The sequence below is a fragment of the Coloeus monedula genome (genome assembly GCF_965178545.1).
Source record: "Coloeus monedula genome assembly, chromosome: 1".
Lineage (NCBI taxonomy): Eukaryota > Metazoa > Chordata > Aves > Passeriformes > Corvidae > Coloeus > Coloeus monedula.
In genome coordinates, this window is record NC_138781.1 from 117,973,309 (window position 1) to 118,261,666 (window position 288,358).

General features: G+C 35.8%; 1 protein-coding gene across 1 annotated transcript; it reads left to right on the forward strand.

The window, feature by feature from the left end:
• Positions 1-18,250: 18,250 nt before the first annotated feature.
• Positions 18,251-192,209, forward strand: SNTG1 (syntrophin gamma 1; the record flags this gene model as incomplete). The annotated part of the gene is made up of 17 exons (XM_082284419.1): positions 18,251-18,307; positions 46,622-46,756; positions 57,358-57,414; positions 63,516-63,573; positions 65,973-66,016; positions 66,124-66,165; positions 88,898-89,000; positions 90,416-90,498; positions 95,205-95,335; positions 100,752-100,881; positions 126,197-126,235; positions 146,454-146,570; positions 150,782-150,853; positions 165,229-165,381; positions 170,454-170,546; positions 183,016-183,126; positions 192,051-192,209. 17 exons carry the CDS (start codon positions 18,251-18,253, stop codon positions 192,207-192,209), a joined length of 1,584 nt encoding a protein of 527 aa, XP_082140545.1.
• Positions 192,210-288,358: the final 96,149 nt, after the last annotated feature.

Sequence of the window (288,358 nt, forward strand, 5' to 3'; positions counted from 1 at the left end):
TCATTATGGAAGGCCTAATACTGCTGAGAGGTTCTCATGCATAGATTTAATTGATCCCTCTTCTTTATTTTAAGGAATAAGTTAAGAAGAAAAAAAACCCTGAAATCACAAATTTGTCAAGTATTTAAAAGGATTTTATCACACTGATAAAAGAATGAGTATATGAGTAAGCATAATATTCCAGAAGAAATAGTTGCATGTTTTGTTTTATATACTGCTGTATAAGTTTATGTTGCTATTTAATTGCTTGGATGGGGAGATAATAAGTTCTTGTGCATACACAATGTTTCTGTTGTAATTGTTTGTAATTTACATTAGAATAAACTGGTAAACAGGCAGTTGGGAAGCCCAGAAAATATTTACACTTTAGAAGTTTTAAACCAAGCAGAATATTTGCAGTAAATTAACAGCCTTAGTAACAAGAGTAGTCAATGCCTTCAAAATGATTCTAGCATTATTGTCTTCTTGAATCCAGTGTGATCATGTGGCTTTTGTTTTCTGACTAGTTCATCCTTTGTAAACTGAATTATGTTTTAAGAAAATTAATTTATGAAAGCTAAGTAACAGATATCATCCCTTACTAAGAATAATTCACATATATTAACTGTATTATCTAAACTGCTCAAAGAGTTTAGTTCTGTCCTCTAATACCAAATGTATCTTAGAGAACAGAGACTGTCCAGGACTGCCTGGATCAAAGGTCATCTTGTATAGATTTCAGCTTTGTAACGAATGAAATATATTACATGTGAAAGAAAAATCCTAAGGATGAGATGATGAATAGGATTTCTGTAAGCAACAGTGGAGTAGGACCGTGTGGAGAATTTTAAGCTAATTTTCCCTATCTTGTGCCCTAAAATATTTTTTATTTTTCAAAATGGATTCTGAAAGGACTAGGAACTGTTTTGTGATATCTAAATTAAAGCTAATTGTGACTAATGATTGTGAAAAAAATTCATATAATCTAGTATTCTCTGGGACCTGAAAGAGACAAATGCTTTTTATTTCCTTATTTTAGCAAGACTGGTAGTTATAAAAAAATGATCCTTTAGACCAAATAGAGCTTTCCTGAGACAAAATAGTCATGTTGTATTAAGACCATACTCATGTGGAGTTTTTTAGCTTGTATATTTTCTTAATATACATATCTTTGTGCTCATCTGGCTTTGTTATGAGAATGTGACTGTATTAAAAAGTTTTTTAGACTGAGTTCAAGATAGGGCTGTGCCCAGCTTGTTAAACATTTGTTGGCTGTTCTTTTGGGGTGACTCTGTAGCTTGGTATAGGCCATGCTTTGGACAGGTGAGCGGGGGTGGTGTGTATGTACGTGTGCATGTGTAGCTGTAGATAAAAACACAGCTATTTTTGTGTGTGTGTGTGAATTTAAAACTTAGGGCAGACATACAGCTTGATCCATTGTTTTGGCAATTATCATCACAAGTGCAAGGCTGCTGAAAGATGGAAGTAAGATATCTCTTTAGACAAATATTCTACTTAAATGCTAGTGGTGCTATGTGGAAAGTGAGAGTCAATTTTTATGCAGTGACATGCCTGTAAAATAAAAGTATAAATGGAGTATCTCTTTCACCATCTATAGGTATAAATTTAAAATTCAAATCATATCTGTAGGAAAATGAAACTTACTTACATTGAGTCTTGACACTGAAAAGTTCCTAAAAGAAGGATTAGAAATGTCAGTATTTACTTGTAATGTTCATTATTACCCATTTGGGTTAATATATTCTGATTAATTTAAACATCTAATTTTCCTGTTACATTGTGTGCTTTCCATGGATGCTGATTATTTTCTTTTTTTTGTACAGGAGAAAAACAGTATACTAAAGGGTCATCTGACTTTGCTTATGCTTGTTAGTTGAAGACTTTAATGAAAATCTGCTAATAAAACACCTGAAGATGAACCTGGAACAGTGCTAATACTTTTCTTCTTATTGGCTATATGTGTATATTGGCATTCTAGGTATTCATATGGACTGTGCATGAGTGAAGTGTAGGACTGATATTTTTTTGCAGCACATGTCTATCAGCAAAGTGACAGCAGAGCTTTCTGTGATTGCTAATAAAACAGAGAGTATTTCCTAATAAAACAGATAAGTTTATCTGCATTGCAAAGATTTTTGGAATTCCATAACATGGGACTAGGGATTTTTTCTGCTATAAGGGAGGAAAAAGTTATACTGGTGATTTTTTTTTTTTTTTTAAATTTAGTAAAGCATTTTACTTGTTATGTAATTCTGGATTGCACCTGGGCTTAATAATCTGATATTTGAATTAACTTCTTATCAGCAGGGCATAATGACTGCACTGGCAAGGTTTATTTGAGGATGTTTCCCGACTTCCCATTCGGAGTGGTTTGACATACTCAGTTGAATTAGCAGGTAGAAATAAAGAAATAACAGGCCACTGTGAAAACCATTTCATTTTTGATGAATCTAATTTATTCAAAATAGTCACTGGACCAACACTGAAGAGTAGACATAGCTTCCACCTTGTAGCTGCCTACATGATGTGGGCACCCTGTAGAGGCGAGCACTTTAGGAAATGGAGAGGACCAGCCAGGCAGAAGTGGTTAGACCTACCCTATTTGCAGACTAATTGTGTTCTTTGTGGGGCGCTTTGGATTCTTTCCAGATGATTAAACCCACAGCTGGGTGTTTTAGGAATTTGTGTCTGTATTTGCTGGACAAATAAGAATTTTCTTGGGTTTTTTTTTATCACAAAACTTGTGTTTGCATCACTGCTGTTACGGATATTCTCCATCTGCAACACCACTGGTGCTATGGTCTAACTATATGGACTCCATCATTCTGAAATTTTGTAGCAGACAGGCAACCATCTGCCACATTCAGTATCTAAAGGCTTAGGTCTTGGCTTTGTTTGTCATAGGTTTGGGTATATCCTAGTATGAGCTTCTACTGTATTTTTTTGTTTGTTTTTTTTTGTTTTTACTCTCTCAATATACCATAAAAATGCAGCAGTTACCAATCCCACTTAAAAATCTAAGTACAAGGTTCTGAACACAGGGAACCAGGTTCATCTCACTATCAGTTCTGTTGGTATCTGAGACTCCTTTTCACATTGCCTTCTGATGTGTACTCCATTGACAGGTACTTTTCCCCTCCAGTCCCTGCATAGTGATGCCTCCCTAGAGTACCATCCAGCCAAATGCTCTTTGCATGGAAATACAGGTTCAGAGAAGGGGGAAAGAGGGAAGGAAAGGAGCATCTACCTTTACTGAGGAACTGAAAGCTGGTCAGGATGCATGTCTGAGGATCACCCATCACCTCAAACATCACTCACTGGCTGTGAAATCTCAAGCAGGAGAACTTGTTGCCAGCCTATGGCCTTATAAACAAGGGGAAGAAGAGGCTGACTGATCAGAACCCAGATTTGGTACAATATTAAGTTGATGATCATCACTGATACTAAGGAGGTTGGTATGTACATAATGTATCTTTTGTGTCAGGCATTTTAAAATGGATGTCTGCAAGCAGTTGGCCCATAGTAATATTCCTTGATGAGGAAGTTTTAGTGGTTGAAGACAAAAGTCTTTCTTGGTCTGGTAAACTTAAGCAAATATTTATCTTCCCTGAATAAAAGCAAGCAAAATTTTACACCAGATAATTGACACTAAAGAATTATTCTGCTTAAATTTAAGTTCTTACTGTTTTCAATTTTGATTCCCCTGTTGCCAGACTGCTGTGACAATAATTTCCTAGAAAGTATTTCTAAATACTTTAGTCTATCCTTGTAGTTTGAGGCAGGAATACTTTTAAGTATTTATTACTTAGGACATATATATTTGGTATATATCAAAGGAATGTAATTTCTAAGGTGTGTGTTTACTTGAGTCAAGTTAATTTTCTAACCTTAGGTCCCCTCTATACCTTCTCTCATACTGCAGGCTAATAGAATCCTGTCTCCAATTTATGATGTTTTCATGTTTCATTCTAGACTTCTAAACACCTGAGCCTGTGTTCATTACAAATCAGACATTTCTGTAGCTTTAGGCTGTTCTTAATTGTTTTCATGTTAACAGAGATCTCAGTTAGAAGTAAGAATATTTTCTGTAACTATTATCTGTAACTATATATAACTATATAACTATTATAACTTTCTTCACCATGCTAGTGACCTTCTTCTGTACTGCTTCCTACCTATATTAGCCTTTTTCACTATGAAATATGAAGATCGTGTGTGGTGTTTCAAGGCACCTTGAATAATCCTCTTTAAAGTATGAGTGTTATTATCTCTGAGACAGAATATAGTAGGATTTCATCAGAAGAGTGTTTTTACTGCAGTTACACTTTCCAGGTTTTTTACTACCTGTATTTACTACTTTTGCAATATACAATAATTTATTACATTTTAAAGATTATTATCTGTTGGGGTCTCCTCCCCTGCCATGGAGCCCTGGGAGAGGGTCCCTGGGGGGGAGACACGGGGTTTCCCTGCCCCTGGTCAGCCTCGTTCCCCCTTGGTTGTTTTGTGTTCCCCGGTGTGGCAAAGGACCCTCGGGTCCCGTGATAGCCTCAGTTCCTCAGCAGAGCCCCGGCCATGTGGCTGGAGAAATAAACATCTCTGAAACATCTATCACGAATCTGTCCATATGTACTTCTTTTCCATGGGACTCCTGGTTTGATATATGCATGTTACAGTAATCCCCGCTGTAACAATTATCCCTACAGTATTTGCATGGGATGCATATCTGTACATTATACCCATGAATTTCTTGGAAATTCATATCTGGTGATGTTTACCATTAAGTAATTTCATTATTTACTTGATATTCCTGTTATTTATTTGAAAAGGGATTACTTAATTTCTATTGAATTGCTACTGACTTCTACGGGGAGAGAATAATTTTCAAAGCAAGGAAAACATTCACTCATCTTAGACATACTTGTGCACTCATAGATTCCCCACACACCTCTTCAGAGATGTACAGATTCCCCACAATGTCTCACATCTATTGTGTTCAATGGTTCTAAATGCTATGTTACCTCAAGTCTTCAGAGAGGCACATACTGAAATTATTTGTGCATCATTAGTGTGTTTTTCTTTCCTGTCCTCTGTTTTTCCAAATGCAAGTAAGCAGATGTAGTTTGATCTATCTTGTTTTGTCTATTCATCTATTTTATTTACCATATTTTATTTACCCAGGGTGTTCCTCCATTAATAAACAGCTGTGTTCCTGATGGTGGAAGAAACATCTCTAGAAGATATTTTTAGAAGGTCTGAGGGAACTCAGAACTGTCTTTTTTGTTGACCATAGAGGGAGTTGAGCCTACCATGATTATGTACCTGATAGAAAGTTAGAAATACTGAAGCCAAGCATTTTTTGCCAAGAATTTACATTGAAACTACACTCACAAATTCATTTGTACATTTCTGTTTTCCTTCAGAACCACATGCTGCATGATAATGGCTTTTTCAGGCAGGTTTTCTAAATCTGTTGGGCTGTAGTTTAGCACCTCTTTTTTCCTAAAGTTATTTTATTTCTTTAAATGGCCTCATATGTCCAAGTAGGTTATGATGTTTGATTTTACAGCTCTTCATATCTGATCCCAGTTACAAACTTTTTCACTGAAAAGTTACTCAAGGGGTGTTTTTTGTGGTTTTTTTTTTGTCTTTTTCTAAGTATGTTACTTTTGCTTAGACTTTTTTGTACTGCATTTTTTTATTATGTCTCCTGATATTCCTCTCCAGTTTATATTTAATACATACAAATATATTCCAATTTTAAATTAATTTTTCATAATCTGCATTATGTTAATTATTTACTGATTATTTGGATCCTCCATAATAGTTTCCTGTTATCTTTTTTCTTGATTATCTGGCTATTATAATTCTCCATTATTTGTGTTTCTTTCACATTCTCTATCAAAATTACTTTTTCTCTTTTTCAATATAGTAATAAAGCATTTTTCATTGATCTTTTTCATTTTTCTAAATTCCCTGTGCCCCACTGTATTCAGATCTCATTTAATTGCTCTTGTTACCATGCAACTGTCATGATTCTTTAAAACTGCCTTTATATTCATATACTGATGGGTTTTATTTTAAAAATTATTATTCTTCTCATGAGTGTCCATTGTCCTTCAACTCATTGCATCAGAAAATATTTTCCTAGCCTCGATGGGGGTTTTTCTCTCTTATCAACTTTTTTACTGACACCTAATGTGTCTTTCTTTTGTGATTTTTAAAAGTCCAGTGTCATTTTAAGCTTTTCCTACAAGCTGTCTTTACCATAGGCAAAACTAAGACTATTAAGGCTTAGCTGCAATCCATTGTATCTGTTCAAAAACTTTATTCTGTCCATATAAACCAAGTTCAAGGGCACCTCGCAAGCTTAGCCTGAAATCTCCAAAATTTGGAATAAACATCATAATTTTTTTCTGCCATAGAATATGTTACAGTTTGGAAATGACAATAGATTTCTATAATAAAGTGTGCTTTTTTGTGAGTAAAAGAAAAAGAGCTTTGCACAATACAAATAAAAACCTGTCTGTGTAGGTAGTATTACCTGAATTATGGCATCTGCACAGGTTGCTATCTTCTGAGAAATTCTGTCTGGCTGTGTCCTGCAAGCAGCTCTACTTGCTGGATCCAAAAATGTCGTGGATATAACTCAGGGGCTGTTTGCTCATCCTGGTCAAAATAGGGATATGTGAACGTAGAACTTGAGCAAACAGGCACTGAAAGAACTGCCCAGAAAGAAGGTTGGGTATCTTCTACCTGCTTCTGCTGGCAGAGTTTGGAGTTACCTGAAGATGTATGTTGGCTCTCTCATTATAAAGTTAGATCTAAGTGTTTTCATTTAAAACACAATATAAGTTTGTATTGAAAAGGAAGCTGAATCCAATTCTAAACCCAGTAACCTATCTTTTTATTTTCCTTAATCAGAAAGCATATGTGTACTATTACATTTTCCATTTCTGTTCCTTTCTTCTTTGCCTCTGTTTCGTGAGCTCTTTTACACAGAGTTTGGATAGAAATGCAGAGACGCAGAGTTGTTCTTCGGACTCAGATGTTTATTATATCTTACCTATAGTACAGCTGCACGGAATGTGCCTCTAAGTTAACAAAGTGAAAATGGCCCCTGAGTGCTACCTTTCAAGGTCTTTTAAAGCCCAAAATTACCCAATTATGGAATGTTAACTAATTTATTTTTACTTATAATCCAATAATTAATCATTCATGTTCTGCACTGCAGGTTTTTTGAACCAATACCAGATCACCCAGGCTTGTGAAGAAGGAAGAAGAAAGAAGAACAACTAACCTACACCCAAAATCCTCTATTTTGTTACATGAATATTACTATATACCAGAAACCTAAATTTTCTACATCTCTACATATTCCACCCAGTGATACAACAAACTTCTCTTCAATTACACAGCAATAACCTCAGTGTTATCACATAATTTGGGAGGCCTTTCCCAAGGCCTCAGGTCAAATGCAGTGTACTTTGGGTACCATTGCCTGTCAGCGCTGAAAGACTGAAGTTCTCTGAACTCAGGGTTCCAACAGTGTACTACATGGACAAGAGCATGTCCATATGATATTTTTCAAGAAGAGCCAGTCTAACACTGTAAAGTGACTGTCATGAACCATCTTAAGTCTGGGAGTTCTGCAGCTGTGCTCATGGTGTTGTGCTGCAAAGCACAGCTACGAGCCCTCCTGTCTGTAGCTGGGCCATGTTTGACTGCCTTAGATGATAGATTCTCTGCTGTCCTGTACTGGCAAATTGCTGACACAACCCCACAAACAGTCATAGTCTAAGATACAATTTCCTTTCCAGGGGCACTTGGGGACATGGATTATTAGTGGACTTAGTAGTCCTGGGTTAATGATGACCTTAGAAGTCTTTTCCAACGCAAATGATTTTATGGTTCTATGACTTTAATTTATGCTCATCGAGAACTAATGGTGTTTGTCTTAACATGTTTCTGTAAAAATGCTTTTCATCTCACTGTTCCTGAGATTAAACGTCAGGAAAGAACCTGATAGAGTGTATCAATACAAAGAACCATTTGTACCACCGTTGAAAACTGTGGTCAATACATCTACACTGAAACTGATGTGACTGTAAATGTTAGAGCTGCCTCACCAATGTCTAAACAATACTGAGAGCTTTGAAGAGAGAGAAATCAGAGGGAAAAGCACCCGTTGGACCAGGTGAATAATTTGAGGTTATTTGTTCCACTATGGGACAATGTTTATCCACAATTGACTTAGATGTACTTGGTTCTTTAGAGATTAACGGAGCTTCACTGTCAGCACCTCAGTTCCTCTTTTAACACTACTTCTCTCTCCATCTCAACTTCAGAAAAAAGTAGATGGGCTGTTCATTTTATGCAGATTATACTACAAAAAAACAATAAACAGCTTCTTTTTTGTATGCCCTAGAAATGCTGCCGTCCCAGTCTTCTCCCTTTTTGTATACTTTTGAATGCCTACCTACAAAATGCTTAAGCAAATCTGTATAGGCCCCTTCCCTTTAACTACTGAAAGGAAAGATGAAAAGGTTTGGCTTCTAAGTCAGAATTGACTTCTGTACATGTAATAATTAATACTAATACTACTACTAATAGTAATTATTGTTACTGTTATTAAATTATTATGCTACATATCTAAAATATATGTACTATTCAGCCTGACAGAGAGAAAGTGTGTTCCTCCTTATTTTCTTATACATGATGTCTTCTTTTTATCTTTTTAAATGTATGGAAATTCCTAGTTATAAAGGATGAGTCAAAGCTTCCCATTGCATGGAGGCAACGTGAAGAAAAAGCAGACAACCCTGAAAATGTGCGGAAAATCATCTAGTCTACTTTAGTTGGACTGACAGTTCCAGAATTAAGCCCTATTAACTGTATGCAAAGTGAAGACTGGTAGGATTTAGGTATATTGGGTTATGTCCCCAAGGTTTTTATGGTCAGACAGGTAGTGGGATTTAGACCTGTCAGTATTAAGTGCTCTGTCATTTTTCTTGAGAGTCAATGGCAGAATTGCTTTGCATCAACCAAGAGTCATTTGAGTGGGGGAACTATAATGAATTAAGCAGATTAATATTAAAATGCTTGCAATTCAATGTGCTTTCAGACTAATGTTTTCCCTGAGGATATTTTCAGCTCTAAGGGCAATAAAATCATAAGCTTAAATATGAAAGCTTGAAAATTACACAGAAGATAAGAAGATTCCTTGTAGAGGAATCTGAGTTTTCTACTAACGAATCACACCAGTTTGCCTCTAGGTTGCTATCTAGATCTAGAAACTCAGAATTTACCTTTTCTTTTACCTGCAGCATTTTGTTCTTTACCTCATTGCCTCATGTCCTGGTAGTGTGCTTGCCATTTGGTCTGCCTTGCCTGCAAAAATCCTGTTCATCCTTCAGCTTCTGAACATGGGATCTCAGATCCAGGCCGCTGCTCAAAAGGGTGATCCTGTAACAGTTCAAGATTCCTTATTTCTTTATTTCCTTTTCTTGTTCCTGCTTTTGATTGTCTAAGTTGTACTTAAGAAAGAGAGATAGTATGGAGAGTTGATTGAGTTCAAACAAGGACATCTGAGTAGTAGAGTAATAAAATAAATTGGTAGTCATCACCGTGGGAGACACTTAGCAGATACTGCTTCCAAGGTCTTAGAGTGCTACTCAACAACAAAATAATGACTCATTAATAGTAAGCAAAATATAGCTTTAAATATCACTGATTATTTTTGTAGTGTAAGGGTATTCATATATGGCAATACCCAAATCTTGTTGCAGAAGGTCTGATAATACTGGATATTGGTATAGAGTATATGTAGGGCATGTACATCCTTGTTTGTTTCAAAGATGTAAGGGAGACTGTTGGTCAGAGTCCTAGTTACAGTACAAGTCCAATGGATCCTGCATATCTAAATCACTTTGCTGTATTTTGTAAGCTCTCAGTCAGGAATATACACCTTTATTTCTTCCTCTGTCAAGAAAATTTCTGTGCAGTTTCTTTTCTTTTGGGGAGACCTCACTGCAGTCTTCAACATCCTAATGAAGAGAAGTGGAGGGGCAAGTACCAATCTCTTTACTTTTGAAAACAGCCTGAAGCTGCATGGGGAAGGGTTTAGGTTGGATATCAGGAAAAGGTTGGGTGCTGAAATAGGCTCCCCAGAGAAGTGGTCACAGCACCAAGCCTCTCTGAGTTTAAATGTGTTTGGAAACTACTCTCAGGCACACAATGTGATTCATGGGGCTCTCCTGTGAAGGGCCAGGACTTGATGATCCTCATGGATCCTTTCCAACTCAGCTTATTACATGATTCTATTTGTGCATGAGTTATTGCATGTGCTGGATAGAGACATACTAGTGGTTTTTATACACACTATGTTGAAAATAGTTCTAACTTTTCAATTTCCTTGAGTTTGTGAAACATGCCCATTTCACGGTATGTTCCTACTTCATATTTCTTTCTTGTTTTACATCTGTCTCTGCGCACCAGTACAGGCTCAGATCAGACAGCTTACTTCCGACTCTATTGATTTAGCTCCAATTAGGACTAAAGAAACTACCCAAAACTTTTTACTCCTATGGAGTGGAGAGAAACAGCTTTCTGCTTCAGCAAATGCTTATACATATTTATTGAATAGCTTCTTTGTGGATGTTATGATGAGCTTGCTTATCAGAGAAAATGACTTGAAGTAGTTTCAGATCTCAGTTATCTGTGATTCCAATTAGAAATTTAATAAATGCTGAAGCTTTTTAAATCTTTTACTTATTCATAATGTAGCATGACAATAAACAGCTGGTGACAGTGGAAAAATTCAATAGGAATCTACTGTCTAGATGAATTTCTTTTTTTTTTTTTCCCATTAGATTGCAGAGCCTGCATCTGTGACCATGACATGTCTAACTTCAGAGAACTCATTATTACTTCCATTGTGCTCTAGCAGTTTTCATCCTTCACAGTCAGAGGTGGGAAACTGCTTTTGAAGAATTTCCATGCTCAAGAGAGGGTAAACATTCTTTTGTAGTTTCATGCTGCAGTAGGCTAGCCAGATCTTCTTAAACAGAATAAAAGTACAACAGCATTAGAGAGACACACCAGTGTTTAATTCTACCTTCCTACAGAAAGATAAACCAACCGTTTTCATACTTTAAAGACTAAATATATTCTGGCTTAAATTTTTAGGAGATTTCTCTGCCTTCTGGCAACATCTGAGGAGCTTCTCTGAGTTTTGCAGATCTGTTGCCAGCTGTGTAGCACTAGTTGAAGGACTGCTGGGTGTCAGGAAATTGCAGTGACTCCTGCAGCGCACGTTCCCTAGGCTTGCACTGCCAGTTACAGTGTTCAAGGCAGCATGATGGACACTTCAAGGAGGCACACACTTGTAGAACAACCAGATATCACAAGTGTATGCACAAGTGCTGCTGACATTGAGGCTTCCAGATCATCCAGTTGCTGGATGTATTAAATACATCACAGATACACTGAATTTACCATACAAGAAAAAAATGCAGATAATGCTGAATTTATGTAATCCAGCTGTTACTCAGGTATTTGCATATGATTCTGTGTGAGGAAACATGGTAATTTTTGACATTTGAATCAACTAAAACTTCTTACATAGCTATATACCATCTCCAGTAATTGTTTCCTCAATAAAGTAATTTTTTTCTGTCTTCTGGTCTTTTTTGCTGTAGGAAACAAACAGGAAATGGTTACTTTTATTCTTTTTAATTATTTTCCCCAATAGGTGGGAACTTACCGCAAACTAGATCATTATCAGGATTATAAGTACTTTTAGCTTTTCAGCTGTGTGTTTACTGTATTGCTTTCTTATGTGAGTAGGAGAATAAGTGGAAATTATTTTGATCTGAAGTGTGCAAAAAGCCATGAAATTTTGGCCCTGGTTACAAAAAACTTACATTTTTGTCAATGACAGAAGAAGTGTACTTTGCACATGGCCTATGAGGACAGGGACTAATTTATAAATAAATGTACAGATAGAGCCACATTTCATGCTGCATTGTTCTTTAAACTTCTGCACCATGGGTTCTGTCTTTTCAGTCTTTTTAAATGTCAGCCGTAAATTTTTCTTTCTTATCTTGAGGGTTGTTTCATTATAATATCAGATCCCAGAGACTTCTAGACTTCTGCATCTTTGAAGCACTTCATCCATCATATGGGCCAAAGATATTATAATGCTTGGCTTGATGCATATAAAACCCCCTCTTACCATGCTTTTGATGCCTCAATGGATTTCTACACTCCAGTTCTCTCAATTAAAACATTGTCTTCAGAGTACAAGATTTAATGTGCTTTTAATCATTTGGTCAATGATTATAGACTTTTCCTTACTGGAATTTTGCCATTCATTTAGAACAAAAAGGTTTCTTTTTTAATGGAGCAAATGTGTTATTTATCATTATCTTTTTCTATAGATGCAATTTCCTAAGAAAAGATCGTGAGTGGAAATAATCCAGGCGTGCTGGTTTTGAAGGTTAAATGTTTTCAGGGGAGATCATAATTAGAGATACCAGTTTCATAATTTTATGGGTTTATTTTCCCTTTGAGCACTTCTGTCTGTTCCAGGCTATGGGAACTTTCTGTCTAAATCAGTAAATTAGAGCAATTTATGATGGCAAATATGAACTGAGATTCCTGTATATCTTACCAAAAAATATGTGTCATCATCATCACTAATGAAACACTAGTGATAAAACGAATAATTTGTACATTTGGAATGTCACACGAAGCAGGCTTTTTTCAGACATAATACATGTTTTCCCTCCAGTGCTTTTTTTTTACCAGTGCATGATTGCCAGCTCCTCAGCAAAACTTCTGCAGCTCCAATAATGGAATTTTTTCTGAATCACAGTAAGAATTATCTCTGCTGGAGTTCAGCCCTGATAAATTCTGTCAGCACAATGTCTATGCCCTGTGAAAGTCCTTTTTCAAGGGTGAATTTTAGTCTTTTGGATAACATTTACATCTTGTAGCTAGCAAACTACTTGTACTTGAGTACCCTTGTGCATCCGAATCATGGCACTGGTGGAAGCTTGCCAATTTTATGAAGAGTAAGATTTTTGTTAAATGTACATTTTATAATACCACTTAAGCCAAAGATAATAGGCAGAGGCTTAATAAAGTAGTTTATCATTGTGAAAATAATTCTAAAAAAATTCCTACAAAGTGAGCAGTACCTTAGAAATGTATTTAAGACTTCAAGACTTGTTTTTTGTAGCTGTCTCCCCTTATTTATATGAATGAAACAACAGAAATGTAACCATCACCGTTTAGAAATTACACATAACAATCATTCATTTGCTGCTCTGCACTTTCCTGTTCTTTGTCACAATGGATACAAAATGGACATAAAGGGAACCAAAAATCAATGAAATCATCTTATCCCTGCCAAGAAGAAATACACAGCACATACTGAAGGTCTGATGTTCAATACAAGGAATTTTATGTTTTATTTAAAGAGATGGTCAGTGACAACTTTAAATATTGTCCATAACACCAATAGTAATAAATAACCTGAACAAATGAGTCCAAATGACCTTAATAGAAATTAAAGCTTAAATTTCTCCTTTTCACACATCTGTGTGTTTGCTTATAGTAAGTGAAACTGTTTTGAAGCTGGTATCTGGGCTGCACCCTGTTTCAGTAGCTTTAATGGCCAAAGTATTAATACTTTTAAATTGCTTTTCAAAATGTTCTGTACCTTCCTAGTTCAATTTTTCTTTTGCATTTATTGTATAAATGCAACATTTTGGAGCACAACTAATTTGTTTCTCTAGTGCAGTTCTGGTTTAAGTGTTAAATCTGCATGCCCAAACTGTACAGAGTGCATTAATATTTGACGTGTAATTAATGTATCCATAGTCACATTTTTGTGAATATAATGCTGGATTTGATTTTTGTTGCTGCAGATAAAAAGCATATAAGGTGAAATTTAATTTACATGAAAATTAGCTTTAAAAAATTGTAATTTAGAAAAACATGTCAGAATGAACTTTGAGAGATCATCCTGTACAATCCTTCCCTAGAGCATGAGATCAGCTGTATTTGAACCAACCCTAGAACATTTTTACTTAATGGGTTCTTAGAAAAGAAAATCAGAACTTCCTTAGTAGATTTCTGTGAACTGCTGGATGGTTTCTACTCCTGGAAAATTCTTCCTCATGTGTAACTTAAGTCATCCTCACTATGAATTAATTCCATATGTTTGTGTATGTATATGTATTATATGTGTATATTTAAAAGTATATGTCTGCATGTGCTGCCTTGTCTCTCTTCTGGGCTAGATGGACTTAAATTTTCAGTCTATAGGTCATATTTTTTGGGGGTTAGATCATTCTTATTGTGTAGGTATATGTATTGTGTATGTATATGTATTATATGTGTATATTTTAAAGTATATGTCTGCATGTGCTGCCTTGTCTCTCTTCTGGGCTAGATGGACTTAAATTTTCAGTCTATAGGTCGTATTTCTTGGGGGTTAGATCATTCTTATTGCCGTCCCCTGAACTGTCTCCATCTGCTTCATGTTTGTTTCCTTGATGTATTGTACCCAAAACTATGAACAGTAGACCACAGGAGGCTTTTGTAGTGCTTGAGCAGATTGGATGGAACAAATGCTCCTTTATTGTAGTTATCTCAAGCCATCCTCCACTGGCAATGTAAGCTAGATAAACCTAATTTCAGCTACTCCAAGAGCCTTGTTTCTAAAATTACAATGAAAACTTTACTAGTAGCTTGTGTTGGGGAACAGTCACACTCCAGTCTCTGAAGTAAAGATAATCTGTACATAGTAATTAATTATTGTCAATGATATTTCAGATATTGTAGAACTCTGAAGGTCACAGCATCAACATCCCTGCCCCACCCCAAGCCTCCAACCCACAACAGTGCAGGGACAGCTGTGTTTGTACGATACACCGTGTGTGTGTACATGTCTGTGTGTTCACAAAACCACTGTACTAATCTGGCCAAGCTTGTTCTTCATACGTTCTCACAAATTAGTGAGTGAAAAATACAGCGAGATTCTTTTGAAGGTAAGACACAAAGTAATGCAGCTCCTGACCTTTCCTACTCTCTTAGGATCAGTGCACCATTGTGTTCAATACTGTCCATTTATTGAGATACTGATACATAGAACAATAAGGCATATTTATTCTCCATTCTGTGACAGGATGGCTTAATCATGGATATGATTGTGTGAGTGGGGGTGCACCCTCAGTAACTTCTAACACATAAAATGTGTTACCTTTACCTTATCATTTTTATTTCTTTGGTGTGCTTTCTCATGTGGATAAATATACTCTGCTGTAAGGGAAAACTTCTTTTTGGTATATTCCTTTAATATTTATCAAAGTAAAAATATATCATTGAGAAATATACAAACTTGATGAGATTTTCAGTAAAGTCAAATTTAAGTCCAGCATTAGAGTTTTGAGTCTGTGTTGCTCTGATATTTTTGAATTTAGAAACCCAGACCACTATGCTAAGCTGCAAAGACTCCCTCTATCTGATGTTTCAAGCATATTGAAAAATCTAGATTGGTTTTAATATATTAATATATATAAATGTATTCCAAAATAGGCGCATATAATCATGGTCATATAGATAATGTTTTCAGTGAGTCTCTAAAACCTTTAAAAGCTAACTCCTGGAAAAAAATTGTGAGTTATAGTCTCTCTCTGCAGAAAATCTTCCATGTCTGTCTTTTAGGCACTCATTTAGCAGTTTCTTACATGTTGCCAAAATGCTGTTCCTGTTTGATACTGCACTGATTTTGGTGGGAAACCATTCAGACACAGCAGCCTATCAAATATTGATCAGTGCTGAGGGCGTTCTACCTCCCCATGGCAAGGACTACCTTGATAATACATTAGACACAATATACAGATATTACTGAAGTCGATCCTGTTGCACTGTATTTTCTGCATTTATCTAAACCTGCCTTTTAAAATTTGCTTGCATATTCTCATGCTTTTTCTGTGTAGTTTTTTTTATTACAGTGGATAACCTGGTGTATATGTTCTGTTCTAAAGCTCAGAATTATCATCCTCTGCTTACTAGTGAGGGTGTTAATACGTATTGTGTGCAGCAGCAGACAGCTGTGTTCAAGAACTGAAACACCTGTAGGTGTAGATAAAACAAACTAAAAAACCTTTTAATTTCATTTTCAGTTCAGAGCTTTAAAAGTTCCAGGGAATTGTATGAAAGTAAAAATTAATCCTAGATTAATGCTAGTATTTCGTAAGTCATATCAAAACCTGCTGGTTTTGTATAGTGTGAATCAGGTTTGAAGCAGTTTGCAAAAACACAAGGCTGACAGGAAATTAAATTCTGAATAAGAAATAAATATCAAGACTATTATGTTGGGGTTTTTATTCATTGAGGAAAATCCCAATGAATTCTGCTGATATTAGAATGCAGTGAATGGGATTGAATATCTCTCACTTGACTATTTTTATATCTGCTAAAATGTTATTATAATAAAATAAAGTTCATAAACTTTTCATGTTTACAACATTTCAGAGCTTTTATCCCAGTTAAAAGCTATCTCCTTCAAAAATAGTTGCAAAACTGTAACATGAAGATGCATCAGGTATTGCGTACATACTAAGAATTTTAGAAAATACTCTAGATTCAATCATGAACTTTTCCTTAGCCTGAAGAAAGTGGTGCCCACTGGGGAGATCAGAAGGAAGTTAATAACCATCTTACTTGTAAGTGGTAGCTATGGTTGATTGTGCCTTGACTAATAATTTACTGAAAAGAAAAAAAGAACCAAAAACAACAACAAAAAACCCCACCCACATGTGAAGTGCAATCTGTTCCTTACTGAAAAATAAAATAAGAGAAAAAGACTTGAAGAGCTTTCAAAAAGGTTACTTCGCAGAAAAAAATGGAGGAACTTCCTTGTACACTTGAAAAGAATGTGGTTTCAGCTAAGAAGAACCTTTTTGTAAACAAGAGATTGTTTAGGGGGTAGGACCAGAACATATACAATTTATATATCAAACCATTAGGCAGCTGGTGTCATCAAAGTGCCTCTACTGACTTACAGAAGGTCTTCGAAAGCATGGTGGACAGGAGAGGCCCTCATACAATCAGATAAAGCAGATTATGGTCCAAATGTGAAAATAAAAGGTACTGCTTTGGTGCCTTTGGACAGTGATGATCATAAGATGAATGTAATTTGGGATAATAATCATATGACTGATGGAATTTGAGACAATTACTTCTTTTTTTTGAGGCTTTTAGCATTTTCCCTGTCAAGCCCCACAGCTTTTATTTTTGTCTGCTATGGTAGAGGCCTTCTGATTACTTCTATACCATTTCTCCCCTAATAGTTTTGTTACTATTAATGAAAGTAAAGAGAGTGACAATAATGGAAATATTACAAAAGTTTGAGTGTCAGTTCTAAAGCATTGTTTGCTGACTCAAAACTTGCTTGAACTAACATAACTATTTGGTCTCCAAAACTGAAATGGAAAGGCAGGTAGAAATAATTTCTTCTTTTCATTAACATATAAATATAGTTCATACATGTCTGATAGATTTCCCTTGTTTTGGTCCTGAAATGAGCGTTGTAGTATAGATGATAAAACACAGTTTGTAAGGGTCACTTGAACATTTTTTTAATTCACATTTATTTAAAAAAAAATGAGGATAATCTCCTTTTAATGAGTTCAGTTTATTAAATTTGGGACTGAAGTAGACTCTTAAGAATTTCAAAGCCAAATAGAAATCATTCAGTCTCCAAAGAGAAGCATATGTGAGCCTATAATTTAAAAATAAACCCTTATAAAGATCATTTTAAGGAAGTTGAATCCTCATTAGTGGCCATACAAATGCAAAATACTGTTTTTTTTCTTCACATGAGGTAATTTATTTTCTGCCATTTCTTCATTTCATAATCTTAACTTTTTTATATTTAAAAATATTGATAATTTTTAAGCATTTTGTTTTAATTTTATAACATTTCATCATTACTTGAATCCTAATTAATTACATTTTGTTTTGAAAATCACAACTTGTTCTTTCTGCTTAAACATTTTAGTGAGCAGGGTTTTTTTGATGGGTTGTAACAGGTACCCAATCAATTACTGTGAAAAGAAGTCTCATGACTGTCAGTTATGTAAAGTGAAGGACATTAGTTGTGTTTACTGTGATATGCTTTCTATGAAGGTAGATTTTGGTGCTAGTGGAGTGTTGGTCACACAGTGAAGGACAAATGCGGAAGATTGTTGTCACAACAGTGGTCCCTGTAACATGTTCTTTCAATGCTGCTGTAAGTGAAGCTGTGGGCTTTAATATCACGACTGTACCATGGTATAAAACACTGATCTGTCTTTACAGAACCAGAACTTCAGGGGTGATTCCTTAGTGCTGTCACAGGTTCCAGTGTGTGAAATTATAGTTAGGCTCAACACCTTCTTGTTAATCAAGAATAATCTTATGAGAAAAGTCCTTGGTGTCCTTGAAGATACAATGGCAAGAATTTCCGCTCAAGTCATCCGAGACAAAATCTCATCTGCAAAACTCTGAACAAATAAGGCATAGTTAGTGATAGTAGAAGATACTTGGAATTGGGTAGATTTGTGCAGAATTCATGAAAAGACAAAAGTGAGAAGAAATAAAATACAGGACAAGTTAGTTAACAGTTTCACTTGTAAATTATGTAGGTTTTCTCTTACATATTTGATACTTAGTTATAGATTTTGTCTTCATTGTTTAGCTTCATCTGATTTCATAAAATGGACAGAAAATTATGAAATGTAGTCATTACCAAAATAATATTATTTCAAAGCATTCAACAGCCTATAATACTTAAGATGTATTTAATCCTTTCCATATTCAGAGTAAATCTTATTGCTTATAGAGATCTGAATATATAAAAATAAATATCTGCCCACTCCTTTGAAAATCAGTGTTAAACATTGCAATATAGAACTTTAAGACAGGCCATACCCAGTGAAATTGGTCAGCATATTGCAGTTGCCTCATGTAAGTTTTCATTTGTGAAACCGTTTTTCTTCGTGTTGCTGATGCAAAATTTTTGTAACAGTGGTCATAGAAGTCAACTTTTCCATAGAAACAACTTGTCATCTAGTCACTTGTGCAACAGTCGTTAGAACAGTCATTGCATCTCAATAAGAAAGTCTCACCCCAAACAGTGGCACAAAACTGAGTTTAAAAAGCGATTATCTATCCCTCTAGGGTGACTCTGAGTCGGTGGCACGTGAGGAAAAGTGCAGTGTGCTTGTGTAAATTAATCTGAGAGAACATTTGGATGGGAAATGGAATTATTATGCAGCATTTATATTATGCTGTTGCTGAAGGCACTGAGTCTTCCTCCATAATTGTAGCCATAATTTCTGCTGCAGCAATATTTTAAATTTTATGGCATATGTGATACCCATAATGCAAAGGGTAGCTATTAAATTATGGGTTTGGAGCAAACTGTATGGCATAGCAAAAATAAATTAAATAAAGTCTGTAATTACTAAGTACAATTTAAATACTATTTGGTTTTTTTTTTTTATTGAGTAAAGAAGGAGTAGCGAACTGTTTAGTTTCTTACAGGGAGCATACAGAAATTAATTCCATAAGAAAACTGTACAAACATATGTTGTTTTGTGTTGTGGTTGGGTCCAGCTACTCGAAATTAACTGGATCCATCTGTTGAGTCTTTCAGCTCACGCATGCTCCTTGTGCACCAGCTTAGGTAGGGTTAATATGTCCTCCACTGCCAAGAGGAAAGGGGTAGCCTTGGTGGCACATGAGTGGTGCCTTGGTGTGGCCCCCTCTATCCCTCTTTAAACACCTTCTTCCACCCCCATGACTTTGATCATCCTCTGTATGAATCTGAGAGTGTAGAAAGGTGGTGATTGTTGGGGTTGCAGAGCTTTGTTTTAAGCTCTGGATCAGCCATTTTCCTGCATTGTCCATGTTCTGAGGAGTTAGAGGACAGTGAGAGCCAAAGGAGGGCCAGCACACCTGTGTCTTGTGACAATGATCTGACCCCAAGGTTTTTATTAAAACCCAGCTGAATTAATGGCTTTTCATGACTGAAAAGGTGGGCTAAACCTGAACGAAATCCTGCTGTGTTTAATTTTCTTTACTGATTCTCTTTTATCTACAGCAGATGAAAGCAAGTAGATTATTGCTAATCTTAAATGAGCTATTTATCTTACAGTGGCAGAGCAGGTGGCCTTTTGGTTAGATGACTGTGAGTTAACATTAGGACACTGAAAGCAGCAGCAAATTATCTACATTATCTGTTCCTGATACGCATCAAAATGCATTGTTCATTCTAATGTTGTTCAGTGCAACTGAAGATATGTCCTGAGATACTTCTGTGCCAGCCGTTTGTGCCTTTTGGAATTGGGATTTTGAAGCTAAATATTACATGCAGATAGGTGTTTCTATTTAATGATTTGGAATTTATTTTGTGAAGGAAGAGTGAACAGAAAAAGGAAGATATTCTTTACTGCATATTAACTTGCATTAGAGCTCATCACTGACTGAACTCCACAGTAGCCACTGCAATAACATTCTAAATAATAGAATGATTTCTGTGTTAAACTGTGTATATTGACTTTTTTCTCTAATTTTTTCCATAATCGGCTGTATTATCAAGAGAATTCTGAAGAAAAGCCCATGATGTCTCTTAATGACTTTTTGAAAAGGCTTTTAATATACAAGAGCTGTATGTATTTTGTTCAATTTTTGTACTATACCTACCTTTGCAGTTTCAGAGACTATGAATGGTCTTGCAGCACTTAATTTCTGTCTGGACTGGCAGGGTAAGATACAGTAGGTAGGTACCTGCTGAATGTGACTGACATCAATTTTTCTTTTCACCCGAGAATCGAGAAGAGAGAGATAGACCTTGTACTACTTATTGCTGTAGAGCAGAAGTGTGGCTCTGTCACACACTGACATGTTTAACATTTAAACAGTTCAGATCTTCTCTCAGGAATTCTAATTCTGCTTCAGCAGGCTAGTCCTGACGTGGTTTCATGAAATGTGAAAGGAGAGGCAGTAAAGAGAAAAGGAAAGGGTATTAGTCAATGCTTTAACTTAATGGCCCTCTGAATTCTAATCTCAAAATAGGACACATTTCTGAGATCCTTTGTTCTATATTTTAGAACAGTGTCTCTGATTGGAGCTACCTGGGCGATTGCAGAGCACAGAGTATAGTGGGGTTGAAGCATCACTATATTTCTGACTTTAAAAGCATGAGAGCAATTTCTCAAACCTGTTGCGTTGTTTAAATCACAGTCAGCTTTCTGCATGATCTGTCAGAGTAAGAGGTCACCTGCTAAGAATTACCTGCATTGTTTTCAAAATAAGGTTGTAGAAAATGAAGAATTTTGAGAATTGCCTAAATTCAAATGCGCTAATATATGGCAAGTGTGCATTTATTTAAGAAATTACGTCATGTTAAAAAAAAAAAAAAATCCATGAACAATAGGTTTCATCCTGGACAGAGCTCATCCATCAAATAAGATGAATATTGAGAAACACATTATTTTCCACAATATAAAGCTGACTACAGTGTATCACTTAAACTTTTGTGGGTTTTCCTCCCTTTCTGTAGCAGAACTTTTCAGCATTTTACAGGGAAGTTTTCAAAATTCTACCCACTTGTATTTGGTCCAAGTTAGCTTGCATCACTCTGTAAGTACATAAATTAGTCAATTTTTTTCTTTCTTTAGGATTTCGGAAAGAGACTCTGCGGTATTATTCCAGTGTCATTTTGTTTTCTAGTTTTGACCTACCTTTTATTGGAAAATGATTATTTTATCTCAAATATTAAGAGGAAAAAGAAAAAAAATGTTCGGGCAGGTCTCTGGTATACTAGATTAAATGACCTACAATTTTCTAAAAGATGATAAATGTGATACCTCATCTTTAGAATTTAGAAAGGAGAAAGCTATGGGACTTGAAGCTGGAGTCTTACAGCAAATTCTTTCAGTCCAAGTTTTTGAATATTTTTAATATTTTGAATACCCTAAGACATTTCTAATAGTGTAATATAAGAATGGAAGCAGTTGAGCCTTACTAAGTATGCCACATCCAACTTTCTTACATAACTTTCAGATATAAATAGAAGGAAATTGAGTTTGGGAGGAACTCCAGCATAAATTAAAACCAAGGGCTAATATAATTTGTAAAATATAAGGAGTGAGACATAAAAATTTAAAAATACTAATATGGATAATAATGGGGATGTGGAGATGGTAAGATGTCACAAGCAAAAGATTAGAAATGAAAATGATAAATTAGTGCAGATATTTTATGTATTTATTATTAATTATCAACTTCTTGGTATTCTTAGCTCTCTGCAATTTAGTGCAATTCATGACTGCTTTCCCCAAGGAACTTAAAAGTCAAACTTGGTATGGAAAATGCAGTTCATTTTCACCTAACATACAGATTAGTTGCAGCTTCATCATGGTCCGCATATATTGGGTGATAAAATAATTCAAATAGTATGTTCAATTTTTGTTCTTGTTGTGTAGTTTGTTTTTTTAAATGGCCTCTGCTGAAAATGGAAGCTAAGCAAAGATCATAAAGGAGGTGCCACATGGTAAACTTCACTGAAGTCCAAAGGAATTACAGCATGTGGTCTTTTACAAAAGACTGAAAATTCCTGCAGTCTCTGCCAATAATCTCACCCCATCAATAGAGGCTAGTAAAGTATCTCTGACCTGGAATTCACCTTTTTATTTTTTTCTGTCATCCATAAGGGTAAAAGAAGACTACAAAACAGCAACACAAGAAAGGAAAGTATAAGAAGCAGTCTCTAGATAACCAATTTTTAAAAAGTTAAATTTTAGATTTCAAATTTTTTTTTTTTTTAATGTATCAGTGTGGTTCAGGACCAACTGAGTTATACTATGCAGACTTGTGAATAAGAAAATCTCCTCCCTGAGACTTCTCAGTAATGGTTATAATAATGTATGTCAGGGTTTTTATTTGACGTTGTTCATGTGGACTATTTCAGATTACTTAAATTTAAAGGGTTTCTTGTTGTTCTGAAACAGATGCCATCTGATATCTTTATATAACTCATTGGTAACATTTCTTTTTTAATTACATATTCAAAAATGCAACTGAACTATTACCATTAATTCAAGAAGCCTTATTGAATCTGTTACTTCTGGAAGTTAGTTTTTACACATAGGGAGATGAAAATTCAACTTCAGTCTTAGTGGATGTGAAGCCTCAGTTCAGCAAGATTTTGAAATTTGTTCCTAACTTTAAAAATGAGAATTTATAAGTGGTAGCTTCATAAAGCTGTTAGGAAGGCAGGGAGGAAGGGAGGAAGGAAGGAAGGGACCTTTGCTAAATTCTTGTCTTAAAAGCGGGAGGAGCTGTATTACATTAAAAAAGCTCTCAGAATAGGAGTTTTTTCTTTCCTCCTCTGTTTTTCTTCAGCCACAACCTGCCTGACTGATTGTTGTGTAGAAGTGGCTTTGGGTGAACACATCTGGGGAACACGACAGCTGCTTCCCCAAGAAATGGGAAAAGGTGTTCTGAAGCCATATCAGAACAGGCTTCTGGATGGAGTGGTGGGAGATACACACAGGGAGTGAAGGTGATCTAATAACCTGGACAGCATAATGTGTTTTTTGCAGTGGCTACTGCAAGGTTGGTATCTTGAAGTCTTACAGGCTACTAGTCCAGGGGCAGAGGAATTCCTAAGGCAACTGAGTGTTGTCAAATATACAGAAAGAGACTGAAAAAACCCCCCAATACTGAACTCTGTCTAGAAATTTTAGCCTGTTATTTAGACTTTATAATGATGAGATAGTTCCTTGGCCAAACATAGCACCCTACTGTATACACTGATGCTAATTTTTTTATTATTATTATTAGAGTAATATTTTTACATTATTATTCATGCCCATATAGAAAGGTCCCACAAGACCAGAGCACAGACATTGTCTTCATCCCATTTGAACAGAAGGAGTATTGTCTAGCTAAACATAATCTGAAACCTAAGAGAGAACATAAGCTCCACTGTTCTGTTGAGGAAGGTCTGCAAATATAAGTTTTATCTTCTTGCCCTGCTCTTATGAAGGAGAACCAAAAGGTTCATTGGAATGGCAAATCTTAAACCATTTTTGAAGGGTTCATTGCTGTGCTAGGGTCCTCTTTAAAAATCTTATCCAGAACACTACTCTCAAGCCTCAAGCAGGACTAGTCTGCTAGGTTAAGAAGGACTCCCAATTATGTTTATAATAAATAATTTGTTGAAGAAAAGTTGCTAGATGTTGTTTCTTTATTAATAGATGGGTTCAGTAGTCGGATGTAATAATTTTCAAAGAGTATTCTAAAGCCTTTGATAAACCCTTCTTCAAATAAGATGTTCATATGTGTGTTCATATGACCTCACTTCACCCTAACCAGTCGGGTGCATCAAGAATAGAGGGAGAATACAGAAGGGGAGATGCCCAGCTAAATAATTTGGAAAGTTAGAAGAATATGCTTTAGATCCCAGGTCATATAAAGTGGGATTACACTTAAGGTTTGTGTTTTTAAAGGAAATCCAGATAGGCAGTTATTTATAGGCTATTCACAGGGTTTTACTAGAGAATATTGAACAGAACTGAAGTTTGCTCAAAACTACAGTGGCACTTCCCTTCCTCTTTTAATTTTTTTAAGCTGAACTTGAAATGATAGTCTATAAAGGAAAGTCTTGGGTATTTGGCTGTTTCAGACTTCATGAAGACAATTATCCCAATCCCTGCAAGGACTGGCATGATCAGTTTCACGACCCCATCACATTATGAGGGGTTTGTTTTTGAAAGTAGAGGAAACACTGCTTTTCAGTAAGTTTAGGTACACCAAGATCAAGAAGGTAGCATGCATTGTTTTCTCCAACATTATGCTGCAGTTATCACAGCAGATTGTTTATCAGTTGGTTTTCCCCAAGACAGTCTCTTTTAAAAGTCAGAGGAGCAAGTAGAAGACTGTGAGACTGCATGGTACGGATGATTTTTTTTCTTTTGAACTATTATAAACTAATCATGAAAGTTTTTTCTCCCAGGTTTTTAACAGATGTTCTTTCTTCAGTTTCTTCTACCACATTGTAAGAATCCAAAATAACTGTAAACCTTGATGGATATTTACTACTTTTCAGTCCTTATCATCTTTCCCAAATCATGCTGATGTTCGAGTGGTAGGTTACAAATTCTCACAGCAGTACTTCCAGACTCTCATGGTATTTTATAGGTTGACTTTTAATGATTGTTAAAATTGCTGCTTGAAAACTGCTGCTACTTTTACAGAAGACATGCAGTATTCAGAAAAAGAATCAAAAAAAGAGGAACTTGACTAGTTTAAACAGCAGGAAGCTTAAATATTTCTCATGGAGAGAACCATTTTTTTAAGCAGAATTTAATGGCTGTTAAACCATGAAGAACTGAAGAACCTGGAAGTTGTGCTGTTGCTAAGAGAGGTAATATCAGCAACACACACATAAAAAAAAAAATCTTAATTTTCAAAAGAGAAACATTTCCCAAAGAGTGCAAAACTCTCTAATATCTTCTTTAGCATTTTAGTTTTCACCTACTTTTAAATCAGGCTCAGTCAGCTATGCTTTATGAAGAATAATTTTACATTATTATCAAGTATCACAGGCAAGCATTAGAAAATACTTTTGAAGTTAGAGCCATCAGAAAAGATGCCCTCTCAATGTCAGTACATTATTCTTCACAATTTTTTTTCGTGATAAAGTTTCAAGCTCAGATAAAGGTGTATGATACCAAGATTTCTTAGGCTAATTTTTACTCGGGCATGTTTATTAAGTGGCAAAAGAACATATATTTTGGATTCTCTGAGTAGCAGCATCCTTGAAATTAAGCTTACAGAACTTCTGCTAAGCCATCATTTCCCATTGTCATGTATATGTCTCAGATTTAACTTGTCTGCTGTATACTCTCAGTATGCCCTTGTAATTTACCCTGATGGCATTGCTGTCACTTACCCTGAAAGCAAGAGGCCAGTCTTTTCCCTGGGCTATGTGGTCGTCAACAGATTCTAAAAATAGTATTTTGTTCCACTGCATGATCCTAATTTAGCTGAGCTTCGTGCCTTAATCATTCCTTTGTGAAAGGTTTGCCAAATCTCAGATCCTCAAACATGCCGTACAGCCCCACATATTCATTTCCTCCATATTCATTTCCTCCATCAGTGTCTTGTGCTAACATTGACTTAATTTGCTTTAATTCAGTGTGTCACTGGTCTTCTGTACAGAGCTTGTTCTCATTGCATATCTCTCTTTCGCTTTAATATTTCTAGAATGATAAAGAATGCTTTTAAGCAATTGTGATTTAGATGGTACCCAAAACTGCATTGAAGTAATTTGTTTTCAGTAGGCATGTCACAAGTGATGAACTTTGATAGTTCTGGTAATCTTGTGTAAAGATTTCTGGAATAATGCCCAGTTACCATAGCCATGTGACTAAAAATGCAGGGGAATTATTTCTTAATGCATCTCTGACCCTCTTTCCTTAATATTATTGCTTATAATCAGCTTATCCCTAAGATTTACATATATTTCTCTTTTTCTAATTTCCATTTTTTGTTATCCAAGTCTGCTGGGAGGAAGGAGAGAGGGGGAGAAGAAAACGATGTGTAAAGAAGTTAGGTTCTTCCATATAACCCAAGTACTTTCCTTCAGTTTACCAGTCATAATTAACACATGGAATACTATTGATAAAAAAAGTAACAAAATTTATCTTATCACATAAAAATGTGTAATGGTGAAATGAAATGAGTTTTAAATATGTTTCCGTTTTCCCCTTCTTCACATTTTTTCTTTCCTTGCTCTTATTAACTACCTCTTCCCTTTTCTATCATGTTTTTCCTGTTTGATGCTTTTTCCTCTTTCATCAGTCTTGTTGGACTGGCTCTGTGTTGCTGTTACTTTTATTAACCAAGTCTCGCTCTCTCTTTGTCTCAAATTTTTCTCCTACTCCCATTACCTTGGGGGAAAATGTATGCTGAAAAAGAACCCTATACCTTCCTCTAGTTCCCCACAGGATAAGGGGATGGAGTCTTTAAACTGTAACTTTTCCATTCCCTGAAATAGATTTTAAAGTGAATAAAGAAATTGTGACCTGAAGTCTGTCCTCTCCTCTACTCTCTTGCCTGAAAGACCTGGAAAGTAAAAAAGAAGAGCAAAACTCCTGCTTTGCTTCAGTGACTGTGTCTGAAGTGGAGAAGTCCTTTGGTACTCTTTAGTTCACCAATATAGATATTCATCTACTATACTGGTGAATTTTGGCGATATAATTGGAATTTTTGAAATTTGAGTCCCATTTGGTTCAAGACTTCAGTTTAAAATCTTTCAGATAAGTTAAACATTGGAAAATACTTGAATTAAACAAAGGTATGCAAATTTAAATCATCTTTGTGTATGCAGTATGACTCTGTTTCAGCTACACATTCACAATCTAAATTCTGTACTGGAACTGACTTTTAAAAAAAGTTCATGTAAAAAGTAACCCATAATGAGGTATCTTCTGGTACTCTCAGGGACAGACACTTCAGAACACTCACTTGAGCTAGTGTACTGGCTGTAATGTTCTGCCACTTTTTGTGAATTTCCAAAACAGTAAGTTCCTAGATCATGTTTATCATTATCAATGAAGCTGACTTCTGACATTAAGGTAATTGCATAAAACAGTCTACATCCATGTTTTTTTAACTGCTTTTTGCTATGGAGGAGAGTGGCTGGGAGAAAACTGGCTATTAAAAATGACCCTTTTACTAATTCCTGAGTCACGTAGCCTGCTGTTTTGGAGCGTATTACTTGTCATGGACTAAATCCATATGAGAGTCCATACAAGCATCTTAGCAACAGAGACAATGAATTTGCTGACATTCCTTAATTTTTTTATTCTGTACAGAAAAACTGGCATAACACTACCATGCCTGTGGAATTTGGGTCTGATTTTGGGTGCATTTCCTTGGAATCAAGTTTTATATGGTGTCTACAAACCTTCAAAGCAATGTCCTGAAGGTTGTCTTCTTTTTCCTCATCCCTCAACTTGGCCAAGGTGCAAAAGCTTCCTCAGTTTGATGTACCCTGACCCCTTTCTGCTGACTTACCAAGTTTTAGATCCCTTCCACATTCTTTTCACTTTACTCCTGATAACACCTTTTCATCATGACTTCAGCATCTTCCAGTCTGCTTGACTGTACGTTCAGGTTCTCATTATCTTTCTTCATCTACATTTAGTGGCATGTGAAAGACAATCATAGAAGGAATTAGTGATATTAGTCCCACCTCACAATTACCTTGCATCATGAATGTGTCCAAGATTTTGCAAAGAAAAATCCTTATGATTTTCAATGTTTGCCATCTTGGCTTTCAGTGAGCTCAAGAATGCAGTAAGTAAAACCTAATCTGAACAGTAGTTAATCATACAGAAAATGTGATAACCAAAATGAGTAATTGCCATCCAATTAAATAGGGCTGCTACTTTCAGCTCTCGACCCATGCCTGTCCTGCACAGGTTTCATTGTGTGGCAACTCAGTGTTCCTGGATCAGCAGTTTACCACTAGCCAGTGTTTGTCTGAATCAACCTCTGTTTCTAAAAGTGGAGCACATTGTAGTTGGTGGGTCTTTTTCTGACTTGCTGTGATGGCCCTATAGCAGGATTAACGTGCTGCAGGATAGGGATGTGTGGACAGCTGGGATGACCATTTCACAGTCCCATTCCAATCCACTTCCACAGAAGAGGATTTTCAGTGAGGGGTGCTGCTTTCACAGGGATATTTTCTAATTAGCTGTAAAGTATTTTTCACTGGCTACTTAACTTTGTTTGTTTAAATTTTACAGTGCTTTAAGTGCTGTGTTTTCCTATGTGGCATATTTTGCATATCTCAAGTTCCCTTTTTATACATTTTGACAATGTACTACTGCAGGAACAGTTTGATGGTAAATAAACTTGACTTGATGATATTACAACAGCATTGCTACAAATTCCTGCTTTCTGGATTCCAGAGTAGTTAAAGAGGCTTTTGCTGCAATCACATAAAACTCAAGTGGAAGATCTAATTATGTTGATTAATTTTGAGCCAAGTTGTTGGTATTTGTTTTCTATAAGTACTGAATTCTTCTATATAGAAGCATCTGCTCTGAAAAAAAAAAAAAAGGGAAATGTGGTGAAGACTATGCAAACAATGATTATGTATCTCTCTTGGCTAGAATTTCCTAGTTCATATACTGTATAATTCCTCCTTCCTTTACTGGCAACTCTTTGAAATAGGCTGCTGTTTGGGGATTTGTTTGTTTGTTTGTTTGTTTGGATTTTTTACCTTAACCTGAGGAAGTGTTTTGTTTACTGGTAGCCTTTATAAGTGACTTTGCAGATAAGGCAAGACTGTAGCAGCAACTGCAATAAACCTTGGTCTGTCTCTCGGCTGTAGCTATGACATCCCAGAGATGACAAAACAAATGCATAGTTTTTAATAGTGACCACTGGAATTGAATGCACACTTGTTGTGACAGGAATTCTCAAACAGGAATACTGCTGTGGATTACAGGACCTGGTACTAGAAATCAAGTTGCAGTTCAGACTTAATTCTAAATCTGTCAAATGGTCAGTTAATCACATTGATTTAAATATTTATATGAATTGATTTTTTTGTTATTGACTTGATTATTTATGGAAAATCTGTAAGTTCATATTTTATAGAAGAAAGGAAGGATGAAATTGCAGTGAAGAAAATCAGTGGCATTCAAGGATCAATGACCTGACACAGTAAACATCAACAGTTTGTCTAAGCAGCAGTGTTACACAGGGATGCCTTAGTCCCCTTCAAATAAGAAATCTGTGGTCTTGCTCTTACAATGTCCAATTTTTTTTTTCTCTCATGTTTTACGTAGGTGATTCTGATACCAGAGTGTAGTCATTTGAGTTCAATGTCTCTGCAGAGAATGTTGTTTACCAAAAAAGAAGTACCAGATTTCTTCTGTTTTTCCAGCTTGCACTGACTCAGTTTTCTCCCATAGATTCTCAAACTGCCTCTCTGCCCATCTTCTTTGGTAGCTTCCAGTCATATTACCTAAACCTTTTAATCTCTGATATAGCCCAATTCAATTTCAGCAAAGAAACTGACTGCAGTTGCAAAACTGGTGATGGTGCCAATTTCTAAGTAGAAAGCAAGCTCCAAATAACAATATGAAAATATTCACTGAAAGAAATTATGCCAGTTATTTTAGTGGGCTGCTGTGATTTCTGTTACCATCTCAGTGGAAAGGGCTGGTAAGGTCTAGTGCCATTACAAATGTGTTACATCATGATACATAAGTTGGTAATATAATAGAGACAGGTTTTTGATATTGTGAATATAAAATAGGAATATTCTTTTTAGTGATAGGAATAATTTCATAAAACCTAATGATAAAACAGACTGAAAATGTTTTGACCTTAGTCAAATAATTTCAACCCCATCAAAATAAGAAAAGGTCATAATGAAGTATTGGTTTGGTAATGAAATTTCAAATGAAATTTGGATTTTTTTTTCCTGGGGCAATTAAAAATGTCTTATTTGTATTGTTTTCATTGAATTTAATGAAACATCTGAATTTCTCTGAAAATAGACTTGTCATTTCTTTCAGTTATTGTTACCTTTTTATTTCAAGCTCTATCAAGACATACTGGAGTTTGTGATTCAAACTGTATCAAATGAGCAGAAATGATGTTGTATCTATAGGAAAATCCTAGTTTGCATTTTCCATGGTATATGGGAAAAATTTTTGTCAATTGAAAAAATTGAAATATGTGCTTCTTCATACTCTTGTAAACTGGGCATGAAACAGATTCATATTACTTGGATTCAATGAACATCATCTGTACTAAATCTGATATCATGTCCTTTCTTCATTTAATTTGGTTTCAATTTTCATTATTCATTGCACATGTTTATTTTGATTTTTCTTAAGCAGGGTATACAGATTTTTAAAATTTCACTGTGAATTATTATCTTTTCATCAAGAACTTCTGCAGTTAACTCTGGACCTGACATATGTTTATATATGCATGTATAAATACATTTATCAGGTGTTTATAAAGGATATAAAAATCCCAAATACATATTTCCTGAGTGTTTACAACCATTAATTTATTTTCTAACCTCCTTTAGGACACTGGTACAATGTTTTTGGCTTGTTTCTTTTAACTTAAGTGAAATCAAAAGACGCAGTGTAATGTGGAAAGTCTCACTGAATTATTAGTATTAGGCATAATGCCACAGGCATGAAATTTACATTTGAGTGTGAAACAATTGCCTTGGCAGAGGAATGCCAGTATGTCTTCTACACAAAAATTTTGAGTTGGGAGATAATGGAGAGGAAATCTAGACTACAGTGCCAAATAGTCAGAGAAGAATTTCTGTTTATCTCTGACAAAAGGCACTGTTATTTTGGCAAAACTCAGAAATTATCCAAATCATGTCACAGTTCATGCAGCCTCCAGAGCAGAGAAGAATAAGGAGACATTTAGTGCAAGCTTGGGCTCTGACATGTGCACTACCCTCTTTGAAATCAAGTACATAATTATATTTAGACACATCTACTGAGTCACCAAAGGGTAACATTGGAAAAGTGAGAGACCAGACAAAAGATTTATTTTTTTCCTAACAGCATTCCAGACTTTGACCCAGAGCCAAACTTTCATGCTCCAGTTTGCCATAGTACATTTCACTTAAAGACGTGCAGCAGCAGCCCATTGCCATTTAATATCACAGTTTTCAGATTATTCTCCTCTAATACTGCTTTTTCCTTCTGAAAGTTTTTTTTTTTTTTTTTTTTTTTTTTTTATTTCTGTTTGCAATAGTTTCCTTTCGCCAAGCCAGAACAGACTGGGTGAGTCGTTAGGTCATTTTGTGGGTGTTTATTCTGGGGGACACTAGATAATTGTTAATGCAAACAGCACTGAATAAACAAACAGAAGCCCAAGATGTATTCATTCAGTTAATATTGCCTTGTGGATCACTGACTACTGAAAAATTGTTGTTTATAGAGTGAATCATTAAGTTGGCTTGCATATTAAATATGCTTGCCACTAAAATAATAAATTATGACTGGCAGATAAATACCATACTTGTTTTAACCAAGACAAAATGAACAAAACATTAAAACCATGTTAGCTACTAATTGCCAACTTCAATTCTTTTGAAGCATGAGCTTTGCTAAGAGGTGGTCATTTTGTTAAAAGCTTTGTCAGGTAATTATTTTCGTCCCTGCCAAAGAACTGCACAGGTTTGCTTATTCCAAAGTTCATCTCAGTCCTCGCACTACCAGATAGATTGAGGTACTACAGATCCCCCTTCATGTATTGAACTTTGTGAGGGGATATGAGGAAGTGCTTGAATCTAGAGAGCGTCTGTTGCCAACTCGCCGAGAAATTTTTCAGCAAATGAGTCCAATATGTAAATTATTAAAAATCATTATGTTAACTGAACATAAGTAACTCAGTGTTCAAACAAAATATAATTCAAGCGTGCTGGAAAGCAATAACTGAATGAGGGTTTATTAATCTGTAGTTACTCAACTTCTCCTTTGATTTACTGTGGTGTCTGCATGCCTCTGACCACTCTTCCAGTACCAAACACTTTGTGGCAAGCTCGATGGAATGAAAATGCCTTTATGGAATTTAGATTTGAAGTAATGTTTCTCTTTTTCCACAAATATTTTTGTTTCCTGTAAAGCTATGCTATATGTAAGGATAATTTCTATATCTACTTTCCCTATTTATAGACAAGGTTTGGGGTTTAGTTTTAATTATTGCTAAAAAAAAAAAGGCAGGGTTACAAAGGTATGTATGTTTAATTTCCTAGCATACACAATAAGGACAGATATGATTTTCTTTATTCATTTTCACAATGTAGAGCCAATATGTTGGCAAAAACGGAGGCAGAAGAACTTGGAAAGGCAAACATTAGTTGTGAACTATTATCATAAGTAGTTGCTGATCTGGGATTTGTGCCTTTGAAATATGGTTTTAGTCTCTTTCCCCATTAGCAGTTCAGACATTTCTCAGACAATAAGAATTTCTTGTGATTTGTCTCCATCAAATAAGACATATACAAGCTGCAGTGATATCATATGCTATGAAACTGCATTTGATAATGCATAATTTCTCCATAAACTTGGTATTTGTGCATACAGTATTGTATTCTTACTTTGCACCAGTAACCTTGAGAATGAAGTGTTTGCTCCTTTTACTTCAATAGTATTTCATTTGGCTTGTGGCATTTCCTACACTTAACAAGGTGTCTCTTGCTGTTGTGTGCACAAGAAATTTTCTTTTTGTTTGCTATCTTATTTCATTAAGTATACTGAAGTATTCAGTCATGGAAGTACTTTGTGAAATTACATTTATTATACTACTGGAGTATGACCTGATTTACTGTAAGAAGATCAGAGCACAGCTCAAGTGCTCAGTGCATTATCCTAAATGAAGCTTTGTCTCTGAGGGCTGCCATAGGCTTCATCTTTGCTGTTACATTTTAGCCACTGATTTCCCTTTAGAGCACAAATGGCATAATAATACTGCTTGGTAAATGTTTCTTCAGCATTGAATAACTGCTTTTCCTGCCAAGGGGGTGTCAAAGTCTCTTCCCAACCTGTCTGTCACACACTGTTCCTTTTACATCCATCAGCAGAGGTGAGCTAAATAGGTCTGATAACTCAGTTTTGGAGGAGATGCAGATTGCAAGTCAAGTTGAAAGGACAGCAAGTAACTTTGCAAAGCTTGCTTGTTTACATATCTTTGATTGCAGAGGTTCCCGGCCCCTTTAGAGAAAGCGACACTGTTTTCCTTTCTCTTTGAGTGATACATGCTGTTCATGCCTCCCTCTGTGCCTGCAAACCAGGCTCTGTCCTGAAGCTGTTTCCTCTGCACCTCCTCAATTCAAAGCCACAGGCAGCTCCTTTCTCACATTCTGAAGCACAGTTTGTCCCAGAGCAACCTAATGGTGGGGAGGGGCAAAAAAAAAAAATCAAGTATTCAGGATGAAGGAAGCTCCTAGGAGAGCTGGAAAGTTGCTCAGGTGCAAGTGGCTGTGATTTGGAGATGGGGTTGCAGAGATTAGCCAGAAGCTTATCACAGATATCTGTAAGCAGTGGGTTTCATAGTTTGTCATTTTACAAATGTTTTATTTTTGAAATTACTTAGGTTTATATTTGCTGCTTTTTTCCATGTATTACAGGAGGAGACAATTAGTAATCATTGGGGCTTTTACCAGCATAAGATACAACATTTGTGCATGATGCATGATATGTATTCCTGTAATTTAATTATCTGGAGTGTTTATTTGGGGTATAAATGCTGGAAACAATGACATTTCTGAGATGATTTATGAGGTACTGCACTTTGTAATCAAACCTTCTGTGAGCTGTTTGTAAAGTATCAAGTGTTATGAAATTGCTGATAGTCAGAAAAAGAACATTGATAATGGGCTTACATTCTCTGTGCAGCTGCAGATGAGAATCGGTAGGAAATACAGGGGAGCAGAAGCAGTGGCAGCTATATTGCAGAGATTAGTAACTGAGATGTTGCCTGCCTGAGAAATACATAAACTCTCTGCTATGAATTTGATTTTGTGTTGAGAATTATGTCGCTCCAGCTTTACATTTTAGACAATATTTTACAGTTAAAAGTTCTTTTTTTTTCTATGTGATAATGCAAGTATTTAATAATAAGTAAATAAATGCATTATACATAAAAACCAACAAGAAGACAAAAGGAGTAATACTGAGGTGTGGAAATTACCAGGGTTGGACAAGGTTTAGATCAAGAGTAGCTAAAAGAGAATGAAAGTGGAATTGTCATTGACTGTAGAACAAAAATTGCCCAAACCCAAACTTTGCAGAACTTTTATTAATAAGGCAGAACATAACACAAGTGAATAAACTTTTGACTGCGGTAGGAATTAGTTACTTGCCATAATCAGGGCAGAAGAAAGGAGAGCACTGTGCATTACTTCAGTTTATGTTTCAAAGATACATCTCTTGTAGTTCCAGAAGGCTAAGAAGTCCTCAGAATATTTGGCTAGGTGAGCAAAGTCTCTTTTCCACTTCAGCTTACTCAGCTGAAAAAAGTGTTCATAAAGATTATGAGGAAGCATACTTTGTAACACAGTGACTGACCCACCAGAGAGAAAATCTTTGAAACAGTAATAGTGACCTTGATTTTATGAGCATTTTGAGAGCAGAATTACAGATACAGTTCTTTATTGGATCTTACTGTTCTTGTAAAGCTGATAAGGAAGGAATGATGATGGGCCCTTTTTAAATTTCTGAATTGTAACCTAGCCAACCTAGGCTATCTCTGCTAGAAATTAGTCTAGAGCACAGGCTGTGAACCGGGCAGAGCTCAATAAATAGAGGACTTTAATCTCATACGTGTGCTGTTTAATAAAACTGCATTCAGGGCAGCAAAATAAATCAAGAGACTTAATGAAGAGATAATATTATTATTAAGAAGTTTAATTGTAAGTATTAGGACTTAATTTTTGTACTATGTGAGGAATTTTAAATTTTATTTTAAACTTAGGCTAATGGTGCAAATGTTGTGTTGGAACTTTGAGTACTATACCTATACAAATAATTGCAAGCACATAATTAATACAAAAAACGAACAAAATACTTGATGGACAGAATTTTGTTACAGGATTGGTTTTTTTCCAGCCGTTGAATGAAACTGCTGTTTTGCCCAGGACTGTTTTGTGTTTCCTGAAAATGTTACTGACTCATGCATGAGTGTTTTTATTGCAGACCCAGCAGCAGGACACTGTTATTAGCCTCTGCTAACATCCTGTTCCAGTGGCTTTATCACATAAATAAATGAATGCATAAGTGTGCATTGAGATGAATACACTTTAGGTAAAGGCCAGGCAAAGTAATAATTGCAGGATTTGGTGTGACATTTTGCCAGCACTCGCACATATTCCTGACTTTTCTAACATTTGTTTTTCAAATCATAAATATTTCTGCAAAGTAAGCACACTGTTAAATGGCAGCAGCTTCTGCAGAGAGATTAGGTGCATTAATAAAATGTGAGACAAAAAGTACTGGCACGTGATGGTTTTTAATTAGGGGAGAAAAGAAAAAAAATGTTCTTTTCAAAGAGAGGGAGTGTTCTGAAGAGCAACACTTAATTGTCTCTCTTTTTATTACTTTTGAGTATACTCTTACTTTTGAAACAAAAATTGAAAACACACAAAAAAAGAAATTTACATTTGCAATAAGAAAAGTATGTGTGACTGTCCTGTGAAAGGGAGGAGGTGGTGGGAACCTAAGCATTCTTTTGATTCTATTCAGTGAAACCTGGTTGTGTACTTTAGAAGAACCAGGAACAACTTCTAACATCTTCCTAATCCTGTTGCAACTTTGATCATTTCTCCTTTTAAGCAATGGCTATAACTGGACCTAGCAAAGAAAAGTGCAATTGCTCATCTCAGACAGATAACTTTTATGTTTTGCTATATCTTTTTCATTCTAATGAAATCTTTCTCTCCATTTTAGACAAATATCACTTGCTGTGTCATAGCACATGGATTTCAGGACTGCCTGTGAAGAGGTAGGATCAGATTTTTTTTTCAAACAATAGTAGAATGAAAATCAATGAACTTTTTATATATAATCCTTTTTATATGCCAGATACTTTTTTTTTTACCCTTTTTTTTTCCTTCCCCTGAAATTTTAGGAATGATATAATCAAATGTAAGTTATTCAGCTGATCACTTCATGGTGGCAGATGGACTTTGTAGTAGAAGATGAAAGAATTTGCGCAGGTGTATTCATCACTAGACCTCACCTCTGTTCCCATTTACCTCTTTAGGCACAATGAGGTGCAGGTACTTAGGTTTTGTGTGAGCTTTGCTCTTCTTGAAGTGTTTATATCTGAAAGCCCGTGCATGAAGAAAAACATCAATGGAGTCAGGAATCTGTTTGGTGCTTCTCAGCACAATCAAGGGGGAAATGCAGAAGTATGGGAAAAAGGTAGGGGGGAAGGGGAGCTGTGAGGATGACCAAAATGAAAAGCATTTAGTGAGGTAAAAGAGTAATTTTTGCCTAGAGTTATTTTCATAATGTCAGTACAAAGTACTTCAATCTCCCTCCACTAGAGATAAGGGAAGTGCTTTCTGTGTTCATACTAATTTGCCCTAAAGAAAGCAAATAAAATGTATTTGCAGACATTAGCAAGGGCATCTTATTTACTCAGTGATTGTCTATGAACAATTGTTTTAATGTGATTTTAACAACTTCAGCAATTGAGACACAGTGAGAACCATTTACAGCAAATTATATAATGATGTTAATGCATTATTGTCATTTAAAAATCATGGCAATTACCTGTACACTGAAAACCACAAACAGCATTTATGAAGTTAGGACTGAAAACAAGAAAACTGGCTAGAACTTTAAGTATGACCATGATCCTGTGAAAAAATAGAAATGAAGGGATGGGAACAGCACTAAAGCAAGAACTAACTGCAGCTAAAACCAATTGTGACTTGAGAATCAGTTGGAATAAATTAGGGGAGAAGAGAAAATACGCAGACTAAAAGAATATTAAATCATGACAGCATTCTGAAAGTAGTAGTAGGGTCAAAAGCTAATATTGAAGTGAAGCTTGCCTTTGGGAAAGAATATTGTGATGTTTTTCCAGGGTGGTATGTGTCAGGCTCTAATACCTCAGAAGATATAAACAGTATAAATTCTATGGCAGTATATCTCAGATTATTTGCATGGAGGAAAGCATTCTTACTAGTTTTGAGGTTTGGCTTTTTGGATAGAGTATTTTCAGTTGGAAGGGACCTGCAGTGATCATCTAGTCCAACTTAACTGCTTCATGGCTGACCAAGAGTTAAAGCATGTTATTCAGGGTGTTTTGGTTTTGGTTTTATTAATAACATCTCTTTTTGAATGCATTTATTCAGGAAAAGAGGAAGATACATATTATTTTCATAGTATTTTATGTTGTTATTCTTTAAACTCTATAGACTACTTATTGGTGATTAACTTCACTCTGTATCTAGTTTCTAATGGGGCCATTGATTTCAAATTTAGGTCTTTAAAAATCAGCTGATTTGTTGGAGCTACCATGGTAAACAAGGGAAGGAGAGGATGATTCCACCCACCCTAAAGAAACTCCATAATCTGGAGACCGCAAAGAAGATCCTTTAACTAGGATTTAGATAAAATTAAATGAGGTGGATTCAACCCCAGTTTATATGCTTTGTGTAAAATGGGGTTTTTGCCACAGAATCACTGGTGTCACTTCCAAGACTATGGTCTATCTCTTTCCTCCCAAAAAGACATTAATAAAATACAGATTTTCAACCTACTTTCATCAAATGCCTGTGTCTGAATAAATAACCAGCAACCTTATGCTTGCACAGAGCATAATTTTTAACTAAAACCTTAACACTATCATTGCAATGCATCATCCTCTTTGGTTTTTGTTTGGGGGAAAATACAGTGAGCTGGATCTGAAAGCCCAGGAGAAAGGAGGCTGCTGCAGCTCTGTATGCCCAGGTCCAGACGGCTGTGAGGGTGAAGACACACACAGGGGTGGAGCACACATATACACCACATGTATCCATATATATATATATTTATGTACGTGATGGGCCACACAGATCCCATACCAACACACAGAGCGCTCACAGACAGCTCCAACACCCTCATCCTGTTCCCCTCTCTGGCTGAGCAGGATTGAGGTCCACTCATGAGAGTATATGTATATGTATATGTATATGAATATGTATATGTATATGTATCTACATTGTGGGTGCCTCCAGCAGTGGGGCTGAGACAGTTGTAATAATCCATTCTGTCAGGTATTTCAAGTCCCAATATATACCTTTCAGCTATTACTTCTAATAAAATTTTCTTAATGCCTTAAAATTTGCCAGATTTGTCACCAAAACTTCATCTGGTACTTGAGCTTCTTAGGAAAGTGACGGTAGTGGCTAAGGAAAAGACCATTGTGGCACTACACCCTTAATTAGCTTGTGGTTCTATTCCATCTTGGCACATCTTTGGCACTAGTTTAGTCACTTCAAGCCACAAACATTTTGCTGACATTTTACTTATTTAACTATTGACACAAAAGATAAAGTAGCCGTAGGCTTTGCTCCATGTATTTTTGTTTAATTGGTTCTCTAGTCAGTGCATGTAAAACTTTCAGGCTTCTATCCCCTCCATCTCCTATTGTATCAAATTCTCAATCATACTACATATGTGGGAAAAATTTCTCTAGTCTTCTATGCCAGAATAGTTACCAAGAAGTTTTTGATAATGGCGATAAAAGCTTTTGTGAAGCATCTTGACTGTTTGGTCTTCCTCTTCCCCTTCTCATTTTCTTTCATCTCCATATCCCAGTGCTGTAGCCACTACACTGCAGAAGAACTGAGATTGTTCTCCCAAACTGGTGAATGCAGCTCAGATTCTTGTTGGTACTTCCATCCTTACTAATGGCAGTAAATGGTTTGAGCTGAGTTCCAATTAGCATAAAACCAACATTTTCCACATAGATGCACTGGGGCTAAAGGATGTTTTTCATGGTGTGCATGACATATTCAATTTTTTTTCCTTAAATGACTTTTCATCCTAAGTAACTGCTGCTCTAGTGCACTGGAGGTCTCTCAGGGAACCTTAGGTCTTTCATAGTACTGATGCTTTCATGCATCCCTAAGTTCTTCTAGTGTCTACTAGAGGGATTTGGTTTGATGTTTGGACCCTGAAATGGTCTTGTCTCCTTGTAGGTACCTGCATGTGCACTTCGTGCCTAAGTTCCTACTGCAGATCTGGTTGGAGCAGTCAGTTATTTTAATGAGAGGTTAAACACATATATGTAGACAGGTAGCATTTTTTTTCAATCCCAAAGTGATTTCTATGATCCTAATGATTATTTTCTCCCCCAAGCATCTTATCTTTAGGCTGTGCTGCTTGCCAAGGCATCTTGAAGTAGTTTTATTCTGCAAGAGAACACCTTCCATGCTAGGCAATTCAAATGGCACTACAAAAAGAAGGCTATCTTACACACATTTTTTAAGGGAAACTACCTGGTATCTGAAGAGAGGATTTTCTTTCTTTTTTTTTTTTTTTTTTAAATTTTTTTTTTTTTTTGTGTGTGTGTGTCTGGTTTCTCTGCTTGCCACTTTGGGAAGTTTTTCACTGTTTCATATTTGATTATTCAGTATTCTGTGCTCTTTCCCCTCACTGATCAGCAAATGTGTCCATTTTGTTGGTTCTTATATTTAACAATTTCTAAACCGTAAGACTATCCAGCTCCTCTTTTACCCTTTATCCTGAGCTTTCTGAACTTTACAAGAGCATAAATCATAGAGTCACTGGGTTCTTAAAACACTCTCCTGTATGTACTTGACCTTATTCTATATTCTGAAAACTATCTCTTGGAAGATAACCTCAGTCTCTGACATAATACTGTCCTCTGCAGTGAAAGTATCCTTCTGTTGAAATTGAAGACTTGGGATGATGATAATGCATTAGAACATTTTCCCCTGTAATTTCTTTTTTTTTAAAGTTCATATTTTCCATGTACTTTATGAACAAGCTGCATGAGCAGCTTTCTAACTTTTCTAACTTTTGAAATGTCATTCTTTACTTCTAATAGCTTGGCTTCCCTGCCCCCCCCAATATAACATCAAACTTATTTAAGTTAATAAATTCCCAGTTCATTTTCATGCTTGCACTCTATTCATTTGTTTTCACAGTACTGTCCATTTGAAGGATTAATTTGAATTGGTAAACTATTTGTCTTCTGCTTTATGAATCCTATAAATATTCTTGTAGACTTCACAAACTTTATAATTTGATAGGTTCTGTTATTCAAAGGTGTAGGGACCTCTATTTCAACATCCATCTAGTTGGGGTGGGGGGTTTGCCTGCAACAAAACGTGTTTTAAATTTTAAGCCATTTTTAACTTCCTCATGAATTTCTTCCCTAAATCTTGTTACATACTTTTATGGTCTGTTTCTAGTCACCTTTATGCAATTTTCTGATTTACACACTTCAGACTAAGCTGCTGTTTTCCTTTGTTTATAAATCCCATTAAATAGCAATACTGATATTTCTAATACCGTGGGTTTCTAGGATTTTTCTTAAATGAAGCTTCAGCTCATGATTTATTCTCAAAATCACAACATGGAAAATGACTGGTAAATTACAATGTATGTGAGAATGTCATATAATAAGTGAAGTAAATTTGAAGAAACATACATGTTCTCACAACAGCCTTCAATTTCATGTTATCTTACCTCTTAGGCTCAACTTCATAGTCACAGTGAGCTCATTGGCAATTCAGACATCAAAGTGGCATCCTTACAGTGTCACAAAAAGAAAATTTTTGCTCTAAAAAAGTACCTTAGCTTAGTAAGAAGCTCATATATATACATATCCCTATAAATATATATATATATTTCAAATGTCTAATTTATATTTGGTATTGCAGAATGTATGAAACAAGGACTTTTCTCTATAAGACTTCATTCTTTCAATAACATCACTTAGAAAGAATACCACAACAAATACTTACCTGGCAAATACCTGACAAATCAAAGTAAAATAAGTTCAAGTCCAAATTCAGAATTTCTCTGCAGTTCTTTCAGACTGGAGTGTAAAATTCATATGCAGGAATGGACTTGCTGTCTTTTGGATTGCAAAATGTTGGTATCTGATTGAAGAGGCTCTGAATGACAAGCTGAACACATCCCTGTGTGTCTGGGCTGCATTCCAATTTTTTGACAATATAAGTGTTTTTCACTTAAGCTAGCAATATCTCCACAGAATGTTTAGCTGGACTGCTTAAAAAACATCCTCTATATGGTTCTGACACATATTCCTGCCTCTTGAATCCACTGCTATTACCTCCTTAAATCCATTGCCATTACCTCCTTAAACCTCTGATTCAATTTCCTTTTTTAGTATTATACCTACAATTATGAAGCAGTGACAGGCATATCTCCAAATACTCAGAGGTCAGCCTCAGTTCAAATAAGCATCCAAAAGGGTAGATATTAATCTGAAGGAGCTAGGTACACATTTAAGGCAGTTTTGCAACCCATACCCCTTACTGCTATCATGTTCTTGATAGTGGAAATAAATTTCAGGGCTTAAAACAAAATTGCAGAGGCTTACTTTATTTTAGGACTAACAGTCAAAGTAGAAACTAAAAATCCAGGTCACCTTGCATAGAAAATGTGCTGAGATTTTTTTTTTCCTTTTCTTTTCTTCCACTTGTTCATGGACTAAACTATTCTGGGATATCTGTTGAAGTCTTCCTGCTGATATGAAACTAGGAGAAGCGAAGCTAAACAAACTGGTTTATTACTGTAGGGCCAAAGACATAGATAAAGTAGCATAAAGGAAAAGATATAGCCATGTCTTGAAAATTAATGACAAGTATTTAAAATTGCCTGAAATACTGAAAAAGTCTCTTCCAGAACAAAACATGGGAAATGTTTTAGAATTTCTTTTCCCTTGTCATAAATGACAAGAAAAACCAAAGACATAAAATGAAAAAAAAAAAAAAAAAATTCTTCAGCAGAAAATCTGCCAGCAAACTTTTTTAGGCCAGATAAATTAAAAAAATATTTCTGTTGGAAATTCTGCAGGAAATTGATATTTAAATGAACAGGTAACTTTAATGATGTTTCTCGTCCAGTATTTATTTTGGTATGTGTTTTGTATATACTCTGCTGCTAGCATAAATGTATGAACTGTAGTTTTCACGTGTATTTCCTCTGAAATGAATTCTTAAATATTTGTGATGGCCATTTAACAAATGTGAAATGTTGGGTTTGGTATGTAAGCATTTCTAAATTCCTTTTAGGAAAGGAATCTTTAGGCCAGATCTCTTACACAGCCTGCATAGATAATGTGCTGTAAGTCAGGGTATAATTTTTAAGTGGCCTTTTTTCACTGCCCTGTTGCTAATAATGATCAGAGTGTGACCATATTCTTGGGAGAAGCAGTCTGCTTTAAGGGCTCTGCCAACCTGTGCTGTTCTCTGATAGTGACCTGAAGCAGAAGGTTCACCACAGACTGGTGTGGCAAAGCAAAGGGAGATCAGTTTTCAGCCCCTCTTGTAATTACATTAGTTCAGGAACTGTAAGCAGTTCCAAGGACATCAGCTCTTGCCACATCAGTGTTCTGAACTAACTCAGCTTAAAACAGTGTGGAATGAAATGACAGAGGCAGCCTTGTGCAGATGCAACATTCACTGCATCTGTTACTTAGGTACCACTCCCTTCTTTCATCATTGCTTTTTCTTGAAGCCACAGGTTCTTCTCCCATATGGAAACTCTTTCCTTTTCACCTCTTTACAATGCTTCCATATGCATTCCTTAAACACACCTCCTCCGCTTCATAAAAATGTACAACTTCAAACACTCAGTTTTCTTCCCATCTTTGCAACAGGAGCCCAGCTCTATAAGTAAGATGATGTTCTTGGCAATTTGGGCTCAGTCAAGGTGTATTGGCCTAACAAACTCTTACCAGCCGGACTCTGCTTCTCTCTGCACGTCTTCTGTGAGGTGTTGCACTGCAGTGCAACACATTTGAGCACAAGGGGATGCCTTGCATGGCCTTGCACATGGCCCAGCAGCTCAGCCAATGTGCTGCACGTGTCTTTTTGCTGTAAGACAGGAGTAGGGCTCAGCCCTCTGCCAATGACATGCAGAAGGCTTGAAGGGAAAAATTTTAGCACAGCCTCACGTGGACTCTCTTAAAAATTGGTATCAGGAACAAAAGCTAACATCAGCCTTAGCTCTGCATTCCCACACCTCACACACACATACACACATACATGCACGCCACAAAGGCTCTTCAAACGTAAGAGAGGGCAGGGCTATAGGCTAGACAGCTGATCAGAATAATTTTGCTGGGGCCACGTGAATAAAAAATGTTGATGTGCGTGGCAATTTACATGAAAGTATATATACAGGTTGTCTTCCCTAATTTCCAGCTCTGGAACATGAACTCATATCTTTATTTGACTCATTTTATGGAATACTTTGAAGGGGGTGGGTGAGAGCAGCAAGAAAGAGGTTTCAACAGACAAAAATGGAACAATTAAATTCCAGTCTTTGTTCTCAAGGTCTTCTTTTGAAGTTACCTAATGAAACTCAACTACATTCTTCTCCTTTAAATGGTTGTTAATGCTGCTCTCAGGTAGGAGAGGGAAGGAGGTAGTATAATTGAAGATTTAATTTTGAACTGTATTGTAAACTAGCTTTCATAAAATCCAACAGCAAGAAAGTGGTTCATTACATTTTAGAATGTCTGATGTAAATAAGGTCCCTGAGTGTGTGTGATCACTCTTTCCAAGGTCCAAAATATTTTGCTGTTCCCAAGCTTGATTTGCTTGTTCAGGCTGAATAAGCTCAGCTCACATGCATTTAGAAACTGACTTGAATTTTAATTTTATTCTAATGTCTAATTGTGCCTGCTGTGGTTGCCTCTAATTCCTATGAAGTAGCCCCTCACCTTTTGCAGAAAGACTCTGGAGATTTTATAAGGTTATTAACCAAATCAGAAATGTGCAATCAAGTAAGGCAGAGTTACTATACCCAGTGTATGAGAGGCAGAATTTGTTCTATTGCCAGTTATCCAGGGAGGAGGAAAGGCATGTTGCAAACTTTGCTGTAGGGGAAAGGCATTTTATAAGTGTTAGCCCATTTATTTGACCATAGTTATTTAAAATCCACATTGTTCAACTTTCATTGCCACTTACTGCTTACTTCACAACTCCAAGGAGAGAGGAGGAATCTTAGTGTGTAAAGAAGTTCCAAGGACATAACCACTCTTCATTTTAATATTGTAACATTTTGTGTATATGAGAGGGAATTTTTCAGTGGTACTTGAAAACCTGACTCCTTCTGTGATCCGTTTGTCTGTGCACGTCACTCAGTTTCTCTCTCATCCCATTAAAAAAAACCCCCAAAAATACACCTTAATATCAGAAAAACAGTGCAGGGTGACTGTTGACCAGAGGTTTGACTGACCTCAGTGTGAGTTCAGTGCATGGAGCTCTTCATTTTTCTCTTCTTCTTACCTAGTTTAAAAAGAATAAAAGCAATGTCAGAGCCAATTTCAAAGTCATGGCTGAGTTATACACATTTGTTCCTGGCATTCGAGGAAAAACAATTTCCAAAGTTTGAGTGCTGATTATGGAGCAGAAGTGACAGAACAGTTTGTCAGTGGAGAACATTATATAGAGCTATTTAAAGATTGTCCTCGACCTTTCCACCTCTTTTAAAGCCTCCTGAGAGAGATTTAAACTTCTCTTTTGCCAGTGGCCTACTGTCAGTTCCATATTTGTGTTTGTTCTCTCCATGCTATGGATGTAAGAGCACATTGTGGGAAGATCTTCCAAATCCTCTTTTAGACTCTCGTCTGAGAAAGAGCCCTCAGATTCAGCCAGGTCAACCTTGGCACTTAAAGTTCAGAGAAATACTTTTCTTTCCTTGATCTCCTCTTAAGCCAACTTTTTACAGATGGTGGATTGAAATCTGACCTCTATGAAGACCGTGAAAGTTTTATTATTGTCACTGACAAGTCCAAGGTTTTAAATATTTTTATACGTGGGTTTTCTTCTGAGATACATGTGTGTATATATCCATAACTATGTGTATCTAAATAAATACTGTAAATACTTATACCAGTAAAATACTTGTAAAGCTAAGTTTTTAGATTGTTTGTAAGCAGATTTCTCATATAAAAAAAAATGCTCTACCAATAGGAATTTTGTCCACTGATTAAGTGTTACAAAGAATCCTATTTTCAACATCACATTCAGAGAAAATTAAATTCTGATGGTACTTTCTGTAATTCTGGTGATAATTCTGATGTGCCAACTTTTTCAGTTCTCACCCTCTCATGTATAATGCCCCAAAAGATAGTACAAGTAGGTACTACCACAAAGGCACTGTTAATAGCTGAAAAATCATTTATTATATACTGAAGAATCCTACAGAATTCCTGATCTTTAGTCATAAATGTAAAATACAGAAATGGAGCAAGAACTAAGTTACTACAGTCTTTGATTTATTTTCTCTTATTCTTAGCTCAGCATCCTCATTTGAAAAGGAACATAAAAAAGTTATGACTGGGTTCATGTAGCTGCTGGTACTCACATCTGGCTAGTTTGGAGGTGTCATTGCATGTGTTTATGTGTCAAAAATGGTGTAATATGTGGAGGATCAGCTTTTATTTCACATCCAAGTGGGGTGTTATCATTTAATGAAAAGGTGGAAAGTAAGAGCACAGCTGATTTGAAGCAATTTGAAAGGAGTTTCACAAAATCATCATGGGTGAAATAGCACCTGATTGCAAAATCTGCCTTTACTATTTACGACTGTAACATTTGTTCTCTCATAGTCTAAACACAGTAAATACAGTGATCACTGAAAATAGTTTTGGGTATTTGTTAAAATTTTTATGGTGACTGTACCTTTCTGATTCAAAATACCGCTGCTAACAATGCTAGGTGCTAACTGAAAAACCCTGTTTTTTTTCTTTATTCCTTCCTTTGAAGACAAAGACAGGGGTTTGTTTGCTGCAGGATGGTAACCAGGAGCCTTTCAAAGTGCGACTGCACTTAGCCAAAGATATTTTGATGATCCAGGAGCAGGATGTGATCTGTGTGTCTGGTGAGCCTTTCTATTCTGGTGTAAGTAGTTTTTATTTCCTCTTTAAGATGTTCTTTACAAAGAAAAAGTGCTGTGTGGGTGCATACACACATATGTATGCATTTACTCCCATGGACAGGTTAACACTAAAGTGTATTTAATATGTTTCTTTTGTGAGTAAATATTAGCAATAATAATTTAAGAAGCAGCAATAAGGTAATAAGTTATATGCACGACTGCAGTACTGTTTCTCTTCATTCACCCTTGGGTACTGGAGCCATTGAGGAATGACACAAGCAGTGGTTTTTGCAGGGAGTACAGATATCTCAATGTACTTGTATATCTGAGTATTGTCTGTGGAGTTGATAAGATACTTATGGCAGGGATTTGTTGGTAGAGAAGTTAACTTTTATCCTCTGTTTCTTGGCTTCCTTCCTATGGTAGGGATGCCTTTTCCTGGTCTTAAAATCAAAAATCAAACATGGTTAGAAGGGAAAAAGGGGTTTTACCTCGGTATTTATTTTAAAGATCCTTAGGTGCACCACGTCCAGGTGGAATGTGCCAAAATGCACACCACAATGCCCACCCACGATAGATCCAGGTATAACATTACAGGTCTTACTAATTAGCATATCTATCAAAGATTCCCCAGTGAGAGGCTGGAGTGAGCCCCCCCTCCCCAAGGAACCTTCCCCTGGATGGTTCTATCTCAGTTTACAAAATATGTTCTGGAGAGGACCTTGGGGTCTGGGGCATTTTGATCCCCAACCACGAAACTTCTAAGACATTTAGTCTCCTAGCTTCACAAATAGGTCTAAGAATGTAGGCTGAAACCCACTAAGAATACAAAAGCTATAAAAGGTATATAGAAGGGATATAAAAGAAAAGGCAAAAAATTATCATGGCATCAGTAGCACGCACTACAGGAATGCTGTGAGGGTCACTAGTGTTAACAGCATATCATTTTAACAGAGGTGGAACAGTGTAATAGTGGGGTTTATCTATTACGGTTTTTACATGACATGTCAGATTCCTTATTTAAGCATCATATTGAATTTTTTGCCTGAGAAGCTACAATTTTTTGGGAGATCTGTAAAATTTTATATAAAATAATATTGTAAGGTTCAGAACTATTGTAATGCAAAGTTTTTATTTAATATTATCAGATAGGTACAAAAATAATAGAAAACATTTAGTATTCATTTCTATAGACATTTTTATATATACTGTAATTATATTTTGTAGAGATTTTTAAGATTTATGTGTAACTATCATAAATATTCTGGTCTCCCTTTGAGCTAAATAAAATTATCATAGAATTTTGTGTTAAATCTTGTGAGGCATAGTAGTGTGATATCTGTTTATGCAAATGTTTTGTGAATGCTATTAAGTCTTTTTTAATATTAAATTGCTGCTGTTGCCACATATTTGCATCTCTAAATACAAGTACAATAAAAAGATACAAAGACCAAACAAAAAATAAATTGGTACAATGTTAGCAGGGCAAAAAGTGTGAAAGATTAATGAAAAAATGTTTGAAATTATCCATCTCATGATTATGGTTATCTCAAGGTGAATTCCTTGGAGCTTTTCTCTGAAACAAGAGGAGCACACTGCCTACAGTCTCTATAGAGTTTAGGTTTATTTGAATGACAAATCTGACATTATCTTCTGACTGTTTCATGCGGAACAAGTGCAGTTTACTAATACAGGTCTGTGTCCTTTATATGGAATATAGATGCTACTTTTACTAGCAGACCCCACTGTTCCTCAAGAGACAGGACATCCAGCAGCCAGGATAGAAATAAGTTATGAGTTCAAGCTCAAGCTGTAGTTCTTCAATTAGCATCATACACTGTGACACCACTATTCCACCAACACCGTTCTGGCATTATTCAGTAAAAGATTTTATCACTCAGAAATGTGACTCTCATTATTCTGCTGTAATATCTGTAAAGTCCTGCTGAACTTATTATTTAAATGTCTTCATGAAATGCATATTTATATTTTTTCCCTTTTCACAGTAAGGCTTTGTCTTACAGTTTTTCTCTCCTCAGTTTTGCAAAGGCTCTGTAGAAAATAATGGCTTATTTGCTTCCCCTGTTAACTCCCCTATATTATTTGCATATTCAACGCATAACTCATTAACTGATTGATATTGGTGTGTTGATGCTTTTTCCTGGAAGTTTCATTGTTAGACTAGTGACTTTTGAGCACTTTACCCTGATTTCCTTTGGGATTAAGACTAGGTTTTGCAGCACTAGGTTCATTCCAACTAAGGATGATTGACGTTTCACAGACATTTAGCTGTCCTTTTGTCACATGTAATTTGAATAATCTGAAATCATGTGCTTTGATTGTATCCTATAATCAAACAAGTCCTACAGGTTTTGTTCTGTTTTTTTTTCTATTTTTTCTCATTTTTATTCCTGATTTATTAGGTTTAATTTTTTTTGTTTGTTTTTCTAGTGTTATGTTTTGTTTGGTTGATTTTGTTTTGTTCTTTCTGTCATTCTAGATAACTGACTGCATTTATCTTTTTTTTACCTGAATTCTACAATGCAAGGGTTTTCATTAGCAACTAACACTGAATGCCTCAGAGAATAAACTCTTAAAGCAAAAAAATAAAACTTTTAACTGAGGAACAATAGTATTGTTAAATTTTACAGACAAGTAGCAACAGTAAAAGTAATTTTTAGTCTGTTTAAATAAATAATCATCAAATAATTTCATTATAAGGTTTTGCTTTATCACTGCTGCTCTGGTATGGAACGAAAGGCTATTACTGTGTTTCTGGTTCAGAACAGTATCTCTTCTGTTTGTTGAGTCTGAATCAATTTGCATGCTCCTCTGTGTCGGACAGACTTTAAACAGGCACTTAACGTTCCAGCAGCATCCAGATCTGCATCCTGTGGAATAATCTAAATAAAGTCAATGGCTCCTTAGGAATGAAGTGCTGTTTAATGTGAGTGTATGGGATAAGGACCTAGTTCTTAATTTGGAACACTTCCTTTTGGTGTTAAACAGTTCTAGTTTCCAAAACTAAAGAAGTGCAAAGAAACCTTGTTTCTTCTTTCATTGTATACAGTTTGAAGTAAGAAAATATAGTGCATAAAAGATAATAAGCAAAATAAACAGTGTTATACACTAAAAAAAGAAAGCATCTGTTTCTTTAGTGGGCTGAAAAAAAATGATAGCATTAGTGAGGGTCCTGCAGCAATTGTACCTACGACAATTCCATACAGTATCAGCCATCATTCAAATGATCATGGAGTACAGTTGCACCAATAAGTATTAAAGAGATTATTGTGTGTACAATAAGAAAGACTTGCTTTCCAAGAGGAAGAAATATAGCAGGTTCAGCATTATGCTGCTAGCAGATATCCAGTGTAGATTTGAGCTCCAATGCAAATGACCAAAACTGGGAGGAGAACATTTTGTGAAACTCAAAGTGTAGAAGGCAGTGTTGTTACTAAAAATCCAGATTATATCCTTGCCTGTAGAGAGGCTTTGTATTATGGGAAGTATATGCCCCAGTTGAAGTAGCTTGGGTAGGAAGATAAGACCAAGGTCAGGTACACCTTTTTCTCCCAGGGCAGTTAGGAAATGCCATGAAAAGAGCTGAATTAAACCACGTAGGAACCTTGTCACTACTGATGGAAGGATTGCAGAATATCTTAATATATGATTTTAAGCCTATTTCTTTTATTACTTGAAATTATGCTCGCAAAAGTTTGCTGTATGGTGTTCCATAAAGCAATGTGCAGTGAGGCAACTCCCAGTCTTTTCAGACATACATGTCAATAGCCTGGACTAACCAGGATAGCCTAATGCTGAACTTGGTAAAAATTGTGATGGGAGAGGAGACAGCCTAACGTATGGCATGTCTCATCTGAAGAAGATTTATTCCTAGGAAAAGTTTTAATATTTGCCATTCCAGAATCAATATTTTTATTTTTGAGTTAATCCTCGCAATTTCTATCACCTTTCATGAACATCTGAAATTCAAGGAAAAGGATTATTGTGCTTTAGCAAGATAAGTAGTTTATCTGTCTAGGAAGCTATGGATTTTTTCTTCTTTTCTTTAATAAATTTTGTTTACTAATTGTACTCAGAAATTTTTTTATACATAGAGTCTGTATGCATGTGAGATCCATAAATTAAGGCTATGACAATGTACCATCTGACAGGATGGATTATTTGAATCAGCTACTATTTTTTCTAAAATAATGAAAATAAGCTGCGAGCAGCTGGCAAATTGTTAGCTACCAGGATAGTTTGCATTTTTACAAAATTGTCTTAAATGCTCTTTTAAAGGGTCATATATTCTACAAAATACTGCTAACTCACCTCATGATAACATACAGATGAGTCACATTTCTTTCAAGCAACTTTTTTCTATGCTGCTGTGTAGTAAATGCATTAATTAATTAAACATTAATAATTTCTTTTAGTGGTTTGATTTTTTAATTAAGGATCTTTGGGGGAAATTTGTGTGAAGATCAGTCATAGTTCAATACTAATAAAAAATGAATGCATGGTTTTGTGAATTGATAGAGCAACAGCTCTCGCAGTAGCATGGCATTTGTCCACGCATTTATCTGAGGTTGATACAGTTGTATCTAAATGTAGCCTATGAACCATAACTGGCTTTTCAATAAAGAAAAAACTATCAATAAACACCTTTTCCAAGGCCAGAAAGTAACACTGTCTTAAATTGTTGCACTGTATCCAGATCTTTTTTCTGATCTTGTTAACCAGAGAGTCATTTTTCTGTAAGAATAAGAACATGTGATAGCTCACTTTTAAAGTTGTCCTTATGCTATTGTGAAATCAACTGCTGAAAGATTCATAAATATATACAAAGCCCGTAAAGTATCAAAAAAAAAAATTAGCCATTAGAGATTTTCTATTTTTTTTTAGTTTTTTATAAAAAAGTCTTTCAAGTTAGAAACTTTATACAATAGACTGTTCTTCTTGATTTTTTCACTTAATGATGACATGCCTAGGAAGTCAGATGAAGTTATTACATTTTCCTTGCTTGAATATTTAAATTTTTGAGGCTTCCTGAGAGTTAATTTTATATCTGTTACATTGGATCATTCTCTTTTCAAAATTATGAATTTTCTTGTCATATATTTTAGTGTTGGTAAAACAAGTTCAATTAACATTAGCAATTTTAATGAATAGAAATAGAAGAAAAAAATTAAAAGCTTAAAATGGAAAATAATAGTTTTGACTTATTTTCTCTATTGTCTTTATTTACAATTTTGATTCTGATGTGCGGTTGAATATTATAAACAGTGCTAAAATGAAACTCCCTGTCTTGGAGAGAATTGCAAATATGTGCACAGATAGGTCACCTTTGAAGCATTTTCCATTCTTGTTACCTTCACAAAGCTATCAGTAAGAATCTTTGGGTTTTTTATCTTGTTGGGATCTGTCAGCTATTCAGTGGAGTGAATCAATTTTTTCACAGAAGTCGTCAAGTATCTATCAGATGGGGGTAACTTTTTTTTCCCCTGCCAATCTGGACAGCTTTAAAGTGACAATCTGACAGATGTAAATATGATTATTTAGGGAAAGCCTAAGGCAGCTTATTTTTGTGCAGCTCCTTAAAATTAAAAAGCATAGCAATCAGCTGAGGTTAAAAATGCCATTTATAATGCCAGATTTGAAAGAATATAATAACTTTTCCTCATTGGAAGAAGACTTTTCCTCCACAAGATAAAAATATTGCAACTTAGAAAAAACTCAGAGAACCCAAAATATTGATCAGTGGCAGTATGTGATGTGAGGCTGGAAACTAACAGAGAATGTTACGAAACCTAGTAGGAGTTCAGATCCTGACCATGGGTTTATAGGTTTATTTCTCTTTTATTTCTATATTAAGAAATGCAGTACTTCTGAAATGAATCAATTGTATGAGTAGACATTTTATAAGTAGATGTTTAGGTGAATGTTTCAGCTTTCAAGCATAGGCTGCAGTACCAGGAACATTTTGAAGTAAGAACAAACGAAGGGTTGACTGCTTTTTTTTATTGCAGTCACTGTTAATAGCCTACACGACAGCACTGTGCTTGCCATCCTCAGTCTCAGCACATCTGCAGAGGAAGGGGGATTTCCAGTTGACCAGGCATGTTGCAGCCCTCCCTTACTGCCAACCTTCTCCAGTTGCACGAGGAATTGAAATAATGAGACAAGCTTCAAATGCCACATGATGGAAGTTGATAGCAGATGAGCAAGTCTGCTGGCAAACCCTGTTAACACTATTAATTCAAACTGGAAATGTGACTGACCTGTGTCCTGTGTCCTTTACACTCAGAATGAGTATAAAGCTTGCACATGTAAATTAATCCAAAGAACTGTCACTAAGAAAGAGCAAAGAGTTACCAAAAAGGGGATATAAAAACTTGAAAATGTATGCAATAATTAAATTAGATTTTAAAAAATTCTCATTATATTTTCTTATTTCAAAATGTAGTAGGATTACTAATAGCTGATAAGCTATATGAGAGTGTGGCCTTGAATATATTATGGCATCAAATGTTAACAGGTTGATCTCTGAAATTGCTGCCAATGTATTGATATTATCTTTATACTATTACATTTTAAAATTTATGTTCTAACATTTTCCTCCTTTATTTCCCCCTACATTTTTCCATGTCAGTGTGCTATTGTAGATTCCTCTCCATGTCTGTTCCTTTTTTCCCACCTACTATTTTGTGCTGAAAACCTTTCAGCTTTTTATCATGTTCTTCCATATGTATAATACCTTGTTCTCTGTTCTATCCTCTGAAAAGAGAGGTCTTGTTTTCTGTCTGTACCTAGACAAACTAATTCTTCATACCTTTACTCTTATAAGATGAATATCCAGACTCACCAGATGAATAACCACACATTGGGAAAAAGGCTGAGAAATGGTATATTTAAGTTTCACATGCTGTTCAGTTTTGTGAAGATTTTTGAAGTTTCTTCATCCTTCCATTCAACGTTTACTTGATTTCTTTCATAGAGACACATTATTAGATTATTAGATCACATTAGATGACTGCTTTATATTATACAGGATAAGTAGTTTGAAAGGATTGCTAACTAATCATTATTTTTAAGTCAGTGAAGCAATTATAAACTTCCTTTTACATCATATACAGTCAGTAAGAATTACTTGTATTTTTACAGTGCTCCAAGATAAAAATAACATTAACTCTTGACTAAATATAAATAGTTAATGATTACACAGGATTCTGTGTTTTACTTTCCTCACTATTTACTGTTGCTCTGTGCTCACATGGTCATTCTTCACTTCTGATCTCAGTCATGATGACATTTGTGTTCCCCAGAAGATCATATGGATTTTAAGGAGAAATTTTAATAGCTCTTTAATGAAAGCCTCAAAAATACTGTTTCTGTTTTACTGCATAGCTCTGAGGAAGAATTTTTTTTTTTTTTTTGGCAAAACTCTTATCTGTCCTTGCCAGTCAATGAACATATGTGTGGACAAGGAATTTTCTGAGTTAGAGGCATGGAAAATGCTGACATGGCAACAGCTTTGTGTTTTTCAATAAAATGATAACTACTCCTGTTCTAGGAAACAGCAAGAGCACTACTCTGAATCTTGCTTTTAAGGGTTCTAGGGGCTCTAACCTTCCCTGTTTGCTATAATGTAGATAACAAATGTGAAAATGGAATTACAAGCTCACAGAACACTTTGTGTAGTCTTGATAGTGAACTATGTATCTTTTCATCTGAACCAAGTTTTATTTTGTAAACTTGGAGATGAAGTTGCTTTTGGAATTTGCAAAACCACTGCAAATTCAGTCACAGAACATCATGTGGTGCAAAAACAGGGGAAAGCATAAAAATATTGATAGAAAATCAATGGAACATCAGTATTTTTAACCTGAACAACACAAATAGTCAATCAGGATACTTAGAGCACTTCCTCACTTACAGAATTTGTTGTCTTCCAGAGCTTTTGCTGTGTTTTATAAATGAATAATCAGAAATGATTTTAAGAACCTAAAGCTATTAGGCCAGAGAAAAGCATTTTATTATTGTTATTGTTCATTTGAAATGGTAATTAAAGACATCAGAACAAAATAATTTGCTTCAGTTTGCTGGTTAAACTTCTTTCATGCATTAATCATTATAATAAAAATATTTTACATTACAGTATAGTGCTTTTCAGACAAAGTATATTCCATTCACCTGGGTGTAAAATGGCACTGAAAATTAAGCTTGGTTTGGGGTTTTTGAAGGTTACATAAAATAAGGCAAGTCCAAATCACAAAATAAAACTTATTTGGACAAAGGAATTTTCTGGCAAAACATTTCAAAGTTTGTATCCACCATCAAAATACTTATTCAAGTTACTTTGAAAGTCAAAAGGGAGGGATTAATATTCCCCAAGTTAAATTTGACATCCTGCCTCTATATCAGGTGTTTTCACGACTAGCTTGAGTCTGCCTTTGCTTGAGTGAAAACCAAAGAGTATATTTTATTGACTCTTTTTAATGGGTACTTTTGTGTGTGTTGGGCTAAAAAAGACAACAAGGACAGAAATATTCCACAGGATCATTTTTCTATTAGTTTTTTTAAAAACATAGCTTCAGATTAGAATATATTCAGATGCCAGTATTTACAGTGACTACTGACATATCATGAACAACAAATTTTAATGAAGTTGCATGTTCTTCACTGAGAATATTACTTTGTTTGAGATTTAATCCTTAAGTGTGTTGTTCTTTATTCCATTCATTATTGATGTAGCACTAGCCAGTTCAAGTCAGTTTAGTGAAAGGTTGCTATTTTTCAATGTCATCTTAGCACAAGTGTGTTCTATTTGATTTGGGCATGTATAACAAAAAATACCAGAATATATTGGCTAGAGTGTACAAGTCAAGTTTCTGCTTTAACTTCATGTTCAACACAAGCTGGAGGTAGAAATGAGATGAAGTTAACAGGAAAAATACAGCTCCCAGTGGAGCCACAGCTGAGTGTTTTGTGTTCATTTCTGTAAACAGCTTAGACCGCACATCAGAATGTGGCTTATATTGGTTTATCCTGAATATATTGTCAGCAGTATTACCTGCATCTGAAACTGTGGCAGACAAAAGGTTTTCTAAGTGCAGTTTGTGGCCTGAACCCAGTCTATGGAAACTGCATTTTGAAAGTTCCTTTTTAGAAGTTTATGTTAGAAATAAAAATTGAAATATTTGGCTATTTAACAGCAAAATATGTACCTTTTTCTTAGAATAAATATATGCAAGCATTTTACATTTTGCAAGCATTTTACATTTTGCAAGCCTAAATGAATGAATGGTAAGTCTCATATTAGGAAATCCATTTTGTCTTTCAGTCCAAAACATTGGATGAGCTCACGTTCACTCTTTCCACAGTTACACAGTTCATATTTGTCACAAACACAAAAAAGGAAACAAGGTGACTTGATTTCCACCAAAATTCAGCAATAACATTTTTCCAAAACTTTGATGTGGTAGTTCCTTTATTTTCCTTTATGTAAAGGAAGTGAGGAAGTAAAAAAATACATCTGTATATATTCTGTCTTCTCTGTCACTGCTACATTCCTGATGATCTATTGAAATCGGACTGACGCTGGCAATCTATGCTGATTGTGCTGAAATAAATACAGTTAAATGTAACATATGTAGTTAAAACATACATGCAGACTTATGCCATGAAATAGATATATATGTAATTAAATGAGTATAAAATCTAGACCACATGTAGAGGACATTCAGAAATCCATAAAATTGATATATTTGAAACTGGATATATGGTATATCTGCTAGTAATTTATTTTACCACTGCCTAAATGTACTAATTCTAAATGATCTTTGGGTATAAAGTAAACAGACAGACAAAGAAAAAACCAGTATTTTTTATAATTTTTTTATTTGAGACAGATAGTAGCCTACAGTTTTTACAGCACGAATTTTAGGACAAGCAATAAAAGGAAAAAGATGGCCTGCTTTTAATAATTATAGGCTATGGGTTGCAATTTTTAAACCATAGCTTTGAGATCAACAGTGGCTGTTTTTGTATTTAACTTTTGGTGGGTTTTGTTTTTTGTTTTCCTAATTTGGATCATTAGTGTGCTTTGAAATGGATTTATGCGATGTGTGCACTTGTTATGCTTTGGTTCACATCAGTGAGTGGTCTTGGCATGCACAAGTTGTTTTCCTTTCAGATGACACTAAATTGGAAAATGCACTACAGGAGTGCAGTGTATGTTCTTCAGCATGTAGTGATCAACCTGCATGTGGGACCAGTTTAGGACTAGTCAAGGCCTTAACCTCTGACATGTGTGTGCTGTGCCATAATTGTCCAACTCTACAGTTCTGTTCTTAGCTCATTGCAGTACTGGCTAGGATGGTGTGAATTGAACAAATTATTTTTTGGGGTTTTTTTTGAGGCAGGATCTCTTCTTTTCTTCCAGATTTTGTCTTTTTCCTCTGCAGTGTAGGTTTCATGGGATTTTCAGTTCAGGAACTCAGAACTTCATTAAAGCAACAAAAAGCAATGTAGGATGGAAACACAGAAAAAACTTATTGAAGTACAAATATAGTTTTCTGGCAGAAGACATTAAATCTAGCAAAACTTGATTTATTTTTTCCAGGAAAGAACAGTAACAATTAGAAGACAGACTGTAGGAGGATTTGGATTAAGTATAAAGGTAAGAGGATTTTTTTGGTCTATTATTCCATATTACACAAAGTGTGTCTTTGTGTATAATCAATGTTACTGTTAATGAATGCAAACTCTATTTTAGAGGACTAGAAAGAAGAGAGGAAACATATTCTTGTGTGTTAGATACTGTCACAGCAGGCAACCAGAACTATGCTGCCCTATGGAGTGGAAGGCAATCATTCCCTTAAAATTCAAGCTGACCAACTCTGTGATAAGGTTTTATATAAGAGTTGAGAAGTGTTTTCAACTGTATAGACTGTACTTGTGTTCAACTGTTCTCTAATCTAAATAGTTATTAATGAATACTAAATTACAGTGGCAGGCACATGGAACAACCAATAAGTTCATCATCAATTCTCCTACAAAGAATATCACATTAATTCACTGCAGTTCTTTAGTGGGACAGAAAGTCTTATTGCTTGCTTGTATTGTTTATTTTTCTGTAGATCAAGCACAGACAGCAATTTATCATGTTACCATGTTTTTGCTTTCTTCAGTAAGATTTAAGAACATATACAAGTGTAGGTGATCCTTTTTAGGAGAGAGAGGAAGGTTTAATAATTTTTATTATTATAGTCTATGATTTTGGAAACCTTACCTTAGTGTTCAATCTGAGTGTAGACAACACAAGATTAAGTTTATCTTCTAAACTCAGCAGTTCTTAGTCTCAAGATAGCAATGGAAAAAATGAAGTGTACTTCACATGAATGCAAAGAGGCCTAAATTATTCATATATAGTGAAAGTATAGATTTTCCTATGAGCGTCTGCTAGTACTGACCTTATAAGTGACTCATAAGAAGGATTAATGTGCATTTGTGTTATCATTGATAAGAATATTGCTGAATAGAAATATTAATTTAAAAAAATGTCTTGGTGTGCTTGCTGTTATCTTATTGACCCATGAAGACCTCTGTTCAAGGAAAACTAATTGCTATTTTGTCACCAAAGTTTCTCATCAGTTTGGTCAACAACACTCAACTTTTCTTTTCCTCCAATATCATTGTAGGTTACAGTTCACTGAAAAATGATGAAGTAATGAATATCAGTGTAAAATCAAGTATATGGGTAAATGAGTTTTTATTTATATGGTGCTAAGAAATAACTGCTTGTAGTAAGGACTTTAGATGATTGGAAAACAAATCTCAAGTCAATAAACTTGATTTTTATGTATACTTTACAATGAGTTATCATTTAGAATTAACATTGTTGACAATCTCAAGATCACATTACTTAGTATTATGGACATTGCATAAAATAAAATATCATTGATAAATATAAATTAAATAGTTAATGTGCAATGGTCTATCTTAAATTAGTAGAGCACTATATTCTTACCTTTTCAGAGCAAGATATCCATTTTCTAGGATTATTTTATATCATAGATATTTTGATCAAAATTAACCTGAGTAATGGAAAGGCGAAGATACATAAAGTCAGATATGAATAGACAATTTTTAATTTTTGAAGTAACTAGCAATCAGATTATGAAATACCACAAGTACAATAACTTATGAAATAATGACAAAAATGTCATTATAGAGAAAAGAAATCTCTTTAAAAGAAAGGAAACCCAGACTTGCTTGGATGGTGTAGATTAAATAATGAAAATGACAAGTTGAATTCTATGGTCCAGGATTTTCTGTAGATGTGTATCAGGTAGTATGATTTATTACTCTAAAATTACTTAATTTTAAAAAAATTAATGACCTTTTTTGCTAGGTCACTTTATTAGTAATTCTACATTCTCACAAAGATGGACAAGCAATTGGATAGCCAACACAATCTTAAAAAAATAATATAATCTATTATTATCATAATTTTAAGCTAGTTGTAAGAAACACCTTAGAACTGGAACTTACAGTAATTTTCCTTTTTTACTTTAGTAGGCAAACTTTATGAAGACTCACTGAAATGGACTTTTTATTTATGGCATGAACTGACATGTCAGTTCCAAATACTCTGCAAAGTGCCAGTTTTCTGTTTAAAATGTGTCATTTCATTATGGTATGCTTCTTCTTGCAGATGAATAAAAATTTGCTGTTTTGTTTTGTTTTGTAAAATTCCTGAACTTTAACAAAGAACTCGTATTTGTTATTAATATTAAATAGAAATGCAATTATTTTGAAGTTGTGCCAGAAAGTAGAGGTCTACAAGTAACCCTGAAAGAGTGGGAAGGACTGAGGCCTCTCCCCCTTGTCTCAGTAATTTCCACAGCCCCATGTACTAAGGTAGTTTCTGTTACCTTACTACTCCCAGCTAATTAAAGATGGGGGTTATTTAAGGACTTGCTTTCTGGCTGTGATGCATATCAGAGGATGCAGTTTATCTGAGGTGTTAATTACAGCAGTACAGTGATTAATAGCCCTCACTTTAGAATACTTGCTTGTGCTTTGTTATGAATTTGCTTAGTTTTGGCAATTAGGTTTGGGGCATTATCATTTCTCTTTTTTCTGCTACCTTAAAACACCCATTTACTGTCAGAAATCTCACACGATGAAGTCACCTTTTAAATGTCTCTTGAGTCAATTTTGAAAATGTCTTATCCCACTGCAAGTATTTTGGAGCCTTGGAATTATCTTTTTTTCTTAAGAGCAGAGGACAAATTGATTGTAATTCCAAAATTAAACTAATTTTTTTTTTTTTAAATTTGTCTGTGAGGGAAAATCTCTTCTCTTATAACCCGGGTGTTCCAACTATATTTGTAAAAATCAGAAATTCTGCAGATTGCTTAAAAAAACCTGTTTGTAGGATTGACTTTTTTCCAAGACCTAAACTTCAGCCCTCTTAAAAATAGATTGTAGTCTGCTCTTTTGAGGTTTGAAAACATTGTGTTTTGCTGTACGTCTTAACTGAAGTTAGTGTTGAAACTGTGATTGAATTTGAAGCAGACCTGCTCTGGTTTACACTCTTCTGAAGGAATTATATTCTCTTTTCTGAAGTCTCCTGTTAAATATTTTTGTGTGAAGGAATAGCCATGGACATAGATGTAGAATTTGGTAAGTGTAGTGTAGTATTTTAGTCATTTATCACATCTCTGACTAGTTTGGGATGCAGAGTTTCGACAAAAGATGCTGCTAAGTGTATGATTTTTGAAAGAACACCCTGTTTTTTCAATAGTTGGAGTGTAGTGTTCCTGAAGAAATAGGCACAAAATTGGTAGTTCATTAAACAAGTTGAGGTTTGCAGTTAAGTCTGACTCCTGGCTATCAGGACTACAGAACACTGCCATTTTCCTACCTCTGTTTTGATCGTTCTTTTAAAATGGTGGACAGCATCACAGATCTTCTGAGATTCAGTATGACTTTTCAGTTTGTCTCAGTCAAAAAATTCGGTGGCAGTAGACCCTAAAGCTATTTTCGCTAGTAGAAATGCTGCCTTTTAGTATGAAGTCAGAAAGTCCCCTACATTGTCTAACTCTGGTGATGATAAAGTCCAGCAATTGGTCTGATCTTTTATAAACTCTTTCCTTTAGAAAATAAAAAAGTAATTTCCTTCTTATACTTAGAGCCAAAACCCCCAAGCCTTTTTTAGTAAAAGTTACTGCTTTCAGTTGCCCTATTTTCATATGTCAAAAACTTCTGAAAAAAACCCTCACACATAAAATTTGGAATAAGCAAAAATCTTTAGGAGTGTATCATGTGAAACTTTGAATGGAGGTGTGGATGACCTCTCACCAGTAGTGGCCAACATCCAGGACAGTGACCTTCAAACAGCTGCCAGTGATTAGAGCCTCCTCTGCCTCTTCTAGCAGGACCACCTCCGCAGGTGGGTTGCTGCCATTATTCCAGGCTTATGCATCCCTGCTTAAGGAAAAATGACAAAGAAAATTTTCTTGACAAAGATCAAGAAAGACTCTGGTAGAGGTCTGAGCCATTAAGTCTTCAACACCATTACTTGATGTATTTTTGTCTGGTATTATAACTACATGTCCATACTAGAGGAAGAGAAAATTTAAAGCAGTGGAAAAGTTGCCTCTGTTCCCAGAGATTTCTTCAGAAGAGTATCCCCTGAGACTGTAAAACCAGATTTTAGACACACATACATTTTTTTCCTGTACAGGACAGAGAATCAAGTATGGAGAATGCAGGATGCAAGGCTGCAGTATCAACCTGAAGTAGTATTCAACAAGATGTTGGCAGAATATGTACAGTTTGCTACAAATTGCTAACAGTGACAGGGTATAGATAGGTGGTCAGCTATTTTCTGTTTCCTGTTTTGATTTTCTGTTTCCTAGAATAGTAGGCACTACATCCTTTTACTAATTTAAAAAGAAGCCTTCATGCAGGTCAGACTCGGATACAATGAGAGGAGATAATTCTCTTCAGTAGGACATCACTGAAAGCTTCTTCAGACCTGCCATGTAAATGCATTTTGGTAGATTGAATACAAGGGAGGAATAATCATGTTGTGTGCATTGCAGGCTCGCTTAGTAATAAAAGTAAATTACGGCTTTAATGGAGCCCCGAGTCTAAGGAGGCAGGCAGGCAGTTTTAAACCTTATACTTCTTTGCTGGGCTTTAAATAGAGCAACACGTATGTAACTTGGAAGCTTAGAAAGAAAATGACAAAGTTATTTTTTCTGGTTGTTTGAAAAATTTTGAAAAAAATTAAATTTGTATGTGACTAGAAATCTGGAGGGTATAGGTTAAAACTTTAAAATATACTGAGCTTGAACTCATTATCTGCAGTGAAGCCAACTTTTGCTGTTGCTGTTTCTCTGGTGAAAACTACTGAGAGATATTCAGCAAGCTATAATGCTTTAATTTAATTAGTCTGAATACATCCCTCAGCCTAACTGAAATGATGGTAGCCTCTGGTCTTTGTGGAGTCAATACTCAGTCTGTGATAGAAATACTGATATGTTCTGTGCTTGTCAACACTCATCTCATGCAATGCCAGTAGAACTTTTCCTGTAGACAAAAAATTGTTGTAATATTACTGAGATCCCTATTAACTCAGTGTTTTTAGGGCCGTTTGCATTAATAGCCACTAGCAAAAGGAACATTTAGCCTATTTAACATTCTACAGTGTCACAGGAAATTAATCTTTATTCCATGACAGAAAGAGGTGTTGAGTGCAGGAGTCTGTTCAGTTTCAAACACTTGGTGATTGTATGAAGAAGGGATATGTGCTGTTCCTGAGGCCATCAAAATACCTGTGTCAGTCCTTTTCACACCTTGACACCAGATACCTGGACCTAAAAAAGCCATCATTTCCAAAGTAAAACTGTCTGCTGAAAAGAAGAGTAAGCAAATCCTTAACCAGGATTCGTAGGCCAAACAACAATGCGGCAGACAGTGGTTTCTGGTGACCTGAATTTGTACAGCTTGCATTTGAGCGTACACTTTCATGCTCTCTGCAGAGGAAAAAATATTTGTGTCTTTCTATATATTTGTCTTTACCTTCCTTTGAATTTCCTTTTCATTTAAGATTTATTTTTATTACTTTTTTCTTAAGGACTATAAATGTTTCCAGTCCCAACAGGATAAACTGAATGAAGCAACAGCATTGAATTGTTGTTGAGCTGTTGGAACTATCATCCGGTGTTCATTTATTTCTCCCTATTTATTGAACACCTACTATTCCATTTCTTCATGTTTCTTTTTCTGTTTCTTGTTACTTATGCCACTGCTTTCTTCACTCTTGTGTGACAGACAGAAACAAATAAAGGATGCTTTTGAGATGAAAAGTCCAAACCTTCTTTCTTGTGCTTTTGTTTACCTCCTTCTAGCCAGCGTGAAAACGCAGTGTGGTTGCCATTGTAGTTGGATGGCCATTCTGCTTTTACAGGACACATTTCATGCATTAAGTGCTCCAGAATTCACAGAAACTGATGTCCTTTTTCTTCAAGTCTGGTAGAGTTCTGAATTCAGTTTCTGAGCTAATGATGGCAACTGAGAATTTCTTTATGTGACACAATAAGGAATTAGTCACAATCAAATATTCATTAAAATAAGAGGAAATGCAGAATCAGAGTTATTTTCTCAGTCTCTCTAAAAACAGCATTTAGAGAAAGGGTAAAATATAACTTTAAGCAAAAAGATATTTTTAGTGACTGACAAGATTGTCATTTATTCTGTTTTCAGGGTGGAGCAGAACATAATATTCCAGTGGTCATTTCCAAGATTTCCAAAGAACAAAGAGGTGGGTATCAGGTATCAGCTTATTACACTGTGCTTTAATGCTCCCTTTAAAGAAAGATGTATAAATCTTGAGATTCTTCAGTGTTAAACACATACTATCAAAAAACACACCCTTTCTCTCCCATGTCTTTATGATCTCTTCCTCAGAAACTTTCTCTGAAAAAGTACAGAATTAATATTTGGAATAGTTTGTAAAGTCTTCAGTGTATTTTTTTTTTTTTTAACAAAAGATTCTTGTAAAGCATTATTTTTAAGATGAGAAATAGGAAGGTATTTCTAGAATGAAAATGTTTAACAAATTTAACAAAAGCAATGATTTAGTGGCTTTCACTTCTCAGTTATTTTCTGGAAGCTGTAGCAGATCAAATGTTTGCCTCTGAAATCACAGTAACACGGCAGGAGAATGCATGACTTTTTAACCTGGTTAGTCAGGTAGTATTGAGACAGGGGTGGCAAATGGCAGAAGCTTGATAATACTCCTATGTTATTTCAGCATTAGATGCTGAGCTGTGTCAACCTTTGCAGCAGCTCATATGTTGCTAAATCGGTACTGCAAAAAGTCTTGACCGTACTTAATAATAACAGAGCTGGTGCTGAATCTCTGTATTAACTGGCAATGTTTTGAAGTTACTGGAATGATACATGGATAATAGTTAAACAGCTCAAGATGTGCACAATTATGAGGGAGGAAGGTTGTGAACCAGTACTAATATGGTGTATTTAATATCTTTGTTATGTTTGTATTTATTTGTGCAAGGCCAGAAATGTAAACTTGGAAACATTTCCCTCTATCTGTAATGCAGTAATTCTAGAACTTAGCTTCTCCTCAACCAAAATGTGCCAGCATAAGAAAAGTCTCACATTCACCCACACAGATAAAGAAAGGTGTGGAACAATCAGCATATTGAGAGCTGAAAGCCAGCCCTGAAAGGTAGATGTGAAAGTTGGAGTTAGGGAGGCTAAGGAGGAGCATGGAATGAGCCCCTAAGGAAGGCCATTAGGTTAACCTTAAGAAGTTATACTTGTGACTACACTCTCTTCAGTATACATATAACTAAGTAATACGTAAAAATGTGGCATATATTACATGCAGTAGCTATTAAAATGCTATTAAGCACTGCAGGAAAAATAAGAAAGATATACTTAATTGGGCACACTGAAGTCCAATTTTATTTTTGTCATTATTTTTTTGCTGCAGGAGCTGTTACATTGTTTCTAGCCCCCATACCTATCTATGATAATTCATTACTGCTTTCACTAAAAATACTGCTGATTTTGAGAGAGCTAGTTTTGAGGGACATCTCTTGTGTAGGAGACTGCTGTCTTGAGATGTAGAAAGTGTCATGCTGTGTGCCTGGACTAGGGAACTTTGACAGAGAAAATACTGTTTGACCCAAAGCCTGTGCCTCCAAAAAAATCAGAATGTCTGTCCTGCAATAATTTAACAATCCATTGTTAAAGATAGCTAATAGGACCATTCCTTCAAATGTGGATTTGAGTGTCATAATTTATGTCAATATAGATTCAATATAGTTTTAAAGCTCATGTAAATAAGTAAAGTTTTTGGATCAAGTCAGATACTAGCCTTTTCCAGACAGTATCTTCTGTAATGATATGGAATACTGTGGGTAATAATTGCATGTAATCTGTTAACATGCCTTAGTTCTCATGTTGGGGGTTATTAACTTCTTTATAGACACTTAAATAATCTTTGTTATATTTCTGGTATGCTTATAAGGTGTGTTTGCACCAGATAGCTCTGAAATGGAACACAGTGTTTAAAAAATGGAAGTGTAGAATTAGATTTTGTAAATGTCTTTGTGATGCAGCTTTGTTTTAAAAATCACATTCAGTTTGGCAATTTTTTAATGATATATTGATTTTCTAGCTCTTTAGCATATTTAAGTGTTATGCAGCATTAATAGTCCCTCTTATTTATCAAAGATGCAGGATCTAAAGGGTCCTTTATATTTGGTAAAAGCTTCAAAATTAGATTTGTCATTCATAAGTAGCTCTGGAGTCTCCATGTTGCTTTTTTCTGTTTGCAATTAATGATCTCTCACAGGCAAGTAAGACCTAGTCCTGCAGTCCTTTTCTATACAGAAAAATATACCACACCTCACCAGAATGGCCTGAAAGCTGCCAAAGGACTGATGCATGAAGTTTCGTAGTCTAGTGCTTGGGCTAACAGCCTCTTTTATTGTACCACTGATACACTGGTAATTTGGGTTTAAAAAACAAAATACAAATAATTTATTTGGTAGTTTTATGTTGGGGTTTTTATCAGGTTTTGGTTTGAAGTTTTAAAAAATTATGCAAAAACATTAAATAAGAATTCATGTGCACAAAATGTTGGATGTTTTGTACAAAGTGAGTGAAAAATATGCTTTCTGTTTTCAGCTGAACTTTCAGGTTTGCTCTTTATAGGAGATGCAATTCTACAGGTGAGTAAAACTGCAAATTATTTTGTCTGTATTTTTCTAGAAAAGTGAAATGAAATCTATGCTTATGAAATGTAGAGTAAGTCTTCTCTTTATCTTTTTAATAACAGATTAATGGAATTAATGTGAGAAAATGCAGGCATGAAGAAGTGGTGAGCTTTTCTGTTTTTTAGTCTACTTTTTGTCTTTTGTAGTTGCTGAAATGATGGTGTACGCTGATAGCAATGCAGTGGTATCATCTGTTTTACTGTTGTTCCTAAACCAATATGACTGTACCTTCTAACATGACAAGCAACAAAGTGCAATCTTTTCTTCCTAAGTTTGTGTAATTGCTCTTCTCAGCTAGGCTTTTCTATATTAAAGGTGATTGTTTTATTATGAAGATTTGAGCTGTACATATTCCAGCATTTCTTCTTCCCGCTTATAACTGTCAAATTTCAGCAGTGTTACACCCTTCTGGCTGTGTGAGGTCATTTTAATTTCAAAAGCTGTAATTTGCAGTATGTTGGAGATTTGTTGTTTGGTTCTTTAAATAAAAGAAAGAGACAAAAATATTCATCTGCCTCTCGTCCTCTGGCTGTTCCTTATCAGGGTGCTCTTCTTCTTTAGTTAAGCTGTTATCATTTTGGGTATAAAATAACAGTGTACTAAGGAGATTTCTTCTAGAGAAGAAATTTTTGAGAAGTCTGTGGTAGGCTGGTTCCATAGGTGAATCAGTTTTGTGAAACACGTCATGTACTTCTGTTGTATTTGACTTTTTGACTCTTCTTAAGTACTTTCAGATGCAGGAAACCCTGTATTTCAGAAAATCATGCCAGAAGTTAGAAGATTACCAAATAAATTACCTTTAAATCCTGTTTAGCTCCAGAGAATTTTTACCTGTATTTTTAAAATAATGTAGTACTGTTGTATTTGAAAGCTTATCTTTCTGAATCTTACTTTGCTGATTCAAGGACATTCTTTGTGTTTCATACAGCATTCTGCTATATGTCAGATCATCGAACATGTGCTGCTCAGGTATAGAGAGCAGGAATTAATAAAGATGAAGTTCTGATGAACAGGTTTAGTGCAGGCTGAAAGATTAGATCACTGCACTATTCTTCAGAGTGCATTTGCACACTTTTTTCCTTTTGGAAATCTGTACAGCAAATCCTGCTTCATTCTTCAGAGCCTTCAGAACACCCCCTTCTGTGTATACTGGCTTATAGTCATACTTACATTGCTTTTAAGTTTTGTCTGTGCGACAATGATCAGGTTGTAAATATTCTATAAATTTACTGCAGTTGATTTTTTTAATATGCGTTAATATGGCAAATCTCTCAGTGGGATTTAAATGTTGGAAGTTAAATGTTGAAATTAAAAAACATGAGAAAGATATTACTAAAAGTGTAGCCTTGAATGCATACTGAAAACTGGTATGGACATCAGGACTTGCTTTTCTGTTTTCTGAGACATTTTCTTAACCCTCAAAATCATACATAAATCTGTTGGGTATTTATGATAAGGTTGAAACATGTTCAAGGAAAGAGATTTTGGAAAAGCTGAAAGGGGGGATTGACACAGAGTAGCAAGTGTTATCATATTAAATTTTGATTTATACTTTGTTTATCTAACATAATCCACTTCTCAAACTCCTTGTAGATAATTCTCTAGGAATAAAAAAAATGCTGTCTTATCAGTTTTGAATGTGCATTTATGTATTTGCAAATGGTTTCAAAGTTTAAGAAGCAAATAAATTTTAAATTAAATCCTTATTTTAATTAAGAATAATTTTTAATTTTTAATAGTAAATATTAACTAATATTTAAATAGGATCAAATGTCCATATGACATTTTATAAACTAAAATATGCATAAGAGTTATAAATATATAATATAAAAAAGCCAAAGTAAATGGACTCTGATAATCCATTTCTTGGGAAACATTCACTGCCATATGCTACGTATTTGTGGAGTAAATTTGTTGTAAAGCTGCTATAGTGGTAATAGATGTGGTTTTGCATTGTGCAGTAACCTGTGGGTTTAGGCTTAGCCCTCAGTAAAGGAGAAGTACATCAACTGGTGTGCCAGCAGGAGTTGCAGGTGGGGTTTTGTCTGCAGTGTGTCCTTTGCAGCTGGAGTTGTTCTAGCACTTCTGTCTTGTAAGGTCTTTATCATATACAGGATCTGTAGCTCTAACCTCAAGGTAATATAAGGAAAATAGGAAGTGGGTGGAGCCTAGTTGCTCACAGCAGGGATTTGAACAGGAGTTTCCTTATTGCATCTTGCTACTTTTGAAATGGCTCTGCAAGATACCTGAGCTTGTACCTTTGTTTCTTTCTGATTTTTTCTGTTACTAATTAAGGCTTAGCAGGTACATATGTTAGTGTTTGGGTTGTCTTAATGTCTTAGAAAATATTCCTTGTAAAGCAGTGTGGAATTTTTTTCAGTGGGTAATGCTGAAGATACCTGTAGAAAATTCAGTCTTATATTTGCAGTGTGACTCTGATGAGAATTCTCTCTTTTCCTAGATGCAAAACTTGTTGCTACTTGTGGAAACTTTTTAAGGATATGTCATATCTTCATAGCTCTGCAAAGAAAAATCTGTGGCATAATCACTGCAGCCTATTGTATGACACTGGTATTTCACCTTGCTTTACTGATAACTGTACTATGGATATAAAATTATTTGAATTTCAAAGTTAGGTAGTTTAATCAAACTCATGTCATCTTTCATAGCAGGGAGAATCTTTCCCCAATGTACAGTGATCTTAGTTATCTTAATGTTGTGGGCACTCTGTTGTCTTTATTGTCTTTCATTACTTTTGATACAGATCATAGATACATAGATACACAGACAGACTGATAGACTCCTATATGCCTAGATAGGTAGGTTTAGTCAGTTCTTAATGTATTTTACTGGAAGCCTTTACATGGTTCCTTTATGATTATTTGTTATCTTTAGATCAGTCACTTAATCTTGAGTTTAGTTTTCTGCTTGTAGAAAGGGAAAATATTATTCCTACCATGAAAGCATGATGAGTTTCTATCAAAGACTGACTGTCAGCTTGTTGTTTCTCTTGGGCTGTAAAGACCCCCAACTGAGTACAGCATAACATTGCTTCAGTCTTAGTGCTCTCATGTGGTAAGGTAAATACATGATCTCTCTAGTGAAGTGTCAACACAGGAGGAGGTTGCAGAAAAAAAAGTAATCTAGCAATTCTCTTAAAAAATATCTCACAGGATCTCTCAAACTGGCAGTTTGAGCCCAAAAAATGCAATATAAACTTGTATGTAGAAGGAGAGTCCATTGTATCTGTTAAATTACATGACATTGTGTTCCTTCTACTCATGATTTATTAATTACTCCTCTTCCAGTAGACTCTCCTTTAAATTTTACAGCAAGAATTTTAGAAGGCTGAAATTAGGATTATTCACAGGCAGACCTATGAGTTTCAGCTTTTGTCTAATTAATAACGTCCAACAATGTGTAGTTTGTCAGTCTAGACGCCTAGTGGATATGGTTATCCGCCATAATAGATATGATTATTCTTAAGGCTGGAAATTAAAGTATTTCTAGCTTTTACCTCCATTTATTGTCCAACTATAAAGATGGATAGACGAGCACCAACATAATACTGTTGTATGGACGTTTGTGGTGGTTCTGGGTCTAGCCACTACACCACCACCAATGGACAAGGTTTGGGGAGAGAGTGAGAGGCCCTTGAGCTACTTCTGAGTGGCTACGAGTAGGAAAGTATGTCAGTTCAGTTGCAGGGGCCAAAAACCTTGTGTTGGATCTACTGTTCAGGGTTGCAGTGCACCAAATCATCTAGAGCCAAGGTAGAATTCCAGTTGAATGAAGGCTGATATGTTTAAGATTGTCTCCATTCTTAATGCTGTGAATAAAACATCTCAGGCAGTATTAATAACTATGGTTACATATCTCTTTGGATCTTAGCATCTAGTTTTTTTCTCTTAGGAAATAGAAGAAATTAAATGACTATAGATATGAAGTAATTTTTTATTTCTTGTATTTGGGGAACATTCAGGGAATGTTTCAAATGAAAAATGGTAGCTTTCATGTGTCAGCTAATGTGGCATTCCGACATTCCTTGAAAAGTAACAGGAAAAGCTCATGTAGTGGCAGGTAGGTGTAAAGACAGAATAGGTATTTAGGCTTTGGTGGATTTTATGTAGAGGTAACTACAATATGTAGCACTGTGGTTCAATTCACCCACTGCTTGCATTTTGCACAAGACGCTGTTTTTTCCCAGCAGAATGACCTGACATGAGATGTCCTCATGCACTGCACTGAATCTTTTGCTTCCCCCTTTTCTCAGCATTCACAGCAGGGCTGTAACTGTGCTGAATCTCCATGAGTCATTTGTGTTATATGAAACTGGCAGTGTAGGGATTGTTGTTGCTTAACTGCAGTCATCTGCAACTGATGAAACTCTTACTCCGGCCTGTCTCTTTAAAACTATGGTTTCATTCAAACTGATTTTTAAAACTCATTATGAATAGTTTTGGCCATGTTTTTTGTAAATGTTTTTAAGCAGAAGAATAGCATATTAGATTTTTAAGACAGGACTGGAAACCAAATGATCTGAAATTTCAATCCATCTTGACTTTGCAGGTGTGTCTTTTGGTAAATTACGTTTTTTATGTTATCTTTGTTTCCTTAACTGTGAAACAGAGACCTAGACTATTATCAGATTTAGCTCTCTGAATTCTATTAAGTACTTCTGAATCTGTTATAGAAAAGTATCTCTGCATTGGTATTTGCAGTTTCATGAAGTGATAACAGCAACCTGCAAACACAGATTACCACCTTCTCATACTGCAGAAATCCTGTACTTTATAACTCACGGCACAGCCATTTAATCCTTTCCCCTCTAGACAGAATGGCAACTTTAAATCTGGAAGCTGCACAGTTGGTGCTTCTAAGACTGTAATCTAGGTGCAGTTTTTCACTTCTGAATTTAAAATTGAAATGTAAACTTTCTGGAAATCCAATACTTTTACTCTTTCTGTACAGCTGCTAATCTGTTTTCTATCTGAGACTTGAGTAATAATAATAATAACAATAATAACAACAATAATAAAACTGATGTCACTTTACCTACCCTGGCACAATTAATGAAAATACCTGTTATTGAATATCCTTAATGCTCATTAAATTTGAGCTAATAATAATCTGTCAAATATTTCAGCACAGATTTGAAATGTGTCCATCGAGTGGAAAAGAATGTAGCAGCTGTAAATAGTCTACTGTTTTCTGTAAATACTTTACTATGGAAATGCCTGGAAACTGGATATATCCTGGAGTAGTTTTCTTAATATGTGTTCATCTGCTTTTCTAATCTGGTTTTAGCTATGTGTTTTTATTGTTTAATTTTTTTTTATTGTGCTAAACTCAGTAAAATCTTAAATTTATTCAACTACTGTCACATTAGACTTTTACAATATGTTAATATGTTGCTCGTTGTCCTAATATATATTTTTATTTCTTTTTCTCAAGATACCTGTAGATCTATTAGTCATTTTATTAAGATTTCATCTTTTAAAACTACTCATCATTACTGCTGAGTTTTAATAGAAGGGAGTAGAACATGCTGTCATGACTAATACCAAGCATACATGATTAATATTGTTATTTCCTTATTACATGGCTACAGTCTTCAAAGCAAAAATCCATTAGAGGTTAGTGGGATAGAGTGAAAGATTGAATCACTAGTTACGGCACAACATCCTTCAAATAACTGTCCTTGGTTCCTCCTTTGTCATACAGGTCTATTAATTCTGAAACCTGAGCTGCAAAGAAAAGAAACAGTTGAGGAGTGGATTTAAAGTGTGTACCATCAAATATGCTTTGTTTGTGACCTTGTTTACATTGATGTTTTTGCTGTAAAGATTCAGGTTTCTCTGCTTCCTTAGGAAGCAAGTAGAAGTATTTTCATGTTTTATTTGTACGTGTGTGTACTTCACCCTCCAAAAGACTTTTTGAAATATTTCATGCTGCACAGCATCTCCCAGTTGTGGAGCTACACACACTTTAGTTCAGGGACTCAGTGTTTTCCTTTCTGGGCATAGCCTCCAAAAGGCAGAAGAAGTAAACATACACAAAACACTCCAACTTAATGTAGGAAAAATGAAAACTCCTATGGGCATGGAAATTATCTTCTCTGGTCACTATTAAGAGGATTTCATTTACCCATAAGGACTAGAAAATACTATCCAACTGGAATCAGTTACATTTTCTTTAAACAGGCAACAACCATGTGGTATACACTGAAAGCAAATGTTCACCTCTAAAAGGCAACTTCTGTATTTCTAATGGCTTGATTTGGACCTGAGAGAGCACAGTGGACAGAATAGAGCAGATGCACTCATTTAACTAGCCAGGAGGTGTTACACGTAGGAGACATGCTCAAAGAAGTGCAAATGTGCACACACATAGTCTTCTGACAACTTCCCAGCAGTTAAAAATACCTGACTTCACTCATCAGAAATGTCATTGTTCTGGCTATAGTAAAATCAAATGGGTGCCAGGAGAAAACTTTTAATCCAGGGGTTATCTAACACCTGTACATATTTTTAGGTCTTTTTTTCTCTACATTGGGTCTTTGTCTTTTGACAGTTTGTTCGGTGGAGGAGGAAGAGGAAAGGAGAATGGACTCTATATAATTTTTCAATAGTATCCAGTGTTGGCCTGTTCCAGCCAGATACAAGGAGGTTTCCAGATGGCCAACCCCATACTTCTCAACCACTAGTATGGTACAGTATGGTACTGGTGTTTTGGTATCTGTTTGTCAGCACTGGGCCTATTTCTAGATGTATTTTTTTCTTGCTTTTGCCCTGATAGTACTGATGTCTTCATACAAGTTCAGTTTGGTTGTACCTGTTTCTTGTCAGCTGTTTTGGAAGGCTGTGGCCAGTACAACAGCTTGCAGTAGTAAGAGTTTCGCAGGTCACAAGTGTGCAGGTCTGGTTACTGAGCAAAGCAGCTCTTCAGTAAAAATTACAAGTTACATGTTCTCTGGATTTTTCTTCAGAGACCTGCAAGAGTTGGTACCTCCCTGTGCTGTTAATACTTTTCTGAGCAAAATGGGAAATAGTCACTGCTCAGGCTGAATTGGCATTACCAGGATAATGACATCTTTAAAATAGGAAATGTTCATAGCTCTATTTCACTTCACATGCCCTTGTCAAGCCAGTAGTGATTCAGAGCATTTAAAAGATTCTAATTGTGCTGACCTGTTAAAAGGAAAGTTCAAGGGACTGTTCTACATCAAAAAACTCCCATATTTAAACACTGGCTTGCAATAAAAAGTACTGAGGATGTTTTTAGATTTTCTGAAATGCCTTCTCTTATACTATTCTGAGTATGATGTACTTACATAGTAAATGAATAGACAGGCATGTTTCACAAAATGTCCATCATGTCTCAGTTGTCTTGAGGTTGTGTTGACATCTTTTGTTCAGTCATGTTTACATGGGAAATCAAATACAAAACATATTCAAAATCCCCTGTGCACTTCAGATCATGTATGATTTCTGAATCAGTGATTGCAGAGAAATGTTGGTGAGAGCTAGGGTTTACCATAATGCATGCAAACAAATAAAATATTTTGTTTAAATATCGATCACCCTGAAATATTGCAAGGTTTCACAGAGTGCATAAAGCATCTTTCCATCAATTAGTACGTGAGGTTTTAGGGTAAAGTCAATCACCTGCACAACAATGGCAACAACAAATCTCTGAAACAGAGTATTATTTTTTTTCCAATTAAAACACTGGGAGCTTTGGAAATTGAAAGCATTAAGACATTTAAATTTTTAATTTTACTTCTACAACTGCAGCTTTTAGTATTCCAGGATCTTTATATCTCAACAGAAAGTGCTATCTAAATAGGGCCATGCTTTTTTGAATCAAAGCATCTTTGTATAATGTTCATTAGATATCATGGAGTTATGTAGCATCAGCAGTGTTTTTCTTATTTTCTGAATTTTTATAGAAAGTGAGAGCACAGAGAAAATTGTAACACTAGAATTATTAAGGTTTGAGAGACTTGGACTTTCTAAAAGTGAGGCCTGTAGTTTGTGCATTTGTGATATTCTGGCATAATAACCCAGCAGCAATGTAATAGAATTACACAAATCATTCTGGTTTTCTTTTATTGTTGATGTTGCCAATTTTGTTTCAGAAAACACATTCACTCTATATAATAGTCTGCAAATTATTGTTTTTATAAGATTTTATAGTCTCAAATGGTAATTAACTTCTGGCAAGAATGGATTTCTGTGGTGTTATTGCTTAATTAAGAAAATAAGAAAAGGTAAAATAAGGGTTGCAGTGGGATAAGTAGCTTAATCAGTTTTGATTAATATATCAGATTTATGCTTAATTTTGAAAGTTTCAAAGACCTCATTCTATAAACTGATTAAAACTGTAATTCAGCACTTTTTCATCATTGTGCTGAAATACAAATTATCTTTTTACTTCTTTGGAATTATATGCTAATCTTTTTTGTTTCCAAAATATCTGTAAATGTTCTCAAGTTAATCAAAATACAGCACGAGTACCTTCAAATCCAGTTTTGCCAAGACCTTTAAAATTTAGACACTGATGAAAATGATCTTAAAAATGTTAAGGCAACATTATTTCTAAAATTTTCAAATTACAATATGATTATATTGGATCCCAGTTCAGCAGAATACATATGTATTTGCCTAAAATTATGAATTTACATATTTTGTTAAATTTTTGAAGAACAAAGTAATTTTCTCAACTTCAACCAGATGCAATACAATTAATCTGGAGGAGAAAAACAGCCATTGCATTAAAAGGCACAAAAGTATGTTTTTATGCATTTTCTCAGCTGAGAACTTTTACCACTGGGCACTTTCCCTGAAGTACTAAAATATCTTTCTCAGAGATTAGATCCTGAGCGTCCAAGAAGCTTAGCAGAATTAACTACATATATTGATCTAAAACATTACTTCAAATACAAATTTGTCCAAGAATTATTTTTTTGTCATATTGAAGTTGATAACATTTAGAACTGAACAAATGGCAATAGGTTTGTACAGTAATATTTATTCAAATAGAATTTGATTTCAAACTCTTTAAGACCACTTTTTATTAATTTTTCATGAGCATTTATATTCTGGTGCTTGATTACTGTTGAGTGTTCATGAAAACTAAGTGTTAAGGTCGTATTTGCCAACAGCAAATTTTATATTGAATATGTAAATGTGAAATTTGCCACTGGCTGTGTGTTTGACCCCAGCCTTGCAATGGGATTAGTGTGAGCAAACTCTTGTTCTGGGAATGATCTTTCTTTTTTCCCCCAGACTTGGAGCTCTGCATAGTCAGGCAAAATGTTCAAGCCATGCAACACTTGTATTGTTTTCAACAATCATAGATACATATCTGTTCATAAAATGTCTTAAAATTTAAGACTGTACTTCAAAATGCTGTGTCAAATGGAAGTTTTTCACTCTTCAAGCATTCGGAACAGGAACAATAGCTGGAATGTTTTACAGTCAGGTAATGTGTATGCATTTTGAATACTACTAATGAGCCTTTCAAAAATTGCAAACAAAACAAATGTACTTGTTTAGTAACTATCTTAGAAATCTCATATAGAATTCAACCAGGAAAGCATTTTTTTCTGGTAAATTTGATTTGTGGGAACAATTTGACTAAAAGAGCAGGAGATTTTTATATTCTTAATAGATTATTAAGCAGCTTCATTGTTTGTTAATAATCAGGGTTAGAAAACTCGAACCAGTCAAGTTCATTACTGTAATAATAATAATAATAAAAAAAAGTGCATTATGATCAACTATGAAAAGAAAGAACTCCAAATTCTTTAAATTAATAGTTTGATTAGAATTATTTCTTCCTGTACTTATTACCTGCAAACTTTGGAGACCTTAACTCCAAGTTATTACCTAGTTTCTGTTGCAGCTTACTAGAAAAAGACATTTCCACTTTTTACTTTGTTTTTATTTTTACCCCTACTTAAAAAAAAAAAAAATTTTTGAAAAAGAAAAACTTCTGTATGAAGCTTTTTTTAATATAATGTCTTCCAGCAAAAGAAAAATACAAATCCATTCATTAAGAGGGTTTCTAGTGATCTTTATTATAGTTGTAACTGAGAATCATGCAGATAAATGGAAAATTCTGCTTTATTCTGTAAATATCACTGATTATTTTTCATTATGTAACATGGGTAATGTCTTTAGCCTTTTGCTTTAATTTGTGTTTTGTATGACTTTTGTACAGGGAGTGGAGAGTCATAAGTGCCTAGGTCATTCTTCTAAGGTTTTCCTGGCTAATTGCTGAAAGATGGCTTATGGTTTTGAGAGTTGATATACAATGTTTTTCTTCAATTCAGCTCATGGTTATGTGCTGGATTGTGCCATGTTCTCTTACACTGTTAGATAGATCATGCATTATACATCTATTTTTTCCTAGAACAGTCATTGCATTGTCGTGCCATATATGCCATAACACCTGCAGACCACAAGCAAAATGTTAATATTCTACATACCAGATACTGGTATTGTTACCTGTTGTATTGGTTTTCACATTTCATTTATTTGTAATTTCATGACTGAAGCTCTGGCTTGTATACAGCACAGAGTTTTTCAGTTTGAGGCAGCTCTTATCACCAGAAAGTGTCATTGCCATATAGTCTGTCTGTTTTTATCCAGGTTGATGGATGGTAATCAAAAGCTGACTTAAATATATATTGGAGAAATCTGTGATGGGATATTTAGTTGTTGTATATTAGACATAACTTAAATAATCTTTTTTTTTTTTTTTAGTCCAAGAGAATATGTCTTATTAAATTTCTCTGCTTTCATTTAAAGATGGTTTTATTGATGTCTTACTATCTGAAACTCCTATTAGAGAATAGCAATACGAATGATTTGTTGGTAGCCTACAAATAATTAGTAAATTACAGTTCTGGCTTATTCTCAACACTTCATATTATATTGGACTAAAATCCACTAAAAGGATACCATTTGTATGAGTAATAAAGGTTGATCCCACAAGGGTTTGTGAAGATATGATGAGTAGGAAGAATTTCTACATATTATCTATCTATTAAAATATGGCCTGCTTAAAAGAAAGAAAAATATCTTTGAATTTTTATGTCATGCATCCTTGAAGGCAAATGTGCAAAGCCTCTGGAGCCTGCTTAAAACATGTTACAAGTGCTGCAGATGTTGACATTTTTCTGAGTATTCTCCTTAACTAATTACAAGGAAAAAATCCCAAACAACATTCTCAGCACAGACTACCATCACGGTTGCTTTCTGATTATTAAGAAGTCCAAAAAACTTTGTATCTTAAATAAGAAATCCTCTGTAGATTGATGGGAAAGCTTATTGTTTATCTGGCTGTACACACCAGTGCACACACAATGCTATTTAAGCTGGTGTAGAAATCAGTAGATGCTGTTACAACACTGGTGTAAAGGCTTCTCCCATTTTTGTAGTTTTGTTTGCTTAAGGGGTTCGTGCATTCCTCCCAAAGCAGCTTTGGTCAACATCTGGTTTTGACAATGTCAGTTAAATTAATCCCAAACAAAATCTGGCTCCTATGTAAATTTCTGAGATATACTGATGGGAAGTTTACTGACATATATACAATTGTAATGAAAGTGTGTTGTGTATGTGAAGATGAAACTTACACGTAAACCAAACAAGCTGAAACCACAATTAGGCTTATGGATTTATAATATTTGACTAATGGTGCGGTTGAGTAGATTGCCTAAATAAAAGTGGGGATTTTATCAGTCTCATAGAGTTGTAATACACAGTTAGAAAGCTATCTTAAAGCTTTGTATTGTCAAAAAGTATTCAAGTTTCCTATTTCACATAAAAAAAAAAAAGTAAATTTCATGCTGTTTAGTTTCAACCACACTGGGTAGAATTCTATTGGTATTTCTGTCATTTTCAGTGTTGTTAAAGGATTTGTCTTGTTCCTCTTAGCCACTTGCTTTGGAAGCCATTACATATATAATTCAAAAAGATGTGTTCATGAATTAGCTTCGACAGAGAGTAGGTGCCCAGCAGCCAAATACGTAATCACATTTAAAAAGTGAGGCATCTGTGAGCATTTAAAGTAGAGGACTTTGTAAAACTGTAGAACTACTAAGTACATTTACTGTAGCTGAATAATCCTGGAGAAGTAGAGTCATTCATGGAGTAGATAATGTGAAAATAAAACTAGGCCATTCTGAGCTCTGGCATGTACTCACTACAAATAGATATGCTGAAAAAGCTCATAAAGCTTGGAATAAGTTGGTCTTGAAGTCTTCTAGGTCTTTGGGATTTTTTTTTTTTTTTTGGTATTTTCATAGGTATTTTCTTGTCATGAATAGCTGCCTATCACGTAGAGCTGAATGGCTATTAAATACATCTTTGTGTATTTCTTCTATGGACCACAGTCCCACACCAATAAGTAGTCCATAGGTTGAGAATCATTAACAAGACCCATTGTTTGGTATTAAAATGAATATTTGCATTAGAATCAACAGTCTGAAACTCAGCTGGAATGAGTCAAAGAATATACTGGTAGATTGTGGTAAATAATGTTTTATAGTTGGAATCTATTTAAGGAATTGTTGTTTTTCGTATTTCAGAATATAGTATGAAATGTTTCAGTTCAAGGACCCAAAATGTCCCATATGACCTATGAGTCACAGACTCTGGGGTGTGTTCTCAGTTTTGGAAGACATAGCATTTTAAAAATTTCCAATTTCTTGCTTTTCATAGTTTCTGTGTTGGAGTAATGGCCTTCTAATTATTTAATATGAACTCCAATGACCAGTACACACAGCCTTTAGTGAAACAGAATTCAAAATTAGGGTACATGACTTAAGAATTAAAATTAAGAACTTACAGCGATATTTTTCTGTGTGATATTATTGATGCTAAGAGTAATGAAAGAAAAACAGGAAAATGCTGAAGACTTTTCCTTTAATATTTTTTTTTGCTTGCATTGATATCTTTTGCTGAGGCACTCCTATATTACTTTTCAAAATATAAACATGGAACTAAGCAATAATTAGTTGCCGCCTACTATTACTCTGACTGAAAGAATAATAGACATTTTAGTGTTGATTGTGGAGCATAAGAAAGGTTAAAGATTTCCAGAAAGCTGCTGTTAGATCTTTTAAACAAACTTGGAAGTACTCCATTCCACAAGTGTTAGACTTAAAAGTTTGAAACCATATTCTTTTTCTCAACTTGATTTTGAATAGATCACTGAAAAATCAGTAGTATCTTTTTATCTTGGAAGTTCATTGAAGAAAGAACTGATAGGAGTCTATGTCCTCTGTGTGATCTGTATTTGGTCTTCTATTGCCTGGTGGATGTTTTTTATTTTGTAGGTTAATTATATTTTCAATTTTTTTTTTAAATTAAATTAATCTCTTTCTCCTACCTCCTCATTACACTTATTCATATTGCTTCCATCTGATTATTTCAGTTATTCCTGTGAAGAAAATTCTGTACATGTCTCTCAGTGTTAGCTAATATAAGTGGCCTACTTGGCATGCAGGCCCAAAAGATGATGAAATCTATTTTTAAAGGAAGATCACTTAGTTTTCTACTAATGCTTTTACAGCAGTCTTGAGGTTGCATGTTCTGATACCTCTGTGACTAAAGCCCATGAGCCTGTGAAAACAGGCAGAGCAAGGATCAGTGAAGGAAGCCTGAGTATAGCTATAAGATGAGTGGTATGATGCTGTACATCTGAGTATGGAAAGGGAGTTTCAGTGGATCAATGCTGTGTATATTCCACAGGGTCCCTTGTGGACACGCTTAGGTGGCACTCTGCCAGCACCTACGTGTGCACCCGATCTCACCCTCTGTAGTGGTTTGGTCCAAAATACTCATTACTGTTTATCTTCTGTGAGATAAGAATTAGGAGAAACACAAAGCAGGCACCAAACTTGAAAGAATATAAAGAAGTTTATTAACAGACCTGAAAGAGGGAAAAAAAAATTATACCATACCTTCAGAACTCTCCTCCTCCCCCCACCTTCCTCCCTTCTCCCACTGACAATGTAAAAAGACAACCCTTAAGATGTTCAGTCTGTTTACAACTGCCATAATAACCTTGTTCAGTCCATTTAGAAAGAGAAGTCTCTTCTTGCTCATGCTATGAAAACATTATCACAACGAGACAGCCGCCCACTTCCAAATATTGTTCAGTCCATTTAGGAAGAGGAGTCTCTTCTTGCTCATGCTATGAAAACATTATCACAACGAGACAGCCGCCCACTTCCAAATAACTTTGTCCAGTCCATTTAGGAAGAGGAGTCTCTCTGCTCGCATGTGAGTCCCTTCCCCTGACTTGCAGCTTTTCCCACAACTGCTTTTGAGGGTCCACTCTTGAAGTTTTCTGGGGTACAATTTTAAGGTTGAGCCGTTCAGGAACAAGAGCAGAGGCCCTTCTCCTTCCCTGGGAGCAAAGGGTCTTCCTCATCTTCATCTTTAGGACTATCTCTGGGAGCATCTCTAGGAACTGAGGTTTCTCCTTTCCCATTTGGAGCAAAAGTCCTCATCGCTTCCATCTCTCCCTGTCCAAACTTCTCATGAAATTACAACTGAGTCAGCATCTGCCTATCTCAGATGCTTTTGCTTACGAGTTGAACACTCCACCCCCCATATCTTCATGAAATTACAACAGGATACTCTGATATATCATAGCTTCACAACAGAATTTCAGCTTTAAGCATCTCCTCTCTCTCTTCCCTCAGATTTTCAGCTCTTCACAGCAATAAAAGGGTTACTCTCACCTTGGCCTTGCAGCTGTGTGGCTTATTGAAATCTTGGCTGCAGTGGAGGGCGGGGGGTGGTTCCGAGCCACTCTGGCTGCCCACAGCCCTGCTGGGGGTGTGTCATCCTGGAGCTGTGGCCTGGCCCAGAAACGAGAGAGAGCTTGGGGGGGAGGGGGGGGAGTTTGTCTATTCTTAAGTGTGTATCACAGAGGTGGTCACAATTTTAAGTGGCTTAAAGAATTGTCCATATTCAAGCTGGCCATCTGCTAGGTTCTGTCAGGTCATAGAGAAAGCTGTAAGAAGAACATCACTTCCAAGACTCAGCTTGCTAACCTATGACACCCTCCCAGCTAGTCGTGAACAGCCGCTCCCACCCACAGTCTATGTGTGAACCGGAGACGAAGAGGCGAGAGGGGTTCTCTGCATGCAATTCCAAGGCGTTTAATGAAACCAACACACTCGAAGGAAGCAGGGACAGAGAACCAAGAACAAAACGTGTGCATGGTTTTGTCCCAAAGGGTCTCAGGGGTAGGCAAAGCATCAGAAGCCAATGGTCTCAGGGCTAGGGGGCAGCGGCAAGGGTGAGTGACATAGCAGGAGCCAGTGGGTGAAGAGATGGGTGGGGGGAGAGAGTCAGTGACCAGTGGAATCTTGGTAAAGGGAGAACTTTCTAGCACAGAGGTTTACGGAGAGACCACTTTCAAAGCAGCATGCGGGGTGTAAAGTGGACTTTGCCACTGCAGCATCTGAGAAACCACCTAATGGTCTAGCTTAAACAAGTGCTGCCACTTGGGATCAAGAAGAATTTTCTTTCTAAGTGGCCAGTCTGATGGGACTTCTCAAAAAGCATCAAACCTTGAATTTCTGCGTATGTTACTTTGAAATGATCTTTTGTATAGTGCCTTAGTAGCTGGAGCATTCACTAAGCAAGCACTGTTTCAATTCCATTGCTGTGTCATCTCGCAGATCCTTAAACCTCTATCTGCACTTTTCAGGGCAATTTCTTAGTGGTGGACACTGGAGGGTGTCTTTCCTGTAAGTTCTTTTGTTACTGCATCCCCCTGCACTTTTGCCAAACAGTGCTGGTAGCAGGATACAAGCAGAAGAGGGGGCAGAATAGAAGGGCACGTCTTCCTGTGTCCTTGGGAAGTGCACTATTCTGCCCTGCAGTTCCTGTTGCCTTTTTTGAGATAGCCCTCAGTTTTAGTGTGCAGCCCTTTGGGTTTGTGTTTAAATATCTAACACAGGTTTTGGAATCAAACAGCAAAAGATTAAAACCTACAACTGTGTAGTACTGTCAAACTATAGTCTGAAGTATACTTTAAGTTGTTTAGCCTGAGTAGGAACTACTGTCACAAAATGGTGTTCTAGTTTTCTCTGTATATTGGAAAGAGAAATTTTCTGAAGGGAGAAACCTTTGTTAGCTCTTGATGTTATATTTCTTGAATAACTTCAATTGTTGGCAAATACTGTGATAAATATTAGATCATAGGAATTAAAAACTCACTATGCAATAATGTGTTCTTAATGCTAATACTCTGTGTTAACTATATGGCTTTTACTAAATAAAGCCGCTGATTTTAAAAATAAACATAATTCAAGACAGATGTGTGCATGAAGCCTTGTAGCTTTTGACCTCTGTGATTGTGTCAAAATGTGTGTTATGTTATCTGCCGATGGACTGGATGCTTGTTCACTGTGTGTGCATTGGCTACAAAGGTGTCTTCTACCTTTTCTCTTTTTTTCTGTTTTCCCAATTTTTACAATTCATGGTATGAATTGTAAAATGAACCAATGAACTGAATTTTTCTTTAAAGACTGAAGAGTGAAATTTGCTCCAGTTCAAGAGAACATAGATCTCGGGATCTAAATAATTGTTCTGTTTTAAATCCTTACCACTTCATTGGTGGGTAAATTTCACTGGTAATTTGAGAGGGGATTTACAGTCTTATTCAGGAAAGAATACTTACTGAAGTCAGAGGGACTTCACGCTTCATTGCTTTCCTGAATATATTGAGAGAGACTTCAGCATATGCTCAAATGTTTTCTTGAACTTGGAATTTAAAAGGGTTTATAAAATTAAAAGGCAGTATCATTGTAGACATTATAAAAAAAAGTCAGATTAGTGTTGTTATTATGTAGAGATTTTATTCAGCAATATCACACATCACCATAAAATTTACTTCTTCAAATAGCCCCCTTACAGTCATTATAGTAATTGCATAGAAATATAGTCACTGTTGTTCTCAAAACACTGACTATTTTAATTTCACTATTTCACACAGCTACTGGTTCAGACATGCACAACTGGGTTTTTTGCCTATCTCACTTCTTTCATGAACATCCTAACTTTATATAGGGTCATTTGTGGTAGAAGTAAATTAATTCTTGGTCCCACTGGTAGTAAGGTTGTACTTTGTGTAAGAAAGTTTATTGACAATATTTAATGTTTCTGTTTATGTAGTTCTTTCTACATGAACTCATTCTGAATTAAATATATGTATATGATTTTTAAAACACCAGCAGGAATTTAATATATATAGCCATAATGTTGATGAGGAGATGTTAAGATTTTTCAGTGTCATGCCTTCTTCATGTTACAGGGATGACTTCGTTAGACACTGTGCACCAACAAATCAATACCTGCTATTACTCACTAGCTGAAATTAAAAACCAAAGCTAAATCAAGTAGTAACAGCAGTACTAAATAGCTTTTCATTATTAAATCCATGCAACTTCTATATCAACATTTTAAGTGTTACCATTATTCATTTTTAACTAGAAAAATTAAAACTTGATATAGTTAGGTAAATTCCTAGGCCTAAAATGTAAGGCTTCATAGAATATCTCAAAAATATTAAAAATCAAGAGTTCTATAGAAAGAAAACCCATGCATCTTAAATAGTCAACATAGCCTCTGGAAATAAGTCAGATCATTACCTTTCAATGATACAAACAATAAGCAAATCCTTTTTAATAGTGTCTGGTCATGCATTTTCTGCAATTTGGGATGCATTGCTTTAGAAATTGCCATATCTCTTCTGACGGGGGTGCATGGCATACAGTGTATGCATGGCATACAGTGGGAATATATAACCTAGTTAGAAATTGGAAATTAGGTCTACTCCTGAGTTTAATTTTTGTCATGCAAGTGTTCCCTGGATTTAACACTGGGAATTTTTCTCACCTTCACCCAACTCCTCATATACGATAAAAACCATCTTAGGAAGTTGCTGCATTATTGTTTTGAAATTTTTGAAAAATATTTTTATATTTAATCAAAATTAGTATTCCCTCAAAAATAAGTTTCTTGATCACTTTGTAGAAGTTGGGTCCACTTACGTCTTTTCACATACTAGGGAAAATCATAGAATCTTAGAATATGCTGAGTTGGAAGGGACCCATAAAAAATATTAAGTCCAACTCCTGGCCCTGTGCAAGACACCCCAAGAGTCACACCATGTGCCTCAGGGTGTTGTTCAAACCATTCTTGAACTCTGTCAGTTATAGTGCTGTGAGCACTTCCCTGGGGAAAGTGTTCCATCCAGTCTTCACCACATTGGAATATTTTATAAGTGATGGGATCATTATGGAAATCAGTAATCAATTGGCATTTGTATGTAATAACCCTAGTAAAATTTCTTTTTGGAAGGTCCAGGCAGTAAGAAGGTGGGATTAATAATTAGTACTTTTTTTCAGTGACCTGATGTTACTTAATCTGTTGAAAAATCGTGATACCACTTTAGTGCCCCTATTCAACATTCAATGAATCAAGTTCTCTCCAGTTCTCTCTTTTTGGCATTTTAATAGACCTTTGTTGTTGCCTGTTCTGAGCTTCCCCTCCCCCTCCCAAAGACACGTGCTCCTGCCCATGTGCTCCGAGCTCCTTTGTTCCAAGCGCGGGCAAAGCCAAATGTAACTCAGACTCTTCAGCAGTGTCTGATTGGCCGCTCACCCCGGGTCCGCCCCCAGTCCTCCCCTTTCCCCTTCTCCTAATAAAAGATGGTCGAGGGGAGGCTCCACCTCTCTCTCAGCTCAGCTACTTTCCTGTGGACGTCTCTGGTTGTCTGTCTCATTTGAAAGCTTCTAACTGCAGGGAATTGAGCGAGCAGGGAGCTATATTTCTCCCTCTTTGCTTCTGCTGATGGTATTTGCTTTGCAGCTGGTACAGGTACTGATTTTAGAGCTACTAAAGTGCTAGATTGCCCGTGCTACCTCTCGAGGCTGCTCGAGGCTTTCTAAAGCATTGAAATACAAGTGCTAGCCGGTATAAAGCTGAAGAGATACCTTCCACACACCTTGACCCGCAGTAGGGAGGGGTGGGGGAGAAAGAACATAAAACAATCAAACAAAACAAAACAACCCCCACCTTTTCCTCATTTGTGGACTAACATCAGTAATTTAAGGTATTTAATATAACTATATGAAAATACGGAAGAAACTGCAAAAAGAGAAGAATTCTGAAAGTTTTTCAAATAATTTCAAATTCTTAAGAGAGCTTCATTGTTTGCAAGAACTAGTCCTTAGCTTTTTAATCTTGAGTCATTTTTACCATGCATGCAACACATCATGGTTCTGGGAAAAAAATCTGAAGTTACTTCCTCTGATCAACCTAGCTCTAAGTTTTCCTTGTAAATCAGAAACTGCTGTAACTGAAAAAATGCATATTTAGTTTATATTTACATATTCCCTCTTGTGTTTGAAAGTAACATTGAAATATTTCTAGGATTATTGCTGCCAGAAATAGTCAAAACTTTTTTTGTCAATGATAGTGCCTGATGGGCAAGTTATTGGCAATATGTATACAATAAATGTAAGGGAGTTTTCTTCCAAGTAAGCAAACAGGATTGCTGTTCATATATCTATCCATTTCTTTATCTACAAATTATATCATGATTGACAACTGACTTGTTCAATGTGTTAATGAATTGACTTCAGTGTTAAAAGTCATTACTGCTTAGTTGGTGTAATATACTACCAATAATGTCCACATGGATATACTTGTGCACATAAATTCATTTTTTGTGAATGTGCATGAGACAAACAAGACATCTTCATTCACACTGTCCTCATATTAGCTCTATAAAGTTTTGAGCTAAACATTTTGGCAATGAGGAAGAGGGAAGATATATTAATATGCCAGTATCTCTAACTGTTGGTAGAATTTCACTCATATTTGTAAAACTGTAGAAATTCTAACTGTATTTAGAAATTCTAACCGTACTGACTCTTACAGACAAACTGTTTGACTCCCTGTGTTTCAAGTGTTGAGTTTCATGTCATAAACATATCTCCCTGTAACAATTGTCACATTACTTTTGGCTATTACCTTTTTTTGTAAAAATTATCCATTTTCCATTCATGAACATGAGCTGTTCTTGTGTACTACTAAAATCATTTGTCAGTAGGAGTAGATTTCCCATTGTACCTCCTCTTTCTGTGTGGAAGAATGGCAGTATGACATGCTGTACATGGTGAATGAGGACAAAAGGTAAATGAATCTTGCAAGGCATACTTCCTTTTAAACAGTTCAATAATTGTTCATTTGTTATGTAAAGTGAGGACAAAGAATGTAAAATAGCAGTAAAACTTTCAACTGAAAGCTAGAAAAAGACAATAAAGTGATTAAAATTCCCATTTTCTTCACCTAACCTTATTTCCCAGAATGGCTTTGTTAATGACTAGAAAGTAAGCAAAATAGGATCGATAACTCATCTGCTCTTTGTTGTAATCATTACCTAGTACTTTTCTCTTTTAATCTTTCATCTCTCTTTAGTCTTTATTATGCATGTCAAAATCTAGTCACTTTCTGGACGATATGCTTCTTACACTCCAAAATACACTTCACTGGTATAAATATTGCTGATTTCAGCTGAAATGTGTTCCAGCTTAAAGTTTTCATCCTATGAGAAGAGTTTTGAGGAAGAGAGAGGTTAGAGAAAAACGTCACAGTAGACTACTTACAGCATCTTACAGGTTTAACGGAGCAATATATTAACAAGTGAAAGCAATGTAGACTCTTGGAAGAATGATTCAGGGCAGTTTACTCTCTCAGCTTCTCTCACAAATGGTATCCACTTATTCTTATCTTAAAAGGGGACTTTATAAGTTAAAGTTGGTAACTTCTCCACTTATTTATTCTCTGTTCCTGAGTAAAAAGAAATATTTTTTTCTAAAAGCAGAGAGCAGCTGTATTTTCCTGCACTTCCTGCACTGTGGATTCATCTATCCACATCTGTTGAAACAATAGAGAATACATACCTGTAGGTTTCTGCTTTGGCTCTGACTGTTCTGAACTGTGTGACTTCTACATAAGAGAGGAAAAGGGTGAATTTTCTATGGAGGCTGAGGATGCAGGACAGTTTCTCTGGCTGAATTCAGGACAGAATTCTTGCATATCATTGCAAGTCATCTTTCTATGAAAAAATTGCTGCTTAAAAATTTCAAGATATGAAATATATCAGAACTGGGAACTGCCCATCAAAGAGACTCATCTTTTCAACCTAAATGATTCTATGATTCTGTGTTACAGATGAAGTTTTTCGCATGCAGTATAAGTTAATTAAATTTGTTGTGATGTTTCTGTGTTTATTTGCACACATACAAATAAATACATACTATACTGAAAAATGTGCGTTGACAACCCCTGTGCTATTTTAAACATTAAAGACCCTAAAATTTCAGTTACTGAATCAAATATTCTGTCATCATATTGTTAGTCCTCTGTAGCAACCAGCATGAAGTAGGAACTATTGTGTTTCAAGGCAAAGTTGACATTTTTTCCTGAAGAATTGCTTTAAGTTAACAGCATAATGCTGTGATTCAGTGTGAAAGCATCCCAATATGTAGTTATACACATGCATGTAACTAAATCTGTTGAGTAGGTTATTGACAGACATAATTAAAGAATAGCAATGCTTCATAAATTATTTACAAGGCTTTCTCTCAAGCAGCAGCATGACAGAAGGGTTACCTGTGTGTTATCCAGCTGCAGAGCAGAAAAGGGAACAGATATGTGCTAGTATAAAATGTTTGCCTAATGTCTCACTGTGTAGCAGCTCTCTGAATGTGGCTCCCTGTGAGCGGGGTCTTTGCACAGTATGAACACAGTCACTCAAAGAGAGGCATGGTGCAATCTTCTGTCATTGTAAGCCCAAACTAAATCAGCCCTTGAAGAGTTTTGAAGTTATAAAGCCAGAACAGGAAATGGTTATTCTCTGAAACAGACCTGATTCTTGCCTCTCATGTTATAAGCTGATTCAAACATTCCTCCTCCTCTATTTAATACACCATTTTGCTTAGTTGCTTTTACACCTCCTTTCTGCCACTCCAGGGGGTGCCTGGAGTTCCCTCACTCTGCTGTATGTTTGGGGTGTCTACAGCTGTACCACAAGAAAGCTAAAGATGAACAAAAGCCGAAGGGGTAACTATGGGAGAGTACAGGAAGGCTAAAAGTATTCACAGCTGGATAGGTGCTTTGCACATTCTATGTCCAAAATGCAAGCTGCCCTTTGGCAAAACCTAATCTTGTGCTTATCTAAGATTTAAGGCTTAAAATAGGTTCTTTTCCTCTGTGTCTGTGATGAAGATTAGGTCTCTCATCCATGCTGGAGCGCTTCAGCTAAATTTAACTCTGGCTGTTGGAAAGACTTGCTCGTAGGATTATGGCACAGATATGGAAACTACTGCTGTTGTTTTGATTGAGGATTTATAAGACAACTTTGCATAAAGAAAATATATATTTATTTTTTTAAATACATACATGCTGGGGGGGATGATTCCAGATCTGAAAGAAGGAGTTACATAGCTGAATAATTTCAAGGAACAAGTTCTCCAACAGCACAGATCAAAGTCAGTACTAATAGAGGAGGCCAATGCCCCCCCACCCCCTTAACTGTATGTGTGGCTAGAAACACAACAGACAAGCACATAGCAAGCTTTACATCTTGGTTTCTTCTCAAACAAATGTAATTGCAGTAAATTGCTAAGCAGTTGTATTCTGGTATGTGGAAGCTCTGTGGTGTTGCTTGTATTTGTTAATGGGTTTTGATCATAAATTTATTTCAAGGTGTCTGTCTGTATTTCTTTTCCAGGTACAGGTCCTTCGCAACGCAGGGGAAGAAGTGACCCTAACTGTGTCCTTTCTGAAAAGAGCACCTGCTTTTCTCAAACTGCCACTGAATGAAGATTGTGCATGTAAGCCTTTATTACTTGGCCAAAAGAACCCTCAATTCGATACCCATGAACACTTGCAGCTTCCGAAACGATGTGCATTGAGGGTGATTGACAGCAGTTTTACAATCAGCATTACTGCCTGAATATGAGTTTCTCCTATTGCCATGGCTTTTGTTAACATTGACCTCATGAGAAAAATTGCTCTCTTTGGTTGAAAAACAGACAACCAGGCATTTGGCTGGTGTGAATCAGTAAAGTTACAGGTAAAACAGTAGAATTACATTAATTTGCAATAGCTCACATCCTGCTGCAGAGTATTTAAAATCAGTTTTTCAGGCAGCATTGAATAGTATTTTAGTCTCAGGGAGTTTTTTCTTGTAAATGTGAAACTTAGACTGTGTGTGTATATTTAGAGGACTTAACTTTGCTGTTTAAAATTCAGAGGCTTTGGTGGAGATGTCTGTCTACCTAAGAATAAATTACTCTGGAATGATAAGTATTTTGTTTTAGTCCAAACTGAGTTTTAGTCAACTAGCCCCATGAGAGTCATATGGAGACAGCTGTCTTCCTTTAATTATATTAAATTGTAAGTGTGGATGCATAATTAGAGACAATTGCAGCATATCTAAGCATATTTATATATCAGCCTTTGCCTTTTGCCACCTCTGCTTTCCTTCTGCTTTTTGCTCTCTAAGAGAGTGAAATAAATTGCTCAAATTTTAAGCAACAGAACAATAAATATTTAATTTCGATACTTCTAGCCTTTCATTTTAAGTTAGCAGGAATTAAATAAACTAAATAATGAAAAAGCATTTTATACAAACATTTGATGGAAGACTGTCTTTTTCTTTTGTCTATGTATTAAACTTAAGTGCAACAAGAAGAAAATTGGAACACTGTATTCTTAAATAAAAATGTGCCCCAGTACCTTTTTCCCTTTTATGATAGGCTGTGGGACCACAGAGTAGCCTGAGTGATGCACAGCAATATGCATTTGCATGGATCCTATCATGTCACTTTTGAGGTGTAGCACTGTAATTCCCTAAACCATTGCAAGAACATTTAGAACTGTAAACTCCACTGAGAGTAACAAAAGGGTTATCTGACAAGTTCCTTCAAGCAAAAACCAAGAGAGAAGGTACACACTTCCCTTTTATTGTCAAATTCGAAAAGAAATTTGTGGGATTTTTTCTTAACAGGCAGACATTAACTTTTTTTAAACAAAGCCTCAGAGAAGGTTTTCTTGAGCTCCCATTTAGCTTACAAAGACATTCCACTCAAGCCAGAAGACAGATACTGAATGGAGAAAGTAAATGAATGTTATATGTGATTGAAGTTATTTGGGGGTGAGGAGAATGCATACATACATATACAAATTTGAATTACATCATCATAGATTAACAAAGAATTGTTTTGTGAATTTGTATTTGTATTAGGTGCCCCCAGTGACCAAAGCAGTGGCACATCCTCTCCCCTCTGTGACAGTGGTTTGCATCTCAACTACCACCCCAACAACACGGTAAGAGCTTGAATCTCCTTGATGGAAGAATAATTATGCTATAGTAGCTAAGTGGAAGTACTAATAGAAGACAGCAGCAGGGGGGGAGCTCTAGTTAACACTGGAGACAGACAGTTCTGTAGAGGGGAAAAAAGGGCAGCCAGAAATTATAGCTGGAAGTTAAACTGTGACAAATTATTACAGCTGAGATTGTGCCTTGATATGTATGATTACTGTTTACTTTAGCAGTAGGAATTTCGCAAAAATTTTTTTCTTCTACGTTATTTTCTCTGCATAGGAATTTAAATTCTTAAGTGAAAATATATCTGTTTATAAAAAAGGAAGAAAAATTTGTAAGAATATTTTTCCATGACTTATATTTTATGCATTATCTAAAACTTTTGTCAGAAGATGTTTAGGTGCATGTTTTTGCCTATTTTTACTTCTAGTAATTTGTACACTTAAAATTTTACTTGAAGTGGGATAGCATTATGGAGCGGAGTGTCTCTGGGATAAAATGCTACAGATGTCTGATCAGATATTTACTAACAGATGCCTTTGAAGTGCAACAAGTGACTTTAAAATATTTTCTTAGCCAGAAAATGCAAAATTTCCTTTATTTTATGTAGTTCTAAAAGCTGTTTTGCAGATATTTGGCTGTGTGATAGATGAAGATATAAAAAAAGCATGGAATAAGTAAACCAGTATAGATCATAATTATTTAAAAAATATTTAAAAAACTGAAATGTAAGCCTTGTCGAGGAACCATTTTTAATTTCCACCTTGTTTTATTGTATTTTCATATTTTACTACTAAAAGTTTTAAATAGTAGCCCAGAGATTTAAATATTGATAGCACAGATTTAAACCTGATTATAATCTGGAAAACCTTGAGGAATTATACAAGTTTTAGGAGCTGGAATTTATAAATAGGTAACACCAATAAAATTTATATAAAATAACAATAAAAATATATGTAACTAGTGCAGCAATAACAAAAGCAGTCGTGTCTCAGCAGTCTATATATAGGTAGGCATGTATGTAAGAAGACGATGGCAGTAGATCCTAAACTGATTTATTCTGCTAGCCAGTACAATTCTAACTTTGTTTTCATGACAAAAAACTTGCTTCCATTTGTGAATTCTTTTTCTGTAGGTGTCAAAGCATATCTAGATTAGCTATAATTTCTATTTGAGGTGATAATAATTTACTGAGACCAAATATTTTTCTTTCTGTTGAAGTAATATAATCTGTTATCACGAGTCTATAATTCACCCTAAATTAAATTCTTCTAATAAGGTCCAAGATGTGGTTTTATGTCAGATGTCCCCTTGTCATGGGAACAGGGTTCTCTGTAAAACCAAAGACATCTGTATGAATTCCTAAATTATGTACAACTCTTACCCCACAGTTCTTTCTTTTTCTCAGAATATTTTCTAGAAGAAATTATGACAGCTAGATAAACACATGATCAGTGAGCAACTGGCTCATGCATTGGACACAAAGGCTTAGAGTGAACAGAGCGACATTAGGCTGGTGACTTGTCGCTAGTGGGGTTCTGCAGGGCCATATCTTAGGCCCAGGGCTCAGCAACATTGTGATCAATGACTTGGGTTCAGGACTCAAAGGGATACAAACCAAGTTTGCAGATGATATGAAATTGGGAGGAACTGTTGACTGCTTTGAAGGCAGAGAGGCCCTGCTGAGAGACCTTGACAAATTTAGTGGGCTGGGCACCCACCAACCGTATGAAGGGCAACCATAACAAGGGCAAGAGCTGGATTCTGCACCTGCGAAGGGGAAACTCTGGATGTACAGACTGGAGAACAGGAGGCTAGAAAGCAGTGTTGTGGAAAGGGACCTGGGGGTCCTGGTCAATGGCACATTGATTATGGCAGCCAGGAGGGCCAACTGTGTCCTGGGGTGCATCAAGCACAGCATCGCCAGCCAGGCAAGGGAGGGAATTCTCCTGCTCTACTCTGCTCTACTCTGCTCTGGGTGGCCTCACCTCGAGTGCTGGGGGCAGTTTTGGACATCTCAGTATAAGAAGCATCTAAAGCTCTTAGAGGGCGTCCAAAGGAGGTGAACAAAGATGGTGAAGGGTCTGGAGGAGAAGCCTTATGAGGAGTGGTTGAGGGCACTTGGTCTGTTCAGCCTGGAGAAGAGGAGACTGAAGGGAGACCTCATCGGAGTCTACAACTTCCTCGTGAGAGGAAGAGGGACTGATCTCTCAGATACTGATCTCTCCTCTGTGGTGACCAGTGACAGTCACCAAGGAAATGGCCTGAAGTTGTGTCAAGGGAGGTTTAGGTTGGATATCAGAAAAAGGTTCTTCGCTCAGAGGGTGGTTGAGCACTGGAACAGGCTCCCCAAGAAAGTGATCACAGCACCAAGGCTGACAGAGCTCAAGAAGAGTCTGAACAATGCTTTCAGGCACATTGTGGGATTGCTGGGGATGTCAAGGGTGGGGCCTTGACATCCATGATCCTTGTGGGTCCCTTCCATCTTAGAAATTCTATGATTCTATGACTTAACAGCCATAGTCTTGTTTCTTAATTTATAATCTTTTTGATTTACGTGAAGGAGAATTTTGACTCAGAACTTGGGGTAGACAAGACTGTTTTTGGTCTTTTGTCAACAGTTCAAAGAGTTATGCAGGCAGGCTAAAGGTAGCATTAACATTTTTGTTGCAATAATATCTAGGCCTGCGGTTTGTATCTGAATTTTTATTGCATTTCATTTTTCCCCCAAGTTTAATCTCAGGTGAAGAAAGGTCCCCAAAAGCAGACAGAAAACATTAAAAATTCAAGGTGTTCAAAACAACATCCTAGCATAGTCTTCCTAGCCAATAGTTTATTTATTTTCATTTTTATTGAATCAATGGAATGTTTCACAAGAAATTCAATGTTTTAAAAAAGTGAACTACCTGCATAAAGCGTACTGCTCAGCTAATATGATATTTATATTGATATTTTGTTTCATATACATAAAAGATATATGAACATATATGTGAAAGTAAAGTTCAAATTGGTAAAGCTTTATAATTCCATAGATCTTACACAAAATACGCACTCTAGAGAAATAGGTGTACTTAATTTTTGCAATAGTTATATTATAGAAGATATCAGTAAGAAAAAATATGAAGTTTGAGACTAAAAAGAATGTAAATCAACAAGTATAATTTTACTGATATATTGATATACTGTCACTTGTTACTTGGGAGAAGAGGTTGGCCCCTGTCTGGCTACAGCCTCCTTTCAGGTGGTTGTGGAGAGCCTTCCTTTCTCCAGGCTAAGCAACTGCAGCTCCCTCAGCTGCTCCTCACAGGGCTTGTACTCCAGACCCTTCCCCGGCTCTGTTGCCCTTTTCTGGACATGTCCCAGCATGTCAGTGTCCTTGGAGTGAGGGGCCCAAAACTGAACACAGTACACGAGGTGAGGCCTCATCAGTGCCAAATACAGGGGGATGATCACTGCCCTGGTCCTGCTGGCCACACTTATTTCTGGTGCAGGCCAGGATGCCATTGGCTTTCTTGGCCACCTGGACACACGCTGGCTCATGTTCAGTCGCAGTTGACCAGCACCCCCAAGTTCTTTCTCATTGGGCAGCTTTCCAGCCACTCTTGCCACAGCCTTTCCCTCATCCACTAGAATGGTCACCTGGTCATAAATGGAGATTAGGTTGGTCAAGCAGGACCTGCCTTACGTACAGCTGTGCTGGCTGGGCCTGATTCCCTGGTTGTCCTGTGCATGGTGTGGGATGGCATTCAAGATGATGAATGACCTGCCCCAGGTCAGGCTGATAGGCCTGTGTTCCCCAGATACTCCTTATGGTCATTCTTGTAGATGGGCATCATATTTGCCAGCTTCCAGTCCACTGAGACCTCTCTGGTCAGCCAGGACTGCTGGTAAATGATGGAAAGTGACTTGCTGAGCACATGTGCCAGCTCCCTCACTATCCTTCCGTGGATCCCATCTGGCCGCATGTCTAACTGCTGCAGATCACTGACCATTTCCCTTTGGATTATGGTGGCTTCACTCTGCTCCCTATCCCTGTCTCCCAGCTCAGAGGTTTGCTACCAGGTGAATAACTGATCTTACTATTAAAGACTGTGATGAAGAAAGCATTAAATACCTCAGCCTTTTCCTCATTCTTTGTCACTATGAGAAGGCACTTTGAAGAATCATGCTCTTTCAGAAAAATAACATCATTGTCAGCACTATTTTATAAAGTATTTTATAAAGGAAGAAAGAGGTATATTTAACTTTTTATAAGCATTTCTCATGCAAATCTATATTCCTTAAAAATACTGGTCAAATTAGACTGTAGATAATTAAATACTCATTCTTTCTAGATATGATCATAAACGTAATAAAGTTCAGTTTTCATATAAGCAGTGTCTTCTCTAAGTAGGTAAAATTAAAATGTTCATCACAAGTGTGTAGTTTTGACAATTTTGACAATTTTCATCACGTATTAAATCCCATTTCTAATTACCAGGGTTTGAGGTGATATTGTTAGAAAAGATATCAACAACTGAATTATGGTTGTATGGTAAATAATTTAGAGATTCTATTCAGAATCTTTCCAGTGCTCACTAAAACTGATGACAAGTGATTTGGGTAAAGTGGAAATATAAAGTCTCTGAAGTCTATCTCTTTCTTTCCAAATCTGCTGAGTACTTACAATGAAGTTCAAAACTGAGAAGGATCTTTTAATGTTTTTCAGGATACATTATCATGTTCCTCATGGCCAGCATCCCCAGGACTTAGGTGGGAGAAAAGGTGGTGTGATCTTCGATTAATACCACTTCTTCATTCACGATTTTCCCAGTACCTTCCAGGATCAGATTTGTGCAGGTAAAGAGGTTTGAAGGTTGAAACTTGACTTCTTGGTTGACAAATGCATGCCCTAGGAAGTTGCCTTGTTGGAGAAATTGCATTATTATTTCCACTGCAGCTGCCAGAGACATGAAACATAGGAGTTTTCATAAAGGTCTGTCTAGGTCCACCTTGGCTCATGTTCTGCTCTGACATCAGCTGGGAACAGGTATGTGGGGAGATGATGGGTGATCTTCCTACTTGCATCTAGTGCTCAGCACTTTTTGCAGTTTGAGATGAAACATATGTCATTGTATTTAATAGCTGCTAATGCTCCTGTCTTCTTTCTAAGTTACTTGTTTTTATGTCTTTTTTATGCGATGCATTATGGCATTGAGCTCTGCAATGTGATTATGTTTTTAAAATGTATTTCCTTCTGTTTGTGTTAAATACTTCATCTGATAACTACATTGGGTGAAATAATCTTGTTTGGGAGAAGCAAGGGCTGGCTGCCCCATGGGGAAGATAAGCCAAAAGAGAGGGTAGGAGTGAGGCTGGACAAGGCGTTGTCCATGCAGACAAAGATCCTATCCCGCTGCTCCCCATGGAGGGACACAGAAGGCTTAGGGACGGTCTTCAGAAGAGTCCATCATGGTCAGGTGGAGCTCAGTTTAGGATGGGAAATCAGCCTGCAGGTCCAAATCAGTGGGAGACATGTCCAGGCACAGGAGTAGCTGCAACCATACTCAGATGAGGACCATGAGCAAGAGCCTGAGCTGATAACCATCTCTTAGTTCTTGTATTTTTCTTCATGTTTATATCTACAGTAGGGATTTTTTTTTTATGTTTCCATATAACTAAGGTTATTTTTTCCCACGTTTTACTTTGCATGTGTTAACATTTAAATTCATCGCCAATTTGTCGCAATCACTGGGATAGCTGTCCAAAGCTCACAGTCAGGTTTAACTTTATGGCATTGTGGTGGGTTGACTGTGGCTGGATGCCAAGTGTCAACCAAGCTTCTCTATCACTCCCCTCCTCAACAGGATGAAGGGGAAGAAAATAATATGGCAATAATTTGGTGAGTCAAAATAAAGGCAGTTTAATAAAACAAAAGCAAAGACCACACCTGGAAGCTAAAAACCCAAAATATTTATTCTCTACTTCCCATCATGAGGTGATGGTCAGTCACATCCTGGGAAGTAGGGCTTTGGTACATGTAGTAGTTGCTCTGGAAGACAAGTGTCATAATTAATTAATACCCTCCCTCCTCTTCCTTTTTCCTAACTTTCATTGCTGAGCAGATGATATATGGTATAGAATATCCCTTTAATCAGTTTGGGTCAGCTGTCCTGGCTATTTCCTCTCCCAAGATTTTCTTCCCCCAGCCTATTGGTGAGGAGGGAATGTTGGAGAAGCAGCTCTGTGACAACTGTTCAGCAGTAGCCAAAACACTGTTGTGTAATCAAAATCTTTCTAGCTACCAATACAAGGCACAACACTATGAGAGCTGCTGTGGGGAAAATTAAATTCATCTCAGAAAGACCAAATACAGACCTAGAGCTTGTCATTGTTTAATATAACATTATCCTAATAAATCAGAAGAAATTAGAAAGGAAGAAAAAATATTCTGTAATGATTACTGTTTGTAAAGCAATTAGATAGAAATGAAAATAGCTACAAAGTCTGATAAGGCAAGTATATAAGATCATACTTGTTAAAAGTTTTAAACATCTAGGTATTGTATGGATTCATTAATCATCTGTATATATAAGAATGAAGTTCTCATACTGAAATACTTCTGAGAGCTCCAGTATGTAAAGGCATTAACTGGAGGAAAGATGTGTACAGGTACAGAGCATGTTACTCCATAATTTCTTCTTCTAATCAATCACCTAGGAGTAGATTTATGAAACCTCAGAAACTGGGGGAAGAGAAGTCTTTTTCAGTCTATTTGGAATTTTTATGGAGTTAATTTTATAGTTTCTTATTGCAGCCTGCTTCCTTCTCATTGGTATTCAGTAAATACTTGAAAGTTGCACAAAAGCTGTCCACCGCCTCAGCTGGTTCTTAGGACTGTTGATTCTCAGAATTACACTGCCTAGGTCTGCCAGCCATTTCTCCTATTCACAGAGCTGAAATTAATGCAGGTTAGGCAGTAGTTGTTGTGGATCATAGTGGAACTAAAGCCAGCCTGCAGCTTTTGACCAGTAATAGCAGGATCATATTTACTTGGCTGGATGAACCTTGGTCTGTTGAGGAGCAATGGCTGGGCCAGGAAGGTAAGGTGTAAACCAAAGGCTACGAAAGCTTATTGGCTGAACTGAACTGGAGCAGGATAAAGTCACCAGAGAGGCAGGAGGTGTTCCACTAAATTCTGTGAAAGCTTTCAGCTCCATATTTAGCAATGAAGCATAAGGGACCCAAAATTGTAACAGTCAAATATGAGATCTATTCTACTGTGTACATCAGATTAGCTATTGAATTAAATAGAACTATTCACATGGAAAATTAGCACATATTCAGCTGTTCATAGATCGAGGCTTTTAAAATGCAGTCTTCTGCATCAATAAAAGCAAGCTTAAAGTTCATATTATAGAACATAACAAAGAAAGTTTCTTAGGTAGTAACAGTATTCCTGACATTTGAATTTCTAGAAAATAAATGTAAAAGTATGTTAAAACAAAACAAAATGCCTGAATTCATACTCAAACCTTGAAAAACTACTTTGATAATTTTCTTCTTTGTCCTTCTATTCTAACATGAGGAAGTAAGAGTCTTAAAAAAAACAAAAATGCGGGATGCTTATGAGGGAGGAGGTGGGATTTTCTTAAAGCATAGAGCCAACATTTTATGTTGCTAGTTTATAAGACTGTTTTAAATTGCTGTAAACATTTTTAAATGTTACTTCCTCTCAGAATTTGTTATGAGAGAAAGGTAGATACTTTTAAAAGAGACTGCTATAAACAGCAACATAAAAGAAAGGATATTAAAAATAATATAAAGAAGCAACGTGAAAGGAAGGCTAATTCATTACATTTTCTGAAGTTAATATTTACAAGGCTGTTTTCACTATGTAAAGTCTAATAACTTTTTATATTTCAGAGCTTGATATGGAAATATAACTTTCTCACATACAATATTAAACCTCATAATCATGTTCTGGCTTTTCCAGTGGAATGCTTGAGACACCTAAATTCTGGGGGGTACTCATACAGAATTCTGGAGGGTATTCATACAGAATTCTAGGAGAAAGTGAGTTTAATCTTGCAGAACTCATTAATTTCAAATATAGCTTTCAAGTTCCAGAAGTCAGAGAACCTTGAAATGTGTAGTTAAGTGTTTATCCAATGACAATTTTTTGTGTATTATAAAGTGATTAATCTACTATTTGTTCCATTTAGTACAAAACATGTATTTATTACTTATGTTTTCAGGTTCGCATGGTATTATGAACTTGGGCTGGTAGACTCATTCAAGAAAATACTGTTACAATACTCTAAGGCTATCTACTGCCAAGACACATCCACAAGTAATTCATTATGTAACCATGTATCATACTATCTGTGTTTATTGATACTTGGGTAGTAACATTGTGGATGAATGGTTTTGTACAGATCAAATTCCTAGGAGCAATAGGAACAGTCTGATACCCTAAATGCACCAGATTCACTGTGTGTGTAGTGTAAGTAAGGGAAATTCATGCATGAGGATTGAATCTGGAACCTACTGGGGGTTTTGTGCTTGTGTTAATGTCACATATTAATGGATTTCTTGGATCCCTGCTTTGATTTATGATAGACTGTGTAGAAATAAGGTGAGTCCTGAAGTCAGTGCTATTTTTCTTAAAAGAGATAGTCAACAAATTTGAGCTCATGTTATGGTCTTCATGTAAGGATTTAGAAATTTATTCTGGAAAATTTTGCTATTTATATTTATAACCACCTAAAATAAAGGATAGAATAAAAAAATTCTAGCAACATTACCTGAAGATTCTTTAAATAAATCTTCCTCAAAACTTGACTGGAATTATTTGAAAATGAGCCTCTGAAAGAAGTCTGTCTTGATTGGTATTTTTGGGGATTTAAAGAGAAATCACTACCTGTGTGAAAGACAACTAAACTGCTGGATTTAAATAAACCAGAGATCCCTGCAAGATGGTGTTAATATCACTATCCTGCAAAAGCTGGTTCTCATGCTAGAACTCTCAGAGCAAAAGCATGGCTCTAGCTCATTTTTATTCCTTCTCCTGACTGAAGAAACAGTTTGTTCTCGACGTGGGTGCAGTGAAGATAGATATTAGCCTTACATTCTATACAACTAGAATAAAATTTTAGGAGGTAAAAACCCCAAACGGCTTTTCAAAATTGATATCTGTCTTCAGATGTCAGATCTGTCATTAGTGACACTCAGTTTTACCCTGAAGAAAACAGGCACTTTGCTTGAGCCATTCTCAAAGAATCTGAATGATGTACTTAATCTTAAACCATGAACTGATCACTAACAGTTGGGTTTGTAGCAGAATGTCAGCAGTGGAACTTGGTATTCTCTGTATGTTTAGTAATTTCCTACTCTGGGATATGGATTAGTATTGAGGTGTTTTGGTTTTGAAGACAGAGACCTATGAGCCTTGCAAGGGCTTTTAGCAAATGAGGCTATTTACTGAAGAAATTAGGTCTGTTACTGCTTTAGCATCTGAAAATTTTCTCTTTTTCTGTAATTGCTCAGTGCCTGGAAGTGGAAAATTAGTCTATAATGTGTGATGGATTTTTGTATATGTGCCCAGATTGGTGCTGGGGTAGAGACAGAGGTAGGAGTGTATTTTGGTAATGATCCTATATTCAGAAATGCAATTGGAAAAATCATTAATGCTACCTATCAATTTTGAGTTCTCCAACTTTTCAGTTGGTAGTTTAAAAGAGAAACAAAATTCTATAAACACGAGCAGCCAATAAGGGCCATCCAGACAGTAATGCAACTGTGTTTAGAAACTCCAATATAAAAATGAAACAAAGGTGTTGAGAAAAAGATACTGGTATTCACTGAATTTCCCAAATTATTGCCCATGGTTTCCAATGCACACTTTCCTTCTCTGTAGCCTGCTGTATTAAAGTGTAAAGTCTTACACATGCATCAGCTCTTTCATTTGCTCGGCTCCTGAGGTTGTACAGCCTGATGTTGAAGGTTCTGTGGAGCTGGTCTATAGAATTTTTTTATAGCCTTATGGAAGCTTAGTATTGTCTGATTTGACCTTATAACATGATCATTTTAATATGTCAGGTATTTATAAAACAGGAATTTTTAAACAGCATTTTATAAGACAGCATTTTAGCAGTGTTCAGTGGCTGACCTTCGCTGTAGTTGAAAGAAGAGCATTTCTACAAGTATTGTTAAGATGATATGCTAGAACAGATAAAATTTTCTTCTGACCTGATCTGTTATGATATGTCTGCAGGCAAAACGCATTCCAAGTAATTGCTGTGGATGGGGTTTGCAGTGGAATAATTCAGTGTCTCTCTGCTGAAGACTGTATTGACTGGCTACAAGCAATAGCAAGTAACATTTCCAACCTCACAAAGCACAATGTAAGTATGGATCCAAGTAAGCCAGAAGGTTTCCCAATCATATTTGATTATAACTGTCATAAAAGCCTAATGGGTTCACACACAGAATTATCTGCGTATAAACAATGCTTGAGGCTGTCTGAGAGAAGTCAACTCAAGTTTGTCGTCAGATCAGACTCTGTGAGAAATCATTGAATGGGAAAATATCCTTCCCTACAGTCATACAGTTCACTTCATTGCTATCAAAGTTATTCACTTCTTAGCAATACCAATTAGGATTAGAAGCAAAGACCAGACACACAGGAGGAAGCCAGGTGTGATGCGTGAACACATATAAAAACCAAAAATTCTGTACTCCCTTCATAGTTTGAGAAAGCACATCTCTACACAAGCTGGTATAACCAGATCTCAGTTAGATTTTAGGTCTGTCTAGGTGTCGTTTAACACCATGGGAAAGACAAGGTGCTTCTGTGGTGTAGATGTGGATGTTTGTTATCAGCAATGATTAAATGCATTTATGCTTCTTGAACTTCACTCTTATGGATCTGAGCTTGTGGGATAGACACCACTTTTTCTTGAAGCAGGAATAAATGTTATGTAAAAGATTTTCCAAACTAAGAAGTTTGATTGAGAGCTCTTCTGGACCTGCCTGGGATGTATTTACATTTTAAAATGAACATGTAATTCTCCCTGTATAGAAATCCATATGACACCTTCCCTGGTTTTCCTCCAAAATAGAGAACACATGGGGAACTCTATTATTTTGAATTGAGTTATAACAAGGAAGCCCTTGTGGATTTAATTTATATTCTCTCAGATTTCCTTAAATCTACTTTAGCTTCTCAAATCTGTCCCTGAATTTGCTTTTGTTTCAAATATAGGGAACACATTGAAGGAAGTTGTATTTCTTGGAGATTTATAATCAAGATGCAAAACTATGTTCCATCTGGCAGCAATATGTAGAAGTCATTGTATTATAAAAACATGACAGACATGAATTCATCTGCCATCTGCAAGCTTCCATGCAGTACCAGAGAACTTTATGGCTATTTATTCATCCTTAAAGTGTTGTTGCTATGTAGAACCTTTCTTGTCTCACTAGGCATCCTTACAATTGAGGCTTCTGGGGTTTTTTTCTCTTGCCGTCTTTACTTCAGTCTGCTAATGGTTCTTGCTACTTAAATCAGTGTATTTGTTTGCTTGTAACAACAGACAGAGGCACCTAAATTTTAACAGGTGTTTTTAAACACTTTAGCTCTGATGAGACTATAATTATGGTTACTTAGCGTAACTTGGATTTTGTCAATGCAATGTTATTATGTGATTTTTTTTTCCAAGTACATTTTATCATTCTACACTAATTTCCATAAATTACAGAAAGAATTTATCTAAAGTTTTATATATATAAAATATTTATAAAGTTTTATAAAAGGTAAGTAGCCTAAATTATGCAACTATTATGCCAGTCTTTGCACTTACGTTATCCCAAAGACATCCTATGAAGTAGCCGTGAGAGTTACGGCTTATGATAATTATACATGAGTCTATTTTTAGAACTGTCCTATTTGTTCATAGCACTTATGAACTTATGAAAAATAATGACACTCTCTTTCCTGTAATATACTTTTCTTTTAAATTGTCAGTTGCCAGAAAGAATTAGTTATTTGACAGCATACGTGATAAGTGAATATAAGAAACATTAGGAATAAAGAGGGGAAAAAAAGCCAAGCTGTTGCACAGATGAATGATTAGATGTGATTAGAGGTCCCTGTATTTTCTTTCTTTACAAGATGGTTATTGACATGCACATACTGTTGATGTTAGCATTTTTTCCTCTGAGACAGGCATTTACTCAGTCATTCTCCCTTACTGTGTCATCCAGAGCCAAAGAAACAAAGAGAGTAAAGGAATTTTTTTTAGTTCTTTGGATAAATTGACTGATTTTTAGTTTCAATTAACTTCTCATTTCTATCTAGAGGTTACAGAAAATAGTTTGTTTCTTTTAAATACCATGTATTTCATAGAAATAGTAACTTACATGCTCTTTCTCACATCTATCTACCTTTTAAAAAAGAAGGAAGCAGAAAGAAAGCAGAAAAAGGACTATAAGAGCTAGATTGTTTCTGAAAGCATTTCCTTTACCCTTGTATCAAGTTTGGGCTCTGTAGATTTTGGTGGTATTTCTGTTGCTTAACTTTAGATGTCTTAAAGCAGAATATCCAAAGAGTGAATCTTATTATTTACTGTTGACATCCATTTTATTTAATGAAATCAATTCCCTCAGGACATGTCTGTCTTTCTTTTGACTGGTAAAGGACCCTAGGGTGATGAGTTCATACTTGATACCTAAGGAGATATATATAAATCCTGTCACTGGTGTCTTTGAGGGGCCAAAGTGAGTTTCTCTGAATAAATCTCCCAAAGAAGTGCCTGGATATTTTTGGTGACCAAAAAAAACCAAAACCAAACCAAACAAACAAAACAAAAAAAAACAACAAACAAAAAAACCCAAACAAACAAACCAAAAAACAAAATCATACCAGTCGCAGTCAGAAAATCTGAATTATTTTACTTTGTCACACACAAACTGGCTGAAAAAAGTTATCTGATGATTCAAACCCCAAAAATTTGAAAAACAAGTCCTATATTCCCACATATCTCTAATAGTTGTGAAATATGGTCCCTGCCTCCAAGATACCTTCTTGAACCTATATTCAATTAAAATTCTGTAAGGGTAATGTCAAAAACTCTTCTTTCATGATCTGATATGTCCAAATCTGATGCAAATATGATGTGACTGAATTGCAGGATCAGCATTATAGCTGGTATCTACAAGAGAGCAAGATAACAGAAATGCAGGAGTAGAAGCAAAACCAAAATGCCTTGACATCATCACCATTTTTGAAAGGCAGTGTTGCTAACTGAACGGAAGCTGGAAGGTGGTGTCTGCAAGCAAACACATTTTTCCTGCAGTGGTTAGACTTTGTACAATATGAGAGAGAACTCATATTATTATGCAACAAGATAGTTTAAATTTTAAAGCAGAGATACAGAAAATTATATTCTGACTATTAAGGAAAGATTTAAAAAAATCCATAGGCTTACTGATGTAGTTTATTTCATCTCAGATTTTCATCAAAAGACAGACCTCAGGTATGCACTCTTTTTCCACATCTTCAGGAGGTTAGCAAAAGTATCCTCCACTGTTTTAAGGATACTGACAGTGATACTGCTAATTTGAATTTCTTTGGCTCCCAAGAAGCCCTCTCTCATATGAGATGAAATACATTAAAATTACAGAACATGAATGGGCTTGTGTATTGGTATGCAACCAAAATGCATAATATATAAATGCACTGTTGGAAGTGACTTAATGTCACACTGTAATTGATGAGGTGATGAATCTATAACGATCATTCATTTCTGAAGATGGATTCCTCTCCAACTTGAGTCACTTAAATTACATCTGTGTTAACAATTCACCAGTTTTATCAATAGTGTCTAAAACCAGAAGGGTTATATTAAACCTGAGGTTTTAGTCTAAGCAATCTGGATACTGAAGTTCATGTGCTGAAATCTGAATATGTTAAATTGAACCTGGGCTTGGAAATATGAACTGGTGAGGTTCTACATCTTTTTGTTACCAATTTGGATGGCTGTCCAAAGCCAATTAAAAAGGGAACAAGCTGCTGCTTCTTTTCTTGCTAATACTCTGAGTAGGAATTTTCAATTCAGTTGTTTCGATTCAGCTATGAACTATTTGCCTTTCCATGAACTTTGAAATTGTATTAATTTCGGTGATAGTCAATACTGATTTCTTGTCTTTAACATCTCTTTTGTTAAAGAATTTTAGGATGACAGTATACAATAGGTCGTGTAGCTTTTAAAGAAATTACACTCTGGAAGAGTCTAAGAAAATAATTAAAAATCATGTACTCTATAAAGAACCACCAGTTGCCAATACATCCCTGATTCATGTTCTGCAATTGTCAAGGAACTTAAAGGCAATTTTTTAAATGGCTTTAATACAGTAGAAGTCAGACATTTTAGGTCTTTGTAACAAAAGAATAATTTAAAAAAATACATATTAGTTAGCAACTTCTAGGATATAGCTTCATAGAATCTTTGGGCATCTATCCTCTCAACTCAGTATTTGTCACTTGTCCATTGCTTTCTCTGTGCCAGAGTTTTCTATACTGAGGGCAATAATATTTCTTTTGCTTTTCCTCTTCCATCATTTCTGTGAGAGACACTGCAACAGTTGCACATTTATGCTTCTTACCTTGAAGCCAGCACTTGACAGCAAAGAAACAACATGAACTTCATCAGACAGGAATGACAGACAGCTGAGGTAAAGTTGCTAAGCAGGATGTGGCAAAAAGTTTTAAGATTCTCTTGAGAATGCCCACAAGATCTTAAAAGATTTAGTTCACAGTAACTTCACTTCATGCCATTATGTTGCATTTTTCTGGGTAAAATAAGGTATTTGTGAAAGTAATGAGGCACACATTACTGGTAGAAGCATAGCAATAGCATAAAAGCAGTAGGATCAAGAGGTCTACAAACTGAATATTGGCACAGTGGATGTGTTTTCCAGAACCTAAGCCTTTGTTTTGAACAAAGTTTAAAAGTTCAATTGAACTTTAATCTTATGCTTAAAGAGTAGTGCCTAGGGAAATAAATGGCTGCTAAGAGAACAAATATATTTGTTTCACTTTCACTGGAAAAAAGAAAATGGTAATACCTTATCTTTACAGTGTTGAAGTTTGGGCAGAGGGATTCTTTAAACCATTAGGTGGAAGAGGAGACAAATGAGTACAAAACAGGAGAAGAAAACTAATTAGACTAATTCAATCTGTTCCACTCCTAGGAAGAATAAAATATCACAGGACTACATTCAGTGTTAGTAAGTTATCAGAAGAAATTAGTAGAACATGTTTAATTTTTTATGGTGGATACTACCACCAGTAAGAACATACTGGAATGTTATATTACATGAAAAAAATCAATGTCACTCACATGAAGTGAACAGATTTCACATTTTAATTTTTTAGTTAAAATGCAATGGCAAATCATCAGAATACTCTGATATTAGTAATTATGGAGTTTTCAGGGATTATATGCTCTTAGATGCCTTATGATCTGTGTATTACAATGATATTAAACTTTTTTTGGTTACTCAGCTATGCATGTTTGAAGAAAATCTGAAAATACCAACATTAGTATCAAACCTCTTACATTATATTCTGCAGTAGTGCGAAATTAAAATACTGTCAGTAATTTAGAAGTGGAAAGCATTATAAAATGAAGGCCAAAACAAGAGAGAATTATCTCAAGTCTATCAAGTATTACTAACAGAATATTTTTACATATATGATTCACATTTCCCAAGGCACAAATACTCAGATAAATTGGGCATTATTAATTAAATCCACATTCAACACTTTTTAAAGCAGTATTAGCCATTCAAGTGCTCAAAGTGTTCTGACACTTTGAGTTTTTGTTCTTCATTCCATTCTCAAGCCTGTAAAGGCAAGATTATACAGATAGTCAGTCATTCCAGCACTGATACTGAGGTCTCTCCAGGGAAATTTAAAAAGCAGAACTTGATACACATGTAACATACTGTTGCCATTTTTCTCCATATATGATTCTCTTAAGGCATGGAGATCTACATGAATAACTGTAGTCAGTGCACCCTCAGGATTACAGTCTAAATCACTACTTTTCCTCACTTCTTCTCTTTTTTAAATGTAGGCTGTTATCAGCTGCACAACTAAAACCACATTTGTTTCTATGTCACATTTTTCAAGCGTTACATATGGCCTCATCTGATATTTAATTATGTTTTTGGCAATTTGAGGTGTGTCTTATTTTACAAACCTTTTATTTGTACCTTGCTTAAATAATTATGGGTGATTTTATTTCCTCCTAGATGTACTGATTTAGCTGCAAAGAAACTTAAGTCTTGCCAAACTGTATTGCTGTTTCTCCAGGGTGTTTAATCTGCATCTCTATGATGTACCTGAGTCTAAAGGGCAATGTGGCAGGTTGGAAAAAAGTGCAAGAAAAGAATATTTCTTTGAGAAATATTTCTTCAAGAATATTTATTCCAGAACTTTCTGGGAGATTTGTAAAAAGAAACTTCTGTCTTCATAATTGGAGCATTTGTTATGACACATTCTGATTATGGTGACACCACTCATCAAAGAGACGTGCAGTCTTGCAGTTTTGCTTTGGAATATACAGTGTAGACTTCAAGTACTCATGATAGGTTTTCAAAATAAATTAAATTTTCTTTCTATGCTTCTCCAAAATGCTGCATCTGTTCATGCTATTTTTAATAATATCTTTTCTGTTTTGCTGTATACAAGTACACAACTTTTGCAGTGATTAATAATATCTGATAAAAATATTAACATTTGTATTAGTATTATATAGAACTCTAAAATAAAATTTAAGACAAGCAATGTCCCTAGAGACAATACAATCAAAAGCCCTTATTTTAAATTTACCTGTTTTATGTAAATCTTTAAAAAAAAACCAGAGAGAATATTTTTGCAGTTTTGTATATGATGCTCTCACTCAGTAAAGAATCCCTGTACTTTGATTCGTCCACTTTCGTTAGAAGTCAGATTAAATTTTATCCTTGTGCTAGTATTTAAATAAAAGCAAAACATCAATATTCAATATGTTCTTTATTCTCTGCAGATCTATGTGGAGGTCTGAGATCTTTCTCTTCCCTCATTCTATTATTATTGAAGGCTTAATTAACACTTTATAATATAAACTATGAGTTGTTTAGTCACAAGACACTTTGGAAGAATGTCACACTTGCTCTCAACATTCTACCCTGGTGAAGGGTAACAAGAAGCCTGTCATTTAGGGGAAAAAGCCCAAAACCAAACAACACCTCTTGATTGATTTTAAGTGGCAAAAAAATGATGACAAGAATAAAGGAAATAGGAGCAGTCCAACTGGGGATAAAGGTAAGCCATTTGGGGGTTTGCAGAGAGGTAACACATGGAAGAAGAAAGGACTCATTATAAGTTGCCCTTTCTTGCCAAAATGCCAAGCTGCCCTTTCAGTAGCAGCTGGAGACTTCCAGCTACTGTAACCTAGTTGTTGTCATGCAGTAAAATGTTCAATATTCCACAATTCGTTTATTTTCAGTGAGAATGTGTTAAAAGTGCTGTTGAATCACAAACTGCTGTTGATAAAATAGCAACTGGGAAGTGGGAGGTTAGGCTATAATAACCTTTCTTTTTGTATTCCTTCTCTTTGCTACCTTAAAAAACCCACAACAAACACAAATATTATTTGTATTTAAAGCAATGTAAACTTGTTTTGACATCCCTTTCCTCTTACTCACTTTTAAAATATATTTTTAAAAGGTGGCTGCATCAAAAGTTCTGCCTTTCTTCCACAACCAGAGAATGAAAAGATAAACAGAATTAAAAGAAATTTCAATGCACTCAAAAAGCTATAAAACACCTCAGGGTATACATTATTAGTAGCCTAATGTGCTGAAAGCACTTCCTCCATTTGGTTGTCTTGCTTCATAAAGTGCCATAGAGAGCAAGTGCATTCAAGCAGTGCACAGCTTCTATTTGCCTGCAGAACAGAAGGGAGTCAGAGGAGAGGCAGAGTAGTGGGGTAGAAGAGAGGAAATCCAGCCATTCCAGGGTAGGTTTAAAAGGTTAGAGCAACTAAACCCCAAGAGGCAAAACAACAAATGATCACCAAGCTGCAGAGGAAAGGAGCCCCAAATACTTGTGAATTGCCATTTTCCTGCTAGCAAAAGGTATTGTGTAACTCTGTGACAAGATTTTTATCTCCTAAAAATACCTGGGGTAGTTAAGTGGAAAGTCTGAAATGTCTGAAATTATAGCTGTGCTGATCACATATGTGGACACCAACATGACTGCAGGGTGTTTTGTTGGTTTTTCTCACTGGTTTGTTTATTTCAGAGAATGAGGTAATTACATCCAAAACTTGTTTCAGACTATCACTGAGATCATGAAGTCAGGCTTGAAAAACTGAGAATGAAGCACCTTGTTTCATTCTCATTTCCCAGTGCATGGTACGCTCTGACTTACTGCACTGAAAAACTATTAATTTCCTTTGAGAATTGCTACCTTTTTGAACTGTTTATAATGAGTGTATGAGAGGTTTCTGCTTTTCTCCTTTTTTTCTAACTGTTTACAAGTTTTTTAACAATTTTGCAGGCTATAAAAAGGCATTTGCCTAACTGTACCTAACAGGAACTGTAGTACAGTGAATCAAAATAAATTTTTCTTTACTGCATTTATAAAATCACTTGATACAGCTTTTGGCCTAAATCTATAAAAATTGTATAAAACAACTTTTTGTTGCTCCATCTCTTTCTAAAATAAAGCCTGAAATCCTTTACTATATGAAATAATGTCTCAGAAGCTGTTAATCACATATATTTGATCAATATTAAAATGAATATATATTTTTATATTTGATGCATGTAATCATGTAATTCTTATTCCCCAGTTTCGCTTTTTTATGAGCCAATTACCAGTTATGCTGGGGTAGTTTTTCAAGAGAGCACTTTATGTGCTGAAGAGTACATAACAGGATCCTAAATTCTACCTTTGTTGAGACCTCCTGTGACAGGAAAGGTAGTCACTAATTTTTAGACACAGAATTAAAAAATCATAAAATACTGCTGGAAAGGAGGCAATCAGGCAGTTAAAGAATGCCTGTCCATCTCACCTGTGACTACTTAATGGTTCAGTGTCATAAAATACAACATAAAGTGCAACTGGGGAAGAATTTGATTTGTGTTAATCCTTACACTTACTTTTAGCTGCATTAGCAGAAATGTGATGTAAGGTCAATGCAGACATACAATTTAGCTTGTCAACATGGTAATTCCAATTTTATTCATAAGGTTACTTTTTAAAAGTTAGAAGGCAAACCTTATTTATATTTCTAATTGCTGATAGATATTCTACTTCTCTTCCAGTGTGATTCATTGAAACCACACAGAACAGTAAAAAGTGTTCTTGTGCCCATTATATGCTGACCATTCAAGTAATAGATCCCATTGTTCAGAGGTAGATTTGAATATGTACAACAAATATATGCAGATGTGATATATTTGCTTGTTTTATTAGTTTCCTGTTTGTACAGATGATGAATCTTAATAAGAAACCAGAGTAAAATAGTACATGTTCAAATTCCAAAAATATTTCTATGTCTATTGGTGAACAAACACACAAGTTTATGGCTGTTTACTCCAGGGAAAAATCTGTTACCTGCCTAGGAGAAAATATTGTTTTCACTGTGTCTATTTCCTAAAGCAATTTTGTAAGGTAATAAAAAGGTTGAAAAACTTCCTGTGATGTGTCAACATCCTGGGCCTTCTCACATAATTTGTTCGACTTAACATTGTCAAAGGAGTTTCAGCAGTTCTTCTTCTCTGGTATCTGATTGCCAAGGAACTAGACTTCTCTTTTTATAACTACTTTCTAATTTAGCTAATCTCACAGAAATGGTAGCTGTTTGTCCCTGAAAGGCAAGATCATCTCCACCCAAATTCCCTACGTAATAAAGGGATACTAAAAAATGTCTTCAAGACTTGAAGGAAGTGAACCCATCCTCTTAACATAGACAGTTACTTCTATCCCATTAACTATATAAAGAACACAGATATCTCCAGAGGGTAGTTCCATCTCCTTGAATTAAGTACTTACCTCTCCCACTTCTAATAGGAAATGGCAAGAGGGTGCTTTAGCATAATAGCCTACAGGTTGTTAGAGTCACCCTGACATGAGAGACAGGAATTCTCCGTGCTACTCAGCCTGCAGCATGATGCCATCTGCCTCACTGCTGGCCAAAGGATGTCCAGGGACAGCGTGAGGCTGAGGCTGTGCTCCTCCTTCCAGAGGCTGTTCTCTGTGCTATCCATAGAGCTGCATGCAGAATTCTTGCCAATGCTGCTGACAGGAGACAAAGGGCTCATTCATATTGTCTGGTAGGATTCATCCAGCAGGAATACTGCTTAAGTGTAGCAGATAAATACTTCTCTCCTGCAGCCTGAGTACTGTGTCCCCCATATCTTGGGTGGGCACTCTGGTATTATCTACCATTACCAAATTGGATGCTTCACTCCCTATACTACAGTGTAACTTTCATTTTTGCAGATTTTTTATCCCAGCTTAGTTCCCTGATTTTATAAACAGTTCAGCACCGCAAACAGTTGTGTTAGCACAATTGAAAGGCTGGGTGCATTGTGTGGATATATAAGCCGGATGAGAAAAGTCCACATGAATTTCTGCAGCCAAATTTTCCATGAAAGAGAAAGATCAGCAAAAATAGACCTCATGTAGACATCTTTTACTTAGCAGCTGGGGATTTTCTATATTTGTGAATGTTGTAGTCAGATAAGCCTTCTTTACCTTTTTCCCTTCTTCTGTCTTCCTTCTCAATTCCCAGAAGTTTTAAAACTAATGAAAGTGTCTCAGGTTTTGAGAAGAAATTAAAATCCATGCTTCTTGAGATGCTCTCACCTCATAGGAAGCATTCTGCACCATTTTGGAGTGCTGAGACTTCTTAACTTGTGGCATAATTTGTGTGAAAAAAATTGCTTTGAGGAAGTCAGATTGATGCATAATGCATGAGAAATGGACTCAATCATTGCTGAATAAAGTGTGTAAATAAAAATATTTCTTGCTTTTTTTTTCCTCTTTGCTTTCCCATTCATTATGGCTGCTGTTTTCCCTTCCCAGGTGCAGATGTACCTGGGGAAAATATGGCTTTATTGTAGCATTATCATTGCATAGGGAAAATACAAGTTTTACTGGGTATTTTTGGATATATATTTGTTTAATATTTCTTCGCTGGAATACCAGCCTACAGCAGCTGTGTAGATTTAGAAGAAATCATAGCATCCATTGCCCTGCTTTACTATTTTGTTCAGAAAGGAAAAAATATTCCTCTTCTCATATATGCATTATGAAAAGGATGCACGGAGGATTCCCATTCATATAGGAGGAGAGAGGTAATCAAAACATTGTGGAAGCAAAATGATGGAATAACCTAAACTGTCTCTAGAAGGGAAAAAAATGAATGTAAAGTTTAATCCTCAAAACCTTTAGTAATGTGGATTTTATTGGTAAATGTCCACAGAATTGTGAATATCATTTTAGTCAGGACCACTCACAAAGAAAGGTTCTGCCAAAGAGACAAAAAGGCCCGACATTTAGACACCTGTTCTACTGTTTCAGATCCCATTTCATGTATTAATTATTATTAATCACTTCCATGAAGTGTTCCGAGGTGTTGAAATGAGTTTTCCTGAGATACTCCAGATGTCTGGAAAGAAAGTCATGGAGATTTTTATTGCAAGAGGAGTCATGGAAATGCAAATGTGAAACAAATCTTAAAGGGCATTTGCTTTATGTTTATTAAATTAAGTACAAATGACCAATGACTACAGCAATGTTTGGGCTTTCACCTGTACATATTTTTGTATGATGGAGATGTTACAGGGAGTGAATATATTATTTTTATCAATTATTTTGTTCTATGCCAGGCAGAAAAGCACAGGTGTCTCCTCAAACTCAAATTTAAGTAGTATATGCATTCCATTTAAATGTTTTTCTCATTTTGTAGCTGTAGAAATACTAATTTTAACGGGTTTACTTTTTTTACATCATAAATAGAGTGTTTCACAAGGAGAAACATGTCCTTAGGCTGACATAGCCCCTATAGAGTTATGGAGCTAACATTCTTTTCCCGCTACTCTTTAAATAATTGAAAAGTCGCAGTGTGTATGCAAGTGTGATATCAGAATTATTAACTTTTTCACCAGATTAACATAAATGGATCTTTGTATTGCTGTATACACATAAGCTATATTTTAAAATATTATAGCAAGCCAAATCCTAAGAGGCTATTCACAAGCTGTTTTAAACAGATTATTTTTAAAGTTATGTGCTTAACAAGATAGTCAGTATACCTCTCCAGACTATTTAGCAATGTATGTCTGCACCTTAATTAAGCTAGCTACTCTTGCTGCAGCAGTATGGCTATTAGCTCATTCACTTACCAAACAGTAACCATAAACAGGATTTTCATCTCAAAAATATAAAAAGCAGCAGTCAAGAAAACAGAGTATGCAATTTGAATTTAAAAAAAAGAGTATTCCCTGTTGTTCAAATAGCAACTAGAACTCTCTAGAACATCTAGGCTTGCAGATGGCTCTACCAGTAAATTAATTTTCCATTTACATAGCTGGATAGATTGTACGCCAAACCTGGCTTAAAGCAATTATAGCTCTCTGACCTCTGTTTAGTCTTCTGATCCAAACCCCACTTCTCTTTGCCTTTGTAAGTTCATAGACCAAACCAAAAGCAATCACATCTTATGTGTATTATGCTTACATTTTATAAAACCCTAGAAACAGACTCATGGAAACTTCCTACTGGTTCCTGGTTATAATACCACTCGTTCTTTACAGTGGAGTGACTTAGGAGCCTGTTTGCATCTTGACCAGGTCATCAGCAAATAATAAACACGCCTCATAGCTTCACTGACCATGTTGGTTTTATGTTGTCAAAAGACAACTCTGAGGCATGCTTTTTTTTCCTTTAGATTTGAATAGACAACCCTATAGCTCCAGAAATGTTACACTTTCAGCTTAAAAAATGATAGTACTTTTTTTTTTTTTTTTTGCATGTTGGCATCTTCTTTCCCAAGCATTAGAAGATTAGAAAAGTTAGTATTATTTAAGGGATTATTTTCAATAGTGACAACCTTTTTATCAGTCTTTCATCAGCTTCTTAGTAGCTCTTGGTATTCTTTGTCTCTCTCACTGTGTTTATTCCTGTTATTTCAGTCGAATTTCCTTTAGAGCACAAGTGAGTCTACTAATACGGTGTTACCAGTGCTAAATAACTTCTTTTACATTTTCATATATGAATACTTTTATGATCAAAAATCAATAGATAGCCATATTTTGTGTAAGATGCGTGCTCTACTAGTCCACTGGAAAGAAAAGGAACTTAAAGAAGGGGCATGGCTAAATGAAGAGCTCTTCTGTATCCCAAAAAAAAGGAAATAAGTAGCACAGTAGAATTTGTAACTAGGAGTGGGCTTGGGAAATATCCCTTGTCTACGTAGAACCAGAAATGTGGTAGGACAAGATGAGATCTCAGCTGGCAAGTGATAAGAGTGAAAATAGTTTTGAGGCATACCATTGATAACGGAGAGGACAACAAAAGGGTTGGTTGACTCCATATTGAAAAGAAAATTATTGGCAGACAGTGACAAGAAAGAAAAGGCATTGAATGCTCTTTTTGATGAGAATTTACTCAAAAGGTCAGTTATAAAGAGGTGATTGTCATCATTGATAAATGTGACACAATCTTGAATAAAGTCAGATCATCTTAGAAACCAGAGAGGATATTAGGTGTACATTAATGAGAAGCATTTTAGAAATGCGCATTCCAAATATGTCCTCATTACATTACTTAAAACCTACAAGAGATTGAGCTTCTGTTCCAAATGCATTTGCTAAGTACAGGAAGTTTTTAGATGAAATAAATAGCACTGAAGTAGAAGTTACAAGTTTTGTGTGGCACAGAACAACCAGTGCCTATGGTTTCAGGGTAAAAACTGTCTTTGTAGAACTTTATTTCATTACTGGTTTTTTTCAGTTGTGACCCGCTTGAAACTAAATCTTTTGCAAATTGTAATGTGTGTGTGAACATCCACCTAATTACTGCTAAGAACAGTTAGTACTCATAGTGAAAGAATAATTCTATATTTGATGGCATTGCTGCCTTCATTCATCTTCAGGACTTTCTTCTCCGTGGGCTTTGAGCTTATGCTCTCACAGCAGTCTATGCTTTAAGAATAGGCATGATATTATTCAGATATTTAGTGGCTTTGTACAGTTCTAATTTCTTATAATAATACACCATTTTTATATATATTACTATTTTAAGTGTTTTTATAATAATGTCAAGTTTATGCAGTTAATTCTCTCATTGTGGCAATATATAATAATGTGACCACATACAATTTTAATTACTATGCAGCATCTGTTTTTCTTACAGCTTGACATAAGCATTTCACTTGTAAATTACAGCTTTTGTGTTCTTCTCCTTATGCCATTGTCTTCATCATTATACCTTTGTTGAATAATTTGTTTTCCTGATTTTCCTTTTAACTATAGTGCTGGAGTAATTTTCTCAGCAAGTGTGTGCATGCCTTTTTCTTTCAGGAAAGATAATGTCCATAATAGATAACTAAAACTTCACTAAAGTAATGAGAAAAGGCATTATGGAAAAAAAAAAAAGAATATTTTTTAAATTGATTCCAGTAATTTAAATGTCATAGGGATTGTTCTTCCTTCGATATTGTTTTTAATGTTGAAACTTAGAGAAATTTACACGTTTCTATCTTGAAAATGTGGGACACTATTATTTGTATTTATAAGCATATGACGTTATAGAATCTTAGAACCCCAGGTTGGAAGGGGACCTTGAGGATCATCTGATCTTGTCTTTCTTGGCAAAGACACAGTCTAGACAAGATGCCCAGAACCACATTCAGGTGAATCTCAAAAGTATCCAAAGTTGGGGAATCCACTGCTTCCCTGGGGAGGTTTTTCCAATGACCGGTTGTTCTCATTGTCAAAACTTTTCCTCTTGTGTTTAATTAGAATCTCCACAGGAGTATCTTGTACTCATTATTCCTGTCTTTTCCCTGTGACTCCTTGTATAAAGGGAGTCTCCATCTTCCTTGTAGTCACCTTTCAAATACTGGAACAAGTAATAAGGTCTACCCTAGCCCTTCTTTTTTCAAGGCTGAACAATCCTAGTTCTTTTAGCCCTTCCTTGTTTGGCAGGCTTCCCAGTCCTTTGACTGTCTTTGTGGCTCTTCTGTGGACCCTCTCTAAATCACGTTTGAACTACAAGAAATACTGATAGAGCAAAAAATCTATACTTTTGACTAAACAATCTCCCTTACTGCTGAAATGCAATTAGGCAGGGAGTTGTTTTGAAATCTGTCCAAAATGCACACTAAAGAAAAAGTCATCTGTAGATTTGCTTGTAACATCCTCAGTGCCTGTCTTAGCCATTCTTAATGGCAATAAATTGTCAGTTTATGAGAGGTTGGAGAAAATCCCACTGATCTTAACTATTATACCTCTTCCTATTTAAGGATTACAAGATCATATCCAAAGCAAAAAAATATGCCATCTATTATTAGTGTCAGTTTAACAATATTGTTAAAATTAAATGGTCCTTTAACACACTTCTCAAAGAAGAAGAAGGAAAAATAAAAGAGTCTGAGCTTGAAAATTAATTCATTTGTGCAAAAAATTTTACCCTACTCTTTTTTCTCCCTTGACATCTTCTACCCCTTGACCTACCTTTCATCCATGGTCCCACTGATACATAGCTCTTTACACTGGTATTTGACCATATTGATCAGGATTTAGCATTCCTTTTCAGAAATGCCAGAAGAGACTAGAGAAAACACACATTTGCAGAGATTTTTGCATACTATTTTACAATGAATTCTCAGTTATGAGGTAAAATTGGAGATCAATACAGAGAAGTGTATTCCTTAGAAGGGAAGGAAATTCAGGATTTTTTAAGCTAATGGCTCAGCAGCTTGTTATGAGAAAGAATGTTAAGGAGAGTCTGATCTTTTCTATTTATGGCAACGTGGAAGCTTTACTGCAAAAGAGTTTCTCATTAAAACTCAGCTCAGGGTATAACTGAATACAGTGCTAGAGTGAGTCTGTGATTAATCTGAATACAGAGTAGAGTGAAGCCTGTTATGTGTAAGGAGGAGGGGCACGGTGTATTTTATAAAATATGAGGACATGACTTTTAAATATACAATCACTACAAAGTAATTTTGGAGTGTTTCAAGTGAAATTTAAAATGATGGGTTATACAGATGAATGGGGAGCTTCCAGCAGAAGCACATACTGAAAAACTCAGCGGTTTGTACCTATCTTACAGTGACATATGAAATTTCTTTTTCTTTTGTAATATAAAATTTACCAGTTGTGTTAATACCAAGTTTATTATCATGTAAACCTAATTCTCAACAGCTATTTCATATTATGTCAAGCAAATTATCTAAGTAATGTAATAACGAGAGATTCTTTTAGCTTACAAGCAGTTTATCTGGTGCTGTCAGCCAAATTGCCTTGTAAATATTGCTGTTATTTCTGAGAGCTTCAAGAGTATAGAATTGTGTAATTCTTTTAGACAGAAGAAGTGAAATGTGACACAATACAACAAAGACAAGGTGCTTCTATAATATTATTTTTAATCCACTAAAACTAAAGTAATGAATGGGTTGATTATGGAGTGGTGGAAGATATAATACCTGTAAAGACTACAGAAAGCCTCTTTAGTTTGTTGCCTCAGGTAAAGGTATTTATCTAAGCCACTGGCAACTGTCCAATTTAGTGAATGTTGCCAGCAGGAATTCATTTAGACTGGTATACTGTGGTGTAAGTATTAAATGTATTTAAAAAATCACTGGGTACATTTCTGTTAGGTTCTGTCAAGAGGTTAATTGTCTCATGTTATATATAATTGTATATAATGTGACTGTATAAAATTCCTCATTTCTTTGGTTATTTTACTACCCCTTTTGTCATATGAAATGCTTGAGTGTGAACTAAAAATGTACCAAACGGAGGCATCCTGAACGAATGCAAGCATGGCAAACTATGAGCTCTTCATGGGCGAGGTCAGTAGACTGTAGACTGAGGCCAGAGGAACAAAACAGGTTTAGTTGCAGTCTTCAACAGACTGCTTTATTCTATTTCAGTCTAGTCAGAATGAAAAGACCAGGTTGGAAAGAGGGACCTAAAAGGCAAGGAGCTATTTGACTCAGTAAAGAAGTGGGTCAAAAACTGTGGATAAGACTCTTATTGGGAAGGAATACAAGGAGAGTAATGAGCTTGAGCAAACATATTATATACAGAGCAAACCTATGATGAAAATGTAAGTTGTGTTGTGAGGTATTTTTCTTCCAATACTTGCTAACAGTTCAAGCAGAAACTTTAGATGGGAACCAAAACTATAGGTGTCTAAATCCAAATCTTAAACTGAATTTGTAGGAGTTATGGTTTGCAGTTCCCTTCCCAAAGAAGGCTGAGGGGAGAAGGTACCTCAGCTGTAACTTATATGCTGGTGAAATCTCATAAGAAGTGGGTAGAGAAATTACATGAGAAAACTGTCAGAGAGAGTGAAATCTGGAATGGGGGTGTGGAGATGATTGGTAACAAGCCAGGAAGATCTACAGTAGCACCTACTGTGAATGAGGAAAACCTAGCTAACAAGATATTTCAACTCACAGGTCTTCTTCAGAGGGAAATGATCCCTTCTCAGGCAGTGATGCATTATAATCACAGGAGCTGAAGTTTCAAGCTTCAATGACAGAGTGGATTGAAAATAAAATGAAAGCCTGGCAGGCTGGAAAAGCTGTGAGATTAAGGATCATTCTTCCCATGAGGAAGAGATGTATTGGTTGGTCATGAGTGTCTCACTCCTGTGTGTGATGAAAACTTCGGTCTAGCATCTGGACCTAATATTGTGGGGAGTCTTCTGTCTCCCAGGAGCTTAAATCTGAGGGATATTGCCTAAGCCATCTAGTCAAATGACAGTTAGCTGGGACTGCTCATTCATGCAGGTGTGACTGATTTCAGTGTCAGTCTAAGAAGATAAAAAGTGGCTGTGAGACTCTTGAAGGAAGGCTGAGGGAGTCAGAGCTGTTGTAATGTGCTAGTCAGTCCTCCTGGTCATTCAGAAAAAATGTGTGTCCTACACTGCTCATATGCAGAAGTAGCATATGCAGTAGGCTCTGGCTTCTTTGACAATAGCATGAACTTGAAATGGAACTGAAATGGAACTGGCTTTGCCTGAAGAAAAGAATAACGTTTCAACTCAAGAAAAACTACACAAAGGACAAGCAGTTTCTTCTTTGGTTCTGTGATGGATTACATGAGAAGCAACGGGATTAAACTGCAACTGGAAAGAGTCTGGTTCAATATAAGGAAAACTTCCAGTGTTAAGTAGAGCTGTAGTTGCTAATAGATTGTCTTATGAGGCATTAAGAGACTCATCATGGCAGGACTGTACAAATAGGTTCGAGAAACAGCTTTAATCTATTGAGTTGTTTTTCAGCCATATGTTTCTGTTCTTTTGTATTATCATAGAATGAACAAATTCATATCAGTGCTTACAACTTGCATTCAGAAATACTAGGATAAGACAAACTACAGCTACCATTGAATTAAAGCTTTCTCCCTGTTCCTTTGTCATTCTGCAAAAAATTCTGAAAGTAAATATTATATACTAGATATTATATTGTCTAAATGTTATGTTGTAATGAAATTGTAAGTGAAAAGTAAAATTGAAGTTGGACTTATCTATATCATTTAATTGCCTTGAAAAATTGAGAAGTAATGAAGTCTGGTATTTTAAACCAGGAGAGACATAGAGATCAATTTTTAACAATTTAATAGTCTGGTTTCTGCTGGAAAAATGACATGGCTTCCTTACTCTGCAGTAATAAGTAACACCAGCTTTTTTTACTCTTAGTGTGATTGATACTGCAGTAATCATACTCCAGTGAGCAACTGCTATTCTGATATAAGCCACAATTATCCAGTTGCATTTCATTATCTGAAGCAATGATCCCTTCTGCTCTCCTCCTGGGTCAGGCTTTTTTTCCCATCTTTTCAATTTTTATTGTTCACAGTCCTTCTAATACATCTTCAGTATAGAGACATATGTTTCTTTCAGATGAGACCATAATAGCTTCTTCAGGCACTGGATTTAATTTGTTTTCCGTGTCTCTAATAATACGCATGTTGCTGTTGGTATTTTATTTATGGAGATTCACTGTTATAAAACTGTGTTTGTAACACATGTATCTTCTTTAAAGAGGCACAATAGCAATATTGTCATTAAGGTAACATCTAGTTTTAGGAATGGCTGTTAAATATTGCAGCATTAAGTGAAACCATTCATCTGTTAAACAAAAAAAAAACCCCACAACGCTTTTTAACTTTTTTTTTAATTTGAGTAAAATTAATTGCATTCCTATTATTGGAACATCATAGATGTTTGAAGAGTAGATTTGTTTTGTCCTTAAGCTCCCACTATACTTTCCTGTAATAGGTGCAAATCTGGTATTTCTTTCTGATATTCATCCATTACTGCTGTGCTTGGAGTGTTCAGTGTATCACTGAATCCCTTTGAGTGAGAAAGGAAAGGTTTGATAGTACACAGGTTTTTGATCCCATTTCAGATGGCCATTTGTGCTTTGATAGTGCTTTTACATGTCCTAAATTAATAATAACTCTCAATATGCAAATATTTTCTTTCAAAAGCTCAACACCTCTCTTAGGAAGGATTAGTATACATCTTCTGTTTTGGGGGGTGCATTCCTGAGTTTTACTAGCCATATTTTGTTGTCCCAAAAATATTTATCAAATACCAGCATCTGTTGGAACTCATGAAGACATGGAAGCCCTCTGCATATTTTGTGCCACTGGCTAATACAAAGGCAGTCAGTAGAATTTAAAAGGAAGCTTGTAGAGTTCTGCTTTCCAGATGAGACCTCAAGACTATCCCAGGCCTCTCTTCCTCTCCTTCTATGTAGGATTAAAACGAAACCTTTTAGTTTCCATATGGATGAAGATGATCCGTGAGCACTGTTATACTGTACCAGAATAAAGATCCATCTACTCCTGTGTCTGGTGATAACAAAAGAATAATTATATTTCCCTTTCTCTTTCCAGCCATCTGCTACTTTAGGACTTCTTCAGACAGCTGATTAGGGACTTCCTGGATTATGTCTATTGTGCCCTCATTGTCTATAAAATTGACAAATATTTGATCTCTTTTTTGTAATTTTTTGGCTCCCCAGAGAGATTTTTTAACCTTGATTATATAAGCTGAAACATACCATCTTGGTTCTCACTTTTGTTCTCATCTAGGAACCATAGCGAGGATGACTCAGCCTGCAGGTATCTATAGGAACAGACTGGAAAGCAGAGGTCATGCCTGTGCTTATGCATTATTCAGTGTTAAATCAAGCCTCTCCTCTGTGTAACTGTTCATATATTCTGGAGTTTTGCCCTTTCTTCCTTCAAGGAAGTTGATGCTGAGTTCCTTCAGGCTGAGTGTATTTGCAATCCAGTGTGTCTAGTCTTGAGAAAAATCCAACTAGGACATGAAAATGCTAGAAATTATGGAAGTAATCCCAATCTTTTATCCTTTGAACCATTCAGCTGGTAAAATGTGATCAACACACAACAGAGAATGATGCCATCACTGGTAGGTCAAGAAGCAGATGTGAATGTTGCATTAAATACTTCTATGCTCCTATATTTTCCAGAACATATTGACTGATCATTATGCATAATTTAGCTTATATGGATTTTTAGTGTGAACTCTAAAGTCTACTGCAGCTTGTAAAACCAGCATCAAGAATTGCTATATTCAGTCTATAGGCAATTATACATATATCTGAATGCATTCACCAATATGTTATGTATTTTGTATGGGCTTTTGCGTGCTTCTTTCAAATCTTCTCTGATTCTTTCAATGAACATATACATTTGGATAACAAAGTTTCACAATCTTACCACAACTTACCTATCTCACTGAGCAAAAAAAGCCCAGCAAGGACAGAAAGTAAGACTAGCCAACTACTAATTTCAAGTTTTATGTACTCTTTCTTATTCATTAGCAGAAGATTATCACAGCATGGACTCATGTTTTCTTCCAAATTGTAATGATCTTGCTTCCTTTATGGAATCACTTAACATACCCATGGCACAAACTGTATTGTTGCTTGTCTTCATCTCAATGCATGAGATGAAGAACTAGCTAATGAATTTACATTTTTCTCTATCTATTATATTTTAATTACCTGTTAATGAATGTAAATCAGCAGTTGTGTAATGCAAACAATTGATGGAGAAGGTTACAGAGTCTAAATGGTTTAGGGAAATCCATATATATGGCTAGCATAAATTAAAAAAATAAAGGGTTCTTTTTTAACTGGAAAATTACTGTGACCTGCAAAGTTACATGATATCTACAGACTGCAAGAAAATAAGATATCAAGTCATATGTGAAAGTGTGGGAGAATCTTATTTACTGCCTAAGTCAGCAAAATACTGAGCAGGAACTGGTGCCCACTTGTTTCATATGTTGGCCTTCTGTCTTGGCTGTTCCCCTAGGTACTCCAAGAGAATGGTGTCTGTCAGGATCTCTGTCCTAACACTACTGTGTTATTTTTTCTTGCAGAGGACCAGTTGTGTTACCTGAGTCTTACAGTGTATATTAATCATCTTTCCTATTATGCCTTTAGAACTCTGAGTCTAATTTACAATACAGTTTGTCATTAAAAAGGATCAAAGCAGGTGTGGTATACATAGATTTTTCAAGCATCTGATTGCTTCTATTTAAATTTTTAAGGATTGGAGAAACCTGGAATCTCTTGATCTTACTACTCTTAAGAGTCCTTAGTGCTCACTGAAAGTTACATTTCCTCATCATCTCATAGGGATGCAGTGACTAAATTGGAATAAACAGCAAATTTCATTAATATAAATAAGTAAGAAAGGTCAAACATACCCCTAATAAGTGGTAGTTTTCAAATTACACTTTAAAATCTTCATATGGAAACTGAAAATAGTTATTGATGTGCTATTTGCTCAAAGAAGGTCTGAAATAGCATCTCTCAGAGGAGTCAACAATTCAGTTCAGCTTTAACTGAATGTGAAAGTTTAAAACCCAGCTTTTATGAGCTTAATCAGCTGTATTTCAGCAGAGAGCAACAATGATAGGCTACAATTCATGCAAGAAGATAATAGCATGGAACAGTATTCTTTTGCATTACTGCTTCTCTGGCATGGAGACTTTTAAGTAATAAAATTTCAAAAGCCCCAAACATTTGCAATCATTTGCACACCTGAAGCCAAAGTCTGCTCATTTGTGTACATGCTGAGAAGTGCTCTGTTCCATGTTCTTTTTGTTTCCTCTGCAGAGCAGGCACAGCCATCATTGTGAAAATATCAATCTGTGATTGCAATATCTCGTGCACAAAAATGACTGAAATAGGCCATGGGCCATTTTTCATTACGTTCCACTTCATGTCATCTCCCTGCCCAGTATTCGTCATGTCTGTGATGTCCAAACATACTGCCAGATGAACTTTTGGAACATATCTAGTCAAGTGTATTTATACCATTAACAAGCAGTTCTGCTTTGAAATCTTCCTTGATAGTTTTCACAAAAATATACTCTTCCCTTCCCTGAAATTGTTCAAAGCCAGAGCTCTGGATGGAACTATGAACAACCTGCTCTAGTGAAAGATCTCCCTGACCATGGTAAGGGGATTGGAACTAGATGATCTGGAATGTTCCTTCCAATCTAAACCATTCTATGATTCTGTAATCCCATTATTGGTCTCGTATCATCACCACTTGCCTATCTGCTTGTCAGATACAAGATACTGCAGAGACCTTCCTTTTGACTCCTTCTTCCTCCTTCTACCTTGAGCTGATCATGAGACCCCAAATTACTTTTTCTATGGTGTTCTTAGATTTTTTTTTTTTCCTAATTTGCGTTCATAGAAATCGAACCAGAATAGGATATCATCCCTCAGTACCTGTTTTTTGTGCTTGAAGTAGAAGCAGGTAGTTCTTGCTAGCTTCAAATCAGCTGACATTGCCTTCAGAAAAGAGTTTGTTTTCTAGCTTCTTCTTGTGTCTCCTTTTGTGCCATTCCTGATTTTTAATTGCTCTGTATAAACACATCTTTGTAAAGAATATTCTCAGAATGCCTCTTTTTTTTTTTTTACTGTAAGTATCCGCTGGTGTGTTTTATTTAAAAATATTATATTCATGTATATTTGCAGTGTATTGTACTGTTGTCCTCTGATGAAAACAAATTCCATTTAGTTGCATCAGTTACATGGTGTTGTGTGCTGTGATTGTGCTTAATAACTCATAGTATTACAATGAGTTCAGTAAAGTTATGGAAGACTGAAGCAACAGTTGTCTTTCAGATAAACTGTAAAGTAACAAGATTTTTTTTCTTCTTTTCGTGTATGGGAAATGTTTACTTTTAGGTTTTACGTGCCAAATATTATAGATCTGTAAATTAAATTTTACTCAATGTACATTGTAACATGCTGGGAAGAACATATGAGTGCCACCCAATTGTAGAACTTTTTTTTTCTGTAATGTCCAAATTTATGCATGTGAATGATGAACATTTAGATATTCCTAAAACTAATCATACTTAACTATTTTTATTTTCAGGTAGACTTGAACAACTATAATGCAATTTTCAAACTGTAAAAGAATTTAAAATAATGCATTTCAAGAAATCGCCATATGACCTGAAAGATAAACGTATTTGTTTTAATTATCAAAATAACAGTGGTTAAAACAACCATGTAATGTAGGTGCTTAGATCCTACTTTACAAAAATGAGCTGGAAATTTTTTAATGAGAAAATGATTTTTCAAGTATGTATTTACATTTTACAGGAACATTCGAAGTACACTAATGCACTCTGTATCTGTTAAAAAAATGCAATCTCTGTATTTGAAGTAAACAAAACCAGCCCTAAATTATTTAATCTGTAACTGTGACTTGCCGCTAAATAGATATTTTGTTTATAAAATAAAATTTCTTTTTCTTAACATTGTTCTTTCATAATTTAAAATTTTCAGGCTATTTGCTTAAATTAGATGAAAATACCTGGTTTTGACAAGGATTTATTAGTTTCTACTAACACAAGCAGGGATTTATCATGCTGGAGTAATAAATGTTTGGTTTAGGAATAAATACCAGAAGTCTTTGAATATTTTTTTCTGTCAAAAAATGTCGGGTTTATTTCCTTTATCTTTAAAATAACATATAAGATAGTTGTTATCTTGTATGGATTAATTTTATACTATTTCTTTGTCCATTGAATCTCCTAGCTCCTCTAATGCTCCTCCTTACCTAGCATTGAAGAAAGGAGGAAGCTGAGGCTAGTGCACATGCAAGAAGGAAGGATAGAAATGCTCCTCTGACAATTTTGATGCAGGATAAATTTGAAAACCAACTGAAATTGCTTGCAGCATGTTCTTGACAGTGGGAATTATCCTTTGATAGCAAAACTGTGGGATGTCAGTGACAGAGTTGCACAGTATTTGCATGAGGAATGCAAAGAGCTTGCTGCTGCAGCCTGGTTTTGAAGTCAGCAAAGCACAGTTTTTGCCACTCACATCTCTGCATGCAGTTGTTTAGGGACAACATTCTGAACACTGGAGTGGGTGAAATTCAGTGGTGATTCTTCTTTTCTTCATGAAGGTCGGTTGAAGCAGTTTAATGTTATACTGTGGTTTCCAGATCATTCAGATACATTCTATATAGATACCTAGTTGACAATGTCTTTAATTTAAATGTTTATTCTAGGTATTAACTTAAATGTTTATTCTAGGTATTAAGTATCTGTCATGAATGAACCGTTTAGATTTTCTAGGTTGTCAAAAGCTTTCAGAGCTTATGCTTAAAAAACAACATTTTTGTTCTAGTAATGGGAGGAGTGGGTATGCTCTACACATAATTATTTTTGTATTGGACACTTCTGTGTCAGAAAGCTGGCAGTGTTTGTTTAGATGGAGTCCATGAACTGCAGGGCTAAACATGAACTCCTCATGTATTAGTTGTCTCAGACTGGTTTTCTCTTTACTTTTCACCTAGGGATATCGTCGAATGTTTTAAGAAAAAATTACTTGAAGAATTATCAGAAGTGATTTTGCATACTTGGTTTTGTGCCTAGGATAAATGGGTAGAGTAAGGGATGTTTCCAAATCTGTTCCAGCCCAAATTTTCTTAAGGAAAGGAACTTGCTTAAAGTTTGATGACTGTGGTGGTTGGCAGTTAGTTGCTCTGATGTAATTTTATGTAGAGTTAAATATTCGAGTTTATTTTATAGCTTCTAAGAATAAAAATAAATAAAAGACATAGTGTTTTAGAATTTAGAAATAATGTTGCATGTATTCACCTCTCCTGTATTCTGAACAGCAGAATGAACCACAAAGTGACCACAGAAATAAACCATTATTCAAAAGAGCTTGTCAAAGGTTTCAGTCCCTTTACTGAAGGAAATTTTATTGTCTTTTTTGCAAACATCATTTGAAAGGGACAGTCTGATATATCTGTCTAAAATCCAGTTGTTTTTTTTGGTTTTATTTTTTCTTCTAGTGACTGAGTATTAATCTATTTCTTTATTCATTTTTATAGATTAAAAAAATCAACAGGAATTTTCCCGTAAACCAGCAGGTAAGAAAAAGAACATTTGGGTTTTTTAATTTATAATTCTAATTCTCATTTTAACTATCTTTAATTGTGTGGTAGCTGTTCATTATTCTAACTGAGGAATTCTCAGTAGATTTTCTTTAGAGAGTACCTTGGTGTTTCTACTTTCTCATCTCAAAGGAAATTGGAGTGTTTCATCAAAGTAAGAACACACCTAATTTTTTCAAATTAACCTATTTGATGCAGGTATATACTTCAGATTGTGTCTTACCAATTTTACTCTAAAAGGGGAATGTTATTATCTTTTACACAATTAGCCTGAATACGTCAAATGTTCCAAAATTCTAAAAATGTGTGGTCTTTTGGGTTTTTTTGGGTTTTTTTTTTGCCTATTGACAAATGAAGGTATAAAAATTAATATTTGCACAACATTATGGAGCAGGCCAGTAGCAGAATTTTGAATAAACAGAATCTGATGGTCTTCCAGTTCATCCACTGGCAGTCTCACATTACTGGAAGAAACTGGAGTATCTTTCAAAAAGAAAGTAGGATTCCTTGAATAGGGATGCTTTCTTGTAAAATGTATTATGAGCACAATTGCTGCTATTCTCCACATCTCTGTATCAGGTGATGGGGTCTAGAAGGGATAGATCTTTTCCTCTTGAAAAATCTGTTCTTCCCACAATTATTTTTAAAGACACAAACCTTCTAATTTCTAGAGACCCTAGTAAGAATGGACAGCAACCACACCTCCTCAAAAGGATCAAGGTGTCTTTTAGAAAACTATGTAAACAAAGTAAGAATTAAAATTATCAGAGTAAAGCTCAGTACACTGTAAAGTTAATTAAGTATGTATGTGTTGTGTGTATGACAACTATTATATTATGATGATTTCCTTTTAAGAAACATTTGATAAGGGGAAACAGAGGAACCTTATTCATAAGAAGGAAAAAACTACTTCCTTGTAGCAGGATTGAGGTGTAGATATGTATAGGACTGAGCTGTAAACTTGCCTTCAAGAGGACAGATTTGAGAAAGAAAAGTGCTTTCATCTCCCTTACGCCACATCTTCAGTTAGTCAACGTATTTCTCAGTTCCCTATCTCTGGTCCAACTTTACTTATGTGGAATTGTGCGGAGTGTAACTCACAAAGGAGGAAGATACTTTTATTTTGTTTTCTGTTTTCTTGATGAGAAGATCCACAAATGTAATAAATTAATGACCATGACAATAATATAATGCTACTAATAGTAACAATAAGGACAACTATATGGGTAAGTATAAATGAAGCTGCAAAAAATGGAGTTAACCCTTGCATTTGGGCATTTTCAGAATAGTTTATATAACATCAGATGCAGACAGTGCAAAGATATACTCCTGTCTCAAAAGAGGGAAGAAGATACTGCCTAGTGAACAAAAAGCAGTTAACTAGCTCCATTTTCACTGTTATTATTTACCCTGAACTTGTCTCTTTGCTTTTATTACTGTAAAAATAAAGACAACAAAAATATAAACAACAGTTATAATGTCCCATCAGTCTAACATATCATTCAGGGATCTCTGCTGTTTCGGAACCCTTGGCACATGGGGTCAACAAGGCATTTTATTCTTCATTGGAATTCCATGGAACGCAAAAATATCTTTCTTGGCTTGAATGGCTTTTTGGCCATGCTATCTGTTAGGGCAGCCTGCAATTATGATGCATTCATCTCCCATCAACACCAAACATCATATTCCAAAGGGATTGCTATGGAGCACTTCAAGAAACTCAGCCAAAAGGTCAAACTGGAAAGAGTGGCTGATTTGATGGGCAGTGAGACTGCTAAGGTCTCCCTGCCTGTCAAACACTGGAGAAGAAAAAGGTATACTGATCTGTAGATATCTGAAGTTTTAGGGAACATTAAATTCAAAACCAGATTCCCTTTTGGGATTATTTTATGTAAAGAGGGCTGCAGTTTTTTGTCATAGAAGAAGTTAGGAACTGTCACCTAATTTAAGTTAAATAGTTAAATAATATTTTTGAGTAAAGTCAGAAAAGGCTACAAGGATGTAAGGTTAATTTCTGTCTTCATGTGCAACAAATATTAACGTGGTATGCAGGGAAGGAAAAGGACTTTTTACTTGTTATATCAACACATCATTTATAATTTAAAAAATTAAATTACCATCTTGAATACTCTTGTCATCTTGATTTTTTTTTTAATAAAATACATTTTTGTCTAAGAAATTGAACAGCTAGTTTTAACTTCTTTCTGCAAGCACATCATGAACTTGAAAGCTGTCTTAATCCTATTATGCTTTAAAAAAAAGTGTGTTAATTTCACTTAACAAATACCCACGGGTTTTTTAATGAGCACTAGCAGGGTAATTGAAGGTTATTTTCACTTAGAATTTTTATACATATATATGTGAATTTTAGTTAATTAGGTAAAGGGGGAAGGCAGTTGTCAAACTAGAGTCAAGGAACTAACCCTTAGGATTCCTTCATGAAAATATTCTTGATATGGAGAAGACAACAGAGGCACAGACAGAGCCATTAGGAGTAGAATAAGGAAACAAATGTATCTGCATACGTGTGGAAGATGCTGTAACTCCTGCATCTCAATGTTGCAGTATGTAAAAAAGATAAAAGAAAAAGTAGTTAGAAAAGACTTGTTGACTGCACATAATGTGTCAGGTTTCCTTTAATGCTGTAATAGTGAAAGTAGGTTTGTCTGGAAAATCATTAGAAAGATAAGATACATTAATTAAAATCAAAATATCAAAGATTATGTGTATTGATAAGAAGGTGGTAATTATTTGGACAGCATGAAGCAATAAGTTCTCTGAATGGTGGTAGTACATTTAGTAGTGGTGGAAAGATGATGCAAAAGATGCTGGAAGAGGACCACACAGACAAAAAAAAGTATTTTTGAAGAAGACTGTTGGACAAGAGGGAAATAAAATTCCACCTTTCTGAGTTGACAGTGATGGAAAGAACACTTAAAATGGTAAAAAATAGAAAAGTGGTTGTGTTTTTTATATTGGTACTGTATGCATGGGCTGTAAATAGTAATATTTTAGAGTATAATAGCAAGTAGTTGAGAAAAAAATTAAATCATTTTGTACTGAAAATACACTGCATATTTCAAATATGCACTAAAAAAATACGTCATAGACAAAATTTCCATAAATTCGGAGAAAAAATTTTATAGACATCATAGCAGAGAGGCACAAGGAATGGAATATTTCAAGGCTTCAGCCAGAGGCTTCTCTATTTGATCAGCCAAGATGGGAGTGCAAACATGGGCATGTTTCCTTTTCTTGGAATTCCTCACATCTCTTCAGCTGTTACACTGATTACAGCAAATGTCAGCTCCTCTGGGAGCCATCATTAGGCAGGTGAGTTCTGACAGGTGGCATTGACTCCTTGGTAATGCTTTCCAAATGACAGGAAAAAGCACCCTACATCAGTAAACTGTGGTGGTGTAGTGAGGACAAGCACTGCCCATTCCTTTTCAATTCCCAATCTTTTCATTTTCCACCTCGAGTTTGCAAATGTGCTGATCTCAGCTGAAAATTGATTTGATAGCATCTAGAGAAATCAACATTAGATAGTCCTTCTTATAAAGCCTTCTGATCCTTTTCAGTGTGAGAAACCAAATGTAGCCTCCAGCTACTAGAGATTTTACTATGCATTATAACTCTCATTTGTTATTTGGGGTTCATTGGGATTTGGCTATTACTGATTGCCATGCCAGGAGGATGAATTGGCTGCATCTGGCTTAGTTACACAGTGGAATTCAAGGTTTAGATCTAAATCTTAGTCTGGCCTGCAGTTCACCTCTTCCTGTCCCTACGTGAACAAGTAAGTAAAATGTTGATACATTGCAGCTGGGAAAGTCATAACTTTCCGACTCTCATTTTAGCTTATTTCACTCAACAAGACAGTGATACAAAGCGGATACAGCACCTGGCAAATGAGGGGAGTTGATTTTTCATTTCATTGATTATGGCTATGTTCACATACACATTCACAAATGTAATAAATAGACATTTGCTTCTCTACTACATGGGCAACAGTTAAATCTCAAGGTTTCACATGAAACAGATAAAAATATTATAGCAGAGGAGTGTATTTAAAACTTTTTTTCCCTATATTGTATGTCTCATCTCTATTAGGATGAATTCAAAGGCTATGACCCTCCACCTTTCATATGCTGAATTCACAAAAAAAGTATAATGGGGAAGAATGCTTTAATCCTTTTAGTTGAACACTCTTTCTCTTCTTTCCATAGGCAGCATGAGAATTTTTGAAATATTTGTATCTACAGAAGATAAAAAATTTTCATTAAATAATTTTAGATTTTAAGTATAATGCGTCCCTCTAGATTTTTCCTGCTTTTATGGGAAAATAATTGGTAGCTGGTCTATTCAAAGTTGACAGTTTATAATGAGAATCATGTGAGAATGAGAAAGAGTGCTTAACTGTGTTTAACTCAGTTTTAAAACAAGACCATGGCATAATGAACAGATGCCACCCTAAGGCCAGAAACTGGGGTCTCATTGTGCATATCAGATTCCACAGTCACAAACCCCGTTGTTTTGCAGATATTTTACATTCTTGGTGGCCAAGGATGGGGTGATAGGACACACCTGATGGCATTCACAAATATACATGGTCATGCCCATTTTCTCTTACTTATTGTATAATTTAATATAAACAACTATTCACAAGTGTACCAGATCAGCTATGTAATATCACCTCATATTCTGCTTTTAGTAGGATGTTGTCCAGTTTTACAGTTAGAACAATCTCATTTAAAATCAATTCTAAAAGTTTGGCTCAGTGAGTTTATTTAATAAAACCTAACTTATATCTGCTATATAAAGGTGACTAAGCACAAATGTACAAATGTCATGGTGAGTGTCTTGCCTGTCAATCAAGACAGTGTTCTTTGCTGCAGAAGTGTTGCATCTCTATTGCACCTGAAAAGGTGGATTCTATAGTTCAGGTGAACTGATAGGACAACATCTGTTCTACTGATAAACACCTGTATGAAATACAACACATACCTTTCTTTTTTTGTTACTAATTGCAGAGCAATAGCCTCCATTACTGCTGTATTGGTATTTTTTAAATGCAGTGATTAAATAGAGTTCTTCTAAAATATGACCTGTCCTCAAAAGAGATCACGTCTCTTCTAGAAGTATATTGAGTAGTGTTTTTGTTCCCTCTCCTTAGTGTAGTTTGGTTTTTTTTACTTTTTTTTTCTTCCTAGTTTTGCGTAACAGTTGAATTAATTATTTTCCAATAGTCTGTTCCTGTGGTACCTCAGAGTAGCCATCCTGCAGGTCTTGACTGACAGTTACTGAACTTTCAGGTCCAGTGTTACATCTGCTCTATCATCATCTGTTGTCACAGTAAGGATTTGATCAGGTTTATTTTGAAGGAAAATCTCTGGAATTAAGCTTCTATTGTTAAATGATTATAGAAATACACGGGGGAAGCTGAGTTCTTGCTGTTAAATTAAGCAGAAGTTCACAATAGGGTGTAAATTGTGTTGGGCTAATTCCCTGCCTTGCATTGTCAGCCATCTATGGCACTCAGCATGGATTATTGCTGCATAACAGATACCCTTGAAAGGCTTACGTTGCTTATTGATACTTTATTGAGCTTTCTGTAAAATAAACTGAACATATCTATCTATATATATATCTATCTATATTGAAAAGTTTCTGTGGTTGACATGAAATGCTTTTCCCTGAACAGTTTCTGTAATTGTTTTAGAAGCTTCTGGGCCAGACTCCGTTATAAAATGTATGCTTCCTGTCACCAGTCAAAGATTTTTCTTCCTTTTACATTTTAGTCAAGAATAGCTTTTGAACTTCGGGGCATAAAAAATTTTGCAAGGGCAGTAAACACCGTAGATTGTTAAAGATTTTAGGCTGAGGAAACCATGTTGACTTTTGAGAGGAAGGTCAGACAACTTCCGGAAGCTAGTCCATTACCTGATGAGCGAGATAACATTCATGTTGTGAGTCACTTGATGCAGTTATTGGATAGCAATGCTTCTGTCCTAGGGCTGCATACCTTATAGCTCATGAGAGGATGGAAGTAATTTGGACACCTGCTGGAAATTTAGAGGATACAAAAGAGTGATTAGATCAAGTTCTTATTTAAATCTCAAAGTATAAGTCTCAAGCTGTGCGTTCTGCATGTCCAGCAAATTCAATTTTGCCTCAAGTAGAATTTCATCCTCATTTACATATTTTTCTAATTTATTTTCTCGGGGTTTTTTTCTAGTACTAACTCATTAGTGTAACAAGTATTAGCTTTTTTTTTTTTTTTGTCCCTCTGCAATCTTCATATCTCTCCCTGAAAATTCCTTTCAGTAAGGGTAGTTTTTCCTGACTGGATTTAATGACCAGATCTGTGTTGGCTGTGTGTTCATATTTTAGTCAATACAGGGGTGAATATACTGTACCTCCACTAAAGGTTTAAATAGGACAGGCGAATGAGGGGATTCTAAATGCCTTGCTCCATTGTAGGCCTTTCAAAGTGAGTGAAATAAACAGAAATGTCCCTCAGCTACACGCTAAATTGATAAGCTACACGCTAAATTGATAAGCAGATAAAAAATTGTTGCTTACTTTTGGGTTTGGGAAGAAGAGTTACTGGCTATTGTACATTAGTGCTCTAAATGAGTTAAAAGATAAATATATAAATAAATGAATTCATGTGTATTAAAAAATTATATATTTAAGCCTATTTTTGGGTGACAGCTTTGGCTTAAATGTATTCAACTGGTAAGTGGACAGCCTGATCTATTGCTTTTGAGATTAAAGTACTCTTACCAGATCCTTCACCTTGTTTGTACACTCTTGGGTGTGAAATCAGGCTCTTTCTGATCCCCCAGGTCTCATATGTCTTTCTGTATAGTGCCATAGCTTCAACAGGAGTCATATAGCTCAACTTTCAGATTGGTGCTTAGGTTAGAAGATGAAAGGTACAGGTTTGACACACTGACTTTGTGACTGCTGTAATTGCTGGGTTACTCTAATAAGGGCTTTCCTTTCAGCTGCTACTTTTTGCAACAGTATGATCTTAATAAACTTGATCCTGCCTGAATGGATCCTGAGCTGTTCTGAATCAGAACGCTGTAGTAGATTTAAACAGATGAATAATTGCTTCATGTTTTGTCATAACAGTATGACATGACCAAATACTTGCTCTCACCAGAAGCATAATTCTGTATCTATGATGAGGTCAGACAGTGAGAAACCACTGAGTTTAAATAATCAAAGGCATTGCTTTTATTGTGTCACTTTGCTCCATTTATATGCGTGACATGATTAAGTCCCACTGTAAGTCTCTAAACATATTTGTATCTGATATTTTGCCATTTACCCAAGAAATGGGATATGTAACGTAAATAGGACAGTGAAAGGGATGCCTGCAATTTAAAAGATAGATTTTCTGCAGGAGTTGGATATTTGTGATGTCTGAGACTGGGAACAAGTAAAAAACATTAAACAAGAAAGGGCTCTTCTAATAGAATGAATGTTTCCATCTTTTTCATGTATCTTTTTGCTGGATGGGATTTTTAGCTACTACACAAACAGGCCAACAAAGGAAGCATCTTTCAGCATTCTTGATTGGAAATACATGCTTTAATGATGCATATGTCCTGTACAAGTTCCTGAAAAGTGGTAACAAAGAGAGAAAATAAGAAAAGGTGGAAAACAGAGTCACCACCGTGAGCCTTTCTGAGTTCAGGAAGCATTTGGACAATGCTGTCAGGCATGATGCAATTCTTAGGGGTGTCCTGTGCAGGGCCAGGAGTTGGACTCGATGATCCTGGTGGGTCCTTTACAACTCAGCATATTCTATGATATCCACCAAATAAATATGTCTTTCTTTTCTTCTTCCTTTATTTTCCTTTTTTTTTTCCAGTTAAACTTAGAAAGATTAAGTACAGGAGATTTTTTTTTTTCTCTAGCCTCATGTTAAATACGGAATTGTTATTATCTGTAGCTTACCAGGTATGAATTTGTTCTCTCTGGCCAGATTGTAATTTTCATGGGAGGCTGAGGCTCGAAATAAAAATGTTGCAATGCTTTATTGTAACATCTGTTTTATTGCATCAAGTGAGTGTAAAAGTTCCCAGGAATAACATTAATTTTAGTATACTAGAAGGAAGGTGTTCAGTATGCCTATAAACACATTATTCCTTGGGGAATTGTATCATCTAAAGAAATTAATTGGAATCAATGGAGCATGTACTTTAACTATAGATTTTCTATTGGAGGAGCACATGGGACTCAAAAGGTATAAATAAACTATTTTTAATTACAGTTTACTTCAAGAGGAGAAGTGAATAACGTTTCATTTTTCTCATTGCTTATTTTATGTCTGTGCAGATGATTGGTGCTTCAAATCAGATTTTGTGATAGGAAAAATTTTTATTCTCTTGAACTTCTAAGAACAGTGGTTAAACAGAATTCTGTGGACTTTGGATGGTCGTTTATCTTTTTTCTCTCATCACAATCATAGTCCATGGGACCAGTGACAGAGTTGCTACCTGAATTTCAGAAAATAGTTGATGTATGTAATAGTGCAAAGCAATTGACAATTTATGGGTTACCTACAAATGAAGAAGGAAAAAACCAATGAGAAGCATTAGTCACTGAAAATGTGTGAAGGAAAACTGTTAAAAATGTTAAAAAATGTAGCTAATTACAAATGCAGAAGCATCCCCTAGAATAACATAATATTACAACATTTTTTGTCTTTTCAAAGAGTTGTATTTCCTGGTAAGGAGACATTGTTCAGTGAACAATATCAGTTATATGTTTAGCATATTAGAGAATATTTGCTTTCAATCTTAGTATTTTTGGAAGCAAAACTTAGTAAGTCTGTCATATTTTATGACACAGCAAATAGTTTTTTGACTTGACACTGCTAAATATCTATCCTCAGGAGCTGACAACTGACAGAAGTATTTACTTATTTATTTAATAAGCAGAAACATTTTCCTTGTTGGAATATCTCTCAGCAATGCTGGCTTTGAAAAAAGCAAACAAACAAGCCTACTTATGTAGAATGATTCTGGAAAATGGTGCAGGTCTGAAGAGGTGTAAATTGTAGGCAATTCTGTGTCTGGGCTTCTTGCTGTAAAGCAGGTCTCCACCTTGATGGCTCCGGTAGTGTGTGAGTGCTGAGTCACCTGAGCCAACTCAGAGTACCCACAAAGTCCAGTAGGATCAAGATGCAATAGTGTACAGTTTCTAGCTGCCTTCTGCAAATATCCATCTAGAAGTCCTGCTGCTTCCCATTATTTGTTTAACAGCCTACTGTTTGTAGTACTTGCTTAGAAGAAGCAATAGTCACTCATCACTCCAACCTATTGCTCCCACGCGCCTGCCCTGATGGCGGTAGGTGGAATAATGCAGCAGCCTCTTCTTCCCCTCCTGCTGAAGTAGGCTGCTGTTCAAAACCAAACCCAGACAGTGGGAAAGAAGAGGATCTGATCCTATTATGCAAATGGCATCCAGACCTCTGAGACTGAAAAAAAAGCTTTAAAGAAAAGATGCTCTCTGTGAGAGGAGTGACTTCTGGCTAGTATTAATTATGAGTTTACCTCCATCAATTTTAAATAATGTTCCTGTAGGTCATTGCACTTCACAGGGCCTTGAGTTATTGCACCAGGATCTCTTCTTCAATCAGACAGATGGCACCCTCAGAGGATTTTTTTATGTAATCTTTCCTGTGGCTGAAGGAGCTTGCCTGTCCCTCTGTAGAACTCAGTGGATAAAGAGCCTTAATGCCTTACACTGTAATTTGAGCTTCATTCAGGACAGAACCTTAATTTTATGGGTTGTATCCCTCCATTTCACAGTAGTGGGCCATTTTGTCTTAAAAAAGAAATTGCACGAGTGGAAGAAAGCTCTGGCATTGCAAAATGAGTCTCACTTGGTACTTTTTGAAGACTGCACTTTTCTAATGAAACTGCAAAGTTCATGGAAATGCCGAGATGCTAGAGAAAAATCAACTACTGACACCACCCACTGTGAAAAAATAAGTGCAACATGAGTTCAGTAAATGTTATGAACACTACTAACTCTCTGCCACAGGCTATTGGCATATGACCAGCTACAGAATCCTCAGGATAGCCTAGGTTCAATCTAAACACCAGGAAAATCAAAACCGGCTGTATTATAACAATCCAAAAACCCATCTTGTTAAAAAATAAGTTATGAAGAGAAGCATGAAAATAATAGGATGTAGAACATACTGAATATCATGTTCTTCATCTAATCATCCCCTAAGGGTTTTTTTTAGCTTCTGAAAAAGGTATTTTAGCAGTAGTTCTGTTCTATCTTGCCTTGCTCTTTCAGAATGGGACTTCATTCTGGTTCTCTTTCTTGACATGTTTGTATTTGAATACCACTGTTTGCAAACTGACATTTAAAGTAGTTCTGGAATAGCTTCATTTTTCCTTCTTTTTTAGTAATCCAGGAAGAATTTTATTTACTTTAAGAATGTGTAAGTATGCAAGTTATATATTATTACTTTAGTCCTTTACTAGCAACTTTATTCTCCTCTCATCTGACTTCTCACCTCCTCTTTCCCTTCCTCTTCAATTTCTGTAGGATATCAGGGTCCTTCACAAATCATAACATTTTCTACCCCCATTTAAAGTTGGGAAGGGGTGATATGATCTATCTTTCATTGCTGCTTGTGACCAATGTCTTCAATCTCAAGGGTATTTTACCCGCAAGCAATCTGTACTAAAAATTCCTTTACAGAGTGTATTTTAAGGCTGAAATCTCCAGTGAGAAACTTGATACACTGCCCCTCTGAAAATTAGGGTAGATAAAAAATGGGGACATTTAGAAAATCCTAGGCAGCTACAGATGGATTATGAAATCTGAACTACAATGTATGGTGTGTAATACTGTGTATGCTACCAAAGAAATAATGTGGAACTATAATGAAAACAATACTGAAGCTGTTTTGCTAAGAGCAGTAAGTCAGGACTCCTTTAAAACAGATTCCAGGACAGATATGGCTGCTTTGAGATCGAAGACTCACAGAATAATTTATATTGGATGAGTTTTTGTAGGTCATCTGGTCAGAATCCTACTCAGAAAACGGCCTACATAAATCAGATTGCTCTGGATTTTCCCCCATCAGATTGTGACTGTCTTTAAGAATGGGGATTTCATAACATCTCTTACTAAGAGAAATAAATCAGTATTTTAAAAATACTAAAAGGCATCAGTGGTGCTTTGCTACATAATTTCTTTGCCATTGTGCTACAAAACAGACATAGTGAGTAAATCTATTTCCTTAGATCTATCAAAGTATCTGCTCTGAATTTCAACTGTAGGATATTTATTTGTTTTTATAAAAACAGCTTATTTTTCAGGCTTTTGTGATTGAAAGTTCGAATTCTGAAGGCAGTTGAAAGAGAAAAGCAGTGAGCCATCACATTATTCTGCTGTAGTGAAAGATCTCTGGGACCAGTTTGTTTAAATATAGGTTTTATCTATTCAACTGTTATTTTTTCAAAGTAGTCTTCATTTCTTTTACATATATATTTGAAACACATTTTGCGTTTAAGGAAGATAAGTGGATAAGTGTTGTCTGATTTTTCTGATAAAAAAAGAATTCCTACTGTTATTATATATATTAAGTTTATGGGTCGATTTACAATTTCTTGTTGCATGATATGATTTGAATTGAAGTGTAAATGGAAGTTTTACTGCATTGTTCAGTTTTTATAAATCAAGAAGAGTTATTATCATTTTCTATTTAGAAATTAAGCTTAATTAGACCTATTGCTTAATGACCTTGAAAACTTTGAAATCATTAGCTAAAAGATTACTTGCTATAGCTAATAAAATATAAAATTACCTTACGAAGTATTCTTTATTGATTTGATTAAAATTTTATACCACCTATTGAGTTATTTTTCCCGATAGTTACTGGCAATGCTAACACTGATTCTCCAAAGACATTGTGCAGATGCAGCAAAATTTCTCATCTGTAGGTTTCCATTTTCTGTAGGAGAGCTGTGTGGCCTTCAGTTTTTTCTGACTAATCCTCCACTAGAAAGACTTCTTTGTTATTTCCCTTCTCTCAGTGAGCTTTGCTTCTATACACTGATTGCTGAAGATACAATGACCAGGAAGTTAAATAACAAAATTCAACAACTAACTTTGCTTAAAAGAGACAGCTGTCCCCATTAACAGTAGTAAATACTGACTGTACCATACCCAACAGCACCATGTATCACTTCCCATCATGTTTCTGATTGCAGCAGCCATGAATCATTGAAGAATTCTATGATATTGTTAGTTTTTAGTTGTGTCTAATAACTGCTTCATTGTCTGCATTTTGGTTAAGGTGAAACTTGGATTCAGGTAATGGTTAATTTGTTGTAATAGTGGAGTCCTTCCCTTGGTGCTGTGAGTTGTTAGAAATTAACAACTTTCCTTGAACCTGCATAAATTGTTTTTCATTACAAAAAAAGTTTACCTATAGACCGGTTGACCTTTCCCAGACCTTCTTTCTAACACCAAAGTTACGTCGCTGGTAAGGAAAAAAATGCAACCCATGTCTGCTTCTTCAGTCACACTCTTTTTATACAAAATATTTCATTAACTGAGCATGGATTATGAAACCTGAAAACCAGTGGATTCATGCAGAAAACCAATTGTTCTTCTGAAAATTAAATTTCACCTCTTGATGACTTTTTCTTCTTTTAGTTACATGCACTGAGTGCTTAAAAAAATTATTGTATTGCTGAAAAACAATGTAATGGTAGGCTAAAACTTTTCAAATATTTTTGGAGATATTATTTACTTTTATTATTCTAGGAGTTTATAAGTAGTAGTTGTTCTTTGAGAGCCCTGGGAAAGTCTTAAAGACAGTTTCAGCTTGCAGAAATCTTTTTACTTTGACAATCAGAGAGGACTGAAAATAGTTGTTCCTCAGTAGAAATAGTCAAAGAAATTTTGCAAGCATTATTAGCTATTTTCATCATTTTACCATTTAAATTACTGAGAATGGAAATTAAAACAAGTATCCATAAATAACATTATTCTATTGAATATTGATGTTGGTTCCATATAATATTTAAATAAAATATTTTAAGTCTTAAGAGGCTTTTGTATACTTACATATGTATCTGAACTACTAATTTTCAGCTTTGTTCTCACAAAACTATAAAAATATTTCGAAGTCAGATCTTGTGAAGTCATTGATACCAAAAAAGGGGTTTCTCTCAGGTATGCTTATTTTGCTGTGCAAACAGCAACACCAGAGACTTTAAAGACAACTTTAAGTATACATTGATTGCAGGTTTATTCTGGCTTTGTGAGCACTTTGAAGTGTAAACAACTAATTCTATAGAAATGTAATTCTGATGTTATGCAAACTCAAGACATTTATTACTAAAATTAATTTCAAACAAACTATTACCCATCATCTGTATTTTCTGTATACTCAGTCATTTGGGGTTCTTCCATGTGTATTGTTACCATCTCCTTTGGACTGAGTTCAGTAAGCTCAGGGTGTGAGCAGGGCAGCTGCATGTGCAGTATGATCTCACAGAGAGAGCAAGGTAGCCTAAATCACCCTAGTCCTGTCCGAGTTCTGCTTACCAGTCATTTTCAGAGAAATGGGAAAAGAAAATCAAGAAAAAGTCTGCAACCAGTCATTGAAATCTAATTGAAAGGTACTCCTGGGACAAGTTAAAAATGTTATTAAATGTTTCTGTAAATATTTCGCTTGCCCTGGTACTTAAGAAAGATAAATGTGTCAGTTGTTTGCTCAGTGGCACCATCAAAAGTGTTAAAGACACTGTCTGGTGACTTGTAATATTCTGATCTTTTTCTTCATTCAACATCTTTTGGTAGTCTACCCTGAGGTGAAAAAGATGAATGTGATGTGCTGTTCATCAAAAGGAAGAAGTCATGCCCTCCAGCTTGGTTATCTGAAATATTTTTGTTTGACTCATTTATATTTTAGGGTGTGAAAAATATATGCTGTGTACATTTAGAAGAGGAAAAAAAACCCCATTAATCAAAAGATAAGTCCTAAACCCAGTCGAGCTACTAGGCTTTAAAATAAATGATGTTTACTTTCTTGTCACCTGAGTGCTGAGCTTGCTGTATTGCGCTGTTCTCTATTTTAAACCCTCAAAACCCCCCAAGAAATTTCATCCTGGATTAAAATTTGCAACCTTCCTTATGCCTGTTCCTAAATTCAGTAGGTGAAAAATGAGCAGGTAGGAATTCAAATATGACCATGTATCAAATATTTTTTTTTTTCCAGAAAAAAAGCAGAACCCTAGTGGTTGCAGTTACCCAACAGTAGAAGGAGAGGGGAATGATGACAGTGTGATATACAGTAATTTTTTCAGTCAGGAAATATGTGACACCTGCTAATTTTCAAAGTGTTTGCTGAGAGCTGCTCTGTTGAGAGTATCAGAGAAGATGTGAAACCTCTCAGGTCAGCTGTAAAATGCCTCTGATATCAGCAGGACTGAGTCTCCTCAGTGTTAAACCTGGCAATCAAAAGAACTCAGGGATATGCTAAATTGCTCTGAAGGTGAGTTATGTGGCAGGGAAATATGAGAAGTCTAAAAGAAGGAGAAGGCTCAGTCAAGTGAAGAAGGCAGATTACTTTATATAAGACAAGATTTTTTTTTCATCAATCTAGCTACCATACCTATTTAGCAGGAACATGGTTAATGCTGTGTAAAATGCACATTTCCCTTGTGCATTTCAGGGAGTTTGCTACATGCTGGCTAGCTACTCTAGTTCATTTTTTATTATTTTTTAATTACCCAGTCAATATCATGGAAGACAGGACTAGCGTGAGCTATTTTTGTACTGATTCCTACTCATAATTTCGCACATACTCCTGAAATTAATATAGATTGGTATCTAATAATGCAGCTTGCATCCAAATCCATCTTTGTAATAACAGCTGCATAAGGTCTTTCTTGGGAAAAGTCTGTGCTTTCTAAATGCTAATAACCTCTGTTATAATGAACAAATTCAAATTGTAATGAATTTTAAATGCACATAATTGTGCATTGATTTGAATAATTTAAGAGATACAAAAAAATCCCAACTTCTGATGTTGACATTTTGACAAAAGCACAGAGTTGCCCAATTAAAGTTCAAATTGACTTTGTCATTAGAAGAATTTATTTCAATAAACAGCTACTTAGAAGTCTTAAATAAGTAAAATGAGTGCTTTGAAATAAGCTGTGACTATTAACATATAGCACTGGATGAAAAACCAAATGGGTGCGACAAAATGTTTCTCTGGATTAGTAGATTATAACAAGAAGAAGAAAACTGGCAAAGCCACACATAGTTCTTCACCTGTTTGGAAAACTATCCTGTATCCACATCTACCCATCATTTTTCAAAACTGTGGAGGGAGGGAAGGCATGAAGCAGTCAATATAGTCCTGATTTCTAGCAGGACTTTGTAGATCTCATTGGGAATGTGCTAAGTTTTCTCATGGGATGCTGTTGGATGTAACATAAACTGTCATGCAGGTTTTCAAATGGCTCTGTTAGTTTTGGACAGATCTCTACAGAGGTCCAGCCAGGTTTTGTTACCCTAAACATGTCTTCATTCTGACTATGGTGTTGTTTGCTAAGAAAGCAAATAGACTGTTTTCAGTCTTTGATACCAGTTTTCAGTTATCTGGATTGTAAGCAAAATACCATCTTAATCATCTTCCATAACTAAGAAGTATTTTCTGCTTTCTCTGACACGATTTACTTTAAGACCTGATAATATTTACTCAGTTTTCATGTTGTCATTTCAGAAATAGAACAAGACAAAGCCAAATGGAAAACCTCTACGCAGCCTTGCTCTGGTAGCAAGATGACAGTGTGAGCTCTTAACCAGGAGGAAATTAAGCTGTGAGATAAAATAAATGTGCAATCTTAGATTGAATCATCTATTTACTAATAGTTAGATGGTTCTAAATATGAAGGCGATCTTTGTCGGTGATAGCTCTAAAGTTTTAGTGGACTTTTTTTTTTAATGAAGAAGATAGATAATTCAGAGGAATTAAAAAAAAATTGAAAGAATAGCAGGCTTTTAACAAACGTGAAAAATAGGATAAGAGACATTTTGACTGCATGTATAGGAGGGCAAAGTTTTTCTAGCATCCATTCAAAGTTTTATGTGATTAGTTCTTTTGTTGACTTTGAAAAATTTTTTTTACTCAGCATAAAAATCCTAAGACTTTTAGAAGCAGAATTGGTTTTGCCAATGGCTACATTATGACCACCATTTTTCTTCCATTTTTTCATATATTTCCAGTGTGGCTTTTATTGTTTTTCTGCTAACAATTGACTACAGTGAATTCTTAGACTATACAGAAAATGATTTTTAAAAGTACAGAGAAAATTATATTAAAACCAGTGTAGACAGCATTATCTGAGTTTCACATCCCTCATTACTTTCCCTCTGTGTTGTCTGACACATTTATTTTTCTTCTGACTCCAGTTCATTCTGTTGCCCTACAGGACAGTTTCACATAATGTGAGTATGAGTATCAGACTTGGGAGCTAAAAAACTGTCAGTGCATCTGTTCTGATCTTTGAATTGCCTCACTTTTATAATGTCACATACATATTACCTTTCATTTTGAGGAAATTTTCTTGTATTTTTATCTTACTATTCTTCCTAAAATATAATGAAATCTGTGTAAAAACTCTGGAAAAGTCTCTCTGATAGTCAAGGCTATTTAAGTAATTTTTAGCAATGTATTGGACTGATATAAAATGTGGCAATTTATCTTGCTTGATTAGGATGTCCATGTGATTTAAGAACATATTAAATTACAAGATTATAGATTTTTGACTGAAGAAATTGTCCTGTTTCATTTATCATTTCAATATAGATTTTTTTAAACTGTCCATGATTTAACTCATAAACCATAATGACTTATTGAATCTTTGTTACTGAACCAGCAGCCACTAAATTAACTAATTTGTGTCACCATCTGATTTTGAAGAATGAGCTGCTTAATGTAAGTTAGAAAGCAGGACTGCAAAATTTATCTTTCAAGTGCAATGTGAATTGTCAATAAAATCTGTTTTCACTACCCCTGCCACCTTTGTTGATAACAATCAACAGCTTTATAGGGACTCAAAAAAACTTGATAAGATTAAAAAACTAATCAGATTTTTGACTTTATAACGGAGCATGCTATGCACTGTCTATTTGTGATTAACATTTATTTCCATTCATCATCTATCTGTGCTTTTAAGCATTTATTTTCAGAAATAAAATTTCTGGAACTCCATAATGAAATTCCATATATGCCAAACCCACATGTGCAGATAAACTAAAATATGGTCCAAAAATCTCAAGTCATATATTCATCTAGTATTTCAGTTTTTATATATATATATATATACATGAACTATTAATTTGGAAAGTCACAGTCCCTTTCCAATAAATAATTTTCTTTAAGTTTTTAATAGTCAAAGCTTTTTTAGAAGTCCGAGTGTTTCCCAGGAACATAAATGTTTCAAAAATGTCATCAATTTTATCTCAGAAGTGAAGATTTTTGACAGTTTCTCACCTTCATCATATAAAAAAATCACAATGTTTTATTTAATTTCACACATTTCGTATGTTTAGATAAACTGAGACCACATTAGGAACATAAAAGTTACCATAGTTCTCAGAGTTATCTATTAAAATAGTTAGCAAGTATTTGTTCAGTTTTGCCTTGTTTTCCAGAATATAGCCCATGCTATTTTAATCCACACCTGTGGATATGAACATGCACTCAAACATATTTGTAAATGTTCCTAATAATAATCATACAGCCTTTTTCTGACAGTTCCTCTCTATGTTGAATAGTAGGTATTGAGTCTGAAGGAGAAATGCATTTCTGTTAATAAAACTTTTGGTACAGCAGGTTGTCTGGAAAATCAATGTAATTTTTTCCTCATGATCTACAGAGAAAAGGGAGAAATATCTAAGGGAGCAATTGCCTTAAATTTCATGGCTACTTTAGTATTGAGTCAATCAAATGTGAAATATCAATACATCTGCACAGCATGAGTGACTGTATCCTGTTATTGTAATGAATACTAGATGTAGAAATATGAAAAACACTAAGAAGGGATTACATACAGTGTTACAGTGATATTAAATATCATCAGGCAAGATGATATCTTACTGTGTGTCCAATTTTAATGAAACAAATAAAGAGGAAACCAAATGAATTTAACTGAATTAATTTTGAAGCATAGATGTCTCAATTCCTAGAAATCAGAGATCATGCATTCTCTTTCAGTTACAGACAGAAAAATGTGCCAAAGTTCTGCACGCAACAGTACAGTTTACACTAATTTACCTGTCCTGTGCAACCTGCCTCAGTCACTGAGGTCTAGAAATTCCAACCAAGTAAGAGGGATGGGGATCTTATTTATGGATAACATATGAAACAACAGAATGAGAGAAATTTGAATAAACACTGAATTGAAATAATTTAAAATGTCTCTACTGTATCGGTCAGTTGTTTGGTTTTTTTTTTTCCTTCTGGATAGTTCTTCATTCTGGAACAAATGATATTTCAGAGGGCATGGCTTTTTAGTTATTGCATAACAATACAGTGTTTAGCACTCTTTTTGATGCTTGAATGTTGTGGTACAGATCTGTCTTCTTTTTGACTTTTATAAACTTATTTAGTCACCAAACGAGCAGATACTTCAACACATGTTCTTCATTGAACCTGAGACTATATGACAGTTTTAGTGTTTGCTATTGACAAAATAATTAAGTATTGAGGTGTCACTGTAGTGTGAGAGAAATGGACCTTCTCCCTGTCTCTGGCTATAGACCATAAAATATCCCATAAACTGTGACAGAGAGTAGTAGTGTTGATTTCACACAAGGGGATTTTGAAAAAGCCAATAATTTCCAGTGTGTTATGATAAAAAACACAACCTGTCCCCTGCCCCCCAAAAGAGAGAGAAAAACAGTAGACCCACTACTTATTTTAACGCATATTCCATGAAGAAATGTTGCTGAAAATTCTCTGCCACAATGTAAAGAAATAAACTAGTATCAATTTCTTTTTAAAAAGTACATAACATACAGAATCTGAAAGGATAAAACATGCAGTGAAAACATTCATTTTAGGGACTTTCATACCATTAGTACACTTACTAACTTATAGAATCTATATGATTGTTGTTCTTTTACCTGAACTGTTTTCCTTACATTATTGTTACTGACATATAGAGAATGTCCCACACTTTCTTTGTTAGTGTAGAAATCAGTTTCACAGAAATATTTAAAAATAGATCTGTCCTATTAGCAGCACTGTATGAAATATGGGTTGAACTGTTTTCCATAGCAGTAGTGTACCAGTGCACAGTGGAAATTGTATTTTATTACTAATGGCATGGTTATAAATCAAATGTTCCATGATGTGTCTGCTCCCTGTTCGGTGGTTCTCCAGAAGCTGGCATAGTGGTAACTCATGTTTTTCTGCTCTCTAAGGAATTGATAATAAATAAGTCAAACTTAATAGGATAGGTAGGAAATTGCAACCTAAAGTGAGTTGGAATAAGTTCTAGTTCAAACATCTGTGTCAGAAGATCTGCAGGTAGTTGTAAGGGTCTGCAGCATTCTGGTTACTTCTTAGCTGTAGAGGAAGGCTGTTCAAAATAGTGACTGAAAACAGTCTGCTAATCTGCTATTTCTAAGCAAAAAGGTTCAAAACTCCTACTCAGAGATTTTCAGAGGGAAAAATAAAACCCGAACCACTATTAACATTAATTAGAAATAAAATTTGTAGGATCATGTTGTTTAATGCATAACCGTGAGCTTGAATGTGGAGAATTGTATCTATATTTCTCTTGACTTAGTATTCCTGACTAGTGGTTCCTTACACTTCACTTGCATTAAATTTCACCGACATGACTGTCAGCAAATACGTGGAATACACCTTTAACATCCCTGGAGTATGTGGTTTAGGTTTTTTGTTCTTGCTAATACAATAAGTATTTGTTCTCATGTTTTTGGGTTGTCCTAACAGGGATCCTTTATAAAAACTGCCAATGTACCATATTGTGTCTGGGGTTCAAAGTTTGCAGCTATGTTAAATTTCACAGACATCAGTTTATGCACATGAAATGCTTGCAACACAAGATAATCTCTGAGAAATTGTCAACGCTATTGATTTTATTGTCAGATAGTCTACATGGGCTGGACGGAAGAACGAGAACAAGACTCCCTTCAGGACCGAATGTACACACCAAAGTTTCTAGCACTGAGGGGATCTTCCCTGTATAAATTTATAGCACCTCCAGTAAGTATATTTCTCATGCTTAGTGGGAATAAGTGTTATTAAATAAAATAGTGTCATGTAATGTGTACAAGGCTTTTACAATGAGATATCACTCATTGGGCTAACAGAATTGCAACTAACAGCATTGAAAAGTTCCAGGATATGTGGTGTAGAAGTGATGGAAAACAGCTGTTCATCAGATTATTGGGTGTCTAACAAGAATTTCTTTTCCCCCACTTAACTAAACACTTAGAAAAATGAAAGAGAAATCTGCTCCTGTTAAAAGGGAACTTTTAGTTTTCCTTTGGCAGACAGAACCGGACCAAAGCAAGATGGTTAGATTTAAACTGAACACTCATTCTAGTGAAACTGCTGAGATTTGGGGAAATATCAAAGCTTTTTTACATGCTGTGGAGATGGCAATATGTCTGTATTTAGATTTCATCCTGAATGTAAGTGTTTGCTGCTTGAGAGCACAAAAAGGAAGGTAGGGAATCAAATGAAATTAAGATAAATATATTAGTTGGAATCTCACTGGGAACACTGGGCAAAATTTTAGCTCTTGTCTTATACTCAGCAATTTACTTTCACATTCTTATGGTACATCTATGCTGTTGTAAAGATCCTCTAGCTAACTTTTAAACCCGTTGCTACGGAGACAGTAGCACTCCCATGCCTGGAGCAGGAAGAGTCATGTGGATTAATTTTTACTGTTTATTGGGTGACCTTTCTGACTGCTGCTAAACCCTGTGTTTGTCAGATCCAGGCTGTAGCTCCTTCCTGCCTGAAACAGAATCACAGAATAGTCTGGTTTGAAAGCGGACTTTAAAGGTCATCTATTCCAACCTCTCTACAGTAAGTGAGGACACCTTCAGCTGGAGCAGGTTGCTCAGAGCCCATCTAACCTAGTCCTGAACGTTTTCAGAGATGGGGCATCAACCACCTCTTGGGGCAACCTCTTCCTGAGGTAGTTCAAAGCCATCTTCAAATCTTTGTTCATCAGTAGCTATTGGTGTTCATTTAGCAAAAGGTTTAAAAACATGTGGAAGGCATGAGGAATGGAAGTAAGCATGAACTGAAAACTTCATGTGTTCAGTGTTTGTACACTAGTTCACTGGTGTGGGAGTTTGGTGCTCTCTCAGGTCTGTTAATGGGAGTTTGGCTTATTTTGGTGGATATTTTTCAGGATCAGATCAAAATGTCAGATTATGCTAACATGACACAATTCAAAACCAGATCTCCTGCCTTTGCGCGACCTACTCAAGCATTTGCTGCCTGTCAAGAAAAACCAACTCCATTCTAGATACTAGACAGAAGCAGAATCAAGGTTGAGGAATCCTTTTCAAAACAAAAGAGGAAGAGTATTCTTTTGTAAGAACTATGGTAGAGACCACAAGCCTCTTTACTGAAGAATCATTTCTAGGAATAATATGGTTGTAGGGGGTAAATATCTGATGGTGGGTGATTAATGGGTGTGGAAGGAACATGTTCATATGAAGGATCTGAGCCATGGTGATGTGAATAAGGAAAATTTTGGCAAGCTGCTATTGTGTAAGACAAGAAGTCCATCCTTGAGTTTTTATAGGTCTTGTTTCAGCTCAGCTGCAAACACAACATGATTTTGTATTGCCGGATTCTGGTTCCTAGTGTAAAATAGAAAATCTGTTCAAATGCAGAGAAAAATATTTTCTCTCCGTGGAGTAGGAGGGAAGCAGAATGATAAACATGGTTTTTTTAGGGCAGAGGAAGATTTCCTATAGAGCTACCTTAAAGATGTAGAATCATAGAATGTTTGGGTTAGAAGGAACCCTAAAGATCATCCAGTTTCAGCTCTAACATGTAATGTATATAATAATTGCACACTTCTAAAATCCTATTTTCTATATGCAAACTTTTACACATACAGTTATGTTTGCTATTCTGCAGGTTTGTATCTTGCAGGAATTACAAAATATCACGAACAGTCTCAATGACACAGTTTCAGAGCTTCTTTTTGGGAGATGCATAAAGTGTAGTTAAAATAAACTGGTTTATAATTATATGTGCAGTGTAAACTACTTGGAAAAAATTGTTTTCTGGAAAGAGATGTCCTGCAAACTTTTTTAAACAGAAAATCAGATGAAAGTATTTCCCCAGTCTCTGCCAAAGTCTAACACATTAGGGAACCATGTGTTTAAACAGTGTCTATCAGCAGCCTCCCCCTGCCTCCTTTTAAATCTTTTTGATCAATAGTACTTCTACTTCCCATGTTCACATAAAGGAGCAGTCCTAGTGTTTCATATTTGTACTAGGAAAGCTTTAAAGAAAATTAGTTCTTTACTATTATTTTTTCTGTTATTTCCTGTTACATTTCTTCCTTTAGAAGTATTAATTGTGTCAAGTCTGGTTGGCTTCAATTCCTTCCAGTTTATACTTGGAAATTTACTTCAGAAAGAGCCACTAACACCCTTTCTTTTGCTATTCAATGTTTTAAATTAAGATATTAAAATGAATGGTGCAGCAATTTCTATGGGTGTCTTAATTCTACAATTATTTTTGCTTTGCGCTTATCTTTATACAGAAAGAGGTTTGGTTTGACTTGAAAAGAAGTCTCTTTACAGGTACAGACAAAAGGAAATGAGGGGAGAAGGGGGAGCTTTTATGCTTTTCCCCAAAGTATAGAGCCTATAGTAAATTTTTAAACATAGCTCCAAATGACTTTGTGCTTCAGGAGCAATAGTTACTACTTTTCCTCGTGGCACAATATGACTTCATCTGGTGTGACTGGTGTTGTGGGCTCAGTGGGGCTGTAGCAAGACTCCTCTCCCCATTTTTCTGTTCATGGTGAGAAATTTATCTTTTTGTCCATAGGAGAAAGAGTAGCTTTGTGGTTTAGTACCCACAGTTCAATAAGATAGTGAAGACTGCATTTGACAATGACTGCAAATAAAGGAAATTCTAATAGAAGAAGAACTAGAAAACTGTATTTTTGAACTTTTCATTCCTCCCTGTGATTTCCTTAAAGGACTTTACATTACAGTAATGCATATAACTAAAAATTAGTTAGGGATAGAATTTTCTCATACATCATCAAAATAATTTTGATCTATTAATGATTATTTTCTATTTAGATAAGAGACAAATTGGTCTCATCTAATAATTTCTTCCTTGGGCTGTGGACCCTATTTTATTTTACATGTTTCAAAGAAGTTTATCTTGAATCTTGTAGAAGCAGTAACATATGTTTTCACCAACCTTTTCATTGTGCCTAACAAATTTTATGATACAGTTTTCTTCCTTTGGATATGGGCCACTGTCCAAAGTGTTTTACCATTAAGATGATTAGTCTTTCATTTATAATCTCAATTTCATTCTATTTTGTGCCTTCTTCTGTATTTTGAGACTGTGAATATTCGCCTGTTTTCTTCTTGCAATTTCCTAGGAAATTTTATACACTGTTCTGATATTGCCTTAACTTTTCCTTTACTGAATATACTCACCTATCCCTTTCTTTGTAAAGCCTTAACACCTACCCTTGCATGATTTAATTTAATTCTTTTATCTATGTATTTCTTTGTGTAAAACAGTTGCCTAAAATGAATACAGTTAAAAACAATTGTGAAATCCCAGAACAAAGAGGAAAAAAACAGACTATTCTTCAAATCTTAGTTTGTTAGAATTTAGGAGTAGATTAATCTTGTTAAAAAAAAAGAAAATGTATATCTGCCTGTGTTGTTTCATGGTTTTTCTTCCCCCTGGATTTCAAGGCATGTAGGGTAAGTGTCTGGGAGATTGCAAGGTTGGAGACTGGTTTTATGAATTTGCAAACGCTGTAGGTGGTTGGGAGCAGATACTGGCATGCAGTTACAGGAAGGAAAGTGGTGTGAAACATGCTTTCTAATAGACAGGGCTCTGGCTCTGTGAGATGAATTCAAGGGCTGTATCCTCACAGGATCTCACTGCAACCCCTGCCAGTTCCCAGGGGAAGCATCATCGTTTTTCATAGAGCAGGCTGCATGCAAAGGAACGGCATTGTAAGGACAGGGAGGACGTCTCCTAAGCATTGCCTGGATGCAAGAGTCTGGTCCCTGCTAGTTGTTGCTTTGAGGCAATGCTTGGTCTGTCTGAATATATTTTACTCCATTTAAATACTTTAGGGATTTTTTTTTGTTAATAAAATTAATTCTTGAAATAAACAAAAATAATTTCATTTCTTTTTCTGTTTATTTTTGTGTTTTGTTTGTTTTTTAAAGGTCACAACCTGGGATTGGACACGAGCTGAGAAAACATTTTCAGTTTATGAGATAATGTGCAAAATTCTCAAGGTATGATAAGAAAGTATAAGAAAAATTGCCACTTTGACAGACAAGAGTATAACGCTAACCACCTTGAAGAAAGACATCTATTTTTTTCCCTTTAAAGTCAAATATCAGAAGTTCTGGTGTCAGTAGATCCAGAATCAAACTAGAAGGCATGGCAAAATTGGAAATAAACTGATTTTGACTAGAAAACTACCTTATTTCTCCATGATGCTGTATGGGCTTTATAGCTTCACTTTAATGTCACATTTAACAGTGTAACATTTCTTTTTCTAACTGAGGACCTAAAGAAACAGTGATCATTGTGGTTGTTTTCAAATCTGTTGATGGAACTAATAGCAGCTGCAGTGTAAGATTTCACTAGGACTGACAGCAGAGTCTACAAAATATGCCATACCATTCTGAAAACTTTTGTCTTATCTTTTCCAACTGATTACATTTACCTGAAGTGTAATAAATGGTAAGAGATAATGATATATGTTTAGAAAGTTAAAATTATGAGTAACAAATTGAATAAGACCATTATTGTATGTTGGTTTTAATTTTTAATTCTGAATTCAATCAGAATTATTTTATCTGGTCTTTTCTCTGTTTTAAAAACAGTGAAAAACAGGCTCAAAATTTCTCAAATGATAAGGAAAAGAGATGCCTCCTTCTATTAATATAAAGTACTTTCTGGTTTATGTTGGTTTGGGGGTTTTTTGGGTCCGAATTACATAAAAGGTAATTTTAACATTTCTGGAGTTTTATCTAGGCAGAAGCAGAGTAGTATCAACAAGAAGTATGAAAATACCGTATTTTTTAAAAGTGTTTCCCACTGGGAAGACCTTTTACTGACATAAATGGTACATTTCCTAGGTTTTGTACGTCACAGAGGTGCACTATATTTTCCTTAGGGAGGCAGATGGCTCAATAAAATTCAGAAACTTATATCTGAGACTTCAAAAAAAAAAAAAAAAAACCAAACCTAAAATACAACAGATAGAAAAATTCCTTTTTGCTAGCAATCTGAACAGAAGACTGAAAAGTTTTCCTTTACCTCTGTGTTGGCTGTGAGGTCTGGAGTCTTCATCACGGAGTAGCACATCCCAAATGCAAAACATCCCATCGCTTTGGTATGTCCTTCAATTACTGAGTGTGTGCAAATATTGGCTCCTTAGAAGTGGTCATGTAGGGAGAGGAATAACAGAAGTTGTTCACTCTTTGAAGGCAGCACACTGGGGGTGCATGTGAACAGTGCTCCAAGAACACCATCATGCTTTGAGTTGAAAAATCCCACTTCTTACATGCACATTTTTTTCCCACCCCTCAGGTAAGCTTTGATTGCTCCAGGCCTTGGGTATCAAGGTAGCTCTTTGTCAGAGAACTAAGTGTGTTGGAGCCAGGATGACTCCTCCTTATGACTTATCCAAAAATTTCTTTATACTCTTTGAACAGAAATTTACAGAATGTGTGCCATATAATTTTCTGTAATTTAAAGTTAGTTCTTCTTTTCTTCTAGCCGTCTGCCTTTGTTAATGCTCTTTTTAATTCACTTGCAATTTTGGCCATTTTTTTTTTTTCCTCCTTGTTCTGTGTCTCCTATTCTTGTATACCAATACATTGATTTTTTTTTTTTCCATTTCTGAGCCATGTAGCAGAAGTTACTGCATCCAAGGAGACTGTCCATGAAGCAGTAAAACCTAAACCAGTACGTTCCTGGCACTGTTGTGTGGAAGCACAGAAAAGACTACAAATGTGCTGGGTTTTTTCTTATCATCCAGCCCTCCAAAATGTCTGGAAGGAGGTGTAGATCTTCCAGCCTGTTGTCTCTATTAACAGAGAGGCAATTCCAGTATAAGTAATATAGGAATATCATTTATGTGTTTCTTTATTGCTTTATTAATACTTAGTTATTCATTTATTGTCTGTAAATATGGTCAGGCTTATAAAATGCTGAAATGTTTCAAACAGGTTCTTTAGCTGACAAAAACCTGTAAATACTAAAAACTGGAAGTGGAAAAATCGTTGCAATGAAATTGCAACTTCTGACATTGGAGCATTAATCTTCACCATATTCTAGTTTTCTACAGCAGGTGCTACAGGGCTTAACTATGGTTTCACTAAATATAAGAGCAAATAAAATGAGAAAAACAGCTTCTCATTACACTACTACATTGAACATCTGTAGAAACTCAAGGTTTTGTTCAGCCTTTATTCCAGCATCATAAAAGTCTCCATTTTAGTAATGAGTGGTTTTTAGCTTTGAACAAGCTCCATGGATATTACTGGACCAGAGGCCATGTAAAAAAAAGTTACTCTAGTGTTTTGTGATCACCTTCAAAATTCTTCCTTTCTATGGAACCTCGCATGCTACTTTTGATATAAATCTCTTTGCCTTGGAGAATGACAAAGCTTTTCTGGCTAATATTCACTTTAAGTAGGACTTGCAAGTAGGCTGTGCTAACCCTTGTATGGGTTAGCTCAGGACTGAGCAGTGCTTTAGAATTAAGTGTTATTGCATCATTTACTAAGCAAAGTGTATCTGCATTACATGGCTTGCTTGTAATTGAACGAGATATTTCAGAAAAAATTTAGACTTCCATTTATTAGGATGCAACTGTCACCCAAGGCAGCTGGTATTTTCTCCTGTGTATACTGGCAATTTCAATAACTGTCCCTCAAACCACAAGGACAGGACTTTGCTTAATCTGTCTGTAAGTATTTTTTCTCCATTTTCCACTCCTTAATTTTGACTAAAATTCTGATGAACTTCACAAGACCAGTCTTGACTAGAGAGACTTACTAGCGTGAGTTTGTCTCTTTAAATAGAATTGTAATTTTCCTCTGTTTGAGAGTTCCTCTAAGTTTCTCTTCACAACAGAAGCACTACAGTGGAGAATGTGAACTGCCAGATCTTACTGAATGCAAATTGATATTTTAGTATTTCAGTATAAGAGAATAATTCCACTTCTGGTAACAGTAAAAATACTAAAACACTAAATCAATATTAATGTTCATGCAGCAAAGGACTTCACTGATTTAATCTTCAGGAAGAGTATATAGTCCAAAGACGTTAAATAAAACCCACTTGGCTGCCACCACAACCAATGTTTTCTTCATATTTACTTGCATGGGTTTAGTGTTCTTTTTCCTCCAGTATCTATCCCAAAGATTCTGACTCCTTTCATAAACAATATAGAAAACTGGGATGCCATTTCCAATTTTTACAGTTCCCTTAGTCTCAAGCAGCTAAAAGGCAGGATGTTCTGCACCTTAATCAGAGATGTCAGAGATTATTATATGATTTATAGCTAGTGGGTTCATATTTGTAGTACTCATCAAATAAATCACTATTTTGTTGTAACAGTATATTTTTTTTATTTTATTTTCCCCATCAGATTACAAAGAAAAGAAAGAAGAAGCAAGGCAATAAGTCACTATTCTTAACTTGATTAGGACCTGCAAAATAACCAGGAAGACCCTTAAAATTTGAAGCATAAAAGTACACTTTAAAAAGCAGTCTTTTGACTGTGTAAAAAGACAGTTTTATTGAAAGAAATTCAGCAAAAGTGCATTGATCTTCTACTTCAGTATTTACAATTTTATATAATAAGAAAGTATAAAAGAAAAAAACCCAAACTGTCATAACCACTTTCATACACTACCATACCAGTAAACTATTATAAAAAAAGGTTCTGTATAAAGTTTACAAAATACCAAATAAAAATACATATCTCATAAATATGAAGCTATTTATTGTTAATATTTTGGGGATTAAATAATTTTTGACATGAAACCTAGGTAAAGTAGGCTGAGTACAAAAATCACATTTTAATTAAATTGGTTTAAATCATTCATTGTGAAATAACAACAAAGAGCAGTGGGCTATGTTTGATGTAAAAGGAGCATTTATGGAAGTGCAAATAACTTAGGACCTGGGGAGGTAAATGCTTAAATTGATCAGCATATGAAATAATTTATTAAAAATTCAATAGGTCTGTTGATTAAGGGGTGGAAGCAGAGAGAAAATAAGGCACTGAAGAACTCTTTAACCCTAAAAAGAAACAGGTAAAAAGAAAGTGAATAGAAATCAAAGTCAGGCAAGTTAAAATGGGGAAGAAGGCAGGAACTGTAAAAGCTGTGCTGATTAGTCAGTGAAGGGTACCAGTAAGAAGTTGATAGCATTGGAACCACTCTTATTTTTTAATCATGAGTTTATTCAGATTGATGCAAATGGTGACACTAGCATGTAGATGAAAATCTGCAATCCTTGTTAAGAAATTTGTCAGGCAAGAAAATCTAATGGTACCACTTTTGACGTTAAAGTGTGTCTATGAGTTATTTTCAATAGAACCACTGGTAGGATTTGCTATCAATAAATATTCCTAATTTATTCTGCAAGAAGCTTGTTTCACCTTATCCTTTATTTTGAGGAGTAAAGCCCCATTAACAGCCAACTAATTTTAATGTTGCAATTGAACAAATATTCAATACTCCAGAAAAGCAGGTATTTCTATCACTAACTTCAGACAGGCACGTGGCCTTATCCTGTTCAGTATTTTGAAGCTGATTTAACTGTATATGTTTTTTTTGGTACTTCTTGTATTTTTGATACACAGTTTTAACATGTGTTTTGAGAGTGTGTGTGCATGTGTATGCATGTGTAAGTGTGTATAATTTAACAAGATTTAAGTACCTTAGATAAATTGGTAAATAAATATTTAAACAATGTTTCCATATAGGGGGTAGAAAAAAGTTTATTTCATTTTTCAGGCAAATTAGGAAGAATAGTATAAAAGATTACACTTCTCTATCCTTTTTTCTTGAGTTATGTTCTAGAGCTCATCCAAGCATCTCCTTTTAATGGTGAGAAAATGCTTTCTATAGTTGTGTCACCTGCCTCCTATCTTCAGTGTCATGCAAAAATATTTAGAGATTCACAGTTAGAACATGCTTTATTCAGCATAAAAGAGGAAACATATTCAAGAGTCAGATCAGCTCTGAACTGAAATGTGAGGATAACTGTGTAAGGCAGGCTATGCTGGCAACATGTCAGGGTAGTGAATCATTGATGTTTACAGTTAGTACCATTCACATCAGTGCAGCTATAATTTTCTTGCTATATTAATCAGGACCAACTTGGTGTCTCAGAAGACTTGTGATTCCTTCCTTATTTTAGCTGTTAGTATGTGTAAAATCCTCAAATGTAGTTATGTTAATTTTTCCCACTTAAATTGCCTGTAATTATGCTGTCCATTTCCAGTAAGTCAAGTATGGGAAAAGGATGATATAAAAAGGATGTGAAACTACTGGCAATGTTAGTGCATTCAGATAAATTTTAAAAATAATGCCAATAGACACATAAACATATAAAGTGCAGGTAGAGAACATATGTTGAGGTCTATCATTCATATAGTTTGCTCAATGGTGAGACTTGCATCTTGATGTGATTCCACTAAAATACTTTGCACGTACTCTAAGTGCTTAAGAGGCAGAAGTAATGAATCCCTTTTATGAATAGGTTAATGCTGCATCCAAGGAATATTAGATTCTCAGCCAGGGTTTAGCCAGGAGCCAGTTCTTGGCAAGAATGCTAAACTGTTGAGTATTTCAGTTGAAAACAATTGAAGTGATTTTCAGTCTTCGGTTTGCCTTCTGTCCTACATTTAAGAGTATCTAATGTTTCCACAGAAAAGAGGGTCTGTTTCCCCTCTAAATAGAATTATAGTTATCTTCTAAGATAAGAAAAATAGTAAGAGTCATAAATATCTCTATGTCCACTGGCATCAAGACCAACACTAAACTGGCTTCAGTTAGGCCATAAGGAAAAACTTCTGTACTGAAATAGAGCTCCTGACAAGGCCACTGAATTTCCACCCCTGGATCCTTTTGAGTGTAAGCTGGTGTGTAGCTGCTCCTACCATGCATAGAGACAGGCAGTAGATGGCTGCACCTCTGGCCAGATCATAAATGTTTTCTGTGATTCTGTATGTTATTTCTGTTTGTTTCTCCTCAACATGTACATAGTTATATGAGCCCTAACCCGTGTTAATCTGGATAAATTTAATGGGGCCTGTGTTTTAAAGGTGTTGATGTTGCTGTAACTCTGCAGCACCATGTAAGTCTTTTCTGACAGCAAAGAGGCAGCGTTATTACATGCATGACAAGTACCACTGTATAAAGGCTTGTACATTTTTGGTTTGTTTCAAAAATGAGGGACAAGCAGTATTTGAAATGTAAGCTTATTAAATAAGGCTTTTCATGTTCCCTGTTAACTTTAGAAAGGTTTCTCATTTTTTCTTAACTCCCCTCCCCCCTCCTTGTTCTGACATTTTTTATGCAATATTAATATAAACTGTCACCTTTTGGGTGAAAAATAAATCAGTTGTGTTGGGCTGGGGCTGCCAATCTTGGAGTCTGATCCTTCTTCCTCGAAAAAATAACAAGATAAATACACAGAGGAAAAGAAAAAGAATAACAAATACAGAAAATAAATTTTTAAATGACTTCTGCAACCTCTCTGTTGCAGAAATTGCTTTTTGTTGCCTGTCTAGTTATGAGACTGACAGTGCTGTTGCAACATCCTTGAAAAACAAAGCCAAATTAGGTTTTAACATAAGGAAGAAGGAATTTTGCAAAAGAGCAGAAGTAAGACGTGAAATGTAAATACTATGTAAGGATACTTGGGAAAGACAAGTATATGTCTTAAATCCAAGATATTTTAGATTTATCTGCAGCTTGAGAAGTTTCCTTCCATTAATTTAATCTAATCAGAGCATTTCTAAAGATTTGAGTGATTCATTATTGTATTAAATAATATACTCTGACACATCAATTTTAGTAGATTTTTGTGTAGCAGTTTTCTCTAATTTATCAGTTTTATTTTATGGTCACAGACTTTAATGATCTGAGTTTTTTCCCATCTTTATTTCTGGCTATTGCAATACTTAAATTTAGCTTGAGATGTTGCAGTTTTATTGCACAAAGATTTTGTGACTGTAGGCATTCATGCAGCAGTGATAATTTTGTATTTTTCACTGGAACTGTGTCCCAATCCTTATATGAAATAAATTGTTCCTGTTTCCGGGGCAACTATTCAAAACTTCATTTGGTGCATTCTCTTCACAGTGGAGGTCTGCTTGTTGATTGCTCTCAATAGCCAGAGCCAGCAGTGAAACCAGAAATACTAATTTCTTAACAAATCCTTATCTTGTTGTTTTATGATAGGACCTTTTTTACTATAGTCCCTTTTTAATTTTTTTCTTAGCATTATTAGCAAGTACATGTAAAGGAAATTTTTTTACACATTTGCTTATAGAAATTTTCTGACATACTGATATTCAACACAAATGCTTTTCACTATGCTACCCTAATATACTCTCACCTTGACATAATGTATTGGCAAGCTTTTTGAGTAAGTAAGGAATTCTGTCTAAGAAAGAAAGGAAGATAAATAAAAAAGAGTATGCAGTCAAGTAGGTAATTCTTTTGATATAATGAATAATCAATTTGGTGGGTAATTTTCCAAACTTTTATTTAATCAGGTTTAATCCTTTTCCTTCCAATGTTTCTGTCCTTCATGAGGAAGACCTTTAAAAGATCTTTTCCTGCCTTTTTAAAACAAATGCATCTAAAGTGGGGGAAAAAAACCCAAACACAAAAACTGACAAAAAGGAGAATTAAAAGGACTTTTCTTCTATATAATTTCTTTGTCCACTTCTGGTGTTGAGTTAGGTGTTTTTTCTCTTATTGAAGAGGTGCATAGTCACTTTAAGGAAATGTAGAGTATCCTGTTCTCACTTACCATGACCAGTAAGATAACAACTCCTAATAGCTGGGAAAATAGGGAAGGTTCTCTTCCTATATGCCAAGGGATGCAGGATGTTCAGAATGAAATCTTCAAAATGGTAACAGTCAAATTTTTCCCTGAACAACTAAGTTTTTTTGGTAGATCTTAACTTTTCTTCTCAAGGGCAGCAAAAGTGCCCCTGTTCCTGAATCAGCCATTGCTATTCCAAAGAATGGAGGTCCCAGAGCAGCCCAAAAAGCAGATTCAGGGGCTGATGCTTCTCTGTTTATTTCTTTCCATTTAACTGGGACAAACCAATTCAATTCCTTTTTCTAATTTATTTTACATAACTGATTTAGCTGTTTTAACTATAATATAAAATACAAAAATATCCTCAGGCAGACAACTAACACGGGAAAAAATCAACTGCAATTAATAAGGGTCAAAATGAAAAGACAGGATCACTCTTTAGCATTGCTATCCATTATAATTATATTTACTCTTATAGGATCTGTTCTTAAACATAATTTGCAGCAAAAATGTTTGAAAGTTAGGAGAAGTAAAAAACCTTTGTAACTCTCCGAAGAGATGATCAGCACATTTTTTTAGTATCTGTTTGTAATTATACTAGTCTCTGATTTCTCTGTAGCAGAAAATAACCACTAATGCATCTCTGGAAAGTATTAGAATAATGTATTTCTTCAAAAGATTAGTCAGTTTGGTGAACATTTTGAAACTTTTCCTCATACGGCAGTAAAATAAACAAGTTTCTCAGTAGAGTTCATTAAGAAATAGACACGATTATGGCACTGACTCAGAGGAAACCTGTTTTCAGACTCTTGCTCTGATTCAGATGAGGGTCTTCAAGACTGTCTTTTAGTCAGGCAGAAGAGGAAATTAATTTTCCTATTCAGGCAGAATAGGAAAGTGATTTGAGCTTACTGCTGAACCTAATAGATTACAGGGAATGAACCTTTCTATTTCTCTCCAGCCATCAGACAGATCTTTCTGATGGGAATTTAATTGAAAGTAAAATTTATCCTGCAATTATAAACAGTTTTCCCCTTGAGTAAACATACTTTTTGTAAAATCTGAACATGAAAATATATTCTATCCAGTTTTAGTTTAGCTGCAGTTCTGTGTTTACTTAAATGTGTGTGTGTGTATATACATATCTGCAATTTCAATTTTTTTTTTACACTTCTTAACAATAAAATTCAGGGGTCCAAATAAGATGAGCTATGTACAAACACATGCCTACATGGATATTTTTTCTTTATTTCTTGAGTAATGAGGATATGTTGGAGAAGCTGTACCTTTTGTTCACTCTGGAGTGAATCTGTTCCCTACTGCCTGTAAAGGCTATTAGAACCATCACCATAGCAACTAATGGTGATGCTCAAGCAAAGTGTTCCCTAAATTCCAGCTAAAGAAGTAGATCATTATATGTCTTTAGAAAGAAGGATGTATGTTTATGTAGCCAGAATTGATCAGTGAAAGGAGACACAAGCAGTAAAACAATCGGGGCACTGGTGCCAGCAAGGGTGAAGGCAGGATGTGATTCATTTTTACAGTTGCTTTGGAGTTATTGCATGAGAGAATGCTTTTTATCTTGAGAGGATTTAGGTGCTAGGTTTGAATCTTGATTATGATAGGACAGATTTCTTTCTGCGGAACTGCTTAAACTAGTCAACAGAGAAAACAGGTTTTGTTTGTTTTCTCATTTATGTGTTTTGAAGAACTATTATAATTAATATGAGAGACGTAAACATTTACCTCATTTAAGCAACTGAAATAAAATTTTCTTGAAAGTCAAAGTCTATTTTGTCTATGTAGGATGGTTTTGAACCTCTTACATGAATTGTTGTTCATGTCAAAAACTGTTTGCCAGTGTCACTAACATTTACAGTTCTGTGGCCAAATACATATGCCACTGTATATTACATGTAACTTCACGGGTAAATCAGACTTCCAGACAGTTCTTGAGCACCTCCTTGGTAAAAATCACGCCATGAGCATGAAAGTGACAGATCTAGCTTTGTTTTCTATTGCACAGAGCCTTGTAGAATAGAACAACTCAACTTTCACTGACCATCACAATATTAGCAGATTTAAATAATACCCAAAATATGAATATTTAATGCACTCATCATACTTAAAATGAAAAGACACAAGTCATCAAAAAGAAGCAGTGCTGCTTCTGGAGAGAGCAGTCTTACAAAAGAGAAAAGATTACCTCTGCAGAAGAGAACGTGAAGTCACTACTTAGTGATAAAGAAGCATTCTGCCTTAATTTGAAAGGACCTGCCTAATGAGCCATGCTTAGTTCCCATGGACAAATTTATTACTCTCACTTAACATGGATATCATTATTAATTAGGCAAGCAGGAGTCATACTGTCCTGTCAGCAGAGATGCTGGATTACCCTGAAGCTGAGTGTAAGCCAAGGTCTTTCCTCACAGCCCATCCTTCAGCAGGACTACTTTCCTGCTAGTGACAATTAGCATGCTGCTAAAAGTTTTGTGTGTGTTTCTCTTCAGACAGTTTTATTAATTCACAACGAGAACATCAGGGGCAAATGGTACAACTAATCATTAACAGTATGAAAGATTTCTTAAAAAGTCAACATGAAATTGGCTTGTGTCCCTCATTGACTAGTAAGTGAATATAAAAATACAGGGTCATAGCAAATGCTTAAATGGGTAGAATGACATTTATATTTTAGTTGAAGTAGTGGTTTCTTAAAAGGCAGTTAATGAAGATTCCTGCTTAATCCAGACCTGGTTTTGTGACTCCTGACAAGTTTATTTTAAATTAGTGGACTTTTGAACAATTCTCAGTTGGATTCCTTAAAAAATAAAATTGCTTTAAATTCCTGCCTGTATAAGGACATTTGGATAGCTATCTTTTATCTTTGCCTACATATTGTTTTGTCCAGTTATCCATTGTACAAATTATGAGATTCTATAAATGCAGAATACAGATTTTTAATGCTTGAAAAGAAATGCAAAACTAAAGAAAGATCTTGCAGAAAAAGCAGAATAAGTTGAAGAAGCAGCACTAAAGAGAACCTTGCACATAACTGTTTTCACAAACAGAATGGAATACTACTAAGAAGGAAAGGAATACTTCATATGTATGTTAGCAATTTTGGAAAAACTAAAATACATCATTTAAATTTCTTTGACTTACACTTCTCTTACCATGGGCTTAACCATAGATGTTGATATCAAAATCACAAGTATATCCATAAGAGCTAATCACAAATTGAAATTATTATTTGGTTAAATTATTATTTCTGTGGAAATGTTGAATTTTGTTTTCATTCTGAATAAGAACTTCACAGAATGTAAATTTCAATAATAAATGAGTCCATTATGTGTATTGTTTCTCACAATATAATGTAGTAGTTGAAATATTCTAAACTTTTTATATGCAAAACACTGAGGGGAAGTGTTTCCTAGTAGTGATTAGGTCTTTCCTAAATCAAAGCATGCTCTCATTTTCATACATAAGTAGCAAAAACCTGGATAATTATTGTAGATCCCATTTAACTCTTCTTTTTTCATCACCTAGGTTTGATGTAATGCTTAGTAAAATCTAGTACAATTATTACTAGCAATGTCGATAGTAAAATAAACAGGTTTTTATTTAGTCACTTCAAAGCCTCCAGAGATTTTTGCATTTTTCAAGCTCTTTTTAACAGAGACCAATCTCAGTACAACTTACAACATTTTGTTTTTCACAGTCTATGCAATAACTCTTCCCTTTTTCCTTGACAGCATATTCTTCTCAATAGGAGACAAAAAAAGCCTGTAAGACTGGAAGAGTCTAAGAGTGTAATTTAAAAGCATCAAACCTTAGCTGTGCCCAGCTAAATAGAGATATGTATTCTGGAACTGAGCCATGCACTAAGCTCCCTCCCATTTGAAAACAGGGCTTATTACTTCAGTTACTTTAATGACAGTGATTCCTGTGATCCCACATAGAGCCATAGTCATGTTTCAGAAAAACTTTAAGAACCTGCATTACTAATAATTACTTATTCTCTACTAACTTTGTCAAGAATAGGTAAAGATGAGTTCAAAATATTTTTAGTTTCTTCTGAGGTTGTAGCTATGAAGGACTGAAACCTTCCCCAGGAAATACATGTACCTTACACATGAGTCTTGCCACACTCCATGCTGAATGGGTCCTTTGGGTTATGGGCCAAGAGGCCCATTCAATCCGGTTTAGCTCTGGAAGCACAGGGATTTCAAGACCCCGTTTAAGATCTGTTAGACAAGAAGTGTTGTTATACTAAAAGAAGTAGCTTTTCTTCCCTGGAGGAGTGAGGGTTTTCCAGTGCTTTTATTCATCCAGAATTGAGACTGTTCAGCCTGGAAAAGAGAAGGCTTCAGGGTGAACTTATTGCAGCCTTTCGGTACCTAAGGGGATCCTATAAGAGAGATGGAGAGGGACGTTTTTCGAGTGCATGTAGTGACAAAACAAGGCAGAATGGCTTCAAACTGAAAGAGAGTAGGTTTAGACTAGATGTTAGGAAGAAATTCCTTATTGTGGGGGTAGTGAGGCACTGGAACAGAGAAGTTATGGATGTCCCATCCCTGGAAGTGTTCAAGGCTGGACTGGATGGGGCTCTGGGTAACCTGGTCAAGTGAAAGGTTTCACAACCATAAAAGGTTGAAGCTGGAAGATCTTTAAGGTCCCTTCCAACCCAAGCCATTCTACAACACTGTGCTTTATGTTGCTACACATATCCACAAGGTTAAACATTTGTCACAGTGCTGCTGCTCTGTGTGCTTTCAGGCTGTGTGTGCAATGGAGCATAAATGTCCTTAACAACAACCTGGATATTATAACATCTATTTTGAATGCTGGTCAGGACATACTGTGAACAGAATTGACACTTCAGTTTTGGAAGAAAGGCCTGAATGGAAAGGAAAAAAAAAGGAGAAAAAAGAGATACTGAAAAAAGAGACAGTGTTTCTGATAGGACATAGACTATTATTGAGCTACACCTAAGTGGTTCAACTACACAGCCCTGTGACTATTTAGAAGAAAAATCTGGAAAAATATATTTTCTTTTGAAATGCTGTCTTTTAAGATCAAACATTCATGCTGATTTTTTTCATACATGACTTAACACAGTAGAGCTACGAAGCTTAGGATTTGTTGGAAGTAAGGAAGGAGATTTTTCCACACTGACTGGTCATTTTAACATCCTAGCAACTTGTTTTTGTCATGGTGATTGCAAAGAGAGGGTATGTTGCCTCCATAGCCAATTCTTCTAGAAATTGTAAAGCAGGCTTGAACCAGAAGCATTCATGAATGCATCCTGTACTGGCTTTCTTGAACAAGTCTGTCACATTTCTACTGAATTAATGGAAAGGGGAAAGTACTGCTTGGTCTCCCATTACCTACTTGAATACCTGACAGTGATAGCTTCAGACAGGTTCCTGTTTTATATATTTTGTTCTCAATCAGCTTAAGTTCCTGGTTCTCTGCCCCGGGGAGAACTGACTTGAGCAATGTAAGCTGCTCTTCCAGCTTGCTTCAGCTGATTGTGCTCCCCTTGTTCTGTTCAAGTTGTGTATAACCAGAAGGCAATACTGTCCCGTGAGTCTCCTTTACTGAACTTAACTCTGCCCTTTGTTATGGGGTAGCTTTGTGGAAATTTCATGCAGGCTACTTATACCCAAATTTCCAGATGTATTGGCAAGGACAGCTGGTGAGCTTGTGACTTGCGGCAGCTTCTTTGATGTAGCAGGGACTAAATTAATTAAACCTGTTTCTGCAAACCTATTTTTCACAAGAACAAGTTATGTGCCAGAATTTTAGCCTAAAGCATCCTGTATTAAATAAATAATTTTTTTTTAAAAAATGAAATCTTTTTAATGAATGGATTTCCTGATTAGCTTGCTTATTCTCTGGTTTAGTACCAATTACAAATGCAGCAATCATTAATTATTAAATATTTGTAACCTCGTATCTATTGTGTGGTGTTATGTTGAAAATAAAGCCAAAAGTAATTTTCTCCTCCAGGACCAAAGCCAGAATCCTAACCATGGGCAGCCACTATAGTCTCTCCTGGCAGTGTCAATTTAAGGACAAATTTTATGTTGGATTTTGTAAGCTTCCAGAAATATGAACTTGTTTTCCCTAGCCTCTATAAAGAAAATAGAACATATGGACTTTTCATACTTCTTAAAATAAATGCCTTCCTTTGACCAGCCTTCCAGAGTAGAGTGTGTGAGTCAAATAGCTGATATTTGTGTTCCTCATGTGAATAGCAAGTGGAAAACTTTCATAGAATTTATCTAATCTAAAAGTGTATAGCTGATAACATTTTTGAGAAGTGATTTGTTAAAATATTTAAAGGTAATGCCAGAGATATGCTGTCCCATACCATTCTGAATATAGGCATCCTGCTTAAAATTCATTGAAATATCAGTGTTTAGACCAAGCCTCTAATTTTCAGTTCCTCAGCTCTTGGTAGTTACTACTGTCATTTAAAATGCCATTTAAAAATGCTGGGTTTGAGGCATAAATGTTTGCAATTAAAAATATTAATTGATGTATGCCAGATTATATAACTTCAGGTTTTCATCAGGACAGTGATCTACTGGACCGTCGGAAACATTGCTTCAGTGTCCAGTCTGAGTCTGGAGAAGATCTTTACTTTTCTGTGGAACTAGAGTCCGACCTAACACTATGGGAAAAAGCCTTCCAAACAGCAACTTTTTTAGAAGTTGAACGGATACAGGTGAGAACAACTGCCTTGGTGATCGTCTTTTGGTTCATTACCAAATTAGGCCCATATGAAATACTGATGCAATTAAAAAAATTTTATGACCTTCTGCAGCTCTCAAGTTATTATTGTTTTATGTAAGTAATTGCTTTTGGTCTACCCAAACAGCTTGCAATCTAATGCTCAGAAGAGATCACCTGAAATACAATCTTTGAGTTATTATGACGATGTGATACGTATTTGTTAACTGAAGTTCATGGACAGACAAGGAAAAACAATCTGTAGGTCAAGGACAAAATCCAGCTGTTTAGATACTCTTACTGGCTCACATGCTACCTTGTTTGTTATTAAATATCACAAGAGAACCTTTCAGGAATTAAGTTGTCCTTGTAATACAGGGAATGAGAGTACACTGAGTGAAGTACTTACTGGATACAAGCAAGAACAAAATTGTACCTCAGCTGCATTATTCTTTCTTCACACATTTCTTGTTCCTTATATTTACTCGATGGTCAGATGAGCAGAGATGGATAACATTCTGCTACAGATTATAGTGACTTTTTATAGAGAAATTATATATCAGAATGTTTAAAGATAGCTTTGTTTTTCTCACATGACCAAAATGTCATGACTTTTTTGACTTAAAAAAGGAGAAAAAAGCCAACCACCACAACTATAATTCACCTAATCCTGATTGTAATATTGATTTTCTAATTGTGATATATTCATGTGGTTAGAACAGTTTTCATTGGTGTTGCCAGGAGTTTTACACACTTACCCAAGCCATATTAGCATATTAGCCTGTGCAAGTATTGTCTCACACATTTTCTCTTGGGAATGAAAGCACTGACATGTTTTTATTCAGACAAATTGTTAGTTAGTAGTATATTACCCCTTTTCTGACCTGTGAGCCACCACATGCAGATGGATTGAACTGGTATATACTAATGATGATCCAGTTTGCAAAAACTACACTGCTGTCAGTTTTAATGCATAGCATCTTTGTTTAGGAGAAGTCAGAGGAGGTTCAGCTTTTCTCTTGTAAGTTCATGTACTCTGTTACCTTTTATAGAAACTATTCTTACCTTTTACACTGTAATTACATCCTGAAAAATCTAAGACTAGTTTTTCTGTGTAAAAATTGCAACAATATATGTCCTCTGCCACTAAATATTTGAATGGTTTTGTCTTTCTTATATAATTAACTGCAACATACTTTATAGAAGCACTGCTGTGCCATCAGTAAAAGAATATATGGCATTTTTCTTGAATAAATTTTATCCTAGAAGCTACCTCATATTTTTTCTACTTTGAGATTGATTCATACTATAGCATTCCTAGTTTAGATTTTTCTTTTGGGTTTTAGAATTACATTTATTCAAATTGCCCTCATGCTTCTCGAAAATAATTTCCTTAATAACCTTAACCTCAGATTAATCTTAATCTTTTCACTTAATTTTCTCTCTCCTGATATTCAAAGTAGCAATTAAGAACTCAAAGCAATGATTTCCTGATTGATTGATTGATTGATTACAGCAGATCTGTGAAAGTGGACAAACAAGCTTCTCGTGATAGAATATTATTGTGGAACTCACACTTATTATTACACCTTTTTTTATTTTCTATATCTTGATTTGGAAAAAAAGTTTAGAATATTTTTAATATAACTGTGTTTGGCATCCTCATTTTTCTCTCAGCAATCCATTACTGCTTTCATCTACCAACTTGCAGATGCAGATAAAACCTGGTGGTATAATTTATCTCCAACAAGTTATTTCATTTCTCTCTGAGAAAAAAAAATGGTGACAGGTTCAAAATTAAGGTATCAACTGTACATTTTTACTAAAATTCTGGTTTATGCCAAAAATTGTATTGATATGAATATTCATATTTAAAGTGAATGCTAATCCAGTAGGTTTCTCTTACAATAAAATCATATAATTTTGAAAATATAACTGCAGTTTAAAACTGCCATTTAAAATTCTTCAACTGTGTTGTGTACTAGTACATAATCATACAAATAGTAACTATTACTCAATGACTATAACCTCCAGAAGAGTTTAATGAGGGGCCAATTCTGATCTAACTCCAAAGAATATATAACAAATTTAAGTATTTTTTAAATGCCTCACTGTAAATATATAAGGAATTCTGTTTCAGCCTAATTCATAGCTTCTGCCAGAGGTATATCTAAAACAAAAAATAGACAGTTGCTTTTTCTTAGAAAAGAAATGTATTAGAGGAGGCATAGTCAAGTTGATAATAACTTAGCAATAACATGGTACAATAATACAGTGGAGTCATTTTGGTGTGTTACAGTCACTCTTAAATTAGTTTTGTAGTGTAGTAAGTGATGATAATCCATTTTCATAATCACCTATTAAGAAATATTAGTTGATATGAAAATCCTTTTTCCTTACTGTGTCACAACATTTTTGCATGAAGAATCTGAGACTACTATAGCTTGCATAATGATGTGCAATTATATATATGACTATCACATTCCTTTTGTGTTCTTGTTACTTTAGGCTAAAGTTTTCACCTCTTCCATCATGAATTTTTTTCTTGCTGTCCTTGCTTGTATTATAGTTGTTTGCTTTCTAATGTAAGGATTATTATTTAAGCTGGTTTATATTGCAGTACTTTAACACATGTTTCCATTGAAGTTGAATCTGAAAGTCTGAACTAAGTCTTAGATTTATATTACACTTTATTTCAGCTTCAGAGATGGCTTAGATGAAGTTCACGATGTATTGTTCTTTCCATAATTTAAACTGTGTGTGTTGAGGGAATAGTATTTAAGGAACAACTTCGAGTTGTCTCCTTCAGCCTCTGCCTGACCCATTGAATTATTAATAAACCAAAGTTAACATTCCATATTCTGTGGAAGAACAGCAAATGACTTCTGAAGTGTGTTCTGCTTCTTTTGGGAAGGGGATGCTTCAGTTCTGATGAGGTTTTCATGAGCTCTTATGAGAAGTCAGCAACCAAAGCCAAACATCCACAGTATATATTATTCATGGTCACTTTTAAAATTTTAAAATGTTAAATGTGTAAGAAATTTTAAATGTATCTTGATAACAATTTTTGCCTTTCTCTTTTCTCCAAATATCTGAATTAAAAGGCAGCTTAAAGAAAATAAAGATGAGAAAAGTCTTACAAGAGTTTACTAGTGTCTGAAGGTTCACATGCCTACTCTGACCTGTCACCAGAATCATATGCAAGTGTGTACAACACCTGCAAAAACCAAGGGACATTCTTCCCCAAAGAAACTAAATTCTCAGTGTCTGGAGATCTTTTATTCTCATGTTTTTTCTTCTCTAAATTGTTTTGAACATCATAGTCTGAGGGTGTAGAATGGTCTTTTCTATAAGTAAAGAATGACTCAAGAATCAGCTGCTGCTAGTGGTGCGCAGTTTCTTCCTGCAAATAACTACACCGAGCTGAACTAGAGGATATTTCTCCACAAATTGTGCACTGCCTTTTGTGGAAATATCCTTCAGTCTGGGAAGCAGGTCGCTTTTGCAGTGCAGCCTTGAACCAAGGCTGCTATGGCCTGTTTTTCACAAATCTTAAGTTCCCAGTGAGGCTATTTAGACAGGCACAGTGCTGGGCTTAAACAGAGGGAGCTGTGCCAGCTCAGCATGGTGCTGTAGTGCACGCTGTAGGTTGGCCTCTGGTGTTGGGGTGGGAGGTTAGATAACTTTACATGACAATATGTGTTTTAAATCTGATACACATTTTCTTTGCCAAATTTAATTTCCAGTAAAGGCTCTGAGTCTGTTCCAGATCTTGAACGTTTGGAAGTAAAAATGGAATTTGCATCTTGTAAGATGTTTGCAAGATAATTCCACATAACTGTACATTTTTTACTTTGCATGCAAAACTTGAAAATGTTTGTATATTTGACTTAATTAATTGTAACTGTGAACTATATTAATCTGCACTTTTTCTTCTACTAATGAGATAGTACCAAAGGCAATATCCTCTTCTTTTTCAACACTGTTTTACAATCAAATTTTACATATTCATAGCAGTTTTATGGTGTAGCTGATCAAAGAAGAAAAAGAAAAAGCCACTTTTTTTCATTAATATAAACACTAAGTATGAATTTTTCAATTTTCCTTCATAGCATTTTCTATTTAGAAGCTGTTAATGCACCTTCCAGCTTCTTGTGTTCTGAGGAGGACCACCTAGAATCCAAGAGCCCTCCCAAAGAATATATGAGTGAAGGCATGTGATTTATCCTTGATAATCAAAATGCCAAAGATAATCATAGGTTCTTTTGTAATACTGACAATTTAGTAACCCACATTGTTCCCATGTTTACAATTTATATTTTGATTTTCTGACACATTATAGATGAAAAAGACAAGTCTGTCATTTTGTACCTGTAGTCAGCCTTCAAGCACAGCAGTAGTTTTGATCCTGAAAATTACACTGATAAATGTCTCACAGTGTGTGATGTTATGGGAATAAATAGATGCATATATTTAAAAATTATAGAATGAGAGAGTCTTTCAGAATTCCAAGGTTTCTCATAGAAACCTTTGAGATATATTGGTCCACTAGCTGAAGCAAAAGAACATATTTCAGATAATTGCATCAGTTGCTAAATGGTATGAAATATTAGCTTTTTCCCTGAGATTTAGGACAAGAGAAAACCACAAGGAACAGCATACAGAGATACTTTACATATGCATATTCTTTTTCTTGAAAAGATAAAAGGAACATATTTATCTTAGAAGTTGTTACTGGGTATGAAAACCAAATAAGGGGGTTTGAAAATAATAAAACTTCCCTTTTAGAAAATGTTATTAGTAAGCCACTGAGGCAATTCCGACCCTCTTTCATTTCTTCCCTAATGGAAGCAAAGCCTGTTTTCATAGTACTTAGACAACTTCATCACTCATTAAAATCCTTTGATTTGAAATACACTGGCAATAAATGGACATATATACACAGAAACGACTTAGTTCTGATAATAATTTTGAGATACATAAACATTAGAATAAAGACTCAGAAATAGAGGTCCTAGAAAAAATATTAAGAAATGTCTTGTGTCTTCTCTGATTTTTCTTTTACAGTGCAAGACATATGCCTGTGTTTTAGAGAGTCACCTTATGGGACTTACCATCGATTTTAGCATGGGCTTTGTCTGTTTTGATGCTGCCACAAAGGTAAAGTTCTGAGACTTTTTTTCATCACATTACTATTATTCCTTATTATTTCTAATATTTTGAGATAAGTAGTACATCTTTTAGATATCCTTCTCTTTGTTATAGAAACAGATCATCTCTTGCCAAATCTCTCATGCTGTAGTCTAAATTCAGGACTGATTTCTAATTATGTGAGAAGTAGTATTCTGTGATGTGCTTGTTATTGAAAAGCCAGTACTGATATCAATCTGAAACAAACATCAGATCTTTATTCTTGAATTTCACATGAAAGCCCATACTGATTCAGTTTGATGGTTTTTTTGCTGGTGCTTCCTTGGTTTCGAGAAAAGATAATTTTCTTGGTTTCAATCTCATCTGTGAACTTTGAAAATAATCTTCCATTCTCTTCTATTGTTTTGTGGAAATGAGTGTGTGCTATTACAGCAATTCCACAATATTTTAGCTATTTGTGTTCAGGTGTCTGTAAAAAGATAAATCAACCATAGCCTATATGTCTCACCCATCAGCTTTTCCTGTCAGCCTTAAAACAACTCAGTACAACTGATGAAAGAGTTTGCTTTATCAAGTGAATAGTATGGGCTCAATTTCCATATTATATTATTGCGTGGCCAAGTCTCAGTAAAATCATTGAGACCCTGAGTATGTCATGTGTTGACATTTGCACTAATTGCTGGCAAGTCCTAAAATGTCAGAAGCTTTACTGCTACTACTAGACACTGCTGCTAATGGTAGAATCTTTCTTGTGAATGAAATGGTGAAATCTTTCTTCTGAGTTCCACTTCTCCTCAATACCTATTTTCCTTTGAGATGCTGCAACATTGTCACCACCAATTGTTGAAGATGTCCTTTTGACTCCACAATTTGTTCCTCTGCTCTATTTTAAGGCAATCCTTCCCACCTCATTATTCAACTAATCCAAACCCTTTTATTCTTCCCGCTCCTCCGTTCCACTGTTTTTTTGCACAAAGTGATGGATTTTAAATTCAAGTACTTATGTAACCTTGTTTCTTTTTGTTAAGCAAATGGTCTTGTATAATTCATCAATGAAATGCAGCTATCAGTTTAGAAGGTATTACACAAAAAATCAGAATTAAGATGCAGTAGCTCAGTAAAAAAAAAAAAAAAAGCAGTTTTCCCCCCCCCACCCTCCAATAATATTTTAAATATATACATTATATAATACATATGTATGTAATTATAGAATCATAGAATGGTTTGGCTTGGAAGAGACCTTAAAGATCATCCAGTTCCAACCCCTCTGCCATGGACAGGGACACCTCCCACTAGATCAGGTTGCTCAAAGCCCCACCCAACCTGGCCTTGGACTCTGCCAAGGATGAGGCATCACAGCTTCTCTGGGCAACCTGTTCTGGTGCCTCACCACCCTCAGAGTAAAGAATTTCATTTGTATATCTAAGCTAAATATACCCTTTCAGTTCGAACCCATTACTCCTTGTATTATATGTACTGTATTGTATGTTAGAATAAAGCATTACACCACAAATAAAAAAAAAGACATTGTTTTGTTAGGTAATTAGGCATTAGGCAGTGTGAGATAAGGATGGCAATTGCATTAGAAAAGAAAAGAAACAATACAATAGAAAGCAACATAATCTGTTGCCAAGTGACTGCTACAGTTAAAATTGTCAAACAAGCCATAGGGTGAAATGTCTGAAATCTAAGTGTGTCAACCAAGTTTTAGTGGGTGCCTAAATACAAAAAGCATTACCTACTCTTCATCATTTTGTGGAAAGATGAAGATTAGCCAAAAATTTATTCAGATATTTTTTTTATGATCATGACAAGTGTAAGTTGTGTCTATGCTGGCAATGTTCTTCAACAATATTGCTAATCTCATATATACTGAAATATAAAGTAGACCTGTATTGTCTCTTAAGCTAAAAGTGTTATTTCTCTTCCTAATGATGTTCATATGAAGCAGGAAATCAAAATCTGTTTTCCAAAAATTATCTGAGAAAGCAATTAAAAATGGAAACCAATTTGCAGGACAAGGAAAACATGAAAAAGATTTAAATCAAGTAATCCATTTCTTATTAATATTTACATGTACATTTGTGAATTAAGACTGTACAAAAGTCCTATCAATTGTCCCATGAATTAACATACTCAGTATTAAAGACAAAAACATTATTTTAAATGTCATACCATTCATGAAAATAATACTTACTTATAATTCTTTATAAGTTTTAGGATTTTTTTACAATTTGTATTTGAAAAACCAGTACAAACAATTATCTTGTCACTTCCAGTGATGGGGTATCCACAGCTTCTTGGGGCAACCTGTTCCACTGTCTCACCACCCTCATTATATAACCTCATGTCCAATCTGAACTCTCCCTTCTTCTGCTTTAAAAACATTCTCCCTTTGTCCTGTCGCTGTAGGCCTTGGTGGAAACTCTTTCGCCATATTTGTACAAGCATCCTTTAAGTTTTGAAAAGCAGCAATAAGGTCTCCCTGGAGCCTTCTCTTTTCCAGGCTGGAGCCCCAACTCTTTCAGCCTGCCTTCATGGAAGAGGTGCTCCAACCCTCTGATCATCTTAGTGGTCCTCCTCCTGTACATGTTCTCTTCTGTTAATTTGCCACTGCTCCTATCAAATTCAACCACTCCTTTTTGGGTAAAGATTAACTTAAAGCCATATTCCATAGCCTTCAGAGTTCAGTGTCAGATTGAACTGTTCATCATTCAGTACTTCTCTCAGAATAACACAGAGAATAACCCTGCAGATCCAAGATATTTTAATGAATTCACGGGGGGTCTTGGACAAGTACTTGGAGGACAGATCTACTGAATATCACTGAATGGGTTTTTTATTCTTATTTTTTTACAACATTTTAATGTTTCCCAGAACACAGAGGTCTTCAAAAACAAAGTAGTTTTGGAAATAAAGTAGTTTCTGGGAAGTTCTGTCTTATATTTTGTTGCAATGGTATCTTCAGTAAATCTTCAGACAATGTCAATATTATACTTAATACTGTGCTCATGGTATTTTAAGTTTTCTTTCTTAATTCCTAATAAATTGACTGTGAATTGTCTTTATAAGTGCACAGTTACTAATGAACTGAAATGAAGAAAGCCAAGTTTTTTAACTCATGATTTTAACATTTATTCAAATGTTCCAGTTATTTTAGCAGTGCAACAATATTTAAATTGTTTCTTTGTCTCACATTTCAAGTAAGTTAATAGATTTTGTCCAACATGCCTGACAAGTTGCAGTCAAAATTTCATAAATGTTCTAAATTCCAGACCCCCAATGTTCATGAAAAAGTTTGTAAGGGGTAGTGCTTCTCATTATGTGTATGATTTCCAGACAAAAGCCTTAGAACCCTGTGTAGGCTTGTTTCCTTGTTTGCTGTCATTTAATCCCTAAATAATACTTAACTATGTAAATTGAAATTAGTGGTTAAAAACTGTCATCTGTGCTAAATGTATTTCAAGTCAAACACATCATAATTAGATAAAAACATTGTTTCTGTGTCTGCACAGACCTATGATGTATATGAGTACACAAAGTATTAAATTTAGTTATTCAGAAAAAATCTGTGCTGTGATGTGATTATAACAGCACTGGCATAAATCATAGCTGTTTCTGCTGCATATTCTCTGCTTTTTCTTATTCATTTTCTGACTGATAGCTCATAGAGTCAACAATAGTTTGTCATTTAGACTATTTTGGTATGATGCTTTATAACAAGCCATTGTAGTTTCCTGAAAGGAGAATGAACAGTTTTTAAGACTGTCTGGTTAAATTGGATTGTTCAAACATTTCAGAAAATTAGTTCTCAATTCAGCTCAGTAGTTTGTAAACTACCAAATAGAATTTTGGACACAAGGTAATTTTTCTCCTTGCACCTTAAAAAGTAGTGACAAATATATTTGCACCCTTGTTCTTCTGCAGCACTTTTCAGAGCCAAAGCTCCAGTGCAAGATGCCATCTTTTATTAGCAATGTATGGATTGAAAGCAAACTGTGACACACAGCCCAAGACAACACTAGCAATCTTTGATTATGATTATTTTTGTGATGTAGTCCTTCATTTGTGGTGGTTATAAACCTGGAGTCAAAAAGCCACCTGCCTTCTGTGTTGGCATACACAGAAATGTAATTCTGATCAATAGGGAGTTTTCCCCAAGCATCTCTTCCAGTGGGAGCTTCTTCCAAAAAATGTCCACCAGCTTTAACACAATTTCATTATTTGAATAATGAATAACACAATTTCTTTATTTGAAATACAGGATGTCAAATAGCCCCCTTACTGAACTTCCCTCTTTCTTCCTTGCTAGTATTCTACAAAAAGTGAATTTAACAAATCTTTGTGAATACCATTTAGATATTTTATTTTCTTTTCTGCCTTAATCACATTTTCCAGATTCTGCTTAGTTACTCCTTGCACTACAAGGTGTCTTAGTATACAGCGTCTACTCCAGACATAATTTTTCACCAGTGATGTTCCATATGCTAAATGTTTTGTTTATTTGGTTTTAAAACATGAAAATTCTAAAAAGATGCAAAAAGTTCTGTGGCAGTTCTTAGAAGTTATATACCAAATTTTATCCTAGGTCATTTTTGCTGTATTGTGTATCAGTGTTTACTGGGGAAAACATTTTTCTCAGTCCTGCACAACTACATCCCAGCATTCATGTCCTAAATTTTTCTAACATTAGCTAGTATACAGACATAAATATTTTAATGAACAAGTGTAACTCTTTTATGGGCAATTTGTGTTAGGTATAGACATACATGGATATTATGATGAGCATTTATAAATAAGGTTTTGCAGCCACTATAGCCACCTTAAGAATTAAGTATGGAGACTGATAGATTAAACAGAATAACAAGACATGTACAGAAGTTAATATAACTACTATTCTGAAAGTGATCCAATGTATAAAACTACTACTATAAACCATTGCCATTCAATAACTGATTCTTAATATGCTTCCATAAAAAAAATGGACTACGCTTCAAGTATATGGGTGTATATACATGGAAATATGTATATTATATATGTATTTCTGTTTTACTGACATATTCATTAATTTTTTTTCTATAACGTGCTTATTTACATCATAAATTCTACTAATAATATATGTATGTGTTGGTGGGAATATACATTGCCATATACCTACCTGAACAAAGTGCTGTGTCTGTACTCCATCACATTTACTGCTCATTAAAGCAGCATCAAAAAAATATATTTGCCGGAAGAGAAAAAAATCATCCCTTGTAGGATTGAAAATAAATTAAGGTGCTGCTGAATTATATGATGGTGTTAGAACAAAGTAAGAAAAGGCTCCATAACGGCCCACAAGGTGCCTATGAACAAAGCTCAGTGTACCTGTCCTCTGTTCTCTTGCAGAAACCCTGAGTATTTCCCCAAAACAGAGAATACACCATGAACAATAAATAGCATTGCAAATATCTTTAATTTTATTTCCATACCAAAAGACTGCTGAATCACACAGAGCAGTATTTCTCTTAATTTCTTTATGAATAAACTCCCATGTTTTCTAGGGATACATACCTTGTCTGTCTCTTCATGCAACTAATACATATACAGTATATTGAGATAAAACAGCATATAAAAACCTTCTTGATATTCAAATTTCAGTAATAGGAAAGGCAGGAAGAAACCAGGCTCACTGCAAGATGGAGATTTAATGATATAACTCTTGCAAAAAAATATTTATTCCATGCTTAGAAGTTGAAATGCTGAACAAATAGCTACTATAACTTTAATATAAGCCATCAAGCATGCTTCATACAGTTTTATGTTCTGTGGGTAGAAACAAATTTTGGTAGGTCATCCATCAGTACCAAGAAAATACACTGTAGTCTTTTAACATTCTATGTAATTTCAGTAATGGACAAGAACAGTTAGTTTATAAGGGCTGACTTTCATGCTTTTTTCCTTTGTCTCATTTTTGTTCTTTATCCTCTGTGTCCTCCCATCTTTCCCTTTACGGTTATAAAGCTGCAGCAGTTGACAAAGGAAATTGCCTTGGACCATAATTCTTTTGTAGTAAGACAGTCTCCAGAGATCAGTAACACAGTACAACTGAGCATGAACAAGATCTTAATCCTACTCAGTTCCCTACTGCTGCTATAACTATGGACAAAGTGTCACCTGGCAAGAACAAAATCTTTCTCAATTAGCTATGAGACAACCAGACAAATTAAGGTGTATCCCAGGTGCCTGAAGACTCAATTACTTTTATTCTTAGGAACAGGGCTTCTGCTCTTGATTTAGTTTGACTTGTAGGAGTATCATCTATTTTAGTCAGACAACAAACAGCATTAGCTTGAAAAGTTCCCATTGGAGTTTAGCATAATTCTGCAATATATATCACATATGAAAAAATTGCCTTAAGAATCTAAAAGGAAGAATAATCCAATCAGTCAGAAAAAAGAAAGGTAGTGTTGAAAAAGTACAGCTATAGACATCTGAAGGTGTGATGGAAAAGACAACAAAGGGATTTGATGAAACTAAAACTTGAAAAGTGACCTCTGACATCCCTTCCTTAATAAAGATGGTTTCTTTGTTTACTCCACCATTTAGAGGTGGTCTGGGATGTAGCTGTCTAATTATTATAAAACACTGACAGACTCAGGGGTTTTTTTAAGCATCCTACTGAAGGCCAAACTTCTTTTGCTATTACACAGTAAAACCTGTATGATTCATGTCAATGGAATGACATTGTGCTTCTGATTTCCGTAGATCATGTATGTAGATAAAACATGTATTTCATAAAATCATAGAATATCCTGAGTTGGAAGGAACACATAAGAATCATCGAAGTACAACTCCTGGTCCTGTACGGTACAGCCCCAAGAATCACACCATGTGCCTGAGAGCGTTGTACAACTTGAACTCTGTCAGGCTTGGTGCTGTGATTACTCCCCTGGGGAGCCTGTTCCAGTGCTCAGTCACCCTTTGGGTCAAGAGCCTTTTTCTAATATCCACCCTAAAGCTCCCCTGACACAATTTCAGGCTGTTTTCTTGGGTCCTGTCACTGGTCGCCACAGAGAAGAGATCAGTGCTTGCCCCTCCTCTTCCCCTTACAAGGAAGTTGTAGACTATGATGAGGTCTCCCCTCAGTCTTCTCTTCTCCAGGCTGAACAGACCAAGTGACCTCAGCTGTTCCTCATGTGGCTTCACTGGCAGGTGAAATTATGACATTGTACTACGTGGTGCAAACACTATTGCTCAAGTTTGTTAAGTGTAATAGTCTTTCTGCAAGAAGAGAGTTCGTTCACAGTGGATAATTCAACACAGAAGAGACAAAACTGTTAAATAATAAGTTGAAGGTAGTTAATCACTGAATTCATAGGACATAAAATAAATCTGCTCTGGTTGGAGATTCTTGTTTCTTTCCTAGTGCCAATGCATAATGCCCTCTGTATCCTAAATGATATATCTATGCCAGAGCCATGGACTAGTCAGACATCTATATTTCTTTGACTATCCTTAGAGCATGGTAAGTAAAAACAGTCACCTATTTATTCTGTATTTGTTTGATAATCCGGTCTCTCTTTGGATTAGAACAAACTCCTTGACCCAAAACAAAACAAAATCCCTGATGAATATTCCTAGTCATAGCCCCAACAAAGACAGTTACAGTTACGATGTATTTCCACATTCCTGATGCCATTACCTAGGTGGAAAGTGATTTTGTCTGATGTCACCTCATCAAAATTTTATGTGGTTTAGTCCAAGATTCTGGGAATGAGTAGCAAACTGACATAGAATATGAATGTGAAAGTATTTTCTAAGGTGCCTTGCAGAATATGTGTTCTAGACCTATCACTATTGCTAAGAATAGAAACAATATAATTTTCTTCATTTGTGTGACTGTATTGCAGGTATAGAAGTCAGTAGCTTTTCTTCCATGTGTCATTTATATGTTGCATTTATGTACGAAGTATAAAATAAAAATACACAGTCAGAGAGCATCCTTTTTTAATTATAGCAGAATAACACTAGCAGAAGATAATAGGCAGCAATTTGTTTGCAAAGACTAGCACAAATGAGTCCTAGATGATTACTTATAAATAAAATATTTCTCATTAAAAAGTATTGGTGAAAAATCTTGGTCCCAGATATGTCACAGGAAAAAAAATCCTGTTAATTTCAGTGAATATAGGATTTTGCTTTTTGATTATTTGTTATTACAATAATTTAATCACATCTCAAGAGGAGTCTTAAATCTAATTTGTCTGCTTGTCTACACAGTTTATTTGTTTGCATTGCATTCTGGTATTCTTTGAAGTTAATTTTATTAAATGGTTTAAAATGCAAAAAGCAGCCTAAGCAATATATGAATAATAATTGAGAAAAGGATTTATATCTTACTGGTTGTTTCCAATTTTATGCATGATACATGCTGTGTTTTTTCAAAGAGATTGTCTTCTTACAGTGCATTTTTCAAGACATGGATTAATTATGTCAGATTTTCTGCAACCACACTAGTAGTATGCAAATTGTGGTGCTGGTGGTATTTTCAGTGTATGCCTTGGTCTCCTCTTGCTGAATTGGACTGCTTGCTGCTGTTCCCAAATTCTATCTCTACTCATTAAATGAGAGTTCACTTTTCAAGGCAATAAATAGTGCATACTGAGTTTTCCTCTTCGTCTTCCATCAAGGCATCATAACATTTTGTGCCACAACTTGAAAGGAGTGTCAGGGTCCTCATGAGTAATTAATGCCACTGTCTACAAGAGAATCTTTTTTAATTTGGTTGCAATTTGTGCTTTAAAAGGAATTGGCACCTGGTCCATTTGTCAAATCTATTTTAGGGCAAACAAAAATTTATTGCTTCCTATAAGTACTGTATCTAGACCTGCAAAATATTCTCAGTGATGCAGGTTATGCACAGTTACTGAGGGAAGTACTTGAAGAGAAAAGGCTGGTTTTATCAGCTAAAAGTAGCCCTATGAGTGTTGAGATCAGTAATACTGCACCTTCAAACCAGTAAGTACTTCTGCTTATATTTCATAATTCCTGAAAATTGATCTATAAATAATTTATGTGACACAGATTTAGGTGTTTACCAGTTTGTGAAAAAGCCAGCATGTTTTACAAGTGTACTTATTGGTTAAGAGTCACTACGTATACATATATATATTTGTACAAAATGATAACAGCCTATGTTGACTTCCTGAGGCAAGCATTCAACAAATGGTTCTGAGGAGCTCTGATGTTCAAAAACATGAAAAAAAAATGACTGTGACATTGGTGTTGATCAGTATTCCCAAGGATATCTATGACTTATGCAGGAGAATTAGCCTTTAAAACTAGAATTCAGAAGAGTCACCCCAGTGAGCACTGTAACACTGAAGCCAGCCCACAGGAAGATGAAAGACAACACATGAAACTCTCTGTCTCTCATGTGTTAATGTCTCTGCTGTAGTTGCACGTTTGTGTGAAACTGGGTGCTCAGGTGAGCGGTTCTGGTCTCTCCTTTCTTACTTTGGCATCATGAAGTAGTCATTGAAAAAGGATAAGTCTGTTCCCTGTTCACTGCTTATGGATTTTGCAGCAATGAAAACGAAAAGAAGAAAAGAACCACACTCAGAACATATAAAACCAGAGGAATTAATCCAGTGATCCCCAAGATTCTTTATTTTAAGAGCAATGTGACTGTGGTCACAGCATTCTGCATCCCTGATACATGTGCTACACAAGCAAAATGTGCAGTTCTGGCTACACAGGGTAGCACTTCAGCCTCTTTGTAGGAGAAAGGATTTAAATCTATCTTACTGGGCACATGATTAACTAATTTACCCAATTTTTGCTATCTAGAATTCGAACATCTAATTTAAATGGTTTAAGCTAGCTGTTACACTTTTAATGTAGTATAGTATATTGAAGTAGACACACATCCAGAGTTTATCGTAATGAACCAGTTCTTCCCAGTTTAAACCAGAAGGTAGGAATTGTTATTCAGGGATTCTCTAGAAAAAGAAATAGCCAGGGTGACTAGCTCGAACTACTTTGTATTCCTGACTTAGTAACTTGAAACTCACTTTTCCCTATTCTTATTTTTGTAAAACACCGTCCCCATGTGTGGAAATCTTTGAGGGAAAGGGTGTGTAATTTGTTAAAGAACACTCAAAAGGAGCAGATAGTTCTTTCATGTGGGAATCATTTAATGCATTGTCAATAGCATTTTTACTCTTCACACTTTAGATGAAGAGTATTTAGTGGTCTCTGCAGAGACTGTCAGTTCTAGGAGCTTGTTTTAGTATCTTGATGTTGAAGTACAGTTCTGTTGGGATTAGTTCTCTCCACACTATGGACCTGGTTTTGCAGTGTCCTTAAGTAAGAGCCCTTGCCAAGTAGGAGTGTCCAAAACCAATGTTATGCATGTATTGAAGTGTGTTCCTGAGTTGTGCCTGTGTTTTGGTGTGACTGTCATTCTCTTTCCTCTAAATGGGAACGAAAGGCATGGCAAAACTGCGTGGAGATGTCAAAGTACCAAAGTTCTATACATCCTTCATCTTCATTCCAACTTAATCTGACTTGGAATAAGGCCAGGTACTCTGGGATTTTGCCTGCACATCTAAGGGTTCTTGTTAATGCTACATCTCTCTCCTGGCCTCTCCATAGGTCATCAGAGAAGAGAAAGATGATAGCTCGTTGCTTTGATTGTTTTCTCTTGAGATAGAGACTATCAGTGGCCTTTACATTTCTCATCCAGGAAATGGTATACTTAAGTGGATTTTCTGTCCCTGCGGAAAGGCAATGGTTTTGGTCTTCTGACAAGATTTGTTGAGTTACATAGATCTGTAAAATAAAAAGGAGTTTACAAAGTAGGTAGCAATAAAACTACCAGATTGATATTATGTACTGGGTTGTTTTGCTTTGTTTTGTTCTTACCTCACTATTTGTACAATATAAATAAACATCTTTGCTCAAACAAGGTCAAAGGAATTGCACACACACAGGGATGAGGGAAACTATTCTATTTTTTGTAGCAGGTATTGGTGGGCTCAGGAGGACAACATTTGAAACAAATAGGATATATTTTCACATAAACTGCCAAATTCCTCTAGTTTTATCTGTAACAGAATGTCCTTTACTCTGTTTATGGCAGATGTCACATGCACACAGAGAATGAAAGTGGTGCTGAGACTAGGGTTCTTCTTTTTATCTGGAAGGGGCAACAATATAGAGAGAATTTTGGAGAAAAATTCTAGTGCTTGCTTTGTGTTTAGTGCACAGTTAAGATGCTGCCCTTGTGGTTTCTTTTCTCATCAGGTTGCTAAGACAAACACAGCAAACTTTATTCAGCTTGGTGCAGGGTTGAGATTTTTGCCAGTCATTGACATAGAGATCAAGACATCCTGAGGCCAAGGGGCCTGCATAGATTTAGGACAGTTAAAAATTTGACCTCCCCCATATTCTGTTTAATTCCCAGTAGACAGTAAATCATTCATAGATAAAGACTAAGGGCACAGGTGGAAGTGTCATTCTACACTGCTGAGAGGAAATAATTTACAAACCCTTAGACAAGAGAGTTGCCTTAAGTTTCTGTGTTGTTCAGTGCCTGTGAAACTAAAGTTCATCAAAGTAGTAGTACAATGTGAGTGATGATGACCTCCTAATTATGTGAAATACTATTGGAATCACAATGAAAAATTTTAACAATCCAAAATATCTGGAGGGTGGGGGATATCTTTAAATGATGTTGAAAAGCTTTGCAAAAAAAATAGCTCTTTTCCATTTTTAAGCAAAGTAGTTTGAAACTGGTTTTTCTACATAAATCCACACTAGATATGTTTTTTAAAAGATGTTTTTCTAGAGAGCTGTAAATTTTCTTAATTGTATATTTATTTTGTAAGGCAGTCTGTCTTTTTCAACAAGACAATGCAATTCATAATATAATTACTTGAAAGGCCACTGATATGTTTAGAATTAATGATTTGCTCAAATTCCTCATTAGAGCTCTCATAAATAAACTCGAAATATGTTCTCATTACAGAGCTTTCTTTTGATATTTTATCATTTAAAAATAGGTATTTGTTTTTAGTATGACATGCCCTTTATGTTAATAGTTGACTCTTTTAATACGGAAAGTGGGGGCTTGTATGTCAGATCAACACTTCAGATAGAGTAGGTAATCCACAGATCATCAGTGGAAAAAGTCCTTCTCTTTTTTGTTTAATCAGTATTAAAAGCAGATAAAGGCATTTCAGGGTAAATTTCAAAAATGTATTCTGACAGATGTTATTCAAGCACTGCCAAAGCATAATATATCTGTATGGTTAAAGGGACATCTGACCACAGAACACTACATTTATTTAAGTATGTACCATAGAGGTGTTAAAAGTTCCTGTGGAAGTGGAAGGAGATCAGCTATTTCTAATGCAATTTTCAGTGATAACTACATTGACTTGCTTGTGTAAGATTTTTTTATATTTGTTTGTTCTTATTTTTTTCCCTTTAGGCTGTGCTTTGGAGGTACAAGTTTTCCCAGCTCAAAGGTTCTTCAGATGATGGGAAGAGCAAAATCAAATTTTTGTTCCAAAACCAAGATACTAAACAAATTGAAGCGAAGGTAAAAATAATATGTTGTTTGTATAAAGGTGATATGCAATTTTCAAAGCAGCTAGGGGAGTAGAGGAGTGTAATAAACTAAGTAACTTGGAAATATTAGGTTAATGCACAAAGAATGCAAAGAAAACCAATGAAATTGAAGAAAACTGAACAAACTACTTTTATCTAGTTAAAAGTCTTTCGAAAGGTGTAATTAGATTTAAAAATAATAAAATACAGGATTTATGGGATATGTGGGTTTAGGCATGTTTTCCAACACTCCTCTTTGTCATTGTGATAAAGCTGAGAGCTTGAATACAGTGGTTTTCACCCTATAATTGTATCATGAAGAAATGGTGGAAAATATATCCTTAAGTCAACCTGGGAACAAAACTCAGCAAAGGTTTAAAATCTGTTTTTATTTCTCAAAGAGAAAAAAAAGTGGATTAAATATATATTTCCTTACAAGACTGAAGCATTGTGTCTGTCTCTAATGCAAAATCAGAAAAGTTGTATTTTCAGTTGTGCTTTTGATTGAAGAGTTAGTTCATGAAAACTATAGCCGTGAGAGATTTATGCTTACTTCAGTTTATGTCTTTTGAGGATAAGGGCATTCACTGTCCCAATATATATGAGAAGTGATCTCCCCAGGTCTGTGATAAGTGGAACTGCCTTAGAGTCAGCTTAAAGTTCTTTTTTGACTAGAATTCAAATTTTAGTGTAAACCTGAAGACTATTTTCTTGTCCACGTCTAAGCCTTGTTTTTAAAGCCTTTACTTTATAAAGCCATTTTTCCTCACCATGTCAGAGAAAAAATTGCTGAGTGAATGTGATAACAATACGGTTCCATGAGCAAAAAGGAAATGGTTAAATAAATTGTCCGTAAGTGCTAAATATGCAGAATATAAAATACTCTACATATAATAATAACATTTATAAAAAACTATATAAAGAAAAAAATGCATTGTTTTGGGGGCAGTTATGAGTTTGAAGGCCAATAGCTACATTAAGCATCTATATTTTCTTCCTCCATGTCTCTTTATGTTTGGTGTTAATTATTTTCTACCCAGCAGCTATTACTTGATTTTGAATGTTTTACTCAATAAAATAAAGGTATGTAATATAATTCCCATTACATATAATTCCCATTAAATATAATTCCCATTAAATCAATGGCAATAAAATGTGAGGACCATGGTTTTGATACTTTCATGTTCTGCTGCATCTCAAGGATAAATATGTTATTTCTGATTTCCTTCAGAAATTTTTTTAATAGTAAAGAAGGTTTTTTTCAGCTTTAATAAGAAAATAAAGCTTAAGATAATGTCATGAGGATGACTTTCTCTTAAAGAAGTAATTGTAAACTTTTATCATGCTCTTATGTACAGATGAAGGATGAAAATCATCATTATTTTTCTAATATCTCTCTTCTATTTCTGTCATATTAGACATGATTTTAGCACTGACGAAAATTCATAAGAGTCCAAGAATTGCACACTGTTGGGGTGTTTGGGGATTTGGGGGCTTTTGGTTTCGTTTTTTTTTTTTTAATTGGTAAAACTAGAATAAATTTTTAATACTGAATTACATTTTTAAAAAAATAAAACCAAAGAATGAAATCTAATTTTTGAAAAAAAAAAAAGTTTTCTTTTTTTTTTGTTTCATGTTTTAAATTATATCTGTCATATAAATCACTTAGAGATACATAAGTATGTTGGATATACATAAGCCTTAGAGGTATCCTGGTGCCTTTATTGTACCTGTTGTTATTCCCACTCAAATTGAGTTCTAAAAACTTCTGCCAAACTTTTATTAAGGTAGAAATTCTACTTTCCACCTTATGAAAGCAGAGTATTAATACAAGCCTGGTAGCATGCTTATTAATATGCTGTCATGTTCCCTGGTTGCTCCTCTTTACTATAAATTTAAACGTTCACATTACTCAATTTGGAAATAAAAATTTGTTGCTTTTAATTAATTTTCTTGGTGATCAAAGCATGGCAACTATATGCAAAGAAGTCAGATTATATTCTCTTTGGAAGGTGCTGTGGCATTTATAATGAGCTGTTCTATCCATTCCAATTTGTTTACACATCAAGTCTAAGAAATGCTTAGTCTAAGAAATGTAGATAAATGTGTCTGTGAAATGAATGTGAAGGTTCTTGGGTAATATGTTTTCAGCACTGGTTAGCTTAAAATTTTGTGGATAACCCCCTTGTGTATCATTTAAACCTTTCATAGATTTAAAGTGCTATTCAGCATGAGGAGAGGTGGAACAGTCTAGCCTCTACTTTTTTTTGCTTTACATTCCTGAGTTAGAGGTATAGCTATTTGTGGAACTGTTGAGTCATTAGGAAACAGTAATCAGATTTTCAGAAATGCTTGTAATGCCAGATTTCATGAATACTGTATGCAGGCTTCATTTGAAATCAGAGGATGGAACTTTTGTAAAACATCTGTTAAAGGTTGTGATGAATATTCATGACCACAGCTATCATCACCTGTTAAATGTAGCTCTGTTTTGCAGCTGGCCTGGAGACCCACTGCTGTAACAGGAAATAGAGTGTAACATTTTCTTTATGATTCTATTTGTTTTTTTCCCCAGTTATAATACACGGGGAATAATCAGAATGTCATGAAATGAGAACTCAGCAGAGAATAAAACCAAAAATTTGAGGAGCTGTTACACCAATGTATTAGGGCTCTTCACTACTCGTTCCCAAGCAGTAATGTGGAAGCAGGGCATGGCAGGTAACTCTCCAGACACCTCAAATACTGTGTTCAGTTTTGGGCCACTCACTACAAGAAGGACATTAAGGTGGTGGAGTGAGTCCAGAGAAGGGCAACAGAGCTGGTGAAGGGTCTGGAACACAAGTCTGATTAGGAGCTGAGGGTGTCTAGCCTAGAGAAAAGGCTGGTCAGGTGGAATCTCATTTCTCTCTACAACTGTCTGAAAGGAGATTGTAGCTAGGTGGGGTCAGCCTGTTCCCTTAAGTAACAAGCAATAGGACAAAATGCAATGGCCTCAAGTTGCACAGGGGAGGTTTAGATTGGATATTAGGAGAAATATCTTCACCAGGAGTGTTGTCAATCATTGCAACAGGCTGCCCAGGGAAGTGGCAGGATCATCATCCCCAGAGGGACGGAGTAGATGTGTAGACATGGCACCTAGGGACATGTTTTAGTGGTGGACTTGGCAGTTCTGGATTAACCATTGGACTTGATAATCTTAAACATCCTTCCAACCTAGATGATTTGATGATTCTGTATAATTGCTTCACAGAAAAATATGAGTTATCAAAATCCAAATGCTTCCTGTCTTCCTTCATTTATAATACTGAACATTTTGTGTATCTCATGCTTTCCCAGGTGTGTGTGATTATGGCACGTTGAACCTGTGTGATAATACTCTTTAGCTTTAGAACACTTGCTCATGATCTGTAGAATCAAGAGTGTCAGATTGCTCAGCTATTGAATTTTGATCCATACTTAGATAAATTTTTTTTATTCTAGAAATGCATTTCAACTTGTAGATATGCATTGCTTGGGAAAAAAGTAGGTATGCATCAGTATTTTAAATTTTAACCATATTATCTTCATAATTGTCCAACATCTCGTCTGTATTCTGGTGAATATACAGAGATATCAGTGTTAACCTTAGAAAAATCTAGGCAAAATACATTTTGGGATAACGTTCAGCACCACATGCATTCATCAGTTAACTTTTTTGTTGTTGTTGAGAAAAGCACTTGCCACCAGAGTTTATATTCCTAAGTGAAAGAAAGTCCTTCGCTGACACTGAATAGCTAATATTTTTATAACAAATTTTTTTTGTAGTTTGCTTAATGCCTGACTTAAAAATTCAAAATGGTATGCTTTGAGACATACAACAGGTGCTAAAGATTTGGTTACAGTTTAATTTATTTCTCTGTACAGTTCTTTTCAGCTTTAAAATAGTTTTAGGTATTTATACATTCCAAATACTGCCTTTTTTTTTTTTTTTTTTTGGTAGAGACACTGCTCTCATGCTTTTGTTTGGCTTCTCTCTAAGTTAAATCATATTACTACAAAGATATATAATTTAGAATAAAAGAAGTGTTTCCTCATGGATTTAAGCAGTTCCAGTCTAAAAATCTGAACAATAATTATCATAGGTCACACCAGTGGGTCTATGGCAGGGTGCCTGAAAGCAAACACCTAACTTAAAAGGTATCTAAGGCAAGGTCTAAGTGGTTTCTGACAAGGAAACCACTTAAGGGCAACATTAATCACTGATACCCCTTAGACATTCCAATCTGTAGGTTATTTCCCGGCTGTCACTCAGCAGGAGATATTGCACAAGTTTGCTCAGTGAGACAAAATTTTTATGAGTGAGAGCTACAAAATAAAGCTGTCAGCTTGACAGAATGTGGAGCCAATGTGTCCCTGTATTTGTTCTTACTGAGCTGTTTGGCTTGGGTTAAAAAAAACTAAGCACAGAAGGGCAAAGCTTTCTCTGTGTCTGTAAGGCACAAAGGGATTCACTTAGACCTTCCTATCTAGTTACTTATCTGTTTACCTGTTTGTTTAGCTATTGTTTAATGATCCATTAGTGCCTCAATAGTATCACAGCAGCTTCCAGAGGTGATACACAATCTCAGGACTGTAATAAACTCAGAGTGCTGTTATCTTCAATTTTACTTAAGTATTAGGCTTTTCTGACAAAATAGAGAGAGTTCCTGTTTTGAGATATAAATATGTGCCTCCAAACATAGCAGTAAGTAATGTGTATAAAAACCAGCATCTTATTACATATTGAATTTTCACCAAACTGTGAACTGAGTCTCTGTGCTTTGTAAAACATGTGTAACTCAAAAGCTACACTTCAGTCTGTGCTTACACCTCCCCCAACTTGCAGCACAACAGTTCTGTCAGAAAAACTCAGGTAAGGCCACACTGCTGTGCTGCATCAGGTGAGCTATTGTTCACAGATTGGCTGAACTCCTAAGATGAGCAGTAAAAAACTGAAGTGGGTACAAAAATAAGTTTATCATGATGAAGCTCCAGTCAATTGTCTTTGTCTATTTGAATATGGAAAACCAAAGAAGGCACAGATGTGGTATCTGCAAAGGAAGAAATTTAACTTCAAGGATTTCACATTAATCTTACTATGAATTAATACTACCTTAGTATTAATTAAAGCCAATTAACTTGTACTTGAAATTATCTTGTATAGAAATCTAATCTAAATAGCCTGAATGACTACTCATCACATTACTGTGAACAGAATGCCCCCATTTCTACTGTCGCAGGGTGACTTGATGGGTGTTTGCATCGTTTTCCAGACTGACATTTCTGCTCAAGTCTGTTCTCCAAAATGCAATTTTAAATTAATCCTTGTTCTTAGCCTTGAGGGTTTTTCTGTGAGCATCACAATGCTCTTCACATTTAGAGTACAGAATTTTTGAGTTCAGATTTCTGACTTGTGCTGGTTTGTGTGGTTCAGTTTTTAGTTTCCCCATATTTTGCATGTGATTTGTCTAATATCTATTTTAGATCAGATTCTTTGCAAATATAGAGAAACCACGTAACACCACTTTTGATGAACAAATATCTTCTCATATCAGCTGTTTATATATGGATGAAAGAGAAGACTTTTTAAGCATACTGTGGATACTTAGAAACATGCAGTTGCCTGATTTTGTAAATGTATCATTTATGTAGTTGTATCATACTACATAATATATGTATAATGCAATGCAATAAGAGATTGCTGGGGTTTGTTCTTTTTTGGAGAAGCTCTCTTTCTGTTTTCTCTTTTCTCCTCTGTCCTTTCAATCCAGACTTTCTTTGTGAAAGGCTACTAGAATTCCCATACACTTCTGACCTTCTCAATGACTGCATCTTCCTCACATTTCTTTTTGCCTGTTTACATTGTCCTCTGCAGGACCGGCAAATGTTCAGGTTAATAACCTGGAAGTTTCTGATATACTGACAGCAATGTAGAGTGAGAGCAGTTTAATCAAGAGATAGCTTAGAAAGACAATTTGAAGACCAGAGGGTATACTGATATTCCTAGGAAAGTAGGGTCTTAGGTAAGGTATACGGACAGCAGTCTGGAAATTGTAATAATAGTAAATCAAGTATTTGTGCATGGACAAGTAGATGTGGCTTAAATTAGGATTTCTTTGCTTTTTGGAGGATCCAGAACATGTGACTTTCTCCACTGGTTTTAACTTCAGTAGTTTAACTGCGTATTTCTTTAGGTTTCTTATGGTTAGTTTGTTTGTTCACTTGAAACTTCATCTGAACTGTGTGTACAGTACACACTACCCTGCCTAGATGAGAGTGTATTCAGACAAAAGTATGGCTGAGGACAGAGTGTATACAGAAACAACCAGGGCGGCTGGGGTTGCACGAAAGCCTGTGGGTTCCTGTCTGCTGGCAGTAGTGCCAACCTGGGGGCACCTAAAAGTGCAAGTTCCCAGCAGAAGTGAGGGCATGTTTTGTCTGTCAGCAGCTCTACATGGAGTCTTATCTGTTTGTTAAGCTGTTTTGTGATTAGGCTAATCTGCCTGCAAAGTGTTGCTCCTGATAGATCCTGTTCCCATCAATCAGGCTCCTGGGAATTGAGTTGCAGCCATTAATCAGGCCCTCATGTACTTGCCACACACCAGTCAGCCTACTGTGCTTCACATTGCTTTAATTTCCAGTTAAAAATGCATGTCTTCATTGAAATAGGAATAATGTTTCATTGCAAATAATAATTGAGCATTTGCTGACTTCTTAATGCTCTTCTTTGCATTTAAGGTAATTTCCACATTGTGTCATTACTATTAATAACAGTTATCAAGTGGGACCTTCAAAGGCTGTTCTGTTGCCTCACCCATTTCCCTTGATGGTCCATTGAGCAGTGGATATTCCTGATGTGTTATTATTGCAGAAACACCTGTGATAACTCTTGGTAATAATTATACTCATGCACTGTGAAAATTCAGTGTCCAGTAGCTGTAATTATGATAGTAACTACGTTCAGCTTGCACTTTACCTAATTGACTTCAAAAATTCTCAAACTGTAACATTTGTTTTAATATGATTATCTTGTTGAGAGATAGGGGGAATTGTAGCCTTTCTATAGATAATGCATGCAATTGATATTAAAAATATTTCACAGTTCCTCTAAATATTTATTCCCTTATCTTAAGCTTCAGGTGTTTTTTTATAGTACCAAAAGGGTAAATAAATATATTAATAAAATGAAGTTAACTGAAAAGTAACTTACTTCCAATGACCCAGTTGTTATTCTGAAATAACTTCCATAATTCCTTGTTTCCTCATCTTTGAATGTCCACTGTTTTCTTATCTATGATAAATTTTCTTATTTTGAAATTTGAGGGAGAAAAAAAATCCACCTTGGCATAGTGATAAAATTGCCCTTCTCTCCAGGTTTAAAACTGAGAATATCTCTAAATGGATTTTTTTTATATAGACACAGCTGGCAGGTTTGTGAAACTTGGCATAAACTTTATCTTCTTGATTGAGAATTGGTCATCAGGGGATTTTAAAGAACCTCGTGGGATGTTATCAATTTATTTCTGAGCATGTCTGAAGGACATCTGCTGAGGCTGTAGGAGACCTGAACAAAGTTTCACCCATTCAGTACATCATTGGACAATCTGCTCATCCAGCTGTCTGCTTTCATACTGTTGTCCCTCACACACAAGGGGTTTGTGAATGTCTCCGTGTATTCCACAAAGTAATGTCTTCCAGGAAATCTCAAGAGGCAGAAAATTGCAGGTTGATGTCATTTAGAGAGATTTAGCAATTTTTATTGAATTTACAACAGTTTCAATATTCCTCTTAAAAAAAAAAGAGCAAAGCCCTGGCACTACATAGCCTGGAAATACCAATGCTAGACAGAAAGACAAGTAGAATATACCACAGATATCAATTATTGGCTTCATGTTGCAGTGAAAAAATCTGTATGGGCAGTGAATCAAAGCAGAAAGATGTAAACTCTATACCACTTTCCCTAGACTTATATATATTGAAGCACCTCAGTAATTGCTTTCAAATGCAAGAGATACTTATTGATTATATACCAGCTCCAAAAACACATACTGAAGGTAACCTAAAAAATTTGATCAGATAAAGACAATTAGACATAAAGGAGAAAATTATATATGTTAAAAAAAAAAAAGTAGTTTTTATTTATTTCCTCTCTAGTGGTGTCTAAAAAAGTCCAAGCTAGTCTAGTCACATGCTGAGGGGGCTATAAAGAAATGTAAATTATGGCAGAAAAATAAGGAATTTGTATAATATTCCTAATAAATTTAAAACATGGAGTATGTTCCTTTTTCAGTCCAATAACAGATCCAAATTAACACTGTGTGATAATAGCATGTTTTGAAAATATGTCCTCTTTTTATATATATATATATATATATATATATGTATATTAAAGAACAGGTAAGAAAAGAGCTGATTTAATAGTGTGATTTAATAGCTGATTAATAGTGTGAGGAGACATGATGAACAAATGTAATATATGTGGAACTTAACATTGTTATTTTTGTGGCTAAGTTGGTTAAATAATAGTAGTCCAGAGGTATGTAGACTGTTACAGTGCAGCCATTAAATTTCTATCGAAATTAACCTGCAAAAGTGCCAGATTTGCATTAACCTGAGGCAAAATAAAAATTATATAGTGTCACTTTTTTTCCCCTTTAGCTAGCAGGATCTCCTATTTCTATGGAGGCACTTAATTCAGAAATTTGTCCATCTTAGCCTCCAAGCAATTATTTACTGAATGTTCCATGTCTAAGTCCCTATAATGCAGAATTAAGGCACATTAGCAGAATTACATCATGTTATTAAAATTTTTGCTGTTGGTATAGTGGTTCATTCCTGGTTAAATGTCTGTGGGGTGTTCTGTTTCATGTTTAATCTTTTTTTTTTCACTTCCAGGAGCTGGAGTTTTCTAACCTGTTTGCAGTCCTTCACTGTATCCACTCATTCTTTGCAGCCAAAGTGGCTTGTTTGGACCCTTTGTATGTAGGCAGCCAAGCCACAGCTTCTGCTGCTCCCACAACTTCTGGTACTGGCAAATTAAAGTATTCTACTTGATATCCCCCATGACAGCACTGCCACTTAACAACGAGACATAAAAATGTATAAATATTCATAAGATTTAGACCTTTGGTGAACCATGTATGTGGAAACCAATCCTGGAGGCAAGACATCTTGCAGCATCAGCAGATAAATGGTCACGTGGGATCGTAATTTCATCTTGGTTCTGCAAGACATCAGTAAATAATCCTAGTCAAAACCCCAGAATAGGATGGATATGCTTTTAATATTATCTATTTGTACTTACATAGTGCTTTAAGCAACACTGGAAGCAAAGGAATAAATGGCGAAATGAAGCACTTGAGTATTTAATAAAATTTTCAAATTGCTGTAATAATACACAAATGGAATTGTCATTTTCCTGTTTTCAGATTTTTTTTAATGACAATATACTAAACTCTGAGTATGAACATGATGCCCTATCATTATATAATAAGTGAGAGCAAGCAGCAGGCGTACAGTACATGGTGACAAAGGAGATAAGCATGAAAAGGCAGTTGTGTAAGTATCTCCTCAAACAAGAAAGCACTTTAGCACTGTTGTAAATTCATACTTGTGTTCATACATGGAGTCATGCTACTTTTTCCATTTTGTTCTCTCCATCTAACAGTAACAACAGCAAAGATATAGCCATACTGGACTGATACATTAAAAACAAAACAAAACAAACAAGCCACAAAAAGGAAAAACACTTTTTCATGAGTAAGTCCCACTTCTTCAAGTAAAAATAGCGGCATATGGATTTAGTTTTAATTATAAATTTAATGCAACTACAAAAAATATTGTGTCACCTATTTACATCCTCTTTTTTTGTCAATTGTTGAATATTGTAAATCTAACAGTCTTGGTTCACAAGGTTTTGAAATTGTTTCAGAGACCACCCACCTAATACATTGTTTCCATCATTATCATTTCACATCATAAGTAGAACTTTTGTTCCACTCAAACTCTCAACAAATAGACATTTTACATTATTCTTGAAAAATTATTTTACCCTTTGAATTCTTAATAAATTATTTATATATATATAGATAGTAAAAGACGGGAATAAATTGAATAAACTATAGAGAATACATTACAGAATGCATAATTTATGTGCTTTTTAAGACCATTGCATCACTCTGGATTGAGTTCTAGTTCCAGAGTATCATTTAATGATGAAATATGAAGGACTCGTAAATTTAAAATTAACAACTTTGTTTAATTGCAATTTTGCAATATAATTTAATTTTGAGCTGTGACACACACCAGTAAAGATGATGGAAAAAAGGTGTACATTTTCAGTAGTAGTTTGTGGGGTTTCTGTTTATTGTACTGAAATCAAAACTACCTTTTTTTCCCCCTCCACTTAAACTTGTAGTAACACTTATGAGATAGAGCCACCATCTTCCTTGTTTAGCAGAAAGAGTAATTCTGTCACTTCCCTTTCTATGTATTATGATTAATACTTCAGAAGTGAAGCCAGAGGAGAGCTTATCCAAACGGGAACAATTTAAAATGCAAGGCAGGGGCAAAAGATGAATGAAATGTAGGAGCAAATCATGTCTCTGTTTTTTGCTTTGCATTAGAAATATTTGGATTTACATGTGTGAGAATAACATTGCTTTGAAATATAGTTGATCTAACTTGATATTAGTTCCAAATAATCTGTTTGGGGGAGGGCAACTCTTTTATCACTTTGAAATGTCTTTTGGTACACACATACTTTCTACAAGTACACCTCCAAGGGCTACACATTTATTTTCCATCCTAAATTCAGTGGAATGATGCAACAATCCAGGTATTCAATACTCTAAGTGTCATTAAAATCCAACATTTTCATAGAGATCATCATGAACTTTTTTATAAGAATTGTCCCTAAATAAGGGGGTCACATCTGAAGGGCAGATAAAACTACCATGGCTGTCCATAGGATCTTGAGCTTGCTCTTGACACAAACCCCAGATATTTTGAATCTAAAGCTGTAACCATTTTAGAGGTTTAACAATGGTAACTCAGGCATTGTCCTCATCTAGAAAGCATATACCAGAAACACAAATTTTGGCAGAGCGTTGACAGGTCTGAAAACAGAAGCCTGATATTCTTGAATGACAGTTTTTAGTGCTCCCATATCATCTCCTTCCTTTCTCTGCACTGCTGTGGCATTCAGCTGTCACAGTGTGGCCATGTGCTAACACCTCAGTAAATGCTCTGCTGGCAATAGCAGACTCTAGAACTGGTCAGCTGCCGGTTCAATTTTCTTCCTTCCACTGTTCATGTTATGTGCAGTTGCATCACTGAATCTGAGGGGTGTTTAAAAGATATGCTTGAATGAGTGTAGCATTAACCCATACCAGCACAAAGTATTGTCAAAGTCATTGCAAATTTCTGTAGATGAAGGGATTGCGTTATATGAAAGCCCTCCGCAAAAATTTAGACAAAAATGCTCATTGTGCAGAAAGGAGCTAATGACATGAACTTTTGTGACCCCACCAGGCTACCCTGAATATCTGTATCAAGAATTCTGTTTGTAGAATACCTGTGTTCATCACCGAGACTTTTGCAGCTGGGCATTAAATACAAAACATTTAAGAAATGCATTAGCCTGTAAACTGGGGTTTACAGGCTAAACTGGTAGAGCTTCATCAATACTTTTATTTTCAAGAAGAAAAGTGTTATTGAGAGAATATAAGATGTCATAACTTTGTTTGCAGGTCAGTGTTGATTTGTAAATACAGCAGGCATTTGTGCAGTGCCCTCACAGAATTAGAGGTGACTCTGCTTCCAACCTTGCCCTTGTAGAGCAACTTGGTCAGAAATTCAGTCTTGAACCAAAGATGCAAAATTTTAAACTCTGTGTTATAACTAATCCTGAAATACCAAAATAAAATGTACAAATGTATTAAATGGCTACATTTTTCATTTAAATACCTACAAGAAGTTCCTATTTAAAGCATAGTGAACTTCAAATTCCTATGTTAAAACTCAGGCTTCATGTTGCAGCCTGTCATGTCACACATAACATATCATGAATACAAGTATTTTGTAAGTCAACACAGCCCATTGACAATGAAAAAACAGAATTATAATGAGCCATCAGCTTTTGCTAAAAATCTTTGTGCAAGTGAAAGCAAATATTTTAAAAAGAAAGAGCAAACCAACCAACCAACCCATAGCATAATATGTAATTTGTTCTCTTTATGTCACGATATTTTCAAGTTTAATAAAGAAAATTCTTTATGGTACTGTGCCTATGGAAGTGATGTTATATAGTATACCAAAAATATGTACTCTTAAGTATAAATATATTTGGGTTGATTTGCTTTGCTTTATGATGGGAATTTTAGATTATCTGATCTTCACAGCACTAATCATATGCTAGGTTATAAAGTTAGCATAATATTATTATGAAACTGTTACCAATTTGAATATATTTTATTCTTTATTTCATCAGTAAATCAATATGTTTCATTTCCTACATATTTTTAAAAATAACAGTTACAGATTTTCAAGAGAGCTTTGCATTCCAGTAGCACAAAGGCACCTTTGAAATAAAAATCAGCATATTTTTTAGCTGTTGGTCATTTTATTATGTTAATTAAGTGCAACAAGAACTTTGTGGAGAAGAGCTAGTTGTAAGTGGGTTGTTTTTTAAAACCAATCATTTAAAGTTTAAAAATCATTTAAAGTTTAAGAATGCAAATAAATAATATACAGCATCAATATGCTTTGAGAAAAGAATAATGAAAAATCTTATTTTCTAAATTAGTTCTTGATTCCACAATATTATATTTATTTATTTTAGAAGTGGCATCTTATCAGAACGCCTCAAAGTGCACACTTAAACGTGTAGTTGTCAGCACTGCAGCCTGTTACTTTAAAAGGAATTTGGTTTATTCAATGACTTAAGATGTTTCTTGTATCAGACAAAATGCTTAAAAAGGCTTAAGATCTTGAGAATGTACAAGTGTTGACCTTAGAAATTCAGATCAATTTTCATTCTTTCTTGGCAATTCCAAGAAAGCTTTTGGAAATATTTTTAATATTGAAAACGCTAGTCGCTGCATTTCACTTTCCATTTCTTTATGTGATGGTCTCTGAAAACGTGTTGTGTCTGAAAAAAAGTTAAAGCTGATTTTTAAAAGTTCTGTCTCAGGCAGTTAGGAGTCCGAGCTTAAGACGCTCACCTCTGACCAGTTCAGTATGATGGGAAACATGAAAGACTCACTCAAGTTCCCAAAATTCAAGTACCTGTCTTAGATGCCTGAGGTTGCACTTGAGGCACTTCAAAAGGGAAATAGAAGATGAGAATGTAGCTTAAGATCTCTGAAGGTCACACATATGCATCTCTCTCTCTCTGTTTCTCTAAGGAACTAGACGTGCTTCTACTTTAGTGTTTTCATTTTATCACAAATGTGCTTTTTAAGCCAGGCTCCTGCCTAAAGCCAGTCATGCAATTCTTCTTATCACAGAGCAGTCTTTAAGCACATGAGCTGTTTCTTTTAGGATGACACTAAACAAGCATCACATCTATATGGGTTCTGGGTCCTGATGCACTTTCAGACCATGCAGCCCAACTAAAACGAATCCAGAGGAAAAACCCCTCTGAGATGCTAACAGCAAGACTGCCAGGTTGGGGTGCCAGCATTTTCTGTGGCTGTAGCAGCTGCTGCTCATGCACCATGGAAAAAAAGTTAAAAAGATGAGCTTCACAGTGTAGCCCACAGGAGCTTAGTGCCTGAAGGGGGATGCTGTGCTGCAGCAAGGGGCAGAATGAAGCTGAAAAAGGCTGATGCTGCCCAGGGCAGGTTATTCTGCATCACTTTTTCCCTCACCACAGCAGGACAGTATTGGCTGCAAGCAGGCTACCCCATGCTGGTCAGCCCTCTCCCTGTGCATCTTTCTCCCCATCTGCCACAAACATACACCTGAATATTTGCTCTGGGGTCCCCGAGCACACTTCCGTGTTCCCTCACTCCTGTTGCTCAGACAGATGCAAAACTGTACTTAGCTACATAATGGAGCCTCTAAACCTCATACACTGCCAGGGGACAGTGTTAAGGATTATGGCAAGGGCAAAAGAGTGCTTGAGTGTGTGATTAACTCTCAGGTTATAGCAAATAAAGTCATATCTGTGCTTAAGTGCTTTCCTGACTTGGAGGGTTCTTAGGTGGAAATTTTTTTATTTTCCTGGAATAAGTTCTGTAATGTCAACATATTTCTACTTGCTTGGCTCAATTTTCAGAAAGTTTAGCAGAGACAGTGGTTCATATCCTCTTGGAATCATAAAGAAAAATACATAGGAATACTGGAATAAAAAGAAATTTCTGTTCAGATTCTGTATATTATTACAGTACATTACATAATCTATTGAAATATATTGAATAATGTAAAAAAAATGCTTTCATTTACATTTCCTTGTCAATTTTTGCCATGGTATACATGCCTTCCACTTTCAACAACTTTCTCCACAGGAATCCCAACTGTTATAGAAATTCTTTCACTGTTCTTTTACTGTTCAGTATATGCTAATATATAATGCAATGAGAGTGTGTGTGTGTGTGTGTGTGTGTGTGTGTATGTGTGTGTGTGTGTGAGTCTATATATTAGTATATACTAATGGAATATATTCAGTATATATTAATGAAAGTTACATATTAGGCACAACTGTAAAACAGAAGCATACATCCATGAAGCTTTACATTTAAAAACCTATAATACTATAAAGAAACATATGTATATTAGTTGAAGAAATGGCTATTTTTGCAGGGTATGCACAATCTGGATATATGATAATAAATTGATAAACATTAACAGATCTATTATTTCATACCTCCAGGAACTTAGGGTTTTTTTAATTATTCTTATCCCTTTAGCATATTTGCAATATATGTCATAAATTTTAATTTGTTATGGATAAAAATGACTGAAAAAATGTAATAGAAAGTGCTATATATTTTATAAATATTAAAAAAAATAAGAACAGCTATTCAAATTATTTATTTCATTTTTAGTTAAGGTTTTGTGATTGTTTGTAATATGTATTTGTGAAAAGCATAAGTCACCTAGTTGTTTAAGCTCATTAATGTACCACTAATAAAATGCTATCTTCTGTTTTGTTTTTGTTATGCTTCTTTTTGTAATGGAACATAACAGAAAAAATAGAAAATAAATACTTTTTTAACTAATCTTTTGCATTCAGTCATAGAGTGTATGAGTTTTATATCATTGAAAGCCAAGTCTGGGAAATCAAGAATAAGCTTGAAGAATCTGGGGTGGTAAAGTTATTTCCCAACAACTGGTTTTTTAATAGAAATAATGACCATTCCTTACTTGTATGATGATTTCTACAAGGCCTGTCACCCACTTAATGCCTGACTAGGATTTTGGAAATATCCTCCTCTTCCCTGGGTATGAAGCTCAACCTACAACTATCACACAACTACCAGATTTTTTTACCAATGACATTTAAGTGCTTAGTTTTGGTTGAAATTAACCTAGCCCCAATATTGCAGTGCCTGAAGGTATTTTTGGTATATCTTTGAAACCAAACAGTTTTCAAATGGTGTTGCAACTACTAGAGCAAAACCAACTTGAATGAGTTTAATTTTGTTTGTCTTTTTCCCTGAGAGGGAAGAGATGTTGGAAGATGGGTAGTCCCTGTCTTCATTTAGGCACCTTTATATCTTTTCGACAATTTAGGGTGAGAGTCTGCAGTGCACATGTCACAGGCATATTTTTGAGGCCTTTTTTGTGTTCCCAGTGTGGAGAAGCCAGGTAAGCTCCATTACAACAGTGCTGCTCTCACCTTTCTCTCTCAGGCCTTCCAAAAGCACTCCCCAGGGCTTTCTTGGATCTGAGGCTGGGGTTGCCTTCTCAGTTCTCTACCCAAGGAAATCTTCTTTGGTGACCCCATCCCTTTCAGCATCTTGAAGAGGGGGGGGGGGAAATATGAACTAATCATAAGTGTGATTAATACTTTGTGTTGAAAAAATTCTCAGTCCTCATTCCCTGAAGTGATTAGGCTGTTGTGGGTTAGCAAACATACATAACTCCGCCACATTGGTTAAGTTCCTGTCTGTCCCAAGTTTGTTTTTATACCACCACCATTTAAGTGAAAGGGCAGAAAAAATGAGAGGAGAGAGATCTTTAAAAAAAGAGGTGAAGAGAAACATAGAATATTATAGTTAGGAATACCTTGGAAGTAGGTATATTCCAAATGTACAGGGATCCTGTTATAGCCACCACTTTCATTTGCACATTAAATACAAACTATACTTTGTATTGAGAGCATGGACTCACACAGGACTTAAAGGTTTCTTCATTCTAGAAATACCTATCTTCTTCTGAATTAATCATTTTTAATCTCACATCTTTTACATCTTCCCCACAGATTTTAGCCTCAAATGAAAATTCTTGTAATTACATTTTTTTAGGATACAGTCATTGAATAAGTTTCTTTAAATTCATGGTTCTTATGTTTCACAGCTAGTATCCTTTTACTCCAAGCTCTACAACAATTTATTCTTGCAACATTTGAAATTAATTGTGACCTATTTACCTGTGCATCTGACCAATAACATTTAACAAAGTATAATATTTGTCTCTTTTCAATGATAAATTTGTACAGTTGTCCAGTATTTCTTTTTCAGTATTTTGACAGTAGTTGTTCTTACATTTACTTATCAAGTAGTAGTATTTTTTAAGTATTCTTCAAACACAATCCCCTTTATAAATAGAAAATTATATAATTTTAATTTTCTAACCAGAAGCAAAATTTTTTTCTCTATAGTGCTATGGTTGATATTGCTGTGCATTTGTTCAGAAAAGTGAAGCATTTCACCCTACAGCAAGTATTGTCACTTGTTGGTTATGTGCTTTGTGTACCTTGCATCCACACTCTTCCCACCACTTTGAGCAGAATTTTTTCCCAGCCCTTTCTTCTATGTCATGTACAAGCACAGTTTGCAACCAAACCTGGTTTGGGACTCTTTAACATTGTGAGAACAAAATTTTACTAGTCTAAAAATGGTTCCTCACCCATATGGAGATGATTTAAAACTTGAGGCCATAAGAGGAGATTTTTTCCTAAAGCACACAGCATAAAAGCAGCACCAGCTGGAAGAGGGTGTGTGAAAGCACTGCCGCTCCATACTCCCTGGTTTGGCCTTGCAGAATTGGGAGCATAGAAGATAGTACTGTTTTTGTTTTACTGCATTACATAAGGTACAACCTGAAACTTTTTAAGGCTCTTTTATTTTTTGCTGCAGAATAGAGGATTAGAAAGATTTTTACTAGATGCTGAGATTGTCATGCAAAGCTCTCTCTAGAAACAGGCTTTAAAATAGTTTAAAAAAAAAAAGCTCCATTAAGTACCATGAGCTTCAGTGAAGAGACAAGAGGGAAAGTTCTTATGCAGACAGATCCCAACTCTAACCTTTCTCTTTTGAACAGATAAAAAATCCTTTTAGCTAGATGTCTTTCCCTTATTCATTTTCTTATTTTGCTTCAAGAGTCCAGTGAGGGAGGACAAAAGGTCTCAGAAAGGTCAAACCCCTTAACTGAGGCAAGGAAATGAGACAGTGGTCTTTGCAGTGCAGTTCCACCAAGTGCAGCAAAGTCTCTGATCAGGGCAGGATCACAAACAACTTAGGTTCTCTTCACACCAGAAGACAAATGTTTGAAGGAAGTGGGAAGCTGAGGCCTTTCATCATTTCACGAGAATCAGGAGCTCAGGCTGTACTTAACATGGAAACTCAAAAGCAAAAGGAGAACTCATGGCTGGATGGTTCATGAGGCTGTAAGCATTTCCACATGGGCATGCACAGCTCTCTGCCCTGACAGGGAGTTTGAGGGCCCCAATGCTGGTGCAGTATAAGAGACATCTGAGCTGTATGAGATTAGGGCAACCTTGTGACTACTACCAAGGACCAAGGAGCTCATGACATAGAAGGAAAGCGTTCAAAGGAATATGAATTTAGGAAGAACTGCCTGAGTTACTGAATCTTATCCAGTTTCCTCAGGCAGCAATGTCATATAAACCCTTTCACAAATGTTTAAACTTCATCTTAAAAGTAATTAGGCTTTTTGGCTCTCTTCCTCTTGTTGGAAAGCCTTCTGAAATCTCACTGCTCTGATGGTTTGAAACTGTCTTGCAATTTCCAGCCTAAACCTATTTGTAACTAGTTTATACCTATTTGACTTTGTGCTGGTGTTATGCCCTTAAATACTTTTTTTTTGGCCCTAGTGTCAGTCCCCCCCCCCCTTTCCCCTCCTCTCCTTGATATATTTATAGCAAGCAATCATATGCCCTGACAGCTTTCATTGTGCCTGAATGCACAAACCAAGCTCATACAGAAGATGTCAATGCAGTGCAGTGAAATTTGGTGCAGAGAATCCTGAGCTATTGCTGACTCCAGCTGATCTGTCTGCCTGTTGTGCTGCAGCAAGACCAGCTCAGGGCCAGAAGCAGTTCATCCACTTTAATGCACTTTAAGATAATAAATACAGCCCATCAGCACCACACTGTGATGTACTGCTTCTAGAGCAGATAAAAGTCCATGGCATCTCAGGGCTTTCATCACTGCTCTTCTTCATTGCTCAGTGCAGACATTCGCTAATCAGGCTCCCTGGCTTTTTTCCATACCCTCCTAATGGGATGCAGTCTTACTCTAAATCTCTTCCAAATTTTACCTTTTTCCCAGACTGTGACTACTTCTGCACCTTATGCCATGGTCCAGATATGATCTCCCTTATGTCCTGCCCTATGGCCGTAATATTTGTCACTGTCTGCAAAGACTGTGACTGGTAGCATGAGTTATTTCTGTGACTGCATCACACTGGTGACTCACAGGCATCCTGAGCAAAGCTAGTATATCATGGAGCTACTTGCTCTTCCAGTCTTGTGATCATCTCTCAGCTCATCAGTAATGAGGATGGGGTACAGGAACAGGTCTATTTATCACACAGAACATAAACTAGGACTTTTGCTTTTTTCCCTCCCCACGTTATGGGGAAGGGGAGGCAGAGAGAAATGAGCCATCATTTTAGGAGTTAGTTTTCTGTGAGACAGCTCCAAGGGGTGCCAGGGTAAAGATGCATATTTGGATGCAAATTCTTTTTCTTGGAGGCAGGTTAGAGGATTTATATGCCAGTTCTATCCTTTCCACATCTTTGGACTTCCAGCCATGACTAAACAGAAGAAAATAAAAAGCCCTGAAAAGGGCAAAGGAGAAAGAATGAAAGGCTCATAGAAAACCTTTCTTTATGGTCTTCAAGAGGTAAAATATCTCTAGCATTTATCAAGTCTTGTTCCATCTTTTCAATCAGTCTATTTCTGAGTGATTTTTTTTAACCCCTGCACTTGAATTATATTTCAGCAGCCTTGGTTGGGACAGAACTCCAGTGACAAAATCAACACTATATTCTATATACTCCTTTCTGTTTGATCCAGAGAAACCACATTTCTCAAAGCCCATTCTCACTTTAGGTGCTTTTGGAACACAAATAATACTATAAAGAATTTTAAATCTCCAGTGGGTGGGGTATTATTATTTTCATTTTTTTGTTCTGCATTCTTTTTAAATAGAACAGTGAAGCATAATGAATCACTGTCATTTATTTTCCTGTGTATAAACAAAAAACTGTGAGTCCATGTGTTTTGACTGCTGTGTGATCAGCTTCAAGGACTTTTAAAAAGAGAAGTGCGAATTAGTACAAAATTTTTTAAAAAGTTATTTGCACAGATTAACTTCAACCAGGGGTTATCTAAGTTTTTAAAAGCTTGTGCAAAAAAACATTTGTTTTAATGAACAGGAACATTAGATTTTAAGTTTATATACATATTCAGTGTTAGCTTTAAACTATGAGTTATGAGCTGTTTCTATAGAAAAAAACCAACTCCTGATACATAGAATGTCAGACTGCCTCATAGTAAATACACAAATTTGGGTAAACTGAAATCAAATACAGTGTGGTGGCTGTATTGCAAAAAAGATAGATGTCTGTTTAAAGTGGTCTTTCAGCCTTTGCCAGTTGGCTGCTGTGAGGATTTGCAGCTGAGCCCATGAGCAGGCTCATGAGAGGTCTGTAGTCCATGGGTACAAGCTGCTCAGAGGAGGGCAGGCCTGTTGCTCTGTCCTTCATGAAAAGACTCGTGTTAATCTAATCCTTTTTAATCTCAGTGAGGGAGGCTTCTGGTCCTTCCTTCCATTATCTTATGGGAAAAAAAATACTGGCTTCACAAAACCGAGTAAAGATGAGAGAAAATCATAGTGTCAGGCTAGTTCAGGAGGACATCTTTTCCAAACTCCCATGCCCCAGATGAGAGGATTTAGAGGATAATATCCTTTTTTTTTTTTTTTTCTAATTGTAAAGTTATTTTTATGATTCCCCAGCTTTCTGATAGATAGTGATTAACCCTGGGCTTAGGAACATTGACAGTCTTCATTCCATTGATGCATGAGAGGGGCCAAAGAGAGTCTTTTTATAAATTCTTTGCTGTTAAATGCTAAGCTCTAATAACGCGATTCCAGTCTCTGTGACTTGAATAAAGTATTCTGTGTTTTATTATACAGCAATGTTTTAATTAGAATAATTTTATTTATTATATTGCTACCATCATTCTTTCACATTTTTCCCTCATATACCTGTCAGCTCCCAAATCTGTTCTCCCACAGGTTTTATGAGATGGCTTCAGTAGTTCCAGTATTTCCATTCACTTTTTTGAAAAGATGCTACATTCAGCTTAGATTGGTTTAATTACACACTGTTACAACCTGAATAGTGCTTCAAAAGGGGGGGAGGGGGAGGGAAGGGGGAAGATAGAGTGTTTCAGTACAAACAGATGAGATGATTAATGCTCCCTGTTAAATTATAAATCATAATTCTTGATTTTTAAAATTTATACAATATTTAAAAGTATTGTCAAGGGGACTGTATTTTCTTTTATGAGTTTGATAATTTTTGTATATGCTAAGTAACTTTTTTTTCCTCAGGTTACAGATATCTTTATCTGTGGTGAATCAACCCTGCAAAGTATTGACTTGTATGTGAAGTTTGCTGAGGGTAAAATATTATTCTGAGACCACGTGTGACAACACGAGAGCAAATGAAGCCGCAAAATTACTGTTATTCACCTTATTTCTAATGCTTGCTTTGTTTCAGTTACTAAATTTTGTGTGAACATGTAATCAGAAAAGTATATGTGGGATGTAAAAGAAGATTTGAGATACTCTAATCCAGCAGCTGTGTGCTTTCTTATGTTTTGCTGAATTCCAGTACTGAATGGGCAGATGAAGGTCTTCAGTTACTCAAGAAAGAGTGCTGCAAATCTCATGCTTTTGGAATCTCTTCAAGCAATGGCTCTTGTTTATGTGTGCTCCCTCAAATAGTCCCTGGGCCCTAGCAATTAAGGTATGATATTCTCATGAAAGGATTTTCCTACAGCTATTTAAACTGATGATATCATTTGCTAATTGTTTTTCAGCAATAACTTTACCTGGAGCATGAACCTCTTTTAACACTGGGTTATTCGTTTTGTTGTTGTTGTTTTCCCTTCCTAATGCTTTGCTCCTTTCAACACTTTAATACCCAAGGATCCCAGAACAGATAACCATTTCTGTTGGAAAGAGACTACTTTACAAACAAAAAAGCATCTATAGATAATATATTAGTGATGTGTCTAAGCTTACAGTCTAAAATCCTCTACTTAATTCTATTCACAGGTTTAGAATTGATCTGTCAAGTATCTTTGAGACAACAGAATAAAAAATTTTCCAGACCTATTTCAGATAAAGGCCTCCACTTTTTTCATGAAGAAAATTACTCAAGGAGGAAAAAACTAACATATGCCTTTTTCTTCTAACTTCTTTTATACCCAGTGGCAGAGGCCATAGCGTGCAAAACATGGTTCACTTTAAAACACTAAAAAAGACTTTTCCCTTTACTTTTAAACCAGTTCTGTGACGGTCACAATTAAAAATAAACATTTTGTTTACAGATTTCCTTAAATATCAATAACATTATTTTGAGACATTAACTGTACAGTATCTATTGCCAACTGTTAATGAATATTTGTATGAATTTAATCCACTGGCTCCTTGGATGTCACCAAGGACTGATGGGATCTGGTATGGGACTTTGTGAAAAGTCTCTCTGAAGTTCCTTATTTCTGTACTTTTTACTTTCACCCTCTTCCTTTTCTTCATTTGCTGTGCTCTCTGACTCTTGGCTTTTTGCTGATTTCTTTCCCCTTAGATTTACACCATCTCAAGGAGGGATGTGAGATTTTTATCAGTAAGACACCCAGTCCTAAGGGAAATTAAAGACGGGCAATAGGAAATTATGTTTACAGATATTTCACATTTCTGCACTATCCAGAAATGTGTATTGGTGATGATGGAAAACACATCCATGACTTGTTTAGTACTCTTTTTAGACCTAGATATAGTCCCTTTTAAATATGCCAATATTGTCAGCTCCCCAAACTCTTGTGGCATTAAATTCCAGAAGTTCCTTATATGAAGAATTGCCTAATAACAGCTTGATCAGGACTGTGCTTCAGCCCAGTTGGATTGCATGCTGAAATGACCTTGTCCATCGTCTCTGTGATTTGTAAATCTTAGTCATACTCTCCACCCAGCCTCTTCCTTTTCAAATTAATCACACAGCTTCTTCAGTCTCTCAGACAGAAGCTGCCGTATCCCCCTTATTGTTTTAAGTGTTCTCTTCCATATCCTATCTAACTTGAATATGTAATTCCTGAGAATGACAGGCCAGAATTATATAAAATATGGCCTGGGACAGGAGGATTACATCTGATAGCAAGATGACACCTGTCTTCCACTCAATATCCATCCTGAGCATATTCCATTCTGCTATCTTTTGCTTCTGCTGCTGCAGGCGGAGCCAATTATTTAGCAAACCTTCAACCTTGACTCTTTCTTAAATTCCAGTTCCAAATTCAACCTCACTGAATCAAAATTTAGACCATTTTTCCCTTAGATAAATTACTTCATGTATTTATGTCCACTGAAGCTCAGCCTTTTAGTGCAAACATTTATTTGGCAAGTCCTTTTACAGCATTTGATAGTAGAGCATTTGACTACTTGCAAGGGGTTAACATGACCTACAAACTTGTAGATGCATTACATAACTCCTTTCTCCTGTCCTGAAAAGTTATATAAGACTGGTCGCTGCAGGAATTCACTGCTGACTCTTCTGCAGTTGGGAAAATAATTATTAAATTCTAGCCTTCGCTTTTCTATCTTCAACACATCCTTTCCTCCATCCTGGTGACAGCTCAGTTTCTTTAAATGATGGGTGTGGAACATATCAAAGTCAGTTTTAAAACCCATTTCTACAGTTTCCATGGTCTGTCCTTCAAATATGGGCTAAGTGACACTCTTGTAGAAGTCCAGCAGGTCAGTGAGACAGCATTTCCTTTCTCAGAAGGTTTTGACTCTTCCTCAACATAGTTGCCATTTTATGCATATCCTGAGTAATGTCATTCTTTATTATAGTCTCATTTGCCTCAGCAGTGGGTAAGACTCAGTGGTCTATAATTCCCATGATCTCCTCCGGTGCTCTCCCTGTAGATGCAAACATGGGAAACTACAGATAAGTGCTGGTATTTGTCTTGGTAGGAGTTTGTAATGGTATCCACTTTTGCCATGGTTCTTCAGTTTTACAGCTGAGTTGCTTGGGTGACTGAAGTCTTATCCTGAAGACATCTCCTTGGTTTCAGATCTGCAAATTTCTCTACAGTTGCTGTTGTTCCTGAAACCTCTGCTACCACCACTGCATTAGTATGGGAATCTCCCTCAAATTCCCAGACAGACTCAAAGAATATTACCAAATCACAAAATAAGCTGAGTTGGAAGGGACCCATAAGGATCATTTAGTCCAATTCTTGGCCTTGCACAGCACCATTTACAGGAGTCACACATGCCTGAGAACATTCTCCAAATGCTTCTTGAACTCTGTCAGGTTTGGTGCTGTGACCACTTCCCTGGGGAGCCTGTTCCAGCACCAAACCACCCTCTGGGTGAAAAACCTTTTCCTAATATCCAACCCTAAACCTCCACTGGCTTCAGGCCATTCCCTCAGGTCCTGTCACTGATCACCACAGAGAAGAGATCAGTGTCTGCCCCTCATCCTCATCTCACAAGGAAATTGTAGACTACTATGAGGTCTCCCCTCAATCTCCTTCAGGCTGAGCAGACCAAGTGACCTCAGCCACTCCTCATATGACTTCCCCTCAAGGCTTTTCCTCATCTTTGTTGCTTCCTTTGGACTCTAATAGTTTAATATCTTTCTTATATTGCAGTACCCAAAACTGCACACAGTATTCAACACGAGGCTGCCCCAGTGCAGAGCAGAGCAGGACAATCCCCTCCCTTGCCCAGCTGGCGATGCTGTGCCTGATGCCCCCCAGGACAGGGTTGGCCCTGCTGGCTGCCAGGGCACTGCTGACTCATATTCAGCTCTCCACCAACCAGGACCCCCAGGTCCCTTGACTGAGCTTCCCTCTTACCCCTGAAAGCAATTTTTAATATCCTTGTCCCTAATTGTTTGATGACAGCAATTTTTTAGAGTGAAAACTAATTCTGGCCTTATTTTTTATGTCTGACACTACTTTACCTTTGGCCACTGCCTGAAATGTTTCCTAACATTGTAAATATGTGACCTAATTGATTTAAAATTTAGACCTTTTCAGGTCATCCTTTTCATGAGTACCCCAAGCTGATGTTCACATTGTTTCTGCAAATGTGATGCTGGAAGTGTGACCAGATAACGACAATAAAAGGCTTGATGTACATTATGCAGTAAATATTCCCGTAGTTTTTCCCTTACAGCCTTTTATTCATTCTCAGGTAGCTTAGCTGACTCCTTGATATTGTAGCCTATAGTGGAGCAGAAGATAAATTAAGCAGGAAAATGCTTAGAAGGCAAATAGGAAATAGAAAATATTAGGGAGCCTAAAGGGATGGTGTTAGCCAGGGAAATTTTTACTCTATCTGTGGGAAGATGGCAGTTTCCTAGGTGTTAGCAAATCTAAAGGCAAATAATTTCATCACCAATCCAATACCATTCTCAAACCAAAGTGCTCTTATTGTGATGTTGCCAAGATGATTTACAAAGAGTAGTGGCTGCAAGGTAAGAAAAATAAAAAAATTATATGCCAGTTTTCTAGTTTCATGTCTTTCCAAATTACAGTAATTGAAGATGTCCCTGCTCATTGAATGGCACTGTAGGTCATGAGAAGGCAGAAACTAATCCACTTACACCAAGAAGTTTCTGTATGTATTTGGGCAGATTCTTTCCAGTCTGGATATCAAGTCATACCCCCAGACAATGTTCCTTTGAATAACACGAAGGTGTCTTCATTGTTTTGTTTTTGTTGGCAGGCTTTTGTACCCCCTCAGGCTAAACCAATTCCATAAACTGGCAGAGGCCAGAGGCATCAGATCTAATAGTTCTGTCATTATCTCTTAATGACCCTTTTGTGGGCTATCATGAGTCATCTATTTTCTGCTTGACCTATTGCAGACAATTCCAAGTAAGAGGCACTTAAGTCAAAATATATGTATGGAAACCACTAAGTCAGTCTACAGAATTATCAAATTATTTTAGAGTAGCTCTAGATGAGTCACAGCAGCAACAATGCGTTGATGAGTCCAGCGGAAATCAATAGCTCTCTACATCTTCTCAGCAATCTGTATAAATTGTCATTGTAGACCCCAGAACTGGGGCTAAAATTCAAAACTGTATGCAAAGATTTACTTTAGTCTTACATGTGATCTTGAAAATGTAATTGTTCAATATCAATCAATATTTTAGAGGTCAGTGAGAGTCAAACAAGGATAGTAGCTACAGGACAAGATCCCAAAAGATTGTTTAGCATACAGCAGTATCTCCCTAAACAGCCAGGATGGGTTGATATCTCATCTAAGGGACCATGTGAGGAGTGGTTGAAAGAAGAGTTTGGATCCTTTCTTTCTCCTCATAAAGATTAATTGTAGATTTTGAAACTGCCAGAACTTCAGTAATATATTAAACTTTTGCTTCTCGGTCAAAGAGAAAGAAAGGCTCCCTGAGTAGTGGATGAAAGGCTACCATTATGTAAAAATCAGTTATTTTCTTCTGCCTCCACTGCTTTGTGGTGCTCATGTTGCCAAGTAAGCCTCTAATGTTATTAGTGAGCACTTGTTGTAGTATACTGATAAATCTTATTGATATGATTTATATCAATATAAATCTGCCTTTTATCTTACCATGGTGTCCAGGATATATGGAACAGCATATATAATAACAACAAGGTATGAAAACAATTGCCATATTTTATTATTGTCTTTGGCAAACAATGTAACTGAGCAAGAAAAATTTTGTAGTCTACTTCACCAAGGCTAAAAATTTGATCCCAAAACCAGGTTCCCAAACTAAGGATCTCAACTCCAACTTGAAAAAAACTATGTGGGATCATAAACCACAAGTCAATTGGATTTTATTTGGGGAGAAAATCAAGTTAATTAGCTAAGTATGTCATGGGATCATATATTGGTAACATAGGAATAAAAATTATTTGTAAGTGGATTATTACCAGAAAATGCTGGGGGACCATTTTTATAACAATAAAAATGATTTTGCCAACTTATAAAGACAATCCTGCAAAATTACTTATCTTTTTTTTCTTTCTTTTTTTTTTTATTGTTTTTTAAGAAAAATACCAATATATCTAGACAATAGAATTTCATGATAATACATTTGATATGCACATTATATCAAAATGTACATGTATGCTATCAGAATGTTATATCAAAATGCAAGCAAACCTGACAATTGATGTGACTTCATATATTGTCACATCTATCTTGTAAAAGGAGGACAGAAGGAATTCAGTTTTCTTCAGTTTTCGGGACTTAGAATGAATTCCTCTGGTTTTCTAGGCATTCATTATGAAGTGATAGAAAACAGATATCTAGTACAGATGGCAGTGTATTTAGCCAACAGAGTTTCTCAGTAAAAAGTGATGCTGATGATGTCAGCAGAGTGGTACTAGAGAATATTCCTGAGCACTGAAATACTTTCACTGCTCGATTGTTATGTCCTACTTACATTAACTGATTGACTAAAATGATCCCTGGCACATACTTGGCTGTCTCCAAAGCAGTTCCTGGTGGGATTACAGAGTGTGCACTGATCGGGGCCGTTCACCACAAGGAGACAGAATGTCGTCATCCTGTTCTGGAGTATAGTGGTGTGTGTGAGGGCTACTCAATTCCAGCTTGTCTCAATTCCAGAAGGCAATATTGGGCATGTTTAATTTATTAGGATAGATGTAGCTTTGGAGACCTTTTGCTGTGTATTAACAGAAAATCACCTCAGAAATCAAAGGCTTAATTAGAACCAAGTTTAATTTATCCCTGTCTACTGGTATTTTAATGTGTTTGCAGTAAACCTGTGCCTTGCCTTGTAAGTTTTGCATTTCAAATGTGATTGTTGCTGTCAAGGCTCACAATATGTCTTCTCTTATGGAAACATTGTGTCAGACCTTTCTTACGGGGAATTATATAAGTTTGAGCTTTGTCTCTCCTGCTGCTCAAGGGGCATGAAACATTAAATCCATTTGGATATATCAAATTAGAAGGGTCTGTTTCAATCTTCTGGAAGATGGAGCAGCTTATGTTATCTGTTTGGGAGCAATTTCAGGCAAGTCTTCTATCCCATTGGGACAGAAGATAAATAACACTGGTTTATCATATGGCTCTGATAAGTATGCTATTTTACCAGATTTGGGATATGGTATAACAATAATGCAATAATGGTAAACCTTATAACCAGTTTTTTCCCTGGTCCCATTGGATCACTATCAAAGTATTTTAATTACTCATCTATGGAGATAAGTAAATTCACTGGAAATATGAAGCAAAATTCAACAACATTAGTTCTCTTCAGAGTACAAAATGACTTTATGACACTTGTAATCATATTAAAATATTAATACCAATTATACTGTAAATCTTCTCTTGCTTAAGTTGTTTAAAACATGCCATAATTTAACAGCTTACTCAACTGCACAAGACTACCTCTTGGGGTGAGTCCAGGGTCGCCTAGGTGACCTTTTCATTTGAGAATGGCTCAGAACAGCTCTAACATCACAGCAAGCTTGTGGCTAAATTAATATCTCAAGTGTCTTGAAACCTGAGGAGCAAGTTACAAGCTTCAAGCTATCATTTTGTCTTAGCTTGACTATTTTTTGTGTGTTGGAAGCAAACCTGAATGGGAACAGTAATCCAAGTGAATACCAATGTCCTCATAATTGAAATTTTAAGTGAGCACAACTAAGAAACAAACCAGCATGTGTTATGAGTGAAAAGTGTAGTAATTCTGACATAACCCTTCATGTTTGGTTCAGAGGCTATGAACTCAACTACTTTCAAACAGCATTTTGTCTTAATTTCTACTTACTTTTTGGAGGAGAGGTACACAGTGGTTTGTGGAAAAAACATTGACATAAAAAATAAAAATAAAACCAATGGGCTAGGGAAATGAGGCTTTTACACAGTAGATGGTTTTTAAATGTTTATGGTTCTCACAATAATCCCGAGCTCTCATCAACTCTTATAGGATGCTGCTGTTACCAGTCCCCAGTGGCAGCAAGAGTGGAAGCACTAAAAGAGAATGGCTTTTGGCAGCGGCAGCCCATGGAGACTTTCCCCTTCCATGGCAGAGCCATGGAGTCACAAATGCCAACAAGTTGAAGCAGACAAAATAATCTTCTGCCACTCTGCAATTCAAAGCCTCTTTTGGTGTTACCTGTGACTAGTAGGTAGATATAGATTAATGGGAATGCAGTATATCCAGTCAATATCTATTTTCCCCACCTCTCCAAGGCAGATTGAAAAGCAATGAGTGATGGTTATTATAGATTTCAAGCTCATTTAGAGTGACTGACAGCTGGAAAGTCAGATTCTGACTGCTTTTACTGTAGGGGAGCATTTATTCATTAGTATACTTCATTAATTAATAAGTTGTATTGCTTCTTTCCCCTATCTATTCCTAAGCCCATTTGCTTGGGAACTAAACCACATCTGTTTCATTTATGGCACCTGCAATCGAAGCAGCTAAGGCAGCAAACTGCAAATGTTTGAGCTGTGAAATAAAAGAGGGTGGACACAAATGTGTAAATTTCTTTGATTGCCCATTTTCTGCAGTGTACTGTAATTTATGCTCCGAATTAAGGAACAGATGCACTTTCCTGTTGTCAAATTTCTATCTGCCTTAAGGATACATTGACATTTACCAGTTTTTCTCCTGCATGTCTGAGCTGCAGCCCATATGTGAAAAGCACAGTGACAGCTCCATTAGTGAGGATTTTAACTGATATTTTTAAGATGTTTAATGGTGTCCATGGTGGCACTATTAATGGAAAACATGAAATTCTTGATAGGTTCAAAGATATGTCTACTGTAAGAGCTCAACTTTTGTAAAACTCTTGTGAATACTTTATTCATTTACAACAATTATCTGAACACTATTTGTGTCAACTTGAATGGTCATGTAAATATCACCTTTTATAAATGATGAGATTTTAAGCCCAGAATAAATATAAAGGAACATGCTCCATATAAATCTGAAAAATAGCAGCCTAAGTCACAGAATCAAGAGAAGACTGATGCTCTAAATGATGTTCCAAATAAAACATTTCTTTTTATTAAAGGATGTTAATTTCTAAGGTTTTAACTTTAAATAGCTTAACCACCTGTAAAAAATCATCACAGAGCTTTCCTTTACCATGTCAGTATTAAAGAGATAATAGAGCAGGAAAGAAAGAAGATAGAAAATGTATTTCAAAACATATGAAGATAAAGATAATTTATTGCAGTATAAATTAAAAATTAAATCAGTTCACAATGGAATTGTCAGGAAAAGTTCACATAGTATTTGTCGATGGTCATGGCTTCCAAAGGGAGACACAAAAATTTTGACATCTTTATTATTACTGTTTTATGAACCAACTACCAGGCAAGTATTAATCCAGACAACTTTTAATCCCCTTTTGAGATAGGATCTAACACTAAAACATGAAACTTTATAAATTACTGAGCCTACATCAATGTCCAGTTTACCTTTGAAACTTGTGACAACCTTGGTCTCAATGTCATTATGTTCCAGCTCATCCTTTTGTGCAATTATTCATTGTTCAGACTTTTAAAAGAAAACATGATTTGTGCATTTAAATCTTGTTGATCAGTCCTATCCCTTTAAAATGTAGGGCAGAATAAAAACTCCAAATTTGTCTTCTCTAATACATATTACTTGCATATATTTTTATCTTTTTTCTTTCTTCTTCATTACATTCATGGGTGGTAATCACAAGTTTCCACACCTTAAAATGAAAGAAAATAAAACTTCCAACCCACCCAAAAAACTCTTGCAAAAAGAGCAGTATCGATACTGTAGTGCTAATCACACTTAAATTCTACTCTGTTTAATTATATTATCACTTACGGCTTTGTTACAGAGGTCTCCTGTCTAATTCAAAGGACAAAATGAACAGTGCTTAATGAACATCTATTCAATATTTTCTTTTTTACTCATCATTCAAAGTCTAGTTCATGTCTTATTTACTGCATGCTCTTAAAATCCACTCTGAAGAGAGAATTATTATATCTCCAGGGGTTTCTGATGTTACCCATTACTATAATATCTCAATACTGCTGAATTACTAACACATTTATTTTCATAAGATACTGGAAGACTACTAGGAATTTTGTATGTTTGCAGACAGCAGATTGAAGACAGAAGTTGTCCACTCTCATTTGGTGTCAGGCTTTCAGGACAGTTTCATAGTTTCCACTACTTCAAGTGCTCAGGGCAGAACTCTCTCGCATCAGTCATAAGCAAACACACTTGGAAATTTGGAAACAAACCGATTTGACCTAACTTTAGAAACCCGCGAAAGAAATTGCTCTTAATACAAAAAAAGGTTGGATAGGTTTCAGTGGCTTCAAAGGAAAGGTATCAAAGCCAGAAATAAACCAGTTCTTCACTCGGAATTTTCTTCAAAGACCATCCTTTCTTTACTAGCAAGGTTATCTCATTTGTGCCATTTCATTCCATGGCTACAGCAGAGGAGGCATCACATCTGCAGACAGCTTCATTTCCTAAACAGCGCTGTTTTACTGCCATGGGGTGAAGCCTAGCAGAAAGTACTGTTCAGTAAGTGACATCCTCACTGCATATGCCCAGCTATAACTTATTAGATGATTCTGGTAAGTGCTGGTAAAAAAGTGAGCAGAGAAAGTTATCATGGGAGAGGCTTCCCCAAAAAAGATGAATCATGTCTTCTCTGCTTTAATGGTTAAACTTTCACAGGAAAGAAACAGAGAAGCAGAGATGTACTCTCAGTGACTTTACATCCATCTAACATGCGTAGGGCAGGACACCAGAAGGTGACAGTGAGCCAGGTAACAGCAATTCATTGGCTTTAGGTACACAGAAAATCAAAGAGATTGGCCTAGGGTGACAAGATGAAAAAATATTTTAATAAGATGTACTTTTTGTTCCTGACATTAATTATTCTGACTACATTTCTGAAAAATATATCCTCCACTGAATCTTGTCTCATGTAGCAGAACTGTCTGAAAACTGCAAGTATATATGAGTTCTTATGATATTTTCCTGTAGTTCTATTAAAATTTTGTCTGTATAATTCTCTGACCTATTCATTTTGCTAATTTTTAAAACTGCATTCTTCATTTATCCCTTAGCTGTCTTCTGTGATATTCAAGATTAGTCCTTAAGAATTGTTTAGGGGACACCCTTCCACACAGAATATTCTCTTTTTTGAAATTCTCTGCTAGCAATTTTACTGCCCAGAAGGCATTTCTTTCTTCTTTGCTAACATATACAAGGGTTTTGACCACAAATCCCCAGATCCCCTTGATTTCCCTTATATCTGCATATCATTAGAATAGCCATTCCCACATCTTGATCATTCTCCTGCCTTGTTCCAAGATTTTAATTTTTTACTGACTGACAAAAATTTTGAATTAGGGTCAATTTACGTGAAAACAGCTAAAATAATTCCTATCATGAGCAACATATGAGAGGTCTCATTTATTGTTGGTGGGTTTTTAATTTTTTTTTTTTTTAATTATATGGGGGGGTTAGCATTTTTGGGATTACTGAAAATTATGTGCTGCTTTATAAAGAAATTCTAGCATTAGGATTTTAACTTTTAAACTGTCAGTAGCCACTTCATGAGCAGTTGGTGTGGAAGTGGAAAACTCTGAGAGGGCACTGAGGAGAGCAACTGAAGCAGGAGCTGTAACTAGTACCATCCATTATTAGCATTAGAATATACAATAGGAACATACAGATTTGAATATCTTTATGAAATACAGTCTTGAATCCTGATATTCCTGCACTTTGGAATAAAGAAAATGGCAGAGCACCCTTAATTCCAGTGTCACAAAATTGTCTAATTCAGACCTACCCAGAAACATTTTGGTTTGGGCATTTGGAGTGTAAACACATCCCTATTGCTCACAAAACCTCAGGATCCTGGAACTTTTAGTACATATTGAAGCTGTAAATCTCACCAGGGCTTCACAGCTTCCAGGAAAGCTGTGTATCTTAATTATATCCAGACTGCATAATGGGACTGGTCAAAATGTATCACCTTTCCCCATCTGTTCCCACCTTCTCCTTACCTGATGTCCTAGTTTCCACTGGAAGTAAACCAAGATATATCACAGAAACAAAGATGGTCTAGCAGGTCTGTGCTCAAGGTAGTAAGAGAACAGGAATTGAACACCCCACTGAAACAGCAGCATTTGGGTGGAGAAATTAAGTTGGTAACTTCACATTTGGAAGCTCTGGCACCAGAGCACTTTTACCAAACTGATCTTCCAAAGCTGCAGCAATGAGTAACCTGGTTCTCAACTCTTAGTTGCCCCGGCACCTAGTTGCCTGGGTTCTACTTTTATATGTAGTTGATGCCTTGGGAGGCCTCCTAGAAACAGAGACTAGACAAGAGTAAAGGATTAAAAGAGGTATTTATTTGAAAGGCCTTCAAAGGTACACCCTGGGGACTCTGAAGCTATTTTCAAAATGGAACCCAAGATGAATGACAGGTCACGAGTTCTTCACTCTTTTATAGGTTCAGTTCATTTGCATAGGAGGGTTAACTCTCCAATTAAAGCTTCAGTTTTCCCCACAGCTTGCCCCCCCTTAGAGGCTCTTTGGTTTATACTTTTGGGCCTAGGATGGTCTGGGTGTCCTTGAAGAGCAGGCCCGGAGAGGCTTTGTTATGTTTACCTAGCACGAGACAGCAGAAGTTAACAGGCTACAAGAAACTTCAGTTACACACTAAGCAGTACAGAATACGAAAAATATAAAAGTTAAAACCTAAGGCATCATAGTAGGAGCATGTGAATAAGGTTGAAGCATAAAGATTTTCATACTATTCTTTATTCAGATGAAAGTATAGTTTATCATTGCCTAATTAGGTTGTGACTCTCTAAGTTGCTGTGTTAATTTCTGTAAAAATAGAAGGACACAAAAAGAAGACATCTCAAGACTTTATGGGGAAAATATGCGTCTTAGGACATAGCAATTCTTAAACAAAACTAGAATGTCTCAAGATGTCTGTTCTTGAAGAGTGGCTTTGTTTTGTCTTACATGTCTTTCTGTCTCCTTAAAAATCATCTCTGTTTCCATGGAAACAAAAAGAAAGATCAGGTAAATTTGATAGAGGGGAAAAAAGCTGCTTGTGTAGTAGTGCAGTAGAAGAAAAGACTTGAGCAAGCAAGTAAAGAAATATATATAACAGTAGGCAAATCATAATAATGACGCCAGAATAATATCCAGAATATAATCCTGACTAGGGAGAGCAAGAAGAAGTCATTGTGACAATAGGACTATAAACCAGAAGTGATTGTGAGTGTTCACCTCATCCAGACCTAGACAAAATACTCTTAATTGCACGGTTTGAAGAATAAAGTATCTCCTTGTATTCTGCAGTTGTGTTTACTACCATGTAAACCACTTGCACACTCATAGCTCAGGAGATGAATTACTTATTTAGAAATACTATTGTAACATGCTGTAGAGTTTCTTCCATTGCATTCCTAATCCATCATGCAGAAATCTTTATAGAGAAGCTCTAGACTTTAATATTTGGCCAGTGACTTGCTGAACAGGACTCAGTTACTGCTAGTTTTCTTCGTGTTTTGTGTCAGAAAAAGACTTATTTTTGAGTTTCTCAGCCCCATGAACAGCTTTACGCACACCCCCACCTCAATACATTACACTGCTGACCTTCAAGCAGCCATTAGGTCTCCCATTATCTTCCGAGGAGCTGAAGGAGATAAAACCAAAATTCTCAGAATAACCAGCAGAGTCGGGCAGGTGAAACTTAGTGAAGGAATATGTGGATGGAATAATACACATTAAAATATCCCAGGCTTCAAGTGTCTGATTCAGCAGTGTTGGCTTTTCCTGACATCTTTCTGCAGCACACAATACCCCTGTACATGTTGTGAACATCAGAAAAAGCAGTGTTTAATTTGGTAGATACACTTGTAATACGTGTTAAGTAAGTTTTTCAGTGAGAACCATGAGGACCCAAGTGGGGCTCTGACCAAACCTGATCCTTAAAAGGCTCTTGACAATTTTCCCCAGAGGCAGATTTTTTATTCCTAGAATTAGTGTAAAATTATGGCCTTGCTAAAGCCTAGCAGCTCTGTCAAGTTTCTTTCCTAATGTAGACTGCTGTGCAGTGCTACTGTGTGTTAAATGGCTTTCACACTTGGACAAGGAGAGCTTAACTTCCCTCTAATGTTGGCCTGATAATTTCCAGTTTGACATGAGGAAAATTCCATATACGTGGCGTACATGGGTTAGGCTTGTGAAATCAATTAATCTTTTTTTCTAGCAGAAACTTAACAAAAAGTTACAGGCAAGCCATTGTAGTATTAAACAAGGGTTAGAACCCTTCAGATGCTTCTCAAATACTCTAGCAAGTAGGCGATCACCTATCTTTAATTATTTTTTTTTTTAATCAGTAGAAGTGTGCACTTAATTGAGGATGCACAATCGAGCACTTTCTACACCTTTTTGTAGAAATTATTGACTTTTCTAATAGAAGAGGTTGTATTTTTTTTATTTTTTCTCAGCCATAATAAATTATATTGCGTTATAGAATTGATATGTTCTATGTATTTACTACTATCCAGGTGGCATCCTCATTTTAGTCCATATATAAAAACATGTTCTTGGATGCTCTCTGGGTATTAAAATTAGGTTTTTTATCCCAGATATTGCAACTCACAGTTTTCAAGGGCAAAAATTGTATAGCATGTAAGAAATTGTCCATTCTTTGAAAATGAAATGCAATTCTCAGTCAGTGAAGCTAAGACAGAAGAGTAAAATCTGTGGAAAATTGTGGTTTACAACAGTTTATTTCATTGTTGTGTTTTTCAACAACAAAAGTGAAGTTATAAGAGAAATGTCTTATATCAAAACAATTTGTTCCCTTTGACAGGTACTTTCCACACCCCTGAAATGCATTTAGCAGTAATGACATTCCTTATTCACAAAGCATTTTTCATTGTCAAATATCCTAAAAAAGAGTACACAGTGATTTTCAGCATTAGCCATTCTAGGTCAACATTTTAACTGAATTAGCTGATGAACATGACATTCCATATAACTAATGGGCAAAAGTCCTTCCATTGTGCAGCAGAGTTGAGAAGACTGGTGAAAAATTACCTCCACTGTCTGCTCTACCTCCCAACTCAAACAAAGGAATAACAGAGTCAGAAATATGTGTGCTTAACAGCTGCATGTAATAACTGTCAAGGTACCTATCTTGCATGGGGCTTGTAGCTGTTCTGGACATTGGTGCCCTTTTGAGTTTCCTGGTTCCTGAAGCACAGTCACATCTAGGAAGGGTCACGGAGCTGGAGGAAGGAAAGCAAAAGTGACTGCATGATGAGAGAAAGCAAAGCCAGCTACCTTTGTCTGAATCCTGAGTGAGCCAGACAATGCTACAGTAGGCAGTAAACAAACAACCAACAAATCCTGGAAGCAGATCTGAAAGCTGTGTATCTCATTTTGAGTAAGAACTCTAGGAGAGAAACTGTAATCATGTTCTTTCTTGTTTGGGTTTTATGATTTCTCTCTGGCTACATAATTTTCCTTGCTTAGCACTATATCAGCCTTAAAAGAAAATGTTCCTTTTTTTCATCTAAGAGTAAGTTTAAAGGCATTCATGAAGGAAATTAGAGATACAAATTTCAATCTCCCTGGGCAGACACAGGATCTTGATTCAGGTCACACAATTTACTGGACAAGTAAATGTTCTAGGCTAGAAGTAAGTCATGCAAACAATGTGTTGCTTTGTTCAGTTCTGGTTTCGGCTCAACCAGTCCACATTTAAAGATCAGACCTATCATTAGGCTATGGGGTGAAGTGGTGTAATCCATGCAGCCCTGTTTGCGTTGTATGTGGGGCCAACAAATTGTGAGCTTACTATCTGTAGTAGCCAAAATTAAAATACTGAAAAATACACCAAGAATCTTTTATACAAATAACATGCATACACCTAAATGGCATTTACCTGATTAGTGTCCCTGATGAAAGACAAACAAATGCCAGATGAGGAGCACTTCAAATAGCTAATTAATCTTTGGAACCACAGGTGCAGATAATATAACATTCCTGGAATGTCATCTAGAATGTCATTGTTTTCTACTACACTAATAAAGTGTCTGAAAATGAATTGTTGGAAAGAGTTACTTATCTCCAACAAGTTCAAGATGTCAACTGTTTGAATTCATGTCTGTGCATTCTCTTGTGGAATTACTAAATCTGTGTATAATGTCTGTTTTTCTATATGCTAGATGGGAGAATTTTGCACTGCTAAATAGAAATCCCCATATATTTAACAAAGTGCCGCAGAAAATTAGAAAAGATGGAAGACAGAGCACCTAAAATCCCACTTCTGTTCTGTAGAGAACTGGGAACTGTTTTCCACAACTTGTATTTATAGCTCAAAACTATTCTGGACTTCAGCACTTAGAAGTCATCCCTCCAAGATATACCATAAAGATGGTTAAATTGTCCTCCAAGAAAGTTCAGTCTTTTCAAATACTGAGTACTGGAATTCTAGCTATCAGACCCCTATATTTCTAATGAAAAGACACTAAGAATTCTATATGAATAAATGTCATGACTCTCCATGTATGTTGAACTGGGTTATTAACTGCAATGATATCTTACTGATCTTCAATGAGATGCTGTCAGTAAAGGAAGAAGAGAATGAAAGGAACCGAAAGATTTTTCTTTTCATAATATAACCACTAATTCTAGTAATTTTTTTCTTCATATGCAGTGACAGATCACTGTTGAGACCACAGTTCTCTCATCCAAGATGAATATTTTTCACTACAGCTTTGCACATTTCACTGTCTATACTTACCCTCTAAATAGATGTCAGAGGGAATTCTTGCATCGGGAATACCTGGCTCTGTACCTGGTTTCTTCAGAAACTTTGCCAGGCTTACCAGTGATCTGCCTATGTATATTGCAAACCAATAGCTCAAGTGTTCATTTTTTCCATCTTCTGGATATTGCCATCTCCAAGAAGATAGACTGGATTGGTGTGTCACTTTTCACAAGTGAATAAGGCCATGAAGATATTGCCAGATAGCTAGAGAATTTTGATTTGCTTTGTATTTCTGGAAGTGTACATTCTTTTGGGAGAAGCTGCCAATAGTTTAGCTGTACTTAGTATCTGTTAATGAGTCAGTGGCTCAAATCTGGTCACTGACCAGATTTCAGTTTTCAATGCAACAACTAAATAAAATATAATAAAGCTTCCCATTATGTTTTCTGGATAATGTCATAGCATTGCTGCTTTGGAGAGGCTCTATGGATGATACTTTACAGATAACAAGTTGGTGGATATCTACAATTGTTGTTCATTTTAAACAACTTGTTTTCTAGCTTAGGAGACTATCATAGGCTCTGCTTCAGGATCTTGCACAACATTATGCTGAAGTCAAAGGCAGAATTACAAGTGAAACTTTAGTGAGGAACTATATGACTCAGATGTGACAAGTATCTAGAAAGAGGCAGGTCAGGAATTAATTGCATAAACCATTTGACAATGCTTTTAATGTAAATGTCTTTGATAATTAGTCATGTTATGACAGCATTGTGTCTTGACTCTTTAAAATGAGGATTACCTCTGTGCACACACACACACATATAAATGTATATAATTTCAGTTAATGGTAAGTAAAATACTCAGGGCATGCTCTAACTAGCAACAAAGAACGAGACAAGGGAACTTGAGCAAAAGTGATTACTATTTTTTAAGAAAGGAAGAAATAATAGAAAAATGAAAACCAATAGATTTCAGGAAGACAAACTTCAATAAACTTTGAAAGCCGGCAGCCTCTCAGTTGAAAATCTATTCAAAAAGGAAGAGAGAACTGGCAGGTTCTTAGAGAAATGATACTGATATAACAGGTGCACACTCTCCTAATGCAGAAGAAAAATAGGCAGGGGGTAGGAGATGGACTGGACTAAACAATGACTTCTTGGACTTGAGAGAAAGAACATATTCAAGAAGTAGATACTTGGGGCAGAAGATAGGTCAAACGTGAATGTACGTCATGGAAATATAGAGAAAAAATAAAGTGCTTGGATGTTCATGTTTATAAATTAGTAGGAATGGTATAGTCTCTACAGGTGATATGAAGGAAGTTTAAGGACTTTTTTCATTAATCTTTAATAAAATGGTCAGTTTTGATCGATTGACTTATAGAATGAATTCCCCCACTAAAAGTTTAAGAGCTCAGCCTTTAGTAAAGATTATAAGCATAGTGAGTGCTTGGATAAGATGCTTTTAAATTAAGCAGTCTAGGAGAATCCCATCCCAGGATACGCAAGAAATAGCTCCTGAGCTCTCATAAGCCTTATGGGTTATCTTTGAGATCTCACATAGATCAGGTCCCAGGAGAATGGAAGAACATTTCTTTCTTTTTTTGAAGAGGGGAAAGGGAGGAAATATAGACCCGCCAACACTCAGTACTACTACCAATGATAAAAAACCCAATTGTGTCTCACTGGTAAGGAAGAAGGAAATGAGTAGCAGACAAGATGGATTTGTCGAAAACAACATATGTCAAAACAATTTAATTTCTTTCTGTGACAGGACAGCAGACCCCATGAACAGGGAATAACCAGTGGGTGTGATCCATCTTGAATTTAGGAGAGATCTTGACACAGTTTCATGACATCATTTTAAGTAAGCCATTTGGTCTCTAAAGAAAAATATTGGAAAACTGTTTTTAGACAATAACAGAATAACAAAATAACATTGAGGTTTGAATGTACTTCTTGAGATCATCTAGCCCTCCCCATCAATCTCCCCTGATACCTCCCACTCCATGCTCAGGCAGAATCAGCTAAAACAAACTGCCCAGAACCATGTGTAGTGAAATATTTAATATCTCCAGAGGCAGAGAGTGTACAACCCCCCCTGGGAAATCTTTTCCAGTGTCTAGTTTCTCTCACACACCTTTTGTTCAGATGGAGTTTTGTGTCTTGGTTTGTGTCCATTGCCTCTTGTCCTGTCAACAAGTGCTACTGAGAAGTCTGATTTCCTCTTCTTCATTGTCTCCCATCAGATCTATAAACACAATAAACTCCCTCTGACTTTTCTGTCATCCAGACTGTAAACAGAATGTGAAAGAAGCTCCAGTCCCTTCACCACCTTTGTGACCTTTTCTGGGCCAATCACATCACAGATGTGTTCATGTTGCTACTGCGCTTTAACCTAGGTTTGTCTAATTTTGTGTCTACACAAATCACACACAAGCAAGTTCTGAGATCCTGGGTCAGTCACACTGCAGAATAAACCTCAGTTAAGGGGAAAGAAAAAAGAAACTTGCAGGACAGTAGTTGATGGAAACATTACTGTCCTTATCTTATTTCTGTACTATTATATTGCCTACAAAAATTAAGTCTCCATGTGCTTTAGGCAGCACTTAACTCTCCCCTTACCCAAGGTGTATTCAAAACTATCTTGTGAGATTCCCCATTCCACTCTGCACAATCCTATAGTTACAGATGTTTAAGACCATCTCCCATTCCATAAAATCCAAAAAATATGCATTTTACTCATGTAGAACTAAAATCCCAACTTACCTGTACCATCCATGCAAAGCATTTTTAAGGTACAGGGATTTAAAAGATTTTTTTTTTCTTTTTTATTGTTACAAATAAATGTGCTGAAAAATGACTTTATTCCAAGACCTTTGTCCCAGTCCAGAAGGAGCTCTAAATCGGCTCCAACTCATATATAAGTTTATTAGGAATATATTTGGAATAAATGCAGCATGATTTCTTGGAGCCAAATTAATTTTCTCTGTTAGAAGATGTAATTTTATTGTAAAGAATTAATGCACAATTGCTTAGAGATTAGGAGAATTTAGGATTAAGATATGCAAGTCAAGTTTCTAAAAACTTTCATTGGCAAAATATTTCTTAGAACCATTCTCAGACATTACTTGAGCACTTTATACCATTGAAAATTAATGAAAAATAAGATTCAAAGGACAACAAACTAACAGAAAATACCACTTGCATGACTTTCAGAAGTTTTATCTTGCTTCTTTATCTGTAATTTAAAATCAGTTTAGAGATTATAGAAATTCTATGTGATAATCAAATATAGGGATAAATTATATTTTGAAGTTAATTTTAAAAGGAATATTTTTCCCTCTCTGCTCAAGTACTATAGTATACTCTGTGTTTAAAAGACTCTATGAGAAAATAGATTTTATTCCTATTAGCATCACAACACAACACAGTATCAGCAGTCTGATTTCTAAATGATGGTATTACTTATAATAAATGCAAAATTCAAACAGAGGAAGGAAGTGTATGGCATGCAGAAAAAGGGACAAGCCACTTGGGAGTAACATAGGATTGCTGTTGATGTATGCAGGGATGAGACAAGGAAGGGTAAGGTCCATTTGGAATTAAATCTGTATCAAGGGTATCAAGGACAAAAAGGATGAGGATTTCAGGGAAAGCCAACGCCACTACAGTTTGAAAAGGGCATGAAAGAGGATGCAGGAAAGTATAGGCCCATCAGCCTCACCTTCGTTCCTGGAAAGGTGATGGGACAGATCATGCTGGATGTCACCTCTAAGTGTGTGGAGTAAAAGAAGGTTATTAGGAGTAGGCAGCATGGATTCACCAAGGAGAAATCATGCTTGACCATTCTGTTAGTCCTCTATGATGGCACAACTGGTTGAGTGCTCCTCAGGGGATTGTACTGGGTGCAGTTGTCTTCAATTTAGCTATCAATGACCTGGATGAAATGATGGAGCGTGCTCTCAACAAGGTTGCTGATGATATGAGACTTGGAGGAGTGGCTGATACACCAGAAGGCTGTGCCACCAGCCAGCAACTCCTGGACAGGCTGGAGAGTTGGGTGCAGAGGAACCTAGTGAAGTTCAGCAAAGACAAGTGCAGGGTCCTGAACCTGAGGAAGAATAACCCCCACACCAGGACAGGTGTAAAGCAGCTCTGTGGAGGAAGATGGGGCAGTCCTGGTGGACATGAAGTTACTATGAGCCAATAGCATGTCCCTGTGGCCAAGACAAGAGATTGGACAGGGTCCAGAGGAGAGCTACGAAGATAATGAGATTACTAAAGCATCTCACTTTTGAGGAGAGGCTGAGAGAACTGGGCCTGTTTAGCCTTGAGAAGACTGGGAGGGGATCACATCAATGTCTACAAATATCTTAAGGGCAGCTGTCAATAGGATGGGAACAGAATCTTTTAAGTGGTGCCCAGTGACAGGAAAATTAACAACAGGTGAAAACAGAAAAGAGGAAGTTCTGTCTAAATATGAGGACAAAGTTTTTTACTTTGAGGGTAATGGAGCGCTGCCACAGGCTATTCAAAATGCATCCAGACATGACCCTGTGCAATCTGCTTTAGCAGTGGGGCTAGACTAGATGATCTCCAGAGGTCCCTTTCAACCCCAACCATTCTTTTATTCTAAAGTGGTGATAAATTTTCAAAATATTTCATTTTTTACTTATGTATCTGTATTGGAAAATCTTTGACTCTTGACAGAACACTGTGACATGTAGGTTTTGCCTAAATTTCCAAGATAGTTTTGTCTTTGATCCCATATTGCTATATTGCAGCTGAATTAAATTACTAATATTGACACCACAGAAGGCCTTCTACAAGATACTTGTTATTTTCAGAAAACTCTTTTTCAAACAAGGAAGGCAATAAGTAATGGATTCTTATTAAAAAGTGGCAGATCTGTGAATGTGCACTGAGCCAGACTGTAAGCTGTGTAATAGCTGTAACTAAATGCATAGCTACAATTGAACTTTACCTGTTGTGTGTTCATCAAACAAATTTTTATTGACCACTTGAATGTCTGTAGTGGTCAGACAGATTGATTAAATTTGTAGAGATTTAGGGTCTCATTTTGGGAAGGGTCTAAATCAGCATGATTTTGTAGGATGAATTTTTTTTTAATAAATAAAGGATATTTTCAGCCTCCAGAGCTCGTGTGCCATGTATATTAAACTGGAGATGTAACGAGATATAAGAAAAATGTTTGCATAGGAAAAAAAACCTTTTTGCTAATTAGTTCAGTTTTTGATGATTGACATCTGCTGCTATTTTTGTACTAGTCATTTTTCTAGTGTTCAATTTCTCCTTCCATATAGATATGTATCAAAAATTATCTTCATATTCTCCCCTTCTATTACACTTTGCTTATTAACATTTTCCCTTAATACATGGTTCTTCACAAAATTAATATTTCTTAAATAAAGAGATGCATTAAAGAGAAAAATACAAGTAGCATTTTGCTTTTATTACTAGGCTAACTCAAGTAGTGTATCTGCTTTTTTTCATGGGGAACAGAAGCCAATTTTCCTGCTGTATTAAAGGAGAAAGAAGATCAATCTGCTGGAAAAGGCAATAAAATGCTAGTTTTTCTCTAAAATAAGCAGTAATGGCTGCTGCTGTGTTTTCTATTCACACTGGGGAAACACACACTTACAGGCCAGATTACTGTTATTTTAGATCCAATGAAATTACAAAGAAAGAATAAATTTGTAAGGAAAATGTCTCCAAGTGTCTCCAATGGGCAGAGTACATTCCTGCATTGTGTGAGTATTAGCAGTGGAAATAAATCTCCTGGGGTTTTGAGGATTTTTAACACAGAAATTGCTATACTTTTTGTTTTTTATTCAACTATAGCTTCAACTGTAGCATTTCTCAGCTTCATATCAGATTGACTTAGAGAGGGTAAAATAAGGAAACAGAGGGAGTGTCAAAGAAAAAATCCCTTGAAATACTCCCTCAGTCTTCAATGTGAGAAGTAATATATCTAAAAGAATACTTAAATTTGATCCAAAAATTTGAAAGTACATACATGAAACTTTTTAATAGTGTGTCTCCTGTAAAAGAACATATATTGCATTTCTAATGATTGTATTATTAATACCTAATGAAATGTTTGTTGGTGTATTAGTACTATAGTTAGAAAGCCTGTTCATATCTTTATATTAGTGTGAGAGTGACTGTGGGGCCTGAACTGAAAAAGCTCTTTAATTTACCTGAAAATACAGTGTTTCTCCAAGAGAACTAAACAAAGACAAAAATCTTGTAGTGTTGGCAGTAAGGAGCAAATTAGTGTTCTTCGGTAATTAATCTAAAAGGAAGATACATACCTCAGTTAAAACATTTAATAAAATTATAGACCAATAGATATCATAAAAGAAAATCTTATACATGTTTTTTAGCTTTCCAGCTAACAGATCTTTAACAAAGAGCACTCTAAGTTCATTTAACTCAACAGCACAGGCATTGGCATTCTCTTGACTGCCTGGGTGACAACAGGCTATGAAGGAAAGCACATCTAAACACGGACTACTTCTATATATAAAATTTTTTGAACACTTAAAAATTTAAAAAATAGTATCTCTCTGCTTTTGCAGTTGTGATATAGAATGAACAAAAAGGTGAATTATTTAATATTCCTGAAATTTACTACTACAAAGCTGTCTGTGTAAGCCTGAGTTGTAAGTGCCTGCGGATGATTCTGGAGTACACAACTTTTCATCTTTATCAGTTTAGATCTAGGAAACATCAAAATGACTGGAAATTGCTCAATATACACTGTAAGTTGCTGATTCTTATGCCAGGCCATGTCTAGTTATTCAGGTGTCCACTTCCAAGTCTGTTTTTCATCCACCTCATCACCTCAAGGGGGAAAAAACAGAAGAAAATTGTTGCATTAGCATTGAATAAGCAACAGTTTCATTTTTTATGTTAGCAACACACAGCAGGATCAGTAAACATCTATTTCTTAGCACTGGGAGTTTTTTTTCAGAACCCACTGCTAAGTTATGTTAAAAAATCCTGATCCAGGTAGCCTTACAACCTTAAATTTGGTAGCTGCTCTAGCTTTTCTCTGTAGGTTCAAAAGATAAGACATGTTGCTATAAAGCAGTATCTAAGTGCTGAACAAGATGATTAGGTATTCATCAGACTAATGTATCATCAGACGAAGGTATTCATCAGTCTATTTATTCTAATAGAAACATAAAATTAGCATGTTATAAGGGAAAACAAACCTCTACCATTAATAAACTCAGTCTTCCATAGTAAAGAAATAAAATTTTCGACAGAAAGAGGACTATTAATTGATTTGAGGTAGTTAAAAGCTATTTTATTGCTTTCATTAGGTTTAAATAATAATGACCTGACATCACACAAAGAATCTGGGCATCCCAAAACTTTACTGAATTTACTATACAATGACTCTCTCATTAAAATTTCCAGAGATGAAAATAACTTCCACAAAAACTCCCCGCAAAACAAAAAAAAAAACCCAAAAACCAAACCAAAAAGAACCCAAACAAAAAACCCCACAGTCCCCCAATAATTAAACAAACAAACAAACAAACAAAAAACAAAACCAAAAACCCCTACACCCCAAAACAATCAAACAGAACTGTTTAAAGGTAAGTTTAAAGAAGGAGTGGTTGGCAGATAGCATATGACAGACACCTTTTCAAAAGCCAAAAAAGAAACATGAATAAAAAAGAGCAAAGCAATAAGATGGGACGATTGTAGAGACCATTGGGACTGTGAGAGTCACAAAAGGAAATGAAAATAGAAATGAAAACCAGGATAAGACTATGTGAAAATTTTAAAGATAAGGATGTCCTGGAAAACAAAATGCGTTACACTGAGACAACAGCCATCCAGAATGAATTTTCTGGAATGAATAATGGAGTTAAAAGAGAGGAGGAGAGTTTGCGCAGCATTTTGAGTACAGAAGTTGACATTCTTGAAAGCTGAATGGAAAATTATGTTAATCAGACTGTTTGAGGAGATAAGTGACTCAATCCCAACATAGATTTGAATCCATTCTATAACTGGCATTGAGATTTAAACCTTAACTGCATTCAACTGATTTTTGCTAGAAAACACTCGGCGTTAATGCACGCACTTATGCACTCTGTGGAAGAATATTCCAATGGAAGTAATGAGCAAATTGTCGTCTGTTTCCCTTGACTATTTTACTTAGAGGGTTCATCTATTTCCAAATATGCTGAACAATCCATGGGTAAAACTACATAGTACTGAATGCTTGCTTTTTAATGTTCTCATTTCCTATTTTGTTCTGCATTGTATAGAATTCAAATTACTTATGACCTCAAGTGTTCCCTCAGAATTTATCAGCATTAAAGAACTGAGCTGTGTCCTTTGGAATGGGTCTTGGATCCTCAGTGTAGAGCTGAGCTATGTTATATGATGCAAGACTAGCACTGTGATAGCTTTTATGATATTTCATCTGTATCATGAGACTCCTCCATTCAGTAGAGCCACAGGGTTTCTTTCATCATCTGAATTACACTGCCACATCATCTCTGTGCAGTTTTGGTCATCAAAGTTTATCTAATTATTTTTTTCTTTTAATGTGATTGTGCAGCAACCGTGGTGTTAAAGAGTGCCCAGTTAATAGATTGCCCTATTAAAGTGCATTTGCTATTGCAAGTGCTTGCAATTGAAAGTTTATTTTGTAAGCATCCTTTACTGAGGATGTACATGCCTTGGATTTGAGGATGTCAGTGACTTTTCAAGCAGCTAAATTTACATAAGATCATACAAATTTACATAAGATCGTCAAATTTACATAAGATCATCATCATATGCGGACCATCTCCACCCATAGACTCAAAGCTCCCACGAGTCACAAAGTTTGTAATAAAGTTTTGATTCTGCTCACAGCATTTTTTCCTAGATCTGCTGTTCAACAAAATTTGTATCACTTGTACTGTACCCAGAAGAGAAGGCTGATTGATTTTCTGTTCAAGTCTCTGCAACTTCATCAGTCAAATAGACCAGAATAACTTTGTCTTGTACCTTTCCCAGCAGTTGTCAGTCAAGGAATGCCCTGATGATTATCGTATGATGACGGATTTCATTTCCTTGTTCACAGATGAGAGCTGATAACATCTTTGTAATCTTTTTCCTAGGCTCCTCAAGTGGAGAATACTGAGCTTTCTTACCAGCTTGTGCAAATCTTACACTTTGGAATTTTTTATTTATTTGTTAGCTTTCACAGCTGCAGAGATACTCAGTGATCTTGAAAAATCATCAATTATTTGAAACAGTTTGTAATTATCTTGCACTCACTGTATACCAAATGATCATTGTGCTTATTACGTTAATGACTAACCCATTTTTTCCAGATACATTGTGTGACACAATATAAACCATTTATTGAAATTGCAGCAGAAGTTTAATTTTCTGACTACAGACCGTACACAGCTTTGAATTCATCAGAAACAAGAAGAAAGCTTTTTTCTAATCTGAAAACTGGAGTCATTCAGGTGCCTTTTTAAATAATTTTCTTTCATAAAATTTTATTGTCCATTATTTTGAATAAAGATGGTTTTTTATCCCTGCAGAAAAGTTGTACTTTATTTCCTTGGATGCTTAGAATTCTGGAATCCTGGGCAGATAATGTGAGGACTGAGTGGTAACTGAATATTCTGTACAGGAATAAGACTGACCTGGTAAAAATATAATGGCAAACAAACAAAACCCCCATACTGAATCACTTAGTGTTTTAGGCTTTTTTTCTGCTTGTTTTGTCAAAATTGTTGTAAAGAAACCACAACAAACCCAACAAACTGGCACCACATTTGGCTTTCTTTTACTGTGCTGTTTAAAATCCTAATTGGTAATCCCCTTTTAAACTCTATATTTAGTGGATACAGTAAAGCATTAAGCTTTGCCACCCCAAGGCAGTGGTTGCCTTTTTAAGTCATGGCAGCAAACTATAAAGTAAACTATGGAAGTTATTCAAACCTTTTGGACCTCTCTTTAGCCATTAATTTATATAAAGCATATTAACAGTAATATACTGTTAAGAAGAAAAACAGTACTTTGAAACTTTTAGACAATGTAAAAGGAAAAATTAGCAAGAAATATAGGAACATGCTGTTTAGCAGAATAATTTTTTGCACCTTTTGTTCTGATTTAGTTTTTAATCATTTCTAGTTTCTAAGTGATAGCAAAAAGAGATGTAAACTGTAGGTCAAACAGGAAGCAATACAATTATACTATTGGTCCTGTTTCTGCAAAGAATTACATACAGATTAATTTTTAAACAATTGGAGCAGTCCCATGGCCTATTTCACCATTGTCTAAGTATTTATGCATTTGAAGTAATTTTTTTAAAGCTGTTTCCACTATTGAAGGGGGTGAAGGGAGGAGGCAGGAGATCACTAGTTTCCCAATAGCTATATAGCTATAGCCCTCTATATATAAAATATCCACACATCTTTTTCAACTATTGTCACTGCATTAAAATTTTCAGTTTATTTTTTGCATTCATCCTTCAATAATTGCAATAATTTTTAGGGAAAAGAAACATACATTTAAGTTCCTTTTTTGCAGTATAATATAGCTCAAACTCAGCACTAAGTACTTGCAGCAGTTTCTGTGGAAGTCACATAAAAGAAGATCATATATTTTGAAGAGTATTTTATTTTCAGGGAGGCTGTATTTATTACCTAACTTTCGCTTACTTTTATGAAATAACCTTCTGCTGTGCATCTTAATTTTAAAAGGAAAGCAAAATCTTGAACAAAGAGTGATATATGACACATTTTATCTAAAATGTAGCTCCAAGAGAGCTGGTGGGCACATCTTTGAATCCCTTAATATCTTCCTTGGATCTTTCCTTTCACTGAGAGAGAACACTTGGGTATCAGTAACATCATGCCACCTATCCAAATATCAGCAATGAAATGGACAGATGGAAAAAAGCAGGCAGTCAATGACTGTTTATTCATATGGGCCTGATGCCATGCTCTGGTCAGCCTGTGCAGAAGTCTCAGTGTCCTTCCATCAGTCCTCACCCTGACAAAAACCACAACTCTGAATCCAGGGGAGCAGCTTCTACACAACTTCTTTTCATAAATCTAGAGTGGGCATGAATACCATTTTGATGGAATCATTTAAATCAATGTCATGTATTTGCCTGCCTTTTATATTTCCCTCTCTGTGCAAAATATCTCTATTTTAGCGGAATTTCTAATTAAGAACTAAAATACAAAGATTCAGTGCATGTAGGAGCTAGTGAGAAAGCAACTATAAGTTCAAATACTACTTTAAGATAGTGCAGTTTTAATTTAATTTGCTACTGTAAATTTATTTCAAAAGTTTCTTCTAATGTACCTTATATTGTTTCCTCATTTCAAATCTTCTAAAATCAGCCACCTTTTAAAGATGCACATGATTTGTTCCTGTGCAATTCTGAGCTCTCTAAACTGCCATTTTAGCTTCTGAGCATTAAAAACCTTCCACACCTTAAAAGACGGAGTGGGTAACATTTCTATAGATTTTCCTTAATTCTATTCTTTTGAGTTAGGGTGATTTCACTGCTAGTATGGTAAACAGTTATTCTCATGGAATTATGAAGTTGAGTTGTCTTGACTGAGTTCATGATAAGAAAATCAATTTTGCAAGGTCCTTAATTGTTTAGAAATCTTGAAAATTACATGGTAAGATGAAACATTTAGACCACATAAAAGTCAGTTTCTACATTCTCAAAATAAATTATGCCTCATCATGCACTTTCCTAAATAGCAATTACATGGATAGGCTTTCTCACCACTTTTGCCTTCTTTATCTTTTCATTTTTTAAATATTCATAAACATCACTTTGTGAACAGCAAACTGGGCATTACCACTTTTTTTCCTGTCTCTCTCTTTAATTTTTCCCCTCCAGGCAAGGTTTGTATGATTAAAAGTTTTTTGGACTTCATTTAAATATAGAGCATACTTAAGGTATAGGCTTTTACTGTCAGGACTACCTGTTTGAAGTTTTTTAAGGTTTTCATTTTAAATTTCTAGGTTTTGGTGCTTTAAATGCTGTGATTGAAAAACATTCAAACAAATGGCAAATCAAACATTTAATAGTATTGTTGCAGTTAGAAAGACCAAGGTGGTAAGTAGTATCTTTCTAAGGAACCAGCTGATGTAGTTGTACAGTTGTAAAAGTGAGCAATTTTCAGGCACACTAACTTTCCACAGGTCTGGAGAGACAGATCAAATAAGCAGCTATGTATAAGTTGAGAACAATAACATTAAATTTGGGAAAAGAAAGCATGAAGCTGTGGATGCTGAAAAGCTTGATGCAGAGAAATTTTCCAGCTTTCTGCCAGCATCGTGTGAAAGTCTTGCTCTCACACACACACTAGCTGTAAACAGTTTGAGGTTTTGTAAACCAATCCTTTGTCTTGCAGGTGCAAGATTGCTATGCAGTATTGTTGTGTTACTGACTGGAGAAATATTTTGAAATGGGTGTTGTAGGGTTTAACCAAGCATTATAAGAGGTGGATGGTCAAAGGACCAATAACCTTATGCCATTCAAGAGAACCAGGTTATATCAATGAGTTTGGAAATTAATAAATAATTTCATTCCATTCCATTCCATTCCATTCCATTCCATTCCATTCCTTCCTGGACCGAAGCCTATGTCGTTTTTCTCACCATGCCCCGTACAACAGCGACATGAAACCTCTCCACAATGACAGAGACAGGGGTTGACATCTCCTTGACAATGAGGAGTGAGATGTCAAAGATGGAGAGGTATTTTTTATGAAAATTTTTTTCAGTATTAACTGTATGTCTAACTTCTACAGATTGTCTGCAAAAAATCATTGTGGTACACAGCAATTTCACTGGTTCAGTGTCTGAGTGTTAATTCACATTTCTGAAAGAAAATAATATGCTTATGTAGGATCCATGAAAACTGGTAGCTGAACCCATACCCCTGCTGAACCTGTCATCTTTTTGCTTGTGCGTATCCCATTATGCCATGCTATCACTAAATAATTTTCTACCTCAAAGTGAACAAAGAGCTAACATAATTCACAGGTTAATATTCCCAACCTGGTCTTGGATTGGCTTGATTATTTCTCTGCCTGTTAGAACCAGTGTGTGGCTCATCATAAGAATTTGTCCATTTTTCCAAACATATCAATTGCTCAACTAAAGGAACTATTTCTTAATGCTAACCTAACCTTGATTATATTTTCAGATATGCCCAAGCACACATTCAGTTTACTTAAACATTTTCATCTAAAATTCTGCTATGGTCCTGCAGTCCAGTGGATTGTCTGAATGACAGAGTAGTGAAAGGCAAATTTTTAAAGAAATCTACATAGAGTAGGCAAAAAAATTGTACATAGTAGGTACACATGCTGAAAATAATGAGCTATAGGTGAGCTAGTGTTCCTTTCAGAACATCTTGCAAGTCTTGTGACTGGTTTGATGAAAAACATTGGATACGAATAATCAGCTTCAGTTAAAATAGTGTGAGTGGTGGGAATTACTTCATACATGAATAAAAAGGAAAATGTCCTTACATTGTTGTATACACTGAGATTATACCCAGTCTTGAATATTTGGATTCTATCCCTCTACTTCAAATGGTGAAAAGGTATATAAAGGATTATAAATGATGATTGAGGGACTGAGGTGATACCTGTACTGAGAGACATTGAATGGACTATGACACTACATCTAAGAAAAGAAATTACCAGAAGAAGGAATTATGGAGGTTTTATATAGTGGGATGAAAACAAATAGAGAATGGTAATTTTTATTCTAACTGTACAAGAACACAGCAAATAAAAGGGTCAGACAGCATACTGGAAGCACATAAAAGACAGTTATTTCAAGCAGCAAGCAGTCGACAGCTGAAGTCCTTGCCAAGATATTTACAGTCCAAAAGCATAAATAGGTTCATAAAAGATTAGATAAATGTATGGGAAAAATACCCTAGAAACTGCTATTAAACACAGATCTTTTGGCTGAGGCAGTCCCTAAGCTGCAAGTTGCAAGGATTTTTCATTTCTTTGCTGTTAAAAGGAGGTTTTCCTTAAGCAGTGCTAACCCCATTCAGAGGCAGGATTCTGGGAAAGATGGATCTTTAATCTGACCTAAGGCATCTATACATATGTACTTACACTGTCCTGAAAATCTCCAGCTCAGTTTGAAACCATAATTTCGGCAAGTACTTTGATGTTCTGCCAGGCTCTAAACATTTTGCTAAAGTATTACCTTCTACAGTAGCATTTCACCTTTTGTGCTGCAGAGTATATTCCCTTTTTCCATCTCTGTTTTTGACTGAGACACAGTTTACACTAAAGCAGAGGTTATGGCTCCATTAACACATAGGTCAGTTTTATTTAAATGGCAGCATTGAGCCAGGACAGGTGAACAGTGTGCTGTACCTGGGTCCATCTACTCAGTGGGATATATATTTCAGTTGAAACCTCTCAGTAAGTGTCATAATATCAAATAAGAAAGAATGACATCTAGCAGCCATCCTCATTAAATGTAAAAAAAAGACATCAAAAATAAATGGACAATTTCTCCACTGTAGGATTTAATAAAGTGAGTAGCCCACTATTGAATGGGGGGAGGGAAAGCTGTCAGTAAATGTCTTTTCGTATATATATATATATATATATAAAGAACATTTCATATTTTGCAGAGGGAGACTATTTGAGTTACGAATTAAATGTTCTCACTAGGGAGACAGTATTCCACCAACTCCTAGCACAAGATGGCTGAAACAGATGTCCCAAAATTCAGCTGGGTCTTTCTACTTAATGAAAGAAGAGATCTGGCCTGATCTGCCCCAGTGCTGTGTTGCCTTGGGGCCATGATTACCTATACTCATAGTTAGATGTCACTGTCCAGAGCTGAGAGTCAGCATGAGGCTTCATTTTTTCCCCCTTCCTTTTCCTTTTTGCCACAATCTCTACCCTCGTTTCCAACAACAAAAAAACTCAGCATTTTTTCCTATTTGTATTGAAATAACATTTTTCTGATAAATAATTTTTTGAATGCAGGGCAAGTGGTAAAATATTTCTTTTTACTGGGTCAAAAGCTCACCATAGATGATGAGAGAAAGAAAGAGAGAAACAGAAAAAGAGAGAAATAGAGGAAGGAAGGAAGGAAGGAAGGAAGGAAGGAAGGAAGGAAGGAAGGAAGGAAGGAAGGAAGGAAGGAAGGAAGGAAGGAAGGAAGGAAGGAAGGAAGGAAGGAAGGAAGGAAGGAAGGAAGGAAGGAAGGAAGGAAGGAAGGAAGGAAGGAAGGAAGGAAGGAAGGAAGGAAGGAAGGAAGGAAGGAAGGAAGGAAGGAAGGAAGGAAGGAAGGAAGGAAGGAAGGAAGGAAGGAAGGAAGGAAGGAAGGAAGGAAGGAAGGAAGGAAGGAAGGAAGGAAGGAAGGAAGGAAGGAATTCGGAAGGAAGGAAGGAAGGAAGGAATTCGGAAGGAAGGAAGAATTCGGAAGGAAGGAAGGAAGGAAGGAAGGAAGGAAGGAAGGAAGGAAGGAATTCGGAAGGAAGGAAGGAAGGAAGGAAGGAAGGAAGGAAGGAAGGAAGGAAGGAAGGAAGGAAGGAAGGAAGGAAGGCTGGTTGCACAGGGGTAGTGAATGTAGTAAGCTTTTGCTGTTGCAGTGTATAATATACTAAATTCCAGCTGAAGCAAGCCAGAATGTGCCATTAGTCAGATATTGTCCATTTTTGTGTGAGAGTATGCATTTTGTTTGATGTCTCTCTCCCTTTCCCATCTTACAGAGGACAATTGGTTGTGCTCAAGTCAATCACCACAGGCTGTGCCATGCAAACAAAAGTAAATAATCGAAGACCCAAAGGGAACTGAGTGCTGAGAACTTGAGTACAAGTTCCTGCTGAGTGTGTCACTTCTGAAATGGCTCACGGTCTTTTTGGCAGTGTGGGTACTTCTCACAGTTTGTCCAGTCTATGAATTATTTGAGCAGTTTAGGTTAAGATTTCAGTGGAACACATTAAAAATGTAGTTATATTATTTAGGATATTATTTTTTTTAATGTGGACGAAGAGAAACTATCCCAAGAAGTCACAATACCAAAGGATAATATCATTAATGAGAATAGAGAAATAAAATCTAGCTTTCCATTTTATGTTCTGTGCCAATTACTGTTGTCTTTTAAACACCAGGTAATAATTCTGCCAGAGCCTAGGTAAACAAATAAGAGAGAAAATTGAAGTGTTTCAATTTGTCTAACAGGAAAAAAATGTGGTTTCACTAGTGCAACTCAAATAATTTAAATTAGCATACTAAAATATAACAATATCTCTCAAGATTACCTATACTTTCAGAGAAATAAATTTACTTCTCTAGACTACAGAAAACACATGTTGTATTTTCAACTAATATTTGCTTTTCTCAAGGCCCATTTTGCAAGGTTAGTGAAAGCCATGCAGCCACTTAACATGCAAGTCATTAAAGCTGAATTACTCCATAGTTTGCCATTGTCTGTCCACAGCCTGTGAAGAAACACAATCCAGGTAATTTCTGAAGACTCTTCACAGAACTAGTGTACAAAATTGAACAGATCAACAGTGATCCTCGAGTTCTGTAAAGAAATTTGGCAACACCAGGAGAGTGAATTTATTAAAAGTGAGCACTGGGACAACACACAGAGAACTAGGAAGGATAAGAAGTATGAAGACCTTCCCCTAGCACTTCATAATCCCTTACACCTTCTTAACTATTGACAACCAAATTGAGGCTGAGATGGTTCTTTGAGCTCTGACACAAAAACCTACCTTATTTGAGACAAAAATTCCGCATGCATTTCTAAGAAAAAGAAAGGTAAAAAAAAATAGAGAATACTCTGTGGGCTCTTATCAAATTAACTCTGGATATTTTCTTTTTTTTTTTAAATTTTAAATGATGAAAAAAACATTTCCAAATTCAGCATAAGATATTAAGGATTCTTCTGTCTCATAGAAGAAGGATAAATACAGTAAAACAATAATCTCAAGGGACTGGTGCTTTTTGAAAAAGCAGTCTCACATGACATGTTTTCCAATAAAAAACATTAGGATTTCCTTCTGCTGTAAGCAGGAGCATGCTGCAATAATCCCAGGCAAAGAGCTACAAGCAACTGATATGTTTATTGGTGTGTAAAGGTGAACAAGAGCGTGTCTCTAACCGGGTACTTCTCCCTGAAGCGGAGCCTCTCCTTTCTTAAGGGGAAGCTGCCAATCGTGCTGCCATCTGGTGGCTTCTATTCCAGGCAGTGGCCTGTGTTTAAACTTCATTCAAAAAGGGGCATCTCAGTGGGCACCTCTTTGCAAACTGCTTCAACCAAAGTATCTGAGCATTGGTTTCTACAAAATGATGCTTTTACAAGTAACAGTTGACTGATTTCTTGAAAGTTCATTTTGGCACCTGTGTAGAGGGCATGCTGCGACAACATTTCTCTAATTTTTTGAATGAGTTATTGGAGGCCAAAGCTGAAGAAAAATGTTGGAGAAGAAATTTGACACTTTCCTGAGATAGCTGTGTTGGTAACACTACTAATCTACTGTACTAATGAGGAAAGTAAGGATAACAAGGATAAAGCAAATAGTGGATAAAACAATGCAGAAATTACCGTATAAAAGCATAAAAAACAATAGGGACATAAACTACAAAAAGAGTAGGTCACCAGAGACCTACCATAATCAAGGACAGCCTGAGTCTGTAAGGTCACAAAGTACAGTTTATTCTCTGGGGATTTATCAACCCAGTCTGCAATTAGTCTTCCGTAAAATGGTTTTGTAACTATTCTGCAGCACATGGACATCAAAACATGAACAGTATGATGCACAAAAAGGAATCTTTCACTGAGGTTTTACATATTTATTACTCCATTGATATTCTTACAAAGTTGTCTAAACAGTTTTGGTAGCCAAAAAACGTATTCATTAAAAATATTTATCTCTGTATTTGCAATTGAAATAGAAAAGTAATAGCTTTCATACTATTTTAGTCTGATTTTAATAAGACCTCTTCTCAAAAAGTACATTCCATAAATGAATTTATTTCTGATTCATCCTGAACAAGCAACGGTGTAAAAGAAAGTATTAGCTTAAAGTGAAACCTTTATATATACATACAGGTGAAGATTAATTTTACATTCACATTTTGTAAGTGCATACTTCCCGAGCAGTTTGCTCACACAAGGCAAAGCCTTAATATTTTGAATGTTACTATGAAATCAACAGCAGTTGCTCATTTTGCAGGAATAGGTGAAAAAAAATGCTCTTCAAAGGTATTGGGATAGTCTAAATTGAAATAGCCTGTCTCTACTGCTGTCTCATGTATGAAAGCAAACTTTAACAAAGTAGCCTATAGTTATCATGTGCCATTAAACCCAATATCTTGAAAAAGTGTAACTTGGCAACTTCATCTTCAATTTCCTCATAGCTGGGAGCTGGGAGCATCAGCATGCATCTATCTATCAACCCCATTCACTGAGTAAATCCAGCAGAAGATATCTTCTGTGTTGAACTGGGGAAAATTAAAGCACAAAGCTTTTGTTTTGCCTTGTTACTGTTTCAGTTGATTGGTTACAAAATGGTTGTCAAAAGATTAAATCTGTAACTACTGGGATCATACAACTCCAACAGCATGCAAAATAACATATTTGCCCTGTTTTTTAAAGACAAACATTTTCACCTATGAATAAATACAAAGAAATTGTGAAGGTTTGGAAAACATTTGCGTGGGCTTTTTTTTCCTTCCCAAAATATTATCATAAAACGGTAATCAAATGCTGTTTATGCAGGAGATATTGCCACCTTGAAAAATATTTCCTTTTTCACTTAGAGAGAAATGACGTTTGGGAATGAGACTGAGTATAACCCTAATGAAGAGGTAACTCCATCAGTAGCAATTTCTGTACAGTTATCTGAGAACATGAGATTAAATTTACAGAGATGCCTCTAAAAATGATAGAGTATGAATTAAAGGTCTTGAAAATTAATTTCTGTCAAAGTATATAATATCACAGATTAGATTTGTACTTTTAATTTACTTTGAATTTAGTTCCATATTCTAAATGAGGACATATTTTGACATGTCATCACTTATGAAGCTTTGTCATTGATTTTTGCTTGCTTTTAAGACCTTTATTTGTCCTCTCTTTCATAAGGCTCACAAATTTTTTCCTTCCCTTCCCTGAAGCTCTTATTCTCCTAAATTCAGTGACTCTTATTCTCCCAAATTTATTACAAATATAAATTTTAAAAGTGTCAGACAGCATTTCTTCAGGAAGTGAATTAATTAGAGTGAGACACCTTGGCAAGTAGGGGTTATTTTGCTACTAGCCATAGTAGGGAGCCCTAGAATATAAGGAAGAAATTGATATCACCTATTCCCTTATCTTCTAGTAGGAGCACAGTGGGTTTTGAGTAAGGGGTAGGGTGAAAGAGGAGAGAGAAGAGAGGACAGAGAAAGAGAAGATGAAAGGAAGAAAGGAAGAAAGAAAGGATTGCCATTCCTGGCTCCAGTGTCATTCAAGCTGATGGGGAGTCAAGGGTCTGAGGGTGCCACCTGGGTTTCACGGGTGTGCCTTTTTACAGACAAGCCTCCCCTGCCCTGGAGCTATGTTTCTTGCTTTCTATGCTGGTTAGTTATCATTCACACTTCGTTCTCACAGACCTTTCTGGAGATGGGTCAGAGTGCTATGAGGGCCTTTGGTGGTCTTGATACCTCATAATAAGTTTGCCTTTGCTCAACAGGCTATACCCTCTTCTCGACTTCACCCCTGCACTTGCACTGTACAGTCCTGTGCTTGTCTCCAAGAGCCAGAAAAATGCTGCCCTACCTCTGTAGGGTCCCCTTCTCCAGCAACATCCTGTTCTTTCTCACACTGTGTTCTTGCCAGCAATCCTTGTTTAGTAATCCATGGCTATCCAGCTATTGGTGTTTGAGACATACACATTAGCCCCTTGGCGTCTGAGCTTCTAAGCACCCGGCTGCTTTTCTCAGCACTATAGCTCTTGCTCTAATTCCCATTTGAGTAGGACTTGCCCTAACATAATTCAAGGCACCACCTTGATTTTCCAAGACATCAAACCTTGTGGAAAACTCCACCCGTCTCAGTACCAAACATCTCCACTGACGGTGTCTCACCAGTGCTTGTGCAATGTGTTAGCTGCAGATAGCATAAAAAATTGTCAGGGACTAGGAGCACTGAACCAGTCACCGTAGACCATGTCCCATATTCTCTGGCATAAGAGGAATCAGTGTAATTATAAGAAAAGGGTGATTTAAGAGTTTGTGTCATGAGTCCAGCTCTAAGCTGTGAACAAAACATTAACAGAAGTTTTTTTCTCAGGAATGCTTTATTTTTGCAGGTACTGAGGCAGCTTGCCTGGGAGACACATTGTAAATATAGAGCAACACAACTGGGTGCCTCATGAGGAAGGAAGAAATTAATATTGTAGTCCAATGGCTAAAAAACTGGGACATGGAGACAGCAAGAGAGCTGTTCATTATGTGACTGGCTATTGGCTGCCTCCAGTCTGAGTCCACCTGTTTTTTCCTCCACCCTCTTGCAAGCCCTACAGCTCCCACTTCCTTCAATGGCAGTTGATTATGGGCTACTTGTCGGCAACGCAGTTTTCAAGACACTGTGTAACACTGGTGCCATAATCTGAGATCCATTAAAAGCACATTGCAGTGGTGGTATTATGCTAAAAGAGATAAGAAATCAGATGTTTTCCCTCTTTGTAGTGGTCTGCTTGACTTCCAGTTATACACAGACACACTACATGTCTGTATTTATTGTATCACTATAGAAAAAACAGAAGATCTATGAGTAACTCAGGCAGTAAGCCTCTAGTATTCAGCTGCTGATCATTTCAGACAGATCATGGCATTTTCTATGTCCGGGAATGAAAAGAAAGGTTATCAGAAAGAAAAAAATTTGGCACCATCATTTTTGCGGTTGTTTTCATTAAATAAAGCTAACAGTTACAGCGATGGTGAAGGACTCTATTTACTTCTCCTTGGGACTGAAATGTGCTACAAAGTCTGTTCTTTTAGACCCTATGCAGACTGAAGAAGGGCAAAACCACCCAGAAAATAAAAAACCCTGCTGCACTCAGTTAATTTTTCTTGTCAATTTTTTTCAGGTAAAATTAAGTTACTGTTCTTCTGATTCTTTTTAGGCTTATTGCTAGGAAATGTGAGTGCAAATAGAAAATGGAAGACAAGTGCCTTTCAACAGGTCTCATCAGATTTTTAAATTTATGTCTGTTTACAATCTTTTATGCTTAAAGAAGATTTCTGTGCATCATTTATTTCACAAATATGCATTTATAGACAGAATTTGTTTGACATCCGTTATTCATTATTGAAAGATATTACCCTGAAATCTTGAATCACCAGTAATCTTCAGGCTTTTTTTCAGGGTGATCTTCTTAACCATTCTTACCGGCCTTTCTAAAGAAGTGCTAAACTATAATGGAGTTGATTTTCAGACTGTGCTGAAAATGAGAGTGAGTATTAGGCACAAGATACTTGTGATTTGGGTCATTGCTATAATTATTTTAGCAACATAATTAAGTCTCAATCAACTGCAGTCACTAAGCACTGTAGTAAACAGTGCAGTACAAATAACTGCTGAAAGTAATTTAGATAATGCTTCTTGCTAAATTCTACTTTCACTGTCAACCTCTCTAATAAAAAGATATTTTCCTGCGACGCCTTGTGTTGAAAATTATTTTATTCTTTCTACTCCTCAAAAGCAGTAAAATTAAACCTTATCTATAGCTAGTCAAGCTTCTAGACAACTTGCAAGACAGTTATTATTCGTGCTTAAAATAAAATTCAATAAAAATGGTAAGCATACACAGAGCAAAACATGAAAATAATTAACTTCTGCAGCCCACATTTTTTCAAGTGTTTGTTTCAGATATTTCCCCTCAAACACCTCTCTTTTCAATCCTTCTCTCATGTGCCTGCATGAAGCCGATCAGAAGGTTGAAATTCAGCCTTCAAGAATGCCTCACAGCAGGAAGAATTTAGCATTTGATCTTTTCCTCTGTTCCAAGCTGTGCAGAAAGTGTTCCATTTTATAATGTAAAATGGTTTTTAAATGATGAAAATCCATATGTAATCTCAGAGAAAAAGCAAAAAAACAACCAAACCAACCAACCAACCAGGTTGGCTCAGAATTCTAGTCAAGAAAAAGAAAGTATCTACTGCTTTTTTTAACAATCCTTGGTTCCACTCTGTTTTTATAGGAGTATTTTCACTAAATGAGTAATCATATCATAGCAGATTGGACAAATGGAGGTCCTTTATGTATCTTTATGGAAACTGCATTTTTTCACTTTTAAAATTACATTTTCAAAACTTTGTATGCATGCATGCATAATAACTATCACAGATATATCTAAATAAGGCTGAATTTAGATATTTTAAATATCAATGATATTTATCATTGATAAATATCATTATAATGGTCACTATTTTTGTATTTTTAATCATATTTTATATTCTTCCTATCAAGCACAAAAAAAAGTTGTTTTGTTCTGATTTTCAGAGAAATTAGTTCATTCTTCAATTTTATCCAATGTCAACTTAACAGAGGAGGAGGGGAGTCTGTTATGCTCTACTGTTGATTTCATAACTTACAGAGCTAGTGCTTTTCTTTCCAAAGTTGTGTGTTACTTATCTGGATAAAAAAAAAAAAAGTTTTAAGGGGTGCTGTTATCAGTAGTCTTCTGCATTGTGACTTACAACCTGAAAGAAAATGTATCGCCGTGTATATCAGTTAGCAAATGTAACACATGCCATATTTAGATGATTGAATTTAATATGGTTGCAGACAGATAGAAAACAATAAATGTGGCAGGACAGCATTTTAAATGCTACAGTCTGTTCACAGCTGGGATTGAAATCTCTGTCTGGGTTCAAGGGTCTCAATTTCTTTCTGCACCTTTAGTTTTCTTCTTCAGATGAGTTTTTTCTATGTCAGGGCCAAAGACATCTGTTGAAGGAAGTCAAAGGTGTATTCTGTGGCTGAAAAGAAAAAATGGGTTTTTTTTGAGAAGAAGAATATTTACCTACTCTGTCATAGCCAATAACAGATTTTTTTGTTACTTGCAAGAAACAAAATGCATTTTATAGACTAGGACTCTTCAGAATGGAACATGAACAGCAATGTGTGTGAAAGGAGGCTCTCCACTGTGGAGGGCAAGGCACAAATTAAAAAAAAAGTAATCTTCTTTATAATTCTGTTTTGGTGTATTTGATTAATTAGAAGAAACCTCCTCCCTTTCTTCTCTCAAATTGTTATGTCAAGGGAACGTGATATTAATTGAAAATTCTTCTTTCCCCTCAGGTATCCAAATGTTCATATGGCAGGATTAATCCTTCCTGTTAATTTGACTACTAATAAAAAATTACCATTTTTATTTATTGCTCCATTTAATAATTAATTTCCCCCATCTCCTGTTTGACAACACTGGACTACACTGAGATGGTAATCATAAATATTAAAGGCTGATGGATTTCTGCCAATTTATGCCAAAGTAAAATTTGCCATGTGCACAAGCACTATCCCATTTTTGCTGGAAATGCTACTACCCTATGTAAACAGTGAAAAGTAGGACATGTTTTCTGGGTTCACAAAAAAAATTACTGAAATCAGTGCTGAAAATCAACCCAAATGGAGTTCAGCACAGAAATAATGTACCCTACCAATTTTTTCACGGACTCAAAGAACAAGTTAGATGCCTATTTTATCTCTGAAAAACCTTCTTCTCAGTGCTAATTGCAAAGAGGTTCATCTCTGCTGAAAGAAAATTAGGTCAGTTGAACTGAGAACAATATTATCTGCTCCAGGGAAAATGTAAGCTTATGGCTTTATGGACAGATACAGGCTATATGTATAGATACATATTTCCCTCCATATCTATAGAGTTATACAAAAACAGAGACTTATATTTGTATATATGCTCATAACCAAAGTTAAATGTACTTACTTCCAAAATGACACAAGGTCCTTATTTTTCACTTTGTATATCTGGTGTAGGCTGTAAATGATGGGAAAACATTATTTCAGTTAATAGTAGATGTTGCTTTTGAATTTGATGTTACTTGCAAATCCAAATGGCATTTGACTTTGCTGAAAGGCAAATAAACTACAATAGCAGGGCAGTTTTTTTACTAGTAACACAGTGTAAACACATGTAAATGATGTAGGTGACACCAACATTAAAAAAAAATCTGAAAATGAAGACCAAACTGATATTCTTCTTCATTTACTCGAAAGTATAAAGTTAATTAATCTTGGATGAATATAGCTCTTAGTAAATAACCTCTTCACAAAGATTTTTCATTTTGAATAACTAATTTAAATAGGAATCAAAATCAGAGACCAAAAGAAAATAACTTATGACTGACTGCAGTCTGGATTGGTAGCAATACCAGAGATGGAATATTATTTTTGGTTGTGCTTTGAATTTCAGAAAATGGAGAGATTCTATATTCAAATCTCATGCTCTTTTTTTCCAGATAGTAACTTACCTTTTCCTTACACACTCCCCCTGCCAAAAAAAGAAGAAAAAACCAAGAAAATGGTAGAGGACTGAGAAGGAATTTACTTTCTACACAGAAGAAAATGTAAGACTGAACAGGAATTCTATTGGAGATTCTGAATATGTTGTTAACATACTAATCTTAAATAATAACTTCTTAATGTACATTTTGGTTGAATTAATGTCGTAATTATTTTAGGGGAAAATCACTTTTACTCTGTAAAGATTAATCTCCTATACTTAAAATTTCTGTGCATTTACCTATAGTTTGTGAATGAATTATGCTAAGCTTTACTAAGTGTTATAGTATGCAAGTATTGAACCAGTTGTGCAGTGAGAGGTACCTAAGCCGAAGTATGCATTCAGAAATCATCAACTTTGGCATAGAGTGTTATTACTGAACTAGCCTTTGGAATTCTTCCAGTTTCTTCAAAGTCAAAGTCAATTCTCCTAACTTCTGAAGCAAGTCTGAATTTACAAAATATTACACAATTTCAAAAGAAAGCTTTCCCTTCAATTGTATGTGCTCAGTGGAGCAGTACAGGTTTCCTATCCATTTATTCTAGCTCAATAAAAAACCAGAAGCAGAGTATCTTTCCAAGGCAGTATATCTGATCAACCCACTTAGGGGTTGATTCTATGAATTTCACTGCAAAATCGTCTGTGTATATTTTTATAAAATATTTACCAAGAATTAGAAATGAAGCCTCATTGATTCAAAAGCAGTAGGAAAGGCAGGTAGAAGAATGTGACATGGCATGTCAGATGCTAATCTTTAATATTAAGCTGACAGAAAAGTATCAAAACATTCTGCTATCTCACATGAAGGTACAGAGATTTGTTTAATAAGCAAATACTTCTAAGGATCTGATAATATCACTACTTACACGCCATGGTTTGAAAACACAATCCCATCATCCACCACTCTTGCCGGCACCTCAGGGAATATTTGTTTGCTGCATACAATAAAAGAATGAGATAAGAAACTATGCAATTTTAACAAATAACAAAAAAAGATTCTTCCAGTATTGAGGGGCAAATGTACCAGGATGTTGGGTAATACCTTTAAATTCATCCTTATTTAACTGTGGATATATGAGAGCTATTTGTGTTGTTAAGTGGTAACAAATGTTTTAAGGGAGCTGTATGGATAACTCCGACTAAAACTGACATAATTTTGCACCTCAAATTGGACAGCAGATGAACGAAAGAAAACCTGGGTAGCAAGTAATACTGATGAAGAACAAACCAGTTTATGAGTGCAGTAATAAAAGGTATCACAGAATTACAGAGTCACAGAATCACAGAATAAGCTGAATTGGAAGGGACCCTCAAGGATCATTAGTCCAACTCCTAGCCCTGCACAGCACAATCTCCAAGAATCACACCCTGTTCCCAAGAGTATTGTCCAAACACTTGAACTCTGTCAGGTTTGGTGCAGTGACTACTCCCCTGGAGAGCCTGTTCCAGTGCTCAGCCACCCTCTGGGTGAAGAAACTTTTTCTAAAGTTTCTAATATCCAACCCTAAACCTCCCCTGACACAGCTTCAGGCCATTCCCTCAGGTCCTGTTACTGATCACCAGAGAGAGGAGATCAGTGTCTGGTCCTCCTCTTCCCCTCACGAGGAAGTTTCAGACTGCAATGAGGACTCCCTTCAGTCTCTTCTTCTCCAGGCTGAGCAGACCAAGTGACCTCAGCCACTTCTCATACGCCTTCCCCTCAAGGCCCTTCAACATCTTTGTTGCTTCCTTTGGACTGTCACTAGAAGTTTAATATCTTTCTTATATTGCAGTGCCCAAAACTGCCCACAATACTCAACGTGAGGCCACCCCAGTGCAGAGCAGAGCGGGACAATGCCCTCCCTTGTGAGGCTGGCAATGCTGTGCCTGATGCCCCCCAGGACAGGGCTGGCCCTGCTGGCTGCCAGAGCACTGCTGACTCATGTTCAACTTGCCAGGACCTCCAGTTCCCTTTCTGCAGAGCTGCTCTCCAGCCTCTTATTTCCCAGTCTGTCTACACATCCAGGGTTGCCCCATCTCAGGTGCAGAATCCAATACTTCTCTTGTTAAACTTCATATTGTTGGTGTTTTCCCAGTGCTCTGATTTGTTGAGGTCTCTCTGCAGGTCCTCCCTGCCCTTGAGGGAGTCAACAGCTCCTCTCAATTTTGCATTTTCTGTATTTTCATACTACCCTTTCCAGTCCTCCATCCAAGTTGTTGATGAAGATGTTGAAGAACACAGGGCTGAGAATGGAGCCTTGTGCAACCCCACTAGTGACAGGTCACCAGTCTGATGTGACCCCATTCACTGTAACCCTTTGTTCCCAACCCATGAGCCAGTTGCTCACCTATCACATGCTGTGTTTATCTAGCTTTGTGCTGGATGTTTTGTTCAGAAGGATCCTGTGAGTGACAGTATGGAAAGCTTAACTGAAATCCAAAAAGATTACATCAACAGACTTCCTTTGATCAACTAGGTGGGTTACCTGGTCATAAAACGAAATCAGGTTTGCTAAAACAGGACTTCCCTCTCACAAATCTATGCTGGCTGTGACCAATGACTGTGTTGTCTTTCAGGTGCTCTTTAATACCTCCCAGAATAACCTTCTCAAAGGAAAGAGAGGTAAACTTCAGTAATTTCAGTGTTTCCCACTCTCACACTGTTGTAGAATATAAGAAATGCATTTATAAGAAGGCAAAAATAAAATACTCCATATGGCTGAATATATTTAATGTTTAAATCTAGACTTGGAAGATTACACAGCATTTTTCTTTTGCATCATTTCAGAAATTTGAGTAGGGAACACACTGAAACAAACCAGAATTTACTGGAATTTACTAGAAGCTGAATACAAGCTTTTCTGATTTCCCCTCCAGGGAAAGATTTGCATGTCCCAAATGTATTGCTGCAGAACTGAGCTGCAGATGTCCTATACTCCAGAGGGAAGGAGAACCACATTAATGTTCTGTTGGAACCCTGAGTTCAGGGAATTTCAGTCTTTCAGTGCTGACAGGCAATGATCCTCAAAAGCACACCGCATTTGACCTGAGGCCTTGGGAAAGGCTTCCCAAATTATGTAACAGCACTGAGATTGTTGCTGTATAATAAAAGTTATATCACTTTAATATGTAGAGATGTAGAAATTTTAGGTTTCTGGGATATATGAAACAAGATGGAGGATTTTGGTGTACGTTAGTTCTTCTTCTTTCCTCCTTCTTCATCACAAATGTGGGTGTTTTGGTATTGCTTCAAAAAATGTGCAGTGCAGAACACGAATGTTTAGTTACTGGATTATAAGTAAAAATAAATTAGTTGGCATTCCATAATTGGATAGATTGGACTTTAAAAGACCTTGAAAGGTAGCACTCAGGGGCCATTTTCCCCTTGTTAACTTAGAGGCACATTCTGTGCAGCTGCACTATAGATAAGATATAATAAACTCTGAGTCTGAAGAACAACTCTGCGTCTCCTGCATTTCTATCCGAACTATGAGTAAAAGACCTCATGAAACAGAGGCAAAGAAGAAAAGAGACAGGGAAAATTAATAGTGTTCCTCTACTTCTTTCTTAATTAAAATGTAATGCTTTCCATGAAAATTAAATAGTTTCAAAGGAAAGCATTCCCTGTCTATAATATTCTAGCTCCCACAAGGCTAGACACCCTTTTAGCTTATCTTGATAACTGATTAATTTAACCTACAAAACAGAATGAGATAAATCATACAGGTTCATATATACTGGTTACATACACAATGCTTAAATAGGAGCTTTCTGTCCAATAGTAGAAGCTAATCAGTTCCAAGTTAAAGGCAAACAAATATTTAAATGATTACAAACACATGATATAAAAGATATATTTATTATATTACATGTTTATGTATGTGTATGTATGGTGCTCATTTACGTAATTTCAACTAATTTCTGTCAAATACTTAACATTTTCTGGGTATACAAAGGCTTAGATTTTAGAGTATTTTAAAGTTATTTTTACATTTAAAGATGGACATATTTAGTGTAAGCCCAAAAGGAAGTGTGTGCTCTTACCTTTGGGTAGGTTGCAGAAAAGAAAAGAGGAAAGGAGAGGAGAGGAGAACATATATAAATTGGACAAGACTTACAATGACCATTTAGTCCAACTGCCTGACCCTTAGGGCTGAACAAAATTTTAAGCACATTATTAGGGACATTATCCAAACGTCTCTTAAACACTGACAGGCTTGGTGCATCAATCCTAGAAAGTCTGTTCCTCTGTATAACCTACCTCTCAGTAAAGAAATGCTGCCTAATATCCATGGAAAGGACTTCTATGATGGGTAATGGAAACAATAGCAATATTACAGCTGGTGTGGTCTGTGCCTACACCATCTGTCTTCTACAGCAAAACTCTCTGAATTTCTTCCAGAGAAAATAATAAAAGAAAGAATATTTTCTTAGTAAGTAATTAAAAAAAACCAAACCAACTAAAAATTTGGATTCATGTAAATGAGAAATTAAGACTTTTAAATTTTTTTCTTACCACATTTTCCAAGGGAATTTATAAAAAAATAAATTAAATTATTTTATCTTTTTGGTTTGGTCACAACAAGCAAAATACCTACACACAATGAACTTGAATTTTTTTTTTCAAATGGGAAAGGAATCATGCTAGAGTCAGTGTTTAGTTTTCCTAACAAGGAAAACCTGTCCATTTGACTGGATGAGACCTAGTAGTTCTGAAGATGCTGCAACATTTATCTTTCCCCATTAATATCCTCATCAGTACCACTGACTAAATTTCTTTTAATATTTTATTATTACAAGGCTGCTGTACAATAGACTTTGTTGACTCCAGCTTGTGACTTTATTTCTTTTTTTAATTATTCCCTGAGTTTTCAATTTTATTATGATTACAAAGCCTGAAGTGAAATCTAGCAAAAATAGGCAACTGTTTGTTATACTAAAGAACTTTCACAAACAGGGTCATGAAATCAGATGCAGAGGAATTACACAGGATTTCCATGGATCTACATTGGTCACTGGGATTTCATCAGGAATTTATATAAATGTATGCATTTGTATGAACTTTTCTATAATTTTTCACTAAAAATATGTACGCATTTTTAGTTGATTTCAGTGTTGTGGAAGAAGTTTATATGAACCAAGCAGTATCTCATGCGTAACCTTTTTCCTAAACAACTCTCAACACAGCTGGTTATATGACATTTCATAATGTCACAGAAGTCAATTGTTCTTTTTTAAAAATGATAATCAGGATGACTTTTAATCTCAGCTCCTTTCATACATTCACCCATTTTACATTATTTCCATCTGCTGTTATGGTCCATTTTCCATTCTAAGGCAATATGGTAATATTTCTCAGTGATGTTGCCAGAGTGTTAGTAAAGAGCTTGCACTGTAGTTTAATTTGGGTTTCCTGCTGTTTTTCTTGCATTCTTACTCATGCAAAGGTCCTGCTAGTGAGAAGTTTGAATGCCTGATGAATGGAAATTAGACCTTTTGTCTGTGTGTAATGAGTGGAATTTGAGCACTGAGTAACAGCTCCAGCATGCTGGCTGTGGTTTCTTTGTTACTAGTTTGTAGTTTTATATTTACAGATATTTTGTGGGGCTTGCTCTTTTCCTGATAACATTGCATAAAGTGGAACACATTGGGTAGTTTGGGAATGAACAAAAAGGGAAACAATCATTTCTTATTCTTCATGCTTTCCATAATGAATGTACTGGGGATTATATGGAGATTACTTCTAAAAAAAGTCTCATAAATAACTGAAGCAAGACAGCAACACTGTGCATTAAGTTGCTGAGTCTCCTATGGAATCAGGTCTTTGAAGTAAAGAAAAAAAAATCCAGACCTTCAACAAATTCATCGTACTCATAATAACATCTAATAGCAACAAAAAAAAGAATTCAAGGTCAGGTTGGATGGGGCTCTGCGCAACATAGTCTAGTGGAAGATGTCCCTGCCCATGGCAGGGGGATTGGAACTAGATGATATCTAAGGTCCTTTCCAATCCAAATCACTCTATGATTCTATGAAATGGAGTACCTTTGTTGTGTAGACAGGCTCCTGAAAGTCAAAACAATTACTAGAACACAGAAAAGAAAGCTGTACTGTAAATAAAAACAGCCAAAATAAGAATAGAGTAGAAAGCTGTATATGGATTATGCAAAAAAACGAATGATGTTAAAGTATCAAGAGGTATCTACAGTTCAAGTTTCAAGAAAATTTTAGGCAGAACTATGCACACTATTGTGGCCCACAAATATAGATGGAGGGAAAGGACCCAGTTTTCCGTGGGAAGAATGACTTATGAAGAACTTATGTGAGAAGGAAACCAGTCATTATAAACTGGCCACAGTAGAGATTGCCTGGAGATCAGGATAATGCTAACTATTTTTAATTGTTGCATGAAATTTTTATTTGGAATAGCAAGAGTACCTTGGTTCACAAGTTCCATCTAAAGTCACATTCCTTCTCAGTTTGTTGACTAACAAAACCACGATGAAACTGCAGAAACTAGAATAGTGCACTAAGGTTACACTTTTTTCATTTTCTTAAGGAAGGGTTTGTTATAATAGCAGTTTGAGCTTGTTTTAGACATCACTGAAATGTCACAGTGTAATTGAAAAGAGTTCTAAAACATTAAAATGCTCAAGTTTTAGGGTAGTGGAATCCCTGGAGAGGCAGAAAACAGATTTCAAAAAGAAAGAGCTGTGAGAAGGCACTGTTGAGCTACTTCAGGTACAGAAATCTAAGATGTTAAGCATATCTGGAGTGCAGCTTAATAAGTAGGTGTCTAAATATTGCAGGAGGACAGCATTTCGTTTTACAATCCAGGATGTAAACTTGATTTTTTACCACCTAAATAGACCTCACACTGCTATCAGTTAATTGAACTACCACACAAGCAGAGACAGGAAATGAAATGTTCATTGCTCTAATCCAAGTTGATAGGACTTGATGTTTAAGGGAAAGTTAAATAAAGAATACAGAAAGAATGGGCTGTAACATTTATATTTTAGATATACAAAAAGATGTATTAGAGTAATGTTATTTTTCCTTGTCATTATATCTGGATTAATTTTTTTAAGTCAATTGATTAGATTTACTGCCCTAAAAAAATTTTTAAAAATATAGAATTTATCAAAATGTTGTTGAAACCTGAGCAAAAATTTAAGATAATCAAGGTCTAACTATGTTGTTAATATTCTTTTGTGTCTAGTGGAAATTTCATACATAAATATTACTATGATAGCAGAAAGAATTAGAATAATGATTTCTATTGAGCTATATATTGATTATTAAAAATTGTTTAGGCCTGATTCTTTTTAAGTCTTCAGATTTTCTTGCTTATCATTATGCTGGTATAAATTTTGAGTTAGTAATGATGTGTGTTAAGTCAGCAATTTTAACCATGAAGCATAATCTACATCCTAAATCTTCAGATGATATACTGTAGCTTGCTAATATCTTAAATTAAGCATTGCACATATACTCGTATAACATATAATTTTGTGGAATTACCAGTGGTATAGCTTCTGCTGTATAGTGCCCTTATGGTGCCTCATTTGCAGAGGTATCTATTAATGCATATTTCAATTGGTTTTTAAATTTCACTTAGTTGTAAACTCGAGGCCTGTGAATGCCAGTGCCATATCAAATTCCTTTCAGGTTTGAGTCCAGTCTTTTTGAACATGTGTCGTTCAAATGCTTTTAAATCAGCACCCTGTTGTACTTCAGTACGTGGACCTGTTGAGATAAATATCTTCAGAGCAGGAAATATGAATGGGAAATTATTCCACGCAAGATTGCCAGCTACAGTTTTCAGGGTAGATGCCAGAAGAGTGGTGTTTTAGTGGTTAAAAAAAAGAAAAAAAAAAGTGATGGATTTTTATCCAGAAAATGGTTTACCTCATTGATAATATCAATTCTTCATGTCCTTTCCCATATGGCATTGGTTTTCCCCGTATCCCATCAATGAGAAACAAAATACATTGATAGAGTCCGTAAGTGTTTGGTAAAAAGCTAAAATTGCATCATTCGTTGTGAAAAAGAGGTTTGCATAAGCCAGGAATGGTGTTAACACCAAATGAATATGCCCATTTCTTCATTCATCAGGAGCTCATAACCTCTTTTCACATTGTATTTGAAAGTTATGGCACAAAAATCTTCTCTTTAATTTATTTTATGCTCCTTGAGTCTCAGTTGCATGGACTTAAACCATTAAACCAGGTTTTTAATTTAAAAATTGTCTACAAAGAATCATCATAAGGTGGAAACATGCTCATCATTTTCAAGAGCAAAGAGAATGAAAACAAGATGCTTCAGTTCTTTCATGAAAAGAAGGCTGATAATAAAATTATACCCTTATTTATAAATGCAAATGTGATTGTCATGGTGTCACATTCTCAGTTACACATATATTGTCACCATTTGTGAGGAGCTTTTCATGTGGCAATTATACGATAAGGTTCTGTGTGATTTTTATTGCAGAAAACTAAATCAAATAATCATAACACCTTAAGAGTTTCAGACCCTCAGATCTTCAGATGTGTTAGACTACATCAAAATCTCATTAGGTAAACCCATAAAACTACAAAAGTTTGCAAAACTTAGAAAACTCCTAGGAAAAGATTAATGTTATGTGATTAAGTACTAGATACGTGATATAATATGATTATGGTATGATATGATATGGTATAATGTGTTGGTTTTGGGGGCGGGTCTAATGTAATTATCAATAAATGTATCTTCATTCACCCTAAAAGTACTATCAAAATCCTCCTTAAACAAAAGTCCCCTCATAGTTACCAATGAAGAAGAGGAATTATTTGGGGTTTGTTTTCATTTTTTCTTAGAAACAGTTAAGTGATAGAAAAAGAGGCCTTACACCATTCCCATTAACAGAAAAAAAGGAATGAAAGAATCAGGATATTATGTGATTTTAACCCCAGGCATTACTCTTTTACTGCAACCCCTTACCCTATTTTAGACTTTATGGTTGATGTTCGGAATCCTTCCTCATCCAATCTCTCTTCTTATGCTTTAGTGAAAAGATTTTAAACAGTCATTTTTGAACTGTTCCTAAAACTGATCATATTATTGAATGAGAAAGCATCTTGAAACAGAGAGATTTAAAGTTTGTTGAATAAAAAGAAGTCAAGGGAGAAATTAAGAAGAGATTCTTGAGTGAATCTTATAGCAGGCATTTTGATCAAGGACTGTGTGTCTACACAGTAAATAGTGAATGCTGCTGGCCAAAGGGTTGAAGGACTTCCTGTTCTGAGTCCTGCTAATAAAGGAAGTGACCTATGGGATTAAAAACCAAAAAAGAATTTATAGACTTTGAGAGTAAATAAAATATCTTCAGTGCATATTTTGAATTTTACATAGTAACTATCTACTGAAAAGCCAATATGCTGAACTAAGAGTTTCCTGGAGACGTTTTGTTTTGTCTCACTCCATTAGTCAATTCCCTGCTCAATGTTCAGCTTCTCCTACTGAGTCACTGATTGCCCAAGGTGTAGACAGTCTTATACAGAAATAAATTAGTTTGACTTATTTTTCCACTTGATTTTATGTCTCTTCTTTGCTGCTGAATGGTAGCAAATTAAATGATCTTTTTTAAACCTCCAACATTCATCTCCAATGTTTAGTTCTTCGTTACATTTCATACTTATGCTTCATAGTAAATGAAATAATTTAATTTCAAGAGATTATATTACTGTATAGGACAGAGATCAAAGATCTGCTTCTGAACAATTTGTAAGTAATAACATTACAAAAAAAAGTAGTTAGGAACAATTTATAAAGTTGTTCTAACTAAACAATATTTTGGGTACCCATTTTCTCATCTAAAAATTGGTTAAATAAGCAGTCAGTTAGATTATAAGGACACCTGCCCCTTCCTGCTTAACACTGAACTTCCCACAAGCAAGAAAAGAGTGATATTTAATCTTATGTATAACAATAAGCATCTTAAGCATTCTCACTTCTTCCTTTGGATTTCTTTCATTCTGTGTTTAAATAGTATTTTCTTCCCAGAGAAACAGATAAAGAAAAGTATTCATACAAATACCTGTTTGCATAGACACCATGTGTTGGAAGAAAGGTCACAGAGTTTCAAGTTCTAATGTCTGCAGTAAAGTTTAATAACAAAATAGGTCAATTCAAGCATTAGTCAAGCAGAAAGTTCTCAGTTGTGTGCAAGAAATATTATCTTTTTTAACAAGTATAAAACACAACCACTTGAAGTCAATGGCTTCAGAAAACTCTCTAAAAAGGATAAGGAAATATTTAAAGTCCTATTTAATGGTGTAAATTTATGGATGATTACTGGTTATAGTCATAGTTAAAACAAACAAAAAAGATATTTCACCAAAATCTACATTTTTAGTAAATTGCACCCAAATCTATGTAAAAAGTAAATTTTATAGGCATGATACCTCAACACCCAAATCTGATACTGTCTGTAAAATGCCATGAGAAAAGGAAAAGCCCATTTTCAGTACTCACACCAAGAACACATTTTTCCTAGCCATCTCTTTATGTAGAAGTGAATTTACACTGTTGCAGATTAATGGCAAAGCAAACTCTGAATCACCGGGGCTGGTCTCTGTTCAAGCATGTTTATTTCCACAAGGGTTTATTATTGAAAATGTAGCACTCATCTGGCTTTGTGCAGAGATGAAGCATTGGGCTGGCAAGGTGTGCTACAGGAGCATTAACAATGTGCCACAGCTAAACTATCTTTAAGTGAAAACACATACCAGGACATACTTTAGAGATTCGACCAGCAAGCATGCATTATTTTGATGACCCAGTTCTTCCTTACCCAGGATAAGAGGGCTTCATTGTATTTTGTTATACATGCAGTATAACATGGGTTTGGGGATTTTTTGGTCTTTATCCAGTTTGTTTCCTGCAATATTATAGCCATCTGACAAGCATCAGTAAAAATTGACATAACATGTTGTCAGACCCAACCTTAAGGAGCTGTTAATTATTGCTACAAAAAAAAAGCTGTCTGCCAGCTTTGCTCTCTATTGCTTATTCTACGCATTTTAAGACCTCTCAGTCTCCATTCTACACAAAATACTCCTTGGGACTTAACTGTCAGTTCTGAAGTATTTATGAAATAGTTTTGGCTGAAAAGCTCTTTTTGAAAATAGTGTGTCTTATGTGATCAACTTAATCAACCTAAGCCATAAAAAGGAATCCTATTCTTTATATACCAAGAGTAAAACTAGCAACAGGATGTTTCTTAGAAGATATCCTCCGTGGTAATTTTTACCTGAGTCACATGTAACACATTCATGTCATTAGGAAAAAAAAAAAAAAATTTGTATTTTTTCTGTGTTTGAGAAATCATACATTTGTGACTCATTCATCTTCACCCATAGACAACCCATGTTGTCTATGCCCTGACAACATAGAATTAATAGTAAACTTAGTCCTTTGAAGTTCGCAGACAACATATAATAAGAAAAATTCTCATTAATCTGGTTTTTTGAAAGAGCTGTTTCATGTATCCATTTCAGTCAGATGAGTGCTAGAACCCAATAAAGATTTTTATGGGAAAAGTGCACTTTTTTCAGCTCTTTGTCCCTTGTCGACCCTCTCTCACTTGCTCTCAAACTCCCATGGTCCAAGTCATCAAGTTCTGTGTTTCACTCGCACCAGAAATTCCACCACACTCTTAAAAATGACCCTAAAAATTAATAATTAGTGTCTTCCACAAATTAACACATTTTCTTTAAGAGTCTTCACTGTGCTAAATCACATAAATATATGTGTGTATATATAACTACAAATAAATTGCTGTTTGTTAAGCTTCCATTAAGCTTCACTTTTAAGCAAATATTATAGCTAATAGAAAAATGACTTATTTTTGCTTCCAGATCCATAGGTCGTAGCAACTAGCCTTTTGGAAATAAACAGTGTCTCATTTATCCTAAGTGAGAATCCTGCTTAAGTTTTTTTTCTCTGTGTTTTATAGCAGGTCAGATGGCAGGTTTATAGTGTCTTATAACCTTCTAAAAAAGAAAGGAATCACTCTGTGCTTTAGTCTGTGTCTCTTCTAGGATTCTTTCATAGGAAAACTGTGAAGTGGTTTCCATGAATAGAGATGAAGTTCGGAGCAGCTCAGCTGTGCCTATGCTTGTGCTGCTGGATATGAGCTCTGTGTCACAAGTATAAACCCGAGCTGATCACAACGGGGCCCAAGACTGTCCCTTTGCATTATTACTTCCCCCAAGTACTGAAGTATAATATCTCTTACCATTATACTTAACCCCCTCTGCAAACCTGCACAAGTTAAACTCATTTCAGAGTGACTGGTTAGAATCATTAGACATTTCTAAAGGGCTTTTTGTATAATAATTTATAATATTTATTGTATAATAATAATTGAGTACAAGATACTGCAAGAATTCCAAGCTTTCCCTTAATAATTAAAACATTTCTATCATTTATGATATTTACTAATTATTTGAACATGAACAAAAATAACCAGTGACACTCGGTTAACTGATTTTTATCATTTATCATCACAGAACTTACTAAATATATCTTATTCTTTTTTGACTAGAAGGAGGAGAGTGAGAGTGAGAGTGAGAGTGAGAGTGAGAGTGAGAGTGAGAGTGAGAGTGAGAGTGTGAGAGGAGTGAGTTTTACTGAATGAAAAATATTGTTATTTTTTATTCATTCTTTTCTCCAATATAATGAAAAAATGCTAGTTTAAAAATTAGAACAATTGTTCCTCCTTCCCGTTCTTCTCTTTTCTCTTTTTCAGAGGGGTAGAAATATCCTTCAGTTTGGTAGGATATATAGACTTTGCTTTTACATTTTGCTAGTTTATAAACTGTTCTTGCCACAGGTTTTGAAAGAGATTATCTTATTTGCTTGTGTCCAAGTGTAACACTGAATAAGTGTTAGAAGCTGCTCCCATCTCCAAATCCTAAGCAAAGCTGGAGGAAATTATTAAATTTGGCATGTACTCCCTGAAGGACAGGATCAATGTGATCTAGGCCAGACAAAAAGAAACTAATCCTACAGACCAAGACACAGCTCCAAAAGGGCAGGAAGGAGATGGAGAATTTCAGCATCACAGCAAAAAACTGTGATCCTTAAAATCACTTCTTTGCTGTTACATTATCTTGGAAAGAATGGAAAACTGTGCATGCTGGCAGTTTACAATGCTTGTTTTCCAGACATGGAAAGGGCCTAAGTGTGGGTAAATCCAGCTCAATTTGTCAAATCTGAGCAGTCACAATACAGCTCAGCCAACACCTCTAGTTAGGCTCCTACTTGTAACTCCACTAAGTCCTAGGAATGATAAATGTTCTTATATCTTGCTTATGGCATGTTGACAGGGTCACGTGCAAAGCTGGGGCTGCTGCTGTTGCTTCTCAGTGACAATTTTTTCTCGTGACACTCTGGAGGTTGAACGCAAAGCATGAAGCTCTTTATTTCAGAGCGCTCCCTTGTCTCAGTAGGTTCAAAGTCATATGTACCACTTTGGAGGGTGTATTAGCATGGTGAGTTTTCTGTAGGGAGGGTGCTACAAGGATGGCCTCTGTGAGAAGAGACCAGGGATACAGATACCAGAAAGAGCCAGTTTCAAGCGGCTCCGAAACAGACCCACCACTGTCTAAAGACAACCCATCGGTGATTCTGGTTGTGCCTCTGGTAACATATTTAATAATGGGAATGTGATAACATAATTAAGAATGATAACATATTCAAGAAAAGCTAGTATGCGAACACATTTTGGTGTGACTGAGGTTACTGTTCTTTAAGCAAATAAAAAGATGTTTTTATTTTTAAGCCACTAACATTATCAAAAAGCACTGTGCAGTAGCTATTTGAGAAAGGTGTGAGAAAAATGTGAGAGAAATGACTCAGCAGACACCAAGACAAGTGAAGAAGGAAGGGGAGGAGGTGGCTCCAGGTGCCATTGCAGCTTATGGAGAAGATCATGTGAAGTAGGTTGAAGCAGCCTGTGAAGGACCATTGTGGAAGACATCCATGCCACAGCTTGCAGAGGATCTAGAGAAGCTTTGTGTGCCCTGAGGAAAACTGCAGTCTGTGGAGATCCCATGCAGGAGCAGACTCCTAGTAAGAGCTGTGGACCAAGGAGATAAACCCGTACAGGAACAGGTTTTTCTGGAAGGACCTGTGACCCACAGGTGACCAACACTGGAAAACTGCAACATGGACCTTTCCTGCTGGACTGTACTCCATGGAAAGTACCCATGCTAGAGAAGTTTGTGGGACTGTATCCTGTGGGAGGGACAGATGACTAGTGCTTTTGGGTCTATGTGATAATTCTTCACAGGTGTTAGTCAGATCATCTATTTTTATTCTTAAAATGCAAAGTAGTATACTAAGGATTTTTATGTGATTGAGTTTAGTTTTCTTTAAGAAAATAAAAATACCGTTAGTATTTTTAAGCTACTAACACTGTTGAAGAATTCCAGAGTCCATCTTCTGGCCAAAACTAAACCAAAATTAGAAAATACTATGACAGCTAGATATGTACAATTCCCCAATACATTCTTCAGGTAAATGAACACTTTTAGACATGATATGCCTAGAATAATAAAAATTATTATAATATTATGATGGCTTTTGTTCTATAGACCTTTATCTACAGACCAGTCATTTCCCCTTTTTGAATTCAGGTCTACTTGATGGGTTCAGATCTATCAAACTGGAAGATTTTCTTGATTTCTCTGTCATGTATTAGCTTCAAATTTTAATGTCTGCTCCTTGTCACAGAAGTTATCAGTATTTAATAAACTTGATAAGGATGTCATTACAGTGCAGATAAATTCCAACCGGAGTAAATACCAAAAGTGCACAAAAATATAAATGAAAGCATATGCAAATCTGGGCAAATAATAATGCAAATCTGTTCTCCATGTTTGAAAATGTATGTACTGTAACAGGAAGTATTTAATGTCCAAGGTTTCTCACATGCAATATCAGGAAAACTCAACACCTCTTTAGTGGTGGGACTTCTCATACTTTTTTCTTCCTGGCATTACTTAGAAGCTCTTCAAGGGTTTGGTTTTTCGTTACCTGAAGTAGTGATTCTGATGTCATGTCAGCTGTTATAGAAAGACTCTAACATAAACAAAAGATTATGATTTAAAGAGGAGATAGAATCAAATCAGCTCCTTATCTGTTTCGTGATTGTGCAAATGTCCTTGAGCAAACTTCTGAAAGTTTTCTTTCAAAAAAGTCTACTGGAGTATTCAGTGGGCTTTCTTTTATCTAAGGGATTTAATTGTATGTCAGCAGAGTTGTTTGGAAGCATTTTGGTGCCTGTATAAAGATTTTTATCTAACCACTTTTAATGACTTTTTAAAAGATTAAAATGATACAGGTTTTAAGAAAGAGTGTAGCATCAGGTTGAAAATGTCATCTTTGCTTTCACACTTGATGAAACCTAACAACACTGTACTAATCAATAAATTTTACACGAATTTCCTCAGTGGCAGTATGTTCTTGTTATTGCAGGCACACGGTGCAAGTCTATGTGTGAAAGCTCTGTGAGAAGAGGTGCTTGCTTAACTTATGAAGCGTGAGTATCACGGCAGCACTATCATAAGCACATTGTCAGCACTTATTTTAAAAGCATCAGCTGGCAACTTTAATTAATTTGGTTTGGACTACAAGGATTGACTAAATGTGATATACATGTTATTTTAAGAACACTTACTTTCTGAATTTTGATATTGTGCTGCAAAATTGGCTACTGTTTCACACTGGGACTGGAAAGAAGAGTTTAATGACTAAGTGACTGCCTTCTGTTTTTTGGAAGAACCTGCTTGTACAGACTCCCTTCAGCAAGAGGCATAAATCTGAACACTTAATCTTATTTTAAAAACATAAAACTTCAGCAGGAAGAGCATAATAATGGATCCATGGAAAAACTGCTAAATGACCATTTTTTATATTAAATATATATTCATAAGTCCTTCTTAACATGATTTTTTTGTTCTGCTCAAATACTGGTTTTACCTCTTTTGTAATATTTGTGGGTCTCGCCATCCCAAGAATTTGCCTTGGGCAAGGCCTTATTCCCAGTGGCATTGCTGTAGCTCTATTTGGGCCAAAATTAAATCACTTTCAGCTTTACTTTCTTCCTATTATGAACAAAGCTTTTCTGAATTAGCAGGAAAAACCCCAACACTTAAGTGAATATAATGAATGTGAAAGATTAGGAAGAAAATTTGCCATCCAAGAACAGTATAAATTGTTGGACAATTTTCTCTACACAGAGAAGTGGTTAATATTCTGAGCCTAAGTGCTGCAACTGAATTTGACAATAAACATTCCTTAACAATTTAACAATTGCCAGAACAGGATACCCAAACAGTTTTCTTATTGGTTGCTCTTATTTTCATCAACAGTTATGTCCTAAAAATGTACTCTGGGTTGAATAAGAGCTTGTGAGATGAGAAAGCTTTTATCTTACAGTATTGTGCTGACCTTTTTGTTGGGACACACCAGGTAAACTGATTAGAGTCTCTCAGCACCAAGAGCAGGAAAGGGAAAGAAAAATTATTATAAAAATTTCAATCTATGATGTTGGAAGAGTGTCAAGGGAAAGACAAAAAGTACTATGTTCTTGTCATCCACTATTCTTAGGATTTAGGTCTAGAAGGGAAAATATCAAATAGAACAGTGCATACTAGAGTTATAGTGCAGTGTCTATCTAGTTTCTCCATCCCCTTTGTTTACATTTTAATATATTGAATTAGTATTGGATGGCAGAAAACTGTACGGTTTGAGATTTGATATCAAATATTGAATTTTATTTACATGTGAATTTCATCCAGCTGTTGGATGAGTAGTTTGCATCAGTTTTAAAATGCCTCATTCATTTCACCTTGTGCAGGTTAGGAATAGTTTTTTGGGATTTCTGCATGTTTTACTTAGCTAGCATTAGCATCAGCTGGTAAAAATATTAATACCACACTCTGCATACTTCTATTTTCACATGAAGCCCAAGAAAATGCATGAAGACCATAAAGCTGATCTGAAGACTGCTACAATAAGGGAAATGTGCCTTTGTTTGAAAAGTTTTAAAAGGAAATTAGCATTTTTTCTTTCATGCTTTCCCTTTCACAATATGCCCAGCATACCTAGACACCATAGAGAAGTATATTACGGTTTTTAACAGCATTGAGGAAGAATTTATACATACAAAATGGAGTTATGTATATATATATATGTAGTTCACACAGCCCATATTTTTCCTGTTTGCAAGAAACCTAGTTACCTTTTCAGCAGATTTTTGTAGTAAAACAGCTGCTATTAAATAAATAGATATAGGTTTCAAAAATAGAACCATTTAAATTTACTTCTCAAAGAAGAAAATACTGTTGCTGAAGGGAGTGTATAGCTCTGCCAAAAGGACAGCTTTCTCTTTGGAAGCAGATCATCTGATACTGAGCTCCTGGGAATGTTCCAGGTTGAAAAACTTAATCTCTGATAACTGAAAAAAAATTGTAATCATGAAACAGAGTCATCTTACACACTGATGTTGAATCTTTAGAAATCTTGAGACTGAAGTTCTGAAATAGGGTTTCTCAGAAGCATGCACAAATGACTGGTTTGTGTAAGTTATTCTCTCCAGATTTTTCATGCCAGCCCTTAGCTACTCTGTTCTGTCTCCTTCAGGGGCAGGTCCAAGACTGCCCTGTTAGTAGGCATGTGAAAAGGTAATTTTTTGCCTGACTATAACCTGTTCTCATTCTTCTCATTGTCAAAGGCTTTTTAAATAATTGGACAACCATCACTACATGCACTATGCACTTATTCAGGCTCCTCTTTGCACACATATATTGTCAGCCAAAGCAATGCTAGAAAGCCTGCACATGACTGAAGAAATCTGTCTGCTGCACTTGAATATTAACTGAACAGGAGCCAAGCTCAAACTCAAATTCCACAGAAAGGAAAGGTATTCAATAAAGGCAACAAAATATACTTTACCAAAGTTTTGCATTCTGTGACATTTTCTGTAAATAGAGTAATTTTGGTTCTCAGACGTGGGGGGCCTGGCTGAGTTAATACCTTGTGAAGTTTCATCTTCCCTCCATCTTATAGCTCACCTCAGATGGTTATGCTTCATATATCATTGTGTTCTTCATTAAGACAAACTCTAGAAAGGATTGTGTTTTCAGATATTCACTCCAAAACCCCTGCAAAATCAAATCTTTGCTGTGAAATGGTTCTAAAGGAGAGAAAGGGTTATATACTGTCTGCAAGGTTTTGAGGAGGCTTGAGCAAGAGCTTATATTTTTGGGAAATGTATTTATAAAATCAAGGCCCTTGTAATCCTTAAGTCATATTGACTCTGTTCTGTTGCTTTCTGTATGTCAGCTTTTTTTTGTTGTTGTTGTTCATCTATATGTTTAATTGCAGATTGTCTATTTTGGAAAAAAAAAGTCAAAGACTAATTTCTTCTCAGCATTTCTGTTTCCTTCATTTGTAATAAAGGGCTTCTTTTCACTCGGGCCTGAGGATACTTAGTGAAAGTACTTCTGGTAACATTCTCTCTCTGTCCATCTGAGTGGCAAGAAGATTGTCATCCAAACATTTGGATATAAGTGGCAGCTGTGCATCACTCAGCTGATGCATCCCATCAGTCTATCAGAATATGGCATTTGGCAACCAGAATTTCCAGGTATATTCACAGCAGTAACAACTTCTCTCTGTTATTCCAAACAGATATGAGGGCTTACCTGAAGGCACAGAAAATTCCTCTGTTATCAAGAAACTTGACATAGCAAGGACATAAAAGCTGAGATAGTGAAGATTTTTTTCTCTCTCAATCACAAGCTGAGCAACTGGCTTATGCCCTGGTCCCCTGACAAAGTGCCTCTGGCTATGATAGTATTTCTGCTACATCGTCTCAAGGATCTCTGTGACACTGCTATGTAATAACCACTGCAAACAGATATTAACCTTCCCCATATTTTTAAAACTGGTAGACCAAAACATTCTATCTGAGACTCCTACTGATTCTAATCGAAGTCAGGGCTTTTTTTAGAGTTTTGCTTCTAAAAGGTGACCGAAATTTGGAGCATTCTGTTTTTAAGAGGCAAGATGCCAAGACATTCTGATCAGCAAAGGTCAATTTTAAATTGTCATTATTAATTATTATTATTGTTATTGTTATTGTTATTGCTATTGCTATTGTTATTATTATTTAACATTATTAAACTTACAGCAAAAATAAGTAACTTTTTTTCTAATTATGCTTGAGATAGTGTCTAAATTATACATCACCAGATGTGTACTTTGTCACACAAATAATCAAGAAAAATACAATGATGTTAAACTTAGACATATACATATTTAACCAGTGAGAATAACTAATTTTCATTTTGAGTTCTGAGTATATTAGGAATAGGACCAGTATTACAGGTGGACAGGCACCTCATATTTCAATATGATTTAATTTCTGAAGAATACTAAGTGAGTACCTTCCTAATTCAGTGCACTTGCCAGTAAAAATACTCATCTATTTAATTTAATTGACTTGTCAGCAGAAATATGTCAAATCATCAATATATGTGAGACACCCCCATATTTAGGTAATTTTGCTGATTGGTCCAACACTTTATGCTAATGAATACACAGGTAAATCAAACTGTAATACGACATGAATGTGCATATACCTTTTGCTAACTCTCCAGGTACACTTTAGGCTTCATTAGAAATGATTATTTTGTGCATCTCAAAAATAGTTTCATTTTATAAGGAAACACAGAAATGGAATCAATTTGTAAATTAACCAAGGAAGCTTCAGAATTTGGCACATACTGATGAATAGTAAAAAAACCCCCGTATAACTATACAAGTGATTGTGCTGTTCTAGGATCAGATTCTCACTACTGAATATACTGGACACTCCTAAAAACAAGAGCTAGAAAACGAGTAAAAGATGTAGTTCTTCTGAAATCAAATAGCCTTTCAGATCTCTGAAAGTATTTGCAATGGTTTATTGTAACGTAACTGCTGTGTGCTCTGATTATACAGCCCATATCATATATTTAGTTCTTAACAAGTTCTGCTGATGAGTAATGTTCAATATGCAAAATTTATTTTTCATTCCACCATTTATATGATTCAATATGGTATGAAAAAAGTAGTTACATTCCTGTTCCTATCATACAAACGAAAATACTAACTCCTCTATATTAAAAGTAACAAAATATAGAATTTCTTGTTGTGTTACCTCTCAACAAGAAAAAAAGGTAATAATTTATAAATAAGTTCCAAAACAATGAAAGCTGACAGATATTTTTCAATCCAAATCTCTAGAAATTTCAGAGTTTACCAAACTGCATTAGTTAATGGGAGGTAGAATACGGTTTAGAGCTTTGTCTACAGGCCCCTTAGCCATACACTTGCTGTTTAAAGGATTGCAGGGGCTTGGCACTAGACAAGAAAGAACAGTATTTCTCCACTTCACTATGAACAAAATTAGGTGCAGAAATGGTGCATAATGGAACTATTTTGTAGCATAGCTAAAATGTGTTGTTGGGTTTTCGTTTTTAATTTGGACATGGCTGAAGTGAATAAAAACAATAATTGCTTATTACTCTACTCAGGGCTTAAGATTGTCATATTGAAAACATTTCAAAATTTTTGTTTTGTGCAGGTAATAGTACAATTACTTCTGCTGTTAGGGCTGGTGAAAAAGCAGCAGACAGTCCTTACCTCCAGCAACTTAGCAGAAATATGTGACTCATTCAGAGTTAAGAGAGGCTTCTCTAAGGTACTTCACTGGCCTGGCAGGTACCACAACTGCAGCAGTCTGTCCAGATAATAATTGTGTTCTCCATTATAGACTAGAGTAGAAACCTGGAGACACAGTTTATTTCCTTGTTACTATGACTTTGGTAATGCCAGGTTGGTTCTTTCCCTATATCAGTTTTCTACATAGTGTATTTCCAAAGGTGGGCCATTAAGACAATATACCAGTATAGAGAAGACATCTATCATAGTGACCATGAGAAACAAATTTAGCTAGAAAACCCCAAGGTAAAACTATTTGCTTGCACTAATATCTTTGGATCTCAATTAAAGTGATAAAACTTACATTAGTCTCTCTAATTTCCACTAAATTCAAAAATTTATGCATGTGAAATGAAATATCAATTAATAGTGTTTACAAAATAACTTGATGTAGAATTCTTGGTTTAATTTATCACATGCATTTTCACCATGTGATGTTGTGACTGTAGGAGGAAAAGCCAAAGTGCTTCCCCAAAGTGATTTCTGGCACAATACCCTTTCATTTTGGAAACAAAAATTAGGCTTCATTCTTGATGTAAAAACTCAGTCTAACACAATGGCTGGACATGCCCATCACTGGGATAATTATATTTATTTTTGTCACAATGAGTGCTAAAAAATGGGAAATGTAGCATTCATCATTATGGATTTGTTTTATTAAATAAAAAAGAAATTATTATTGGTATTTCTTTTTAGAATGAAAAATAACAAGAAACTTTAATGCTGTTTCCAGACTTGTGGAGAGGGTCTCGGAGGACACCTTAGGGGTACAGTTTTCACACAGCAAATTCAAGAGCCAAATGATGGTTTGGCAGCTGACCTTCTCCATGAGAAGCAGGAAATGAATGTATCAACCTTGCAGCTGCTTGGCACAGGTCAGTTGGCCTTTTTTCCTCCTTCAGAAAGGATTTTCAGCCTTCCAAATCCCTCTCTATCCATGCTAGCACCTCCTCCTGTGTCTGAACAGTTCCCCACACAGCAGCTCTGCCCTGGAGGAAGAGAATCAATGTGTGCTGGGGCAGGTGCCCAAGCACCCACCTGGCAGGAAGCAGGTGGGCTCTTGGATGTGGACATGAAGTGGCTCGTGCAGAACAGATCTGTTGTCCCTGTATTCTCATAGATCTCTCTGTTACCTATTGATGTCTCTTTCAACTTAGAGGCACTGTCTTCAGAGAGAATTATTAGTAGGAAATGGAGTGAGTACCTACTGATTTATATGTATAGAGGCTTGGACTAGAGACAGCCTAGATTTTAGCAAACTTGTAAATAACTGAATGAAGACGCCAATAGCAGGGAAAGGAATGAGGTCACACTACCATTCCTTCAGGTCTCTACCATGAGGACACTCACTATTTAAAAGGATTTTATTCCCAATCCAGAAACACAGTAGTATAATGTAGTATTCCAAGACAAATTAGGCTTTCCCAGCATAGGAATACTGGCACTTGTGAACAAAGTAAAAAATTTTGTCATCACTTGAAGTCAACTGCAGGTGTCTGGCACTAAAATAAAATATTTTCCCTGTGTAGCTTAACCCATTGGCTGTCTCAACTAACAAATCAGATAAAAAATGGGGGTCATGGCCTTGGAGTGAGGCAGCAGAGCCTCACTGACTAAGCCGATTTAGACCATCTGAGGCTAGCATTCTGTGAAGCTGAAATTGTTCACTTGATTAATGGACCAACTGTCTAGCTCTTATCTCACCTGGACTGCAACCAGAGTCTCTTTTGTTGTCAAATGCCAGCATGAAGTCCACAACCATGAGTGTCAGTAATTTAACATGTAATGAGCTGAGAAACAGCACCACAATTTTTGCTACCTTGATATATGATGTAACTGCAATTCAATGCAAGGCTTGTTTTCTGAGTTTTAAATAATATAGAAACACTATTCTGAGAAGAAGGAAGTGTAAAGGCTGTGTAATCTGTTAGCAGCATCTGTGTTTGGACGACTGACAGAAAATATAGAAGCAAAACACTGTTGCTATTTCAATATCAAGTGCAACACTGATTGAATGGGTAAGGGACATAAAAGGTTCTTCAGTGGTCTACACTTTTAAATTAATGTGTGTCGGGGTCCCTCCCCCTGTGCCATGTAGTCCTGGGAGAGGGGCCCTGGGGGGGAGACACAGCGTTTCCCTGCCCCTGCTCAGCCTCGTTCCCCATTGGTTGTTTTGTGTTCCCCTGCGTGGGCAAGGACCCTCGGGTCCCGTGATTGCCTCAGTTCCTGAGCAGAGCTCTGGCCATGTGGCTGGAGAAATAAACATCTCTGAAACATCTATCAAGAATCGGTCCATATACATTCTTTTCCATGGGCCTCGCTGATTGATACGCGTGTTGCAGTTTCCCCACTGTGACATATGGTGGATAATGCAGGCAGAACAATCCCCAATCCCTAAGAACAGCGACTGATTTGTGAGTAAACTCTGGATTTCTCTTCTTGTTTTTGTTTTGCTGTTCCATCTCTAAATTATGGAGGAACCATGGGAAGACTCTTGGCTCTCAGAGCCGCATATGGACATTTATCTTAAACTTGAAAAGATTCTTGAACAATGATTTGTAAATTTTAGCTTAATTCAAGCTCAAAATGAACTGAAACACTTTCTGGCATGGTTGTTTAAGAACTTTCTCTACATTTCTTGGGATTTAATTCTTACCAAAGACTTTTGGAAGACCGTTTGGACACAATTAACTTCTGAGTCAAAATATATGCCAATGGAAGAATATTTTCATGAATATTATTTAATTACTGAGACTGTTGAACAATGTCAGCTGTGTCCTTGTGAAGTTAAAACTGCTTCAGGGACTGTGCGACCCAGGCCACGTGGACCGAGCACTCTCCGAGCAGCAGCGAGGCAATTCCCACGTGTGGGCGGAGCGACGCGAGCTGCAGTGTCAGCAGCAGAGTGAGGCACAGCAGGAGCCCGCCTGGCCCCACACAGAGTGTGGTGGAGCAAGCTCTGTGAGAAGAGTGGTGCGCAGGCGGCGGCCGGTGGCGGAGCGGAGCCGTGCCCAGCCAAAACGCGCGCTGGAGCAGGGCATGGGGGGCCGTCGCTCAGGGGCCCAGCCAAAACGTGGGTGCGGCCCCAGGCGGCAGCAGCGCAGCTGAAAGCAGAGGCAGCGCAGCTGAGAGCAGCAGCGGCGGTGTGCGGGGAGCTGAGCGGAGCGTCCCGGCCCAGCCCGCGTGACCCCAAATGTGACCCCAGGAAGAGCACACAGTCACAAGCAGCCCCGATGGCCCCGGCAGCACTGACAACCCTGGCAGTTCCAACACAGAAGTGAGCGAAAGTGAAAAAGAAAGCAAAAACTCAGAGAGACAGAAAAGAGCAACCACTTGGAAAAAGGAAAAAATCGCCATAGCTAAGGTTTTAGGAATAGTAAAATGGTATAATGTTAAAGAAAATTACAGTTTTATAACAAGATGTGACAACCAAGAAGACATATTCGTTCACAGAACTGCTATTAAAAAGAATAACCCTGAAAAATACATCCCACGCTTGGGAGATGGAGAGGTGGTGGAGTTCAAAATTATACAAGGTAGAAAAGGGTTACAAGCAGCAGAGGTCACTGGGCCTGATGGTGTTTCTGTAAAAGGCAGTATATATGCTAAAAATCGTAGTCCTGCTAGACAATATCTCCATTATAAGCGCCCCCTACAGTTTCCCTTTCCTAATCCTACCTTTCCCTTTTATCCTACATCCTATTACCCCTGGTGTATTCTCAATCCGTTTTTTCACCCACGGTTTCCCTCACAAAACCATGCCTTTGCCAATTGTTTCCCCAAAAATCCCTTTCCAATGCCGAGTGGGGGATGAAGAGGGGGAGGGAAGAAATTAACTATTGTTGTTTAGAGTTCCAACAGGTACAAATGGAAGAAACCCTCTCCTGCCTCAGTTTCCCCACAAAGCATGCTCAGGGAGTCCTGTCTCCCTTCTGTCAGCCTTAAGATGTTCCAGAGAATCTGTTTGGACATTTAAAGACTCAGGAGGGTGGCTTGTTTTGTTTTGAAACTGTTCTTATTATCTCATGTTTATCCAGTCGTTTTCAGTGTTAAGTTTTAAATCTCTTTTGTTAAAAATAAACAGGTGAAATGTCGGGGTCCCTTCCCCCCTGCCATGTAGCCCTGGGAGAGGGGCCCTGAGGGGAGACACGGGGTTTCCCTGCCCCTGGTCAGCCTCATTCCCCATTGGTTGTTTTGTGTTCCCCGGTGTGGCCAAGGACCCTCGGGTCCCGTGATTGCCTCAGTTCCTCAGCAGAGCCCCGGCCATGCGGCTGGAGAAATAAACATCTCTGAAACAGCTATCAAGAATCAGTCCATAGATATTTCTTTTCCACGGACCTCATTGAATGATACGCATGCTGCAGTTTCCCCACTGTAACAAATGTGACTAAAATTTCTATTGCAATGTATAAAGGAATTTCACACAGTTAATTTTTTATAATAATGTATTTCTAGATTTCTAGTTTTCATGTGATAGTACAAATTTTTGTCCCCACAATTCCTCCTGGTACACACAGTGCTAGTAGTTTTTCAGTAGTTTAAATAGATTACAGCTGTTTTCACTTTCCATTCAGGTAATTATTAAATATTTGAATGTTTGTCTGATTAATTCCACTTACGAATAGAAACATCATAAAAGAGATCTATTTCTAAGCAATATCATCTTACCCAAGCATAGGGAGACACTGTTTGGCTTCTTAATTATTTTGTAGACACCCATGGAATTTGTCATGAGCTTCAGACAATATCACTGTACATGAATTCAAACCAAATTGTCACCAGGACTGCAAGTGAGGATTATTTTGCTCTTTAGCATCTCTGTTGTTTGAAAACAGAGTTTGTTGCAGTTCCAAGGTTCTATAAAGGAGTTGCTTCTATCCTCAGTTACCCACCTGGCATCATTCTGTCTCAGTGATAGCAAAAGTATATTCTAAAAGATGGTTTAAACTGGCAAAATTACTTTGACAGATGTGTATTATTTGCATTTGCTGAGTCTGAATGATCCAACACTCTCAGAAGAACAGGTAGCCTCAGGAACAATTCAGTGCTGCGTAGGGGCAGATCAGTCCAGGTTAATCAGCTTGTTGGATGTCTCACTGTATGACTCAGGAAGATTTTGAGTCTATTATGAAAGTGACTTTATTGTTAAGTGCCTCATTTGAGCCTCTTTATTAGAATATTTTGAATTAATTTCAGAGTAGTGATGAAGACCAAAAATATGAAAAAATCTGATTAGACAATTACACAACTCAGCTTGCAAAAGTGAATGAGATATCAACTACATCCTACTACCATCCTCTATCTCCTCCTTTATAGTTTTCCTAAAGTCAGAAATATTATCAAACATTACTTTTGCTTTCATACAGAAAAAACCTTTCTTGACTTAACATTGAGAGTTTGTCTGAAGCCAGTTACAAGTGTGCACATCACAGATAACCAGCTGGAACATTTCAGGAGCCTGTAAAATACAAATGTTACCAGTGGCCAAAATTTTTGCAAAGTTGGAATTGTTCCTACCTTTTAAATTCTGTTTATTTCTGTGATTAAAATCTGATCAAATCAAATAGAGCAATGGGGTGATTTTTCAAAGGCAAAATGCGAGCTGGGTACTTTTAGGAGTTGTAAAACTGCTGGTCTCTGTCTGATCAGGTTGAAGGTCTGTTGAAGGGATATCTATAAACACACACATGCTAAGTGTTGTTGCCTGCAGCACAGGGCTCAGACACTGCAGCAAGCTGTGTAGAAGTTACACCTGGGTACCAGTCTCCCCAGCTGCTGGCAACTGGGCATACGAGCCCCTGAAGTCACAGCCAGGTCCAGATGCCGGTAGAGAACCATCTCTCAAATGCACACATGTGGTGCTCTCAGTTGATGCCCAGGTCCCATGGTCTCACTGGAAGATGGCCTGGACATCCTGGTCTCTCCAGCAGCCAGGTCCTTTGGTTGCCACATTCCTAGAGACCCATCCATAAACACCCACAGTTCCCAAACCACCTGTTTTCTGGCTAGCCCAGCTTGGAACTCTCTGTGATCACACCCTGACCTGCAGCCTGCTCACAGGTGACCTGTCCCTCATGTCACCAATAGCCCTGTTTTTGCCATGCTCATTACTCCCCAAGACACTGGGATCCCTCTGTTTCCCCACATTTGGTTCCTCCCCTAAGCATCCCCCCCAGCACTTGTGCAAACCCCAAGTGCCTGCACCCCATAATAGCTCTAGTAGCCCTGTAAGAGTCACACGTCTCAATCTGAAAGCTTTGCTGAAGAGGCCTGGTGGTGGTGGGAATATGGGGAGAGCCAATGGTTCTCCTGTGATGGCCATGGGAAGAGCTGGGGCAGAATATTTATTTGGATTCCTCCATCTTCTCACACCTTAATCTTCTTTTTGAAGCTTAATATTTCTATCAGGCCAGCATATAGCCTTACCATTTTAGGTAATGGCCTAAAATTCACTAAGAATTCAGAAATTTAAGTACACTTAACAGAACTCCTTGCATTTTTTAACCACAGTCTAGCATAAGGTACAAAAATGTGTGTCTCCAGTTAAGCAATCCATATTAAGTTCACTGGTGTCTTAAAACAGTTGTAATGGTTTAGGAATGGTATTCTCCAATTTAGTAGCCTCACTAAAAGAAACATGAACATTTCTTTAATTTATTTTGCATTTTCTTCCATGTTAGTCAAGTTAAATTAGAGCAGGTTTAGAAAAAAGTGTATTCAATTGTCAACTTTAAATTTACAACATTGTTTCTCTCCTTGTTCTCCCACGTTTAAACATTCATAAAATATAAATAAATTAATTTTCACGTAGTGTGTATTTATTTATGGGTTTGAGATATAGGGAATAAGTCACTTAGATTCTCTTTGTTTTCCCATAGGGCCTCAGTATTTAGCTTTAGTCAAGCTATTTCCCAAACTAAGCAGTCATCCAGCAGTTATTTTTCAAAAAAGAAAACTTTCTTTCTCAGATAATAATCCAGTTTCAGCAGCTGGGGCAGATAGAGAAGTATAAATCTCTGCAAAATCAAATACTCAATAAAATCGTAAGAGTTGAAAACTCTGTTCTAACTTGATAATCAAAATCTGACTCATGGGAATTTCTTAAAATAAAACTTTCCATGCTAGCTTCACTGAAGAAAGACATTTCAGTTTTGCTTTCACCAACGCTACTGTACTCTAGAATCACAAAGCAAAAAAACTGCATCTCATTCTCAAGGAACTCTAGCGATATTTAAGGTGTTCACAGTCCAATTTACTGGCATCTGCTCAGAGAACTGGGCTGATGACAGACCTGGAAGATGACTCTTTTTCCTCATCCACATCTGCTGGGAATCTCTGATGGAAGAAAGGATGACTTTTATGACATCAAAATAATGAAAAAATATTAAATCTGACAAGTTGTCTAATACAATTTTTGTAACCAGGTAAAATTACATTCCTTACACAGTATTCTTATTGGATTCACAGATAACAACGTGGTACTATACAGCCCTGCAAAACCTCAGCCCCAAAGGAGATGCTCTTATCTCTCAAACCATGTACCTACCTGGATATGGTACTTGTGTGGACCTGCAGCAGAGGAAAATCTCCCAGAACTAGTGAACAAAAATCTGAACCCAAGAATTCACTTTAGAGACAAATGCAGTCACCAGTTTGGGAAATTACATAAATTCTGTGTTACTTAGTTATGTCCAGAATTTCACTCATACATTTCATTAAATATTGACTGCTCAACAGATTTTTAAAATTAGAGCACTTAACTAAAAGTGCCAGGCTGTTACTTGGAAATAAGAATATGAACATGCATTACAAGCTTATTGTTTAATATGCCAGCTAAATGAAAATGAGTCTTTTCGGTTGCTCAAGTATTTAATACAGATATCTGAAGAGACACCTCAGATTACTCAAACCTCTTTACTTTTACAAATTAGCCATATTTTTTCAGTCTTTCATGAAAGTGTTGATCTACAACAGTGTGATCATTAATGATTAAAAACACCCCTGTCAATGAGGGAAAAAATCTGCTTAGTATATTCTTTCATCTGTTGATCTCAGTTGATCTCAATCAATATGAATGACTGAATTCTAATTGCAAATACAGGGACATTAGTTAATTTAGGATTGCAAACATGCTCATAGCCTTGTAGTTTCATTAGTGAAGAAAGAGATCCTTCTGATTAAAATAGTAAAGCCAATTTTTCTTAAAACTTTAAAGAAGGGAAACTCAATCAGAGCTTTACATCTAAGGTTACTACCAACAATTTATCTTGAAAAGCTACAGAAATCCGTTCTCATCCAAACTCCCAGCATACACTTTTATGCAAATGCACAAAACATAAAAGTTTTTCATCCAAACACTCCCAAGGCCAAAATTAAAAATCAAGTCAATAAGTTTCGATGAGGTATTTCAGAGGAATCCATAATACTTATTGAACAAAGGGATGGCTCACGAATTTAAAAAATGGTAAAGGTGAAATAATACTCATAAGGAAAAGAGGGTTCTGATTTTCCATATATATATTTGGCTCTGATCAGATCACTGTAATACAGACTGATACCTTGGATTATTCCAAAATTTTGGCGGAGGCACCAGACCAGCAGTGCTCCCAAAAGGGTTTATACAGGCAGGAATGGAGAACAGAACAGAAAGTTTTATTTTATGCAGACAGAAAAGGTGAAAAAATCAGACAATGCTAAGCTACCTCCATGACAACAGGTGCCAAAAGAAATTAAATTTTAATACAGACTTAGAAAAGTAAAAAGCTATTCCTGTTTAAAATGTGGCACAAATGAGAGCAGGAGCAGACCTACATTTTCCTATGCATTTCAACTCAGTGTTGCCAGTTTTCAAATGGATGAGCTTGGTTAGCATATCAAAATCATAACACGTGCATACTCACTTTTAACTGTCAAGGCTAAACAACTCTGCCATTTTGTAGAACATTATTTTTCAGTGTGCACCATCTGTTCAGCTGAAGTGCGGCTTACAAAATTTACTTCAGTAAAATAAGAAATAAATCTGTTTTTCAAACTTTATTATCCAGTTGAAAATCATTACAATGATGTCTCTGTAAAGTTAACCATATTTTATGAATGAAATTAGATTTATGCATCAAATAGCACTAGAACAGTTTCATCATTCTTTCTCTTGTGGTACTTCAAAAGATAGAGGGGTGAGCTCCTTTAATATATATCTAGTTACAAGCTTCTGAAGATCTCTGGCTGAAGGTCAGATGCAAGTTTCATTACACAAAAGCTAGCTTCTTTTATTTATTTCCAAATTTTTGTTTCATAAAGCAAATCAATAAAAACTTGGTAAACTCATCAGTCATTTACATCGCACTACTGTACTGTACAAAGGTATTGCTTTACAATATTTGATCTTTATGTATTTTCCATGCTTTTCTATTTTGTAACTGAATAACCTTTTAACATGCAGCATAGAATTGAATTATTGAAAGTCCATGGCTACATGAACAATGCTTAATAATATGCAAATTTTTCTGTCCTCCTGAAATTTGTTTGATAAAAAAGCAGATTTCTGTATCACTTTTCAGCCTTGCTCACATTTGGCTTTGTGTGACTTTAATGGAATCCAGCAATTATCAAAGAGGACAAAACTGCAGGTTCAGTTTCACGGAATAGTTTTGGATACTGTGCTTAAGGTACCCCGTCTACGTGTGTATAGCTCACTCCAACACTTCCAAATAAACACCCTCAATGCTTCCTATTCTGTCTCCCTAGCAACATCTCCTCTACTCTGCCCTTGCTAAAGCCATTGCTGCTTTCTTTTTCTCTGTTGGATTCCACCTAAGAAAAAGATGTAGCAACAGTGATGAGGTTTGGGTCATTAAGCAAGATATAGTTAATAATGCCTTTAATAAATTTAGATTTTAATATAGGAGATTTCTGGTAGAAATAGGTGCTTAAAAAGAGGCATTTCACTATTTTTTAAACACAAACTTCTGATAATACTAATTTCTTCCCCATTAGTCTTGATAAGTATTCTTTCAGGGGCAAACAGCTGTTCTCCAGATCTAGTAAAACCTGTTCAAAGCACAATACTTTATGAAGTCTCATGTAGAAATGACCAGGCCTTTAGTCTGAAGATGTTAATCTAGCAATTTAATAGTTTGCTGCTTTTTAATTTTGTCATTTAAAATATAATCTTTACTTTTTTTTTCATATTGAATTTTTTTCAAAGATCAGTTGGAGACAGAAAATACTCCATTCAGTGTAGCCAAAATAAAAAATCCATCATGAAAGAATATAAAACTTCTTCTTACATGATTTCAGCAGGTCTTTCTTCCAGACCTAAGATGATGAAATTTCCTTCGGGTTAAGTAATAAAAAATTCTCAAAATAAATACACAAGTTGCATAAGTACCTCATTTGTTCAATTAAAAATGGATTCCAGAGGTATTTTATGATGCGTTGTCAGATGGCTTGACAAGACACTACTACCTCCTAACAAAGATAAACTTGAAAGGTGCAACTCATAAGCACAAAATATATTAACGCAAGAATTTATTTACACCGGTGTTACCAGCGAATTTTTTTCAGGATCAACTCAGAAAATATTACTGATGGTTCAGTGATGTTAGCATGGGAGCAGATAAGACTACTATGCACAAAGGAATGTGAGGACAACTCACAGAAAGCAACTAATGCCAAAGACCATGATCAACTATCTTCATTAAAATTACATACTTTTTTAATGTTTCCATTAAAAATTTGGTCGTCAGCAAATTCTTTTAGAGGCTATGGTTATTTTTTTTTGTTTGTTTGCTTGGTTTGGGGTTTTCTTGGTTGGTTGGTTGGTTGATTTTTGTTTGCTTTGGTTGGTTTCTTTTAATTTGTTTGTTGGTTTGGATTTTTAAATGCTTTTTATCTTTCTTTTACCTGAGGTTTTTTGAGAAAAATGAAGCTGTCAGTACTGTTTACCCTCAATATTTAAGGTAGATAAATACTTTTTCTAGCGTGAAAATTAGGATACTCCTCTAGATTAGAGATCACCTGGATGTTCTTGGTGAATTGATAAGAAAAGATGGAATAGGTGTCCTTTCTTCTGCCAAAGAAGACTGAAAAATATCTTGAGTTGATATTCCTACTAGTAATACTACTACTACAAAATATTTTCATGAAAATATTTCTAACAAATCCTAGTTTTCTGAGAGTATACTGAAAATTGAATCACTGAAATAATTCCTAACACTGTCTACTTACAAATATTAATATATTCTTCTCAACGACAAAGACAGTGTTAACCCAGAGAAAGCTGCTCTGATCTAGCAGAAATACCTTGTACTTACTATTTTCCCCAAGTTTATTTTTAAAATTACAGTAGCAATTGAATTGCTGGTCTACAATATCAGTAGCAAATTGCATATGATTGGTATCTACTGCAGCAATTTATAACTAAGATTCCCCATGAGCTTAGCAACTATGACAGTTACTTTAAAATATGAATTGTTTACACTGCCGTGGCTGCATATACAGTGCTGATTTGTCAGATTGTATTATTTGACAAAAATGCCTTAATTTACTATTGAGAGGAGGATCATAGTGTCATAAGGAAGAGATGACTGTGGACTGCTCACAGGTGAACAAACAACTGAGTATCTTTATTGTGGAATTCACAGCACTACTCAGGGTAGGAGCAAAGATCTTCTTTTCAGGTATGCTCTTCTGGCATACTTTCACTGTGCAGATTCATGGTCTCTGAAGGAATTTATGCTTTATTCTATCCTAGGCTTCATTGCCACAGAAGACCCACTTTTGAATAAAACTCCCCAAGAAACTGACCATTGTATTTAAAGCAGTTATGTCTTCAAGGTGTACTTTAAGCACTTTCTTAAATGACAGCATTTATTCCTTCCCAATTCTCTTTGATATGTTTGTCATTTGTGTACTGCTCAACCAAAATCTCCCATTCTTTTGGCTGAGCCTTTATGGATGTGCATTCCAGATGCTACAGGACTTGTTACTGGTCATTTGGCATCCCATCTAACTCAGAGTAGATTTAGTTGTGATCTTTGCTGGAATACTTTCAGGTGAAAAATACAACATCCACAGTTTTCATATTTGTACGGTAGCATAATAAGCATTAAAAGGCCCATTTTTTTATTTGATAGAACACTTTACACCATCTTGATATTATATTTTTTTCATAAACCAAACAAGGGGAATTCTAGCCTTCTAGAAGTTAAGTCACCAAGCTTGCTGATAGAATTATTCAAAAACTTTAAGAAATTATTGCCTGGACAAACAGAACTCAAGTTCTATGAATGGATTTTGATTGGTCCCTTAAGGGACTAATTAATAGCTACCCTATTTGTTAGTCTGAAGTTGGTTGCAAACTAGCAAACCGGTCTACTGAACATCTCCTAGAACTCTCTTGCTTTGAGTGTACTCAATACTCAATATTTGGAGTCAAAAATCTTGGACGGTCAATCAAGTGACTATAGCAATTAAAAAAAAACCCAAAGCAAAAGCAAAACCCCTCAAAAAATAAAACCAAGAACAGCTAATGAAGCATATTTCCTACTAGAAAGACATGATGAGAATTAGAACTGTGAAGAATTTTTTTAAGTTGCTTTAAGTTTGCTGTTTATGATTTTTCCGGCTATTTTTCTCAATAATGGAAGTCAAGTATGTAAAAATATCTGAGTTGAATGAGTACAAAGTTTTCTCTTAATGCACATTCCTGGATATATTAGTATACCACTGATGCTTATATTACATTTTATGCAATTTCTAACCTTTAAAGGGTAACAGAAGAGATTTATGTGATACAACAGCAGGGTGTTTTAGTCCCATTGGTCTTTGCGTTCTGATGCTTCCGCAAAAAGTAGGATAAAGTTTAAAGTTTACTATTGATTGAAATCTCATTTTGCCAGGCCCAAGAAGCAAAGGTGGTAGATAACTTCAGCAGCTACAGTGACCTTTGGCTTTGGGATGAGCTGTATCTTGACTTAAGGTGATTTGTATGCCCCCAGTTTGAAAATATTCAGGAGACATGGGACACAATTCTGAACAGATTTGAAGGGCTCTTTCACTTAGAATTTCTGTGGTCATAAAACAGAGCAAACACGGGGTCATTTTAGATGCAGGAATCGAGGGAAGCAGATGTGACCTTAATGAGGATTTTAGTAGAAAGCAAGACATGCTGAGCTCATGCCGACAAACTGGCTGGTTCCAAAACCAGGTTTAATCAAAATAGTAATCATTCTACACAGCTTTAATTAAAAGTTGCACTGTTGTCTTAATCTCTAGATAATGGTGCAATTATGTGAGTGGACAAAAATAAGTATTAAGAACTACAAGCGAGTTATTCAACAGGCTGATTTAAATTATCACCTGCTAGTAAAGGAAAAAATGTTGTCAAAGCTTATGGCATAACAACCAAATTAAAAATTAAACTTACTGCAAAGTAAAAGAAGACCGTGTTTTTACAGCTGCAACACAATCTGTTCTGAGCTCACAATTCACAACAGGTATTTCCAATAATAATGAATTTCTTTTATGGTGAAAGGTCTGCAAGTATTTCGTATGCATAGGGAGAACTAAGCAGCAGCTCAACTTTAAGTACTGCATTGTCTACAAGTATTTACCTTCCACTTAATAATCAACAAGAAAAAATAATTAGGATGTTTTCTTCTTGAGGGGATAATAAATAATCCTACTAAATGTGGTTAGGCACAGAAACAAATTATCTTTGAAACCTCTAGAAATTCCTAGGATAACATATAAGCAAACAATTACACAGCGAAGGCTTGTAATAGGTCTTAAAGTGCTTAAATCAGTCATTCAGTCACTACCAAAGGGTCTAGGCTTACTAGTGAGGCTTCAGTACATCACAAACTTCAGCTCTTTCAGCCTGATATTTGGAATAGGAAACACAGACCTTCTATAGGAGAGGGGAAAGTAGCAGTTTTCAGAAAGGGCAAATAAGATGAGAATGAGCACCAGTGAGGACTGGAGCAATGTCAGGTTTTTCAAATGAGATTCAGCTTTAAAAAGAATGGGATCCACTGAACTATTCAACCTGAAATTAAACCCCCAACATTTTTGACAATGCAAGCCAAGACACTGATCTGAATTTTTGGGTACTCACTCAGACCATCATAATGATCAACAAATAACTTAAAGTACACATCTAGCTCCCAGTCAAGCAGAAAAAAATTACATTGGTGTTATGGAAGTTTCATTGGATGACACTATTATTTACTATTCTCCTCCAAATTATTTCAATATAAAAGAAGGAAAATCTAGGAAGACATGGAAACAAATACATGAAATGAGATTGCTGATGAGAGTGAGGTTCTTTTCAGATAAACTTGGTACACAATAGAGGATTTTGATCTCTCCTTGACCTCCAGTAAAAGGTTTCGAAGCAAAGTAGTTCCCTGAAAGACAGGATGACATTCCTAAGTCTTGTTACACCAGTGTTATCTTCTATTTCCACATACAAGCAAAAAGCATTCATACAAAACATAAAGTCAAAAGGGTGCATGAGGGAACTGCCAACTGATGGTCTCAGAGCCTCATTTTTGCTAGCCTGGATGTATTGGCACAAGTTTCCTTTCATCCTTTCATACCATGCACTGAGGTAGCTGTGGTTTGCAGAGCATGGGTTACTGAAGTGGAAAGGACAGAGAAGAGTCGCAGCAGCTCACAGTGTAAGAATGACTTAAAAATTATAAAGAATAGCACCAGAGAGCATTTTCTAGGGTAATGATGCAGAGTTAAGAAGACCGATAACACAAAATGAAGTAGATTTTCTGTTAATCTGTATTATTGATAATTTTATTTTGTTCCCACAAAAAGCAAATTATAGTTTCATATATGTCTCCTGACTCTGCTGTCATGGGGATCAAGCTATATTTTGTAGGTCTACTTTTTGTTGCTTTTTTTTTTTTTTTAAACATTAGCATTGTGGGTCAAAGGTAGAAAAATGCCTAAATATGTCTATTTTTCTTTGTATCCTTTCTAAACCCAAAGTTAGACTCTAATTCCAGTCAATGGAGAATTTTTATTTCTTTAATTAAAACATTAGAATTGACACTCTTAGAGTGAAAAACGTTTGTTCTCATTCCCTTTACTGATATCTGCAGAGTTTCAGTCCTTCACATTTTGCAGCTTTCTCAGTACTGACCTTCATTCATTCAAAACTTGCTAAATGCTTATCTGAAGAACATAGGTTTGAAATGTTGAATCTGACATGTAGTAACCTTTTTCTGGATGAGGAGCAGTCGCACACCTTTGTTTTGAAATAAAGCATCTTATCCTTCTCAATTCTTTAGTTCTCCTTTGCAAGAACATTATATTCCTATATTAATCAATAGTGACTACACACTTCAAATCCAGCATTGTTTTATCTATATTCTTGATAGTAACCAGAATTTGATGGGACAGTGAGAGATTTCAGTAGATCAGAAGTAGGATTGAATAATATTATTTCTACTTTATACCTTGACAGAATGACAGGGCATTTGTCTACCACCTGAAATCTCTGCTCATTTCTCCAGAGGTAGAAAGATGTTAGCAGATAAGAGCAGGTATAGATTACTGTCAAACCAATATAATTTTTATTTTTTAATTTGAAAGAAAACAACATCACAGAATGCACATATAAAGATGTGTTAATATTGAGAGCTTTCAAATTTTTCTGTTTCGTGAAATAATTTCCTTTCTTTAAAGAATAATTGAGAAACCACCTCAATATCATAATATATTTCACAAAAGAGGCATATATGCTCAACGCCAAGATCTGTGTTCTAGATCTTGGACTTGGGCTGCATCTGTTTTTGATCCCTGTCATGCAGGTTGGAAGACATGCCCTGCAGATAATTCCTTTTTAGTGTCTCATACATATATATACATTGTATATATATTTTGTATATATACACCTGGAATTTTATAGATTTTTATGTCATATTAAACCAGTCAGAAACTCCTTATTTACAACACAGTGAGAAGTTTTACAAGATACAAACATCATAACGTGCTTGATTTCTAGGTGTTCGGTGTAGTAGCCTGAAAGATACCTTTGCAAAGGTCCGTCACCTAAACTACATTTATTGACTTAAAACAGCATTAGAAAAATAATTAATCCTGCAGACATATCTGAAAGTATTAACAGCTGTTACCTGCTGATCTCAGTCTACTAAAAGAGCCTTTTACATGAATTTGTGTTTGTACTGCTTCCATTGAAACAATGCGTAAGCACCAGCTTGAATCACAGCATCACAAAGCAGGAGCTCATTTAAAGTATGACTAAAAAGAAATATATATAACTATAGAATGCTACATAAAAGCTGAATTTAAAAGATTGCATATGTCATGATGCATATATAGCAGGAAAGGTGATAATTAGGTAATAAATAGCCATAAAACTTCCTGAGAAACAGGAAAATGATTTAATGACAGAAAATGTGATATCTCAAGTTTCCTTCAGTGAGTATCCCTGGTTCTTCTATCAGTCGCTATTTACCAGGGGACAAAACATGCAAACAAGTTTAAGATCATTAGCCCTTTGTAAAGCTTACGGAAGTATTGTAGGGAAGATACACAATGACAGGTCAGTCACTAATCCAGAAATGTTGGACAGCAGTGATCTACTTGTATTTGTTCTGGTTGCAGAGGGAAATACTGAGAAGTAACACCCTGGTGGTCGCACATGACCCTGTTGTGGAAGATCTATTGTTAACATATAAACAACAGTTTATTAAGATATAAATAATTGTGTTAATTTTAGTTGCATAAGTTAATGGAAAGACAAAATGGCAAGAAAGAAGAGATGCCCTCTATGTGCACTGCTGATTATTCTTAAAATAATTTTCCCCTAGGACTTTTTTGTGTGTGACAAATTTCCAGTGGGAGGTTCCTGATCTTTTTTTTTTACATCAACTGAGGTTTGTGCCTCTCTTTGTCAGCTTTTCCTTCTCAATAAAGCTCAGCTCTAAGACTTTTAAACAGAAGTATGAAATACAATTAATTCTACAAGGTTTTATATCAGTTTTATATTTTATTATCTTATTTCACTATGAGATCATAATAAGGACCCTGAGGTATTTATTGGTGAAGAGAAATATGATCTTGTTATAGAACTTATTTTTCTAAGTGGCTGTGGAAATTCTGAAAGCTCAGTAAATTCACAGATTCAAGTAATGTTAAGGAGAAAAAGGATTATAAGCCTGTGTAGCACTAGCCAGTACAGTCCATCGAGTTAACCTTTGAGTTCCTAATTATATTTTATCAGACATTTCTTGCAATAAATGCGTAAATCACAACAATATGGAAGTCCACAAATTGCATTTAAATTATCATTGCGATTGTGCTAGAACTGAGACCTCAGAGCAGCAAGTGTCATGCTTGTTTTGGCTCTGTTGGATAGTCCAAGTAAAAAGTCACCACCAGGTTATCAGCAGCTTTTTCCTCTTGATAAGCACTAACAGGGTATTGGGGGCTGTAATCTTGAATTATACAGCCTTTTTCCTTGTGGAGTTTCAGCCTAGAGTGAAAAAAGGAACAAGATTCAGACAAGTGCATTGCTTCGGGATAAGCATGACTCAATATATTTATGTGTGGAGGGCTGTGAGCCCTTGGCACAAGAGCTCTCTGCACTGCCTTGGAGGAGAGAAGCCTGAGGCCATAAAGACTGCCCAGAGGGAAGCAACCTTCCTCCAGTCTTGGTGATAAAGTGAACCACCCCCAGCATGTCTTGTTTCTATATGCTAACAGCCTGTACCCACTTGGCTAATTGGTTTCTACCCCACCCCCTGCCTTTCCCATAAATGGCCCTGCTTCTGCCCCTGACTAGGGAGCGTTTGTCCCTGGCCTTACTTTCCCGGGGGCTGCTGGACAATAAAAGCTGCCTCTGTGGAATTGCCAAACGAGGCTCCTGTCTTTCTGTCCTCGAGTTCACCTTGGGTAATTTCACAAAGAGCTGAATCACAAGAGCTGGAATCACTTGTAGCAGAGAAGTTTCTACACCTGCTGAAATCCCCTGCTGCCCAGGCAGGCCTGCCACTGCCCCTGGAAGAGCTGTTCTTTGCAGGACACTCTCTCTAGGAAGGTCGCAGCACACCAGTGCTGGCCAGCATCGGACCCCCTGCGATATTTATGTATTTAATTAATTTTCAGTTTTGTTAAGCCTAACTTAAATAAAATTGCTTCATGTCCATGAAGATTTTTTTTATTCACTGGCACACAAACTTCCATTTCAGTTAGAAGAGAAAGCCAAGTAACATTCACTGAGGTAGATGTAAGAAGACAGTAATTAGTTTGTATCAATGTTGGAGAAAATTTAAAATTCTACCAAGTTTTAATGATGGCTTTGCCAACAACATTATGTGGCAAGTGTATTGACTAGGTCATCCTTTAAAAATAACAGCACAAAACGTTAAGTCCAGCTCCAAGACTCCAGTCCCAGGATTTATATGCATCACCATTTGCTACCTTTTAATTTCTTACCATTTACTCTGTATGTAAGAGATTAGTTAGCCTTAATTATAGAAAAATATCCATATTTGATGTCTTTTAAGGATGATTACTTACTGAACTTACATTCTTTAAACACTTTTCAAAAGGAAAGTTTAGTCTCAACTTTTACCCCTAAAACGCATCCTCACTGCAGCCCTTTAAAGTCTATCTGTGTCTGTAACAGACTTTTCTCTCTTTAGAAGTAGTAAATACCATTACTTAATGTCAAATAATTTAAAGATGAAGACAGCATCCTGAAAGAAATAATCTCATAAAGCTGCTTCTCTTCTTTTAGTCCAGATACAATAACAAAAACTCTCATTCCACTCAAGTGCCTTAAAGACAACATTCAGGACAATGAGATTTTTAAAATCAGGTTAATTTGCCTCCCATAAATCAAATAACATGCTGATTCAGTAACGTGGATGATTAAGTGCAAGCACACAAAGTGAAATAATCATTTGTCAAAAAGAAGGTTTTAACCATTACAAAAAAAAAAAAAAAACATATTGTAATACAATAAGTACAAAACATTTCTAATTTTGAATGTTCCTGAAATAAGTGAGTCATATATGGGAAGATAATAATGAATCTAGTGAGCCTCTCCAAAAAGTATCCTTACAAAATTAGGCCACCAAAACTATGCCGAAAAAGTGCTAGTCAATGTCTCTTTTTTATCTTAAACAAGTAACACTCAGTCTTTCTACTTAGAAAAGCTACATATTGAGAAAACAGATCTATCTCATAACTCACTATGAGCTTGATTTTACTCTCTGTGAACCAAGGAGTAATTCTTTGTACTCATATTATTAATAGTATTTTCAGATACGCCACAAGTAGTACTGCAAAAAAAAAAAGTCTCTCACAGACAGAAATTCCTGCAACTAGAAGACCTCTGGCCTATTATTCAGGTCTAAGAACTCCTCTGGGAAGACTCATCTAGGACAAATTTGGGGATAGTTTAAATTGTCCCAGTGTCCACTGTATACAAACATTAATAAGAGTTCTACAAATGTTGTTTACTTCCTGTAAATGAAGCACTAGAAGTTTTTGTACAAAGAATCTTTATTGAATTTTATAAATTAAACTATAATAAGCAAATAAATTTGTTTTTAAGATCCACAACCAAGTAATATGAAAAGCAAATTCCTGTAATTTTCACTTCAGTTATAAAATATTTCATGTGTCCCCTCATGTTCTATATTTTTAAAAAGAGAAGAGGTTTTTAATAGATGTATGTGTATGTGTTGGGGGGGGCGGGGTGTTTGGGGGGGAGCGTGGGCAAAAAAAACCAGTGGTCAGCAGTTATCCTTTTTACCTTTCACTTAATTCCAAGATATTTCAGCCAAGCAGAGTTTAGATTAAAGTATATGAGTATTTGGTATATTTAGTCTGTTCCTTCTTTTTCTATTAGGTTTGCTTCCACAGATTATTTCCCAAACAGACCCATAGTTATTGTGTTCTTTATTTGCATGCTTTATTGTATTTATTTATGTGATTAGTTAGAGGGCTAGCAGAAGTTCTTAAAATTAAATATACTTGTACTTCCACAAATCCCTTGCCATCAATCCTGCCTCCTAGAAATAGGAAAGGACAACCTCAACAATAATCCCTAAGTGGGAGAGGCAAAGAAGATGAGCTAAGAAATTATCTTTGCAGTTTGTTGCAGCATTATATCACACAGAAAGAGTAGAACTCACAGACTGCACAAAATACTTCTTTTTATGTATGTGTGTTTTTTGGTGGAGATATCAAAGTTATTTTGTTGAACTGTGAATTAGAACTAATTAGAGGGTCTTAGCACGTTCACCTTCATTAAAAAAACCCACTAACACTTATTATGTGGTGCAACTTCAGTACCATATGAATGCATCGAACTGGAAAACTAAATCCACATTTTTTTTATATGATATTAGGGCATTGTCAAGCCAGATCATTATAGCAGAATACAGAATTCAGTGTATTATACATACTATTAATTATTATATATATTATTTCATGTACACATGCACAGAGTTTGTATGAATTCACTTTGCTATAGCCCAAATCATCAACCACCTTATACAGAAAAAGAGAAATTCAGCCATACACTCTCTAATTGCAAATATGCAAAGAGAAATAGGAAAAGCTCCTCCACACACCTGTTTGGGAAAAGAGCAAATAATTGTTTACCATCAGGTTGCTTCAACAGATGTCTTTACTCAATTTTATGACATTTCCTATATAGCCAGTATTAATTGTCACTCAGAGATTATTAATTGTCACTCAGATTCATCTGAAATGAATTTACATCTCACATACTTGATATGCTCACATAAAATCTTAGGCAATTTATGCCTAATTTTGTGTAATAGGCTCAGATCTGCCAATCCCAGTTTTTGGAGCTGGTACTTAGGGGTAATTGATCTTTTATAATTTTTACTTCCAGAAGGAAAGCATAATTTAAAAGTCTGGAATCTGATTTTTCATATCCTTTGTGAAGCTCATTGTGCTCCTAAGATTTGAACATGTATTTTATCTTATCATTATTCATTTCAAGAGGCGAGACAAATTCTGTGGTCTTAATTCAATCTGCTGCTGATAGCCAAGCTGTATTACATAACCAACATTTGGAGCAATCTACTGAGATTTCTATTTTAGTCTGGAAGAATGACAGTCAATCCCAAAAACATGCATATGGTACTTTTTGGTTCTTTTCTTCTCTGACCTCTACTGTACTTCACTTAGCTCAAAATCCGACAAAGTGGATTCTGTAAGAAGGCAAGAATGGAAGAAACTGCTCAATTTAAGATCTCTGAGTTTATTCCAGATTTTTTCTTAGTGTTTGAAGTCATCATTTAAAATTAATCCTTTTAATCTTTTGCTTCAAATTTATTTTAAATCAAATAAACCAGCCAAACTCCAGTCCTTTCTTTCTCCAAACATGCTAACACTTTCTGAAGTTTCATGTCCCATCTGTTTTCCTGAACTACTGTGACTCTATGTCAATTCCATTCATATGTTAAGAGAGTGGTAACATTGTTTCCAAGAGAGGCAGAATAGAAGCACCTTTATTTACAGAAGTCTGGTGCAGAGCATTCCTGAGCTACGAAGGAAACTTTGAGCAGCAGTAGGATAACTAACAGGATGCTGAGGAAAGCAACATTTAAAATTATTATTGTTGTTGTTGTTGTTATTATTGTTTCTACTACTATTATTATAAATGAATACTCACAGAAGACATTTATAATGGAATTAAAAATGAATAACACAAGAAGTTCAGTGTAAATCAGAGCTGGATCACTTACATTTTCGTGTCCCAGAATCCTCCTCTAAAGTGAGGAATAATCCTTCCTCATTATACCAAACCTTCTAAAGATCAAAAGACAGCTGTGTTAGTTCCAGATGAACCAGTAGGATTTATGTGGCCTTCAGCTGGAATGGAGCCAGTGGCGTGCCAGGCTACCTGGTGTGTCATGGAACTTGCCAAGAGATTGATTATTTTAAGATAACACCTGCAGAGTCTGTGACATCTTTATCTGTCTAAATTGTAAGCTTATTTTAGATCAAGGAGAACAGCACTTACTTTCATCTGTGGTCTCTATTTTGGTCTCTATATGATTTATGGAATGATTTATAATAGAGTAATTTTTGGGATAAGTGGATTAAGATGGTCTCTTGCCTTCTGAGCTGAGGCTCGTTATAATTATTCTAGTAATTTACTAGGTTTCTGATGCAAAGTTGCCTTTGTAGAAATATTAATTTATCATTTTTAATGATTTGCAATAATTTGCAGTGATTTGCTCTCCAGTAAGCGAAGTTGGTCAAAAACCTCTGGATTTTCTTT